General features: G+C 47.3%; 2 protein-coding genes and 1 long non-coding RNA gene across 4 annotated transcripts in view; 2 read left to right on the top strand and 1 right to left on the bottom strand.

Moving 5' to 3' along the window:
• LOC140190472 (potassium voltage-gated channel subfamily KQT member 4-like) overlaps positions 1-111389 on the top strand; it is a 112572-nt gene extending 1183 nt beyond the window's left edge. Inside the window, exons 2-13 of the mRNA XM_072247086.1 lie at positions 3625-3746; positions 7370-7545; positions 10297-10422; positions 15851-15961; positions 17072-17167; positions 32556-32644; positions 40971-41123; positions 64833-65050; positions 67453-67555; positions 89597-89728; positions 96484-96619; positions 111168-111389. Coding sequence (XP_072103187.1) covers positions 3625-3746; positions 7370-7545; positions 10297-10422; positions 15851-15961; positions 17072-17167; positions 32556-32644; positions 40971-41123; positions 64833-65050; positions 67453-67555; positions 89597-89728; positions 96484-96619; positions 111168-111389 — 1684 coding nt within the window. The remainder of the gene's footprint in view (positions 1-3624; positions 3747-7369; positions 7546-10296; positions 10423-15850; positions 15962-17071; positions 17168-32555; positions 32645-40970; positions 41124-64832; positions 65051-67452; positions 67556-89596; positions 89729-96483; positions 96620-111167) is intronic.
• A 27929-nt stretch (positions 111390-139318) lies between these two features.
• LOC140190563 (uncharacterized) lies at positions 139319-187541 on the bottom strand. Its single transcript, XR_011883634.1, has 3 exons — positions 186806-187541; positions 146692-146923; positions 139319-140150 (listed from the first exon to the last, which is right to left on the bottom strand). It is a non-coding gene; the product is annotated as an uncharacterized lncRNA (long non-coding RNA).
• tinagl1 (tubulointerstitial nephritis antigen-like 1) lies at positions 187087-245081 on the top strand. Of its 2 annotated transcripts, none has more exons than XM_072247235.1 (12): positions 187087-187267; positions 187660-188014; positions 194265-194328; positions 210479-210568; positions 213820-213934; positions 218990-219113; positions 221882-222032; positions 225412-225595; positions 226709-226754; positions 231122-231245; positions 236073-236118; positions 243127-245081. In XM_072247235.1, exons 2-12 carry the CDS (start codon positions 187711-187713, stop codon positions 243265-243267), a joined length of 1389 nt encoding a protein of 462 aa, XP_072103336.1. In that variant the 5' UTR covers positions 187087-187267; positions 187660-187710; the 3' UTR covers positions 243268-245081. The 2 variants fall into 2 exon arrangements, with proteins under 2 accessions (XP_072103336.1, XP_072103335.1); XM_072247234.1 differs by having other exon boundaries at positions 213820-213982.
• Positions 245082-288358: the final 43277 nt, after the last annotated feature.

Genomic DNA, 288358 nt, shown 5'->3' with positions numbered 1-288358 from the left:
GACCTATGCACTAGGGATATCTGTGGTCATTCCTGGGATCTTCAGAAGACGGATAGCTGCCTCATCAACTCAACCAACATAGTAGGTGCTCATGAGATGAAGTTACCTTGTCACAAGTTCTAGCAACTCATTTACAGATTTGGATCCAATATGCCACCAGCATGTTCCTTTCATCTTCAGTGTGGCTAATGTCCAGCAACTGCTGGCTTTATTAGTTTGGCATGAGACATAGTTCCTTGTACTGTTGAAGATATACCCTCACACACTCTCTCTGTGTCCAATTTAGGTGATCATTTCTAAAATCTTCTCATGATTCATGGAGTGCGAATGCAAGATATTAATCCAGAATGTAGACATTTCCCTTGCCCCAATAATGCTGCTCAACCAGCTCTGTTCCTCCAACAAAATTATCTGTTGTCATGTTTCGGGGGCCTTGTTATCAGCTTTGTTATAAACAATCCCTTTCAGTTTTTTCAAGTGTGATTGTCAATGTCTGAAACTAATGCGATGCACAAAAAAAACTAATATTAATCTAGTTGTTTAAGAAATAGATTGAAGACTTGAAGACTGTGAAGCAAAGTTCAAGATATTTAGAGGGGTTTAGTCACAATTAACCTTTCTATAAAATTAGTTGTTTCTCACCTTTTAAACTGCTTACTGGTTATTGTCTTGTTTCTTTCTGGGATAGGTCATCCTCTTCCCTAACTCCTAATGCAGCGTGCCCTGCTAACATGAACTCTCCTCACCAACAGAGTTCTCACAAAACACTATCTGCCCTGACAGTGCATACATTGACCAGTTAATATTCCCAACTTCAGTATAAGTCAGGACATCACTGAAATGAGAAGAGACACAAAACAACTTTAACTGGCAACCAAAGTAACTGAAGGCATATTCCTAGACAAACACACATATTGGTATCCTACACAATATGCATGTTGGCATCGTGCACAAATATGCACATATCTGCAGGGGGAAGCAAGATCTCCAGCTGTGATCACACAAGAGCATAAGACATTGAAGGACATGGAAATCATTTATCCCTTTGCATCTGTTCTGCATTTACCTAAGTGCCATTTTCCTGCACTAACCCCATGTCCCCTAACACCCGGCCACCCAAAGACCGCCATCTTGAGTATACTGACAGTCTCATATTCCTTTCGAATAGAAAGTTCCAAAGAGTCCTTAAACTCTAGGCAAAGACGCTTCTACACATCTTTGTCCCAAGTTTGTGACAGTGGCCCATGGCTCCCCCATCAGGAGAAATATTACCTTGGTCCAAGTCCAAAAAAAATCAACATCTTTCAATGAGATCACCTTCCATTCTCCTAAATTGTAGACAATAAAGGTGCTGTGTCCTTAATCTCCACTTATATGACAATTCTCATCCATATGAACCTTCCCAGCACTCCTTGATTGTAAGTTTCCAAGACAACATAGTCTCGTCAGAGAGACTCAAGGTGCTCATTGCCTTTCTGTATTGCCGGTGGTCTTAATCTTTAAACATCTCAGCCAGCATCCTGGAGAAATGCATATCATCCTCTCTAGCACGAACAGATCCTTCCTGTAATTTGGTGTCCAGAATTGTAGGCAGTGGCCCTCACTGTACTGCCCCAGCCTGCAATTCCCTGTAAGCATGAACCCCATTCCTTACACTAGCACAACAGTAATCTGAGTTCGGCATAGTAACCCGAGGTGCATGCTAGCCATACTGGTGTTAATGTACTTCACATACAAGATCTGAACTCTTGAGATCACCATTTTCAGGAAACTATGTACCTATGCACCAGGACTCACTGTTATACAACATACCCAAGAGTCCTAGACTATTGAGGTATGAGTTCAAATCCCACCAAGGGAAACTGGAAATGTAAACTTAAATAATTAAATAAATCAGGAGTTTCAATGTCTCAGCATCAGTGACCCAGGTTCCATCTTTTCCCATACTGTCTGTGTGGAGTTTGCATGTTCTGTGAATGTGCAGTTTTCCTCTGGATGCTCCAGTTCCTCCATACATCCCAAACACATTGGGTTACTTGGCCGCTGTAAGTTGCTCTTTGTAAGCTGGTTAATGGTGGAATATGAGGGGAGTTGGTGGGAAAGTTAAGAGGAGAATAGCATAAGTGGGTGGTTGATGATTAGTACAATTTCAATAGTTCTGAGCTGTGTAACCCTATTTCTATTTCTCTCTCATAGTTTATTAACTTTACACCTTTTACCTGCTGTTCACAAGGCATGTTTTTGACACATTTTTTGAGCTGTCATTGATATTGCCTTTTCTGCTTCAGACTTGCGATTCTACCTTTCGCCAAAACATTTACTCTTTCCACTAGGGAATGGTCCTGGGACACTGCAGTTGGAGCTCGTCTTTCCTTTTAAATAAACTTTCCAAGCACTTTGGGATTGCCTTCCTCTGAGCATCCTGCTGGCAAATAACAATATCTCTCTGCATAATTAAGACACCTAAAAACCATTGCATTACACTATCCCCTCCAACCCATTCCCACTGCATCCCCGTGTCCATTTCAGATGGTTTTCTAGTTACTCTGATCAGATGTCTGGCGATCCAGGGATACTTCTCCCTGAGTAGCTGGTACTTTGGACCTATTGGATTGGATCAGTTTCTGTTGCTCCATCTCATAGGGTTACCACCTTACTAGCTATTCCACATCTTGAGCTGTACCTAAGATCAGGGCCAAACTGTTAGGATGCTTCTTGGCTGTCCTCATACCTCCAAGTACCCCCAGTCTATACCCTACTCAATGACCTTGAGCTGCACCATTCTAAGAGGAAGATTCTGCTGAGGATGTGCTTGCTTGGGTCTCTTCTTTGTCCACAAGCCATCTGCAATCCAGACACGTAAACTAATCTGACCAAACTTAGTCACTATTACATATATATGTAAGAGAAGATGTTCTGGCATTGGCGAGTGTCCAGAAGAGGTTCTTGGGAGTGTTCCTGGGAGTGAAAGGGTTAACGTAGGAGGAGTGTTTAATAGCTCAGGGCCTGTACTCAATGGAGTTTAGAAGAATGAGGGGAGATCTTATTGAAAGGCCTAGATAGAGTGGATATTGAGAAGGTGTTCCCCATAGTGGGGGAGACTGGGAGCAGGGTGTACAGCCTCAGAATACAAGAACATCCCTTTAGAATAGAGATGAGGAGGAATTTCTTTAGCAGGATGGTGATGAATCTGTGGAATTCATTGCCACAGAAGGCTGTGGCAGCCTAGTCATTGGGAACTTGATATGTTCTTGATGATTAAGGGCATCAAAGGTTACGGGGAGAAGGCAGGATAATGAGGTTGAGAGAAAAAATGAATCAGCCATGATGAAATGGTGGAGCAGACTCGCTGGGCCAATTGGCCTAATTCTGCTCCTATGTCTTATGGTCTTATATCTGCTCTTTATTGAAATTTTTGCAGAGGCAATAAAATAACTTGCTTGAAGCACTTCATCACTGGATAACATTTTGACTTCCTGCTGCCTTGAGTTATCTGAACTCCTGACACTGGGAGCAGAACCTGCTCCTTCCCCCACCTTACCCTCCATCTGATTACCCACTGCCACATTCCCAACTCCGACACAACTGTTGAACTGTTTCTGGTGACTGTGAACTCGTGTTCAGAAGATGCCGCAAGAGTCGGCGATTCAACCCTTTGGGTCTGGTCCACCATTCACTGAGGCACAGCCAAACTTCCACCTTACTGCCACTTTCCCGCCCTGTACATGACTCCAGGCCTGAGATGGGTAACGCTGAAATGACCCAGCAAACATTTTGGTTCAAGGACAAATGGGATGGACAATAATGCCACCAGGGAATTCCAGATCCTAATAATAAATAAGTCTTTTTTTTTAAATGGAAGATTTTTTCAAAAAATATTCAAAACATCTTCAACAAGACGGCATCTATCTTTAAGGACCCCATCACCCAGGAAATGCTCTTTACTTATTGCTACATCAGGGAGGAGGTACAGGAGCATGAAGCCACTCAACATATTAGGAACAGCTTTTTCCACTCCACGATCAGATTTCTGAATCAATAATGAACAATCGTATGAACACTATCTGAATATTGTTGCTCTCTTTTTGCACCACTTACATATATATATATACACATATACATATGTAACCCTCTCACTGGGACTCATATGCAAACTTGGCTCGTGAGCTAACTCTGCTAACAGCCACATGACTCAATGGTGAGAAGGCCACCTTTCACAAACAATATACATCTAGGGTCGGTATGATTTGGGGTTCAACCAAACAGGTAAGTTGGGATGTTCTGATGAAGGAACATTGATTGTTGTGAATGCTGTGTAAATACTGCTCCATGTAAAGTTATCACTTGCCAGAAAATTAACAGATCGTACACCGGCATAAAATTATAAAGAAATATACTCAACAAATTTACAGTTATGGGTAAAAATAATAAAAGGGCCCTTTACTGTTAAACCAGCCCAATGTGCACATAAACATTGGAACTCATTTCTGGAGTTGACGAGGGTATCACTTTCCTCACACACTGAACCCACACTCTGTGTGAACGACACCAGCAACAGTCTGAACCTCCCTCGAAGACCATCTCGAATGAACTGGCTCTCACAGGAGTATTGGCACTTCTTCCTTGGAGCCATTCATCTCACAAAGCACTTCTTACAACGAGTCTCTCCCAGAACGGTATTCTGTGGCATCTTCCCTTGTGCCCCGCTCCACAGCTCCCCACAAAAAGCCCCCAAACCAGACTTCTCTCCTTCAGAAATCTGCTCCCACCCAGCACTCTTGGGTGTTCCACTGGGCAGAAAGATACAACATGTATCAAGCCACCATGACTGGCTGACACCACATTCCTAAGTTGGACAACATGGCTCCTTATCTTTAGCCGAAGCCAAAATACTCTTACTAGCAGGATGCACTACTTTTACAGAAGACTGCTAAAATAAAAACACCTCACAGCATAGCATAGAAATCTTACCCAGGGAATATTTATATATGTATTTTTATTGTAATTTATGGTACTTTACGTATTGCACCATACTGCTACAGCAAAACAACAAATTTCACGACATAAGCCAGTGATAATAAACCTAATTCTGATTCTCATCTCTCTTCTACATCCTGAAATGAGCTGCTTTTCACTTTTCACTGCTCCCCGCCAGGCGCTGAGCTTCGCAACGCTCCCCTGCTATTGGATAACCTGGTTGACTGGAAATGTCCAGGTTGACTGTGGAAGTGTGTCTCCACACTTGGGTGGAGGGTGGAGGAATTGGAATATGGAATCCTTCCACGTTTTACAAGACAAGCTGATGGCATTGTAACGATTGAGTGTGGACCCCTGCATGTCCAAAGGTGAAGACTTCATCCCACTGCTCACCCGATGTTTCCTCTCGTGGGACTAAGCAGCTGATTGTCTACAGAGAGAGAAAAAAGGCTTCCATTCAGCACCTTCCCCTCTGCTTCCATGCCCCCACCCACCCACCACCCACCACCCAACTCCTTCTTCTTGGCTCCCAAATTACAAATGTCTTCATCTTGTATTGATTGCAGTCTAGGTTGGTGCAGGTGTGGGGACTGTGAGGATGTGCTGGGGCCAAGAATGTGAGGGAAGGGCAGGTGTCCTCGAATGGTGGAGGAGGCGGGAGTGTGAGGCCTGAATAAAACTAAGAAGAGGCTGATGTTGAGGAGCCAGTTCGTTGTTTAGGGCAAACTCTCCCTGCTCCCTGAATGAGGGCTTGTGGATAGTGTCGGACAAGCTTGGCCAGTGCTGGGGTATTGCAGACCATCCGAATCCCATTCTTTGGAGGGGAGAAGAGACAAGACTTGACGTTTCTACGCACTGCATGATGCATTGTGGGGGCATCTGTAGAAGTCGTTTGTCTATAAGAGCAGATTTAGCTCTGATAACTACCCTAAGTGATAACTTAGTGATAACTCTGCACCCTTAGTGATAACTAACTAAGGATGCAGAGTCATATATCTGACTAGACAGCTGTGATGAGCTGGACAAAGTCCCTGAACACAGACAGTGAGAACCAGTTTCCCCTCTGTGGACTCTGCCTGCCCTTCCTGCTGGCTTGGGAAAACATCCAGCATAATCAAACAACCCTCTCACCCCGGTCGTTTTCTCTCCCCTGCCTTTTGAAGTTCAAAGTACATTTATTATTAAAGTACATATATGTCACCAAACACAACCCTGAGATTTGTTTGCTTGTAGGCATACTTAATAAATCCAGGAACTAAAACAGAGTCAATGGAAGACTGTGCTCAATAGGACAAACAATCAGTGCGCAAAAGACAACAAACTGCAAATACAAAAGAAAAAAAAGAGAAATAATAAATAAATAAATGAGCAATAAACGTTGAGAACATGAGGTGACGAGCCCTTGAAAGTGAGTCCATAGGTTGTAGGAACAGTTCAGTGAAGAGGCAAGTGAAACTGAGTGAAGTTATCCCTTCCGGTTTACGAGCCTGATGTTTGGGGTTAATAATTGTTCCCGAACCTGGTGATGTAAGTCCTGAAGCTCCTGTGCCTTCTTCCAGCAAGAACAGATCATGACCTAGGTGGCAGGGGTCCCTGATTGTGGATGCTTCTTTCCTGTGACAACGAGGCGAGTAGATGTGCTCAGTGGTGGTGATTTCACAAATAATGGACTAGTAGGTCATATCCGCAACTATTTGTAGCACTTTCTGTTCAAGGGCATTGGTGTTTCTATACCAGGTTGTGATGCAGCCTGTCTATACACTCTCCACTACACATCTATAGAAGTTTGTCAAAGTTTCAGATGTCGTGCCGAATCTGCACAAACCTCTGGGGAAGTACAGCGCTGCCATGTTTTCTTTGTAATTCCACTTACGTGCTGGGCCCAGCACAGGTTCTCTGAAACAATAACACTGAGGAATTTAAAGAATCTTTTGGAATTTATCTTTCAAAAGACGGAAGATACAAAAGCTTAAGAACGCATGCAGCTCGGCTCAAGGTCAGCTTCTATCCTGCGGCTATAAGACTCCAGAGAAAAAAACTCTTACATGACAAAGATGAAGTCTATGTCAGTGAACCTCGTCACAGCCCTTGCACTTTATTTGTCTGCCTGCACTGCTCTTTCTCTCTACCTGTTATCCTATTTTCTACCTTCTGCTTCGTTTTCATCTCTTACTTAATGATCTGTCTCGATGACAAGCAAAAGCTTTTCACTATATCTCGGTACATTTGACAACAATAGCCTAATTTATCAATTATACTGTCCGCTTAGCTGCTGATGAGGACTTAGAGCTCCACATTGTTGTTACAGCTAGCTGGTTCTCCAGTCACGTCTACAAGCCATTGGGAGATCTGGCCAATATTCCACCCTCAGTGCTGTGTTTCCACCTTGCAGACTTCATCGTGTTCGTGGCCTCCGTGGCGGTGATAGCCGCCGGGACCAAGGGCAACATCTTCGCCACTTCAGCGCTTCGCAGCATGCGCTTCCTGCAGATCCTCCGCATGGTCCGAATGGATCGCAGGGGGGGAACCTGGAAGCTGTTGGGGTCCGTGGTGTATGCTCACAGTAAGGTCAGTGCGGGCTCCTGTGCTCTCTAATAACCATCTCCTCTCTACCCTGCTTCCGTTCCTCGTGTTTCCGTGCCAGCTTCCTTCCCTTCACTCTCCTTCACTGTGCCCGCCCTGCACTGCCTCACTCAACTTCCCACTCGTTCTGTTTTGCGTTTGAACTTCCAGACGACTAGCTAGTGATGGCACACAGCGCAGATGGAAGTGACCGCAGCCTTACTGACTGCCCGGTTCGCTGCCTCCCAAATCACCAGGGGGAATTGGCCCTCTACCATTGCTAAAGAAAGGAGTAACTAGAGTCCTGATATCCACGGTGGGAAATTATAGGAAAAAGTTCTGAGGGATGATGTTTAGTCAAGCAACAGGCAATCAGCATGGATTTGTTTAGGAGTGTTAGTGAATATTTTGAGGAGGTGGCAAGGAATGTCATTGAGGGAAGATTGTTTAATGTGGAGCAGAGGAGATGGAAAGGGATTTGGTTAAGGTGCATGAAATTATGGGATAAAGTGGGTCTGCCTCCCTAGCAGAGCAGCCAGTAATCCATGGCCCCAATTTCACTGGAAGGATTAGGGGGACTTGTGAGTAATGTATTTCACTCAATAGGCAGTTTGGACATCGAATCCCAATAGAGGGATGTTGCCAGAAGTACTCCCGACCTGAGCTCCCCGGCCATGACCTGCTGGCTGATGGATTCGATCCTGGCCTACATGAGCAGGATGTGTTAAATAGTCCTGACGTGTGCTGTAAATGTCAGTGATTCAGAGAAAAGCAGTCACACTGCATTCAAAGGATGGTGAACTGTGTGGCTAAACTTCTCATCGTCCCTCCACTGGGCTTTGGGCCAGGATCAACACTCTGTTCCTGCTCTTCTGGGGCAGTTCCAGAGGATAGAGCAATTCCCCCTCTTGCCCCTCCCCCCCGGTCAGCTGGTATCTTCAACCATGCTAAATGAAGCCCAGCCAAGCCCAATCTGCTCCATGGTGCTTCACTGACCCACCAACCCATGAAAATCCCTGTTGCACACCAACCCACGGAGAAACTGAATAACCATCAACTCGTTGACCCAACGACCCATCAAGTGTACCCCCTATTATTTTCCTTAAAGTTAATAATAATTAACCCGTCCTGAAGAGGGGTCTCAGCCAGAAACGGCAACTGCTTATCCATTTCCATAGATGCTGCATACCCTGCTGAGTTCCTACAGCACTTTCTGTGCGTTCCTCTGGATTTCCAGCAATCACGGAATCTCTTGTGTTAATAATAATTAACATTGTGAGAGACATATATGAGCTGCCAGATCTGTATCCATGACACGTCAAGTCAAAGTCAGCTGCCTCGCAATGAGGGCAGAGGACTCCAAGCTCCCACGATGAGTGCTGCCTCTACATTTCCCACAGTTCTGTTTCAGAACTGGTAAGCTGGAAGTTTTGGCTTCTGCGTGCAGAGTTTGGAAATTGACTCGAAGGCATCCTTTGACATAGCAGGAGTAACAGTTCCAAGCGCAGTGTGTGCATGAGCTCAGGATGGTTGTCCAAAGGCTTTTGTTAATTTCCCAGTGTCCAATATAAACATCCTCCTGTGAGGGACAAGTAGAAGAAATTCATGTCCCTCACAGTCAGTGACTGTGAAACTCAGGCACTCGCTGCCCCAGTGAAATCAGCCATGGTGGAATGTAGCACTTAGAACCTAGAGTAGTACAGCACAGTACATGCCTTTTAACCCATGATGCTTTACCGACCTATGTAAACCCACTAACCTTTCTCTCCTACACAGCTCATAAACCTCCATTTTTCTTACATCTCTGTGCCCATCAGAGAGTCTTCCAGATATTCCGATTGCAAAGGTTAGCTTTATTTATCACGTGTACACCAAAACATCAAAACATACCGTGCATAGTCCAAGGATTGTGCTGGCGGCAGCCTGCAAGTGTCACCCGGTGCCAACGTAGCCCACAACCCACTAACCCTAACTCTAACAGTACGTCTTTGGAATGTGGGAGGAAACCGGGGCACCCGGAGGAAACTCATGCAGTCCTGGGGAGGAAGTACAAACTCATTACTGACAATGGTGGTTTGTACTCTACCACCATCCCAGCAGTGTGTTCTAGGCATCCACCACTCTGTCTGCAAAAGCTTAGCCCTGACATCTCCAACTTCTCCTCCATTCACTTTAGACGGATATTAGACCATAAGATCATAAGACAAAGGAGCAGAAGTCAGCCATTCAGCCCATCGAGTCTGCTCCGCCATTTTATCATGAGCTGATCCATTCTCCCATTTAGTCCCACTCCCCCGCCTTCTCACCATAAGCTTTGATGCCCTGGCTACTCAGATACCTATTAACCTCTGCCTTAAATACACCCAATGACTTGGCCTCCACTGCTGCCCGTGGCAACAAATTCCATAGATTCACCACCCTCTGACTAAAAATACTTCTTCGCATTTCTGTTCTGAATGAATATTCTCTAGTGTTGGCCATTGCTGTCTGGGAAAAAAAAGCTACTGGCTGTCCATTCCAACTACGCTTCTCATAATCTTGTACACTCCTATCAAGTTGCCTGTCATCCTCTCGCTCCGAAGAGAAAAGCCCGACCTCGTGCAACCTTACCTCACAAGAACTTGGTGGCTTTCCCAGTATGGATAGCTCAGTCACTCATACAGTGATGTTTACGGAGGCCTTGAAATATCTATTTGTTTGAAATGATTTGTTAAAATTTGGAGCATTAGAGTAAGGTGTTGACTTATTCCGTTGCAGGAGCTGATCACAGCCTGGTACATTGGGTTCTTAATCCTCATTTTCTCCTCGTTCCTTGTCTATCTGGCTGAGAAGGAGGATAATACAGAGTTTTCAACATACGCAGACTCCCTCTGGTGGGGTACAGTAAGTCCAGACTCAGTACTGTTCGTGTAGTTTGCTCTTCAAGTGCCCTGTGTTTGCCAGTGATGTGAGAACAAACTAATGAGCTGGGAGCTTGCTACTTGCTCCCAGCGTGCAGGGAGGTTAACTCACCAGGATGTGAGCAGCCTTTACCAGCGAAGGGTCAGGGCTGGGTGTGCTGAGGTGGAGTGCACACCTGCCCTGATCTAAGAGAGGTAGTGACAAGGCAGACTGCGTTCTGTCAAAGCCAAAGAGAAGTCTTTTCCTTTTAGCTGTGTGTGTGTGTGTGTGTGTGTGTGTTTGACAGGGTAAATATTGTCTTACTCACTTATTATCAGCTACTTATTAGTTGTGTTTGCCATCCAAAGATGTCAGATTAACATGCCCCTCTGGAAATTTGTGGCTAAAATGTGGTGTTGCGTGACATGCCTCCAACAGGCTGAGTGACCTGAGGTTTTAACAGCCCCATATGCTAAGGTGACATGTGGGTTAATTATAGTTCAGATGTTTCAAAAAAGCTTGCTCTCCTGATTTGATGTCATGTTAATAGGCAGATGCATTATCCAAGCAATTTTCACTTGTTATTTATGCAACAGTTTACAAAAATTGCTGGAAATACTCGGTACGTCAGGCAGGGTGTATGGTTAGAGAATTAGAGTCAACATTTCAGATGAGCAAGACAAGAGGAAAGTGAATCTGGAGCTTTGCTGAGCACCTTTGCTCCATCTACTCCAGACCCCTGGATCTTCCAGTACTAGCTATTTAAATTTTTTCATCGACACATCTATCCTCAGTGTCCAGCTATGCCAAGTCAATGCTAATGCAAGTTAGAGGAACAGGACCTCAACTTCCAGCAGTCTCAAGCCCGGCAGCATGAACACTGAATTCTGAAACTTAGAGCACACCTGTCCCTTTTCTCTGTCATCTTAATCCACTTGGCCCCCATCATCACATCTCTCTCTTTTCCCCCTCCATCTCCATCTGTCCATCACCCACCTACTCCTTTCATTGGTACCTTTCACCATATCCCTCCCTCTATTCCATGTTCCACCTTCCTCTCCTATCCAATTCCATCATCTTCATCCCTTTGATAGTCCCCTCCCAGCCTCTGTAGCTATTTCCAATCTCCCTCCTCATCTGCCTATCACACACATCCCTCACCCAGCTCTACCGATCAACACCTATCTCTTGCTCCATCCCTTCCTATACTGGTTATCACTCCCCATTCTTTCAGTCCAGGTGAAGGATCTCCACTCTCCATTTCCCCTCACAACCCACTGAGCTCCTCCCACACCTTGCGAGCTATTTCAGACAATATGAGAAGAGGGAAAGGTCAGAGATCCGGGGGTCCTCCTTGCTTTAGAACCTGTGGTGGAACATCTCAGCCTGCCAGGTCCATAGGCTGTTCGGGTGGACTGTAGGGAAACAGATCTGGAACTTGTGCAAGATGTTATGTGTTGTGTGTTTAGACATCATTGTCCAAGTTATCTGGATGATGATGTGTGCTATTTGGACAATTTGAAACTGAACGTGACTTCCCACTATGATTCACTCCAAGCAGTAGAACAATGTGGACTAGCTTTACCCTGTGTGGGTGGGCAGGAGATGGGACAAGGTTATTTGGCTGCAGTAGTGGATTATTAGCCAATGAGCCTTAGCATTGCCCGCCCCAATTCCAAAGAAAGAAAGACAACCAGAGAAAGGCATTCTGGTGAAATTGACTGACAGTTCAGGCAGGGACGGCCCCTTGACTCTGATTGGAGGAGGCATTCATCCCCAGGAAAGAGCTGCCCCTACACACTGGCTGGCGTAACTGCTGTGCAGCCAGTACGTTCCATTTACAACAATATTGGCACCACTTTGCTCTCTCTCTGTTAGTACGACTTGAACTGCTGGGCGTGTCCTATTATCAATATGCTATTTTTAAAATCCATATTACCACCATCTAGGTGCCTTTATCAACCTGATAGCCTCTGAATCTTATACCCACAACTCTCTAGCCTCGTCCTATTAAAGACATTCCCTTTGTCCTATCCATCCCATCTCCCCTGCAACTGAAAAGTAATTGTTTTCACTCTTTCCAACCTCCAGTGAAGGGTCTTTGACCTGAAACGTTAATTCTGTTCCTCTCTTCACAGTCACTGTCTGACCTGCTGAGTGTTAGTTCATCTTTCAGAGCTGCATACTGACTTCAATTGAAGAGCAAAAAAATAAAACTGCAGGGACTGGAAATATGCAGTAACGAAAGAAAATGCTGGGAAAACCCAGCAGGTCAGAGTGAAGGTCAGGCACCCTTTGTCGCAAATTGATAAAACAAATGTTTCAAGTTGCCGAAGAGAGAGGGGTGGAGAGAAGAGCGGTTGAGTCAGTGATACGGTGGAGACCTTGTTGCTAAGATGACCAAGTAACGGTTGATCTGCCGGAGAGGCAGGACCTCTTTGTAGGAGTGACATAACATAGAGAGACAAAGCAACAACAGTGCTGGAACCATGAGAGACTGAACTGAGGAACCATTGGAAATCAGAAATAAACAAGAAAGCTAGAATACCCAGCACGTTAGGCAGCATCTGTAGAGAGAAGATTTGACCGATGAACAACTTTACATTGGAACTAATTCAGAGTTCAGATTTCTGACTCAGGTTTCTTTATCGCAGGGTAACATACAATGAAATGTGTTGTTTGCATTAACAACCTGCACACCAAAGGATATGCTTTGGGCAGCCTGCAAGTGTCACTATATATTCCGGCACCAACATACAATAGGTTAGATTAGGTTAGATTATGAAGACACGCAGTCCTCTTTTATTGTCATTTAGTAACGCATGCTTTAAGAAATGATACAATATTTCCTTCAGTGTGATATCACAAAACACAGGACAGACCAAGACTGAAAAAACTGGCAAAACCACATAACTATAACATATAGTTACAAACAGTGTAACAATACCATAACTTGATGAAGAAGTCCATGAGCACAGTAAAAGTTCAAAGTCTCTCAAGTGTCCGACATCTCACACAGACGGGAGAAGGAAGAACTCTCCCTGCCATGCCCGACCACGGTCCGACTCTAAGTCATCCGAAAACTTCGAGCTCTGATCAGCTCTCCTAACGATTCGACCTCAATTTCAGTCGCCAACAGCAGGCAAAGCTGGGGATTTTGGGGCCTACTCTCCGAAAGATTCCCAACCACGCAGTAATGACAGCAGCGAATGAGCGTTTCAGAAATTTCTCCAGATGTCTCTCTGGACTTTCACGTCCTTCTCCAGCAAATCAGAATTGTCCACGTCCCCTACTTAATGGATACGATATCATTTTTCACCAGAGGGCTGCGCACGCGTGGTGCGCTGCTCTCTCTCCTGCCGCCAATACTTGTCAGAACAACTTAAAACACAACAAAACATACCAAGCAAAAGGCAACCACAGTAAAACCAGCCCTGTTCCTACCTCCCTACGTACATACACAGTTCTCTTACGTCAGGACAGGCTGTCTTCAGCCTTCAACCTCCAGAGGACTCATGGATTTGCAGACACTGGGCCCCAACTTCCTCAGCAGACTCACAGTGACTCACAGTTTCAGGGCTCAGGGCATCAGGCCTCAACTTCTGGTCCTTCAAATGGCCTTTGGGCTTTGATCCAGACCTCCAATTGACCTCCGGACCTCTTACCGACCTTCGGGCTTTGATCCAGAAATCTGACTGTTCTTCAGATTGCATCGACAAGTTCTGTCACGGCAGGAAAAGCTGGTTATCTGAAATTGTTGAATTCCGTACTGGGTCCCGAGGACTTTAAAGTCCCCAACTGGAAGGTGAGGTTCACTGACCCCAGGGAAATAGCAGGTTGTGCCGCTGAGAACCCAGATAGCACTGGGGAAAAGATAACACAAGATGAGGGATTACAGTGTTTTGGGTGGGTTCCTCTCTTATTTGCTCCTTTTTGCCATCATTCCCTCCTGGGTAAAGGTTTAAATCGTTGAGTGGCTGAGTGGGCAGAGAGTTTAAAGCAGCAAGGGCCAGGAGACTAGAATAGGTAGGGAGTTAAGGTGAAAGGGAAGGTGCTGTTGGTGAAATGGGGAATGCAAGGCAGTAAATGACAGGGAGGGTGAGCTCAGAGTGTCCATGGTTCACCAGCAACTGGACTCACACAAGGGAACCGTTGGTAGTGTCCAAAATAAGATCACTCATGACAAAAGTGGTTGAATTGGTGGCACAAACAGAGGGAATTTGATTTAAGAACCATATCGAGATGAAGCTGCAAGGATACCAAGTCGAAATCTTCCAAGGAATAATATTTTGGGAAGACAGGCCAAATGGGACATGAGTTGGGAAGGGAAGAGACAGGGCAGGTGGTGGTTAGCTCTAACACTACAGGATAACATCAGTGGAGGAACGAGAAGGGATCTTGGCTCAGAAGAGGTATGTGAGTAATAAGCAAAGGGAGCATTTGAATAAATATTTCATAATTCTTTGAGACTCCCTGGGACAGGTGAGCCCATGTTATTGAACCAAGGAACCATTCAATACTCTTATAAAGGGGAGTAACTGTTGTTCTTGACCTTGGTGTGATGTGCTTTCGTATCTTCTGCCTGATGGGAGAGGAGAAGGGAGAGTATCTAAGGTAGGTAGGTCTTTGATTATGTTGGCTCCTTTATGGAGACAGCAAGAAGTACAGACAAAGTCTGTGGAGGAGAGACTGATGTGATGTGCTGAGTGGTATCTCTGCAGTGTCTTGTGGTTACAGGAAGAGCTGTTGCCATTCCATGAAGTTCCATGGGTTCGGGACACTCGTGGGTAAGTGTCCTCCTTCTGATTTCCACCTTGCATTCTCCTTCGGCTGATCAGTCACTGCGTCTCCATGCTGAACAGTAGCTAGAAAATACAAATCACAGAAAGAACTCTGTGGACTTCTTCAATTTCCGTAACCAGAGATCCTCAGTAGCACCACTTTCCCAGGACTGTCTCATCAACACCCCTCCGATATTGCATCTGTGTGGTCTTTGATAAAGTCCTGTGACAAAACCCTCTGTGGGTTTAGTTTTCTCTCTGTGTCAGGCCACACCTGGACATGGTCCGAAAATCAGAAAAAAACTGCAGATGCTGGAAACCTGAATCAAAAATAGAGAAACAGAAGTAATATTACAGATCTTTGAAGGAGTTTGGATCGACTTTCTCCATCCTGAAATGTTAAATCTGTTTCTCACTCTATAGATGCTGCCTGACCTGCTGAGTGTTTCCATTACTCTGATTCTGTTCCGTATTATTTTCTAACAAGTTCATTACAGACCAGTGGATACTAATATTTATCTGAACTATTGGATCCCTTCTCCAAACTTCCTTAGCCCATTTCTCCTCATGTATGATTGAGATAAGTGTGATTGACAATATAAGGTTGATCCGAGAAGAAAATTCAACATGATCACTTTCCACCTTCACAGGTTACACTAACGACAATTGGTTATGGTGACAAGACTCCGCAGACGTGGCTAGGCCGCATGCTGGCAGCAGGATTTGCACTGTTAGGAGTCTCGTTCTTTGCACTCCCAGCTGTAAGTATTTACAACCACTGTAGAAAGCTTCCACCAAGTGGAAGGCTATTAGTTAAAATAAATTGGATATTATCTTTCTGCTGTTAAATGGTTTTGCTTTCTTAGTTTCATGAGTTTTGTTGAGTTTGAACTTTTCACTACAGAGTTATCTCAAACCTCCCAAATCCCATGTAGGACCTGCGATCTCAGAAAGTTAGGTTTTTCTTGATGATATTGGGAATTTGATAAGCGAGGGGAGTGACAATCATTCCACAGAAAGTGACCACTTGGCCTGATTTCGCTCGACCAAACCAAGAAGTGTCCCTCCTCTGCCCCTACTCTGCGGACCAGTACATACAAATTTCCCTTCAGAAAGTTACTAGTGAGTCTGCCTTCACTCCGCCCTTGGTGGACGGGGCTGCACGTCTTTGTTCAGCACCCGTAGGAATCCCGCTAGAGAGGGGACGCAGCCAAATGGAAGTGAGCTTGAGGGGTCAGATTTACCCCACTAGAGCCACTGCAACCCCAGCCCTGCTCTGCCTGACCTCGTAGTTCAAAGGTCCATTGGCTGACAGCCTCGTGTTCATTCCTAATCCCAGACCCAAGGGTACAGCTTGTAAAAAACATAACTTGAGACTCGGGCTCTTTTTTCATTCCTTCCAAGTAGTTGTACTTGGGATTCTAATGTAGTGCGGTGCCATGTTGGTGATCCAGATCTCAGGTGAGGTAGAGGAGGCACACCTACAGTTGGTATGGGTACTATTAGCCATGGAGATGAAGATCAATCAGTGGGAGTTGATAACTGCTCAGATGTCAGCTGAGGACAGGGTCCGTTTCCTTTACCTGCAAGGCCCATGATTAATTACACCACCATCACTTTCAGTGTAAACTCACACATGATGTTTGAGTTGGAACAGGTTAAAAGGTGGATGCTACAGTATCTGTGGTGAAGCTATTTCCATGAGAGGCTAGTGACCTCAAATAAGCAATCAAGGTCGGATGGACAGAGCATCATTCAAAGTGTTTGGCAGCAGCCTTTTCCCACTGCATCATTGACAATACTGACACTGTTCAACGTGGGCCATGGCTGGGTCTCTGATTTGTGATTTACTGAGATTTTTCTGCCCGTAGGGAATTCTGGGTTCGGGGTTCGCCCTGAAAGTTCAAGAGCAACATCGACAAAAGCACTTTGAGAAAAGGAGAACTCCTGCCGCCAACCTCATTCAGGTGAGTGTAGAGCTGGGCATTTGCTTGGCAACGCCTGGTGCCGTGTCACAGTCATAACAGGCCAGTGAAATGCTCAAACAGTGGCTTCAGGATGTGAAACCAGGCTCAGAGCTAGGAAGTGGGTAGGAGTGGTCACTTCAGGACGGGTTTCTACTGCAGTGGAGAGGCTACAAGGAGAGATTATTGCAGGATTATAGGAAGAGTTTCAGCCCCAGCCAAATGCTTGGACAAGTCAAAAAGGAGATGGGAGGATCGTAGTGGGAGTCATCCGTACTGAGTGTGGAATCAGCAGAAGACCCTAGTTGTAGCAGAATACCAGAAAATATAGCAAGCTCTCCTTTCTGGATATAAATATAGCTGATGACTTTGTCTCTTGAAGGTTCTTATCAAAGGTCCACTTCAAAAGAATAGCTTGAATATGTTAATCACAGATTATTGTAGAACAGCAAGGAAAAAGAGTTTTGGCAGGGTTGTTGCTGAACTTCTCCCACTGCTGAATAAGTTCTGGCTGGCCTCATGGCTAGCAGCACACGTCCAAGCTGTCTGAGATCAGGAGTGAGATCTTGGGCAGTGTCCACTGTACCATATCCGATTGATCAGCCACGTGCTCCTTCACCACATTCAGTGAAACGGCACCTTTCCAGACAAACTCAGGATGACTTGACGATGAAATCAAACCATTCCTTTTCCATTACCGGCTTGCCCCAGACAAACTTACAAGTACATCACCCACCAAATTAATTCTTAAGCGCACCTTAAGCACAAGATTAGATCTTCTACATCTGCCCGTCCAGGAGCAAGTCTGTGGCAAGCAAGAGGCCACGAAACAAAAATGCAAGTGCGAACGTACGGTGCCAGGGACAAAGTCTACACGTGGATCTCACTGGAAGGAAACTGGCTACAGGCTATCACCTCGCATTGTTACAGTCAGGTAGCAGAACTTGAGCTGAAGATGAATGAGTTGTTAGACGACATCTGGATCACATACTTTTTATTTGGAGATGCAATGTGGAACAGACCCTCCTCACCCTGCAAACCTCCTATTTCACCCTAGCCTAATCACAGGACAGTTTACAGTGGCCAATTCACCCACCCGCTGGTTCGTCTTCAGTCTGTGGGAGAAAACCCACGCGGTCACGGGGAGGAACCTACTCAGTGAGAGAGTCGGAATCGAACTCCAGACTCTGACGTCCCGAACTGTAATAGTGTCGCACTAGCCGCTACGCCGCCAGAATCGGAATCACAACCAGGCTTACTATCACCGGCATGCATCATGAAATCTGTTAACTTAGCAGCAGCAGTTCAATGCAATACATGATAAATATAGAAAAAAAATCAATTACAGTAAGTATGCACAGCATATTAAATGGTTAAATTAAATACAGGGCAAAAACAGAAATAATAAACTATGGCGCCCAGCAAAAATAAATCAACTCCAACTTGTACAGACCCTGGGAGTGGGGGAGGGGGGTCAGAAATGTTGAGGCCCCAGTGAGATTCAAACTCACATCCTCGGGTTTATAAGACTAATCTTCTAACCACTGATCTATGGAGCCTCCTTAAAATAGTAGGCAACATGCTAAACGAAGGGCTGGACTGGGATTTGAACCTGGGCATTTTATCCCCAAAGTGACCAACATAGACCAACAAGCCCCAAGGCCAGCGACTGGTGGAGGAGCCAAGGGAGCTACAGAAGTACCCTCAGCTGTGAAGCCAACGTCCCAGCAGATGAACCACGGATGCTTCATCAGGAGACGAAAAGATTTTAAATCCACTGCCCTCAACATCAGTTAACCAGGAAGACGCAGTGAGAGAAGCTGCCACCGTGCGGTGGTTCACAAAGTCCATCAGCCAGGTGACCAGTACAAAGCGGGATAGGTGTTTCCTCGTTTTTCTCATTGACCTCACTTCTTCCTTCACTCTGCAGTTCCTCTGTAGTCAGGATGCACAACTGTACCTCCCTCCCTATCATCTTCAACTCGGATAACCCCAGGTGACCTCTGCTCACTACAAATGCATGGCAAAACACCGAGTAATCACATTGTCAAGTCCACCACTGACATGACATTGGTGGATCTCATCACCAATAACAATGAGATGGGCTACAGAGAGGAGGCAGAGGAGCCTGAGGTCCGATGCCAGGCAAATAACCTCTTTCTCCATCAGCAAGGCAAAGGAGATGATGACTAGCTTCAGGAGAACTCACATAACTCGCCCTCCTCTTTACAATGGCAGCACAGCAGCGGTAGCAGCAAGCAAGCCCAGATCTCGCACAACCTTTCATGGCATCTACTTTCTGCGGAGGCTGAGGACAGCTGGACTACACGCAACAATACTCACATCCTTCTACACATGCGCAGTGGAGAGCACCCTAACGGAAACTGAACTGCAGCAGACAGTAAGGCTCTGCAACAAGTGGTCAAAACTGCACCAGCCGACCTGCCATCAAGGGCATGTAGAGAGGTGCCAGAAGAGGGCTGGTTACGTCATGAGGCATCTCACCCACCCTGCTCAAGGACTTCTTATCCCTCTCCCATCAGGGAAGCACCACCAGACTCAAACACAGTCACTCTCCCCAAGCAGTAAGTCTGATCAACACCACCACCCACTAACCCACCCCTCCACAACCCCCACCACCACTACTTTATCATTTCCTGACTGAGTCACCTCTTGTACAGACACTCCTGTGCCTCCCAAAACTTTATGGATTTGCAGTACAATCAATCTACGTATATAAACTATCTTATGTACTTTTTTTTTAGATTATGAGAACACTCAGTCCTCGTTTATTGTCATTTAGAAATGCATGCATGCATTAAGAAATGATACAATGTTCCTCCAGAGTGATATCACAGAAAAACAGGACAAACCAAAGACTAACACTGACAGAACCACTTAATTATAACATATAGTTACAGCAGTGCAAAACAATACCATAATTTGATGAAGAACAGACCATGAGCATGGTAAAAAAAAGTCTCAAAGTCCCGAGCTAATCGACTCCCGAGTTCCCGATAGCAGGCGGCAAAGGGAGAAACTCCCTGCCATAAACCTCCAGGTACCGACAACTGCCGATACATTGGAAGCACCCGACCACAGGCGACACTGAGTCCGTCCATCCGAAAACTTCGAGCCTCCGACCAGCCCCTCCGTTACAGCCTCCCGAGCGCCATCCTCTGCTGAGTGCCTTTGACCTCGCCCAGCCGCTGAAACAAGCAAAGCCGAGGATTCGGGGCCTTCTCCTCCGGAGATTCCGGACCACATAGTCACAGCGGCAGCGAAGCGAGCATTTCAGAAGTTTCTCCAGATGTTTCTCTGCACTCTCACGTCTGTCTCCATCAAATCAGAGTTGTGCATGGTCCCCTACTTGACAAATAACAGACATCACCACCGAAGTGGCCGCGGGCGCTGTGTCACGCCGCCATCTTCTCCTCCCTCCCTTATTTATTGTGTTCTTTATCTTATTGTATTGTTTTGTGCTCCTTTGGATTTGGAGTAACAATTATTCCATTTTCCTTTACACTTCCGTACTGGAATCTTGAACAACCTACAGCAGGAGGGTGAACCGTACTGAGCGGTGAATCAATTGGGCCTCCTGTGCACGGGGGGTGGGGGGGGCTCTTTCGTTTTGCGTGGGCTTTCAAGTGCGCACGTGCTCTTGTCCCGGTGGGCCCGGTCTGTCGGGTCTCGACTGGTCTGCAGTCACACGTAGGAGAGTCCAGGTACTGGTGGCTGTGTGAACCAAGTAGGGTCCTTCTGAAATCTGGTAGTATCCAGGATACTGAAACGTGAATTGTATTTTATTTTAAATTCCAGATTTATTTAATTACTTACTTAAGCCCATCAACTCGACCATCCTGGGCCAGTCTCCCAAGTTTTCCCAGGTGTAGCGCATCTACTTGGTGTATCCTTCCTCTCCCAGGGATGAGATCTTTGGAGCTTCTGTTGGCGTTTCTGTAGCTCTGTGTTTTTAAGGGATGGGGTTACTCGCCCCATGCCCAACCTCCTCCTGTCCAGGTTTGGGACCGTCCATGGAAGAGTTAGGTATATTTAATCACACGAATTTAAACTTCCCAGATGCCGTAGTGGGATTTGAACTCACTTCTCCATTTCAGCAGCCCAGAACTCTGGCTGCTGGGCCCTGACCATTAGGCCATTTGTGCTTTCACGTTAAAGTTTCTAAATAAATCTAAGCTTCTGTGCTCAGATTACAGCAAGTACAAAGATATAGCACTGCAGGGAATGCCGCATACCGGAAATGGCACAAAATAGAGCATTTAAAAGACTGTAGAACTGGACCATGCCTGCCCAGGGATCGGGGATTGGCCACAGGACAAAGCTGAGGAGGAATTTCTTCCCTGAGGTGTAGAGAATCTTTGCTCTTCTCTAACAAGAGAGCAGGGCGGGTTGAAAGCTGAAGACAGACATTGAATATGGGAAGGTCCAGAGGCCCGGGAATCAGGCAGGGGGGTAGAAGGTCAAAGGTCCTATAAGTATTTCACTGAATGGTGGGATATTCCTGTTCCTATTTCTTAAGCTCTTAGAACACAGAAAAATTACGGAGGAGATGGAGAAAATACATGAACAGAATCAGCAGCTCTTTGAATCTCCTCCATTATTTGATTGGCATTTCAGCAGCTCAACCCCATTAAACTTTGCTCCGCTCCTCACAAAACAATATTCATACTTGTCTTAAATATTGTACTTGCTCCAGAATCCGCCAGCACTTCGGAGTGAGCAGCAGACTTCTGCCTCTCCATGCCTAGGGCTTATGAAGTACAAAGCCCCATTTCATTTACAGCTGGTTGCCTGATTCGGTTGTAACCAGATATAATGTCCTGCTTCAAATCCTTGTCCCAACACCACATAAGCCCAATCTTTCATTCATCATAGTTTTGTTGGTAGGCTTGGAATCTACACTCCAGTCTTGGTGTTTGGCATGTGATTAGAGAGGAAAACTGCCACACTGGGAGGGTCTTAACCTCAGCCAGGAAAGCAGCTGGAATGGACCGTCTCTAGTTCATTCCAGTCGGAATTGTCTAATTGTCCGATTGTCCAGTCTGTGACTCATGCAGCACACATATCACACAGTGAAGTTCACCTCCATCCAACTTTGTGTCTCGTCATGTCATGCCAGAGGTTTGGGCATTGACTGAGAGTCAGGGGTTCGAATCCCACTACAGCAGCTTGTGCATTTAATTTCATGTCATAAAATCAATGTGGAATTCAAAACGAAAATCTGCTCTCGGTTAACTAGCAGATTAACCACCTGGTTGAGTGTTGCCCTCCAGCGAAGCTATCCTAACCCACCTGTACATGTCACTCCGGAGCCAGCAACCTGGTGAGCCGCCTTCTCCCTCCACGTTCAGTTTACCTGACTGATGTCAATGTGCACAGTGAATGACACCACATCCTGGGAATTGTTGTCATTGCTTTCCGCACCTTGTGGCAAGTCAGGTGGAAACCTTGCAGTTTCTTTTGCATTTTTTGTCTGTTTTTTTATGAGGCCGTGTTGCTAGCTCAATGCTCAACCCAGCACGGGTGGAAAGTGTGCTAGGAGCCGGCTGGATTCGAACCCGGGACCACTCGCCCCGAAGTCCGGTGTGGATGCCACTAACCACCGGCTGACACATCCTGGGAATAAGTAAAGCAAAAAATAATAGAGTACCTGGCGAGACTGTCCCACTGGAACCGTGTCCCCTCACCACTTTCACGAAATGCAAGACCTAAAGCAGTCTACAGTGCTTAAACCGAGTCCTAATTTAGGCTGTTATTTTTTAAATGTACTCTGACATCATTGGTTGGATGATAATGAAGGGAAAAGCAATGAGGATCTACATTGATAATAGATGTGTTATGGGATATTCAGCCAGGGCATTCCAACATGCAGCACGTAAGGGAAGAGTTAGTTGATTCATTTCTCGTAGCTGCTAAAATGTGTAACATAAAACGGAAGTTTGTAAGACAAAATGGTATTAGTCTGGTAATCTATTAGTATTATTTTGTCTCTTTTACTGCTTTATTAATTATTTTTTCTTCCTTTCTATATTTTATTATTTATATAACTCCAGTGGAATGTTTTCATTTCACAACACCAGCTACGGCACAGTTTAGGCATTGTGGACCATTCTGAGCTTCATATTGTAAGAAAGAGGAGATTTATGGGGACGCTGCAAGAACAGGGAACTGTAGCTGTGGAAGACTGGGCACTCTGTGTTTATTTTCTTTCTGGAACAGAGGAAGCTGAGATGTGCAATTGAAGAGCATAAATAATGAGGGCCTGAGGCGGGATAAATTGGAAGAAACTACTTTCATTAGCAGAGACCCTAAAAACACAGGAGGGAGGTTCAAAATAATGGTCGGTGGGCTGGAGAGGTTGTCTATTTCCCAGCTGCAGGCGGTGGACCTGGAAAAGTTTGTCAGCCAAAAACTTCCACCACTTTGATAAAGGGCCAGGCTCTGCACCTGAAGATCAGTGACCTACAGGGCTACAGATTAGGCAATGGGTTTATGGCTTCTTCTTGACCAGCATTGGTAGATGGGCTGAGTGGCCTGCTGCATTATCAACATTCTCTGATCGGAAATGCAACAGTGGTGATGGCTGAAGGAAGGTGGTAAAAGTCTGTCTGGGTAACTGAGGGAGAGGAATTAACGCTGAAAGCATTAGGTTAGGAGAGGAATAAACTAAGTCAAGAAATATAAGAACTGGGTGTTGTACAATCATCGGCAACTATTTCTGTTTCTGATGAAAGGGCGTTAATGAAGAAATGCACAGTTTGATTGTTAGCCCATGTACCCAGGCTGTATCCTGGGTTAAGGAGAGTCTATCAAAGGGAGGCTGAGACTACATAGCAGACAGGCAGCCGAGATGTCTATGGAGCAGTGAGGATGGGTTCCCAGGTGCTGTGGGCAGTCCAAAGCCCATCTCCTGCTAGGGCAGTAATTGGTTAATGGATGGGCAGTACTGTGCGCCTCTCCTAATGCTGTGTTGTCATTGGTTCCTTGAGCAGGTGCCCTTAGAGGTGAAGTGAAAGTCTCAGGCAGGGAGTTGCAGAAGGTTCAGGCTGTACAGAAAGCTGAAAGGGGAGGGGTGCTGGGTTTGGTGATGGATATCCTGTTTGAGTACTGTTGGGGGGGATGGCTTACCCGGGTGGAGCGACAGTGGCCGTGCCTCCGGCACAGAGTCCGGCCCTGTAGCTCAGAAGGGTAGGGCAAGGAAGAGGAGGGCAGTTGTGATAGGGGACTCGATAGTAAGGGGGTCAGATAGGCGATTCTGTGGATGCAGTCCAGAGACCCGGATGGTAGTTTGCCTCCCTGGTGCCAGGGTCCGGGATATTTCTGATCGTGTCCAAGATATCCTGAAGTGGGAGGGTGAGGAGCCAGAGGTCGTGGTACATATAGGTACCAATGACATAGGTAGGAAAAGGGATGAGGTCCTGAAAGGAGAATATAGGGAGCTAGGAAGGGAGTTGAGAAAAAGGACCGCAAAGGTAGTAATCTCGGGATTACTGCCTGTGCCATGCGACAGTGAGAGTAGGAATGCGATGAGGTGGAGGATAAATGCGTGGCTGAGGGATTGGAGCAGGGGGCAGAGATTCAAGTTTTTGGATCATTGGGACCTCTTTTGGCGCAGGCGTGACCTGTACAAAAAGGACGGGTTGCACTTGAATCCTAGGGGAACCAATATCCTGGCAGGGAGATTAGCTGGGGCTACTGAGGTGACTTTAAACTAGAATGGTTGGGGGGGTGGGAATCAAATTAAAGAGGCTAGGCGTGAGGAGGTTAGTTCACAACAGGGGGATGGGAACCAGTGCAGAGAGACAGAGGGGTGTAAAGTGAGGGTAGAAACAATAAGTACTATGGAGAAAAGTAAAAGTGGCAGGCCGACAAATCCAGGGCAAGCATTAAAAAGGGCCACTTTTCAGCATAATTGTATAAGGGCTAAGAGAGTTGTAAAAGAGCGCCTGAAGGCTTTGTGTGTCAATGCAAGGAGCATTCGTAATAAGGTGGATGAATTGAAAGTGCAGATTGTTATTAATGATTATGATATAGTTGGGATCACAGACACATGGCTCCAGGGTGACCAGGGATGGGAGCTCAATGTTCAGGGATATTCAATATTCAGGAGGGATAGACATGAAGGAAGGGGAGGTGGGGTGGCGTTGCTGGTTAAAGAAGAGATTAACGCAATAGAAAGGAAGGACGTAAGCCGGGAAGATGTGGAATCGATATGGGTAGAGCTGCGTAACACTAAGGGGCAGAAGACGCTGGTGGGAGTTGTGTACAGGCCACCTAACAGTAGTAGTGAGGTCGGAGATGGTATTAAACAGGAAATTAGAAATGTGTGCAATAAAGGAACAGCAGTTATAATGGGTGACTTCAATCTACATGTAGATTGGGTGAACCAAGTTGGTAAAGGTGCTGAGGAAGAGGATTTCTTGGAATGTATGCGGGATGGTTTTTTGAACCAACATGTCGAGGAACCGACTAGAGAGCAGGCTATTCTGGACTGGGTTTTGAGCAATGAGGAAGGGTTAATTAGCAATCTTGTCGTGAGAGGCCCCTTGGGTAACAGTGACCATAATATGGTGGAATTCTTCATTAAGATGGAGAGTGACAGAGTTAATTCAGAAACAAAGGTTCTGAACTTAAAGAGGGGTAACTTTGAGGGTATGAGACGTGAATTAGCTAAGGTAGACTGGCAAATGACACTTAAAGGATTGACGGTGGATATGCAATGGCAAGCATTTAAAGATTGCATGGATGAACTACAACAATTGTTCATCCCAGTTGGGCAAAAGAATAAATCAAGGAAGGTAGTGCACCCGTGGCTGACAAGAGAAATTAGGGATAGTATCAATTCCAAAGAAGAAGCATACAAATTAGCCAGAGAAAGTGGCTCAGCAGAGGAGGACAAAGGGCTTAATTAGGAAGGAGGCTTGCAGAATCTCGTGTGTCCATGCTGCCTTTCCTTCACTCATCCAGACGTCCAGTGACTGTGGGTTTTGTCCCAGATTACTGTTCCCATCAGTTTCTGCACAACTGAGGCTGGCCAGCCCACACTGTATTCATTCACTTGGTCCTGTATTAGTGTCAGTTCTACTCACCTCTACTTCATCAACAACTATGGTCGGGAAATAGCCTTGCTGATGGGTAGAGGCAGATGTGTGTTTTTCAGACTGGAACTCTGTAACAAGTGGAAATATCGTATGGATCAGGGCTGGGCCGTTTGTTGTTTCTGATATGGTATATCTAAATGGCTTGAAGGTAGGACAACTGTTAGAGAAGTCAGCAGATGACACAAAAGTTGGTACAGTCATAGTGAGGGTGGTTGTCTACAGATACAGTGGGTCATGAATCAACTGGAAAATTGGGCAGAGACTAACAGAAGGAATTAATTCCAAGTAGCTGTGATGTAACACATTTTGGAAAGCGAAATTCTGGTAGGACATATAGTCTCATTGGCAAGGACCTCAAGTGTATTGATGTCCAGAGTGACCTTTAAAACAAGTCTACAGCTTGCAGAAGTTGGGAGCACAGGTGAATGGGATAATGAAGACACTGTTTGATGGTTTTTGTCTTCAAAAGCTGAGACATTGACTATAACCATTGGGACATCAGATCACAGCCGTTTAAGCATTATGTAGCCTTCAAGAACTTACTGGACATACCCAAACCAAGAGCCATGGATGAACCAGGATATTCCTAGTCTGCTGAGGGAAAAATCTGTGGCATTCAATATCATTGATACACAACTATACATGAAGTCCAGGTACGGCCTATGGAAGGCTATTTTAAAAGCATAAATACAATTGCAATTGAGGTTTGAGACAGTTTTGAGTGCACGACTGATCTGGCAAGGGTTCCTACAAAGAGAAACCTCACATCATAAATGGCTGTAATGCTTCACTCCCAAATGAGTTGAACACTTTTATGCATGCTTTGAAAAGAAGAATACAACTACACCTGTGCACATCCCTGCAGCATACGGTGACCCTGTGATCTCTTCCTCAGAGGCTGGCAACAGAACGTCTTTCAAGCAGTGAGCCCTCGCAAGGTATCAGGCCCTGTTGGTGTACCTGGTAGTGCTCTGAAAGCCTGTGCCAACCAGCTGGCAGAAATGCTCAAGGTTATCTTCAGCCTCTCATTGCTCCTGGCAGAGGTTTCCACTTGCTTCAAAAGAGCAAAAATCATACCTGTGCCCAGGAAGTGCAGGTTGAACTGCCTCACCTGTTGAACCAGTGGCCCCCACACCCCACATCTACTGTGATGAAGATCTTTAGTGCCTTGAGAGGTTGGTCATGCCTGGAATCAACTCCTGCCTGAGCATGGACCAGGACCTATAGCCTATCACCACAATACGTCTAGAGTGGAAACAACCTCACTGCTCTTCACAAGGCCTTGGATCACCTGGACGTCAGGCAGCTGTTTACTGATTACAGTGCAGCATTCAACGCAACCATACCATCAGTTCTAATCAAGAAGTTCCAATATAGGAGCCTCCGTACCTCCCTCTGCAACTGGATCCTTGACTTCCTCACTGCAGATCGGAAGTACATCTCCTGCTTGCTGGCGTTCAGCACCGGCACACCTCAGGGATGCTTGCTTAGCCCATTGCTCTACTCGCTCTACACCCATGACTGTGTGGCTGGGCCCAGCTCAAATCCCACCTATACATTTGCCGACAACACACTGTTGTTTACGGAATTTCAGGTGATGACGTTGAGGTGTGCTGGAGTGAGATAGGTCAACTGATCGAGTGGTGTCGCAACAACAACCTGGCACTCAACGTCAGTAAGACCAAGGAATTGAGTGTGGAGTTCAGGAAGGGGAAGTCGGGGGAAACCGCACTTGTCCTCATTGAGGGAACAGTCCCAGAAGGTGAACACTTTCAAGTTCCAGGGTGTCAATATCTCCAAAGATTATCCTGGGCCCAACATATTGATGTAATTGGAAAGAAGGCTTGACTGCAGCTACATTTCATTAGGAGTTTGAGGAGATGGTATGTCATAAAAGACACTCAAAAATTTCCACAGATCTACCGTGGAGAGCATTCTGATTTGTTTGGTAAGGAAGAGCCACTGCACAGGATTGGAGAAAGCTGCAGAAGTTTGTAAACACAACCAGCTCCATCACTGGCACTAGCCTCCCCAGCATCCAGGAAATCTTCAAGGAGTGATGCCTCAAAAGAGCTCAAAAGGAGGGGAGGAGAAGATGGCGGCGCGACGCAGTGCACGCAGCCGCTCTGAAATGATATCGTATTTGTAAGTAGGTACCGTGCACAATGCTAATTTGATGGAGACAGACGTGAGAAGCATGGAGGAACATCTGGAGAAACTTCTGAAATGCCCGCTTCGCTGCCGTTGCTACTGTGCGATCGAGAATCTCAGGAGGGGAAGGCCCCAAATCCTCAGCTTTGCCTATTGCCTGTTGCCGGGGCCGGGGTCAAAGCGCTCGGCGGAGATGGTGCTCGGTTCTCGGTGTGGGAGGACTGGTCGGCGGCTCAAAGTTTTCGGACGGACTCAAGAGTCGGCTGTGGTCGGGTGCTTCCAGGGTGCTGCATCAGCAAGTTTGTGACACTGGAAGCTCATGGCAGGGAGAGTTTTTTCTTCCTTCTACCATCTGCGTGAGATGATGGGACTTTCGAGAGACTTTGAGACTTTTTTACCATGCCCATGGTCTGTTCTTTATCAAATTACAGTATTGTTTTGCACTGTTGTAACTATATGTTATAATTACGTGGTTTTTGTCAGTTTTTCAGTCTTGGTTTGTCTTGTGTTTCTGTGATATCATTCTGGAGGAATATTGTATCATTTCTTAATGCATCCATTATTAAATGACAATAAAAGAGGATTGTGTGTCCTCATAATCTAATCTAATCTAATCTAATTTATCACTAAGAGCCACCATCACAAAGAACGTTCCTTTTTCTCATTGCTACTGAAGTCCCGGTTTCACTGGGCTCAGTGGACCTCCGCTTGCACCATCGAATCACAGTCCCCCACCGGGTCGAATCCTATGACCAGTTTCTCCAGCGTCTTCTCTCTTCATTTCCCGCCGAACCAAGCCCCTGCTTCACACCGGTGTCAGGCACACGAAAAAAACCCGCTCCCCTGATCAGACGGCTCACATTCCAAAGCACCCGTTATCACTAACCATAACCCAAACACTGCTTCTACAGAAAGACCATTACGTTCACAGTGAAACCTTTTCCAGGGTGTTACACTGCTATCAAAGGCAAGGTACAGGAGCCTGAAAACACACACTCAGTGACTCAATGTTTCAGGAACAGCTTCTTCCTCTCCACCATCAGGTTCCTGAATGGACAATGAAACCATGAACACTACCTCACAAATTTTCCTGTCTTTTTGCAACTAATTATTTAACTTAAATATATATCATTGCAATTTATATATTTATTATTATGTATTGCATTGTACTGCAGCTGCAAAACAACAAATTTCACGACATACACCAGTGATATTACACATGATTTGATTCTGAAATAGATAGTGCAAAAGAGTAATAGTTAGGTATTGTTCATGGCTTCATAGACTAATCAAAACTCTGCTGGTGGAGGGGAACAAGCTGTTCCTAAATCATTGATTGTAGGTCTTCAATCTCCTGTACCTTCTCCCTGATGGAAGTAACGAGGTAAGGGCATTCCCTGGATGGTGAGGGTCATTAATGGTAGGTGCCACCCTCTTGAGGATGTATTAGACAGTGGAGAAGTTTGTACCCGTGGTGGATCTGGCTGTTGCCTCTTTCAATCCTGTGCACTGGCATGGCTTTCACACCAGGCAGTGAAGCAACCAGTCAGAATGCTGTCCATCGTACATCTGTAAAAATTTGCTGGAGTCTTTGGTGACATATCAAGTCTCCTCAAATTTCTCATGAAGTATAACTACTGGTGTGCCTCCTTCGTGATTGCATCAATGTATTGGGCCTAGGAAAAACCCTCTGATATGTCGATTCCTAGGAACTTGTAGCTGCTCGCTCTTTCTACCACTGACCCTTCAATAGGAACTGGTATGTGTTCTCCCAACTTTCCCTTCCTGACATCCACAATCAACGTCTTGACATAGAGGGATATAGGCTTGATGAAAGCAAATGTGTAGATTGGCATCACAATTGGAATGGATGAAATGGGCCAAAAATGTGCTGTACAATTCTACGACTATGTCTCAGTGCCTGATACTGAGAAAGGCTTTTGCTACTTTAACTCTAAACCGAGCTCAGAATATTTTGCCCAAGTATGTATTTTTTATATTTCTCAAGAAAGAGGCCACTCTTACATTGTCAAGATGGTGCTGGTGACCAGTGGTGATGTTTTGCAGACAGCTCACAAAACTACTAGATCCTCTAGTGGATATACTTCCGATCACTGCAGTCTGCAGCCTATAATTTCCCTTTTACGGATGTACTTTTGAACCGACCAAATGGTCTGGCGTTTTTGCAATCTCCTGGGGGGGGGGGGGGTGTTCAGTGAACTGGACTCTCGAGAGGGTGCAGGTACAGCTGGGACAGTCAATGCTGCATTGAGGCCTGATAGCAGAAGACAAACCCAAGGTTATCTCCATTACTCTGTGGCGATTAAAGCTTTGAGGACGAGAGCGGAAAATGTGTGTGTGTTTTAGCGAATTCTACTGCGTTTGTTTTTTTTTTTAGTTAATGCCTGTAAGTAGGTTAATCTCTAGGTTGTATATGATATACATACTTCGATAATAAATTTGATCTTTGACCTTTGAACTCAGCCTCTGGCTTGCAGAACAATTCCATTTCCCATCCACACTAATTCACAGAATCAATTAACCTCCTAACATGCATATGTTTGAGATGTAAGAGGAAACAGGAGCACTCGCTGTAAGTCCATGGGGCTACAGGCAGAACATGCAAACTCCACACAGACAGTGCCTGAGATCAGGACTGAACGCAGGTTGCTGGAGCCATGAGGCAGCAGCTCTAGAAGTTGTGCCAGGTATGTTTGGTGTCTTTGAGTATGGTCTGACTACTTCTACAATGAAATGGATCGGTTTATTCAATCTCACTTTGAGCAATGGGCCAGACTTACTAAACCCACCCAGTACAGGACTTTTCTCATTGAAAGCGCAATGAGAGTGAGTTTGTTAGTAGGTTTGAGAGGGAAAAGAGTGAGTGATCATCCATTAGGGAAGGCTGGCTGCAGAGAGATGAGTTGGCCACAATTGACATCTTAGCCGAAGTGTTAATGATTAAAGCTGGGATGTATCTATTTCTGTCATGAAGCAACGTTGGCCAAGAGAAGTGAGCAGTGTAAAAACAACAGAGGTGCACTTGTAGGAAGTCTGCTGAGTGACTGACATTAACCAGGAAACAAGGAGAGCTTCTGCTCTCTTTCAGAACCGTGTGGTGGAATCTTGAACTTACTTGGCATCCAGATGAAGAAGTAAATCTGTGATAATGCAGTTCATTGTTGGCACTGCATCGTCCCAATGAGGGTCCATGCTGAAGTGTAGGAGACCAGGCCCTGGTCCATTGTTGGCACTGCATCGGCCAATGTGGGTCCATGCTGAAGCATGCGAGACCAGGCCCTGGTCCATTGTTGGCACTGCATCGTGCCAATGAGGATCCATGCTGAAGCGTGCGAGACCAGGCCCTGGTCCATTGTTGGCACTGCATCGGCCAATGAGATTCCATGCTGAAGTGTATGAGACCAGGCCCTGGTTCATTGTTGGCACTGCATCGGCCAATGAGGGTCCATGCTGAAGCCTGTGAGACCAGGCCCTGGTTCATTGGGATGAGGTGAGTATTTCCATTACTTGTGTTAATAAAGTGTCAACTGTCAGGGGTCCACTTCCCGTCACCCCCGGAAACCAACAGAGCCCAGGAGAAACTAGGACTGCATGCACTGTCTTCCTCTGTGAGATGTGAATGGGACACTGAATCAGATGCCCAGCTGGACTGGAAGGATGAATTAGAGCTTTCTGCTGGCCTGGTTGCTGGCGAGGACACCAGCTGGGCAAGAGAGTAACGCCCACAGGCAGTGCTCCCACACAAAGTGCAGCCGGTGACCACCACTGGAAGATCACTGGCAGCGTCACTGCCTCGACGAGTGAAGTAAGTTTTCAATGAGAAACCGTTTTAACTCAAAGGAACATAATGCCCTCGGACCACCTTCAGTGTGGCTGCGTCAACTTTGGTGCCGAGGTTTCCACAGGAGCTGCAGATTAACGAACGTTAGTGGGCAGCAGGCAGGGATGGTACTGGCTGGTCACTCCTCACATCCAAATCACTCATTTCAAACAGGTGGATTCCCCTGTACGCTGTCCTGCCTCTTGATTTGCTTTTCCCGGTCCTGTCCTGTTCTGTTCGATGGTCAGTGTGTGTCTTTCTGTTTTTATTTATCCAGGCTGCTTGGCGTCTCTACTCCACAGATGTGAGTCGGCCTTACCTGACTGCCACCTGGTATTACTATGACAGTATTCTACCTGCGTTCAGGCATGTACCCACACACCACTAAAGTAACAATTCTTTACTCTGACCTGCCTTTCAGTCCCCCTGTCGGCTGGTGTCGGCTCCCTCTCAGTCTAATTCGCACTGCTTACAATGAAGAGAAAGCACTGATTTAATTGGTCTGTCAGGCAGATCCCCACGGGGTGTACATCACGCTGTCATAGACTTCCTCCCTAATATTCACCCGGGGAGAAATTCCAGTAACTCAACTTGTGTGAGCTTTCAAGTCGAGCCTTAAAAAGACAGCTCGTGATTTTTGCCCTACGCTGGGAGAGGAAAGTGAGCCCCAGATTTCTACCCCTCCAGCCCGCAGTGCCTGCTGCTGGAGGGCATCACTGAGGCCAAAGGAGAATGGATCTGATTTGACTGTGCTACCTCCGGTGGTCGGAGAGTCTGCCAATGCTCAGTCCGCCTGGAGGGTAGAGGCAGATGGCTGTGAGCGGAAGCCGCTGGAGAGTGAAGAGCGTAGGGAAGTGGGGGAAGGATGCTCACACTCACTGTTCCCCCTTTCACCATTCCTCTTACCTCGTTGCTCACTGGTTCATTGCTGACGTGACACACGGTGTCAGTCGCAACTCAATCCTGTGCCCAAGTGACCAGCAATCTACCCGCCTTTTCGATCCTGGGTGACAGCACAGCTTGCAAACTTTTAAAGCAGAATAAACAAACTTCACCGAGGTTGGAAGTTTCCCCTGATGGCAGACCAATAATACGGTTTCCTTTCTCTTTGTTGTGCATTTTGCCGCTGCGTTTCTGCCATACTCACCGGTAATTGAAGGCTATGTGTACTCCTTGCCTGTGATTACACTAGAGGTAGCGGTAGCTTACGCCACAGCGTCAGACACCTTACCCTGCGCTGCTCCGTGTGGAACCAATTTTCCGTCTGTAGATTTTCCATGAAGCACCCATGACTACTCAGGCATGATGGACTTGTAACATTTTAAATAAGGCCACACAGGCTGACAGTAAAATATCAAATTGTTTTGATTCAGTGTGATTTCCATCTGCACCCAAAGGTCACCCGCGTCTGGTCCGTTCTCTACACTAGGTAAAGTTGTTCAAGTCTTCCACCGCGATTAAGCACAGAGTGACGCTCAAAACACATTAGTGCAAAGTGTTCTCCTCTGGGCCGCAAAGGTGAAGAACCACCCGAAAGCCATCTTTCCCATGTGAGATACTTTACCTGTGTCAGCGTGTGTTCCTGGTGGAAGAAAATAATTCAACAGTAACTCATTTTCCCAAGCCACCTGTTTTGTGAAAAATTAATCAAAGCCTTGCTCTCCTGCATTTTTTTCCCTGACCAGAGAAGACACTTACAACGGTATCTTAAACCCCACTAAAGGTACCACCACATCTCAAAACACAGATGAGTCCAGAAACCTACCAAATCTTAATTTGCTTTAATTATGCTACTGGTGATGATAAATTTTCATGAAATTAAAAGCAAGCTTCAGCCAACTTTGATCAAGACAGATTTCATTTTGATCTCATCAGCTAATAAAACTTGCAATTTTCTTTTAATAATATTCCCAAGATAAAGCAGGTGGGACGTTAATTAATTAACATGATAATTAATTTTATAGTTCAGGAGCAGGAAATTATCCAGGACCCTAACAATAACTCGACATGTTCAAACTATTAGTTTCAAAGTGTGTTTTTGCAGTTGCTGACATCGAACAAATTAATCACTTTCCATAACAATCTAATCACCTTCCAATCGTTTTAAGAGCCTAAGCTTACGTAAATGCAGCAAGTCAGTTCTATGTTTCGAATATTCCCATTGATGAATTCTGCCCTATACAGAAACCCTGGAAGCTTCTCTAGAAATATCCACGTGCAAAGTTCCTTGTCCTTTTGTCAATTTGTTGAACTTAAATTGATTATTCAACATGACTCTGAACAACTTTATTGTTGAATAATATAACCTCAACTGTAACTAACTGCCAATCCCCGCTCCACACTGCCTGACCAAAGAACATCCTAAAATTTAACTGCTAGTTTTCCATAAAGAATGGCCATTTCTGTGCCATCTGTGCCATACTGTGCCATCTCTGCAAGGGTAAGGAGGAGATACCATGACCCAACCAAGTCAACATCTCTGTGCCCATTCCAAGCTGGGACTTCCTGGGCAATGCCAACAGGAGCAACCCCATCAAACTGATGCCCATCAGTAGAGTTAAACAGGAATGCAGTCCCACAACCAAGTCGAGAACATCAAGCCCACAAAAGAGTGCCTATGGAACATGCCCCAAACTTTATTAACAGGCGGTGAGATCCATCACCTGATTACCTGGCCCTTTTGCACCAAGATAAATTATTTGAAGTAAAAACTGTGCCTCCAGCAGAGCCACACTTCCACTGGAGATGCACAGTTAATCCTGTCGACACACCCGGAACCAATTACCTCATTGAAACCAGTGCCTGCCCTCACCTCCTCGCTGGGTAGCAGGAGGCGTCAGTGGCATTCCAGACCCATCCATTCCTCAAGGAAGGGAGGACACCCCTCCGGGTTGTCAAATGCTTTTATCAGGCAGCTGCTTATGGAGCAGTTGGGGGGGGGGCTGATATCTCGGTGGAGATGGAGTGCAGAGACTCCCCCCGTGACTGTGAGGGGCATTCGAGCATCCCTTCTTCCCGGCTTATGGTGGGCATTGAACCCTGTCACCTAGGCTAGCTGTGTGACATGGACACACTTACGGGCAGGCAGGAGCTGTGGATGGCCAGACAGAAGGTGAAGCTTCCTGCCCCAACTCTCATCCTTTCCCCAAGCTTCCCAAAGTATGCTGCAACAGGGGCGGCTATTTGAAGCCATTTCTTAATGCTTACAGCAAAGATTAGTTCAGAATTCTGCTAGCAGAGAGTGACAGATACAGGCCCTTCTGCCAAACCAGTCCATGCTGAGCTCTGCCTACTCTGCTGGGCTGCATGTGACCCATATCCCTCCAAGACCCACCCACCTCTCCATATACCTATCCACATGCTTCAGAAAAGACACAGTTGTATCTGCTTCGATCACTTCCTCTGGAAGCTCACTGTATACACCCACCACCCTGTGCATGAAAAGAATTGCCCTCGGGTTCATTCTCAATCTCGCCCCCGTCACCCTAAGTCTCTGCTGTGTGATTTTAGACTCCTCTACCCCACGGAAAGGACTGTTAGCATGCCTCTCATCATTTTGAACATGGCTATAAAGTTGCCCCTCACTCTCCTGTTGGTGCTTGATGCCAGATCCTGTGACCCAATAGGGAGATGCTACAGGGATGATCCCAGCCTTCTGGGCTGGCCTGTCTGTCAAAAGAACGACGTTAAATATATCAGGTGTAATACCGATGCCTCTCATTCTCGGGTTATTGCTTGTCTTCCTGCACTTCTCAACCTCTGACCTCACAAACAAATACTACAATACGCCAGATCCTTTACGTAAGAACTGTTAATTCGGACTGCCCAGGAGGCTTTTTGCCTTCCGTCGATTTGATGTTACTTTTGACTTAGTTCTACGTCAAATTACCTACATAAATAGACTTCACAGTGCAGTTTCAAATTACCTACACAAACAGACTTTACCGTGCAGTTTCAAACTTCATTCACCAACAGGAGAAATACAATAAGTCTGTCTCCTTCTAAATTCAGGAGGCTCCTAAATATCCATATTTATGTCCCAATTCATAACACTTAAACCATAAGATATAGGGGCAGAATGAGGCCATTTGGCCCATCGAGTCTGCTCTGCCATTTCATCATGGCTCATCCATTTTCCCACTCAGCCCCAATGTCCTGCCTTCTCCCCGTATCTCTTCATGCTCCGACAAATCAAGAATCTATCAGTCTCTGCCTTAAATATACCCAATGACTTGGCCGCCACAGCCGCCTGTGGCAACATCTGTACCTGAGAAACATGCAAATCTGAGCTTCAGATTCCCCTGGTCTCAGATAACAGATGACAGAGCTGTATGAAGATCAGGGCCACAGGGGTTCTCCTGACCACATGCACCGAATGTGCTATAGATTGAAGCTGTGCACTGTGCTCCCCTTGTCAAGTTCAATTTCACTGAAATCAATGGAAGAAAATTTTAGGTACAGCGCATAGCTCTACAACCCACTTCCACGGTATGCTGCCACAGACCAGTTTCTGCCCCGTTCCTGACATCATTGAGCTAAGGATCTTTAACTTATTGAAGATGTAACCAGCAATTGCCCCGAACTAAGGACTTTATCCTGATGTTGCATTTTTCTTTATTGTTTGGAATAACTAGAAAGAAATTATTTTGAGTTGTCATGTGGTTTAAATGGAAAATGTTGTTCAAAGCTATATCAATGCAATGGAGCTGATTCTGCAATGCTGCTATAGAAACCCAGTAGAACGACACTGGAGGTTTGCTTCATTCGCGCTACCTGCCTTGCTCCCTCCCAGCAGTTACCTGCCATTACTGACTCCCCGTTATGCAGCTCTTTTATTTGCTCAGTCTGACTGAACAGTCCTCCCAGTCCCTGCCTTTGCTGCATGTGACGCTCTCTTCTTGAACAGAAAATCTGACTTTCCCTCTTCCAACCTATTCCGACTCTCATCCTGTTCCCCAGTCCCCTTCCCTTCCCGTTTGCTTTGCCTTCTCTCTAAGGGCCCTCTAGTGTTGTTTCAGAGCCCTGTTGATGATGTAGCTGGCTGTCACCTTTAGCCATCTGGACATTAATTTCAATTGCTGATGGCCACGGTCCCGTTCAGTGCCCTGATGTTAAACAGAGCCACCTACTTATCTCATAGAACTCCATTAGTTTGAGCTTGCATTGGCAGAAGGTTTGAGAAAAGGACAGTGTTTACAGTGGTGAGGTGGAGTGATGAGGGTGAATGTCTAAAATGCAAATAACTCCCTGTCAGGGATAACAGAAAGGATGCAATCTGCTTTAGAGCTTAGTTGCTGAGGGAGACTCGGTGTAAGTGTAATATGTCGAAGGACATTTCTACTCTTTCACTTTCTGGTATTATCTCTGTCAGCTGAAATGACTAATATCTCTCTCTCTCTTGCTGATGAAATATCTTGGCCCACAAAAGCCAGAGTACAAGTTTTACTGAAATAAAAAACAGGAAGTGCAAGAAAAACTCGACATATCAGGAAAGTTCTGAGGAGACAGAAACGGTCTGGGAGCAGCAAAGTTGGGGAGACTGATGAGTGGAGGGAAATTCTCAGACAGAGGGAATTCAAGAGTCAGTAAAGGAGGCATTAAGGTGGTGGCATGCGAGTGATTTACTAAGAAGGGTGTATTATATCACATCAGGAACCTTAACCAAGCCCAAGAATGTAGCAAAAGCTTCTGATTTACAAAGTTAAGGACCAAAGTAAATTCATGTTCACCTTAAGTCCAGTTGGCTCCAATTACTACGTTAGATGATACTTGGATTGTGTTGCCAGGATGGGTGTAATTAAAAATAATTCCACCAGAAGCTTAGCACTTACTTTGGCATCAATCATCGACTTCAGTGTCCCACTCTGTCTCCTACCGGCTTTCTCCCCATCCATCTCTCTTTTTCTCTCCATCCATCTCTCTTTCTCTCCATCTGCCTTTCTCATTCTCACCATCCAACCCACCTTGTCGCTGTGCTCATTTTACTGCATGTTTGGAAGTTAACTTATGGTTCATTGGCTTTTTCCCTTGTTTTTGAAGACAAAGCTCTCCTGGAAAAACGGGGAAGATACCACTAGTCAACTCAGATCACTTCACTGAGGTCAAATAGTATTTGTCCCTCACCTGTCACCTCTAATTCACCAAATGCTTTGCAAAGCAACAAACAGCCACTGCCCACTCTGAATGCTTATACAGATGTGCTTACACAAACCACAAGATTTGCAAAACTAACAATTCAGTTCTAATTGTTGTTTCTTATGAATGAATTAAAGTGACAGTATCTTCTTGCTGGTTTCTGCAAACCTTGGGTATGAGTTGCTTCAGAATTGGACCTGGAACTGCTGAATTCAACCGCTCCCATCCACAGTGTTGGGCTGTTATAAGGACTACCTAGCATTACAAGCATTTGCTGGTGGTTCAGATGCCAATGGATTACAGGGATGCTGTCTTCTACCTTTCCATTCCTTGGCCTGCCTCTTCATGGTCCCCTCTCCTCCTGAACCCCCAACTGGCTGCCACCTAACAAAGTGGAAAATTGGTCAAGTCCATGCCTGTAGGCCAAAAACTAGGTGGAATCCAAGAAGGATAACTACTGTTACATAGAAACATAGAAAATAGGTGCAGAAGTAGGCCATTCAGCCCTTCGAGCCTGCACCACCATTCAGTACAATCATGGCTGATCATCCAACTCAGAACCCTGTACCTGCCTCTCTCCATACCCCCTGATCCCTATAGCCACAAGGGCCATATCTAACTCCCTCTTAAATATAGCCAATGAACTGGCCTCAACTGATTCCTGTGGCAGAGAATTCCACAGATTCACCACTCTCTGTGTGAAGAAGTTTTTCCTAATCTCGGTTCTAAAAGGCTTCCCCTTTATCCTCAAACTGTGACCCCTCGTTCTGGACTTCCCCAACATTGGGAACAATCTTCCTGCATCTAGCTTGTCCAATCCCTTTAGGATTTTATACGTTTCAATCAGATCCCCCCTCAATCTTCTAAATTCCAGAGAGTATAAGCCTAGCCGATCCAGTCTTTCATCATATGAAAGTCCTGCCATCCCAGGAATCAATCTGGTGAACCTTCTTTGTACTCCCTCTATGGCAAGAATCCTGTTGAATCCTTTCACCACACAGTCCACAGCAAAGCGATGGAAGGAGCTTGTACTGATTTACTGATGCCCATTTTGGGCTTTGCTCCTGACCTCGTCACAGCCTTGTGTCAAATGAGCTGAATTCTAGAGGTGAGGTGAGAGTCACGGTGCTTGATCTCAAATCAAGGCAGCACTTGATTGAATGTGGTCATCACCTGACACAAGAGGTCAAAGGGCATCAAGGGAGAAGTACTCCAAGGCCCGGTGTCATAAGCAGTATAGCAGAATAAGGCTGTGGTAGTGGGAGAATAGTCATCCCATTTCTATTGCAGGGCCTCCTCAGGCACAGTCCCAGCCCCCACCACCTTTAACCTCCTCATTAGTGAGCTCCTTCCACCCTATGATGAGGTATTTGCTGATGATATTGCAAGAGTTAATTCCATTGGTAGTACCTCAGCAAATGAACCATCCAATCCGGCCTGTGTTGGGACCGAGGCAACACTAACATCATGTAATTCAGCAAGATTGTGAGCAATCACCTGTTCTTGCCATTCAATGGTTTGTGCTGTGTGACTACGACACCTGGCCCCACAGAACCACATATTTCCGTGCATGGAGGCAAAGTGGTTCTCTCTTTAAGTTTCCGTCATCTTCCACAGTTTTCTTATTTGCCCAAAGTCTGGAGACCCCACCACCCTTCGAGTTGCTCACCGTCCTGACTTGGAAACACGCCAGCAGTCCTCCATGGCCACTGGGTCTGGATCCCAGCAGCACCTTCACCAGAAAGATTGAAGTGACTCATAAAGATGGCGTACTCCCACCACCTCACGGGCCGTTAGGGATGCTCAATTAACGCTGGCCTTGTCTGCAGTACCCTCATCCCAAAAAAGAATGAAGGTCATCCCCATCCTTGTCTAGACAAGTCAGCCACCTCGTTCCAAGATCTGTTCCCTCTGTTGCTCTCAAAGTGGCTGCAGAAGATGGCCTAACCATCTGCGCGTCTTCTCATTGGCCAATTCTGCCAGGTCAGAGGGCAATGCTTGGAAGCTGCCACAAGAAATCCAGCTTGTCCAGAAGTTCCAGATCGGGATGGCACTAGACTGCGGGTGGACCATTTCCTTTAGGGGGAGGATATGGATACGCTGGGTTTGTTTTGGGGAGAGGCTGAGGGACATCTGACTGAAGTACATAGATTGAGTAGATGGTCGGAAACCTTTCCCCTTAGCAGTGGCATCTATAACCAAAGGGCACCGTTTTGCTGTCTCAGTGACTCAGGGTGGCCAGGCACCTTTCAGAAGGTCGAAGCTTTCACCTTGGGACATTAACAACAACGACACAGGGTGTGACAGCTGGCTAAAATGCTGCACTCGCAGCTGAGAGCTCTTCCTCCTCCCTGTTGTCAGTGACGTTCCCACGTTACTCAGCCCCGTGTGGTAATGCCAGCAGAGAAATTCCGCAAATAAACCCTGAGCAGTTTCTACCCAGACCCACAGATGCAAACCAAGCAAAGAAATGCATGATATTGTCCCTTTAAGTGAGTCAGAATGTTTGGCAGTAGAAAAAGAATGATCATTTTCATTTGTTGAAACCAAACTCTAGAGAACTGGCAGTTATGCTTGAGTCACTCAGCCGATGGCGCAATGGTGGACTTAAAAACTCAGACTGCAAAAAACTACAAGAAGAATCCCCACAGATACATGCATTTCATTCAAGTCAAAGATTAATTGTACCCCCCTGTAATTTGGGAGACAGGTAGGTGACAAATATATTTACCTCTAACTAAACCTGCGCCTATGTGCATGCGTATATTTCTCTCTGGGTTTGATAGTTTCCTTTACTCAGGTGTAACATAACTGGCAGCTCATGGGATGAGAGTCTGTGCTTCCCGCTCTAATTGGCCTGTAGTGAGTGGAATCCAAAGATCCGTGGTTTCTTGGTAATCTCAGTACACACTGAGCAACTTTTATCAGAACCCTGCTTTTTCAAGGGATAATGGCAAAGGTTTGATACTAGCCCTTACGTTGAGATCACGCTCACTTTGGTCAAAGGAGGTTTTCCTCACCAGCCAAAATTGGCGCCTCATGGCTGGCAGTTTTAGAAAGGGCTCTCTGACCGGAATTAAAGCCTTAAATTGAAATATTATCTAGTGAGTCTACACATGGGGATTAGGTGACATCTCTCCCTCTCCCTCACATGGACGGCAGCTGATGAGTGAAGTGGGGGATGATGGGGGTTAAATTTGGACGAAGTAGTCACTCATCTCAGGAGCTGTACTGTAGTATTTATTCTCTTTAGTTATTAACCCTCATTTCTCTTTCCATCTTTCATCCATTAACATCAGTGAGAAAACTAAGTCGGAAGGCAGGTTTGTGCTCACCGAGGTGGAATGGTTATCTCAATCCCACTCAAAAAACATACAGCTTTGCTTAAAATAACTGTGTTGTTTTTTTAAACTTCAATGTTAGAGCTTTTTGCTGACATGCAGTATATGATGTTATAATCTTTCGTTCCTGGTAACTGCAGTTTTACAGACTAAAGTATCCCGCTATCATGAACCTGATGAATTTGTTTAAGGCATTTTTAATGTTGGTCTGTTCCCTCCACAAAAATATTCTCATTTACGTTAATTAAACTTGAAGATATTTGAAAGTTCTGGTCATGTCATTCTCCCCCAGTCGCTTCTGGGGAGATGGGTTATTTGTGAAGACTTAACTTACATCAAAGTTTCAGTACAAAAAAAAATGTTGTTATGTTCTTTAAGAGCAGTCCTAAGGTGATGTGCAGGTGATACACAAACCCTCCGAGAATGGTATATTGTACAGCCTTCTAAACTTGGGCTCGGGGAAAGAAGGTACATCCCACATCTAACCTGGTCCCAAGCCAGCAAGTGTGAATATCCTCTGTTAAATAATTTTACTAGCTATTTATAATATGATAAACCTGATCATAGAATGTTTAATGTGGAAATTGCAAAGCAGTTCACTAAATCAATGTATCCACTCAAGGAATCCAGGGATATAACATCTCTGGAAACACTTGGCAGGACACAGGTAGAGGGAGCTTTGCTGTGTGTCTAAGCAGATTGGAGTGGTGTTGTCTTGCTCTCTGCTCTGGGATTCTTTAATGGGCCAGTGTAGAAGGTTTTCGCCTGGTCACAGAGTTCTCAGAAGAACAGCGAAGTAGAAGGTGTGCTCTATCTAGTCTGTGCTGTGCCTGGTACAGGATTCTCAAAAGAGCACTTGGGTCCTGATAGAAAGGCCTCGGCCTGAAACATCCACTATACCCTTTTCCACAGACGCTGTCTGGCCTGCTGAGTTCCTCCAGCATTCTGAGTGTGTTGCTTGGATTTCCAGCATCTGCAGATTTTCTCTTGCTGATGTCCCGTACTTGTGCGTGCTTCAGAAGGCTTAGGCTACTGGCAATAAGTGTCAAAAGGCATCACAAGCATAAGAGATTCTGCAAGGTGCTGGAGATCCAGAGTAACACACGCAAAATGCTGGAGGGACTCAGGAGGTCAGGCAGCATCGGGAGGGGAATAGAGGCCCTTCATCACGACTGGAAAGGACGGGGGCAGAGGCCAATATGGAAGGCGGGGGAGGGGAAAGCAATGCACGCTGGTAAGCAATAGGTGAAGCCAGGGGAGGGGGAAGGTAGGTGGGTGGCGGGGGGGGGGGCGTGGGAGAATGAAGTGAGAAGCTGGGGCAGATTGATGAAAAAGGTAAAGGGCTGAAAAAGAAGGAATCTGAAAGGAGAGGAGACTGGACCTCATTAAGAAAAAATAATAATTCTGCAATTAAGCACCGAAATACTTTACACGAAATGCACCATTCCCTTTTTATCATGGAGACAAACCAGATGTACTGGAAAGCGGAGTGAGATACGATTTAACATAAAGAATAATGCTTATATGCTGAGATCTTCTCTGCAATCCGTTCATGAAATTAATTAGTGATAAAGCTTTCACATCACTTCACATCTGGAATAAGTTTCTGATGCAGGAGCAAAGCACACGGGAAGTGTGTCTCTGAAACATGCTGGGTGTGCTCATCTCCACCCTAGTGCTCTCACATTCACACTAGTGTCTGGTGTATACTCTGTAAGCTTCATGACCAAGCAATGTGCTACTCCAACAGGAGCAAGCTCCTGGTTAATTACTGTGCCTATTTTTGGCAGGAATTAGGCCACAAGTGTATTGGGATTGAGAGATATTGCAGAAAGCAGGACTCTAGCAGAGAGGGGATTGTTATCACAGACTGAGCAGTACTCAGCTTAAATTCCCCATTCTGCCAATGATTATCGGGCTTGTTTAGTCAGTAGTATTGGTGGGAGAGGACAAAACAACATCTTCTGCCTGAATATGTAGATCAGCACTTTAACCCTCAGTTTCAGTGTCTGCTGTGCTAAGTTCAGCTTTGATTTTACCAGGAAATTTACTCAGTGTAGTTGTTACCTCTTCTTCCCAAAGGTGGACTTTGCTCACCACATATTGAATTGTCTGTGCTCATCTCTGTCGCATGCACCACCAATTAATGTCACCTTGTTCTTTGCACTTAGGCAATTGGGAGGTGCAGAATGACTTGGGAGTGTTTGCATGTGAAGGTATTTTTTGTTGGACAAACAACAGATTAGTCAGTGTCAACAGCTGCTGTTCTGGCCCTTGAGAGTCAAATCATTCTCACGGAAAATATATTTTTGATATTTTTAATGGAAAATGTCCAGAGGCAATGGATTGGCGGGGTTTCTGTGTGAGAGCTGGATGGTTGCTGCGGCGTCGTAGAAGGTAAACAGAGGTTTAGGGGCTCGGAAGGTAGGTGCAGCTTCAGCAGAAAGAACAATAACAAGCATTCCATATTGCTGAAACTTTCATCCGCTCTATTAGTCAACGTTCAAAGAAGAGGGCGCTGTGGTAGTGTAGTGGCTAGCTGGGAGAGTCAGAGATAAGAGTTTAATTCCAGTGTCCTCTGGAAGCAAGTTTGGGCACTGCTTCCCACGTGCACACTGGTTTCCTCCGGGTTCTCCGGTTTCCTCCCACAGTCCAAAGATGAACCAGTTGGTAGGTTACTTCGTCATTGTAAATCGTCCAGTGATTAGGCTAGAGTTAAAATTCAGCAGGTTGCTGTGTAGCTCAGCTCAGTCGGTTGGAATGGTCTGTTCCACACTGTATCTCTAAATAAAATAAAACAAATAAAAATAATTCAAGGAAAGTCATTAGCGGAGAGCCTTAAAGTCAGACCGACTTGATTAGTATCGTTCAGAGTGCCCAAAACCAAAAGTTACGCAACTTTCTTGGAAGACTCCATCTTTGAACATCTTTATCTAGCAATATATAGAACAAGAAGATGTAATTATCACTCTAATGTGCCAGGTTTTATTTCTTAATATTTGAGCTGGGACATGGCTGCATTTCTTAAAAATGACAGTTAGGTTGATTCCTGATTGCCAGAGCTAATCTGACAAAGTTACGATGACCCACACTTCTTCCTAACCATGGAGTGAATCAGAGTTCCAGAGATAGAGCCCACTCAGCAGCTTCCCTTTTGGCAATCACTAGTTATTTTTATTTTAAGCCCTTAACTCCAAGTGGACGCTGTCATGACCGGCATTCTTTTTAGCAGGCTTTTTTACTTTAGCTAGGCCGAGTTGCTACCTCAACGCTCAACCCAGCACGGATGGAAAGCGTGCAAGGGAGCCGGCTGGATTCGAACTCGGGAGCCTTCGCTCCGAAGTCCGGCGCTGATGCCACTACACCACCAGCTGGCCAGGGGCAATCACTATAAACAGCGATAAATATTTGGTTACGTCTCTTCGCATTAGTGACACCATTCACTCTCATATATACATGAGGGAGAGTAGCTTGTCTCTGCAGTGAAGTCGGAGAAGGGCCAGGTATTCATAGATGAGTGAGGGCCTGGGCCAGTATGAACACAAAGTGTATTTAAACAGAGACCAGTCTCATTAAGGTCAAACAATCAGCATTGATCCTACGTTAGTAAATCAGACAGTGATTTCAGACACAGACTACATTTACATAGAGTGAAAAATAGAATGAAAATTATGACTCTCCATTTATAGAGAGACAAGAAAGCAGATGATATACACAACTAGGTTAAAAATAGAAAATACTGGAGATACTCAGCAGAACAGGTAGAGCTTGTGGGGAGAGAGATTTTCTGTTAAATGACTTTTCATCATTTAAAAGAGGAGGCACAAAGGCTTGAGATGGAGGAAACAAATGGCAAGGTCTATGACAGGGTCTGTGATAGGCTGGGGACAAGGGGAGACTGCATTGCATGGTGGTGCTGCATATTGAGAATGATGTGTCTGAAGGACATGTGACCAGGAGGAGACTAACAAAATTCTAAAATTGCCAAAAAGGGGAGTAAAAATGGACTGAATACTGGAAATGTGAGATACAGGACAAGAAGGGCTGCTGATCTGAGATTATTGAAGTAAATGGCCCTAGGGAGAAGATCAGATGCTGTTCCTTGAGTTTACCTGGAGCTACAATAGAAAAGTATAGGAGGCCAAAGATGAAGCAAGCAGATTGAGTGTGGACTGGAGAACTTAAGTGACATCTAAGCTTAGGATCTCAGCAGAGCAAGTGGAGTTCTTTGTGAAGGACTCAGTCAATCCGTGCTTGATTTCCCCAACCACTCTGCTTTCTCTTGTCCTTGTTCAATTCCCCTAAAACCCAGGAAAAATGAGATGGATTGTTCTGTATACAATATTTATGTACAACATGTGTAAAAACTTTTTAAAAAAGATATTAGTAGGCAATGTAGAGGGGAGTTTTCATTCAATATTCATGTTTAAAAAGACATTTATCCAATTATGGTAGAGTGACTTCCACAATAACTTTGCAGGTACAGGCCATGTTCTTCCACTCTCAGATTCAGGCCACATTCTTCCAATGTTGGGTATGGACATGGTCTCCTATTACTGGGTATGGGACATGATCTTCCAATGTTGGGTATGGACATGGTCTCCTATTACTGGGTATGGGACATGAACTTCCAATGTTGGGTATGGACATGGTCTCCTATTACTGGGTATGGGAATGAACTTCCACTGTTGGCTGTTCACCTTGACCTTCCATTGTCTGCTATGAACTACGTCTTTAGAGTTTTGACTTGCACCATGTCCCTCCTGTCAGAGATGAATGATGTTGCTCCACTGCTGGGTGTGGAGCATGTCCACCACCTTTGGCTATGGGAATGTTCTCCGACTATTGAGAATGAACCATGTTCCTACTGTTGGGGATAGACAATGTTCTCCCAATATTGGGGGTGAAAAATGTTCTTCCATTACTAAAATGGGATGGACCTTGTTTTTCACTGCTGGTAATGGACCATTTTCCTCTCCTATTGGGAATGAACAATATTCCTTTTCAGTTCTGCTTGGACCACGTTCCTCCACTACTGGGAATGGAGAATGCACTATCAGGGATGAAACATGATCCTCTACTGCTGAGAACAGGACCATGTCCTTTATTTATTGGGTACAGACCTTTCTCCTGTACTATCTGCTATGTCACATGTCCCTCCACAATTCTCCACAAATTTGTTGTGGAGGTTGCAGGTGTGGGTGATACTCTGGAAGAATCATGACAATTTTCTGGAGTAAATTCTGTACCGAACAGAGCTACAGTGCATTATGTTGACTGGATTAATTACTTTTCATTTGATCATTGTCTCCCTGTGTGAGCTGAACATGACCTCTGGCAGTCTATAAATCCCAATGTGAGCCGTGCAATATTGAGCTTCCACATAGTTGTGGGATTTTCCCAGTTTGTTGCCCTAGCTTCAGGAGGCACATTCCAGCCTGTGGGAAATACTGTATGTCCATTTGCTGCATCTTGCCAGGTGCTTTACTACAGTCACAATAGAAGGTCAGCAGGACCTGGGGAAAGTTCAGAAGATAGTGAGTTAGAAGGAGAAGTATTCTGTCCAAAGTGGCTTAATTCTTGCTTTAATTGCAAACCAGTTCATAATTTCTCTGGCATTTGACATTTGGAAATGTTTTGAGCTTCATGTTGTCACAAATTGTCCTCAAATTGAGTGAGACATGAACAGTCTCTGGAAAGGCTGTGTCATGGAGCAGACTGCACAGTGGATAGGATTCAGACCTGCGTTGGGACGTTACCTCCAAGTAATGAGCAACTCCTGTCACATCCTTGTATATCTTCCTAATCAGCAGTCAGAGTTCTGTTGGTAGTTCAGTGAAGGGTGTGTGCAGCCAAAGGTAACATTCTCTTCCCCGAGTCAGAAGATTAAATCCAGAACTTATTCAAGGGGCTTGGCACTCTAATTAAGGCTGAGAGTTCAGTACAATACTGAAAACCTGTTACACTGTCCGAGCCACTGTTTCAAGTGCAGTGTTAAGTGGATGGTCTCTCTGCCTATGTGGATTCAGGTGATAGATGTATCAGGGTTGTCAGAGGGTATGTGAGGAACTCGCTCAGTATCCAGCATACATTTCGGCTTCAGCCAAGACCAGCCAGACAGCTGTGCTCTTTGTAAGTCCTGCTGGGGCCACTCTGGTTGTCAAGTACATAAATCACCCAGTCAAGTTCATTGGTTTCCAACTTCTTTGAAGTTGATAATGACAGATACATAAAACATCCCTTTCTCCAGTTGGAGTCTGCTTGCGTTTAGAAAAGGAATGAGGTCAGAATTTCTCATCGGCGGTCAGCCGTCCGCATTCACTTGTGTCCTTTGATAAATAGTGAGCTTACCTGGAGCTATATGCACTCACACAACAGGTTCCTATTTTCCCTTGCCTGACCTTGGACACTGGATCTACCACTCTCTGCCAAAGCCCTTCCCAACAAAACTCAAAAGACGCCAGTCCATTCCCCGCCACAGCACAGACGAAACCGTTCACGGGCCCAGCAGCCTCTGGGAGGGCCACCAGGTAACACGTGTTTTAAACCAATGTTTTTGGCATAGCTGAGGCTTTTAGTGGCGGGCTGTGTAAAACATTGCTCCCCTCCCTGTCCCCTTTTCCACCCCATTAATGTGCTGTGGAAAATGTCCAAATCCAGCTACAACTGGCACACATCCTCCCGTGCTGTGTATTTTTACTGGTTCCAAGACTCTGTACCTTTCCCACAATGTGGTAAAAGTTGTGATACTTCAGTGAGCACCAGGAGCACTCTCCTGAGACTGGAACACTTGATGTAAGAGGTGCTGTGTCTGTAGGATGTAGCTTCTCAAATCAGAGTACTTCCACAGAGCAACTGTATTCCAAGCTCATTGGTCCCAGTCCGGTGCAGTACCCACGTTCAACAGCAGGGGGAAGACTGTCTCCACGTCTCCATGTCCTAGTCTGGCCTCCACTGAGAATCGTTTTATCCGTAACACCAGTCAAACGACTTGTATAACAATCAGCTTATTTGCAGCTCATTTCTGCTTACCTAATAATGAAATAAACCGGCATTCAAACTAATTACTAACTGGCAACTCTGGTGTACAATTAACCCATGACTTGTGGATAAAAGGAATCTTCGACCAGCAGGTCTATTTATTTTGGACAGCCGTAGAGTTCAGTAACACAGCAACTGCTTTACTTATTTAATCCCCTAATATGTGCAATAACGTTATACTTTTATCTTCTTCTTGACTCCTAGTAAGCTCTTTAATAGTAAAAAGAATTTCTTCCGGATTCAGAGCACGCGGAAACTGAGGTATCAAGCACTGGGATGGGTCACGTGATCTTTGGAATGCTAGCTACCTGAATCTGCATGAACCCTTCTGCCAGAGTGGCAGACCCCCTTGCATCAGCTCGCATCGGAGACTAGCCTGCTCTCCATTAGGTCAACCCCTTAGACGCTTGATACAAAATGACGACTTATGCCTGGTCCCTGCATGGGTAATGGGTTTCCCTGTCTGATAATCGAACCACTAACCGATTCGCCCCTCTTTAATCCCACACTAACTGGTGCTCAGTGTGGAGTTCCGAGTTTCCAAGGTCTCTCCTGTTTGTGTTTCTTACTCTGCCACCTCCAAATGGGAGATGGGGATGGCTCATTTTTCTTTAATGATGAGGCTTCCAACGTCCTTTGGTTGTCAGGTGGTGCTCAAAGGGCTGGAGAGTGAAAAATCTTCAAAGGAAGTAAGGATAAGCCCAAGCCGGTTTGTTTGACCTCTGCGATAAGAACTTTTTAGGAACAGCTTCTTCACCTCCGCCATCAGATTTCTGGCATGATCGCTACCTCACTATTCTTCTATTGCAATATTAATTAAGTTATTTATTGTAAGTTGTAGCAACTTGAACTTCATTGCTGCCACAAAATTTCAAAATGTGTCTCAGTTCAGTGATAACAAACCTGATTTTGATTCCAGTTCTGAAATATTGATCTGGGGCAGGGCTCTTCACCACTGAATGGATTATGGGATAATTAGGGCAAACCAGCATGGAATTAAGAAGGGCAAATTCTGCTGAACCAGTTTGATGGGATTATTTTGATGAGGTGGCAATTAGAATTGATGAGAATAATACAGTTGATGCTGTGTACACGGACTCCCAGATAGCTTTTGATAAGGTACCGGATAAGCGGCTACTTAGCAAAACGTTGAACCACAAGGCATATACCAAATACAGATAGCACAGGTCTGAAGTGGGCTCACTAACCACAACAGATAGTGAATGCTATTCTTTTTCCCAGACTGGAGGAAAGTGAATATTGATGTCCCCCAGAGAAACATTCTCATTCTCAAAGTTCAAAGTCCATTTATTATCAGGGTCTGTACACAGTATACAACCCTGAGATTCGTCTTCGTGCTGTCGGCCAGGAAGCAAAGAAAGTTATGGAACCCGTTCAAAGAAAGGAATTCAAACCATTCCCCCCGCCCCACACACACATACACACACAAAAAAAAACAAATTGAGCCAAAGGCAAAAATTGAGTGAAAAAAACAGAACCTAAAACACAACAACGAAAGCGTCCAGACACATTCAGTTCAGTTCAATCTAGCACTGGGTCGTTCACCATCCTTAGGCCTCCCCGATCAAAATTGCACAAACTAGCAACAAAAAGACGGAGCAACCAGGAACCAGAAGCACATCAGAACGTGAACCACAGAGTCCAGTGCACAAACTGCGTCAATTAAACCTTGCCCGAGACCCAGGACTCCAGCACAGTCGAGCATCGGGCGAGAGGGAGAGGGAATGTTTGAGTGGAGGGATTTTCCTCCGGAAGTGTTGAGCGAGAGAGAGAGAGAGAGAGAGACCATCACACACAGACACCTTTCTCCGGCAGCAACGGGGAAGAGGCTGGTAGAAGGCGCTGAACGCCTGCTCACATTCCGCTCACTCCTTGATGATTTCGATCTTCCTTGCCAGTTCAGTCAGCGAGATTGGTGGGAAGTGGTGTCGATCATGGGCCTGGGCCCCGTCTCCGGGCTCAAGACCTCACGGAACCCTGTCAGAAGCAGCAAAGTGCCAGATCAGCCTGAAAGCACAGCACCAGAGTGTAGATCCCAGGCCCCAGCAGCGGCCAAGCCACATTCGAAAGGAAAAGAAGATGTAAGGGAAGTGAAAGAAGTAGTTTCGTGACCCGTCTGGAGAACGTCGCCCTCGGTCGCGTTCTTCGCTGGCGCCATCTTCTTCAGGCAGCAGGGAGGGAAACAGTCAATATTTCAGGCCGAAAGTGCGAAGAAGTGGTATTGAGTAAAGGACACTTTCAGGAACAGAGGGACCTGGAGGTGTGGACAGTGAAAGTGGCAGGGCAGATTGAGAAAGCAGCTAATCAGGCATAAAAAGACTTTGGCGTTTTATCAATAGAGACAAGAGTTTAAAACCAGTCGTGCCAATCTCTTACTAACTCTTCCTTCAGTTAGTCCTGACGAAGGGTCTCGGCCTGAAATGTCGACTGTACCTCTTCCTAGAGATGCTGCCTGGCCTGCTGCGTTCACGAGCGACCTTGATGTGTGTTGCTTGAATTTCCAGCATCTGCAGAATTCCTGTTGTTTGTGCCAAACTTTGTAACATAGGCCGAGTAGGGATGATGGGATCACTCCTCTGCTGACCCTGTGGGATTCTCTACAGTTCAATCCCAGCTCTCTGTGCATGTGACATGTAAAGACAGCTCTAGTGTAACGCCTGTCTGATGTCACCAGCATGATCTATGCAGTTTTTCAGATTGACACAAGGCCAGCTCCTGATTTAATTAATGCTCCTCGATATCTTTTTAATTTTCTCCCTAACTCACCCCCAGCATCTCAACTTTTCCTAACTTTCTCTCATCCCTCTCTGATCAGATGTCTTTTTCTGCCCCAAGCCCCCTTCACCTGTTTCCAGGTCCTTGGCCTGGTGTGGTATCAGTCTCCTCACCACACTTCCCTATTGTCCTACCAAATCCCCTTCCATCTCTCTGGTATCCCCCATCCCAGCAATAGAACTTGGCTCCTTTGGCAAAATTACTCCAGGTCCCCCACCCAATACACAAAACAGTGAAAAAGCACACTAGGAACTTTCTATCTGATAGACTTTCTAGATGCATTAACTGATCTAATAAAGCTTCTTTTTTTTTATGAAACACCACTGGTGGTGTGAGGAGGACACAAGCAAATCTATCCGTCTCCTGGAATCACAGGTTGCGGCTGGAGCTGTTAGACCTGAGGTTAAACATTTTGTGCCCAACCCACTTCTGCCAGTGAGCCAGCAATAGAGCTGAAGTTTAAACCCGGCCAGTAACTTGCTGTGACACTCACTGTAAATAACTTACTTGGGAACGTAGCCAGAGGGAATGCTGCTTCCTGCAAATGGTGATGATATGGGCAGCTAACCTAAATCAAAGTGGACTGAGTAATGGCGGGAGAGCAAGGAAGCCTGGGATGGGCTGAATGTACTCCTAGCGCCTTTTCCGTGGTGACATACAGTGGTATAAGACGTGAGAGTGAACTTCAGGATGGGTGGCTGAAAGTTTGACTGAAGCAGTGGGTCTTAGAGAGCCTCTCAAACGGGGCAGAGCAGTGCTGGGAAGAACTCTCTGGAGCTTGCCAGCCGCCTGGGGTGAGAGATGAAAGTCAGGGTGGATGCCAGACCGGAATTGGAGGTGTGCAGGGAGCTCTGGAGTGGCCTGATGCCTGATGAGGATACCGAGGTCGAGAGAGGCTGAGAGAATGGAGAGTATGTGAGCTGGGTGAGGATTTTTAAAAGTGATGTCTTGCTGAACTGGGCAAATGCAAGTCAGTGAGCACAGGGGTTGGAGGGAGGGAGAAACAGAATAGTGGTAGGTGGCTCACTGAGGCAGGGGTGAGGGTCTTAATGAGCTGAGGAAAGGATGAAAGCAGTGCCTGGAGGTGGAGGTGGACGTAGGAGATCATTTTGGGTTGGTCCAAAGCTTACCCAATGGTCAAATACAGTGTTACACTATGGTCAAGAACAGCTGTCCGCATCCTGTGTGGCCGGCGTGTCCTTCCTTTCTTGCTGCTGCTCTCAAGGCTCCATGTCATGGCCCTCAGCCTCAGGGACTCCTCACCCCTCTTCCTCCAGCCAGGCAACCTGCAGCAGACGCATGGCACACGTGGGCAGACGCTGGCGACAGAAGCTCACCACCAGGATCCCTGCAGTCTGTCCCAGAGGATATTCACGACTCTTATGTCCATGTTCCTCTGGTGTGGACAGGGAGATCATGGGAACGGAGGTCCAGAAAAGCAGGTGGAAGCCTCAGTCTCCCAGAATCCATCTCCAGCCCGGGGCAGTGCCGGCTTAACTTGTTTGAGGGGCAGAGCCCCTCATGATAGAGGAGTCACACAAGCTGCCTGGGAACGTGACATCGATCGTGACAAAGTTCACTCCCTGATCCGTCACCATGGTATCCTTTCCTCTTCAAAGAAGGGTCCGTGTTCTGAAGAGGAATTCCCATGGTCCTGCGTCACCCACAGGAAGCTGGCGCTGCTGGCTAATCACAGAGCCAGAGGGGTCAATGTTCCTCAGTGAAGCCCAAAGGGAAATATTTATTTTCGTGAGCACACTGCCCAGGCGAATCCTCCGAAGCAGCCCATTGTGAGGAATGACGAGATCAGCAGCAGCTTCTCAGGAGATCCTGTGCCAAGGAAACTGAGGGTCAAGTTTCTATGAGCAGAGTAGCCCGGGAGGAAGGCCTTCCCGCAGAATGTCACATCCCTCAGTCATGAGGCATCTGGGGAACCAGAGCCCCTGATCATCAGTAAATGGGGTCTCAGAAAACGTCCTGATCAAGACTGTTCACTGACCGTCATGACTATGTGTACAGCTGCAAGCCCCGGACCCACCCCGCGTGGACAGTCCATTTCCATAATAAGGCCATAAGACATAGGAACAATAGACAATAGGTGCAGGAGTAGGCCATTCAGCCCTTCGAGCCAGCACCACCATTCACTGTGATCATGGCTGATCATCCACAATCAGTACCCTGTTCCTGCCTTCTCTCCATATCCCTTGACTTTGCTATCATTGAGAGCTCTATCTAACTCTTTCTTCAAAGCATCCAGAGAACTGGCCTAATCTGCCTTCTGAGGCAGAGCATTCCACAGATCCACAACTCTCTGGGTGAAGAAGTTTTTCCTCAACTCTGTTGTAAATGGCCTACCCTTTATTCTCAAACTGTGACCTCTGGTTCTGGACTCCCCCAACATCAGGAACATGTTTCCTGCCTCTAGCGTGTCCAATCCCTTAATAATCTTATATATTTCAATCAGATCCCCTCTCATCCTTCTAAATTCCAGTGTATACAAGCCCAGTCGTTCCAATCTTTCAACATATGACATTCCCGCCATCCCAGGAATTAACCTTGTGAACCTACGCTGCACTCCCTCCATAGCAAGATTGTCCTTCCTCAAATTTGGAGACTAAAACTGCACACAATACTCCAGGTGTAGTCTCACCAGGGCCTTGTACAACTGCAGAAGGACCTCTTTGCTCCTATACTCAACTCCCCTTGTTATGAAGGCCAGCATGCCATTAGCAGAATTAGGCCATTCAGCCCATCAAGTCTGCTGCACCATTCCATCATGGCTGATCCTGGATCCCACTCAACCCCACATACCTGCCTTCTCGTCATATCCTCTGTTGCCCTGACCGATCGGCAAATGATCAACTTCTGCCTTAAATATACACACAGACTTGGCCTCCACTGCAGTCTGTGGCAGAGCGTTCCACAGATTTACTACATTCTGGCTAAAAAAATTCCTCCTTACCTCTGTTCTAAAAGGTCGCCCCTCAATTTTGAGGCTGTGTCCTCTAGTTCTGGATATCCCTACCACAGGAAACATCCTCTCCACATCCACCCTATCTAGTCCTTTCAACATTCAGTAGGTTTCGGTGAGATCCCCTCCCCACATTCTTGTAAATTCCAGTAAGTACAGGCCCAAAGCTGCAATAGACTCCTCATATGTTAACCCCTTCACTCCTGGAATCATCCTCGTGAGCCTTCTCTGGAGATGTGCTGCTTGTGTCACTCCTGAGGTGAGTATGACTCTTTAACTAACGCGTGGTCTAGTGTGCTGAGGCTGACCCAGGACTGTCATAGTGTGGAGCCATCTGTCCAGTTTAAGTTGGTGCCGTTGAAAAGCGCACCTCACGGATAGTGATCTCACTGGGTGCTCCCCTGACCTTGGGTCAATGGCAGATATGTTAATGTGAATCATGTACAGACGTGACTGGTCCAATTTTGATCTGGTGCTGCTTCAACCAACAATAATCTCCCGCATGATCCCCTCTGGGTAAGATCGAAATTAGATCATGTGGCATTACAGCAACGTGTTTTACACAGTCCAGCATCCTGGTTACAGAGGACAGGATAGGGAAGGTGGTAGGATGTAGGAAAACCATGATATTTTAAAATGATACAACAGGAATTATGTTCTCCTCATCTCCTCGTTGTAGCTCTGAGCAACTGTAAATGAATCTCTTGAAGAATAATTTTTCCTAAATTATCAATGCCTTATTTAATCCAGCAGGTTTCCTCATAAACATCTGTGTGGCGCTCACTGTGGTGCCCGCTACTCTGTGGCAGAGCTTATGATACCACCCCTGCCGCGGGCACGCACAACTTGCAGATGAAACGGCAGGTTACACACTGTGGTCAGCTAGAACTGTGTACAGTGTTAATTAGCAACTTCATGAGTATTCACAAAACTTTCCTTCTCTCGTGACCTTTGCCACTGAGTTACATTTCATCATTCTGCTACACTGCTCACCAAACAGGTCGACAGCTTCAGTTCCCCAGTTCTTCACCCCCAACATCTGTCCTGCACTCAGCCACGCTCTGCCTCATCCACTTAACATCAGCAACACAACTTTAATCCGGAACTTTTCGTCAGCTCCGCTGAGTTAAAATGAGTCTGTTTCCTTTCCAACTCCAGCCATTCCCTCCTTCCCATGAATAACATTTCCGGGACTTTCTCTCCCCCCCCCCCCCCCCATGATGCCACCTGCCATTCCCATTGGCTGTGTTTGCCTCTCCAATCAGCCAATGAGAACCAACTCCACCTGGCTGCAAGTTGGACACCAGCGTAGTTCTGCGACTCTGAATGTTTAATGCAGCAGGAGATTATCTAATTATTTCTTAATTTCATTAAGAGAGTCAGCAAGTCATAGAGTACTACAGCACAAAGGCAGGCCCTTCCACCCATCTAATTCAAGCTGCCCCAATCTTCTGCCTAAATCCATCTACCTGCACCTGGACCATGTCCCTCCAAACACCTCCTATCCATGTACTTAACTTCTGCTCCTATGTCTTATGGTCAAACTTCTCCTAAATTGTCCCTTTACAAAACAAGCAACTAATGGTCTCACCATAATTTGTATGAGATGTCAATGGTGTTATTTATTGTGCGTTTGTTCTTTTTATTGTGTTCTTTATGCTTGTTGGGTTTCCTGTGCTGTATTAGATCTGGAGTAACAGTCATTTCCTTCTCATTTACACTCATGTACTGAAGAATGGCAATAAACAATCTTGTATGGTGAATCTTGAATAAAGTCAGAATTTAAACTCATCCCAAAGTATCCTTGAGGGGGCAGTGTTGAGCCACCTTCTGCGGTGGACACAGTGTTGGTTTAGAACGTTCCAGGAATAGATAGGAAGGGTGGTGAGCTTCCAAGTCTGGATAGTGTGTTAATTCTTGGAGGAACACTAAGAACAGTGGTGTTCCCAAGAACCAGCTGTCAATATTTACATTAGGTATTAGAAGTTCCATGTTTGAGAGGTATTGTCAAAATAACCTACCTCGCTCTCAAAGGTACTTTGTAATGAGATTAAACTTTGAATTTACCAACAGTTTGTAGACTAATTAAGAAAAAAAATTAGTTAGTTTTGTATCTGTGCTGCATTGCTCTATTTCTCCACAGCTCTATCTCATATGACTTTAGTCATTCGATGTCACACAACACTGGTGTCCAAGCCGCAGTGCGTCCTCCAGATGGCTCACACTGCAATCACGGTACTGGCGGTGGAGAAAAGGGAGAAAAGGGTGGTAGATGTGCTGCCAATCAAGAAGGTTTCTCAGGGAAACATATTTGCAGTCAATGAGCCAAACTTCTCAGTCACAATCTCAAGGGGAGTAGGACAGAGGAACGCAGCCTGGAGATAGTGGCATATTTTCTATTAGCTTCTCCCCTTCCCTGTACAACCAGCTGTTCTGATTCCAATATTGCCAGTCCCTTCATCTAAGCTATTAATAAACAGAGCTGCACACTACGCTCCGAGCTCAGTATAGCTAACGTTTTGTACAACTGCAACATGACATACCAATTCTTGTACTCAGTGCAATGGCCAATGTAGGCAAGCATGCCATGTCGCTTTCTCACCACCTTGTCCACTGGTGTTCCCATTTTCAACCATCTATGTACCCGTAACCAAGGTTTCGCTGTTTAACAATACTCCACTGGGTCCTGCATTTCATTCCCAGGTTTAACTTCCAAAAGTGCATCACTTTACAACTGTCCAAGATAAATTCCATTTGCCATTCCCTTAGAAACGTAGAAACATAGAAAACCTACAGCACAATACAGGATCTTCAGCCCACAAAGCTGTGCTGAACATGTACTTACTTTAGAAATTACCTAGGGTTACCCTCAGCCCTCTATTTTTCTAAGCTCTATGTACCTGTCCAGGAGTCTCTTAAAAGACCCTATCATATCTGCCTCCACCACCGTCGCCGGCAGCCCTTTCCACGCACTCACCACTCTCTGCGTAAAAAACTTACCCCCTGACATCTCCCCGGTACCTACTTCCAAGCACCTGAAAACTGAGCCCTCTCCTGTTAGCCATTTCAGCCCTGGGAAAAAGCCTCTGACTATCCACTCGATCAATGCCTTTCATCATCTTATACACCACAATCAGGTCACCTCTCATCCTCCATCGCTCCAAGGAGAGAAGGCCGAGTTCACTCAACCTATTCTCATAAGGCATGCTCCCCAATCCAGGCAACATCCTTGTAAATCTCCTCTGCACCCTTTCTATAGTTTCCATATCCTTTGTGGAGTAAGGTGACCAGAACTGAGCACAGTACTCCAAATGGGGCCTGACCAGAGTCCTATATAGCTGCAACATTACCTCTTGGCTCTTGAACTCAATCCCACGGTTGATGAAGGCCAATGCACCGTATGCCTTCTTAACCACACAGTCAACTTGCACAGCAGCTTTGAGTGTCCTATGGACTCAGACCCCAAGATCCCTTTAATCCTTCACACTGCCAAGAGTCTTACCATTAATACTATATTCTGCCTTCATATTTGACCTACCAAAATGAGCCACCTCACACTTATTTGGGTTGAACTCCATCTGCCACTTCTCAGCCCCGTTTTGCGTCCTATTGAAGTCCCGCTGTAACCTCTTGACAGCCCTCCACACTATCCATAACACCCCCAACCTTTGTGTCATCAACAAATTTATGAACCCATCTCTCCACTTCCTCATTCAGATCATTTATAAAGATCACAAAGAGTAGGAGTCCCAGAACAGATCCCTGAGGCACACCACTGGTAACCGACCTCCATGCAGAATATGACCCATCTACAACCACTCTTTGCCTTCTGTGGGCAAGCCTGTTCTGGATCCACAAAGCAATGTCTCCTTGGATCCCATGCCTCCTTACTTTCTCAATAAGCCTGGCATGGGGTACCTTATCAAATGCTTTGCTGAAATCCATATACACTACATCTACTGCTCTACCTTCATCAATGCATTTAGTCACATACTCAAAAAATTCAATCAGGCTTGGAAGGCACGACCTGCCTTTGACAAAGCCATGCTGACTATTCCTAATCATATTCTACCTCTCCAAATGTTCATAAATCCTGCCTCTCAGGATCTTCTCCATCAACTTACCAACCACTGAAGTAAGACTCACTGGCCTATAACTTCCTGGGCTATCTCTACTCCCTTTCTTGAATAAGGGAACAAAATCTGCAACCCTCCAAACCTCCGGAACCTCTCCCATCCCCATTGATGATGCAAAGATTATTGCCAGAGGCTCAGCAATCTCCTCCCTCCCCTCCCACAGTAGTTTGGGGTATATCTTGTCCAGTCCCAATGACTTATACAACTTGATACTTTCCAAAAGCTCCAGCACATCCTCTTTCTTAATATCTACATGCTCAAGTTTTTCAGTCCACTGTAAGTCATCACTACAATTGCCAAGATCCTTTTCCATAGTGAATACGGAAGCAAAGTACTCATTAAGTACCTCTGCTCTCTCCTCCGGTTCCATTCATACTTTTCCACTGTCACACTTGATTGGTCCTATTCTCTCACATCTTATCCTCTTGCTCTTCACATACTTGTAGAATACCTTGAGGTTTTCCTTAACCCCGCTCACCAAGGCCTTCTCATGGCCTTTCTGGCTCTCCTAATCACATTCTTAAGTTCCTTCCTGCTAGCCTTAGAATTTTCTAGATCTCTACCATTGCATAGTTTTTTGAATCTTTCGTAAGTTTTTCTTTTCATTTTGATGAGATTTTCTATAGCCTTTGTACACCATGGTTCCTGTACCCTACCATCCTTTCCCTGTCTCATTGGAACGTACCCATGCAGAACACCACACAAATATCCTCTGAACATTTGGCACATTTCTGCCGTGCATTTCCCTGAGGACATCTGTTCCCAATTTACGCTTTTAAGTTTCTACCTGATAGCTTCATATTTCCGCTTACTCCAATTAAATGTTTTCCTGACTTGCCTGCTCCGATCACTCTCCAATGCTATGGTAAAGGAGATAGAATTGTGATCACTATCTCTAAAATGCTCTCCCACTGAGAGATCTGACACCTGACCAGGCTCATTTCCCAATTCCAGATCAAGTACAGCCTCTCCTCTTGTAGGCTTATCTACATATGGTGTCAGAAAACCTTCCTGGACACACCTAACAAACTCCACCCCATCTAAACCCCTTGCTTGAGGGAGATAGCAATCAATTTGGGGAAAATTAAAATCTCCCATCATGATAACCCTGTTATTATTACACCTTTCCAGAATCTGTCTCCCTATCTGCTCCTCGATGTCCCTGTTACTACTGGGTAGTCTATAAAAAACACCCAGTAGAGTTATTGACCCCTTCCTGTTTCTAACTTCCACCCACAGAGACTCAGTGGACAATCCCTGCATTACTTCCTCCTTTTCTGTAGCCGTGACACTATCTCTGATCAGCAGTGCCACACCCCCACCTCTTTTGCCTCCCTCCCTGTCCTTTCTGAAACATCTAAAGCCTGGCACTCTAAGTAGCCATTCCTGCCCCTGCACCATCCAAGTCTCTGTAATGGCCACAGCAGCATGTCTCCAAGTGCTGATCCACGCTCTAAGCTCATCCGCTTTGTTTGTGATCTCTTTCCCTTGTTTTTTTCTCCCCCAGTTGATCAATATCTTATAATCTTAGAGACAACCTTATTCACTGTCAACTACACCAATAGTTTTGGTGTCATCTGGAAACCTATTAATTATGCCACCTGCGTTCTCAAATTGTTAATACATGGGACAAATAACAAGAGGACCCAGCACTGATCCCTGCAGCACAACAGTGATTACAGGTCTACAAATCTGAGAACAAACTTACCATGACCTCCTACCACCAAATCAATTCAATATGCAGTTTGCTAACTCGCCCTGGGTCACTCCTGCTAAGCCTAACCTTGTCAAAGGTTAGTCTATGTGGATAACCTCTACTACCCTGCCCTCCTTAACCCTCTCGGTCACTTTTTCAAAAAACTCAATGAAATTTGTGAACATAATTTCCCATGTGCAAATCCATGCTAACTGTCCGTTACTAGTCCTTGACTTTGCAAAAGCAAATGAGTTCTAACCCTTAGAATCCCTTCCAATATCTTTTCTGCCACTTGTAGAAGTTTCACTGGCCTGTAGTTTCCTGGTTTATCTCTGGTGCCCTTCCTAAGTAAGTACAGAACATTAGCTATCTAGACATCTTCCGTTACCTTAAACTTGACCGAGAAAGATATAAAGGTATCTGCCAAAGCCCCAGCAGTTGCTTCTTTTGCTTTGCATAGCATTCTAAGCTACATCAAGTCAGGATACAGGGATTTGTCCATTTTCATGCTTTTCAGGAGCTCCCACACCTCTTCCTTTGTGATCTTGAAAGGTTCCAGGATATCTCTGGTCCACTTCCTGCACTCACGAGCTTCCATGTCCTTCGTCAAGGTAAATACAGTATAGACAAGGAGTCATTTAAGACATCATCTATTTCCTGTTGTTTCATCGATGGATTACCATTCTGATCCTCAAGGGAAAGGGGGAAATACTCTCTTCCTAGCTGCCTGTCTGCCCCTAATAAACACAGCATTTTTACATATTCACCTTTATCTTATCTGTCAAGATATCTCATGATCTTGTTTTCCCCTTCTAATTTCATTGAGATTTATTCCTACAGCCCTCATTCATCTCAAAGGATGTGTTTGCTCCTAGCTGCTTGTACTTGATAAATGCCTCCTTCTTTTTCCTGATGAAATCCTTAATATCCTCATTACCCAAGGCTCCTTAATCCTGCCAGTCTTGCCTTACACTAGTCCAACTCCCTCTCTCACATTTGATAACTATCCACTATAAACTATCTACCTGCCAACAGCCTCCATTGATAAAGCCCTGGTCGGTGTTTATTCATGGGCTTTCCCTGCTTTTGTGTGAATGATGGAAATCCAAGCCTTGCAATTCACTTGGGCTATTTTTACCTGTCCCTAGTTTCACAGGAGTGTTAAATTTTCTCTAAAAACAGTAATGATCTCAAGGTACGAATTGTGTTCAATGCAACTGGCCTGTGGTCATGTCCACATAACACAAAGCAGTTTGAACATATCAATCTTTGGAAAGTAAGCAGCTGCCTCTCCTCCATGCAGATAATATCATTAAGTTGGTAAATCAGTTTACTATTGTTTATGATTCTATTATTAATTAGTTTGTTATTGTCACATGTTGTATACCGATGGGGAACGTCGACTCAGACCATGAGAGGCCTGTGACGGGCATTTTCATGCCTTGCCTTATGCCATGCCATTTCATACCAATGCACCGTGAAAAACTTAGTTTTGCCAGCCGTCCATACAGATCATTTCATCGCATCAGTGTATTGAGGTAGTAGAAGGGAAAAAAACAGCAGAATGCAGAATAAAGACCATAAGACAAAGGAGCAGAAGTAGACCATTCGGCCCATCGAGTCTGCTCCGCCATTTTATCATGAGCTGATCCATTTTATCCTATTTAGTCCCACTGCCCCGCCTTCTCACCATAACCTTTGATGCCCTGGCTACTCAGATACCTATCAATAAAGTGTTACAGTTACAGAGAAAGCGCAGTGCAGGCAGACAATAACGTACAAGGACACAACGAGTAGATTGTGAGGCCACTAGTCTGTTTTATCTTACCAGGGAGCAGTGTAGGCCGGGGACAGGGAAGCAGGTCCCCAGAGTAGGGACAATTCCTAAAACTATTGCTTGACCAGCAGATTTGGAGTGGATTTTGTGGTGACATTCTCTGCAAAAGGTTTGGATTGTTGTGAAAGAGTCGGGAGGTCGAATCTTCTGCCTGCTCCTGTTGTCGTATCAGTGGGCCTTCAAGCGACAAGATTCCAGAGGCAAATCAAGGCATCTCTGCCTCAGAGCAAAGGCCTCCTGTTGGTAAGTCCTACCCACCGAGAGTCTCTGAGAAGCGTGCAGCTGAGTCCGAGGGGCAAAAAGTTACTGGAGTCACCTTGCAAGGGTTCTGCTGCCTTTCATTGAGATGAGCCCCAGCAAGCCTGAGTGGCTGTATAGTTGAAGGCTAGTCACCCCAACCTCCTAAGTGCCAGACCTGCGATCTGCATGCTGCAGTGAAGGACATCCTTCCAGCACCTGTACACCTCAGGTCAGGTTGTGGACAGCTTAACAACAACTCTGAATCTTGAAGAGTTCTTCATCTTACTGGGCATGAGATCATTGTGCCTCTCCATGCAGCCCAGCATTGGCCAAGACTACCATTGTCCAGCAACCTCTCCTCCCTGCCACAGGGGAAGACCTCGGATAAATCAGCCAGGAGACAGAGCTGGGTGGCCTCTTTTAGTCCTGACGAAGGGTCTCGGTCTGAAACATCGACTGTACCTCTTCCTAGAGATGCTGCCTGGCCTGCTGCATTCACCAGCAACTTTGATGTGTGTGGCCTATCTCACAACATTTTCAGCTGGAGTCCCTGCATCTGTTGTTCACCATCGCTCTCTCAGAGTTGGAAGGAAAATTTATTATCACTGTACTGGACATATATGTTCCTATATACTACCTTGAGAATGAGTCCAGGCATTTACTGGAAAATAAAGGAAGGCAATAGAATTCACAAAAAGACCATACATCCACAAAGACTGACAAACAACCAATGTGCCAAAGAAAGCAGATTATGCAGATTCAAAACAATACTGAGAACTTGAATTCTCAGCATCGGTGAAAGTGAGTCTGTAGGTCAGAGTCAGTTCAGAATTGTGGTGAGTGAAGTTATCCACACCCGTTCAGGAGGGTGATAAATGGTGAAGTTATCCACACCCGTTCGGGAGGGTGATGGGTGGAGGGTGATAAATGGTAGTCATTATCCTGCTGGTGTGGGACCTCGGGCTCTTGTACCTGTTGCCCAGTAGTAGTAGCGAGAAGGGAGCGTAAGACTTTATCTCCTGGTTTGTCTGCATCGTTTAGCTTCTCTTGCAGTGCGTGGTATGATCAAAGCTCCACATCCTGGCCCATGTAAAGACCCAGAAATGTGCCACAGTGTCGCTCTCGATCCTGGTTTTCCCCTTCATGCTTTACCCCCAGGCTTCTGTACCTCTGATCGACCCAGTCTCTCTCTGTTCCTGCAGATGGCCGAGGCTCCTTGCCCTGGTTAGCATTTGTCTGAATGATCTTCTGCTCCATGGCATCTGCATGCTTGATCCATTTTAAATTCCCAGCAATGTAACTTCCCTTTGACTGCCCCGTACCGGACCGGGCCGGACCGAGTACGAGAACTGAAATCCAGCTTTCGGACTGATTGAGTAAATCTTAATTTTACAATTTATGCAAGGAAATAATCTGGGCTTCAGTGCGTTTGGGGCAGTGCCTTGTGTAGCAAGGAGAAGCTCGTGAACAAATCATTTAATACAGTCCTGGGAGATAAGGCACCAAACCCAGCTCACTGCAGCCCAGAACGTATCCTATTTATACCACATGTCACAAATATCTGCACACAATTTTTGTCATAGCATGTGTGGTTTAGAAATGTACCTCAAATTATTTTGTAATCTTTGAGACCAGTAGAAAGATAATGAAACTTGAGTTTTCCTCCTTGGAGAATGATTGGGCTTGGGATCTGAAAGGCACGTAAAGGTTCGAGGACTGTAAGGGTGACACAGGGGCCCAGATTTGACCCCACCCTCTGGTGCTCTGTCTTTGAGAAGTTTGCACGCTCTCCCTGACACCATGGAATATCCTGAGGGAACGCATCACTTCCTGCCACATCCTAAAGACGTGCGTGTCGGGCAGTTAATTGACCACTGCAAATCGTCCCCTAGTGTGAGGGAACCAGAGGGATATGCGAGAGGAAGAGAATAAGATAGATAGTATTGCTCTGCTTGATGGCCTGATTGGCCTCACTCTCCACTGGAATGAGTAAATATTAATGCTGTAAAATAGCCTCTGGGTGAAGGTACCTACCAGTCAACAGTGAGGATACTGAAAGTTAAAAACAATGTCACAATAAATCTTCCATATACATTATTAAATGCAAATATACATTACAAATCGTAAGTAGCCAGATAGTATGGGATACTGATGATGAGGTCAGTGTCTGGCTCTCTGGTCAGACTCCAGGATCTTCGGAAAGGGGGTATCCATGTTCCAAAATACTTTGGTTTCCATGTGTGGTATAAATGTGTTTTAAATATCTAAGTGTCTTGTTCTTTTTGACAGCATTGGCTTTATGTTGGGTAGCAATATCAGACGATGCGAGAGCTCTTCACACTTTCTCCTGCCTTGTTTCAGTAACCAGAGGTTAGGATTCCGAGACAGAATGAAGATGAACAGTCCGAGGATTCAGAGTATAAGGAACAAGCAGACGTCTGCCCCCAGCATCCAGCGCTGCCCCAGTACAGAGAACGCGACGCAGATCAGCCCCACCAAGGTGCAGAAGAGCTGGAGCTTCAACGACAGAACCCGGTTCCGAGCCTCACTCCGCCTGAAGCCCAGAGCCACGGTGGAAAGTAAGGAGCAAGGTCCCGCGATTCAATCTCACTGACATCGGTCCCTGCTTCTCCCAATCTGGGCAGCCTGCAAGGCCACTCAGGGGAGAGCTGGGTACTGCCCAGAGGGCCCGAGTGGCCTGGCCCTGTTTTTACAGAGTGCGTGACAGACCGAGCTGGGGAACGAGGAAGGGCAGGAACCCCATTTCTAGAACCCATGACTTCCAACAGTACACACTTCTCATCACACACCTCCCCATGGCACATACTTTCCATTACACACTCCTCACATTACATATGACTTCTATTACACATCACCCTCATTACACATAATTCCCATTACACACACCTCTCATTACACACACCTCCCATTACACACAACTGCCAATGTAACATATTATTCCCAGCACTGTATACAGCTCCAGTTATACACAACTCACAATTTTACACACAGCTCTCAACATTACACACAACACACGACATTTTATCCTAAATTCCATTGCACACAAATCCCAGGTCTGAGGTTAAATTCAGGCAATGCTTGTGTAACCCCCCTGGCCACCCTCAGGGTCACTCGGCTCGCTGTCGTCTAAGGAAACAGCCTCGGCCCCGCCAATCTGGGTAATAGTTTGTGTGGATGCTGTGTGATGTACCCCACCCCGCCCAAATAACAGACAATACACCAGATACAATTAAATGATTTACAGTTTATAGATATTACTGGAACTATATAATTAATAGAGAATAAAATATAAAAGGAAAATAAAAGGCGCCCCACTTATCAAAGTTCAATCTCTTCGTGCACAAAAACCATTGGAGCTCAAGGACCTTCTTCTTCACCCTGCGACCCCCTCGAACCACCTCAACCGGCCGCCTGGGACCAACAACGATGGTCGACCAGACGCTCCACACGAGTCCATCTCCGTCTCCTTGCCGAATGTCCTGCTCGGGGTCCGACCCCGTTAGCGGACTCACAGCACCTGGTCCATCCTCTGTCTAGCTCTCCCGCCTTCTGCCCCAAAACCCCGCGCATACAGTATCTTCAAATAAACCAAAACCATAACAACTATCCTAATTGGTTAATAACACTCTCTTATCAGACTTTAAAGCAAAAACAAACTGCTAGCGCAAACTTTCTCAGTGTTTAACACAACAAAGCCGCATTCCCCAGATTAACATAACAAAGATGCCATTTTACTTACCCTCCGCGGTAACATAAAAGTCCTTACACTTGTTTGTGGCATTTTGTACCAAGAATTGAAAGGACTGGGAATACCAATGCCTACTGAGAGTACCTACATATTAAAGGACAAAGATGTCACATAAAGAGATGAAGGCCAGAGAAACAAGACGTGGCAGAAAATGTTGGAGACTCTCAACACATCCGGAAGCATCTGTGGGCAGAGAAACAGAGCTTATTTTCAGGCCAAAGGCCTATCGTCAGAGAGTATGATAGACAGCCTTTGACCTGAAGCATTAATTTTGCTCTCTCTTCACGGATGCTGCCTGACCTGCTGAATGCTTCCGGCATTTTCTGTTATTGTGAATCCGATTTCCACAAGGAGGGGCCAGGATGGACATTATCATCTTCCCGGTGCACTGCTGAAGTGCCTCTCCATCCTTGGCATGGAATTAAACTGCTTCACGCACGGCCATTTCACAGCCACTAGCCAAGCCGGCTGATTGAGGTTCACGCAGTGAGGTCCCCAGTCAGAGCGACTAACACAACCCTCAAGCACCAGCAGCCTCTGCTGTTGGAGGTTAGTGAGGGGCCTGGCCAGCTCCCACTGTCCAAAGGTCACTATTCCCCAATTCTGAGGAAATCACGAGGTGCCCTGCTGGTGCAGCACCAGCCTGTAATCAGACCTGATACCTGACAGGTACACAGAGCTATGAGGGGTACAGATTAGGTAAATGCAAGCAGGCTTTTTCCACAGAGGTTGGGCGAGACTAGAAGTCATGGGTTAAGGGTGAAAAGTGAAATATTTCAGGGAACATGAGGGAAACCTCTTCACTCAGAGGGTGGTAACAGTGCGGAACGAGCTGCCAGTGGAAGTGGTATGTGTGGTTTCCATTCTAGCATTTATGAGAAATTTGGATAGGTTCAGGTGCAGGTCGATGAGACAGAACAGAATAACTGTTCAGCATGGACTAGAGGGGCCAAAGGGCCTGTTTCTGGGCTGTAGTGCTCCATCACTCTATGACCTACAGTGCGTCAGAAGTTCTTTCCCAACAAGCCCTCAAACCGTTGCCCAAAGGTAGGAACAAGAGCCATTCCCTGGCATTGCCCAGAAGCAGCTCTGTGCTGGGGGGGTGGGTGTGGGTGGGTGGGGAGGGGGTCCAGACTCACTGTGATATTTGCCCTGCCCCGGAAACATGGGCTGGCCGAATCTAACAACCCGATCGTTGGTTTTTGACTGCAGCCGAGAACCTGGGAGACGACAGCTACGACGAGAAGGCCTTTCACTGTGACATCAGCATGGAAGATGCCAAGCCAATTGTGAAAACACTGATCCGGGCCGTCAGGTTAGTGCGGTCGGGGGGACGGGGCATACAGGAGGGGGTTGTGTTTCCACTAAAATAAGTTTTTCCCAGCCAAGGAGCCATCTGATCGACGTCAGATGCTGTTTTAGCCTCGTGGAGTAGAGTCTTGAAGTCGTTCTACTCCAAAACAGGCCTTTCGGCCCACTGATTCTGTGCTGACCATCAACCATCTATTCTCACTAATCCCAATTTGTTCTCCTGCATTCCTATCAACTCCATCACCCCTACCCCACTGTACCACTCTCCCACACACTAAGGGCAATCTGCAGCAACCGATTAGCCTTTGGGATGCGGTGGGAGACCAGAACGCGGTGGGGGGACCCTCACAGTTGTGGGGAGAGTGTGAGAACTCCACGCAGACAACGGCCCGAGATCAGGATCGGTTCTGGACCTCTGCAGCAGTGAGGCAGTGGCTGCACCACTGTGATGCCCCAGATTGTCCAGGGTGGGAGAAGAAGCCCCCAAAGCACGGTGTTGAGGGGAATGGCCTCTGTGTCGTGTGGAAGACTGCTGGGGTGGAATTAATATCCAAATGGGAGACAGGTGCACAAGACATAGAGGGGCAGCACGCTAGTGCAGTGGTTAGCACAACGCTTTAGGGTACAGGCAACCCGGGTTCAATTCCCGCCACTGCCTGTAAGGAGTTTGTACATCCTCCCCGTGACCGCGTGGGTTTCCTCCGGGTGCTCTAGTTTCCTCCCACAGTCTAAAGCTGTACCGGTTGGTCACTGTAAATTGTCCCCGGATTAGACTTGGGTTAAATCGGGGATTTCTGGGTGGTGTGGGTCAAAGGGCCGGAAGGGTCTGTTCTACACTGTACCTCAATAAATCAATAAACAGACTCTACAGCAACCAGCTGTAAGATCGGGAATTAGTCTCTGTAAGGAGTTTGACTTTGTCCCTGTGACTGAATGAGGCGATCAATCCTCCCACATTCCAAAGACGCATGCTGAGGATCGGAGAGTTATGGGCATGCCATATGGGCTCCAGGGGCATGGTGGCATTTGCAGGCAGCCCCGGCACAAACCTCACGGATTTGATTTGCAGGCAGCCATAGCAGAAACCTCGCTGATTTTATTTGCAGGCAGCCCCGGTAGAAACCTCGCTGATTTTATTTGCCGGCAGTCCTGACACAATCCTCACTGATTTAATTTGAGTACAGACCCACCCTCCCTGTGTTACACTGACTCTGAATACAGACCCACCCTCCCTGTGTTACACTGACCCTGAGTACAGACCCACCCTCCCTGTGATACACTGACACTGAGTACAGACCCACCCTCCCTATGTTACACTGACCCTGAGTACAGACCCACCCGTCCCTGTGCTACACTGACCCTGAGTACAGACCCACCCTCACTGTGTTACACTGACCCTGAGTACAGACCCACCCTCCCTGTGCTACACTGACCCTGAGTAGAGACCAACCCTCCCTGTGTTACACTGACCCTGAGTACAGACCCACCCTCACTGTGTTACACTGACCCTGAGTACAGACCCACCCTCCCTGTGTTACACTGATCCTGAGTACAGACCCACCCTCCCTGTGCTACACTGACCCTGAGTACAGACCCACTCTCCCTGTGTTACACTGATCCTGAGTACAGACCCACCCTCCCTGTGATACACTGACACTGAGTACAGACCCACCCTCCCTGTGTTATACTGACCCTGAGTACAGACCCACCCTCCCTGTACTACACTGACCCTGAGTACAGACCCACTCTCCCTGTATTACACTCACCCTGAGTACAACCCACCCTCCCTGTGTTACACTGCCCCTGAGTACAGACCCACCCTCCCTGTGCTACACTGACCCTGAGTACAGACCCACCCTCCCTGTGTTACACTGAACCTGAATACAGACCCACCCTCCCTGTGTTACACTGACCCTGAGTACAGACCCACCCTCCCTGTGCTACACTGACCCTGAGTACAGACCCCACCCTCCCTGTGTTACACTGACCCTGAGTACAGACCCACCCTCCCTGTGTAACACTGTTCCTGAGTACAGACCCACCCTCCCTGTACTACACTGACCCTGAGTACAGACCCACCCTCCCTGTGTTACACTCACCCTGAGTACAACCCACCCTCCCTGTGCTACACTGACCCTGAGTACAGACCCACCCTCCCTGTGCTACACTGACCCTGAGTACAGACCCACCCTCCCTGTGCTGCACTGACCCTGAGTACAGACCCACCCTCCCTGTGCTACAGTGACCCTGAGTACAGACCCACCCTCCCTGTGCTGCACTGACCCTGAGTACAGACCCACCCTCCCTGTGTTACAGTGACCCTGAGTACAGACCCACCCTCCCTGTGCTACACTGACCCTGAGTACAGACCCAACCTCCCTGTGCTGCACTGACCCTGAGTACAGACCCACCCTCCCTGTGTTACAGTGACCCTGAGTACAGACCCACCCTCCCTGTGCTACAGTGACCCTGAGGACAGACCCACCCTCCTTGTGCTACACTGACCCTGAGAACAGACCCCACCCTCCCTGTGCTACACTGACCCTGAGTACAGACCCACCCTCCCTGTGTTACACTGACTCTGAGTACAGACCTCACCCTCCCTGTGTTTCACTGTCCCTGAGTACAGACCTCACCCTCCCTGTGTTTCACTGTCCCTGAGTACAGACCTCACCCTCCCTGTGTTACACTGACCCTGAGTACAGACCCACCCTCCCTGTGCTACACTGACCCTGAGTACCGAGGTGAGATTGACCAGTCTACCAGTCAGAGATGGTTGTTCTCTGTGTCCTGGGACGATGTGGTCTTTGTCAAGTCTTTGCCTGTGCACTTCTCCCTCTGTCTTTTTAATGCCAGGGGATAATACCCACTCTCTGATGATCCTCTGTGGGAATAGGGCTGGAGGAGGAAGATGACAGTCCAGACGACAGGTGGAGACATTGGGAAAGCAAGGACTGAAATTTATATTTAAATTTTGGTTTTCTTGTGAATTTGTGTTCCTGATGCTCCATCCCTGTAATTGTGCTGCAAAGTTTTCCATTGCACCTGTACATTGATGTACTTGTCCAACTGCCAATAAACTCAGCTTAACAACTTAAAGAGCCTGTAGTGTTGAGATAATTGGGCTCAGCACACCGGAGTGAATGGACAGTGCTGTGTAATATCCCGCGGAACAGTGTCTGTTTCGAGACTGTCCCTGGAGCGCTGTGCAGGAACAAATTGGGCTGCACTGGTCCTGGCCCCAGCACGGCCGTGGGTGGCTGTCAATTTGATGATGGAGCCTTTGTGGAGCGATCGGCTGAGTTACTTACCTCACCGCTGTGTGGAACTAAGCTGCCTGTATCTACGTCCGAGCAGTGTTCGGAAGGACTGGCCTGTGTATCGGGCCTAACCACATGGCTGTGAAGAAAGAATTGGGCTAAGTATGTTACGGTACTGCAGTACAGATAGGGAAGTTACAGTTTGTTTAAGTATTTTATTTTGATACTGGGATGGAGCTGTCTCTGCATTGAAGTATTGCATTCAGTTCTGGTCACCTTGCTAGAGGAAGGGTGTGGAAGCTTTAGAGAGGGTACAGAAGAGATTTACCAGGGTGCTGCCTGGATAGGAGAACGCATTCTAAGGATAGGTTGAATGACCTCGAGCTTTTCCATTTGGAGTTAAGGAAGATGAGAGGTGACTCGATAGCGGTGTGCAAGATGGTAAGAGGCACAGATAATGTGGACAGCCAGAGACCTTCTCCCAAGTCTCATGCAAGAGGGCATAATTTTAATGTGACTGGAGGAAAGTTTGCGGGGGATGTTCGAGGTAATTTCTCTACACAGAGAGCGATAGTTGTGCGGAAAGTGCTGCCGAGGTAGTGGCAGAGACAGATAAGAAACAGTGAGATAGGCACATAAATGATAGAAAAACTAAGAACTATATAGGAGAGGAGAGTTAGATTGATTTTAGAAAATGTTAAAAGGTCAGAACAACATGTCGGCCAAAGGGCCTGTGCTTGTGTTATAATGTCCTGTGTTCTATAGTCTATTGGTCAGCAGAGAGCTGACATGTGAGCACTGAGCAAGGGGCCTCCTGGAACAAGAGTTGACAGATGAATGTTCGTGTGAGGCTGGGATGTGTATTTGGGTTAGGGATTTACACAGGGAATATTCTCTCGCCTGTCCTTTGTACGTGTGATCACCCATGCATGAAAAAAAAAACTGGCTGCCTTGGAGCCAGTTTTGTGTGAGGAAACATTTGAATGTATCTTGTCAGTGAGGGGAGGGAGGATATTCTCGGTCCTGAGCCCTCGAAAGCAGGACCGGAGGGGAAGGTCAGGCTGGGAAGTGGAAAGCTCAGTCCGGTGGTCAGGTGTATCGGGGCAGCAAGTGGAGCTGGCAGGGGACAGAGAAACGGTGGAGTGGACTCGGGTGAAGTGGAGCTGGACTGAAGTGGCAGGAGGAGTAATACCTGATGTCGGAGGAAAACCGGAGGTGGTGGAGTCCCCAGTGAGACGACTACAGGTCACCAAGGGTGGGGTCACTGCAGGACTTGAAGAGCTGCATGAGACTTGGCGCACAGGGCATTGAATGATCAGTGAGGGGCAAGCCAGGGTGTGGGAATCACTTCTTCGTACGTGACAGTGAAGGTGGGGATGGGGGTGTAAAGGCTGGTGGATATGAAGTTGTGGATTAGGTGACAGGAGAGAGAGTTTTGCACCAACGACTGCCTTCGTGTCTCCTCCAGCATATTGCCAAATGCTTCAGGGACAGTCAGTACATTTAAGGGGCACCTTGACAGAGACCTGAATGGACAAGGCAGAGAAAGGTACCATCACGGTGGGATTTGTAATAAAAGGGTGAACATGGATGCGATGGGCTGAAGGGCTTGATCTTTGCGATGAACAACTCTATAACATTATGCTTCACAATTTAACAAGTCCTTCTAGGGTATAGGAAGCACAGGCGACAATTCACTCACAGGATAAACACCAAAGCGATTACAAGCCCATACCTACTTTGGAAATGTTGATCAAGGGAAACAAGGAGCAGGACATGGTGTACTGTTGGGATGTTGGTGGGAACTCCCTTTTTCTTGGAAACAATACTGGAGGGTGTGGGGTGGTGGGGTGGAGGGGCAGTTGGTGTTTACATCCACCGAGACACTGATCAGGTTTAACGCTTCATCTGATAGAAGCAGTGTACATTTCTCTTGGAAGTAATGCAGAGCCTGGAGTCAGAGAGGATGCCAAAGTTCCACATTTCCCGGCTCCGCTCAGGAAGTCAGTGGAATCCAGGCCAAGTTCTCGGAAGGACTTATCGAGACCCAATGATAGCCTCAAGTATTGCTAACATTCAAATGGCAAGCTACTGGAGAAACTCAGCTTATCAGGCAACACTTAAAGATGGAAATGGATAGTGTCATATCATCTGAAATAATAGAGGGGAGATAGCTAGTATAAAGAGGTGAAAGGGAGGGCAAAAATTAGCAAGCGATAGGCAGATCCAAGAGTCTAACTCTCCACTGACAATCTCAGGACACGCATTAGCCACCAGTGCTCATATGACCCTCAGCTACACCTACCTTCTGATTGGCTACATGGGGTGATTCTTTTTCCAAGCATACTCTGACATCCCTCTCAAATTCCTTCACTTCTACATCAATGACTGATTGGTGCCGTCTGCTGCTCCCAATCGGAACGTAGCAATTTCATCAACTTCGCTTCTGACTTCCACCCTGCTCTCACAGTCACTCGGACCATTTCCAATACCACTCTCCCATTCCTTGAACTCCTCTGTCTCCACGTCGGGAGACAAGCTGCCCGTTAAACGTACTAAAGTTCATTCCGAGAGCTCTTTAGCTTATGGGACTACAGACGAACAAGCCATCCCTAAATGTGTTTGTACCGTTTAGTTATTCTTCATGACATATTGCGGCGGGAACGTTGGCTATTCTATTCCTAAAGTGTGAATCTATGAAACTCATTGCAACAGACGGCTGTAGAGGCCAAGTCATAGTTAAAGCGGAGGTTGATAGGTTCTTGATTAGTGAGGGCGTCAAAGGTTATGGGGTTGAGAGGGTTAATAATCAGTTATGATCAAATGGTGGAGCAGACTTGATGAGCCAAATAGCCTAGTTCTGCTCCTGTGTCTTACGGTCTGCCTTACAGCAGTGACCAACATTTCAGACATATTTTGCTTTGATAGAGGCAGATGTAATCACCTCTGTGTACAAAAGCAGCTCCATGCTTCCGAGGCATTGTCACAGGATAGTGGAACACTGAGCGGACGGGTGGATCTGCAGGGCACCCAACGCTGATTCCACAGCCAGTGCAAGAGGAGGCACTGTCTGCTTTCCTTCCGCCTGCCAGCACTCACACCAACAGGCTTTGATTGATGAGCAATGGCGTGGGAAGATCATTGCAGTCAGACATTGAAGCAACTCCACGTCCACTCCGTGTCCTTTCCCCGCCACTGCCCAGGACTGAAGCAGACTGTTTGCAAGCTTGGCATAGGTTCCCTTCCCCTGACAGCTTCAGGACCAAGCACCTGCCCAACCCATCTCCAAATGCTCCTTCCCCTTTACCCTCTCTACTAATCCAGTGCTGTCAGGTCAGGATGTGAATATTTTATTGTTCCTTAGTCTGACCTCCCACCTCCCATACATTAGGCTCACCTTGACCCTCACATCCACTCAGTCTCTCCCTTTCCTTGGTCACTGGCTGACTGGTTGGGCAACTGACTGCCTCAGAAATCTTATCCTTGGTCTCCTTCCCTTTGTCTGTAGTCTCCTCCAAACCTGCAGCTTCTGAGGTCTCTTTAGTGACATGAATCCAGAATCAGAAACAGGTTTAGTATCATCGGCAGATGTTGTGAAATTTGTTATCTTTGCAGCAACAGTAAAATGCAATATAGAATATTACAAAAATGTGAATTACAGTAAGTATATATACAGTATATTAAATAGTGCAAAAATTGAAACAAAAAAGAGTGAGGTAGTATTCATGGTTCAATGTCTATTCAGAAATCAGATGGCAGAGGGGAGAAGCTGTTCATGAATTGCTGAGTGTGTGCCTTCAGGCTTCTGTACCTCCTTCCTGATGGTAGCAGTGAAAACAAGACATGACCTGGGTGATGGGGGTCCTTAATGATGGATGTCACCTTTCTGAGGCATCGCTCCCTGAAGGTGTCCTGGTTACTATGGAGGCTGGTGCCCATGATGGAGCTGACTGAGCTTAGAAATCACTTTGGCTTATTTCGAACCTGCGCAGTAGCCCACCATACCAGGCAGAGAGGCGGCCAGTTAATCTGTAGAAATTTGTGAGTGTCTCTGGTGACATACCAAATCTCCTCAAAGTCCTGATGAAATATAGCCACTGTCATACTTTCTGTGTAGCTGAATTGATATGTTGGGCCCAGGATAGACCCTCAGAGATATTGACACCCAGGAACTTGAAGTTGCTTACTCTCTTCACTTCAGGTCCTTCGATGAAGATTGGTTTGTGTTCCCTCATCTTATCCTTCCTGAAGTCCACAATCAGCTCTTTGGTCTTACTGACATTGAATGCAAGGTTATTGTGTGACACCACTCAACAAGTTGATATATCTCTTTCCTGTACGTTCTCGTATCTCCGTCTGAGGTTCTGGCAATAGCTGTATCATTAGCAAATTTATCAGCTTTAACAGCGCTAAGATATGACATAAAATTTGTTGTTTTGCTGCAGTAGGACAGGGCAATATATAATATACACCATAAATTACAATAAGAACTGGCCCTAAGCTCTGGGTCTTTCTCCCTAACTTGTCATCTCTGTCTGTATCTCTTTCATCCTCTAAAATCTCCTTAAACCCAGCTCCCTTAATCAAGCTTTGAGCCATAAGATCTTCATTTCTGCACCACTTCACCTGTGAGTGTGCTGGGGTCATCTGTTGTGTCTGGTGCTCCTGATGCAACCCCTCTGCTTTGGTGAGACCCATCATAAATTGGGGGACCACGTCGTCGTGCACCTCCACTCCATCCACCAAAAGCAGAGCTTCCCAGCGGCCCAACAGTTTAACGTGTGTGTTGCTTGGATTTCCAGCATCTGCAGATTTTCTCCTTTTTGTGATTTTAATTCCAATTACCATTCTCGTTCCAACATTTCGGTCCATGGCCACCTCCTATGCCACAGGTTGGAGAAACCACATCATATATTCTGTCTGGGTAGCTTCCAACCTGATGGTATGAATATCGATTTCTCCTTTTGGTAAAAAAAATGTTTCCTTCCCCCTCACCTCTTCTTCTATTCTCCATTCTGGTATCTTACCTCTTCTCACCTACTTCTCACCTCCCCCAGGCCCCCTCCTCCTTTCTCCTATCCTCTTCTTTCTCACCAACCCTTTACCTTTCCTACCCACCTGCAATCACTTATCACCTTCTCCTCCCCCCACCATTTTATTCTAGCGTCTTCCCCCTTCCTTTCCAGTTCCGAGGAAGGGCCTTGGCCAAAACGATGACTGTTCATTCATTTCCATAGATGCTACCCGGCCTGCTGAGTTCCTCCAGCATTTTGTGTATGTTGCTTCAGACTTTGCTGATTGAACCCTTGAATGATTGTGATCTTTTCCTGGAGCCTCATCCCAATCCTGTTTCCTACACTCCTGTGCTCCAGTTTTCTTGGTAGCAGGACAAAGGTTGGAGATATTGAGGTGGGCGGTAGAGAGGAGATTCTGTGGTATTCCAAGGTTAATGAAGATGGAACAAGGCAAAGACGGAGGAGAGGCAGAGAGATGGAATGGAGGGCGATCAACATTGAGCACTATGAGCCAGTGTTTGTGGTCCCACCTGGAAAACGTTTAATGTGCAAGCAAGTTGTTGAGGTAGTTTGAGGGAGGCGATGGAAGATAGACGGAAGTGATGGTTGTAGATCTCCCAATGTGCTGTCTACTGTGAGTGCATGGAGCTGTCATTTGGCGGGGTTGTGGAGTGACGTTGTCAAAGCTGATATTGCCCTTCATGAGTGAGATTTCTTTTTGCTGAGCTGCAAGCGGTGACATACTAAATCCAACCCTACAGCCGAGGTGTGACAGGGAGAGGGTACAGAAGCCATCCCCTCCCACCCGCCCCCAACTAGCATGGAAAATCCAGCACTGAATTCAGACATACCTACAGAATACTGCATTTTTCCATCGCACATTCCCAAAGTAAGGTCGATCTGGGATACAGCAGCATTAGATGCAGAATGGACGGAATTTTATAGAGGAAAACTCCCATGACTTTGCCCCATCATACAACTCCAGAGAAAGATAGTGCAGTGTATACAGAAAATGGCAATTGTCTCAGCTTCTAACAAATCCCCTCATCCTTTGTCATTATGCAACTTTTACAGATCTCTGCAGTGTGACTTAGCAGTTTTAGGATAATAGATTGCTTCTGCTTTGAGGGATTTCAGACAGATAGCCACTCTGACCACTCAGAATCAGTGGATTTCATCCCATCAATTAAATATCACAGTTTCATTGCTGCAACTTTGACACTGGGGAGACATTCGATGTCGTTCCATAAAGCTGGCAGCACTCAAACCTTGGCACTTGAATACAGGCTCCCATGGATTAGAAATCAGATAAAGAGAGCAGTAGGACACCTCCCAGCACGTAAACCACAGGAACACCCAACAAAATAAGGCTATTGTTTTGGGGGAAACTGAAACATGCAGAGTTAGCATACAGTTCTGGGCTCGGCTTCCAAGGAGAAAACCCTGTGTGACATCTGTTTTGTGTACCTGGTCGTTTTGGTGCCCGCATTGTTCGCTTCAATCCCAAACACAGTTCTCCTGGGAAGATTATGGATTGTGTAATGAGGTAAATAGAAGTAGCTGGAGTGATTTCATCAAATTTTCGTTGAGAATTTAACTCACAGCAAAAATTGTTATGAAGCTCTCTGAAAACCTTTACAGAACACATCCAAAGTATTTGCAACTCTAAGGCAAGCAAGGATTAATGAATGAGTGAATTGAAATAAAATAAATTCTACTTAGATCCATGGTGATGAGCCTTGATCACTGTCACCGAGGTAAAACTTTCAGTCAGGTCCCGTTGAAGGTGAGGCCTGCACAGGTTGTTGAACAACTTTCATGTTTTAGAAACCAGTGTCAGTGAAACTCTGATCATCCAACGTTTCGGGCCGGAACACTTCATCAGCACTGAAGAGGGAAGGCGCAGAGGCCCTATTCCCTCTTCAGTACTGACGAAGGGTTCCGGCCCGAAACGCTGACTGATCGTTTCCACGGATGCTGCCCGACCTACTGAGTTCCTCCAGCATGTTGTGAGTGTTGCTTTGACCCCAGCATCTGCAGGGTATTTTGTGTCTCTGATCATCCAGACTGGAGACAGAGTGTGCGGTTGAAGTCAGGGCTGGCGACGGGAACACCTGGGCTCAAGATTTGTGGCTGGAGCTGGGATCCAGCGTGCTTGTGTATTTCACATTCCCAGGTTCCCTGGAATGTTTATTATGTTGCTGTGGGCTCTGTGTAAAAGAGAGTGAAGTAAAGGTATGTTTGGTGTTCATGCCTTATAAAACAAAGGATGTAGAACAGGACAGCACAGGAGCAGACCCTATGTCGCTGGACTAATTAGGATAAGAACACCAAGTTAAACTCATCCCTTCTCCCTGGACATGGTCCATCTCCTTTCATTCCCTGTATATTCACATGCCCATCAAAGAGCACCCTAATGTTTCTATCGCATCTACCTCTGGCAGCATATTAACACTTCCACTGATCAGTCTGTCCAGCATCATCCAATGTCAGTGGGTCGGCCGTGACTGTGAGGTCAACCGCCCATCTCATCGTACTCAGGGACGTTCAATAGTCTGATAACAGCGGGGTAACAGTGTGGCCATCGAACGTGCAGCTCCTCCTGTGGAGGGTCAGACACCCTGAGCCAATAGACTGGTCCTGGACTTATTTTCCAGCTGGCATAGTTTGCATTTGTTGTTTGATTGTTGGGGGGTTTTGTATTGCTATATTTATGCTCTATTCTTGGTTGGTGCGGCTGTAACGAAACCCAATTTCCAACAAAACCAAATTTCCCTTGGGATTAATAAAGTATATCTGTCTATCTATCTATCTATCTAAAAGCCGTCCTCGAGCCTGGCGGTACATCCGTTCAGGCTTTTGTTTCTTCTGCCCGATGGGAGAGAGGGGAGAGGGAGAATGTCCAGAGTGGGTGATCAGAGGCAGTGGGAAGTGATAATCTGGCACCTATAGCAGGGTGAGAAAAGAGAGATTGCGGGGCATGCGCCTCTCACGCTCTTAACTTTCCCTGTGTAGTCTAGGAAATCTTCACATCCGGCACTACCGAAGTCCCAGAGGTGCTGGGTTACTGGAGCTTGCTGGATCACTGATGTTGGATGATGCTGAAGGATTATTAACCTGTTCATGACCAGCTGCTTCACACCCTCACTCAAGCTGCAAGTTGAGCACTCTCTTCCCCAATCGTTGAGCAATAACCACTAAAGCTGATACTGTTTACTTCAAGCACTTTCAGCCCAAGCTGGTTCTGCTTTATTTCTGCCTGACACACAAGTCTCACTCAGCACTGAGTGGACCACGGAGTGTTGTACAGACACCCTGAGGAGCTGACTGTATGTAATGAGGACATTTCTGTTGGTTTCTGTGTTTGCACTAACAGGTTTAATGAACCAAGTCACTGCTGTTTTCATTCTGTTTCAGATGTTACAATATAAAGCATTCTTGTTCATAGAACAACCTACATAGAAAACCTACAGCACAATTCAGGCCCTTCAGCCCACAATGCTGTGCGGAACATGTAGGTACTTTAGAAATTACCTAGGGTAACCCATAGCCCTCCATTTTTCTAAGCTCCATGTACCTATCCAGGAGTCTCTTAAAAGACCCTATCGTATCCACCTCCACCACCATCGCCAGCAGCCCATTCCTCATACTCACCACTCTCTGCGTAAAAAACTTACCCCTGACATCTCCTCTGTACCTACTGTGCCCTCTGGTGTTAGCCATTTCAGCCCTAGGAAAAAGCCTCTGACTATCCACATGATCAATCCCTCTCATTATCTTATACACCTCATTCAGGTCACCTCTCGTTGTCCCCCTCTCCAAGGAGAAAAGGTCGAGTAGTGAGTGAGGTCCTTCCTGTAGTGAGGTGACCAGAACTGAGCACAGTACTCCAAGTGGGTTCTGACCAGGGCCCTAAATACGGGGGGTGATTGATAAGTTCGTGGCCTGGGGTAGAAGGAGTCAATTTTAGAAAACCTAGCACATTATTTTTTCCTACATTTACACACTTAGTCCAGCAGTTGTGGAGCATACGGATCCCTTCTTTGTAGAATTCGGAGTCTTCGACCTCCAGAAAGTGGTCCACAGCAGGGGTGATTGATAAGTTTGTGGCCTAAAGTAGAAGAAGATGAGGTGAAACATCAAACTTTCTGCATTTTCACTCAAAGAGTTGAACTGCACGTGCATATAACGAGAGCTGTATAACTCATCTCCTTCTACCTTAGGCCACAAACTTATCAATCACCCCTGCTGTGGACCACCTGGAGGTCCAAGACGGTCTCGTAACATGCACGTGCAGTTCATCTCTTTGACTGAAAATGCAGAAAGTTTGAAGTTAATAACTCATCTCCGTCTACCTTAGGCCACGAACTTATCAATCACCCCTGCTGTGGACCACTTCTACAAAGAAGGGATCCGTATGCTCCACGACCGCTGGACTAAGTGTGTACATGTAGGAGGGAACTATGTTGAAAAATAAATGTGCTGGGTTTTCTAAAATTGACTCCTTCTACCTTAGGCCACGAACTTAATCAATCACCCCTCGTAGCTGTAACATTACCTCTCGGCTCTTAAACTCAATCCCACAGTTGATGAAAGCCAATGCACCATTTGCCTTCTTAACCACACAGTCAACCTGTGTAGCAGCTTTGAGTGTCCTATGGACTCGGACCCCAAGATCCCTCTGATCCTCCACACTGCCAGGGCTCTTACGATTAATACTATATTCTGCCATCATATTTGACCTACCAAAACTAACCACCTCATGCCTATCTGGGTTGAACGTCATCTGCTATTTCTCAGCCCAGTTTTGGATCCTATCGATGTCCCGCTGTAACCTCTGACAGCCCTCCACATTATCCACAACACCCCCAACCTTTGTGTCATCAGCAAATTTACTAACCCATCCCTCTACTTCCTCATCCAGGTCATTTATAAAAATCACAAAGAGTAGAGGTCCCAGAACAGATCCCTGAGGCAGACCACTGGTCACTGACCTCCATGTAGTGTAGAATATGACCCATCTACAACCACTCTTTGCCTTCTATGGGCAAGCCAATTCTGAATCCACAAAGCAAGGTCCCCTTGGATCCCATGCTTCCTTGCTGTCTCAATAAGCCTTGCATGGGGTACCTTATCAAATGCCTTGCTGAAATCCATATACACCACATCTACTGCTCTACCTTAATCAATGTGTTTAGTCACATCCTCAAAAAAATCAATCAAGCTCGTAAGGCACGACCTGCCTTTGACAAAACCATGCTGACTATTCCTAATCTTATTATGCCTCTCCAAATGTTCGTGAGTCCTGCCTCTCAGGGAACAACATCTGCAACCCTCCAATCCTCCAGAACCTCCCCCGTCTGCATTGATGATGCAAAGATCATTGCCAGAGGCTCAACAATATCCTCCCTCACCTCCCACAGTAGCCTGGGATATATCCCGTCCAGTCCCGAAGACTTATCCAACTTGATGCTTTCCAAAAGCTCTAGCACATCCTCTTTTTTAATATTTATATGCTCAATCTTTTCAATCAGCTGTAAGTCATCCCTACAATCGCCAAGATCCTTTTCCGTAGTGAAATCGGAAGCAAAGTATTCATTAAGTACCTCTGCTATCGCCTCCGGTTCCGTACACACTTTTCCACTGTCACACTTGATTGGTCCTATTCTGTCACGTCTTATCCTCTTGCTCCTCACATACTTGTAGAATGCCTTGGGGTTTTCCTTAATCCTGCTCATTAAGGCCCTCTCATGGCCCCTTCTGGCTCTCCTAATTTCTTTCTTAAGCTCCTTCCTGCTAGCCTTATAATCTTCTAGATCTCTAGTTTTTTAAACCTTTCGTAAGCTTTTCTTTTCTTCTTGACTAGATTTTCAACAGCCTTTGTACCCAACAGTTCCTGTACACTACTATCCTTTCCCTGTCTCATTGGAACGTACCTATGCAGAACGCCATTCAAATATCCCCTGAATATTTGCCATATTTCTGCTGTACATTTCCCTGAGAACATCTGTTCCCAATTTATGCTTCCAAGTTCCTGCCTGATGGCTTCATATTTCCCCTTACTCCAATTAAATGCTTTCCTAACTTGTCTGTTCCTATCCCTCTCCAATGCTATGGCAAAGGAGATAGAATTGTGATCACTATCTCCAAAATGCTCTCCCACTGAGAGACCTGACACCTGAGCAGGTTAATTTCCCAATACCAGATCAAGTACAGCCTCTCCTCTTGTAGGCTTATCTACATATTGTGTCAGGAAACCTTCCTGAGCACACCTAATAAACTCCACCCCATCTAAACTCCTCACTCGAGGTAGATGCCAATCAATATTCGGGAAATTAAAATCTCCCACCACACCAACCCTGTTATTATTACACCTTTCCAGAATCTGTCTCCCTATCTGCTCCTCAATGTCCCTGTTACTACTGGGTGGTCTGTAAAAAACACCCAGTAGAGTTATTGACCCCTTTCCATTTCTAACTTCCACCCACAGAGACTCAGTGGACAATCCCTCCATGACCCTCTTTTTCTGCAGCTGTGACACTATCTCTGATCAGCAGTGCTACACCCCCACCTCTTTCGCCTCCCTCCCTGTCCTTTCTGAAACATCTAAAGCCTGGCACTCTCAGTAACCATTCCTGCCCCTGAGCCATCCAAGTCTCTGTAATGGCCACAACGTCATAGCTCCAAGTACTGATACACGCTCTAAGCTCATCCGCTTTTATCATGATACTCCTTGCATTAAAATAGACACATCTCAAACCATCAGTCTGAGCACATCCCTTCTCTATCACCTGCCTATCCTCCCTCACACACTGTCTCCAAGCTTTCTCTATTTGTGAGCCAACCATCCCTTCTTCTGTCTCTTCAGTTCGATTCCCAGACCCCAGCAATTCTAGTTTAAACTCACCCCAACAGTCTTAGCAAACCTCCCTGCCAGGATATTGGTCCCCTTCGGATTCATGTGGAACCCATCCTTAATGTATTGATCACGCCTGCCCCAAAAGAGGTCCCAATGATCCACAAATCTGAATCACTGCCCCCTGCTCCAATCCCTCAGCCAGGCATTTATCCTCCACCTCATTCTATTCCTATACTCACTGTCATGTGGCACAGGCAGTAATCCTGAGGTTACTACCTTTGAGGTCCTGCTTCTCAACTTCCTCCCTCATTCCCTATAGTCTGTTTTCAGGACCTCCCCCTTTCCCTACCTGTCATTGGTACCAATATGTACCATGACCTCTGGCTGTTCTCCTTCCCCCACTTCAGGATATGATGTTCAACATATATCATCTAATCAAGTCACTATCAGTGGCCTGTATTCAGTCCTCAGCTCCACTGCCCTCTGCGTGGAATTCACACATTCTCCCTCTGACCACTGCGTTTCCTTGGGTGCTCCAGTTTCCCTCCCACATCCCAAAGGCACGTAGGCTGGTAGGTTAATTGGAAGATTTTTTAAAATGCTTTGGCTTTATTTCTCACATGTACATCAAAACATGCAGCGAAATACGTTGTTCATATCAGATCAAATCAGCATGGGTTGTACTGGGCAAGTGTCGCCACACTTCTGACACCAAACTAGCGTGCCTACAATTCACTAACCGTAAGTGCGGAACGAGCTGCAGCAAAAGTGGTAGATGCGGGTTTAATTGCAACAGTTAAGAGAAGTTTGGATAAGTACATGGGATGGCGAGGTACGAAGGACTATGCTCCAGGTGCGGGTTGATGGGACTAGGCAGGCTAGCAGCTCACCAACAACTAAATGGGCTGAAGGGCCTGTTTCTGTGCTGTAGCTCTCTACGACTCTATGACTGACATTGGGATACCTCTCCCTTTCCCTCTACCCTTCCAACCACAAAATGACCCCCACCCACACACACAGCTGTATCCCTGCTACTTCCCAAGCATGACTCTTAGTGAGTGACCAGTTCATCTTTCCATTCCTCCACCCCTGTCTCAATGGTCCACTGACCACATCTCAGGTAGCCAATCCTGCATCAGTTCTGAGGAGGAGTGTTTAAACAGGAACATTCAGTCTATTTCCCTCTCCACATATGCTGCCTGACCTGCTGAGTTTTGAGCATTTTCTGCTTTTATTTTACTGGAGTGATGCACTAGCTGAGGAGATTAAATATACTTTAAAAATCTTCCATCACCTGGTTTTTGCTTCTACACATTGCTTCAATATGGCAGGTTCGTCTCTGTAAGTGAAATAGCTCTGAGAACTTTATCCAACAGCTCCTCACTCAGTAGTTTTTGTTTGATCTTAAGCAACGTGACATCACCAGCCTTACACATTGCCTTCATTGTCCCCTTACATATCTCCTTCATTGCTTGCATGGTAGTGTAGCGGCTAGCACAACGGTTTACAGTACTAGCGACCAGGGTTCAAATCCCACCGCCGCCTGTAAGGTGTTTTACGTTTCCTCCGTGACCACATGACCACAGCAAAGACGTACTTGTTGGTAGGTTAATTGGTCAATGTAAGTTACCTGCGAAATTACCAATGTAAGTATGCTGCATGGTCGGGAATCTTTCGGAGGGTAGGCCTCAAAATCCCCGGCTTTGCCTGCTGTTGACGACCGAGGTTGAAGTCGAATCGTTCGGACAGAGATGGCGCTCAGCACTCGGTGTTGGAGAGCTGATCAGAGCTTGAAGTTTTTGGATGACTCAGAGTCGGACTGGGGTAGGCATGGCAGGGAGAGTTTTTCTTCCTTCTCCCATCTGCGTGAGATGTGGGACATTTGAGAGACTTTGAACTTTTACTGTGCTCATGGACTTCTTCATCAAGTTATGGTATTGTTGCACTGTTGTAACTATATGTTATAATTATTTGGTTTTGTCAGTTTTTTCAGTCTTGGTCTGTCCTGTGTTTTGTGATATCACACCGGAGGAAATATTGTATCATTTCTTAATGCATGCATTATTAAATGACAATAAAAGAGGACTACGTGTCTTCATAATCTAAATTGTCCCATGATTGGGCTTGGGTTAAATCGGGGCTTGCAGGGCCCGAATGGCCTGTTCCATGCTGTATCTCAATAACTAATTAAACACTTCACAATCCATAGCTTGTCTGGGACATTAGTTGGTCAATGTCTCTAATTGTGCAGCCCAGCCCTTCACTGTACAACAGCTTGTCCAAGTTAATGTACAGGAGTTAGCCACCCCTCCTGTAAGTACTGCTGCAGTGTCAGACAAGGAATTCTGAAACACAAGCCTCATCACAACAGCAGGAATCACTCGATTTTCATCAGCGTGTCCCAACAAAAATAAACATTGTGTTAGATTGTGGATGTTCCATCTGATGAAAACAAGTTTAGAAAGCAAATGATTAGGAATTCTGCCCAGTTTTTATTCCATTCTCAACAGGGTCAAAGATCAACTTCTTTGATCACGGTCACTTTGTCAAAACTTCCTGCGTACACACTGGTTATCTGCTTCCTATAGTATAGTTAAGGAGATGTCCTTGTCGGTAAGATATTGGAGTGAATCGAAGGTGTGGTCAGTATATAACTGCAAGCCTTTCCATATTTATTTCTTCAGGCGTGGTACAGGGGGTGGGTGGGTGCGCAGTACGGTGCTGCAGCAGGTAGTATTGATGCATGGCTGATCCAACTATCCGGGGGCATTCCTGGCCTCCAGCGTTGGCAGTGAGAAGTTTGCACGCTCTCCCTGTGTCCAGGTGGTTTCCTGCCACATCCCAAAGGCTCGGCTGGCCATTGAAAATGTTCCCTCGTGTAGATGGGTAAGAGGAGGATCTGGAGAAGATGATAGAGGCGCATTGGGGGATGATAGGTCACTGAGAAATAAATGGGGAAATGAGATTGATGGGATTGCTCTGAAAGTCAGCACAGACTCTACAGGCCAAATGGCCTCTTCAATGTCATAAACATTCATGTGATATGAGAGATCATGTTTTGATGGGATCTCCTTTGTCCAGGTTCTTTTACCCAAGTCTCAGGCAGGCTATCGGCCTGACCTACTCGAACCTGGCCAAGCTGAAAGACCTAAAGGTACATAAGTCACCCAGACCAGATGAACTGCACCCTCGGGTTCTGAAAGAGGTAGCGTTAGAGATTGTGGCAGCATTAGCAATGATCTTTCAGAAATCATTGGACTCTGGCATGGTGCCAGAGGAAAGGAAAATTACAGATGTCACTCCACTCTTTAAGAAAGGAGGAAGGCAGCATAAAGGAAATTATAGACATTAGTCTGTCCCCAGTGGTTGGGAAGAGTCAATGTTAAGGACGAAGTGATGGAGTACTTGGTGAGTCAAGACAAGATAGGATAGTTTCCTTAAGGAAAAATCCTGCCTAATGAACTTGTTGTAATTCTTTGAGGAGATTACAAGTAGGATAGATAAAGGGGATGCAGTGAATGCTGTATATTTGGACTTTCAGAAGGCCTTTGACAAGGTACCACACATGAGACTGTTAAGAGCCCATGGTATTTCAGGAAAGTTACTAACATGGTTAGAGTATTGGCTGATTGGTAGGAGGCAGTGTGTGGGAATAAAAGACTCCTTGTCTGGTTGACTGCCAGTGACTAGTGGTGTTCCACAGGGGTCGGTTGGGACCTGTGCTTTTTATGATGTATGTAAATGATTTAGATGATGGAATAGATGGCTTTGTTGCCAGGTCTGCAGATGATACGAAGATTGGTGGAGGGACAGGTAGTGTTGAAGAAACAGGTAGGATGCTGAAGGACTTAGACAGATTAGGAGACTGGGCAAGAAAATGGCAAATGAAATATTAGAAAATGCATGGTTATGCACTTTGGTAGTAGAAATAAATGTGTGGACTATTTTCTAAACGAGGAGATAATCCAAAAATCTGAGATACAAAGGGATTTTGGAGTCCTTGTGCAGACACCCTAAAGGTTAATTTGCAGGTTGAGTCGGTGGTGAGGAAGGCAAATGCAATGTTTTCACTCATTTCAAGAGGTCTAGAGGCAAGGTTGTGATGCTGAGGCTTTATAAGGCACTGGTGAGTATTGTGAATAGTTTTGGGCTCCTCATCTTAGAAAAGATGTGCTGGCATTGGAGAGGGTCCAGAGGAGGTTCACAAGGATGATTCCAGGTATGAAAGGGTTATCATATGAGGAACATGATGGCTCTGGGTCTGTACTTGCTGGAATTTAGAAGGATAAGGGGGAATCTAATTGAAATCTTTTGAATGTTGAAAGTCCTAGACAGTGTAGATGTGGAAAGGATGTTTCCCGTGGAGGGTGAGTTTAGGACAAGAGGGCACAGCCTCAAGAGAAAGGGGCGCCTTTTTTTAAAATGGGAATGCGGAGAAATTTCTTTAGCCAAAGGGTGATGAATTTGTGGAATTTGTTGCCACATGCAGCTGTGGAGGCCAGGTCGCTGGGTATATTTAAGGTAGAGATTGATGGGTTCTTGTTTGGACATGACGTCAAAGGTTACAGGGAGAAGGCTGGGAAATGGCGTGAGGAGCAAAAAAAAGGATTAGCTGTGATTGAATGGCAGAGCAGACTTGATGGGCCAAACAGCCTAATTCTGCTCCTACGTCTATATGGTCTTTACGGTATACCGGAGTCAATAGGTCACCATATTGCACATTACAATTCCGAAGGGAAATCAAGAAGAAATAGTGTTCCTTCTTAGGGTGCAGATTTAAAATCATTCATTAACTTGTAAAGCAGATTAAACACAAGAGCTCTTAATCCAGACAATGGTATGTTTCAGCACAAATGTGTCAAATCAGGCCAAATAAATTATTTTAGCAAGGAATTTAATCATTGCTTGGGAAAGAGAAACATGAACACGCATGGAGAGCGAATAGGAGTACGACAGATGGGATGCATTGGACCAACGCATTCTAATTCATGTGGCCTCTTTCTATGCATTCTGTCCGTGGACTGAACCACCACAATTCCACTTCAGCTGTGCATGTGTACCAGACAGCTTCTGTCCTCAATACAAGAAATGTTCTTGAAACTGCGGGAAACATTCACCGGGTCAAGCAACATGAGTGGAAGTGTTTAAGGTTGAAGCCCTTCTCTACAATGGAAACACTAACTCTTTCTCTCTTTGCACAGGTGCTGCCTGACCCACCTTAGTACATCCAACATTTTGTGTTGTTATTTCAGATTCCCAGAATTGAGCTATAGAGTCATAGAGTGCAGCCGAACAGAAGCAGGTCATTTGGCCCATCTTGTCTGTGCTGAACTCTCATCTGATTAGTCCCATCAATCCACCATAGCCCTCCATACACCACCTCATGGACACTCAAACTTCCTTTAAATATTGAAATCAAACCCTCATCCACCAGCTCATTCCACACTCTCACCACCCTCTAAGTGAAGAAGTTTCTTCCTCTGGTTCCCTTTAAATATTTCACCTTTCACCTTTAACCTATGACTAGTTCTAGTCTCACCCAACCTCAGTGAAAAAGCCTGCTTGTATTTACCCTATCTATACCCCTCATCATTTTGTATACCTCTATCGAATCTCCCCTCATTCTTCTACGCTACAGAGAATAAAGTGCTAACCTATTCAATCCTTCCCCATAACTCATGTCCTCAAGTCCCTGCAACATCCTGGTAAATTTTCTCTTTATTCTTTCAATCTTATTGATACCGTTCCTGTAGGCAGGTGAGCAGAACCAAATAATATTCCAGATTTGGGCTCACCAACATCCTGTACAACATCCCAGCTCCTGTGCTCAATACTCTGATTTATAAAGGTTCTCCTTACCACTCTATCTACCTGTGGTGCCACTTTCAATGAATTATGGATGTATATTCCCAGATCTGATCCAGTTTCCCATTATCATGCAGATCATTGATGTAGATGCCAAGCAACAACAGAACCAGTGCCAGTCCCTGTGCCACACCACTGGTCATAGACCTCTAGTCAAAAATCTACTCCCGCTCTCTGGCTTCTCCCACTAAGCCTGTGTTGAACCTGATTTACTCCTTCGTCCTGTGTGCCAAAGGCTTTGCTGAAGTCTGTGTAAACGTGGTCCATTGTCGTTCCTGGTAACATCCTAAAGAAAGTCTATATGATTGGTTAGAGATAACTGCTATGCACAAAGCCATGGTAACTGTCTCTATTCAGGCCTTGCCTATCCAAGTACTTAAATATCACATCTCCACCTTCCAATAATTTACCCACACCTAATGTCAGGCTCTTCAGCCTAACTTCTCGACTTATTCTTAGAGCTGTTCTTGAATAATGGAACAACTGCATCTGCGGTTACTCGATTTAGAAACACCCTCATCCTTTTGACCTATGAATTACCAACATGGTAATGACAGCCTTAATAAAATAAACTATCTTCATCTTCGTGAATGATTAACTCCGACTTGATCAAATAAATCATTATGGGTTGTGAACGTGCCTGTGGTTTGCAGTCAGTATAAAAAGTACAAAAACTCTCTCTCGTTCCTAGTTCTGATTATATGTCCATATTAATTGAATATAGAGTATTTTCCTGGTATTGCACCCTAGCTTCTGATAATACCAAAGATGTCTGTCACCACTCCATTCAAACATGCAAATCCTCCCACAAAGTCTCAATAATGGTGCAGCAGTTATGTTGAGTGAGTTATTGTCAACAACCGAATGACTGTGGGATGAAACAAGGACAGAAAACGGGTTGTCTCAGAACAAGTAAAGATAATTCTTCTCGGCTCATAGCCTTGGCTACTCTGTTGGGATTATACATTAACTCACACTACACAGCAGGCATTAATCCATCCACTGTTTGAGTTGCCCTAACGCTTTTTCCCACGTTTCTCCTCTAGGATTCTGAAATTCCTGGTAGCAAAGAGGAAATTTAAAGAGACCTTGCGGCCGTACGATGTCAAAGATGTGATAGAACAATACTCTGCAGGACACTTGGACATGTTGGGCCGGATCAAGAGCCTCCAGTCCAGGTCAGTCAAGCGTCGCCTTCTGAGTCAGCACCTCAGGTCTCAGGGAACTGGCTTGCACGCTTCGTTTGGCACAGGGGCTAGTCCTGCTTTGGTGGCAGTTTTCGCCTTCCATTGCCTTTCTACACCACTACAGGTGGTTCCACAGGCAGTAACCTGCCACAACTCCATGGACTCTGGCTACTGGAATACCTTTAATGTGAAAGAACTGGTCAAGAGCAGTTTTGGAAAATAAGGAGACCTGGTCTTGAAGAGATTTAAATACAGGCATAAGAACTTGTAATAAAATAGCCGGTTCCCTCAGGAATTCCTCAAAACACTGCTGTAAAAACAAAACAGCTTCTTTACACTATATGAATTTTTCCTTCTACTCACACTATTGTTGCTGATGTGATTTGCCCATCACCAAATTAAAGTTTTAAGTTCCCTATCAGTATGTTATAAGAACCTTATCAAATTTAATTGCTATATACATTTACATTAACAAAGATAATACAGGTATTACATGTTACAAACACCACTAAGCCCCTGATTTATACCATGCCCTGTGCTACTCCCACTGTTTGGAGACCTGCAGGAGACCGCTAATGTTTTCTGTGCCCTGCTTTCCTTTAACTTTGCACAGACCAGTTTTATTTCTTGATTTGCTCACGGAAGATCACACTATTTTCTTGCCTTTGTTCTTTCTTTATTATCAGGAGAGCTCCCCCCGCCTCCAGCCTCCCTTTCCACCTTCTCAAAGTTAATTTGCCTGGAATAGTTCTTTCCCAGACTTAGCTACATTTTAACAAGGTCTGTGTAATGGGGACTAATAGATTAGATCCATTTATTTCTAATCCCATCGTTCTTCCACCTTGCTACAAATTCCTCATGCCAATAGGGTGAAGAGATTTTTACTAGTTTCTTTACTTTGGCTGTAATACCCCTGTGCTCTTTCCTGTTCCTGTGTTCCACCCTATCCTGATAAACTCTGGTTATCATTACACAATCCACTATCATTTCTTTCTATATTACCCGAACCAGAACCCTCCCTCTCCCACCAATTTAATTTAAAGCCTTATTGTTCCCCTGTTTACTCAATTCACAAGACATGTCCAAGACTGATTCAAAACAAGCCATATCACAGTGAAGCCATTCACTCTTCGTGTCATTCTCAAGCCATTGCCACGTGCACTGAATCACATTTGCAGCAGAATACTCCAAGTGCACAGAATCTGAAACCAGACCATGCAGGTCAGCGTCCATGAGGAGAGAGGGTAAGTCAGCGTCTGAGGCCAATGATCCTTCATCAGAACTGGAAAAGTGAGGAGGCAACCGCGTTCTGAGGTGGGAAGAACAGAGGGAATGTCTGTGATTGGTGCAGACTGGAGTTGTCGGGGTAACAATGACTTTAAAACATGGGCAAAGACAGAAGAGGAAAACAGAGATTAAAATAGAAAGATATGTAGACTGGGGAATATAGGGAGTGGTTATCTGAAACTGTTTAGTTCCATATTAAGTTTTGAGCACTGCAAAATGCCTTGTTGGAAGGTGCCTAATTGAGTTTACCCTGGGCGTCACTGGAGCAGTGCAGGAGGCAAAGTTAGAGAGGTCGGTCTGGAATGGCGAGCTTAAAGTAACAAGAACACCCTTGCCAACTGAATAGGTGTGTTTACAAAGTGGTCTACAGGGTAAAGGATAAAGACACATCAGCACGGACCAGTGGCCAATCCGGACATTGGAAGTTTTGAGAGGAAGAGACTTCAGTTAGGTCCACTGCCCAAGGATGAGAGGCAGCAGGTCAGTGAGAAAGAGCTTTGACCAGCATTTGGGATCAATCAGCAAGGACAAATCAAAGGAAGGCAGGGGCATGCACAGCAGCCTTCGTCACAGCGGCGGTCTTCTGAGTGAACAGAGTCAGAGTGGTGATCTTGAAGCTCTCTTCAGCATAGAGGGGCTTCACTCACAGAAAGCAAAGGAAAGAAAAGCTCGTTTTTTTCATTCTCTTCTTTATATCTGCTCAGCTAGGATAGTAGAGATGCCAGGCGAGATAGTGGAATGCTCCTCTTGCAGGATGTGGGAAGGCAGGGAGACGTCCAGTGTCCCTGACGACTACAACTGCGGGAAGTGCTTCCAGCTGCAGCTCTTAACAAACCGCGTTAAGGAGTTGGAGCTGGAACTGGGTGAACTCTGGATCATTTGAGAGGCTGAGGGGTGATAGATAGGACATACAGAGAGGTAGTTACACCCAAGGTGCAGGACACAGGAAACTGGGTGACAGTCAGGAAGGAGAAGGGTTTAAAGAGCCAGTGCAGAGCACCCCTGTGGCCATCCCCCTCTATAACAGGATATCACTTTGGGTACTGTCGGGGGGATGAGCTAACAGAGGAAAGTCACAGTGATCAGGTCTCTGGCACTGGGTCTGCCTCTGTGACTCAGAAGGGAAGCGGGGAGAAGAGGCACACTGTGGCGATAGGGGATTCATTAGTTAGGGGAATGGACAGGAGGCTCTGTGGGCGAGAACGAGATTCCAGGATGGTATGTTGCCTTCTGTGTGCTACGGTCCAGATTGAGTCCTCAGCATTCTTAAGTGAGTGGGTGAACAGCCAGAAGTGGTGGTCCATGTAGGTACCGATGACATGGGTAGGACAAGTGACAAGGTTCTGCATAGGGAGTTCAGGGAGTTAAGTGCTAAGTTAAAGGGCAGGACCTCCAGGACTGTGATCTCAGGACTGCTACCCACGCCATATGTTAGTAAGGCCAGAACTAGGAAGATTATACAGTTTAATACATGGCCAAGGAGTTGGTGTAGGAGGGAGGGCATAAGATTTTTGGATCATTGGGCACTCTTCCAGGGAAGGCGGGACCTGTACAGAAGGGACAGCTTGCACCTGAACTGGAGGGGACTAATATCCTAGCTGGAAGGTTTGTTAATGCTGCCCGGTGGGGTTTAAACTAAAGTTGCAGGGGGTTAGGAGCCAGAGTCCCAGAACAGTTAGTGGAGACAGATGTTGGTAAGACCTCAGACAAAGTTAGGAAAATTTCTATGCAAGAAGTACTGTTGGAAAGGCAGATGATTGTGCTGAAGATGGGGTAGCTGGTTTACAAACAGAGGCAATGAGAGGTTGTTGATAGGACAAAATTGCAGTCAACAGGATGGGTTGCAAGGTGACAGGCGGACAAAATCGAAAAGTGTGAACACAGGTCTGAAGGTTTTGTATTTGAATGTAGGTGAACTTGCAGCACAGTTACAAATTGGCAGGTACGATGTTGTAGGCATCACTGAACCATGACTGAAAGAAGATTATAGCTGGGAGCTTAATGTCCAAGGATACACATTGTAATGAAAGGATAGGCAGGAAGGCAGAGGGGGTGGTGTTGCTCTGCTGGTAAAAAATGAAATCAAGTCATTAGAAAGAGGCGGCATGGAGTTGAAAGGTGTTGAATCATTGTGGATAGAGCTGAGGAACTGCGAAGGTAAGAAGACCCTCATGGGAGTTCTATACAGACCCTCACACCCCCTCCCCAAACAGTAGGAAGGATGTGGCCTACAAATTATGACAGGAGATAGAAAATGCATGCCAAAAGTGCAATGTTACAATAGTCATAGGGTATTTCAATATGCAGGTAGACTGGGAAAATCAGGCTGGTGCTGGATTCTAGGATGGGGAATTTCTAGAGTGGCTTTGTAGTGGCTGAGCCCACTGGAGGATCAGCTGTTCTGGATTGGGTGTTGTGCAGTGAACCAGAATTGATTAGAGAGCTTAAGGTAAAGGAACCCTTAGGGGCCAGTGATCATACTATGATCGAATTCACCCTGAAATTTGAGAAGGAGAAGCTAAAGTCAGATGTATCAGTATTACAGTGGAATGAAGAAAATTACAGGGGCATGAGAGGGGAGTTGGCCAGAATTTATTGTAAAAGAACACTGACACAGATGACAGCAGAGCAGCAATAGCTAGAATTTCTGGAAGCGATTTAGAAGGCACAAGATATTTACGTCCCTAAGAGAAAGAGGTCATCTAAAGGAAAGGGGACACACAACCGTGGCTAACAAGGGAAGTCAAAGACAATGTAAAAGCCAAAGAGAGGGCTATAATAGGGCAAAAATTAATGGGAAGTTAGAGGATTGGGAAACTTTTAAAAACTAACAGAAGGCAACTAAAAAATTTATTAAGAAGGTAAAGATAGAATATGAAAGTAACCTAGCCAATAATATTAAAGAGGATACCAAAAGTTTATTCAGATACATAAAATGTAAAAGAGAGGCAAGAGTAGATATCAGATCGCTGGAAAACGATGCTGGAGAGGTAGTAATCAGGGACAAGAAAATGGCAGATGAACTGAATAAGTATTTTGCATGAGGCACTAGCACTAGGGTGGAATTTCCAGGTTTCAGGGGTCATGAAATGTGTGAAGTTAACATAACTGGACAGAAGGTTCTTGGGGAAACTGAAAGGTCTGAAGGTAGATAGGTCACCTGGACCATATGGTGTGTACTCCAGGCTTCTAAAAGAGGTGGCTGAGGAGATCATGGAGGCATTAGTAATGATCATTCTAGAATCACTAGGTTCTAGAATGGTTCTGGAAGGCTGAAAAATTGTTAATGTCACTCCACTCTTCAAGAAGGAAGTGAGACTGAAAAAAGGAAACTGACCTCAGTGGTTAGGAGGATGTTGGAGTGGATTATTAAGGACAAAGTCTCAGGGTGCTTGGAGGCACATGATAAGATAGGCTGTAATCAGTATGGTTTCCTCAAGGGAGAAACTTGCCTGACAAATCTGTTGGAATTCTTTGAAGAAATAACAAGCAGAATAGACAAAGGAGAATCGGGTGATGTTGTGTACTTGGATTTTCAGAAGGCCATTGACAAGGTGTCACATATGAGACTGCTTAACAAGCTACGAGCCCATGGTATTACAGGAAAGATTCCAACATGGATAAAAAACTGGCTAATTGGCAGCAGGCAAAGAGTGGGAATAAAGGGAGCCTTTTCTGAAAGGCTGCCGGTGACTAGTTGTGTTCCACAAGGGTCTGTGTTGGGACCGGTTCCTTTTATGTTATACGTCACTGATTTGGATGATGGAGTTGATGGCTTTGTTGCAAAGTTTGCAGATGATATAAAGATAGGTAGAGGGGCAAGCAGTTTTCAGGAAGTAGAGAGTCTACAGAAGGACTTAGACTGATTAGGAGAATGGGCAAAGAAATGGCAGATGGAATACTGTGTTGGGAAGTGTATGCTCATGCACATTAGTAGAAGAAATAAAATGGTTGATTATTTTCTAAGTGGAGAGAAAACACAAAAAAAAGGTGCAAAGGGACGTTGGAGTCCTTGTGCAAGATTCCTTGAAGGTTAATTTGGAGGTTGAGTCGGTGGTGAGGAAGGCAAATGCAATGTTAGTATTCATTTCAAGAGGACTAGAATATAAAAGCAAGGCTGTAATGTTGTGACTTTATAAAACACTGGTGAGGCCTCCCTTGGAGTATTGTGGGCAGTTTTGGGCCCATTATCTTAGAAAGGATGTACTGAAACTGGAGAGGGTTCAAAGGAGTTTCATGAAAATGATTCTAGGATTGAATGGTTTGTCGTATGAAGAGCAGTTGATGGCTCTAGGCCTGTATTCACTGGAATTCAGAAGAATGAGGGGTGACTTCATTGAAACCCATCAAAAGGTAAAAAACCTTGATAGAGTGGATGTGGAGAGGATGTTTCCTACAGTGGGAGAGTCTAAAATCAGTGGACACAGCCTCAGAATAGAGGGGTGTCCTTTTAGAACAGAGGTGAGGAGGAATTTCTTTAGCCAGAGAGTGGTGAATCTGTGGAATTCTTTGCCACAGGCAGCTATGAAAGCCAAGTCTTTCTGTATATTTAAGGCAGAGGTTGATAGATTCTTGATTGGTCAGGGCATGAAGGGATACGGGGAGAAGGCGGGAGATTAGGGCTGAGAGGGAAATTGGATCAGTCATGATGAAATGGCAGAGCAGGCTTGATGGGCCAAATGGCCTAATTCTGCTCCTATATCTTATGGTCGAATGGATGCGATAGGCAGAAGGGCCTATTTCTGTGCTGTCCAACTCGATGACTCGAATGGACTTTTCCAAACCTTGGATTGTCACTGGGCAGGTACCTCACTATTACCTAGCCCACAGCTTCCTGACCACTCATGTCAATGGATGGAAAATGGCTTACAGATTCCCAGCTCTTCGCATGCTGCAACAGTAAGGAGTGATTTGGAACTGGAATTGCTTATTATTGTCTGTACTGAGGCATAGCGCAAAACTTACCTTGCATACCATTCATGCAGATCAAGTGCATCGCGGTAGAACAAGGTACAGTAAATCAGTAAGAGAGTGCAGATAAAGTGTAACAGCTACAGAGAAATCGCAGAGCAGGTGGACAGTAAGGTCAAGATCGTAGCAAGGTAGGCTCTGAGGTTAGGAGTCCATTGTAACCTACTAAGGAATCATTCTATAGCCTTATAACAGTGGGATAGAAGCTGTCCTTGATCCTGGGGGGTAACTGCTTTTATCTTCTGCCTGATGGGAGAAGAAAGAACGTCTGGAGTATGTGGAGTCTTTGATTTTGCTGGCTGCTTTACTGAGGCAGCGAGAAGTGTAGACAGAGTAGACGGAGGGGGTGCTGGAGTCCGTGGTTGTGCATACATGGTCCTTTGCTCTGACTTGATTTCTATTGTCATGCCTTTGAGAGAAGAGTCAGGAGCACAGGCTTACTGTGATCACTCTTGTTCTTAGTCGGCTCTGATGCTTTGCCTCCACAGGGTCGACCAAATCATCGGGAAAGGTCAGGCGCCGACAGAAAAGAAGCTGCGTGATAAAGGAGAGAAAGCTCCACCAGAACTGGAGCTGTTTGACGAGCTGAGCATGATGGGCCGTGTCGTCAAAGTGGAGAAGCAGGTAATTTATTGTGTGGGGTGGGGTGGGGAGGTGGATGAGACTGGACCTCTGTGTGTCTCCTCACTCCTCCAGGATCTGTGCAGCATCTCCCCAGTACAGGCATTGAACTGCTCCCGTTCTGAGCAAGGGCAGATCCTACCTCACCTCAAGCCACCACATGTGTACTCACTGTTTTAAACATGGTTGATGGACGTAAAGTGACATGCTTGAATGGAAAATTAATTCTGTTCCTGGGTACAAACCAGTGATTTTTTAAAAGGGAAGATTGAAATTTCACAGCTTAAGTGCCAGTAACTTATGTACAATATTCCTCATCAGACCCCTGCACTGAAGGTAGAATGTTCCTGTGATGTTCTTACTGTCATTCAGCTAAGTTCGCAACCTCCCTTTCCATTCAACGGATCAAGCAGCTCTTCCAAAACTATTCACCTTTCCCTCCTTCTGCATGGTTCTTTGATAGAGACAAATACACACTAATGAAATGTTCCCTCAGATTCAGAGTTACTCAGCACCTGTGCATCGAAATGTTCAGTGAAATGTGTTAACAGCCGAAGGACGTGCTGGAGACAGCCCAAACGTATCTTTATACTTTATAAAAAAGTGTACTTTATTGTCACCAAACGATTGATACTAGAACGTACAATCATCACAGCGATATTTGATTCTGTGCTTCCCGATCCCTGGATTACAAATTGATAATATTAAAAATTTAAATTATAAATCATAAATAGAAAAGAGAAAAATGTAAAGTAAGGTAGTGCAAAAAAACCGAGAGGCAGGTCCGGATATTTGGAGAGAACGGCCCAGATCCGGGTCTGGATCCGTTCAGCAGTCTTATCACAGTTGGAAAGAAGCTATTCCCAAATCTGGCTGTACGAGTCTTCAAGCTCCTGAGCCTTCTCCCGGAGGTGTGTTGACTGGGTGGGTCATGTCCTTGATTATCCTGGCAGCACTGCTCCGACAGTGTGCGGTGTAAAGTGAGTCCACAGACGGAAGATTGGTTTGTGTGATGTGCTGTGCTGTGTTCACGATCTTCTGCAGCTTCTTCCGGTCTTGGACAGGACAACTTCCATACCAGGTTGTGATGCACCCTAGAAGAATGCTTTCTACGGTGCATCTATAAAAATTAGTGAGGGTTTTAGGGAACAGGCCAAACTTCTTTAGTTTTCTCAGGAAGTAAAGGCGCTGGTGGGCCTTCTTGGCAGTGGACTGTGCTTGGTTGGATCAAGTCGGGTCATTTGTGATATTCACCCCGAGGAACTTAAAGCTTTTGACCTGTTCCACTTGCGCACCACCGATGTAAATTGGGTCCGTCACACGTTCTGGCATCAACACAGCATACCCACAATGTTCTGCAGAACAACAACCACAACAAGAACAACAGCAGCAAAACGTTCGTCACTGTCCCACTCACATACAGGCAGGCTTCTAACCCCAGGAGACCTTCAGTCCTTGAGTCCCAGGCCTTGGACTCACAGACTCACAGATATCAGGACTCTGAAATTACAAGACCATAAGACCATAAGACCATAAATCTGGACAAACTGGCTCAGGGCTCTCTGTGTTGCTTCACCTTGCTTCCCAACATACAGAACTTCAAACACTGCCTCACTCGTCGTGTGCTCCATCCTAATGGGGCTTAGGTATGTTTAGACTAAGCATGCAGGAGAAGGAGTGGACAGGTTCCGGCATTGGATAAGGTCATGGCTGAATTTGCTTGTGTGGCTGTTGGTGCAGGCGACACATTTCACCGTGCGTTTCGATGTACAGGACTGTAATGGGAGCGAGATTTGCAAAGAAGCGAGGAGAGCAGTTGGGGCCACAGATCCCTAGGAGCTGTTGGATTGCATGTGCCAGGAACGAGACTGGGGACAGTTGGGACTTGCCACGTGCCACAGATTGTGGGGTAATTAGATATTGGAAAGGGCCAACAAAAAAAAGTTGGGTTTAATCAGAGCGGCCATTGTATTAGTGGGCCAGTGTTGAAGTAGGAACTGAGTCTTTGGCCCAGAGATGCTTCACTGAGGAGAAGTGAAGGCTATAAGGAGATTTTTCAGGTCATTTCTTTTCTTCCTTTCTTTCTCATTGCACAGTTAGAGCCGTGCACTCCCGGCAGGATAGAGGAATGCTTCTCTTTGTGGAATGTAGGAAGGCAGGGTGACCTCCAGTGTCCCTGATGACCACACTTGCAAGAAGTGCATCTGGCTGCAGTTGCTTATGGACAGAGCTAAGGAATTGGGAGTTGGAGCTGGATGAATTCTGGATCGTTCAGGAGGCGGGGGGGTTGATTGACAGGCGAGACAGTGGGGGAGTTACACTTAAGGTGCAGGACACGGGTAACTGAGTGACCATCAGGAAGGGGAAAGGGGATAGGTAACCAGAGCAGGATACCCCTGTGGTCATTCCACTCAATAACAGGTATGTTGCTTTGGATACTGTTGGAGTGGGTCGGGGGGAGGATGACCGAGCAGTGGAAAGCCACCGTAGTCAAATCTCTGGCTCTGTGACTCAAAGGTAAAAGGGGATGGAGAAGAGGTGAGCTGTAATGATAGGGGATTCAGTGGTTAGGGGAACAGACAGGAGGTTCTGTGGATGGGAACAAGATTCCCGGATGGCATGTTGCTTTCTGGGTGCTAGGATGAGGAACAACTCTGATCGGGTCTGGAGCATTCTTAAGTGGGAGGATGAACAGTCAGAGGTCCTGGTCCACATCGGAACCAATGACATGAGTAGGAAGGATGAGAAGATGCTGCAGAGTGAGTTCAGGGAGTTAGGTGCTAGACTGAAGGATAGGACCTCCAGTGTTGTAATCTCAGGTTGTGCTAGTGGGGCCAGAAGTAGGAAGATCATACAGTTTAACACTTGGCTAAGGAGATGATGAAGGAGGTAGGGCTTCAGATTTTTGGATCATTGGTCTCTCTTTCAGGGAAGGTGGGACCTGTACAGAAAGGACAGTTTGCAGCTGAACTGGAGGGTTTGCTGCATGGGGCGGGGTTACTCTAGAGTTACAGGGGATGGGAACCAGTGCACCAGATAACGGAGAGGTTGCGGGAAAGATGCATTAAGCCTACACACAAAGTCAGGAAACAAAAAGTTGAACATGATGGGACTGATGTTCTGAGTTACGTATATTTCAATAGAAGCAGAAAAGGCAGGTGAGCTTAGGGCATGGATCAGCATGTGTAATTGTGATATTGTAGCCATTAACCATATAATATAACCATATAACAATTACAACACTGAAACAGGCCATCTCGGCCCTTCTAGTCCATGCCAAACTCTTACTCTCACCTAGTCCCACCGACCTGTACTCAGCCCATAACCCTCCATTCCTTTCCTGTCCATATATTTATCCAATTTAACTTTAAATGACAACATCGAACCTACCTCAACCAATTAGTGAGACTAGCTTGCGGGAGGGACAGGACTGGCAGCTCAATGTTCCAGAGTTCCACTGATTTAGACGTGGTAGAGAGGGAGGGATAAAATGGGGAGGGGCACAGAGGGAACATATCATGGCATTGCTCAGACAGTACAGACTGGAGAGCTCATCTACTCAGGTTGTATGGAACTGAGGAATAAGAAAGGGATGACCACCCAGTGGAATTTAGAGGAGCAAGTTTGTTGAGATATTTGCAAGAAACTTAAGGTTGTGATAGTAGATGAATTTAACCTTCCACATATTGACTGAGATTCCCATAGAGTTAAAAAAGAATGGGATAGAGTTTATCACCCGTGTTCAGGAAAGTCTTTTAATCAATATATAGAGGTCCCAAATAGAGAGATACTGGATCCCCTATTAGGGAATGAGACAGGGCAGGTGACAGAAGAGTGTGTAGTGGGAAACTTTCGATCCAGTGGTCATAATTCCATCAGTTTCAAGATAATTATGGAGATAGATAATTCTGGTCCTCAGTTTGGGATTCTAAATTGGAGAAGGGCCAATTTTGATGGTATCAGAAAGGATCTGGCAAGCGTGGATTAGTGTAAGTATTGCAGAGGTCCTATCAGAGATATCTTAAAAAGCTTGCAAGGTGATCTGGACCAGCTGGAAAAACTGGCTGAAAAATGGCAGAAGCAATTTCATGCAGACAAGTGTGAGGTGTTGAACTTTGGGAGGATAAACCAAGGTGGGACTTACTCGGCGAATGGCAGGACACTGAGGAGTGTGGTGGAACAGAGGGACCTGGGAATACAGATCCGTAATTCCTGGAACGTGGTGTCACAGGTAGATAGGGTCATAAAGAAAACTTTTGGTACATTGGCCTTCATAAATCAAAGTATTGAGCACAGGAGTTGGAATGTTATGTTGAAGTTGTTAAAGATGTTGGTAAGGAGTAAGTTGGAGTATTATGTGTACCTCTGGTCACCTATCTGCAGGAAAGTTATAAATAAGATTGAAAGAGTGCAGAGAAAATTTACAGAGATGTTGCCAGGACTTGAGGAACTCGATTTTGGGGAAGATTGAACAGGCAATTTTATTCCCTAGAGTATTGGAGAATGAAGGGAGATTTAATAGAAATTTTCAAAATTATGTGGGTTAAAGACAGGGTAAATGCAAGCAGTCTTTTTCCACTGAGGTAGGGTGAGAGTAGAACTAAAGGTTTTGAGATAAGTGTGAAAGGTGAAATGTTTTTTTTTAATTATTCTTTTTTTTAATTACAAACCAAAAAACAAAAAGAAAAGCACGTCTACAAAAACCACGACCTTAACGAAATCTAATTAAATATTGAGCAGCAAAAGGGAGAAAAATATAGAGGCAAAAGTAAACATACACAGCAGAGGTGCACCGCACCAAAAAATCCTCAGTCCTCACCCCGTGAGAAAGTCCAATACAGGGGCCCTTAACCTTTCAAAGATGTCCCCTCTGTCCTCATTACATAGTCTCAGTCTCTCCAAATGTAAAGTATTTGCCAGTTCTCTCAGCCACAGATCGTAGGTAGGCACGGAGTCCATTTCCCACATTTGCAGGATTCACTTCTTAGCTATCACCATTCCAAGCAATACAGCCATTTTTTCATACATATTGGCTGAAGATGGGGAGCTTGCTGCTCGGGGAAAATGAGGGGGATCTTCTTCACTCAGAGGATGGTGAGAGTGTGGAATGAGCTGCCAGTGGAATTGGTGGATGTGGGTTAGATTTCAACATTTAAGATAAATTTGGATATGTACATGGTTGGAGGTTGATAGGACTAGGTATGTTAATAGTCCGGCATGGACTGGATTGACCATAGGGCCTGTTTCTCTGCTGTGGTGCTCTAGGATTTTATGACTCTGTGAACTTTTACCTGAGTGACACTTTCTACATTAATGTCATATCTTCTGATTCTCATAATAGACGACAGAACACAGAACAGTATTGCACAGGATCAAATCCTCCAGCCCATGATCTCTGCCGAGCATGATTCCAAATTAACCTAAATTCCTTTTGCCTGCACATCACCCATATCCTTCCATTTTCTGCATACTCGTGTGCCCAACAAAAAGCCTTGTGAGTGCTACAATCACACCTGCTTCCACTGCCAACCCTAGCTGCACATTCCAAGTACCTAGCTCTCCCTACAAAATAACTTGCACCACCCAACTCCCTTAAGCTTTCCCATACTCACCTTAAGGCTACGCCCGCCTGTGTTTGACATTTCTACTCTAGGACGGAGAGATTCTGGTGTCTGCGTTATTGATGTTCCTCATTATTTTATAAACTTCTATTGGGTCTCTCCTGTGTTCCAAAGAAAACAAACCATGTTTGTTCAAACTCTCCTTACTGCTAATAGCCTCCTCCCAACCATCCAGTATCCCAGTAAACCTCTTCTGAAACCTCTGCAGTGTCTCTACATCCTTCTCATAATGGGACAAGCAGAACTTCGCACAATATTCTAAGTGTGGCTTCAGCAAAGTTTTCTCTAAGTCCGATGTGACTTCTCAACATCTATGCTCGATGAACCCCGCAATGAAGGCAAGCACGTCATATGCCTTCGTTATCACTCTAAAGGAGTGATAAAGCTTCAACTGCCCCAACAGGCAGACTTTCCTGATTGCCTCCTGTTTTAATTCTACTTCCCATTCCCATTCTGACATGATGGCCCATGTCTTCTCCAACTGCCACACTCTCATGTTGGAGGTAAAGCACCTCATATCTGCCTGTGTAGCCTCCTTCCTAATCATTGATTTCATTAACTTCCAGTAATTTCTCCCCCTCCTCCTTCTTTTTCTATTCCTCATTCTGGCTCCCCTCTTTCTCATTCCATTCTCCTCACCTGCCCATCATCTCTCTCTGGTTCCACTCCTCCTTCCCTTTCTCCCATGGTCCACTCTCCTCTCCTATCAGATTCCTCTTTCTTCATCGCTTTACCTCTTCCACCTATCACCTCCGAGCTTCTTACTTCATCCCAGTTCCACCTATCACCTCCGAGCTTCTTACTTCATCCCAGTTCCACCTATCACCTCCGAGCTTCTTACTTCATCCCAGTTCCGCCTATCACCTGCCAACTGGTACTCCTTCCCCTTCCCCCACCTTCTTATTCTGGCTGCTTCCCTCTAACTTTCCAGTCCTGATGAAGGGTCTCAGCCCGAAACGTCGACTGTTTATTCCTCTCTTGACGTGCTGAGTTCCTCCAGTACTTTGCTTGTGTTCCTCTGGATTTCCAGCATCTGCAGAATCTCTTGTGTTTACCTCTGTACTTTTATGCATTGCCACTCTCAGGGAGGTATTAACCTAGACCCCGAGATCCCTTTGTACATCGAACCCAAAGAGCTATCAGTGGTGTGTCGAATACACTTAATGTCTGAGCTTCCACAGCCCTCTTGGGTAGAGAAGTCCAAAGTGTCAGGGTGAAGGATTTCTGTTTCATCTCTTTGTAGAATGATCAGGCCCTTTTTCTGAGACTGTGAACCTTGATTCTGGTTATACCGGCCAGGAAAAGCATCTGCCCTTATCCACTCAGCTCTGTCGAGCTCCATACGAGATTTACAGGAAGATGTGTCCTGTTTGGCTGTGCTGCCTGCCGTATCTCCAACAGTGCAGCTCGCTGATGTTCCGCTCCCTTCAGGCCCTGGTACGCCTCCTGGTGGTGGAACAGTGGTAGGGACGGCTCCCTGCCACCCCGTGCGGCGACCAATGGGGTTAGTCGGCCCCTCGATTTCTGTCCTCCCTCCCCAGCCACGGCCGAAAGCTGCCCTTTTCTGCTTCTTCAGCCAGCTCTCTGGTGGCCTTCCTGAGAATTGTTATGTGTCAAATCAGATCAAATTTCATTCATCTAAACTGTGCAAAAAGCACAGAAATGTAATTGACAGCGAAGAGAGATTGAACTTGAACCCAAATGCAAGGGTTATGTTGCAACTTTATAAAACTCTGGTTCGGCCACATCTGGAGTATTGCATACAGTCCTGGTCACCCCACTATAGGAAGGATGTTGAGGCTTTGGAGAGGGTGCGCAAGAGGTTTACCAGGATGCTGCCTGGTTTAGAGAGCATGTGCTATCAAAACTTCGGATGTTTTCTCTGGAGCAGCAGTGGATGAGGGGAGATCTGATAGAGGTCTACAAGATTATGAGAGGCACAGATAGAGTGGACAGAGAGTATCTGTTTCCCAGGGTTGAAATTTCAAATACCAGAGGGCATGCATTGAAGGTGAGAGGGGGTAGGTAATTTTTTTTCACTCAGAGGTTGGTGGATGCCGGGAACGTGCTGCCTGGTGTAGTAATAGAGGCAAATACATTTGAGGCTTTGAAGAGATGTTTGGATAGGCAAATGGATGTAAGGAAGGTGGAGGGATATTTACAGATGATGTGGTCTTTTCAACCACTGATTCACAAGCCACAGTGATTCACTCTGGAGAGAGTCATCATACTCCAAGTCAGACGAGAGATAACCCAGGTCAGGTTTCAGACCACAGTACCCAGGTAGATCCTTCGCATGATGGCGGTGGTGTGGAGGTAGAGAAGAAGAGGAAGGCCAAGTGGCCAGCAATGGCAGATGAGAAGGCTTGGCGTGTGTTTGATGAGGATATCAGTATGATGTTGGAGAACACTCTCAGGGGAACATCAAAGAGAAAGCTGGAAGTGATGGGCGATATGATTTATGATGTTGGAAAGTACAGGTTTGGTTTGGTTGAGTTGAAGAAAGCAAAGCCTACACAGCAACCAAGCAGGCGCCAGAAGGAGATTAGTAGGTTGAGGACAGAGCTTAGATCATTGAAACAGAGGTGGAAGGTAGCAAGTGAGGGTGACAAGCCAGGGCTTGCTGATCTCCGAGAGCATTTTTGAATAAAGTTAGCATCATTTCGTCGTGCAGAGTCACAACGTAAAAAGAGAAAGAAGAGAGAGAAGGCAAGAAAGTTGTTCTTTGAGAACCCTCATGAGTTCATGAAGAAACTGTTTGAACAAAGTGAGAGCGGGCAGCTTAACATCTCTCAACAAGAGCTTGAAGATCACCTGGCAAGCACTTACTCTAATGAACAGCAGGAGGCTCCTTTGCTTGACATTTCAGGACTTGTGAAGCCTACCAAGTCAGGAGTGAAGTTCGATCTGTCAGGACCCAAACTGGCAGAAGTCGAACGGTTCATCAGAAAGGCAAGGTCAGGTTCAGTGCCAGGACCTAATGGAGTGCCGTATAAGGTGTTCAAGAAGTGTGAACAGCTGAGGAAATACTTGTGGAGATTGTTAAAGGTGGTGTGGAGACAAGGTGTTGTTCCTTTGTCATGGAGTGAGGCTGAAGGAGTATACATCCCGAAGGAAGAGAATTCTTCTACATTGAATCAGTTCCGACCAATTTCACTCCTGAATGTAGAGGGGAGGATTATGTTTGGCATTCTGACAGAAAGAATATCTTCATTTGTGATAGAGAACGGATTAGGAAATACATCTGTGCAGAAGGCAGGAGTACCAGGCTTCGCAGGATGCCTTGAACATTCTAGTATCATATGGCATACCATCCAGGAGTCGAAAAGGTTGAAAAGAAATCTGGCTGTAGTTTGGTTTGATCTGGCAAATGCGTATGGTTCTGTTCCCCATGTCCTGAGTTTGCGATGGAATTCCTATGGATTCCTGCTAAGGTGAGGAACTTTGTTACGCAGTACTACAAAGATTTCCGGATGAGGTTTTCCACTCAGCAGTTTACAAATAGGTGGCAGAGCTTGGATGTAGGAATCCCAATGGGATGTGCAATCTCACCCATCCTTTTTGTGTTAGCCATGGAGGTTATTGTGATGGCTGCAGAATCAGTGGGACCAGGTGTCGCACTTGATAGCGGAGAGGAGTTACCACCAATATGAGCGTTCATGGATGATCTTACCCTTTTGGGTCCCAGCACGGAGGCAGTAGAAAATGTGCTATCTAGACTCGAGGAGCTAATGGATTGGGGAAGAATGAAGTTCAAGACCAAGAAGTCAAGGAGCCTTGTTCTTAGGAGAGGAAAGCTGGTTGACTTTCATTTCACCCTTTGTGGAGAGGAGATTCCATCCATTCAGGACCAACCAGTTAAGAGCCTCGGGCGATGGTACACAGAGGAGCTGAGAGACACCAAGAGGATTCAAGAGACAGGAGAACAGATCAGCAGAGGTCTGATGTCTGTTGACAAGTGTGGCTTGCCTGACAAGTTGAAGTTGTGGTGCTTGCAGTACAGACTGATGTCACGGATAATGTGGCCACTAACTGTCTATGAAGTGGCAATGTCCCACGTTGAGGCAATGGAACGGAAGATCAACAAGCATGTGAAGAAGTGGCTTGGAGTACCGAGCAGCCTCACCAATGTTGCAATCCACAGTAGCCAGACAAAGCTTACCATCCCAGTGCAATCCCTTGTTGAGGAGGTCAAGGTAGCCAAGGTAAGATCATTCTTGATGCTTCAAGATTCAAAAGACCCTGTCATCGATAACACTCAGCCGGATGTGAGATCAGGCAGGAAGTGGTCAGCCCGTGTAGCAGTTGATGAGGCAGAGTCTAGATTGAAGCACAAGGAGACGGTTGGGGCTATCCAGCTAGGCCGACAGGAACTTGGATGGACAACCCACAAGTGGTGGTCATCTTCTACAGGTAAGGAGCACCGTAAGCTTGTAACACAAGAAATACGAGAGGTAGAAGAGGAGAAGAGGTTAGCTAAAACAGTTGGCCTGGCCAAACAAGGGGCTTGGACCCAATGGGAAAGTGTTGAACAATGACACCTATCTTGGAATGTTCTGTGGCAGATGGAACCGCTCCGCATTTCTTTTCTATGCAGAGCAGCGTATGATCTGCTCCCAACACCTGCCAACCTCAGCACCTGGTATGAAGATAAGACAGACAGGTGTGCTGCTTGTGGTGAGAAGGGAATACTTCAACATATTTTGAGTGCATGCAGAGTCAATCTTTCCAGTGGCATGCACACTTGGAGACATAACAACGTTCTCAAAGTTGTAACAGAAGCGGTTTAGCAGAGAGTACTGCAGCACAACTTATCTCATGCCCCATGCTGCACAGAACATCACATATCATTTGTGAACGAAGGCTCCAAGTCAAGGGTGTACAGCACAGGCTCACGATCAAGTATACTTTCTTCAGCCAATGATTGGTGTGTCAAGGCTGACCTGGACAGGAAAGGCAGTTTCCCGGAGCAAATAGCTTTCACCACATTTTATCCAGATATAATCGTATGGCCTGACACCAGTAGAGAAGAGGTTATTGGTGAACTCACAGTCCCCTGAGAAGACAACATCGATGAAGCCCATGAGCGCAAGTTAACCGAGTATGCAGAGTTGAGATCAGAGTGCAGAGACAGAGGGTGGAAGATCTCATGCTATACATTCGAAATAGGCTGCCGTGGGTTTATTGCGTTCACTCTCCAGAAGTGGCTGCGTGACCTTGGCTTCATTAGAAGAGAGATCAAGTCAACCAACAGGGCTGTAGCTGAGGCAGCAGAGAAAGGATCAGCATGAGTGTCCAGACCAAGTATGTCCAGAGGGGCAGATAGTCGGACAGTGTATACATATCTTGTATAGACACCTGAAGAGCAGACTATCTGTTGGATGGAAGTGACCAACAACTCTGATAGAGGCAGATGCCAAGTTTTTAAGCTCACCAGTGGGAGGTGGTGCTTTAGCACTGCTGGCCCACCACCTCGAGGGAGTCTTGATCATAAGCGGGCCGAAACTCCTGAAGACAGGTGGCAGATCAACTGATGATCCCACTGGTGATAGCACAGCACAGTTAACATCTTAGTCCACGTGTATTTTGTAACTCATGGTGTAGGTAGGAGGAGTTAGTATTTGGGTGTTTTTGATTTTCTTTTCAGATGTTTCAGGACAACATTGTGCGCTGAACGACCTGTTCCTGACTATTCCGTGTTCGACTTTCCATGTGACGGGAAATTCCAGTCAGCCACATGAGGGCAGTAGAGTGCCACATTGGTGGGAGACCAGCAATCTCTCTGTCTGCTGGCACTCTGGGGGCCTGGGAGGTGGCCCCTGGAGCCCATTGGTGGGGGCGGGGGACTGATCAAGCCCGTACTGGGTCTAAGAAAGACGAGAATAGTGGTGGGTGATAGAGTGGGAGCATACAACCATATAACAATTACAGCACGGAAACAGGCCATCTCGGTCCTTCTAGTCCGTGCCTAATTCTTACTCTCACCTAGTCCCACTGACCTGCGCTCAGCCCATAACCCTCCATTCCTTTCCTGTCCATATACCTATCCCAATTTAACTTTAAACGACAACATCAAACCTGCTTCAACCACTTCTGCTGGAAGCTCATTCCACACAGCTTCCACTCTCTGAGTTAAGAAGCTCCCCCTCATGTTACCCCTAAACTTTTGCCCTTTAACTCTCAACTCATGTCCTCTTGTTTGAATCTCCCCCATTCTCAATGGAAAAAGCCTATCCACATCAACTCTATCTATCCCCCTCATAATTTTAAATACCTGTATCAAGTCCCCCCTCAACCTTCTACATTCCAAAGAATAAAGACCCAACTTGTTCAACCTGTCTCTGTAACTTAGATGATGAAACCCAGGTAACATTCTAGCAAATCTTCTCTGTACTCTATCTATTTTGTTGACATCTTTCCTATAATTCGGTGACCAAGACTGTACACAATACTCCAAATTTGGCCTCACCAATGCCTTGTACAATTTCAACATTACATCCCAACTCCTATACTCAATGCTCTGATTTGGAAAGGCCAGCATACCAAAAGCTTTCTTCACCACCCTATCCACATGAGATTCCACCTTAAGGGAACTATGCACCATTATTCCTAGATCCCTCTGTTCTACTGCATTCTTCAATGCCCTACCATTTACCATGTATGTCCTATTTTGATTAGTCCTACCAAAATGTAGCACCTCACATTTTTCAGCATTAAACTCCACCTGCCATCTTTCAGCCCACTCTTCTAACTGGCCTAAATCTCTCTGCAAACTTTGAAAACCTACTTCCTTAACCACAACTCCACCCATCTTAGTATCATCTGCATACTTACTAATCCAATTTACCACCCCATCATCCAGTAGAGAGAATTTACCACCCAGTAGAGAGAAGGCAGATCAATTATTGGTGAAGAGAGAGAGACTGAGATTACCTGGTGGTGGGATAAAGTGATCAGATTTGGGATCAAACTCAGAAGGTGAGGGATACAGGGATCGGTGGAAATAATGGGTGATTGCAATGGGAATGGTAGGAAGGGTTTGGTTCAGTGTATGGGAGTCAACTAAGGATGAAAGTAAATCACTTATTTCCTGGTCTAGGAAGGCCAAGTTCTCCAAGGAGTGCCCAACAATAGGCTGTGCCACAGTCCACCAGAATCCATGACATGGGGAGTCACGTCATCTCACACAGTCCGAAGAAAATGTTGTGGCCAAGTTTTCCAAGTGTTGTGAAGCAATAATTATTAATTTGTTTCACTTCCATTTTCGTTTGCATTGAGCTGAAAATAAGCATTCTGCAATTCAGCTTCTACACTTAGTATGTTACTTGGAATTGAGGGGAGACTGGCAGAGTTTATAAAATGACAAGGAGCATAGATAGAATAGATAGCTGGTATCTTTTTCTCAGGGTCAGGTGACAGGTGCTCTAAGGAATAATGATCCAACATGGCCAACCTCTCCCTATAACCCAGGCAGCATCTTCACAGGTCTTTTCCTTACCCTCTTGATGATGTCTTTCCAATGACAGGGTGACCAAAACTGTGCACAATACTCCAAGAGCAGCCTCAACAACATAATGTGATAGCTCACTGAACACTCTGAAAGATCACAGTGTGTGCGCCAGGTGATAAAGGTAATCAGTGGACCTTTGACCATCGAGAGACCTTCCCAAACTGGAAAACTGAGACATTTCCAATGCAGAGTTGCTGAATGCCACTGAAGGCCCTGTAACCATGACGAGCCATCAGACACCAAGCTCCATCTCCAATCTGCCAGGCCATTTGGTTATTTTAAATCATAACTCGAGAGTTTCTGTTAACCAGTAAAGGAAAGGGAGAATTACCTATGCTTTCCAGTGAGTCACAGCACAGGCCCAGATTTGGTATGGTCCTTCTCAAAGAAGGCCAGAAAACATTATTAAAATCCCCATGTACACCAAGCACACAAAATACACCTTTTTATTGATGCAGCTTTGAAAGCATCCTATCGGGAAACTTCACGGTTTGGTATGAAAACTTCTCTGCCCATGACCACAGGAAACTACAGAGAGTTGTGGGCGTACATCACAGAAATGAGCCTCCCCTCCTTCGACTCTGTCTACACTTCTCATTGTCTCAGTAAAGTAGCCAGCATAATCAAAGACCCCAATCACCTCACATTCTCTCTCCTCCCCCTTCCCTTTGGGCAGGATGTACAAGAGCTTGAAAGAAGCTGAAGGACAGCTTCTTTCCTGCTGTTATGAGACTATTGAATGGTCTCCTAAGATGGACTCTTCACCTCGCAGTCTAAATCATTATGGTCTTTTACCTTACTGTCTACCTACATTGCCGATTCTCTGTAACTGTTGCACTTTATTCTGCATTCGTAGGTGATTTTTCCTTCTACTGCCTCAATGTGATGAAAAGATCTGCATAGATGGCATGCAGAACAGAGTTTTTTTTACTACCCTCAGTGCATGTGACAATAGTAAATAGTAATAATTTATCACACTCCTGGCCGTGTCCAAAACACACACTACCAGGTTCAGGAACAGTTTTTACCCTATAACCACCGGGCTCCTGAACTAGCAGAGAAAACTTCACTAACCTCATCTCTGAACAGATCCCACAGACTCGCTTTCGAGGACTCTACAACACATGTTCCCAGTATTATTTATTTATTTGCACAGTTTGTCTTCTTCTGTAGTTTGTCAGTCTTTACTTATGTACACTTTTTTCAGAAATTCTGTTGTACTTTTTTATTTTCCTGTGAATACCTGCAAGAAGATGAACCTCAAAATATAGCATGTGGTGACATATACGTACTTTGATGATAAATTTACTTTGACTTTGACTTTAGCATCTTCGCATTCCTCAGGTAGTTCAAGTTTTGCCCGACTGTATTCTCAGTCTTCCCTTGGATACATGCTCTGTCTTTTCTCTCCATGTTCCAGGTGCAGTCCATCGAGCAAAAGCTGGACATGTTGCTGATGATCTACGGCCAAAGCTTAAGCAAAGGCTCAGCCACAGCACTGACACTGGCTGCGATGAACATTCCTCTAATAGACCAGGACCTGACCTCTGACTATCATAGCCCGGTGGACACTACAGATATTTCCATGTCTACCCAGACATTAAACGTATCGACCCATACAAATCTTGAAGAAAGTCAGTAGAAGATCCAGGTGACCCACACTCATCTATACTCAGCAGACATTAATTACATGGATTCACACCAACAAACCATAGGAGACACTTCTAAATGATTATTGTTATTTTTCATTTTAATTTAATATCTTTTCTGTATTGGTCATCAACTGTTAAAGAATATCCCAGCACTTCCAGGAATACTTAAACTTCAAGGAATATCTTAAGGACTATTACTAATCCAAATCTGAAAATGATTGGGGATGCAGGAAAAAATAACATTCATTAGCAAAGCCCACCGACATCCACAAACAAGGCTTGTGAAAGAAACCCAACTGCAATAGTGCAACTCAATGTGAAAGAGACTACTCGAGCTGAAATTATGGATAGGATCTCCAGAGAGGGGGAATTTCCTATTTACTACTCTGAACATTCCAATGAAACTGTTTATTATGTTCCTTGTGTGACTGAGATCACTGGTAATGTGTGACTTTCCTCACCGAAGCCATTATGTGAAAAGTCAGGAGCACACAACGTACCGCAAGGTCAGTAGACACAGGATTGCAGAGGATTGTGACTGTAGGAACTGATGAAGGTCAAAACTCTGTTGAAAATTGACTGTCTCTCAGTGATGACCAACATGTCGTTGACTTCACCAAACAGCATTCAAGGAAATGCATGTTCAATCAAAATGGGATGATAAAGAAAGGGTTAGGAAAATTCTTTTTTTAATCGGAGAATGTTCAGGAGCAATTCAATCCAATCCTGCTTGAAGGGGGACTTTAAGGTTTAAATATAATGGCTTGGATTTTCGACTGCTGCTTGCGTACTCTTGTCCTTGTCCTGCTAAAGTTGAAAGGCAGCTCCAGGAGCACCGATAAATGCAAAAACACAAAATCACCACTCAGTCCTCCCGTGAAACTTCCCTGCATTTCTCAGTGGCTTCCAGAATTCCTCAGACAACTGCTGGAGATATGCAAAATGCAGTGTATGTCAAAATGAGTCCGATGTTTGAATTATTTTAAATGAGAAAGAACGTAAACTCTATTCAAGATCCCAGTGACTGTGTTTGGGAAATGCATTGTTTGCAAGCCAATATTACCAGTCCTCTCAATGTCTCGACTTGGGCATGATTCAGTTTACAGCTACAATATTACCTGTGTCTGAAGTCCTAGCTGATTAGATGTCCAAGTTAAATACTTTAGCTGTGATCTGATGGACGGTCATCAACATGCAATCTCTTGGGCGGTGCCAACCTTTGTACTTCAGATACATCTGAGGGGTTGTCCCACATGAGACCAACACTCACAATCTGTTAATAATTTATTGTACATGAAGAGGGAGAGAGAGACTAGAAGCAGCAAAGTGAAAATTAACCTTTCTTTATATCCTTCTATCACTGAAATACCTATAGTGTTGCTTTGACAAGGTCATTAACTTCTTCATCATATAGACCTTACTGCTTTGTGCAGCCAGCCACCAGATTAGATAAATTCAGATTGCACCTGGGAAGGTCGTTCAATAAACTTAGAACAAAAGGCCAGTCTTAGGTCGTTAAGTCACCAGCTTGTGAAAATAACATCGCATCCACCAACACTGATGAGGGGGGGACCATCCTTGCCTGTCCTGGACTATATCCGAAGCCTCACTTGGTGTCACATCCTTGATTCCTGGCCATTCAACAGCAGTAAGTAAGCTGCTGGATTCAAGAGGCAGTTGGGCATGATTCAATCAATGTTACCCTTGCCAGCCCCAATCAGAACACCAAACAAATGAAAAATAAATTGGATTTGGGAATTCATAAGAGCTTATAGACAAGAGTATTCTACTGTAATACAACAGTTGGATAATGTGGTCTTGAGTGAAAGCGAAAGAAGGGCATCAGTGACTTGAGCTCTGGTTGAAAGTTGTAAACACTTTGCTGCATCCCTCAGAGACATCTCAGGTTGCTCCAGGCTTTGCTTTCAGGTATACTGACTGTCATGTGGACAAGTATGACAGCCATTTTGAACTCAGCAAAAAACTTCACACAGCAATAAGGTGTTGGTCCATTTTGCCATGTGGTCAGCTGCAGTCCAGACACTAGGAGAACCTACTGCCCTTCAAGTTGTGCCTTGGGACATGGACTGTCCAGCTAATCCACTGAGAAGGGCAGACCCCTCCCTCCATATTGCACTACACCCCGAGGGCTGTCAGCCATAAACTTGCTGACCAAGTGCTATCAAAGGGAGGTCCGTTGTGTGGGATTCACCATTCCAGAAGTCCATCACGGGCAGAGAAGGCAGCAGAACTTTGCTGCTCTCTCCTCAGGTTAACGGACCAGGCCTCCAGGTAGAACGTGATGCCTGCTCGCGGTCTGCTTCAGACCAGCGGTGGCCACTTGCTCAAAACTCAGCTCAAGAAGCAAGTGGCAAGGGTGGAGGTGGTTGCAGAATTCCATTACCATTATACCAGAGCTTTAGGGAGGCGTATGGACTAGAGCAGCACCAAATATAACCTGTAAACGATATGCAACCCTGGTGAAGACGGAACACGAACCAGCAAGTGAGGGTAGCGTCTGTAGATAAAGCTGAGTGATCCCACGGGCAATGGAGTCGTTCAAAGCTCCTCTATCCATGAGTGATTGGTTGTGGACAATTAAACAATCATTAGCAGGGGGAGGCTCCGTGCAAATCACTGACACTGGATGGCAGTGAATGCCCAACCTGTGACTCTAGAGACAAGGAGGGGGAAGCATTAACTCCTATTCTCCATCTCTGACTCCTGTTAAGCTCTCCACCATCACCTGAAGATAGTCCTTAAACTACTTCTTTCAGAGAATAAGAACATTACAGCATAGCACCTATCCATTACCGATAACGCTGAGAAAAGTTGAGTGCATGGAATAGGGAAAAAATCACGGGCAACATCAGGATGTCAGATCTCACCAACGCGGTCACCGTTCCTCGAAGCTGAGAGCTCCCAGGAATGTCCTGGCCCATCCTGTTACTGTACCATGGGTAGTTATGGCCGAGGGGGAGATCTTTGGTCATTATGATCATGTCATTTTCTATTGTAACAACCTGAACAAACCCATTCTCCACCTGTCTACCCTCAGGCATCTCTAACATAACGAGGAGTGGCAATGAGCCACCTATCAAGAAGCACTGACCCGTTTCTCAGTGGTTGATTGAGCTTCTGTCAGGGTCAGTCACCTCCGGATTTCAACAGGGCCCTGATCCTGAGATGCACAAAAGGAGTGGATACTGTTGGTGTGGAGAGAGTGACCGCAGTGGACATCAGAACTGTAGCGTGGCACCAAGGATCCCCAGTAAGCAAGTCATTGGGATCTGGGTGAAATGGCTGAACTCATAATGAACTCAAGGAAGCATTTGAGTGCTTCATGGAAGAGAGTTACCCCATCCTCAGGGCAGCAGAGCAGGGGCTTTTCAGGGAAGTATCCTAGACCCAACCTGCAGCTTCTTTCCTGAGCTTCATAAGGCCCATGGTGGTGATTTTCAGCATGTTCAATCTGCACCACCTGGAGAACAAAGCCACCCACTCCTGTGTGTAAGAACATCCTCGATGCTCCGGCCAGGGCAGTGATATGTGAGTTAACGCCTGCAGCCCAAGTACCAAATGAGATCATCCCTAACAGCGAGAAGTCTAACCACCCACTGCAACATTACTGTCAGCTGCATTTTGGAGGCGCCATTCACCGGAATCTGAACGGGTGCGCTCACGCAAATACTGAGGCTTCAGCGAGAGCTCGGTGGCTTCATATTCTGCTTCTTATCTCAGTCTACGAGATGCAGACCAAGAGTGTGATGGAATTATCTCCACATGCCAAGTGAATGTAGGTCTAACGTAGACATGGACAGCCTCCCAGGTAAAACAACTCAGCTGATTGACTCCCTTCATGCATGAGACGTGGTGGCTGCAGTCCACACCATTTGTAAGATGCATTGCACCAACTCACCGAGGCTTCTTCAGCAGTAACGCCTGACACTGAGCCATTTAGAACCGAAAAGGACAAATAAAGTATTTGCGTGGCAACGCCATCACAACAAACTCTCCTCCAAGTCAGTACCTTTCATTGCAACTGGACTTGGGTTTCACCATTCCTTCATTGTAACTCAAGTTTAAACCCTGGCGCTCATAAGCTGATAGCAGCATGAAGTACCTGCATCTAAAGCAATTCAAGCAGGCTGCCCATTATTCCTTCCAGAAAGACAAATTAGAATGGTCCCAGCAGTAACGCCCACCTCCCAGAGGTGACTCGCTGGGAAGGATCCGCCCTCAGCCATGCCTTCAACAGGCAAATTGGTGAACTTTGGGATCCCCACTGCCTCCTTTATCCTTGTTCCTCCTTTGAGCTGCTTCTCACTTATTTGCGTTCCTCAATTGCTTCAGATGTGGCTTAACACTGCTCGCTTCCCTCTGGTGACTCTCCAGTGGGGCACCACCTTGCATTGTTGCTGGAACTTGGAGCAGCATACAACCTGCTGGAGGAACTCAGCGTCTGTGGAGGGTAGTGGGGGGGAGGAACTGACGACGTTCCGGGTCCTGATGCAGGGTTTCAACCATTCCTGCCCCACCGCAGAGGCTGCTCAGCCTGCTGAAGTCCTCCAGCAGATTGTTTGTTGCTCCATCTCCAAATGGTAAAAATGTTAAAGTCAACGTATTATTATTAGGTGCAGAGTCCCAGGCTTTTGATGCAGTGACAATGAAGGAATAGTGATGGGGAACCAAGAAAAAGGTGACAGAACATGATAGCAACATGCAGTGCACAGGTTGTCCTGAGAAATATTGGAACCGTCAGCAATTTTTTCCAACGGTTGAAGGAATATCCAGGTGCTGGCGCGGAAATCCCAATCTTCCTGACAAGAGCTCGCCAGGTACTTCCCACTCCAACTCTGGCTGAGCACCAGCTTCCTGTAGATCCCCAGCAGCCCGGCCGGGAACTTGGCCCAAGGACACGAAGTTCCACCACTCAGTGCGATTGGGAGAAACAGAGAGCTCAGCTTCCGGTTCTGAATTAATTAACTTAGATGTTTCCAAGTATTCTGTAATGTTTTTGTTAATTTTATTATTTATTTTATAATTTTTGAAATGTTCAAATTTTTTTTTTAATATTTTGGAATGCACGAGACATCGCGAATACTTGTAAGTTCTGACAGCCAGGTGTACCTGAGGGTGTGGCTTGAGAGGGAGGCTGCATTCAACCCCTGCCACGTGGTGCACTCTTACCACCTGCACTGGAGGAGGCCTGATTCAGAGGTTGCCCAGTAGGAGAGTGGCAAGCGCAGGCAGGCCACAGCCGACATGACACTCTGGCTCCCCCGAGTCACAGCACGCACAACGACAACGCCCCGCTGGTACAGCTTACATCTCGGGTGCAAGTGACTTGGCAACTCTCCCCCTGACCGGCCAAGAAGGCAAACCAGACTCATCGGCGTCGGGTTTGTGGCACTTGGCTACGCTCAGCCCCGAGTCAGGACGCCAGACGTCCTCCCTCGTTCGCTGCCTGATACAAAGGTATACCAGAAAATGAGAGTGTGCCCTCAGCAACAATAAGACATCGCCGATCAGGTGACAGATGTAATCATGGGTTAAATTCCGGACTATGTCACCACTTACGATGTAACAGTATTCATCACTAGGAATCTCCACCATCATCAGTCGGGCACCAGATGGGGATGCTGGTGGCCCTGATGAAGAGCCTCGGCCCAAAACATCAGTTGCTTATCTTCCTCCATGGATGCTGCCTGACCTGCTGAGTTCCTCCAGCATTTTGTATGTGTTCACACCATTACCATGCTGCTTGGGTTAAGATTTCCTGCATCTGCGGTATTTTACCTTTGGGCCAGACCTGATTTCTGGATGGTGCCAAGCCATGAATGATGTGATCAATGTGTCCTTTCCCCTCCCGGATGGACGTAATAACTCAGTGAGCAATCAAACCTTTCCTGGTCCTCCCATTCTCCCCGCAGTAAAGTGTCCAGAGTAGGACACAAAGGGTGGCTCCTTGTCAACCAGGACAGTGCACTCAACCTGGGTAAGAAGCAATCTCAAATGTATTTGATTACAAGAGACATAACCCCCACTGGAAGCATTGGAAACTGACAAACAGTGTCCTCTCAACAGGAACTGCCTCAGCTTTGACTTGGTACCATCCATAAATCAGGTGTCACTGGCGAAGTACAACATGATTACACCCATTACGCGGTTGGTTGGATCATATTGTTGCTGAGGGTACGTTCTTAATTCAATGATAGTGGTGATACATGGATGTTGTGTTGCATGTGGGAGCATCACGGTGATATTTGTTTGACACTGAGTGTGCTGGCATGTTGACAGAGGTGTTACTGCTCTTCCAGACTCCATTACTCTGCAGAAAAGAGACCCGTCGCCTTATCGTCAACTGTATATTTAAAGCGGAGGTTGTCAGGTTCTTAATGATTAATGGTGTCAAAGGTTACAGGGAGAAGGCAGGAGAATGGGCTCGAGAGGGATAATAAATCAGCCATGATGGAATGGCGGAGCATACCTGGTGGTCGAATGGCCTAAGGCTGCTTCTATGTCATAATCGTAACGTCTTACTATTATCTTCCATCTACTGAAGCTGTTCTATCAGGCCCTCCCTGATCTATCCATCCTCCCTGTAGTAAACTGCCCAAAGGTTCTCTTCAACCAGCTTCCAGAACGTCAGCTACCAATCACTGACCATGATTTCTGACACAGCCCTCGCCGGCCTCAAGGCATAACTTAGAACCTGCCACAGTGCACGGTGATGTGCAGTACGAACGAGGAACTGGGGTTTAAAATTGGAATTTGAGAGTAAGAGCAAAGTGGAAATGCCTATAGGTGTTCAATAAGTGACATTGACTCTTGTTGTTGGCAGCAACGGGTTGGCAGATAGCTTTTGGAGATAATTCCAGCCTCAGGTTGGGCTAATTACATTGACGCATTCATTCCTTGTCGATACGTCCAACTCATCAGGCATCAGGCGCGGGGCTAAAAATCCCCCTGCAGTTTATTCAGGACAGATGCTTTGAATAATGTTTTTTTTTGTGAGATTGTTGCTTTAAAACAATAGCTTGCAACAAATAATCACTGGCACAGTCTTATTACAGGTTGGTTGACAGTTGGAGCTGCTGATGTGAAAGAGCTGTCCAGCTTTATCTAACTTGGCATGGCAAAGCATCGGCTCCAATCTCTAACAAGGTCAGACTCAAATCAGCAATGCTGTTACAATCTGACTTTAATATGTAACTAGTAATTTATTTCTTCATTGCCTTCCAATGTTTCCACTTGCTCTAGCACTGATAGTTAAGGGCATGTTTGGCCAGATCCAATTGTCTGAAAGGCATTTGCCTTTTATACCGGAGGAAGCAGTTGGCTTAGCATTCCGATGGTCCTAACTGACCAGCTAACAGCACACCATTAGCGTTGGACTGTTTCCCTGTCACAACACACTGTTCTCCATCCTGGGTGTCACGTCTGACGACCTGTCGTTTACCAGTTATTTGTTAACTTCAATGCCAGGGTGCCAGAAACTGATAGGGGGTGATTTCTGAGAGTAAAAGGGCCTGAAATCTCAGCAGTGAGCCTTGCCCATCAGGCATCTGGTTAGGACCACATGTAGTCACGTGCCTGTTGGGGCAAAGCTGCCTTTCTGGATTACCATGCAGACATCTTGCTTAGTCTGGCACACCACTGTGTCCAGGACAGCATATGCCAGCTGGAATGGGCTGGGTTTGACAGCTTCATCTCACTGTTCTCTTTCATCTGTTCTGACAAGACAGACAAACCTGAAAGCAGCAGCGGTCAGCTGACAGTTAGAAAGGAAGGTGAGCTCGGCTGAACACTGAGCACCTGCTTCCCAAGGCTTCCAACGTCCCTGAAGGAATCGAAGGAAACAAAGTGAAGTCGGGCAGGAAAACCAGGCTTTCTGACATGGAAATTCCAGCTCATTTGTTTTTCAGATTTAGTATCCAATGCAGATCCCCAAAATTGTATGGAATCTCCATATCAGCAGAGGGACGCATTGGTACCCTCTCACCACCTGATAGTTGGTCTTTCTGCATAAATAAACAGTCTTTAAAACCTTTTACAGGTTAATGTTCCAACCCCTGCCTTCGCATATCTCAGCTTTGAAGAGTGGGCTGAATGGTTTTGTCCACCTCCCTTGACCTGTACCATCTATAACATTTCTCAGTGTGTCCGCATCCCTTATTTTACTCTCCCACTGTCCTTTCGACCTGGAACAGAGACGAATCACAAGGAGCCAGACCTTCCCGCCGTCTTCACACCCGTGCAAGAGACAAATGAGAAGATGAAGGGTCTTAGCCCAAAACGTCAGCTGCTCATTCCCCTCCTCTGTAGATGCTGCCTGACCTGCTGAGTTCTGCCAGCATTTTGCGTGTATTGCATGAGAAGATTAAAAACAGCTCATTACTGGTTGTGCAGAGAAGCATTTCGCTCACCTCAGGATAACACCTTGCATTGTGTGTCTTGTGGCTTTACTGGTGCCTAGCTGCTCACTGATGGAGGGCTTGGTGCAGAACTCCATGTAAGCTGATGAGTCCAGGACAAGGACACTGATAAAGGCATTTCATCACTGAATAAACCTGACTTATCTGATATAGTCCAATTACACAAAACTACAGGAAATTGCATTCAGCCTGGATGGGCAATCAATAGCTTTAACTGTTAATTAATTTCTAGCAGCAGGTTAGTGATTAGGTTCAATCTCTCACACTTTGCCATTCAATGTTGTTTCATAGCTGTGATAGATGTGGCAGGCGAGTTCTGGAGGCAAAACTTTGCAAAGGCACTTTCACAGGATACCCGGCCCCTCTCCTTGTCCCCCACCCACCCAAACCTGCCACCTGCATTGCCGAAAGCAACCGCACAGGATGTGACCCTCTGGCTCGTCCTTTGTCCCACTGGTTGCTCATTCTGCCCTGATCTGGGGCGTTGCTCCAGAGAATGACAAGTGCTCCAGACTGACAGACTCTGGCACACCATCACCCCACCCTCCCCCCCACACACACACCCAGCCTTCCACTGTCACCCTGAAGGGGTAAAATTAAGATCAATTACTCACTGAATGGAAATGATTCATTGTTTATCACAATGATGTCACTGCATGCTTAACCAATCCCATCGCCCAGACATGGCATTGGGCAGGACCCTAAAACCCATGAGAAATTTACCTTCAGTGACTTCTCAGTTTGTTCTTTTTTATTAAAAGCATATTATTATATCATTATTGATTGCTGATTAATAACAATTAGTAAGCCAGGTATTGCCATGCAAGCCTCATTCTTCCAAGTCTACTGAGCTTGGCTCCCTCAGAGGACCTTACGTTAAGCTGGGCTGGAACGTAGGGAGTGTGAACCTGGTGTAGTACATCACCACACTAATCGTACATAGAATCTGCATGTCACCATGGGGTTACGCATTTTGTCTCACAGATGGCATCTGCATGAGATGCATGCCTGCCACTGTGTGCTGTGAATACCTTTGGCACAGGGCACATTGATCATAACAGAATTAGGGAGAAGTTTGTCCAAACACCATGTAGTTGTCAAGGAGTTTAATTTTGAATAATGCAATGCCTTCTTGCAACCAGAGTTAATTACCCATATTGTATGTAGTAGAAGTACAATCTAATCAGCTTCTAACCAGTTTCATTTAATTACAAAATGAGTACCTCACTCTGATAATAAACTTATTTATTACAATAAACTTTTATGAAGAAAATTACTAACTTGTTGTGATTCAGTGGTTGTTTGCTGTGCAATTTTATCGTGGGAGCATTTCGATATTGCTTGGTGGGCATTGCAATCACAGATACACAGTATCATTATCTACGTACAAGCACAGTCCAAGATTCAAGTTTTTCGAGAATCAAGTTTCAGTTGTCATGTGTCCTTTTGAACTACGCTGTTTGCTTTAACAGCCAGCTGGGGGGGCAGCTTCCAAGTGTTGCCACACAGTCCGAGTGCCAAAGTTTTCCAGGCACTGAGTTGCTACCAGTTCCCAGAGCAAGTGCTCAGCCATCTCCAGAATCGTCAAATTGCTAAGATGCTTTGAGATCACTGCAGGCCCTATGAAATATTGGTCCACAAAACCACAGGAGGAAGCGAGCATTGCTTTTGCCTGAGTTGCAATGAAAGTTGAGATCTCACCCATCAAAGCTGAACGATGTGTCGACCCACAAGGGTTGCATTGGAGCAGATCGCTATTTGATGGCTGGATGAAAAGGCTGACGGTCCCAAGCAATGAATGATCTGTGCAACATAAAAATTGGGCTTGCCACATTCTTCCCGTGCCTAACGACGTCATGAGGTTCTCATTGATTGTGCCTATCAGTAGATTGTCTTATGAGAAAAGGACTTCTCTCTTTGGAGAGAAGGAGACTGAGGGGTGACTTGATCAAGGTACAAGATGATGAGGCATAGATCAAGTAGTTAGCCTGATACTGTACTCCCAGGGCAGGAATAGCTAATATGAGGGGACATATAATTTTATGGTGTTTGGAGAAATGTTTAGAATGTCAGAGGAAAGTTCTTTACATAAAGAGTCGTGGGTGTGTGGAGTGCCCTGCCAGGAGTGGTTTTCAAGGCAGATACATTGAAAACTTTTAAGGAACTATTAGATAGACACATGGTTGGTAGAAAAATGGAGGGTTATGTCAGACGGAAAGGGTAGATTGATCACAGAGTAGGTTAAAAAGTCAGCATATTGTCGTGAGTTGAAAGGCCTATACTGTGCTATGAAGTTCTACGTTCTATGTACGGCCTTTAACGTCACTCTCGGTCATCTGGGGCTAAACCCTTGCATAATCTCACCCTCCAGCGAGTAACACTCTTGCCTGGGTTACTCTTTTCCCCCACGATAGCTGCACACCTTTGGGATGTGGGAGAATACCGGAGCCTCCAGGGCTGGGGAAGCCCATGTGGGCACAGGAGCAACCAGCTAACTCCAGTGCAGTGGGATTTATGGGGTCTGATTGGGGTTATGAAGAACAGAGGGGGTTTGAGGAGGTGTTCAGTGAGGCTGTAAATCCAAACAAAAACCTGCCATCTACAGGTTGGGAAAGAGCAATTGAAAGGAGCAGCTGCAGAAAATGAAAAACAAAAACTGAGGCCATATCCAGCAGAATTATGTTACTTAGTAAAAATTAACTGAGCTGATTATTGGAGAGATTCTTTCTGCTCCTCATATCTTTGTCTGTCAAGGCTGAGACCTTGTATCAGGCAGTGGAAGTCTGTGGGAGATACAGATACCGCTAATCACAGAATGTTGGCATGCATCCTTGCACGCTGTTATCTCCTGCCTTCCTGCTTCTCCTTCCAATTCTCCAGCATCAATAACAAACCCAATAATTCTCTCCCCCATGGCCTGATACTGATGCAGTAACTGTGAAACCATTCAGCTTGGAATAAATACCCAACAGATCACTAAAGAAAGGAAGCCAGCCTAATCCTGCCCCAACTAGGCTACACACCTACAGCTACATCAAAAGGCAGCTCCTCAAGAAGATGGTACCCATCATTGAGGACCCTCAGCATCAAGGACATGCCCACTTTGCGCTGAAGACACACACTCGGTGTTTTCAGAACAGCTTCTTCCCCTTTACCAGTAGGTTTCTGTACAGTCCATGACCCCACGAAAACTACTTCCCAATTCCTCTTTTTGCACTGTTTCTTCATTTATTTGTGTTTGAGACTTGTTGGACTGCCACCACAAAATAACAAATTTCACAGCAAAGGGGCTAGTGTTAGCAAACCTGATTCTGAATCTGATTCTAAACCCTTTCAACATCAACTCCAACCAACACTCCCCTGAACAAAATTTAAGTTGCATACAAGGTAAATCCGAAAAATCTACAGCCTATTACCATGTGCTGGCCATGTACCCCGCTCTAGAAACTGCCTAAAATTACCCTACCGCATAGCCCTCCACTTTTCTAAGCGTCTCGTAATAGACCCTGTGGTATCCAATCGTAAGGCAGCTGACGTAACCAAAGATCCCAACCACCTGAGTCACGCTCTCTTTTTCATCCGCTCCACCCATCGGGCAGAAGATACAAATGCCTGAAAGCTCGTACCACCAAGCTCAGAGACAGCTTCTACCCCCCGTGTACAAGAATGGTCCCTTAGATGAACTCTTGACCTCACAATCTACCTTGCTGTGACCTTGCACCTTATTGCCGATCTGCACTGCCCTTTCTCTGCAGCTATAAATTATCTTCTGCGTTCTCTTGTTGCCCTTTCCCTTGCACTATCTCAGCTTACACGATCTACGCGAACGGTACTCAAAACAAAGCTGTTCACTGTACTTCGGGTCATGTGACGATAATAAACCAACTTACCCTTTACCAAGGTCCCAAGAGAAGGAATGGGCATAAGATATTGGCACGGAGCAGCCTGTGGCAGACACAGAAAACAGAGGCAGGATAAAAGGGTACTTTACAGGTCAGAAAGTTGTAGGTAGATGGGATTGGTGCTGAGGCCTCAGCCTATGGTAATGACTCGGATGAGGGGTGCCGAGTGGATTGGAGATGAACTTGCTGACAATTATTCAGATAGGTTAGAAAGTAAGTTGGGAAGAGGATGCAATAAAAGTTGGCAAAGGGAACTACGCAGGTGAAGTGCATGGAAAAAGTGGCCGGCGGAGTATAGGTAGGGAAGTGTGAGGTGGTTCGTGCCGAATGGAGGAAGGATGTGGTTTAAATGCAGGCACAGCAGTAGAGAGGGATCTGGGCATTCTTGGAATGAAACACAGAGAGATACTGCAAGCAATTAACAAGTAAATGACATCACTGTTGGTGGAATCTCGGATGGTGACGAGGAGGTGTACAGGGCTGAGGTAGGTCAGCCGGTTGAGTGGCATTTTAACGATAACTTTGCACTTAATGTCAGCAAGACCAAGGAGCTGATTACGGACTGGATGTCGGGAGAACATACACTGAAGGGTCGGTAGCTTCCTGGGTTTCAGCATTTCGGAGGATCTATCCTGGGCCCAACATATTAAGTCAATCATGAAGAATTGGTTCTGCTTCATCAGGAGTTTGAGGAGGTTTAGCATGACATCTCATACTCTAGCCAGTTTCTACAGATGTATTGTGGAGAACATCTGGCTGGTGGCATCACTCTCTGGTGTGGAGACACCAATGTGCAGGATTGAAAGAGGCTGTGAAGGGTTGTAGACTCAGGCAGTTCCATCACAGGCACAGCTCCACCCCACCATCGAGGACATCCACAGAACCAGTGCCTCAGGAAGCTGGCATCCATCAGTAAGAGCCCTCACCACCTGGGACATGCTGTCACTCATTAAGTACAGGTGGTACAGGAGTCTGAAGACCCACATTCACAGCTTTAGGAACAGCTTTGCCCCTCCGCTATCAAGAATGTTGCCGGGACCAGACGACCTGAGTTATAAGGAAAGATCGAATAGGTTAGGGCTTTATCACTTGGAACACGGAAGATTAGGGGAAGATTTGATAGAGCTGTATACAGAATTATGAGGGGTATAGAAAGGGTAAAAAAGCAGGGTGTTTTTCCACTGAGGATAAGTGGGGGCTACAACTGAAGGTCATGGGTTAAGGATGAAAGGTGAAAAGTTCAAGGGGAACATGAGAGGAAACTTCTTCACTCAGAGGGTCGCGAGGGTGTGGAATGAGCTGCCAGTACAAGTGGTGCACACAAGCTCGATTTCAATGCCTAAGAGAAGTTTGGATGGGTAGGTGGATGGCAGGGGTGTGGAGGGCTATGGTCAGGCTGCAGATTAATGGGACTGGGCGGTTTAAATTTGTTCAGCACAAGACTAGATGAGCCAAAGAACCTGCTTCTGTGCTGTAATTTTCTATGAGTCTGCGTCTCTATCAGATTTTTGATCTGGCCCATGAACCCATGAATGCTGTTTCTCTTCCGCACTATTTATTTATTTATAGTAACTCAGAGTGATTTTTATGTCTTGTACTGAGCTACTGCCACAAACAAAAACTAGCAGCGTGTTCTGCACAGCTATCACTCTCTATGTGCAGAAACTGACCTCTGATAATCCTCTTATACTTTTCTCCAGTCACCTGGAAGTTATACCCTCCTGAATTAGCCATTTCTGCCCTGGGAATAAGTCTCTAGCTATCCACGCAATCCTCCAAGAGGGCCACAAAGGTTTGTAGGCTTTGGTGCCTCACTGACCCGGAGAGCGATGTCTGCTGGAGTCAGGGCTTTATGCTTTGGCTCTTGGTAGGGTCACCCATGCCAAACAGGACAAAGGGTCAGTGTGGTTCATTGCTGCTCTAGGTTCAAGGGGTTCAGCTCAGGGATAACAACCCCAAATGGTAAAACAAAGGTTTTATGGAAGGAGCATAGAAAAATCCTTCTACACCTGAGTGCGACGGTATTCCTTAGTCTCCACCTGGGACACGTGTGACCAACAGTAGTGAAAACCGAGATGAAGCTATTGACATGATGAAGGAAGCCCTGAACACTGCCAGAGGTGGAGGACCTTCATTGCTGTTCTATATGGCATCAACACAACGAGCAGTGAGTTTCCATTCAATCCATGCCCCCTACCGTATTGTACCCTCTATCAAGTCACCTCTGTGCTCTAGAGAGGAAAGCCTGAGCTTGCTCAACCTATCCTCATGAGACATACTTCCTAATCCCAGCATCCTGTTAAATCTTACTGAATTTGCATCCTCTCTAAAGCTTCCACATCCTTCCTATCAAAAAGGTGACCAGAACTGAATATAATTTCCAAGTGTGGTCTAACCAGAGTTTTGTAGAGTTGCAACATTACTTCATGGCTCTTGAAACGAGTAATGAAGGGCAACACATCATATTCCTTCTTATCCACCCTATCAGTTTGCACAGCCATTTTGATCTGAACTCTTAAGTAAATTGGATTAACTGAGAGTTGAGCAAAGCTGCACATGTCTTAGTGGGGACTGCAGAACTCACGCTCATGTCTACCAGACTTTCAGTCACCCTGCGTTGTTCTCCCCAGTGTAAAACACCAGCACATGGAACCCATCCAAAGTGAGGTTTTCAGCTTCATTGTTTTGAAAAGTGACGGAATTAATTACCCACAACAATAGCATTTGGCTCACTCCATTTCTCCAGAAGTGGGCCAGTACTGAGAATGCATTTATCCAGAGCTGTGACATCCTACTTCCTCCAACACAGCCTCACGTTTATGCCCAGACCCTTTGACTGTAGAGATCAAGGTCAGGGTCAAACTCAGCTTCCTAGCCTCAGGACCATTCCAGACCACATAGAGCCATAAGATATAGGAGCAGAGGTAAGCCATTTGGCCCATCAAGTCTGCTCCACCATTCAATCATGGGCTGATCCAATTCTTCCAGTCATCCCCACTCCCCTGCCTCCTTCCCATACCCTTTGATGCCCTGGCTATCTCTGCCTTAAATACACCCAATGACTTGACTTCCACAGCCACTCGTGGCAACAAATTCCACAGATTTACCACACTCTGACTAAAGTAATTTCTCCACATCTCTGTTCTAAATGGACTTCCTTCAATCCTGAAGCCGTGCCCTCTTGTCCTAGACTCCCCTACCATGGCAAATAACTTTGCCATATCTAATCTTTTCAGGCCTTTTAACATTTGGAATGTTTCTATGAGATTTCCACCTCCCCATTCTCCCGAACTCCAGGGAATACAGTCCAAGAGCTGCCAGACATTCTTCATATGGTAACCCTTTCATTCCAGGAATCATTCTCGTGAATCTTCTCTGAACCCTCTCTAATGTCAGTATATCCTTTCTAAAATAAGGACCCCAAAACTGCACACAATAATCCAAGTGTGGTCTCATGAGAGCCTTATAGAGCCTCAACAGCACATCCCTGCTCTTATATTTTATACCTCTAGAAATGAATGCTAACATTGCATTCAACTTCTTCACCACCAACTCAACCTGGAGGTTAACCTTTAGGGTATCCTGCACAAGGACTCCTAAGTCCCTTTGCATCTCTGCATTTTGAATTCTCTCCCCATCTAAATAATAGTCAGCCCATTTATTTCTTCTACCAAGGTGCATGACCATACACTTTCCAACATTGTATTTCATTTGTCACTTCTTTGCCCTTTCCCCTAAACTACCTAAGTCTTTCTGCAGGCTCTCTGTTTCCTCAACACTACCCACTCCTCCACCTATCTTTGTATCATCAGCAAATTTAGCAACAAATCCATTCATCCCATAGTTCAAATCTTTGACATACATCGTAAAAAGCAGCGGGTCCTAACACTGGCCCCTGTGGAGCTCCACTGGTAACCGGCAGCCAGCCAGAATAGGATCCTTTTAATCCCACTCTGTTTTCTGCCGATCAGCCAATGCTCCCCCAATGCTAGTAACTTCCCTGTAATTCCATGGGCTGTTACCTTGCTAAACAGCCTCATGTGCGACACCTTGTCAAAGGACTTCTGAAAATCCAAGTACTCCACGTCTATTGCATCTCCTTTGTCTACCCTGCTTGTAATTTCCTCAAAGAATTGCAGTAGGTTAGTCAGGCAGGATTTTCCTTTCAGGAAACCATGCTGGCTTTGGCCTATCTTGTCATGTGCTTCCAGGTACGCTGTAATCTCATCCCTAACAATCGATTCCAACAACTTCCCAACCACTGGTGTCAGACTAACAGGTCTATAGTTTCCTTTCTGCTGCCCCCCACCCTTCTTAAATAGCAGAGTAACATTTGCAATTTTCTGGTCATCCAGTACAATGCCAGAATCTTATCGATTCTTGAAATATCATTGTTAATGCCTCCACAATCTCTCCAGCTACTTCCTTCAGAACCAAAGGGTGCGTTCCATCAGGTCCAGGAGATTTATCCACCCTCAGACCATTAAGCTTCCCGAGCACCTTCTCAGTTGTAATTTTCACTGCATCTACTTCACTTCCCTGACACTCTTGAATGTCTGGTATACTGCAGATGTCTTCCACTGTGAAGACTGATGCAAAATACGCATTCAGTTCCTCTGCCATCTCTGCATCTCTCATTACAGTATCTCCAACGTCATTTTGTATTGGTCCTATATCTACCCTCGACTCTCTTTTACCCTTTATATACTTTAAAAAGCTTTGAGTATCTTCTTTGATATTAGTCACCAGCTTCTTTTCGTAATTCATCTTTTCATTCCTAATGACCTTCTTAGTTTCCTTCTGCAAGTTTTTAAAAGCTCCCTAATCCTCAATCTTCCCACCAGCTCTGGCTTCCTTGAATGCCTGCTCTTTTATTTTTACTTTGGCTCTGACTTCACTTGTCAGCCACAGAAGGTTATTATCTCTAAACCGAACTGACCAGCCTTCCCAGTTTATTCTGACAACCTTCCCTGAACATTGCCATTACAGTGGCAACCTCATACCTGTCTGGAAACACTCCTGAGATCAACCGCAGTAGAAACCCACCGGTTCTCATGCTCAATGTCCTCTTGAGACCATCCATAAAACAAATGGGAAGCAAGGGACTGGAGGGAACAGGAACAGATGGCAAGGAAATAATCACTGCGAGATGATAAAAATCTGCCCTGGAAAGCCTGTCAGTTCCGGGAGAATCACCAAGGGGAGAAAAGAAGCTGTGAGTGTAAAAGTCCAAGGGAACACATGTGTCTCATTGGCTCACTGTCAGACAGCACACAAACAGGCTATTCAGCCCACAGAATCCATACCGACCATTGACCACCTCCTTACACTAACCATGCTGTGCCTGCTGCTGTTCTGGGGTTACATTCGTGCCTGCGTGTCTCGAGAGAAGGAGTGCATGGTATCCACAGGTACAGGAAGAGGGGAATTTCTAGAACCACTGGTCACCTCACAAGCTGAGGAGTCTCTAGAGATGATCGTGTTATAATTTGAGACTGTCAATAGAGTGCACCGTGAAGTACTGTTAATTTTTTATTCCTGTGTTGTCATCATCACCGAACACATCACCTTCAGAAAAAGAGCAAATTGTCCTACTGTTATCCAATTTATAACCATATAACCATATAACAATTACAGCACAGAAACAGGCCATCTCGGCCCTTCTAGTCCGTGCCGAACTCTTACTCTCACCTAGTCCCACCGGCCTCTCACCTTCAGAAAAGGAACAAATTGTCCTACTGTTATCCCATTTATTCCTGCAACACTCCCGTCAACTCGCCTCGGATTTTACACACACTCTGCACCATCATGCAGGCCTTCAGGGTGTGGGAGGCTAGTGTTCTGTACTGGGTGTCGGGTGTGGGGTGCCCGGGCGATTCCCAGCCTCCCGGACGGCCACATCTGTGCCAGGTGCGTCGAGCTGCAGCTCCTAGGGGACCAGGTTAGGGAACTGGAGATGCAGCTCGATGAACTTAGTCTGGCCAGGGAAAGTGAGGAGGTGATAGAGAGGAGCTATAGGCAGGTAGTCACACGGAGCCTTGGGAGACAGATAAGAGAGTAACAGTCAGGAGAGGGAAGGGAAAGAGTCAGGTACTAGAGAGTACACCTGTGGCTATCCCCCTGAACAATAAGTACTCCTGTTGAGTACTGGGGGAAGCAACAGTGGTCATGACTCTGGCACAGAGTCCGGCCCTGTGGCTCAGATGGGTAGGGAAAGGAAGAGGATGGCAGCAGTGATAGGGGACTCCATAGTTAGGGGGTCAGACAGGCGATTCTGTGGACGCAGGAAAGAAACGCGGATGGTAGTTTGCCTCCCAGGTGCCTGGGTCCGGGATGTTTCTGATCACGTCCATGATATCCTAAAGTGGGAAGGAGAACAGCCAGAGGTCGTGGTACATATTGGTACCAACGACATTGGTAGGAAAAGGGAGGAGGACCTGCAAACAGACTACAAGGAGTTAGGAAGGAAGTTGAGAAGCAGGACCTCAAAGGTAGTAATCTCAGGATTGCTGCCTGTGCCACATGACAGTGAGTATAGGAATAGAGTGAGGTGGAGGATAAATGCGTGGCTGAGGGATAGGAGCAGGGAGCAGGGATTCAGATTTCTGGATCATTGGGACCTCTTTTGGGGCAGGTACGACCTGTGCAAAAAGGATGGGTTACACTTGAATCCCAGGGGGACCAATATCCTGGCAGGGGAGAGTTTAAACTAGAATTGCTGGGGGGTGGGAGCCAAACTGAAGAGACAGAGGAAGAGGCGGTTGGCTCACAAATCAAGAAAGCTTGTAGACATTGTGAGAGGGAGGATAGGCAGGTGATAGAGAAGGGATGTGCTCAGATTAATGGTTTGAGATGTGTCTATTTTAATGCAAGGGGTTTGATGAACAAAGCAGATGAGCTTAGAGCGTGGATCGGTACTTGGAGCTAAGATGTTGTGGCCATTACAGAGACTTGGATGGTTCAGGGGCAGGAATGGTTACTTTGAGTGCCAGGCCTTAGATGTTTCAGAAAGGACAGGGAGGGAGGCCAAAGAGGTGGGGGTGTAGCACTGCTGATCAGAGATAGCGTCATGGCTGCAGAAAAGGAGGAAGTCATGGAGGGATTGTCTACTGAGTCTCTATGGGTGGAATTTAGGAACAGGAAGGGGTCAATAACTCTACTAGGTGTTTTTATAGACCACCCAATAGTAACAGGGACATCGAGGAGCAGACAGGCAGACAGGTTCTGGAAAGGTGCAATATTAACAGGGTTGTCGTGGTGGGGGATTTTAATTTCCCAAATATTGATTGGCATCTCCCTAGAGCAAGGGGTTTGGATGGGGTAGAGATTGTTAGGTGTGTTCAGGAAGTTTTCCTGACACAGTATGTAGATAAGCTGACAAGAGGAGAGGCTGTACTTGATCTGGTATTGGGAAATGAACCTGGTCAGGTGTCAGGTCTCTCAGTGTGAGAGCATTTTGGAGATACTGATCACAATTATATCCCCTTTACCATAACATTGGAGAGGGATAGGAACAGACAAGTTAGGAAAGCATTTAATTGGAGTAAGGGGAAATATGAAGCTATCAGGCAGGAACTTGGAAGCATAAATTGGGAACAGATGTTCTCAGGGAAATGTATGGAAGAAATGTGGCAAATGTTCAGGGGATATTTGCATAGTGTTCTGCAAAGGTACGTTCCAATGAGACAAGGAAAGTATGGTAGGGTACAGGAACCATGGTGTACAAAGGCTGTTGAAAATCAAGTCAAGAAAAGCTTATGAAAGGTTCAAAAAACTAGATAATGATAGAGATCTAGAAGATTATAAGGCTAGCAGGAAGGAGGTTAAGAATGTAATCGGGAGAGCCAGAAGGGGCCATGGGAAGGCCTTGGTGGGCAGGATTAAGGAAAATCCCAAGACATTCTACAAGTATGTAAAGAGCAAGAGGATAAGATGTGAGCGAATAGGACCAATCAAGTGTGACAATGGAAAAGTGTGTATGGAACTGGAGGAGACAGCAGAGGTACTTAATGAATACTTTGCTTCAGTATTCACTATGGAAAAGGACCTTGGCGATTGTAGTGATGACTTGCAGCAGACTGAAAAGCTTGAGCATAGAGACATTAAAAAATAGGATGTGCTGGAGCTTTTGGAAAGCATCAAGTTGGATAAGTAACCGGGACTGGACGAGATATATGCCAGGCTACTGTGGGAGGCGAGGGAGGAGATGGCTGAGCCTCTGGCAATGATCTTTGTATATCAATGGGGATGGGAGAGATCCCGGAGGACTGGAGGGTTGTGGATGTTGTTCCCTTATTCAAGAAAGGGAGTAGAGATAGCCCAGGAAATTACAAACCAGTGAGTCTTACTTCAGTGATTGGTAAGTTGATGGAGAATATCCTGAGAAGCAGGATTTATGAACATTTGGAGAGTTCAACCCAGATAAGTGTGAGGTGGTTCATTTTGGCAGGTCGAATCTGATGGCAGAATATAGTATTAATGGTAAGACTCTTGGCAGTGTGGAGGATCAGAGGGATCTTGGAGTCCGAGTTCATAGGACACTCAAAGCTGCTGCGCAGGTTGACTGTGTGGTTAAGAAGGCATACGGTGCATTGGCCTTCATCAATCGTGGGATTGAGTTGAAGAGCTGAGAGGTAATGTTGCAGCTATATAGAACCCTGGTCATACCCCACTTGGAGTATTGTGCTCAATTCTAGTCACCTCACTACAGGGAGGACGTGGAAACTATAAAAAGCATGCAGAGGAGATTTACAAGGGTGTTGCCTGGATTGGGGAGCATGCCTTATGAGAATAGGTTGAGTGAAGTCGACCTTTTCCCATTGGAGCGACGGAGGATGAGAGGTGACCTGATAGAGGTGTATAAGATGATAAGAGGCATTGATCGTGTGGATAGCCAGAGGCATCTTCCCAGGGCTGAAATGGCTAACATGAGAGGGACAAGTTTTAAGGTGCTTGGAAGTAGGTACAGAGGAGATGTCAGGGGTAAGTTTTTTACGCAGAGAGTGGTGAGTGTGTGGAATGGGCTGCCAGTGACGGTGGTGGAGGTGGATACGATAGGGTCTTTTAAGAGACTCCTGGATAGGTACATGGAGCTTAGAAAAATAGAGGGCTATGGGTAACCCTAGGCAATTTCTAAAGTAAGTACATGTTCAGCACAGCATTGTGGGCCAAAGGGCCTGTATTGTGCTGTAGGTTTTTTATGTTTCTATGTTCTATATTTCTAAAACTATAGCACTGGGGAGGAGATAGGTGGTGGTGATTTGGATTTGTGTCTTAAACTGGTGAAGTTCATCACTGGATTTAATTGGTTACTCAGGGATGCTCGGCAGATACCGTGAGGCTCCGGGTTCTTGCTAAAGCCTCGTCTTTGTGGCTGGATAGAGCCATGTTTAGGGTAGTTCTGTCTGGAGATGCCAGGAGTTAATTTCGGTTCAGGGACTTTGACACCCTGCTGCTGTGGTAAACCAACTCCTTTTAAAAAACAACTTCTTTCCCCCCTTCACTAACTTAGTGAACTTTGAAGTTTGAGGCTTTTCACAATATTTACTAAACCATGGGAAAGGGCAGAGAATAGGATTATTTACACATCTCTCTGAATGTATTGCTACAGGCACTTTGACAAAGAATCACCTTTCCTGTTCTTTATTCTGATTGCTCTCATTAAGAGGCTTGAGTGTTAATTAAAACTGATTAACACGCTACGTAAAACTACAGTTCAGTTAGGCCTGTGTTTTAACTATGATCTATTGACCTGAATTCAGCGTGCTTCAAAATGCAGATGTTGGAAATCTGAAACAAAAACGGAAACCACTGGAACTACTGGACAGCTCAGGCAGCACCTGTGGGAAGAACAGAGTTAATGTTTCAGGGTGAAGCGACCCTCCATCAAAATGGCAAGGAGAGGAAACAGGTTAGTTTGCAATTGCAGAGAGGGTGGGTCAGGATTGGACAAGACGGGGATCCTTTTAGACTAGGGTTGCCTTGTAGAAGAGTCATTGATGAGATTGTCTAGTTGATACATTGATGAGAACAGAAAGAGAGAGGTACAGAGAGATAGAGAGAGAGAGAGAGAGAGATAAAGAGAGAGAGGGAGAGAAAGAGTGAAAGAGAGAGAGAGAGAGAGAGACAGCGAGAGATAGAGATAGAGAGAGAGAGTGGAAGAGAGAGTGAGAGAGATTGAGAGAGAAAGAGAGAGAGTGAGAGAGTGAGTGAGAGAGATTGAGAGTGAGAAAGAGAGTGAGAGAGAGAGTGAGAGAGAGAGAAAGAGAGAGAGTGAGAGAGATTGTAAACAAAGGAACATAAAATCTGTGAAATTATGATGAAGACCTCGACGTTGAATATCTTGACAAATGCTCCAGTCTTTCACCAAGAGGATTATTGCAGCACTGACACCAGGCCAAAGCTGCAGAACAAGTCATGTTTGAGAGTTTGAGAAAGACCAGCATGAAGAGAAAGTCCTCATCTCACAAGTACAACACCCCACTGTTTAATTTCTGCCTTCACGTTGCCTCTCTTGTGTGGAGCTACCCCTGTGCTGGACGGGTAAGGCTCAGAGCAGATCCATCTGCTCCAATGTGGGCATTTGGAATGTCCTGGGACCATCAGCAGCACCGTATTGCCATCCACCTCAATGTGTACCCATGTGCACTGCCATAACCCCAGTTCTGAAGTACCAGTCTCGTGATCCAATGAGAATGCCAGCAGTGAAGATCCAACACTGAGCACATCATGTAGACCAGCAGGAGTAACGCTTCTTCTCCAAGCATTGTCACCTTGGCACTTGTGAGATCCTGAGATCCCAAGAGTGATGCTGTCTAGTTTAGCTGCCTGGTGCTTAACTCCTGGTTGGGTCATTCATGGTGATAAGGTCAAGGGGGAGGGACCAGATAAAGAGCAAGCCAACCAAGACCTCAATGGCGAGCTCACAGAAGATGATGGCACATCACAATGGCAGTGAAGGTGGGGGAAGGCTGTAACAGCGAAGGGTCCCCAGTCACCTTGCACTCCACGTCACTGGACTCTGACCCCGATCTGTCAGACTACCCATGCATCAGCCTCCCCACATTAAACAAAGTCACGTACAGATGGGAATCCACCTTTGCAGCATGCCTCAGACAGAGCTAAGTACTGCCACAGCTATTGGTCCAGATCCACGCTCTGAAGTCCTCCCACATCTATCATTTGACGCAGAAGGTCTCATTGCTGCAGCAGATACAGTGGAGGTGGAGGAGCATTAGAACAGAACCGAGTCCTTACAGAAGGCGGGATGGGACAAGGAGTTGTCGATGTAGCCATGGCAGTCAAAAGCTTGTAATGGATGCTAGTAGTCTATCTCCTAAGATGGAGACAGGGAGATCCAGAAAAGAAAAGTCTGAGGGCGACTATGTGAATGTGTGCACTGGGTCGGGATTGGCAGCAAAAGTCACAATATTGCAGAGTGAATCCATGAGTCTGGGTGTAAAATGCTACCCCGAAACTGAATGGGTGTTCATCTCCATCTGTTCCTCAGTTGACATGAATGTGTGTGCGTGTGTGTGTGTGTGTGTGTGTGTGTGTGTGTGTGTGTGTGTGTGTGTGTGAGTCTGTGTGTGTGTGTGTGTGTGTGTGTGTGTGTGTGTGTGTGTGTGTGAGAGTCTGTGTGTGTGTGTGTGTCTGTGTGTGTGTGTGTGTGGGTGTATTGTGTGTGTTGTGTGTGGGTATGTTGTGTGTGAGTGTGTGTGTGTGAGAGTCTGTGTGTGTGTGTGTGTGTGTGCGTGTGGGTGTGTTGTGTGTGTGTGTGAGTCTGTGTGGATTTGTTGTGTGTGTGTTGTGTGTGGGTGTGTGTGAGCGTGTGTTTGTGTGTGTGAGAGTGTGTGTGTGTGTGTGTGTGTGTGTGTGTGTGTGTGTTGTGTGTGTGTGTATACCTTTAAGAACTATGGGTCCCACTTATAAATCCATCACTGTACCAGCAACTGTCATTAGTTCAGTGTTGACGACATTAATGAAGGGTATTTCGTAGGAGTCAACAGCCTTCTTCCATGCTGAAAACATTCTGGGATTCTCTGATACGCCCACAAGCCTGAGAGATGCAAGATGTCTTTACCATTTTTTGTTGAAACTGGAATGAGAAAAGATACTATAAAAAAAAATGCTATTTCTTTTTTCAGATCTTCCACCTCGATCTCATCTGTTCTCATCCTTCTTCAAATAATAGTCCACTACCATTGACGCTGCCCCCACCCACATCTCCTCCATTTCCCGGATATCTGCCTTCATCCATCTTCCCTTTGCCATAACAGGGATAGGGTATCCCTGTCTTTACCTATCACTTCACAAGCCTTTGCATCCAGCACATCATTCTCCAGAACTTCTGCCAACTTCAACAGGATCCTACCCCTAAACACATCTTTCCCTCCCCACCCCCACCCTGTGCTTTCTGCAGGAATCAATCTCTAGATGTCCCCCTTGACCACTTGTCCCTCCCCACTGATCTCCATCCTGGCATTTACCCCTGTGTGATGCATATTCACTTTCCAGGACACAGGCGTCTTATTGATAATCTCAACTTTCTGCACAGCAACCTGATCTTTCCAAAGGGTCAGAGTTGTTCCTCACAAAGTTAAACTTCTAACCAATAAATAAATATTATAAACAAGTGAAAAATAAGGTCTTGTAAGCCCATGTTTAATCAACACACAAGACAATTGTATGTTAAGTGGACTGCATCAGACCAGCTAAGTTATTTGTACCATTGTGACAGAGTTTAAGAATGCCTACAGACAAGACTGATTTTGATACTTATCACATCAACCATGGTCACAGGTATTGTTGATCAATTACTAGTTAGGATATTTGTGTACTCAGAGAGTCAACCCTCACAGTATTAAATCTGGGTGTCTGGGATCTCTCGCCCCAGAAGCTTTTAGACCATCTGTATGAATTACCTTGTCCCAGCAAAAGTCTCTATTAAACATCACATGCAGAAAATGTCAACTAGTAACAAAACAGCATTGTGGATTGTTGGGAATGACAAGGAGAATGACCGAAATACGGGGTGACAAAAAAAAGAAATACAATTCATTTCTCAACCTTTAGTTTCTGCGACGGACAACTCTTTCACCTACAACTCATTAGCAGGTTCTTTTAGTTTGTAGGAATAGTATCTGTTTGGAAAGACATTGAGTTTAGATATCTTTTGTAATTTGGAAATATTTTTACAAAGTTTCCGCTGAGAGTGTTAAATGTGTGTTAAAAACTGTTTGTCAAAATTTAAGCATAAACCACTAAATATAAAATAAACTATGTTTGAACTACTTCATTAGCTGGAAGTATCTCCTCCTTCATAGGGAGGGAGACTCTACTGCTCAAATAGTGTGCGTTGGCAGCCAGACCTCACCACAGAAGCTAGACGGGGAAGAAACCCAGTCTTTAAAGTGTAGTTTATTACATATAATCTCCTTTTAGTGCAGGTATGCGTAGATACTTATGCTGATATGGTTTTAAATATCCTTTTGAGTTTAGGGCTTTTCAGATAGTGAATCCAATACCATCACACCTGCAAGCAGGGCAAGTGCTACACCTGTTACTACAACTCCTCCCTCACCACGATTCAGAGCACCAAGAAGTCCTTCCAGGTGAGGCAACACTTCACCTACCAGTCTTCTGGGGTCTCCCATTGGATCCGGTGCTCCCAGTGGGGCCTCCTCTACATCGGGGAAACTCGAAAGCGATTGGAGGATTGCTTCACTGAGCAGCTTCGCTCTGTCAGCTACAAAAAGGTGGGATTTTCTAGTGGAAACCCATTTCCATTTGACTTCCCACTCCTATTCTGACATGTTGATCCATAGCTCATGATGAAGCCACTCTCAGGTTGGAGGAGCAACACCTCATATTCCGTCTGTGGCCTCCAACTTGATTTCTCTAACATCCAGTAATTTCTCCCCTTTCCTCTTTTTCTATTCTTCATTCTGGCTCCTCTCACCCCTTCTCTTCTCCTCAGCTGTCCATTACCTTTCTCAGGTGCCCCCTCCTTTTCTTTCTCCCATGATCCACTGTTGTCTCCTATCAAATGTCTTCTTCTTCAACCATTTACCTCTTCCACCTATCACCACTTAGCTTCTTACTTCATCCACCTTCCCCCACCCACCTTTGCCCTCACCTGGATTCACCCAGCACCTGCCAGCTTGTAGTCCTTCCCCTCCACTCGCCTTCTTCTGGGTTTTTCTTCTTGCTTTCCAGTTCTGGCCTGAAATCTTGACTGTTTATTCATCTCCATAGATGCTGTCTGATCAGCTGAGCTCCTCCTGCATTTTCTGTGTGCTGTCCTAGATTTCCAGCATCTGCAGAATCACTTGGCTTTTCCAGAAACGATATTCCTGAGGGCAAACAATTTCATCGAGGTCCTGGGGAAGATCAGAGAGCAGAGCAGAGAGAGAAAGGAGATATTATCGCAGGTAACAGATCCTGAAGTAGAAGGCGCAGGAGAGTTTGTGAGTGCCATAAGCCAAGGATTCATCTCAAAGTTCTAAAGCATCAATTTGACCCAATATTGTCAGAGACCTTTCAAAGTGGCATTTTCCTGTGCAAAACATGACTGGAGCATTGCCCAGTGAAAGGCCATCGAGGGGTTGAATGGATAGTTCTCCTGTGTGTGTGTGTGTGTACTAGGCTCACGTTTCAAAGCCGGGTGTTTGCAGTGTTGACTGTTCAGGTGTCTATCAGGAGGAGCTGCCCCACTGCACAGCAATGAGTGCTGCACCAGCACGGCAGGGCAGCATGCGTCAAAGTCAAAGTCAAGTGCGTTATCAATGTTACCATATATGAGATCCATTTTCTTGCAGGTATTTACAGTAAAGCAAAGAAACACAACAGAACCTATGAAAACAACATACACAAACCAACAAACAACCGAGGAACAAAGGAAGACAAATAGTGCAAATAAAAAATTAAAACGAAGAACAGGAGTTGTGGAGTCTTTAAAGTGAGTCTGTAAGTCATGGTGTTCATCTTAGGTGGATGGTGTTCAGGGATTCTTTTACAGGACTGAACTTTATCCCCTTTGCTGGTAGGAATAGCTCAGAGCAAAGGTTCGGGCTAATTTATTTCACTCTTCTAGTGGTATTCCTAGCTCACTGTCACAGACAGGACATAACTTACAAACAAGGACTATGCAGGCTTTGTTCATCCCTGGGCTGCCCCAGCCCTCTGGTGTGTTCTGAGCCCAGAACCAGCTGTTAGTTCAACTCCACCGAGCACCCCTTCCAGACCCAGTGACTGTGGTAACATCCATGTGTCGCCCAGCATTGGATGCCGCACAGGACTACTCAGAAAGCCCGTTACTAAGGTCATCCTCCTCTGCTGACGCCAGGGTACATTTTTTTTAGAATAGGAGGACACACAGTCCTCTTTTATTGTCATTTAGTAATGCATGCATTAAGAAATGATACAATGTTCCTCCAGAATGATATCACAGAAACACAAGACAAACCAAGACTAAAAAAACTGACAAAAACCACATAATTATTACATATAGTTACAACAGTGCAATCAATACCGTAATTTGATAAAGAACAGACCATGGGCATGGTAAAAAAATGTCTCAAAGTCTCTCAAAAGTCCCGTCATCTCACGCAGATGGTAGAAGGAAGAAAACTCTTCCTGCCATGAGTTTCCAGCGCCGCAAACTTGCCGGCGCAACATCCTGGAAGCACCTGACCACAGCCGACCCTTGAGTCCGTCCGAAAACTTCGAGCCTCCGACCAGCCCTCCAACACCGAGCACCAAACACCATCTCTACCGAGTGCTTCGACCCTAGCCCCGGCAACAGGCAATAGGCAAAGCCGAGGATTTGGGGCCTTCCCCTCCGGAGATTCTCAATCGCACAGTAGCAGCGGCAGCGAAGCAGGCATTTCAGAAGTTTCTCCAGGTGTTCCTCCGTGCTTCTCACGACTGTCTCCATCAAATCAGGATTGTACACCGCATCCTACTTCACAAATACGATATCAATTCGGAGCGGCCACACGCGCTGCGTCGCACTGCCATCGTCTCCTCCCCTCCTTGGGCCAGTTGTAGACTTTGACAATTTAACCTGTGGGCCTTCCTGCCAGATGAAAGGACGGCTAGTTGACCATCACAGCAGCAACAATGGAAAGATTAACATTCAACATGTTAACCTCCTCTCCCTCCCAAGTCATTACATTGCCCAGGGACATCCAAGGACAAAGAAATAGCATCACCCCGTAGATGCTGCTAGTGGTTGTCACATAAAGGGTGGGTTGATGCAATTGATGTTGATAGTCTGGGGTTTACTGTCCTCCAAGTGACATGTGGACTCAAAGAGATAAAAAGCTCCTTCAAAGCTGAAACATTTTGTGATTCTCTGATGTGTCCACAAGTCTGAGAAGAGCATGATGTCTCTGACATTTTTGTGAACCTGGAAGGAGAAAAGATACTCCTGAAGATGATTTCATTGAGGACCTGGAGAAGATCAGAGAGCGCAGCACAGGGAGGAAGGCATGGGTGGAGGGGAGAAATGAGAAATGGGGCTACAGTTTGTTGCTTGTTCTGCTGAACATTATGGGAATGCTATGTTGACAACAGAATGTGTGGCGACACTTGTGGGCTGTCCCAGCACATCCTTGGGTGTATTGATTGTTAGAAGAAATTTCACCAAAGACAAGATATAGGAGCAGAATTAGGCCATTTGGCCTATAGAGTCTGCTCTGCCATTTCATCATGGCTGATCCATTCCCCTCTCAGCCCCAATCTCCTGCCTCTCCCCATATCCCTTCATGCAGCCAATGACTCGACCTCCACAGCCGCCTGTGGCAATGAATTCCACAGATTCACCACCCTCTGGCTAAAGAAATTTCTCCGCATCTCCATTCTAAAAGAACATCCCCCTGTTCTGTGGCTGTCCTCTGGCCTTAGACTCCCACACCGTAGGGAACATCCTCTCCACATCCACTTTATCAATGCCTTTCAACATTCAATAGGTTTCAATGAGGTCATCCCTCATTCCAGTGAGTAGATTCCCAGAGCCGTCATATGAACCTTATATGACAAGGCTTTCAAATCCAGAATCATCTTTGTGAACCTCCTTTGAACCCTCTCCACTGTCAGCACATCCAAGTCCCTTTGCACCTGATATTTTTGAGTTTTCTCTCCATTTAGAAAATATTCTACGCTATTATTTCTTCTACCTAAGTGCATGACTGTACATTTCCTGATACTGTATTCCATCTGCCACTTGTCTGCCCATTCTGCTAATCTGTCGAAGCCCTTCTGCAGCCTCTCTGCTGCCGCAACACTACCAGTCCCTCCACCTATCTTCATATTCTCTGCAAACTTGGCCACAAAGCCATCAATTCCATTATCCAAATCTCTGACTGTAAAGTAAACAGAATCGGTCCCAACACAGATCCCTGTGTAACACCACTATCACCAATAGCCAACCAGAAAAACTTCCTTTATTTCCACTCTTTGCCTCCTGCTGTTCAGCCAATGCTCTATTCATGCTAGCATCTTTTCTATAATTCTATGCGCTCTTAACTTGTTGAGCAGCCTCATGTCTGGCAGAGGTCTTCTGAAAATCCAAGTACACAATACCCCACTGGTTCACTTTTGTCTCTCCTGTTTGTTATTTCTCCAAAAATTTCCAACAGGTTTGTCAGGCAAGATTTTCTCTTAAGGTAACTGTGGTAAACCATATATATGTTGTAACTGGGTTAACTGTCTGGAGACGCCCCTCTGCTGACTGCCCCTGTGGCTCCTCCCACAGAGTCCTGTATAAAAGTGATTTTGCCTTGCCCCTCCCCCTCAGTCAGGGGGCAGACACTCAGCATGGGGGTGGTATTGTACAGGGAATAAAAGCCTTTCAGTATTTTACCCAACTTCAGTCTTTTGGAGTTATTGAAGGCGCTTCGGTAACCATGCCTATTTTACCATAAGCTTCCAAGTATCCTTAAACCACATCCTGAAACAATCAACTCCAATATTTTCCCAACTACTGAGGTCAGACTAACTGGCCTATAATTTCCTTTTTACTGCCTCTCTTCTTTCTTGGAGTAACATTTCCAATTTTACAGTCCTCCAGGACCATGCCAGAATTGATTGATTCTTGAAAGATCATTACTAATGCCATCATAATCTCCTTATCATAGCCACCTCTTTTAGAGCCCTGAGGCATAGACCATCTAGTCCAGGTGACTTATCCACCTTCAGACTTTTCAATTTCCCAAGGTTAATGGCAACTTCACACACTTCTGCCCCCTGACACTCTCAAACTCCCTGCATACTGCTGGAGTCTTCCACAGTGAAGACTGGTGCAAAATACTTATTCAGTTCATCCGCCATTACTACCTCTCCAGCATCATTTTATCTACTCCCGCCTCTCTTTTACACTTCATGTATCTGAAGAAACTTTGGGTATCCTTTTTAATATTATTGGCTAGCTTCCCTTCGTATTCCATCTTTTCCTTCTTTATGACTTTTTTAGTTGCCTTCTGTTAGATTTTAAAATCCTCCCAATCCTCTAATTTCCCACTAATTTTTGCTCTACTTCATGTCCTGTCTTTGGATTCTCTTGTCAGCCACAGTTGTGTCAAACTGCCTTTAGAATACATCTTCTTCTTTGGGATGTATATATCGTGTGCCTGCCGTATTGCTCCCAGAAGTTCCGGCCATTGATGCTGCTGCCAATCAATTTTGGCCAGTTCCTCTCTCATGCCACTGTAATTCCCTTTACTCCACTGTAATACTGATACGTCTGACTTTAGCTTCTCCTTCTCAAATTGCATGGTGAATTCAATCATGTTATGATCACTGGCCCCTAAGGGTTTCTTTACCTGAAGCTCTCATATAACCGTATAACAATTACAGCACAGAAACAGGCCATCTCGGCCCTTCTAGTCTGTGCCAAACGTTTACTCTCACCTAGTCCCATCTACCTGCACTCAGCCTATAACCCTCCATTTCTTTCCTGTCCATATACCTATCCAATTTTTTTTTAAATGACAAAATCGAACCTGCCTCTACCACTTCTACTGGAAGCTCGTTCCACACAACTACCACCCTCTGAGTAAAGAAGTTCCCCCTTGTGGTACCCCTAAACTTTTGCCCCTTAACTCTCAACTCATGTCCTCTTGTTTGAATCTCCCCTACTCTCCATGGAAAAAGCCTATCCACATCAACTCTATCTACCCCCCTCATAATTTTAAATACCTCTATCAAGTTCCCCCTCAACCGTCTACGCTCCAAAGAATAAAGACCTAACTTTTGTTGACATCTTTCCTATAATTCAATGACCAGAACTGTACAATTTTAACATTACATCCCAACTCCTATACTCAATGTTCTGATTTATAAAGGCCAGCATACCAAAAGCTTTCTTCACCACCCTATCCACATGAGATTCTACCTTCAGGGAACTATGCACCATTATTCCTAGATCCCTCTGTTCTACTGCATTCCTCAATGCCCTACCATTTACCATGTATGTCCTATTTTGATTAGTCCTACCAAAATGTAGCACCTCACATTTATCAGCATTAAACCCCATCTGCCATCTTTCAGCCCACTCTTCTAACTGGCCCAAATCTCTCTGCAAGCTTTGAAAACCTACTTCATTATCCACAACACCACCTATCTTATTATCATCTGCATACTTACTAATACAATTTACCACCCCATCGTCCAAATCATTGATGTATATGACAAACAACATTGGACCCAGTACAGATCCCTGAGGCACACCACTGGTCACCGGCCACCAACCTGACAAACAGTTATCCACCACTACTCTCTGGCGTCTCCCATCCAGCCACTGCTGAATCCATTTTACTACTTCAATATTAATACCTAACGATTGAACCTTCCTAACTAACCTTCCGTGTGGGACCTTGTCAAAGGTCTTACTGAAGTCCATATAGACAACATCCACCGCTTTACCCTCGTCAATTTTCCTAGAAACCTCTTCAAGAAATTCAATAAGATTTGTCAAACATGACCTTCCACCCACAAATCCATGTTGACTGTTCCTACTCTGACCCTGTCTATCCAGATAATTATATATACTATCTCTAAGAACACTTTCCATTAATTTACCCACCACTAACGTCAAACTTACATGCCGATAATCGCTAGGTTTACTCTTGGAACCGTTTTTAAACAATGGAACCATATGAGCAATACGCCAATCCTCCGGCACCAATCCCGTTTCTAATGACATTTGAAATATTTCTGTCAGAGCCCCTGCTATCTCTACACTATCTTCCCTCAATGTCCTGGGGAATATCCTGTCAGGACCCAGAGACTTATCCACTTTTATATTCCTTAAAAGCGCCAGTACTTCCTCTTCTTTAATCATCATAGTTTCCGTACTACCCTACTTGTTTCCCTTACCTTACACAATTCAATATCCTTCTCCTTAGTGAATACCAAAGAAAAGAAATTGTACAAAATCTCCCCCATCTCTTTTGGCTCCTCACATACCTGTCCACTCTAATTCTCTAAGGCACCAATTTTATCCCTCACTATCCTTTTACTATTAATATAACTGTAGAAACCCTTTGGATTTATTTTTACTTTACCCGCCAAAGCAACCTCATATCTTCTTTTAGCTTTTCTAACCTCTTTCTTAAGACTCTTTTTACATTCTTTATATTCCTCGAGCACCTCATTTACTCCATGCTTCCTATATTTATTGTAGATCTCTCTCTTTTTCCGAACCAAGTTTCCAATATCCCTTGAAAACCATGGCTCTCTCAAACCTCTAACCTTTCCTTTCAACCTAACAGGAACATAAAGATTCTGCACCCTCAAAATTTCACCATTAAATGACCTCCATTCCTCTATTACATCCTTCTCATAAAACAAATTGTCCCAATCCACTCCTTCTAACTCCTTTCGCATCTCCTCAAAGTTAACCTTGCTCCAATTAAAAATCTCAACCCTGGGTCCAGTCCTATTCTTCTCCATAATTATATTGAAACTAATGGCATTGTGATCACTGGGCCTGAAGTGCTCCCCAACACATACCTCCGTCACCTGACCTATCTCAATCCCTAACAGAAGATCCAACACTGCCCCTTCTCTATTTGGTACCTCTATGTATTGCTGCAAAAAACTATCCTGCATACATTTTACAAATTCCAAACCATCCAGCCCTTTTACAGAATGGGCTTCCCAGTCTATGTGTGGAAAATTAAAATCTCCCACAATCACAACCTTGTGCTTACTACAAATATCTGCTATCTCCTTACAAATTTGCTCCTCCAATTCTCGCTCCCCATTATGTGGTCTATAATACACCCCTATAAGTGTTACTACCTTTCCCATTTCTCAATTTCACCCAAATAGCCTCCCTAGACGAGCCCTCTACTATATCCTGCCAAAGCACCGCTGTTATATTTTCTCTGACAAGCAATGCAACACCTCCACCTCTTGCCCCTCCTATTCTATCACACCTGAAGCAACAAAATCCAAGAATATTTAGTTGCCAATCACACCCTTCCTGCAACCATGTTTCACTAATAGCTACAACTTCATATTTCCAGGTATCAATCCATGCTCTAAGCTCATCCACCTTTCTTACAATGCTCCTAGCATTAAAATAGATGCATTTAAGAAACGTTCCACCTCTTACTCTCTGTTTATCCCTAATGGTGCAAACAACTTTATTATCTTTTTCTTCCTTCTCCCCTACATCTTCGGTCTGAGCACTCTCCTCCTCTGTCACCTGCCTATCCTCCTTTACACATTGTCCACTAGCTTTCTCTATTTGTGAACTAACCTCCTCTCTCCTAGTCTCTTCAATTTGATTCCCACCCCCCAACCATTCTAGTTTAAAGTCTCCCCAGTAGCCTTCACAAATCTCCCCGCCAGGATATTGGTCCCCTTAGGATTCAAGTGCAACCTGTCCTTTTTGTACAGGTCACACCTGCCCAAAAGAGGTCCCAGTCATCCAGAAACTTGAATCCCTGCCCCCTGCTCCAATCCCTCAGCCACGCATTTATCCTCCACCTCATTCCATTCCTACTCTCACTATCGCGTGGCACAGGCAGTAATCCCGAGATTACTACCTTTGCGGTCCTTCTTCTCAACTCCCTTCCTAACTCCCTATATTCTCCTTTCAGGACCTCTCCCCTTTTCCTACTTGTGTCATTGGTACCTATATGTACCACGACCTCTGGCTCCTCACCCTCCCACTTCAGGACATCTTGGACGCAATCAGAAACATGCCGGACCCTGGCACCAGGGAGGCAAACTACCATCCAGGTCTCCGACTGCGTCCACAGAATCGCCTATCTGACCCCCTAACTATCGAGTCCCCTATTACAACTGCCCTCCTCTTCCTTTCCCTACCCTTCTGAGCTACAGGGCCGGACTCTGTGCCGGAGGCACGGCCACTGTCGCTTTCCCCAGGTAAGCTGTCCCCCCCCCCAACAGTACTCATACAGGAGTACTTATTGTCAAGGGGCACAGCCACCGGGGTACTCTCTAGTACCTGACTCTTCCCCTCCCCCCTCCTAACCGTGACCCACTTGTCTGCCTCTCGTGGCCCCGGTGTGACCACCTGCCTGTAACTTCTCTCTATCAATTCCTCACTCTCCCTGACCAGACAAAGGTCATCGAGCTGCAGCTCCAGTTCCCTAACACGGTCCCTTAGGAGCTGCAGCTCAGTGCACCTGGCGCGGATGTGGACGTTCGGGAGGCTAGGAGGCTCCAGGACCTTCCACATCCGTCACTGAGAACAGCAAGCTGCCCTCACACTCATACTTACCTCTTTCCTCAAATAACAGGAAAAATTGAAAACTAAACCTACGCCTTGCCCATTTCCACCTAAGCCCGTTGAGCCAAAGCCCTTATGCTTTCACTCTGCTCCAGGCTCACTCCGCTGCCCGCTGTATAAGGCTGTGTACCTCTTATATCTTCCACATTTCATTGCCCGATGTCACACGCCTGCACAGTCCTACCTCTCTGAACACCGATGATAAGAAGAAAAAATCAAAATGGTTTCTGCCGCACTCCCGCTCCGATTATCAGACTTCCTTCTTGAATCAACTCCAATCCGTTTCACAGCACCCAATCCAGAATAGTTGTTCTCCTAGTGGGCTTGACTACAAGCTGCTCTAAGAAGCCTTCTTGTAGTTGTTCCAGAAATTCCCCTTCTTGGGATCCAGCACCATCCTGCTTTTTCCAATCTACCTGTATATTGAAACAATGAGGTTAGGGGTGTGTTTTTCTGTGTGTGTGTGTGTGCGTGTGTGTACCTCGATGATCTGGAATGTTGTCTCAGCTTTCTGAGTCAGATTATCCACTCACTCTGTGCTGTTTTCAGGAAACCGTACCTAATCTATGTCCCTTTCTTCACTGCAAATTCACCATGCTTTTCCGCATGTGATTTACCTGACAAGTAACCACATTTACAGCATGGGGCATCCAGTGCGGGGGCCACACATTTTGCCTAGCACAGGCCGTACGCTAGTTTCCCCATGTCCTGTCCCTGCTCCTGATATGCTATGGGTGGGCTTGATACCCAACCTGATTTTCTTAAAATAAATAAGTTCATGGACTAGGGCACAGCATTCCCAAGAGGAAACTGTGAAATAACTTCTCTTAATTACACTTCCCTGACCTCCCTTAGAATGCATTGTGTGATGCCAGATAATCATCCTGGAACATAGTTGTTTATCTGATTTTCCAGCCTCTATTTTAAAATGCCTATAAATACTTTACCAAGAGGGCAGGAAATTTTCAGTATCCAATGCCATACCTTAATCCTCATGTAGAGGTTCCAATAGGTATGTTTAATGTCAGAGAAGTGTATTCAATATACATCCTGAAGTTCTTTTTCTTTGCAAACATCCGCAACAGCAGAGGGGTGCCCCAATGAACGAGCGACAGTTAAATGTTAGAACCTCAAAGCCCCCACACATCAATGACAAAGCGACGACCCCACCACCCCCTTCCCCACCAGCAAAATAGCATCGGCACACTCTGCTCCCACACCCCCCCACCCTCAAGCATTCAAGTGTGCAGCAACACGTCAATAAAGAGAGCAATAAACAGAGCCTGTTTGCCTGTTTCCTTAATCAGCTCAGGAATACCCCATGTGTATGCTTCCGTTCCATTTCCTCAGTTGCTTGCATTGAACACTTCCCATTCCAGGGATGTTAGATTGTGGTCTGTTGTTCAGTTACTGTCCCTTATAGCCCTCCAAAGTTTCAGAATTGGACAGTAATATGTGCAAAAGGGTGAGTGTGGTTTGATTGTGCAAAAAGTGTAAATTCATAACTGCATGTATCCCAGTAGAAGAGCTGCCAACTGCCTACGCACAGCTGCCCAGCAGCATAACCCCATCCCTCACACACAGATACACTCACACGCATGCATGCACATACCCACATGTACACACGTACATGCATGCACATACCCACATGTACACACGTACATGCACGCACACACACATGCATCATGCGTACACACGTACATGTACGCACAAACGCACACACACACATGCATCATGCGTACACACGTACATGCATGCACAAACGCACACACACACATGCATCATGCGTACACATACAGGCATGCACACAACACAAACGCACGCACACACGCAGAGCACAATGGAGACTAAGATGGTCACAACATTGCCGACAGGCCGAGGGGGGACAGTTGACTCACCGAGGTGTAGATGACAGCAGGCGAAGAGCTAGCAAATGGATAGGATGGTCAGCATAAGCATGATGGGCTGAAGGGCCTGTTTCTATACTCTATGACTCTGCCTCCATGAGCGGAGGGCCAGAGCTCCGTACCATCATTTCCACTGACAGACTTGAACCACCCCTGCTCCGTAATGTACTATTGAAACAACACTGATTTGACCCTTTTTCTGACGTCCAGTTTGACCGAAGGATCTGCTCCAGGCCTCACCCACAATGCAGCTCTGGGGGGATGGCGTACTGGACAATAGAGCTGTGTGCAGATCTATCTACAGTATAATGTACCAGAACGCTCTAAGTGGACAATGGAGCTGTGTGCAGAACTATCTGCAGTATAATGTACCAGAACGCTTCAGTGGAGTGGTTGAGTGCACATGTTGGTGAAGTGGTATTGGGGATATAAAGTTATCCAGCCAGTCGGTAGGAAGACACTCATGTCACTCCTGCCCCCAGTTATTCCAGCTTTCCCCATGATTCTGCAGCCTTGCAAACCTTCTGACTAATGATTTTATCTCACTCCCATGGTAACCAAAATAGACACCAAAATAATATTTATAGAGCACGACTAGACTGGGCAGGGAAGTGATTAGACTGAACAAACCTGGCCTGCCCTCATCCCTGAACAGACCGTCCGCCATGGAATGGCTGGAATGCATGGGAATTCTGCTCCATCCCATCTGCTGCCGAGACCAGTGATCTTTAACTGTTGTGTGATTCGGTTGCAGAATCACGGCACCAAGGAAAGAGGTTGACACTGAGCTGAGACTAAAGTTCAGCTACAGAACTGAAGATGTGCTGTGCTGAGCCCACTGCTTAAATATAGGTCAATCTGAGGGAGTGGGATTAGACTGAATGGCGAACTGAGGTGCGAGCAGGCTCTGGATCTGTTTCAATCAGCAGTGCTCAGTTCCAAGGAGTTAGTTTCATGTTAAATTTCAACTGGCTCAATTTCTGCTGCTGAGTACAATCAGCAAAAGCATTTCATGATCTGCCACCACCTCCCCGCTGATCTTCCACGCCTTCAGCTTAGATTGTAAAATTAAACCTGATCATTTCAAATAATCTTTCATTTTTCTTGTTCTCTTTTGCTTTTCTGTTTTGTATTTCTCTGCTTTTTATCCTCTTCTGTCTCCAGTTTTTACAGTCTTCATTGCCTTGCAGCCATCCCCAACCACAGACAAAACTCTTGATCTCTTCACCCTGCCCCCACCCCCACACTGCAACTTACACACTTTTTGTCTCACTTCTCCACAGGGCAGGGTTCTTGACCAGAGCTCTGTTTCTCTCTCCACTGATGCTGCCTGACCTGCCGAACATTTTCAGCTTTGCCTTTTTGTTTCTTGTAAACTTTCAGCTTCTGCATTTTTCTTTTTAGAATCAGGTTTATTATGTGTCATGAAACTTGTTAATTTAGCAGCAGCAGTACAATACATGAAATTATAGAAAGAAAAAAGATAAATAAATAAGTAAATCGTTTACAGTAAGTACATACATGTATATTAAATAGTTGAAAATGGTGCAAAAACAGAAACAATATGTAATTTTTAAAAAATGAGGTCGTGTTCATGGGTTCAATGTCCATTTAGGAATCGGATGGCAGACGGGAAGAAACTGTTGCTGAATCGCTGAGTGTGTGACTTCAGGCTTCTGTACTTCCTTCCTGATGGCAACAGTGAGAAGGCATCATGCCCTGGGTGATGGGGATCCTTAGTAATGAACGCCACCTTTCCCACGTTCCTTAACATATCACCTCGACAATTCCTTCTCTCAGTTGTCCCCACCATTGCAGTAGATGTTCACCTCCGGATCAGAATAGCGAGCACTTATTCAGATTCAGGTTGCAAAGAAACTCCTTGTTTCCATGAAGTTCACAGAGTAAACAGTATACACTGTAGTAAATAAATAAGAACAATACAACAGAATTGTTCAGCCTGCCTTAACTCCATCTACAAGCTTACAGATGACGGCATGGACTGCATCTTAAATAGCAATGTCGGAGTACAGGAAGGAGGGAGACACCCTAGTGACATGGTGTCATGACAACAACCTTCCCCCTCAATGTCAGCAAAACAATAGAACTGGCCATTGACTTCAGGAAGAGGGGGAAGTGTTCTTGGTCCGGTGTTGGGGTTGAGAGGGTTAAATTCTTCAGGTTCCTTGGTGTGAACATCAACAACAGCAAGTGGAGGTGAGAATCTGATCGGAGAAGACAGTGGGCCATGAAAGAAAGGGAAGGAGGAGGGGCAACAGGGGGAGTTGATGGGCTGGTGAGGAGATGACAGGGTATCCAGAATGGGGAATGGAAACAGGGAGAAGGCGAAAGGGGCAGGAGAAGTTACCAGAAGTTAGAGAAGTTGATGTTCACGCTACCAGGTTGGAAGTTACCCAGACATAATATGAGGTGTTTCTCCTCCAACCTGAGTGTGACCTCACTGTGGCAGGAGAGGAGACCATGGACGGAAACGTCGGAATGGGAATGGGAACTCAAAATGGGATATCCCATCTTTTGTAGCGGACAAAGTGAAGGAACTTGACGAAGCGGTCCCCCAATCTGCAGCCAATCCATTGGTGATACCCTGTCATTTGGAGGTAGTTGTCACCATGATCTGAAGTTACAGCAGCATCTACTGCAATGAGGGTAAAAAGCTGTCGGCCAACCTGGGACCGACAATAACACTGCATAAGTAACCCTTTCCACAGGCGCTGCCTGACGTGCTGAGTATTTTCTGTTTTTGTTTCAGCAGGAGCTTTTAACAGGAAGTAGAAGTGGGAGAACTCCACCATGGATGCCTGTGAAGGGAGGAGAGTTGGGCACAGGGCTAACAACCGCAACCCCAACCCCATCCTAGAGGTACTGAACTGCCAACAGAAGCTCCGAAGACCTCATCCCTGGGAGAGGAAGGATCTTCACCTGGAAGATGTACAAATTTGTATGGTGAGAGCGGAAGCCACAGGAGAACCTTCGGCCCAGGACAGAGGACTCAGGCCTATGCCCCAGTCGGGGTGAGGTGCTCAGGAAGAAGAAGAAGAAAAGAAGGAGAAGAGGAAGGATGAAGATCAGAAATCTGTCAACAAGGAGAAATTGCAATGCAGAACTAATTTGTCTCTTTGTGGTTGTGGTCTTTTGCTCAGAAACACTGAACCAGAACTAATGTGTTTCTTTGTGGTTCCATAGCCCTTTGTGACTGAAGTGGTTGTGTGATAGCCTCCAACTCGACTCACCATACCGAATCGAAGAAAATGATTTGAAAACACTGCTGATTGTACAACACAGTGCTCACATTATTTTAATTTGAGATCATCAAAGACACATCAGGTTCCAATTACAGACAGACTTTGATAAGTTTGGATCTCATCTGCCAAAAAATAGCTTGGCTCAGAATTAAAATCCATCATGATTACTGTACAAAGTTGCAGCCACTTTTAAAATCCATCATGATTACCATGCGAAGTTAGAGCCGCTTTTACTACATTCTTTTGAACCACAGAATATCGAATCATATGTTACAACGGAAGTCAACGCATCAGATATTGAACAGATTTCTTCACATCAGGGCTGTCACTAATCAGGTTCACTTTACATACCATCAATGTTGAACCTCTCAAACATAGAATACAAAGCAGGCAGAGAACAGATGCATGGCCCCTACACTGGTTACTCAGCAGAGATTCACAATTGACTCATTAAGCTGTAAACACAAGAGGTTCTGCAGATGCTGGAAATTCAAAGCAACACATGCAAAATGCTGGAGGAACTCAGCAGGTCAGGCAGCATCCATGGAGGGGAATAAACAGTCGACGTGGGTTGAGAGGGGGGATGAGGTGTGAAGCCGGGAGTTATTTTGTGTACAGTATTTAAAATTGATTTGGTTGAAAGCTCAAGAGCTAAGAGCAAGGAGAGGTAAACGCTCCCCTGTACAATGCCCGTGCTGCTGAATCAGTGTTCCTTCATGTTGAACACTATCTGGTAGGAGCACTGGACAAGGGTAAAGAGTGTCCTCTGGGATGGGACAACAGTGCACTAGAGTGCTCAGTAAGGTTGTGTTCATAGGTTCACGGACCCTTCCAACACCCGATACCAGCGGGGAAGAAGCCGTTCCTGAAATGCTGAGTGTGTGCCTTCATGGCTTCTGTACCTCCTATCTGATGGTAGCAATGAGAAGAGACAATAGACAATAGGTGCAAGAGTAGGCCATTCGGCCCTTCAAGCCAGCACCACCATTCACTGTGATCATGGCTGATCATCCACAATCAGCACCCAGTTCCTGCCTTATCCCCATATTCCTTGACTGCGCTATCATTAAGAGCTCTATCTAACTCTTCCTTGAAAGCGTCCAGAGAATTGGCCTCCACTGCCTTCTGAGGCAGAGCCTTGAGTGGTGGGGGTCCTTAATGATGGATACCGCCTTTTGAAGATGTCTTGTATGGTAGGGATGCTAGTGCCTGTGATGGAGCTGGCTGAGTTTACAACCCTCTTCAGCTTGTTCCAATTCTCTGCAGTGGCCCCTCCATACCAGTCGGTGATGCAACCAGTAAGAATGCCCTCCGCAGTAAATCTGTAGAAATTTGCTAGTCTTTTTCATGCCACATCTCCACAAGCTCCTAATGAAGTATTGCCATTGGCGTGCCTTCTTTGTAATTGCATCAATATGTTGGCCCCAGGATAGATCTTCAGAGATGTTGACCCCCAGGAGCTTGAAACTGCTCACCCTTTCCACTGTTGACCCCTCGATGAGGACTGGTGTGTGTTCCCTCAACTTCCCCTTCCTGAAGTCCAGAATTGACTGCTTGGCCCGACTGACCTTGAGTGTAAGGTTGTCTCACGGCCAACCTCCTGAGGCAGTGGATCAGACAGATTTAGCAGCTCAGAACCGGGCATCAATAAGACATTACAGGCTTCAGTGTTCTTGCACACTTATGTAATCACAAAGCCGACATATTCCTCATTCTATTACATCCAAGGCAGGGAATTAACCTGCGGTCAATGAGTTCCAAAGTACTGGAATGGAATCAAGAGACTGATAAGAATAAATAATTACTAAAAGTTCAATGGGGGAGGAACACTAGTTCTGCTGTTTGTAGGAACCAATATATGTACGTACAATGTCAGATTTTCGCATTTGTAATAAGCATTTTATGGGAGTTTATTCATATGTAGGGGTTCCCATAAACTGGGCATTCATTACCCGGGGGCAACTTCTACTTTGTTACCATCTGTCTAATAAAACTTGCAAGACACTATTGTGTCTTCAAGTTCATTGGGCAGAAGTCTGAGCTCTCACAGTTTGAAAAGGTGAAATATTCACAGCCACAAGGCAAAAGAGTCCAACACCCCTTCAACAACCATCACGCTGGAAAAACTTAGCAGATCAAGCAGCATCTGTGGAAAGAAAGGAGTCATCGATGTTTCAGGTTGAAACTCTGCATCGGAACCGATTTCCTTCTGTAGGATTCTGACAAGGCAGGCTGGTCAGTACCTACGGGATCCCTGGGAGAATGGCCGATCGGATCTGTAAATGTCTCTGTAAGCAGGAAGCAGACAGCAATGACTGAGTGCCTCATGACAGGCGCCGGTTCTAAGTTTGGCTCAGTTCATTGCTCCTTTGTTCTTTGCGTGTGTTTAATGATCTATAAATAAGTGTAAGGTTCATGTTAAAGAGACCTCACTGAAACATATTCATTTTGTATAGACCTTCACAGGTTATCTGCAAAGTCAATGTTTCCTCTCGATGAGTCTGGAGCCAGGGAGAAGCTCTTCAGGACAGGGTTGAGAGGAAAATTCTTGACCTAGAGAGCAATAAACCTTCAGAATTTCTCTACCATAAGGTATGGGTTTCAACCAGTGAGAAGTATCAGTAACATTTTAGATTATAAGAGAACTGAGGAATTAAGGGCATAGTGTCTAAGGTGAAGAATCAGAAGTTCAATATGTGATGGTGTAGCAGGTACAATGGACCAAATGGCCTCCTTCTACCACTGCTCCTTGGGTCCTTATGAGGCCTGGATGGAGTCAGTAGAAGGGGCTGCCATTTCTACTAACTTAGGGGTCTAACTGCCTTCTCAGTTCTACTAGCTCAGCCTCCAGTCCCAGGGCTTTGATACTAAAACCAGTCTCAGGCTATAACTTGCCTGCCCGTGCCCACGTTACCTGTTGATATACAAACCCAAGAACAGAGAAGGGGAACGGGGAGGAGTGGAACGAGAGCGCAGGAGCAAGGCCGTGCCAGAAGTGTTCATCTAGACCAGGGGTGGCCAACCTTTCACATTCCATGCATCAACTTTTTCACTCATGAGTTCAGATGCGCCATACAACTCTTGTACCCCCACAATTCTTGTAAAAATGTTAATATAAAAACAACCGCATCTGAACTCGTGCGTAAAAAACTGACACATGGAATGTAAAAGGTTGGCCACCCCTGACCTAGGTAAACGCAGGAGGTTGCTGCAGCAATGTGAGGCAGACGCTGGTGTTGGACACAACCACACAGACTCACTGAACGGATGGGTTAAAGAAAGTGGTTCAGGTACAGGGCAACGTTGTCCTCACTTCCTGGCAAAGCTGAAATCCACCTCCCATCACCAGGAGCTTGGAGATGGAGTGATTATAATCACCCTTTCAACATCTGGATGTAATTGGCTTATTTTGAAATATAAATGTCCGCTGTGCTGAGTTATCTGGAATCAAGAATGCACTCCAAATGAATCAGACTACTTGATACCCTGTACCACTGCAAAGCAGCACTGGCCGATACTAATTTATTGCAAGTGAGTTAATGTGAAGGAATGATGTGATTGTCTGGGTTGAAAACAAGGAATTCAGGGGCACTTAGCATCTGTGAGGAGCGAAACAGAGATTTCGTTTCAGGTCAATAGCTCTTCATCTGACATGGGGGGTGTGAGGGTAACTGCTGTCACCTGACACAGGGGTTGAGGAGTAATTGCAGTCGGCTCAGGAAACCAAGTTCACGTTCTTACAAACCCATTAGTGTAGGGAATGCTTGCACAGGGTTTTAATTTGAGCTTTTAGTGTCCTTGAGCTTGCATTGGGACAAGTAACAAGCACAAAGCTCCCAACAAAACATCCTTTATTAAAGGCAGTCAACACTCTACCGACAGCTCTGGCCGACACAACAGTGTATCAAAAGTTTTACCACACTGAAGTTTCAACCACACATAGTTGGTAAAGTTGGTAAATTTACAACCACATTCAGTTAGTCAAGTTACAACTGCACACAGTTGGTAAAGTTACTACACACATTTGATACAGTTACAACTACACATAGTTGGTAAAGTTACAACTAAACACAGTCAGTGAAGTTACACGCACACTCATAAATACTACAAGTATGCCAAAGATAGCAAAAGTGAGCTTTTCACTGCATTTAACCCACACTGTATCAGCCATTGATGGAAGTGCAGAGAAAAATTTAATCTGTATTTAAACCACTCTGTGCTTATTCCCTCTGAAGTCACTGGATAGAGAAGACATTTTATTGCATCTAATCTGTGCTGTAATGTTTCTAAGAATGTTTGATCATACAGTAACTTGCATAGTTCCATGTAACTTCTCTAGGAATGTTTGATAGGATTGTCTCGTACTTATGTTTTGCCCCATTTCTACTCTGGGAGTGCTTGATTCAACAATATAGAAGAAACTTTAATCTGCACTTAATCACGCTCTCTCCTCCCCAGCAAGTGATTGGAAGGCCTAATCGATACTGTAACTACTCCTGAAATATTTGAGTGAAAAGGTGGGGAGGGGTTTGCCCTACTTTAAACAAGCTAACTTACTTTGTGAGTTTTAAGACCTTGAGTCCCTAAGGCAAAGGAGCAAAATGAGGCTACTCGGCCCATCGAGTCTCTCCACCATTCCATCATGGCTGATTTATTATCCTTCTCAACCATCATTCTTCTGTCTTCTCCCTGTAACCTTTGACACCCTGACTAACTGAGAATCTATCAAACTCAGTTTTAAGTATACTCAATAACTTGGCCTCTACAGCCGTCCACGGCAATAAATTCCACAGATTCACCACCCTCTGGCTAAAGAAATTCCCTTTCATCTCCGTTCTAAATGGACATCTCTCTATTCTGAGGCTGTACCCACTCACCCACTACAGGAAACATCCTCTCCACATCCACTCTGCCTGGGCCTTTCAATATTCCAGAGGTTTTGATGAGATCCCCCCCTACCCCACCCTAACTCCTTCTAAACTCCAGTGAGTACAGGCGCAGAGCTATCAAAGACTTCATCCATTAACTCTTTCATTCCCAAAATCATTCTCATGGGCCTCCTCAGGACCCTCTCCAATGGCAGCACTTCTTTTCTTAGATAAGAGGCCCAAAACTGCTCACAAAACTCCAGGTGCGGTCTGACTGATGCCTTATAAAGCCTCAGCCTTATATTCTAGTCCTCTTGAAATGAATGCTAACTTTGCATTTGCCATCTCAACTTGCAAGTTATCCTGCTTTGCACTTCTGATTTTTGAATTTCCTTCCCGTTTAGAAAACATTTTATGCTTTTATTCTGACGGGACATTGTAAAGGGTGTTTTTTTAAAAAACTGCAGAAAATAGAAACATTAAATACTAGCAAGTCAGGCTGCACCATTGGGAAGTGAAACAGCTTTATGTTTTATGAAATGATTAACACTTTAAGTCCGACTCCTTTTCTCAGAACTTCATTAGTGTGAAGGAGAGCTACTTTATTTCCAGCCTCATAGCTGTCCTGGGAGTGTTTGATGGATGGATGTAGTAAGAGATTTCCCCGCTATATAATCTGTATTTTACATTTCCATCGGGATTGTTATGTTCAGCTGGATTCTTCCAGTCGATGAGCTGAAGAAAGAATTGTTTTGGACTGTTCTGAGTTTGGAGGGCTCTGTTTGGCAGCAGCAGACTAAAAATGGAAAAAATCCATAGAAAATAATAAATACAGCCAAGCCCATCACAGACAAAGCCCCGTCCAAAACTGAGCACATGCATAAGGAGTGCTGCCACAAGAAATCAGTATCCATCATTGAGGACCCCCACCTTCCAACCCATGCTCTCTTCTCACTGCTACCATCAGGCAGAAGGTACAGGAGCCTCAGGTCCCACACCACCAGACTCATGAACAGTTATGACTACACAGCCATCTGGCTCTTGAATGAGCATGGGTAACTTCACTCACTTCAACTCTGAACTGTTTACACAACCTACAGGTTCACTTGCAAGGACTCTACTCATGACATTGTCATTACTGAGGAGAAGGACCGTAGGAAGCTGGAAAGCCTGAAGGTGAATGAGTCACCTGGACCAGATGGACCACACACCAGGGTTCTGAAAAAGGTAGCTAAGGAGATTGTGGAGGCATTAGTAATAGCCTTTCAATAATTGCTAGGTTCTGGAATGGGCCTGGATGACAGGAAAATTGCAAATGTCACTCCACTCTAAGAAGGGGGAGAGGCAGAAGAAAGGCAATTATAGACCAGTTAGTCTGACTTCAGTGGTTGGAAAGTTGGTGGAGTCCATTATTAAGGACAGGGTATGAGGCACATGATTAAAGAGGCCAAAGGGAGTATGGTTTCCTTAAGGCAAGTACTGCCTGACAAATCCGTTGGAATTCCTTGAGGAAATAACGGGCAGGATAGACAAAGGAAAGTCAGTGGATGCTGTTTACTTGGGTTTTCAGAAGGCCTTTGACAAGGTTCTGCTCATGAGGCTGCTTAACAAGATAAGAGCCCATGGTATTAGAGGAAAGACATCAGCAAGGATAGAAGTTTGACTGACTGGCAGGAAGTAAAGTATGGGAATAAAGGAGGCCCTTTCTGGTTGGCTGCAGGGGCCGGTGTTGTTTTCACATCGAATGTCAATGATTTGGATGATGGGATTGATAGCCTCGTGGCCAGGCTTACGCACGATATGGAGGTAGGTGGATGGGTAGGTAATGTTGAGGAAGTACAGTGTCTGCAGAAGGACAGAGAGATTGGGAGAATGGACAACGAAGTGGCAGATGGAATATAGTGTGGGGAAGTGCATGGTCATACACTTTGATAGAATGAATAAAGGCATGGACTATTTTCTAAATGGGAAGAAAATTCAAACATCAAAAGTGCAAAGGGACTTGGGATTCCGTGTGCAGAATTTGCTAAAGATTAGCTCGCAGGTCTAGTTGGTGGTGAGGAAGGCAAATGTTATGCTAGCATTGATTTCAAAAGGACTAGAATACAAAAGCAGAGATGTGATGCTGAGGCTTTATAAGGCGTTGGTCAGACCACACTCGGAGTATCGTGCGCAGATTTGTGCCCCTTAACTAAGAAAAGATAGAAACATAGAAACATAGAAAATGGGTGCAGGAGTAGGCCATTCGGCCCTTCGAGCCTGCACCGCCATTTATTATGATCATGGCTGATCATCCAACTCAGAACCCCGCCCCAGCCTTCCCTCCATACCCCCTGACCCCCGTAGCCACAAGGGCCATATCTAACTCCCTCTTAAATATAGCCAATGAACTGGCCTCAACTGTTTCCTGTGGCAGAGAATTCCACAGATTCACCACTCTCTGTGTGAAGAAGTTTTTCCTCATCTCGGTCCTAAAAGGCTTCCCCTCTATCCTCAAACTGTGACCCCTCGTTCTGGGCTTCCCCAACATCGGGAACAATCTTCCTGCATCTAGCCTGTCCAATCCCTTTAGGATCTTATACGTTTCAATCAGATCCCCCCTCAATCTTCTAAATTCCAACGAGTACAAGCCCAGTTCATCCAGTCTTTCTTCATATGAAAGTCCTGCCATTCCAGGAATCAATCTGGTGAACCTTCTTTGTACTCCCTCTATGGCAAGGATGTCTTTCCTCAGATTAGGAGACCAAAACTGCACACAATACTCCAGGTGTGGTCTCACCAAGGCCTTGTACAACTGCAGTAGTACCTCCCTGCTCCTGTACTCGAATCCTCTCGCTATAAATGCCAGCATACCATTCGCCTTTTTCACCGCCTGCTGTACCTGCATGCCCACTTTCAATGACTGGTGTATAATGACACCCAGATCTCATTGCACCTCCCCTTTTCCTAATCGGCCACCATTCAGATAATAACATGTTTTCCTATTTTTGCCACCAAAGTGGATAACTTCACATTTATCCACATTAAATTGCATCTGCCATGAATTTGCCCACTCACCCAACCTATCCAAGTCACTCTGCATCCTCTTAGCATCCTCCTCACAGCTAACACTGCCGCCCAGCTTCGTGTCATCCGCAAACTTGGAGATGCTGCATTTAATTCCCTCATCCAAGTCATTAATATATATTGTAAACAACTGGGGTCCCAGCACTGAGCCTTGCGGTACCCCACTAGTCACCGCCTGCCATTCTGAAAAGGTCCCGTTTATTCCCACTCTTTGCTTCCTGTCTGCTAACCAACTCTCCACCCACATCAATACCTTACCCCCAATACCGTGTGCTTTAAGTTTGCACACTAATCTCCTGTGTGGGACCTTGTCAAAAGCCTTCTGAAAATCCAAATATACCACATCCACTGGTTCTCCCCTATCCACTCTACTAGTTACATCCTCAAAGAATTCTATGAGATTCGTCAGACATGATTTTCCTTTCACAAATCCATGCTGACTTTGTCCGATGATTTCACCGCTTTCCAAATGTGCTGTTATCACATCCTTGATAACTGACTCCAGCAGTTTCCCCACCACCGATGTTAGGCTAACCGGTCTATAATTCCCCGGTTGCTCTCTCCCTCCTTTTTTAAAAAGTGGAGTTACATTAGCCACCCTCCAATCCTCAGGAACTAGTCCAGAATCTAACAAGTTTTGAAAAATTATCACTAATGCATCCACTATTTCTTGGGCTACTTCCTTAAGCACTCTAGGATGCAGACCATCTGGCCCTGGGGATTTATCTGCCTTCAATCCCTTCAATTTACCTAACACCACTTCCCTACTAACATGTATTTCGCTCAGTTCCTCCATCTCACTGGACCCTCTGTCCCCTACTATTTCTGGAAGATTATTTATGTCCTCCTTAGTGAAGACAGAACCAAAGTAATTATTCAATTGGTCTGCCATGTCCTTGCTCCCCATAATCAATTCACCTGTTTCTGTCTGCAGGGGGCCTACATTTGTCTTTACCAGTCTTTTCCTTTTTACATATTTATAAAAGCTTTTACAGTCCGTTTTTATGCTTCCTGCCAGTTTTCTCTCAATCTTTTTTCCCCTTCCTAATTAAGCCCTTTGTCCTGGCATTGAAGAGGTTCCAGAGGAGGTTCACAAGAATGAAAGGGTTAATGTACGAGGAGTGTTTGATGGCTATGTGCCTGTACTCACTGAAGTTTAAAAGAATGAGGGGAGATCTCAACGAAACATATCAAGTATTGAAAGCTTCAGATAGAGGAGATGTGGAGAGGATGTTTCCTATTGTGGATGAGTCTAGGACCAGAGGGCACAGCTTCAGAATAGAAAGGACATCCGTTTAGTACAGAGATGAGGAAAAATTTCTTTAGCCAGATCGTGGTGAATCTGTGGTGAATCAGATGGCTGTGCAGGCTGTCTTTATATATATTAAGGATGTTGGTAGGTTCTTGATTAATCAGAGTGTCGATGGTTGTGGGGAGAAGGCAGGAGCTGGGGTTGAGAGGAGTAATAAATCAGCCATGATGGAATGGCAGAGCAGACTCGATGGGCTGAATGGCCAAATTCTTCTCCATGTCTCATGGTCTTACGTTCTCAGTATTCTTTTTTATTTCCACAATTTTCCTTCTTTTGCATACTGATTGTTTGACCATCTTTATTCGGGTAGAGTTTTTCATAAATGTTATTGTATATCTTTAATTTCCTGTAAATACCTGCAAGAAAATGAATCACGAGGTAGTATATGGTGAGATATTTTGATTAATAAATTGACTTTGACTTTGGATCGTCAAGCTGAGGGAAAAGCCACTGACTGGTTGTGTGCCACATTAAAACAATCAGAGGCTACTGTAAATTCAAATGTAGGGATTACTAACCCAGGCAGCAAACATTGGGCCAGCTCATGAAACATATGCAGTCAATATGTAAGGAGCCTGTGTGTTCTCCTCTTGGCCGTGTGTGTCTCCCTTGGGTGCTGCAATTTTCTCCCACATTCCAAAGATGAACGGGTTAGTAAGTTAATTGGCCACGTGGGTGTAATTGAGAGTTGCTGACAGATTGGGTTGGAAAGGCGGTTACCATGTCATATCTCCATATTAAAAAGAAGTTAACATTTTGGCCTTTGGACTCGGAGCAGGATGAACCAACCTCAGAAACAGACCTGCATGGATTCACTAAACTGACTGCTAAAATAGGAGGGATGACTTTCGATGTGAGAGTAGGGTCTTTACTGATCAGAATTCAGGGTGCAACTCTCTGAATCTACGTTCTGAGAGAGACTGACAGGACAGGTACTGAGGAACCAATTCGCCACCAACAGTGGTGAGCTTTCGCCCGTGAACTATTTAAAAACTGAATGAATTAGCAAAAGGGCAAAGTACATAACCACAAATAGCACTGCTGGCTGAGTGTTTAATGGATCTAATCTTCAGAGTCAAATTCCTGATATGCACTGCAGTCACCTGAATCTTCACACCTGGAGGCTGGTTCAGACCTGCAGCCCCGGATTTATTATACAGTAGTGAAACTGCTAGAAGCCAGTGTCAGGAACATGACAGAATTGCCCGAAAGTTCTGATTGTTCATTGTTTGAAATGCATGAGACAAGTGTGTGGAATAAGTGGCTGTTTAGTTGCAATCATTCAGTCTGCTCTTTCAACACTAATGGAGATGAACAATACATGATTTGGATCATTTGGTCGCATCCGTTTCTGTCAAGCTCTATGTATTCAGTCACAGTACTAACCAAACCACAGTCCCTCCCATGTGGCAACAAACAGCAGGTTCCTCTGAATCAGCGGACTGATCGTTATTAAGTCAGCATTCATTCCTTCATATTCGTCATCTCCTTCTTCCCAATTAGTTGGGGGTGACTTACTACTGCCCTGGCTTTGTGGTTTCTGAGGAGACTAATGAAGGATCTACAGACTCTCCAATAATGAGAGCAGGAGGGATCTGATGGAGTGGCAAGATAACAAAGTTGTAGGGAGGACTGCTCCATGCACGCACTTGAGGTTCTCAATACCACGCTGAACGCTCCTTCTACGCTGTGAGAGATGGGGGGACGCAGAATCCCAGGAATCAGTGGAGAGGATGAGAGGCATGAATCAAGTGGATAGTGGGTTGATGTCTTTTCTTTCATCTACTGCCATGATATTTCTTTGTTTTGTGGCTATCTGGAGAAGACAGATCTCAGAGTTGCATGCATACTTTGATAATAAAAACGAATATTTCAACCTTTGAACCTTCAAAATACGGCAAACGCTGAGAGCACTCAGAACTGGTTCTGATGAAGAGCCCCAGAGCTGCAGCCCTAAAACCAACACTGGTTCTCTTCCCCCAGGTGCTACCTGACGTGCTGGATGTTCCCAGCACTGTCTAGTTTTAGTTCAGAATTCCAGCATCTGCCGTTTTTTTTTTTTTTTTTTTTAAATCTGTTTAAAGGAAAATAGTTAACTTTTCAGGTCAGAGGCCCTTCTCCAGATGCATTCTTCTCTGGTTACATGAGTAATAAGAGGAAGGAGATGATGTTGGATCTAATGAGGTCATGGCTTGGGTCTAGCTAAGGCTGGAACATTGCACCTAGCTCAGGTTGTTTTGGTATTTTTTTTGTTTGAGGGGCATTTAATGACATGGATTAAATTCTGAGGGGCCTGAGAGGAATAACTAGGAATGACCTATTTCCCTTACAGGGACATGGATTAGAGGCACTGTAGCATATCAGCTGGTTAAGATCGAGGTTGAATTCCTGCCACTGTCTATAAGGAGTTTGTATGTTCTCCCCTTGAGAAGGTTTGCACGTTCCCCCCGGGTGGGTTTCCTCCAGAAGGTCTGGTGTCCTTCCACATTCCAGAAACACACGGTTAGGATTAGTGAGTTATGGTTATGCCGTGTTGTCACCAGAAGCATGGTAACACTTGCGGGCTGGCCAGCACAATCCTCATCGACTTGATTTGGCGACAACGACATATTTCACTGCATGTTTCAATGTTTGGCACATGTGGCAAATAAAGCTAATCTGATTAAGAGGGGAGATGAGGAAAAATCATCTCCACCCTGGGGTTAGCAGGGGTTGGGAACTCACTGCCTGAGAGGGTGAGAGAGTCGGAGAAACCTCTTCACACTCAAACAGTGCTGGAACGTTCACAGGAAAACTGTACCGGCCCCTAGAAGGCAGCGTTAGAATGGGGTAATAATGGGCCAGGTGTCATAGACTGTCCTCCATATGATCAAGAACAGACCAGCCTCTATTTATACACATAAAATTATACACTCAGTTAACTATTTACAAACATGAAATTATACAATTGACTAATTATCTACAGAGTTCTACATATACTTTGTTAACATGAACTATGGTTCTCTTATCTAGCTAAAATCTTTGCTGTGATCTATAGTTAACACCTCTGATATCCAGTCCGAATACAGAGAACTGGATGAACCAGGTAACTTTATATATGACTGGTCTCACATCTGCTTTGCAAATGTGACCATAACCTAATTCTGTAAATGTCAATACTTAACTATGAATAGATTGTATCATAAAAGCAATTAATATAACATGGGCTAATAACTTTTATCAACTAGATCGCTGATTAAACTGCATATGCTACTTGACTGGTTACTGTGAGTTCAATTAAAGCAAGTTTAGGAAACCAAACTACTGGAAGAATTCAAAGGGTCAGACAGCAGCTGTCGATGTATGGTCACTGTTTCTGGCTCAGACCCCGCATCTGGACTGAAAGAGTAGAGGGGAGCTCGCTGGTATAATGAGCTAAAGGGGAAGGAGTGGGGCAAGAGCTGGCAGATGGATGGTGGATCCGGATGAGGAAGGGTGATAGGTGGAATGGGGAGGGAAGAAGGGAAATAGTGATGGGGAGGGGGGCTCCTGATCTACCCTGTTCTTCCTGCACCCACCCTGAAGCCCCATAGCTAGGAAAGGTGCCTGATCCTTTGTCTCCGCTGGCAACACCACATAAACTCGGAGGATGCCTCATGCATGGCTGCGTAGCTCCCCCTCAGTGAAAAATAAACAGTAAGAGCATGAAATATAGGAGCAGATGAAGGCCATTTGGCCCATTGAGTCTGCTCTGCCATCTCATCACAGCTGATTTATTATCCCCCTCAACCCAATTCTCCTGCCTTCTCCCCACAAGCTCTTATCAAGAACGTATCAAACTCTATTTTGAGCATACCCAATGACTTGGTCTCCGCAGCCTCTTGTGGTAATGAATTCCACAGATTCACTACCCTCTGGCTAAAGAAATTCCTCCTCATCTCTGTTCTAAAGGGACATCCCTCTATTCTGAGGCTGTGCCTTTCATTTCCAGATACAGATGGGCTGCCTGTTGAACAATTTTGGATTCACCATGAGTACGTGGTTAGTGCGTACGCGGGTGTTTGCTCACACAGTGAATCGACTGGGCCTCCTGTGCTTGGGAGGCACTTTCTCTTTTCAAGGACTTTTGAGTACATGCTTCCATCTCAATGGGCCCAGCCCATTGCTCCTGCACTATAAGTTGTCCAGTGTGTACTGTGGCTAACATAACTTCACTGTTCCCTCTAAACTGCGTGGGTATGTGGATACACAGAGCCTTTGTTGCCATGTAGCTGGATTTTTCTTTTATATAATGTTAATATAATTTTGAATTTATGTTGATAGATTTTTCAAATTATGCTAATATAATTTTGAAATCTATGTTCATATAATTGTGAAATACCCTGTAATTAACTATGGACATGGACTTGGTAAAAAAGCTAGTGTTTCCCCCAGACATTGCAGCTACAACACTCCGGCCAGATGTGGTCCTGTGGTCCACAACAGCCAAGTTGGCATATGTTGTGGAATTGACAGTACCATGGGAAGATGGTGTTGAAGAAGCTTGAGAGGAAAAAGACCAAGTACTCTGAACTGGCAACTGAAGCTGCCCAGAATGGCTGGAAGACCAAGATTTTCCCTGTAGAAGTGGGATGCAGGGGATTCGTTGCTACATCTACGACCAGTCTATTGAAGAAGATGGGGGTGAGAGGTCACTCCCTCCAACAAGCAATCAAGTCCTTGTCAAACGCAGCAGAAGAAAGCAGCAATTGGATTTGGATTAAAAGGAAAGACAACTAGGCTGCAAGATGAAGACAGGTGGGTATGGAACTAAGGGGGATACCAGGTAGCACAGTTGAGCCCTCTGGAGACGTCATGGGCTTATCAACAAAACGTCAAAGAAGGAGGGTGCCCACCTGATGACCCCGATGACGTACCTACCCTCCCTCCTTGTCACCACTCCAAACCCACTGCCAACATAGAGAGTGCCAACTTACCATAGGGATTGAAACATCAAGTCCTAGTAGCTCTACTGTGTTAATGAATATAATCCATACACTTTCTAAATAATAAATGTATCTCAACCTTTACTTTGAAACATTTTTGTCATTCTTGCTCTGCGCGCACACATAACACCTGTCAAGGGACTGCTATATCCCGTGTGGCGTTGTGCTTTTTCAGTAACCAATGAATCAGAATTATGCATATAGCACCTTCTTTGTCCGTTCGGGTCCCACCTCACCCTTTTCCTCCCTGCACACTCACCACCTTATCTTGTTCTTATTATTTCCCCTTGCATCTTTGTGCACCTACTTTGCCTGATCCTCCCTTCAAGAATTCACCTTATATGAATCACATAGCATTTTCCTGGTTTCATCGCATTTGCTGTATCCTGCTTTTAGGATCCCTCGCCCTCACTTTGTGCAGGAGTATGCCTAGCCAGTACCTGGGACATCTCCCAGCACGGCACAGCAGTTAACGTAATGCTAGTGATCCGGGTTCGATCTCGCCACCGTCTCTGTAAGGAGTTTGGAAGTCCGCCCCGTGACCAGGTGAGTTTCCTCCGACGTTCTAACGGCATACGGGTTATGTTGGCACTTCCAGACTGCCCCTCTCACATGCTTGAGCTACCGATTATTGATGCAAACCATGCATTTCATTCTATGTACACGTGACAAATAAAGCCAATCTTTCTCTTTTTAAAAACACTATTTTTAAACAGGTGCAGACCTGATGGGCTGAATGGCCTAATTCTGCTACCACGTCTGATGTTCTTACGGTCTTGCTGGTCTATTGCTGGTCCCCCTGTTCTCACTGAAACCAGCCCTCTGAGAAGTTCTACCTTAGATTTTCCTTGCCCTTCTCCATTAACACAGTGATAACAATTGTAGCTCTTCACCCACAAACAATTCTTGCCCCTCTTACTCCAGCACCTGTTCTGTCAATACCTCCTGTCTAGTTGAGCCAAGATGGTAGTAGTGAAGAAAGTACGCCTGAACGTATTCAAGGATCTCCTCCCCCTTCTTTCTCTTTACCCTAATATTGGTTCAATCAATATCTGAGTCATTAAAGTCCCCAAATATCACCATTCAACAGTCGATGCACAGTAGTTTTCTGTAATGTACTCCCCACTTTCTTTCTCATGTAGCTTGGAGGTCTACGGAATACCTTTACCCAATGTCTACCCCAGAATACCTACATCAGGCTGTGTTTTTTTTAATTTCAACTCCATTTCCTCAGTACTAATCAACAAGTTTCGAAGTCTGGGCCTCTGTAGCTCCCTCTGCAAGTGGATCCTTGACTTCCTCTGCAGGGGACCTCAGTCAGTGTTGATTAGAAATAATATCTCCTCCTCACCGACAGTCAACACAGGCACACCTCAAGGATGCGTTCTCAGCCCACTGCTCTACTCACTCTACACCCCTGACTGTGTGGCTAAGCACAACTGGGACGGCACCTATAAATTGGCTGATGGCACAACTGTTGGGAGAATCTCAGACGAGGATGAGGAGGCATGCCAGAGTGAGATAGATCAGCTGGACGAGAGGGGTCACAACAACAACCTTGCACTCTGTGTCAGTAAGACCAAAGAACTGACTGTGGGCGTCAGGAAGGGGAAAGTCGAGGGATCACACACCAGGCCTCATCGCGCAATCAGAAGCAGAAAGGGTGAGCAGTTTCAATTCCTGGGTGTCAACATCTCTGAAGATCTAACATATGACGGGGATTTATTTCACTAAGAGTTTGAGGAGATCTGGTATGTGACCAAAGACGCTAGCAAATTTCTACAGTGTTACCGTGGAGAGCATTGTAACTAGTTAGAACAATTTCTGTAGTGCCAAAATGGTAAATAATGAGCCCTAACAACAGGAATTCTGCAGATGCTGGAAAATCAAGCAACACACATAAAAGTTGCTGGTGAACGCAGCAGGCCAGGCAGCATCTCTAGGAAGAGGTGCAGTCGACGTTTCAGGCCTCGGTCTCAGCCTGAAACGTCGACTGCTCCTCTTCCTAGAGATGCTGCCTGGCCTGCTGCGTTCACCAGCAAATAATGAGCCCTAATGCCTTCCAGAGTGCTTGCACTGGTGACTGCGATCTGACATTTGATGAACGGAAGGAGCTGCATTGAGTGAATGCCAGTAGAGCATTGAAAAATGCCCCAGAAATGTGAATTGTGTGCAAACGCCTTTTTCTCACTGTTACCATCAGGTAGGAGGTACAGAAGCCTGAAGGCACACACTCAGCGATTCAGGAACAGCTTCTTCCCCTCAGCCATCCCATTCCTAGATGGACCTTGAACCCGTGAACCCTACACTTTTTTTTTTAAATATACAGTATTTGTTTTTTGCGTGTTTTTAATTCAATATACATATACTGTAATTGATTTATTTATTATTTTTATTTTTTTCTCTCTCCTATATTATGTATTGCACTGAACTGCTGCTGCCAAGTTAACAAATTTCATGTCCCATGCCGGTGATAATAAACCGGATTCTGAGTTCAGCAAAAGCCCCTGTCCCATTCTGAGTGAAGCGACAGAGATCTGACACATCACTTGTGTGACTTACACTGCTGACCCACCACCTCACTGTCCCTGTTCCTTTCACCCATTCACGCGAGTGCACATTGAGCGCAATGGTCCCGTCCCTTTGAATTGCATTCACTCAGAAATATGACAGAAATAGATTCAGGCCGTGGCTCTAACAATTACCTCAGTCAGCCGGTCAATGACAGGGTCATCCCTCCCCCAGGCCTTTCGCTCCAAAGCGTAGGAATGCTCCGCTCCCTGGTCATCAGCTGCACCCCTCGGTCACTGAGTAACCGGGCCGGTTACAAGAGCAGCCGTACAATGGAAGCATTTCTTCGCTTGCTTCCATTTTCTCAGTTTCCCTGAATTTACTCACCAGAACCCAGCCTCTAATCTCCAAGTCCTGTAATAAATGAATCACTTGACTGAGTAATGCGGTCTGCACAAGTGCAAAGTAGTAAGGGGTCAGTGTAATCCAGTGGATTGACTTCTGGCCTTTGAGTAACCACGAACGGCTTTGTTTTTAGGCAGCTGCCGAGCATGCATTATGTGAGCTCATTTCATACATTAGATCACTGGCTCAGTTCACTCCCACTGGTGTTAATGATAACAGCCACTCTGAAGGCTGCCAGATGTCATTGTCGGATGCTGGTTCAGGCGAGTGGAGTTGGAGGAGCTGCAGGTAACTCATGGGTGCTGGACCAACATTCTCTCTGTTATGAATGATGCTCAACTCCCTTTGCCTCTCGTTAGCAAATGAAGCAGCCAGCCGGACCTGGATGGCCTTGTCTCAGGCTTGGCTGGTAGCTGGCAAGTAATACTCATGCCGAAAGCTCGTCAGGGAATGACCATTCCGGACAAAACCAACACGGCAGTGCCGTGGCTAGCACAACACTTTACGGTACCAGCAACCCACACTCATTTCCCTCTGTCTGTAAGGAGTTCATACATTCACCCCGTGACCGCGTGGGCATTCGAGGTGCTCCAGTTTCCTCCCACAGTCCAAAGAATGTACCGGTTTATAAGGTTAGTTGTTCTTTGTAAGTTGTGCCGTGATTAGACTAGAGTTAAACTGGGGGATTGCTGGTCAGCATGACTCGAAAGGCTGGAGGGTCCTATTCCACTCTATGTCTCAATAAACAAATAGTAGTTGGGACTCCAATCGCTTCCCTTTGACATTCGACAACACTACCACAGCCGTGTTCTCTGCCAACTATGTCCGAGGGTCGCAGGCCAGCCGCAAGCGTGGGGCAGAGGCGCGGGCAGCCGCACGCGTGGGGCAGAGGCGCGGGCAGCCGCTCTTCATTCTCTGCAAGCTGACAAGGAAGATTCACAGTTCAAGTTCAGACTGATTTGTCACACTTGCGTTGAAACGTACAGTGAAACATGACATTTGTGTCAGCGACCAATGCACCCAAGGATGTGCGGGGGCAGCCCACAACAATTTACAGTCATAGAAAAGTCAGCACAGGCTGTTCGGCCCTTCCAGCCTGTGCTGAGCCATTTAAACTGCCTACTCCCATAGCCCTCCATACCCCTGACATCCATGTACCTCTGCAAACTTCTCAACCTTAAAATTGATCTCACTTGCACCACTTGTGCTGGCAGATCATTCCACACTCTCACAACCTTCTGAGTGAGGAAGTTTCCCCCATGTTCCCCTTAAACTTTTCACCTTTCACCCCTGACCTCTGGTTGTGGGCCCACCCAACCTCAGTGGGAAAATCCTGCTTGAATTTGCCCTATCTATACCTCTCATAATTTTGTATACCTCTATTAAATCTCCCCTCTTATGTTCCAAGGAATAAAGTGCTAACCTACTCAGACTTTCCCTATAACTCAGGTTTTCCAGTCCCAGCAAAATCCTTGTAAATTTGCTCTGTACTCTTTCAACCTTATTTACATCTTTCCTGCATGTAGGGGAATAAAACTGGACACAATACTCCAAATTAGGCCTCAATGTCTTAATACAACTTCAACATAACATCCCATCTCCTGTACTCAGTACTTTTATTTATGAAGCCCAATGTGCCAAAAGCTTTCTTTCCAACCATATCTACCCATGACACCACTTTCAATGAACTATAGACCTGTATTCCCAGAACCGTTTGTTCCACACCACTCCTCAGTGCCTCACCATTCACTGTGTAAAACCTACCCTGTGGTCCTACAAAATGGCAACACCTGCACTTGTCTGCATCAAATTTCATCAGCCATTTTTCAGCCCATTTCCCCAGCTGTTCCAGATCCAACTGCAAGCTGTGAAAATCTTCCTCGCTGTCCACTACACCGCCAATCTTGGTGCCATCTGCAAATTTGCTGATCCAGTTAACCACATATCATCCAGATCATTAATATAGATGACAAACAACTATGGACCCAGCACCAATCCCTGTGGCACTCCACCAGTCACAGGCCTCTGGTCAGACAGACAACCATCAACTACCACTCTCTGCCAAGCGACTGAATCTTCTTGACCAACCTCCGGCGTGGGATCTTGTCAAATATCTTGCTAAAGTCCATGTAGATAACATCCATTGTCTACCCTCAACTTTCGTGGTAACTTCCTGGAAAAACTTTATAAACTTGGTTAGACACAACCTATCACACATGAAGCCAAGCTGCTTATCTTTAATCAGTCCATGTCTATCCAAATACTCATATATCCACTCCTTTAGAATACCTTCCAATAACTTTTCCACTACTGATATCAGGCTTGCCAATTTCCTAGTTTATGTTTGGAGCCTTTCTTAAACAGCGGAACATTGGCTATCCTCCAATCCCCTGGTATGCCACCTGTTGCTGGGATGACTTAAATATCTCTGCTAGTGCCCTGGCAATTTCTGCACTTGGCTCACATCAGGTCCAAAAGAACACCTTGTCAGGCCCTGGGGATATATTCACCCTAGTTTGCCTCAGTACGGCAAACACCTTGTCCTCTGTAATCCAGGGAGTGGGAGGTGCAGAATCAAATATCACTGATGATTGTACGTTCTAGTACCAATTGTTTGGCGATAATAAAGTATAAAGTATAGAGCTTATGAAGTTGATGCCATTTTGCCTTACTTCTACAGACAGTGTCTGTCTCTTGAGTGAACACAGATGTAAAATATGTTTTTAAGATTACCCCCATGTCTTTTGGCTCCACACATGGATTGCCATTCTGATCTTCTAGAGGACTGATTTTGTCCCTTGCAATCCTTTTGTTTTTAACATATCTGGAGAATCCCTTAGGATTCTCCTTCACCTTGTCTGCTAGAGCAACCTCGTGCCTTCTTTCAGCCCTCCTGATTTCTTTCTTAGGTGTTCTCTTGCATTTCTTATACTTCATAAGCACCTCATTTGTTCCCACCTGCCTATGCCAGGTATGCATCTCTTTTTTTCCTTAAGCAGGGCCTCAATATCTCTTGAAACCCAAGGTTCACTAAATCTGGTGAACGCAGCAGGCCAGGCAGCATCTCTAGGAAGAGATACAGTCGACGTTTCAGTCAGGACTAACTGAAAGAAAAGCTAGTAAGAGATTTGAAAGTGGGAGGGGGACCGGGAGATCCAAAATGAAAGGAGAAGACAGGAGGGGGAGGGATGGAGCCAAGAGCTGGACAGTTAATTGACAAAAGGGATATGAGAGGATCATGGGACAGGAGGCCTAGGGAGAAAGAAAGGGGGAGGGGTAAGCCCAGAGGATGAACAATAACGGATGGGGTACAAGGGGGAGGTGGGGCATTAACAGAAGTTAGAGAAGTCGATGTTCATGCCATCAGGTTGGAGGCTACCCAGACAGAATATAAGGTGTTGTTCCTCCAACCTGAGTGTGGCTTCATCTTTACAGTAGAAGCGGCCGTGGATAGACATATCAGAATGGGAATGGGATGTGGAATTAAAATGTGTGCCCACTGGGAGATCCTGCTTTCTCTGGCAGACAGAGCGTAGGTGTTCAGCGAAACGATCTCCCAATCTGCATCGGGTCTCGCCAATATATAGAAGGCCATTCAGGAGCACCGGACGCAGTATATCACCCCAGCCGACTCACAGGTGAAGTGTCTCCTCACCTGGAAGGACTGTCTGGGGCCCTGAATGGTGATGAGGGAGGAAGTATAAGGGCATGTGTAACACTTGTTCTGCTTACAAGGATAAGTGCTGGGTGGGAGATCGGTGGGGGGGAACGAATGGACAAGGGAGTTGCGTAAGGAGCGATCCCTGCGGAAAGCAGCGGGGGGGGGGGGGGGGAGGGAAAGATGTGCTTAGTGGTGGGATCCCGTTGGAGGTGGCGGAAGTTATGGAGAATTATATGTTGGACCCGGATGCTGCTGGGGTGGTAGGTGAGGACAAGGGGAACCCTATTCCTAGTGAGGTGGCAGGAAGATGGGGTGAGAGCAGATGTGCGTGAAATGAGAGAGATGCGTTTGAGAGCAGAGTTGATGGTGGAGGAAGGGAAGCCCCTTTCTTTAAAAAAGGAAGACACCTCCTTTGTCCTGGAATGAAAAGCCTCATCCTGAGAGCAGATGCGGCAGAGATGGAGGAATTGCGAGAAGGGGATGGCATTTTTGCAAGAGACAGGATGAGAAGAGGAGTAGTCCAGATAGCTGTGAGAGTCCATAGGCTTATAGTAAACATCAGTAGATAAGCTGTCTCCAGAGATAGAGACAGAAAGATCTAGAAAGGGGAGAGAGGTGTCAGAAATGGACCAGGTAAACTTGTGGGCAGGGTGAAAGTTGGAGGCAAAGTTAATGAAGTCAACGAGCTCAGCATGTTCGTGCAGGAAGCAGCACCAATGCAGTCTATCCACGGCCTCCTCTACTATAAAGATGAAGCTACACTCAGGTTGGAGGAACAACACCTTATATTCCATCTGGATAGCCTCCAACCTGATGGCATGAACATTGACTTCTCTAACTTCCGTTAATGCCCCACCTCCCCCTGGTACCCCATCCGTTATTGCCCATCCTCTGGGCTTCCCCCCTCCCCCTTTCTTTCTCCCTGGGCCTCCTGTCCCATGATCCTCTCATATCCCTTTTGCCAATCAACTGCCCAGCTCTTGGCTCCATCCCTCCCCCTCCTGTCTTCTCCTATCTTTTTGGATCTCCTCCTCCCCCTCCCACTTTCAAATCTCTTACTAGTTCTTCTTTCAGTTAGTCCCGACGAAGAGTCTCCGCCCAAAACGTCGACTGTACCTCTTCCTAGAGATGCTGCCTGGCCTGCTGTGTTCACCAGCAACTTTTATGTGTGTTGCTTGAAATTCCAGCATCTGCAGATTTCCTCATGTTCACTAAATCTGTTATCTTTACCTTTTGTTCTGGCAGACACATTCAAGCTTTGTACTCTCAAATTTTCACTTTTAAAGGTGTTTCACTTACCAATACACCTTTGCCAGAAAACAGGCTGTCCCGATCCACGACTGCCAAATCCCTTCCGATACCATCAAGATTGGCCAATTTAGAATCTCAAAATGAAGACCAGACCAACCTTTTTTCATAGTTACTTTGAAACTAATGGCATTATGATCACTAGATGCAAAGTGTTTCCCTACACAATCTTCTGCACTTGCCATGCCTCATTCCCTATCACACACCCTCTTGTTGGGACTTCTATGTATTGATTAAGGAAACTTTCCCGAACACATTTGGCAAACTCTATTGCATCTAGTCCTTTTACAGTATGGGAGTGCCAGTGGAAAGATAAAAAATCACCTACAAAACAACTTGTAACAGTCTACGATCTCTTTACAGGTTTGTTCTTCTAGATCCCCAGGACTGTTGGGTGGTCTGTAACATGGCCCCATTAACGTGATGATACCTTTCTTATTTCTCAGTTCCACACATAATACCTCACTAGTCGTGTTCTCCAGTCTGTCCTGACTGAGTACTGCCATGACATTTCCCCTGACTAGTAACACAACCCTTCCTTCATTAATCCCTCCTGCTCTGTCACGTGTAAAACAACAGAACGGCAGAATACTGAGCTGCCAGTCCTGTCCCTCCTACAACCAAGTCTCACTAATGGCTACGATATCATAATTCCACATGTTGATGCATGCCCTAAACTCATCTGCCTATCCAATGGTACTTTTTGCATTGAAATATATGCAGCTCAGGACATTAACCTTTTGTTTCCCAACTTTGCCTGAGGTCTTAACAACATCAGTCTCCACAACTTCCCCACTATCTGTTCTGGCATTCTGATTCCCATCCATCTGTAACTCTAGCTTAAACCCCCCCAAGTGCAGCACCAGCAAATATTCCTGCTAGAATATTCGTCCCCTTCCAGTTTCGGTGCAAACCACCCCTTCTGCACGGGTCACACTTTCCCTGGAGGAAAGCCAAATGATACAAAATTCTGATACCCTCCCTCCTACATCAACTCCTGAGCCACGTATTAAATTGTATAATCTTCCCAGTTCTAGCCTCACTAGCACATGGCATGGGTAGCAATCCTGAGATCACAATGCTGGAGCTCCTGCCCTTTAACTTATCATCTAATTCCCTAAATTTACCTTGCAGAACCTTGTCACTCTTCCTACCTTTGTCATTGATAATCTCATGGACCACGACCTCTGACTGTTCACCCCCTCATGAAAGAATGCAGGGGACTCAATCCGAGATGAATTGGACCCTCCCACACAGGAAGCAACGGGCCATCTGGGAAATTCTGCCCCCCTAACAACAAGTCCCATATCACTGCAGATCACCTCTTCTCCCCCTTCCCTTCTGAGCCACATGGCTGACCCAGGGCCAGAGACCTGCCCGCTGTGACATTCAACTGCTAGGTCATTCCCCCACAACAGCATCCAAAGCAGTATACCTGTTGAGGGGGATGGCCATGGGGGTGCTCTGCATTCGCTGTTTAACCCCTTTCCCCTTTGACAATCCCCCATCCATGGGAGACAACTAAAATCCAAGAAAGAAGAAAGCCAAAGTCTGAAGGAGGAACACCCCAACGCCAAAGGAAACACCCCGTCAGCCTTCAGAGAAATAGCCAAAATCCATAACTCACCAGCAACTATTCCACCTACAGAGAAACACACGAAACAGAAGACCTTGAAGAAACAGAGCAACCCTTAGCATCAAGACAATCCGAGCTGGAAACAAGTGGACACATCAGAAGACTACATACTGACCCTCAGACAGTGTGACGCTCTCTCCGTACCGACCCTCCTGCAGTGTGACGCTCCCTCTGTACCGACCCTCCGACAGTGTGACGCTCCCACCGGACCGACCCTCCGACAGTGTGACGCTCCCACCGGACCGACCCTCCGACACCGTGACTCTCTCTCCATACTCTTCCTCTCACAGTTCAGCCTCCATCAGCCCTGTGTCTACATGTAGACATAACCTGCTGAGTCTCACACCATCTGACACAAGATTGCGATTTGATGCATCGGCAGATCTATAAGTTCTATTTAACAAACTCAGTCTATAAATTTGATGACAATGTAAATATTGTTTGCCCAATTTCAGACCGTGGCGAAGGGCGTACTGGAGTAAGATAGATCAGCTGGTGAGTGGTGCTGCAACAACAGCCTTGCACTCAACATCAGTTTGACCAAGGAAATGTTTGTGAACTGCAGAAAGGAAAAGTCAAGGCAACACACTCCAGTCCTCACTGAGGGATCAGCAGTGGAAAGGGTGAGCAGTTTCAGGTTCCTGGGTGTCAACATCTCTTCTGGGCCCAACATATTGATGAAATTACAAAGGCGGCAAGACAGTGGTTATATTTCATTAGGAGTTTAACAATAATTGGTATGTCACCAATTATTTGAGATTCTCTCAAATTTTTTTACAGATGTACCATGGAAAGCTTTCTAACCAGTTTCATTAATGTCTGGTATGGAGGGTCCACTGCGCAGGATCAGTATAAGCTACAGAAATTTGTAAATTTAGCCAGCTCCATCATCGGCACTAGCATTCACATCATCCTGAATACCTTCAAAACGTGATGTCTCTAGTAGGTGGCTTCAATCATTAAGGCCCCCCAACACCCAGGCCATGTCCTGTTCTCATTGCTACCATCAAGGAGGTGGTACAGGTATGTTCCTCTAGATTTCCAGCATCTGCAGATTTTCTCTTGTTTATGATTTGCTGCTCCTCTGCTGTCACAACAGGGTGCTGGGAATAGACCCAAATGCAAGACACAGACACTGAAATACGAGGAACAGGACTTGACTAGAGTAGGGACGTGACAGGATACAGACAAGGAGCAGGGACAAGAATGCAGACTTGGGCTTGGACCCCGAGCCAGAGACTGGACAAGGACCCAGAACATGGGTCTTGCCTCGGGCTCAGACCCCAGAACCAGACAAGGACATGACATGGCTTCCAGACAGGATGTGGCTGGGGTCCAGAGGCCTGAGCTTGGAGATAGGCTGGGGTCTTTGCACTTGAGGCCGGGGTCTTGGGTCTTGGGTCTTGGGTCTTGAACTTGGCTGCGGGATCCTCGAGGCTTGGGTTCTTAGAGCTTGGCTACGAGATCTTCATCTTGAAATGCAGAGGCTGATAACTCGGAGGCTGGAGCTCAGAGATCAACTGGGAACTGAACATTAACATAGAGCCAGGACTTGTCCTTCAAAAAGCCAGGACTCATCATTAACACAACACCAACATGAGACAGGATAGAATATAAACATAGAGCCAGGACTTGTACTTAGACATGCCGGGACTCAACCTCTCCGCACCAAGGTGGGACAGGTCCATCTGTTGAGTAACAGTGGAATGGCCAGGCTTACCCAACAGTGGCAAAGACAAGACATATCCCCCCACAGGGCAATGGCAAAACAGCCTGGCTTACCCCACAGAGGCAAGGACAAGACAGATCCCCCTGCAGGGCAACAGCAGAATGGCCTGACCTACCCCACAGAGGCAAGGACAAGAAGAGACAAACACCAAAGAACAACAGACAGTTCTATCTCTGCTCCAGGGAAGCTCCAGGTCTCAGTTCAGCCAGCAACCTCAGCTGGCTACAGAAACAGCCAGATCCCTACCTAGCTCAGAGTGGCTGGCAGCCACTCAGCTGGCCCAGGAAACAGCCAAATCCATAACGCAAAGACTACTCCAACAGGTGGCAACAAGGCTCCATGAAGCAGTGGTCCTCCAACCAGGCCTAGAGATCACAAATGGTTTCACTGGCCTTTCATCAGCAGATTGTTCCAAGGTGACAAACCAGCAGCCCACACTTAACCCCAAGGCTACTTATATTCCAAGCCCCAAGATGGGAATCAGGTGCCTATGATTAACTCAATCAAGGGACAGCTGGAAGACCCGGAGTCTTGAGTCCACAGACCGGACCATAAGCCAGAATACAGACTTCACGGACCAGATCACGACATCTGCAAGGTCTCTTCGAATGATGCCTATCCTGAAGACATTTAAATCTTCTCTTCAATAGTTCAGTGAGGCCCTCTCTCACTGCTCCCCTTCTGTGACCTCTGCTGCCCTCCGATTCTTCAAGCATGTACTCACCCTGACTCACTTCATCTATCACCTTCTTGCTATCCTTTCTCTCCTCCCCCCCCCCAACCTTATTATTCTGGTTTCTTCCCCCTTCCTTTCTGATCTTGAAGGAGGGTCTCGATATCCATTTCCATGGATGCTGCCTGACCTGCTAAGATCCTCCAGGACTTTTTCTAATGCCGCTTTGGAATGCCAGCATGTGCAGAATTTCTTATGTTTAGGAGCTACATGATGCTAAAGACACATGTTCAACTTTTCAGGAACAGCTTCTCCCCCTCCGCCATCAGATTTCTGAATGGACAATTGAATCCATGAACACTTCGTCAGTTTTTGCAATATTATTTGTGCTACTGTTTTTGCACTAGATATTTAACTTATTCTTACATATACTTCTTATTGTAATTTATTGATTTTATTACTGTGTACTACAATGTACAACTGCCCCAAAACAACAAATTTCAGGTGATATTAATTCTGATTTTGACTCTAGTTCTGAAGGTTGCTGCAGATTCCAGATAATGCTTTTCAACTCAAAATGACAGCTGTCTGTTCCTCTCTACAGATGTTGGCTGGCCCACTGAGTCCTCCAGCAAATGGGTTTTGTTTTTTTGGCAACATAGACATCACATTCTGCTTTACCAGCACTTGACGACAAATTCCAGCATCACTTTTCTCTGGAGCATTGAACGCTGAGGAGAGACCGGATAGAAGTTTATAACATCGTAAGAGCAATAGGTAGTTAACACACACAAAATGCTGGAGGAACTCAACAGGTCAGGTGCATCTATGGAGAGGAATTAACTGCTGACGCTTTTGTCTGAGACCCTTCATCAGGGTTGGAAAGGAAAGCTGAAGAAGCCAGAAGAAGGTGGTGAGGGAAGGGGAAGGAGTAGAAGCTGCCAAGTGAATAGGATAGAAAATCACAACCTTAAAATGACTACACCAGGTGATTAAAGGTATGTGATATGCTTGGTTTTATTAGTTGGAGTGTTCAGTATAAGGGTAGGGAAATCACATTTAGGTTTATAAAACTTTAGTCAGACTACACTTGGAGAGTTGTGTGCTGTTCCTGCCAACCCATTACAAAAAGGGTGAGCAGACTGAAAAGGGTGCAGAAGAGGTTTAGACCTTAAGGTATAGGAGCAGAATTAGGCCATTTAGCCCATCGAGTCTGCTCCGCCATTTCATCATGGCTGATCCATTTCCCTTTCAGACCCAATCTCCGGCCTTCTCCCTGTAACTCCTCCAGACTAATCAAGAATCAATCGACCCCTGTCTTAAATATACCCAATGTACTCCACAGCTGCCTCTAGCAATAAATTCTACAGATTCTAAATGGACATCCCTCCATTCTGATATTGTGTCCTCTGGTCCCACACCATAGGAACCATTCTCCCCACATCCAATTATCGAGGCATTTCAACATTTAGAAACATAGAAACATAGAAAACCTACAACACAATACAGGCCCTTCAGCTCACAAAGCTGTGCCGAACATGTCCTTACCTTAGAAATTATCTGGGGTTATCCATAGCCCTCTATTTTTCTGAGCTCCATGTACCTCCATGTCCAGGAGTCTCTTAAAAGACCCTATCATACCTGCCTCCACTACCGTCGCCGGCAGCCCATTCCAAGTACTTACCACTCACTACATAAAAAACTTACCCCTGATACCTCCTCTGTACCCACTTCCAAGCATCTTAAAACTATGTCCTTTCATGCTAGCCAATTCAGCCCTGGGAAAAAGCCTCTGACTATCCACACGATCAATGCCTCTATCAGGTCACCTCTCATCCTCCGTTGCTCCAAGGAAAAGAGGCCGAGTTCACTCAACCTATTCTCATAAGGCATGCTCCCCAATCTAGGCAACATCCTTGCAAATCCCCTCTGCACCCTTTCTATGGTTTCCACATCCTTCCTGTCGTGAGGTGACCAGAACTGAGCACAGTACTCCAAGTGGGGTCTGACCAGGGTCCTATATAGGGAGGGAGGGAACGTCGACTCAGACCATGAGAGGCCTGCGTCAGGCATTTTTTGCCTTACAAGGCGCAGATTGGAAGTCTGTGTGGGGTGCTCCTCGCACAGACACTAGAGCAATGTGTGATTAAGTGCCTTGCACAAACACGCTGCCACAGCTGAGGCTCAAACTAGCGACCTTGATATAACTAGATGAATGCCTTAACCACTTGGCCATATGCCCAACACATGTCCTATATAGCTGCAACATTACCTCTTGGCTCCTAAACTCAATCCAACGATTGATGAAGGCCAATGCACTGTTTGCTTTCTTACAGAGTCAACCTGCGCAGCAACCTTGAGTATCCTATGGACTCGGACCTCAAGATCCCCCGATCCTCCACATTGCCAGGAGTCTTACCATTAATGCTATATTCTGTCATCATATTTGACCTACAAAACTGAACTACCTCACACTTATCTGGATTGAACTCCACCTGCCACTTCTCAGCCCAGTTTTGCATCCTATGTCTCGCTGTAACCTCTGACAGCCCTCCACACTATCCACAACACCCCCAACTTTTCTGTCATCAGCAAACTTACTAACCCATCCCTCCACTTCCTCATCCAGGTCATTTATAAAAATCAAGAAGAGTAGGGGTCCCAGAACAGATCCCTGAGGCACACCACTGGTGATCGACCTCCATGCAGAATATGACCTGTCTACAGCCACTCTTTGCCTTCTGTAGGCAAGCCAGTTCTGGATCCACAAAGCAATGTCCCCTTGGATCCCATGCCTCTTTACTTTCTCAATAAGCCTTGCACGGGGTACCTTATCAAGTGCCTTGCTGAAATCCATATCCACATCTGCTGCTTTACCTTCATCAATGTGTTTAGTCACATCCTCAAAAAATTCAATCGGACTCAAAAGGCACAACCTGCCTTTGACAAAGCCATGCTGACTATTCCTAATCATATTATGCCTCTCCAAATGTTCATAAATCCTGCCTCTCAGGATCTTCTCCATCAACTTACCAACCACTGAAGTAAGACTCACTGGTCTATAATTTCCTGGGCTATCTCTACTCCCTTTCTTGAATAAAGGAACAACATCCGCAACCCTCCAATCCTCTGGAACCTCTCCCGTCCCCATTGATGATGCCAAAGATCATCCCCAGGGGCTCAGCAATCTCCTCCCTCACCTCAGCGGCCTGGGGTACATCTCGTCTGGTCCTGGTGACTTATCCAACTTGATACTTTCCAAAAGCTCCAGCATATCCTCTTTCTTAATATTTACATGCTCAAGCTTTTCAGTCCACTGTAAGTCATCCCTACAATCGCCAAGATCCTTTTCCATAGTGAATACTGAAGCAAAGTACTCATTAAGTACCTCTGCTGTCTCCTCCAGTTCCATACACACTTTTCCACTGTCACACTTAATTGGTCCTATTCACTCACATCTTATCCTCTTGCTCTTCACATACTTGTAGAATGTCTGGGGTTTTCCTTAATCCTGTCCGCCAAGGCCTTCTCATGGCTCCTTCTGGCTCTCTTAATTTCATTCTTAAGCTCCTTCCTGCTAGCCTTATCATCTTCTGGATCTCCATCATTACCTGACTTTTTGAACCTTTCGTAAGCTCTTCTTTTCTTCTCTAGATTTACAACAGCCTTTGTACACCACGGTTCCTGTACCCTACCATCATTTCCCTGTCTCATTGGAACGTACCTATGCAGAACTCCACACAAACATCCCCTGAACATTTGCCACATTTCTTCCGTACATTCCCCTGAGAACATCTGTTCCCGATTTATGCTTCCAAATTCTTGCCTGATAGCCTCATATTTCCCCTTTTTCCAATTGAACACTCTCCTAAGTTGTCTGTTCCTATCCCTCTCCAATGCTATGGTAAAGGGGATTGAATTATCATCACTATCTCCAAAATGCTCTCCCACTGAGAGATCTGACAGCTGAGCAGCTTCATTTCTCAATACCAGATCAAGCACAGCCTTTCCTCTTGTAGAAACCTTCTTTGACACACCTAACAAACTCCACACATCTAAAGCCCTCAGTCTATGGACATGCCAATCAATATTTGGGAAATTAAAATCTCCCACCACAACAACCCTGTTATTATTACACCTTTCCAGAATCTGTCTCCCTATCCGCTCCTCAATGTCCTTGTCACTATGTCCTTGTTATAAAAAACACCCAGTAGAGTTATTGACCCCTTCCTGTTCCTAACTTCCACCCACAGAGACTCCTTAGACAATCTCTCCATGTCTTTCTCTTTTTGTGCAGTCGTGACACCATCTCTGATCAACAGTGCCCTGCCCCCACCTCTTTTGCCTCCCTCCCTCCCTGTCCTTTCTGAAACATCTAAAGCCTGGCACTTGTAGTAACCATTCCTGAGCCTGAACCATCCAAGTCTCTGTAATGGCCAAAATATCATAGCTCCAAGTACTGATCCACGTTCTAAGCTCATCCGCTTTGCCCACAATACTCCTTGCATTAAAATAGACATATTTCAAACCATCAGTCTGAGTGCATCCCTTCTCTATCACCTGCCTATCCTCCCTCTTGCACTGTCTCCAAGCTTTCTTTATTTGTGAGCCAGCCGCCTCTTCCTCCGTCTCTTCCGTTTGGATCCCACCCCCCAGGAATCCTAGTTTAAACTCTCCCCAGTAACCTTAGCAAACCTCCCTGCCAGGATATTGGTCCCCCTGGGATTCAAGTGCGATCCGTCCTTTTTGTACAGGTCACTCCTGCCCCAAAAGAGGTATCAATGATCCAGAAATCTGAATCCCTGTCCCCTGCTCCAATCCCTCAGCCACGTACTTATCCTCCACCTCACTCTATTCCTATACTCACTGTGATGTGGCACAGATGGTAATCCCGAGATGACTACCTTTGTGGTCCTGTGTCTCAACTTCCTTCCTAACTCCCTGAAGTCTGCTTTCAGGACCTCCTCCCTTTTCCTGCCTATGTCGTTGGTACCAATATGTACCACGACCTCTGGCTGTTCTCCTTCCCATTTCAGGATATTGTGAACGTGATCAGAAACATCCCAGACCCTGGCACCTGGGAGGCAAACCAGGTGCCCCTGGTCCGTGCTTCTTTCTTGCATCCACAGAATCGCCTGTCTGACCCCCTAACTATAGAGTCCACTGTCATTGTTGCCATCTTCTTCCTTTCCCTACCCTTCTGAGCCATAGGGCCAGACTCTGAGCCAGAGGCACAGCCACTGTTGCTTCCCCCAGGTAGGCTGTTCCCTCCCCCCCAACAGTACTCAAGCAGGAGTACTTATGCTAAGGAGAACAGCCACAGGGGTACTCTCTAGTCTCTGACTACTGCCCGTCCCTCTCCTGACTGTTACCCATTGACAGAGGCATGCAAAAGTTTGGGCACCCTTGGTCATAATTTCTGTTACTGTGAACAGTTAAGTGAGTAGAAGATGAACTGATCTATAAAAGTCATAAAGTTAATGATGAAACATTCTTTTCAATATTTTAGGCAAGATTAGTGTATTATTTTTGTTTTGTACAATTTTAGAGTGAAAAAAAGGAAAGGAGCACCATGCAAAAATTTAGGCACCCCAAGAGATTTGAGCTCTCAGATAACTTTTACCAAAGTCCCAGACCTTAATTAACTTGTTAGGGCTATGGCTTGTTTATAATCATCATTAGGAAAGGCCAGGTTATGCAAATTTCAAAGCTTTACAAATACCCCGACTCCTCAAACCATGTTCCAACAATCAGCAGACATGAGCTCCTCTAAGCAGCTGTCTATCACTCTGAAAATTAAAATAATTGATGCCTACAAAGCAGGAGAAGGCTATAAGAAGATAGCAAAGCATTTTCAGGTGGTTGTTTCCTCAGTTCGTAATGTAATTAAGAAATGGCAATTAACAGGAACAGTGGAGATCAAGTTGAGGTCTGGAAGACCAGGAAAACTTTCCGAGAGAACTGCTCATAGGATTGCTAGAAAAGCAAATCAAAACCCCCGTTTGACTGCAAAAGATCTTCAGGAAGATTTAGCAGACTCTGGAGTGGTAGTGCACTGTTCTGCTGTGCAGCGACACCTGCACAAATATGACCTTCATGGAAGAGTCATCAGAAGAAAACCTTTCCTGCGTCCTCACCACAAAATTCAGCGTCAGAAGTTTGCAAAGGAACATCTAAACAAGCCTGATGCATTTTGGAAACAAGTCCTGTGGACTGATGAAGTTAAAATAGAACTTTTTGGCCACAATGAGCAAAGGTACGTTTGGAGAAAAAAGGATGCAGAATTTCATGAAAAGAACACCTCTCCAACTGTTAAGCACGGGGGTGGATCGATCATGTTTTGGGCTTGTGTTGCAGCCAGTGGCACGAGAAACATTTCACTGGTAGAGGGAAGAATGAATTCAATTAAATACCAGCAAATTCTGGAAGCAAACGTCACACTGTCTGTAAAAAAACTGAAGATAAAAAGAGGAAGGCTTCTACAACAGGATAATGATCCTAAACGCACCTCAAAATCCACTATGGACTACCTCAAGAGGTGCAAACTGAAGGTTTTTCCATGACCCCCTCAGTCCCCCGACCTAAACATCATCGATAATCTGTGGATAGACCTCAAAAGAGCAGTGCATGCAAGACGGCCCAAGAATCTCACAGAACTAGAAGCCTTTTGCAAGGAGGAATGGGCAAAAATCCCCCAAACAAGAATTGAAAGACTCTTAGCTGGCTACAAAAAGCATTTATGAGCTGTGATACTTGCCAAAGGGGTGTTACTAAGTACTGACCATGCAGGGTGCCCAAAATTTTGCTTCAAGTCCTTTTCCTTTTTTGTTATTTTGAAACTGTAAAAGATGGAAATAAAAGAGTAATCTTGCTTAAAATATTAAAGAAATGTGTCATCTTTAACTTTATGCCTTTTGGAAATCAGGTCATCTTTTACTCGCTTAGCTATTCACAGTAACAGAAATTTTGACCAAGGGTGCCCAAGCTTTTGCATGCCACTGTATCTGTCTCCCCAGGCCCCGGTGTGACTACCTGCCTATAGCTCCTCTCTATCACCTCCTCATTTTCCCTGACCAGGCGAAGGTCATCGAGCTGCATCTCCAGTTCCCTAACGTGGTCCCTAAGGAGCTGCAACTCGACGCGCCTGATGCAGATGTGGCCATCCAGAAGGCTGGGAGTCTCCTGGCCATCCTACATCTGACACGAAGAACAGAACACCAGCCTCACATACTTCTTCCTGTCTGTATTCTACACAGGCAACCTACCTTGCCTCGACCCGTTATTGCTGAAGCCCCGTTGAGCCAAAGCCTTCCTTCTCTGTCCCCCTCTATTCTGACGCCTGCTCTTCCAATGCTTGCTGTATAAGGTGTCTCTTTTTAAACTCTTCTCACTGTTCTCACTGGCTGATGACCACACGCCTGCGCAGTCCTGCCCCGATCAAACCACTAAAGAAATAACCAATAAGATTCCCCCTCATTCTTCTGAATTCCATTGAGTACAGGCTCAGACCTATCAAACGCTTCTCATATGACAAACCTTTCAATCCTGGAATCACATTAGTGAATGTCCTGTGGACTTTCTCCAGTGTCACCACATCCTCTCTTAGATAAGGTGTCCATATCTGCTCACAATACTCCAAGTGAGGGCCCATCAGCACTTTATAAAGCCTCAACATTATATCCTTGCTTTTATATTCTAGTCCTCTTGGAATAAACACCAATATTGTATTTATCTTCATCAAAGACTCAACCTGCAAATTAACCTTCAGGGAATCCTCGTGTAGGATTCTTCCACCAAAGTGCATGACCACTCACTTCCCGACACTGTATTCCATCTGCCACTTCTTTGTCCATTCTCCTATCTGTTTAAGTCCTTCTGCAGCCTCTCTGCTACGACAACACTACCTGCCCCTCCACCTATCAACCACAAACTTGACCACAAAGCCACCAATTCCATTATCCAATCAAATGTAAAGAAAGTGGTTCCAAAACTGTGGAACACCACTAGTTACCATTCACCGACCAGAAAAGACTGTTTATTCCCACTCTTTGCCTCCAGCCAGTCCGCCAATGCTCTACCTGTGCAAGTCTCTTTCCTGTAATACCGTGCCGCCCTTAACTTGTTAAGCAGCCTCATCTTATCAAAGGCCATCTGAACATCCTAGCACACAACATCGGCCGATTCTCTCTTGTCTATCCTGCTTGTTCTTTCTTCCAAGAATTCCAACAGATTTGACAGTCAAGGTTTTCCCTTAAGGAAACCGTGCTGACTTCAGCCTATTTTATCATGTGCCTCCGAGTACACTGAAACCACAATTGACTCCAACATCTTTCCAACGCTGAGGTCAGGCCAACTGGCTTAGAATTTCCTCTTTTTTTTGCCTCCCTCCCTTTTTGAAGAGTGGAGTGTCATTTACAATTTTCCAGTCCTCCAGAACCACGTTAGTGATTCTAGAAAGATCATTACTAATCCCTTCGGCCTCCTTCTTCAGACCCCTGGGGTGTACACCACCTTCTTCTCTGAGTCATGATTAAGTAATACCTACAATGTCAAACATGGCCATCTGTAACTGTGCTACAAGTTCATCTACCTTATCCCTTATACTGGGTACGTTCAAATGTAACAGCTTTGATCCTGAATTAACCCATTTTGATGTTGTCCCCCTTTTTACATTGCAACTCATCCGGTCGACTGCAATGTTGCCCTACGATCAGCTTGCAGAATCACTGCACGTTGCCTCTGTTTGTAAACCAACTGCCCCATCAAGATTGGCACAACATCGTGGGCTGAATGGCCTTTGTTCTATCTATGTTCCACATAATCTTGCTCACTGGGTGGAAATGTCAGGTGTCAGAGGACATGTGTGAGAGAGGAAATGTTTAAATGAGAAAACCTGGAGCTAGGTTGATAATGGAATGTTTGATTGATCCACTAATGGAGAAGGCGGCCCCTTCTTGAGCTGTACCTTCATACAGGAATGTTCTGTTTGCCTTACCATCCTGAGCAGTTCGGTCTCTTTCACCATTTGCCCCACGGTGGCTCCCAGCTGATCGGTGCTTGAGTTTCGGATCCCAGCCTTTCCCTCTCTCCCTCCCTCTCATTCAGCCTCGGAGATACTGCCTCTCAGTTGCGGTCTTCCATCGGCCCCTCATTCCCCTCCCCGCGTACATCTCCGCCGAGTCCGTTATCAAGTCACCGCTTTTAAGCCGCTGTGGCCAAGTTCCCGGCTCCGGTACGCTGGCTCATGGCCTCGTGGGCGGGTCGCCCTCTAAATAAGCAGGCGTGGCGGCCGTGGCCGGACACTCGCTGCGGATGTGGGTCTCTCTAAGGTGTGCAGCGGCGCAGCGAACCAGAGGCGCGGAGCACAATCTCAGGCAGACATCCGGATTAGACTTTGAATTTGGTGCTGCCGAGTAAACACTCGGCGTGCAGAGATAACGCTGAAACTCGGCAAAAGGTTGGTGAGACACTGAGGGGGGCAGGGGGAAGATTCAAGTGATCAGAGTTCAGGCTGCAGGGCAGGACAGGTATTATACGTCCCCCAACACGACAGGGGCTGGGAGCACGGGGGTGGGGTTGGACCAGTTATTCTGTCGGGATGAGGGGTCCCGCGGGGCAGATGATTAAACACTCCGGGCACAGGTTGACAGGGTCTGCGATTGGGTGGGTTTGGGGAGATAGAGTGAGAGTAGAGGTGAGTTTGGGAGGGGTGAGGAGAGGGGAGGGGTGAATTCGGGCGGGAGTGAGGAGAAGCGAGGTATGAGTTTGGGTAGGGAGGTGAAGAGCTGGGGGGGGGGGGTGCTCTCCGGGTCGCTGGCCACTCACACCCCTCCGCTCGTTGTGTTGCAGGAGCCGAGCCCCCGAAGCACAGTGCCTGGGATCGCAAGCCGACCGCCTGCGATGGTCCGAGCCGTTTGGCTGCTGCTGCTGCCGTGCCTACTGCGGGCAGGACTGGAGGTGGCTGCCCGCCGCAGCCGCCGGGAGCTGAGCCCGGGGTTGCACCGCGCCGGACTCCGGGACCCTCAGGGGATATACTGCCGGCGCCTGGGCTCCTGCTGCCCCGGCAGGGACGACGCCTGCACTGTGCCTTACATCGACACCATCTGCTACTGCGACTTGTTCTGTAACAGAACCGTGTCGGACTGCTGCCCGGACTTTTGGGCGTTCTGTCTCGGCACCCGGCCTCCTTTCCACAGCAGAGACGGTAAGCCCTCATGCGGGAGAGCGGGGCTCCTCCGAGCGCCTCGCCTTCACGGTTGAGCCGAAGTGTGCACCTCCTGATACAACCAGGGCTGATTTGACAGCTCTTGTGGAACGTGCGGGGACGGTGGGTTAACGGTCCCTGGCGTGTGGGTGAGGGGGAGAACTGGGGAGGGGGGGGAGGAGCGGTAGCAGAGACAATGGTGGGTGGCATGGGAGTCAGAATCGACTGTTCGGGCTGAATGGTCTCCCGCTACTGGGTGAAGCGTGGTTGTACAGATTCTGCGGAGCTTCTCTTCGGACGAACGGGGGTGATGGGGACGCGGAGACTGGCCGCACGAGGGAACGTGGGACGGACTGGTCCGTGTGGTAGGTGCAGGTGAGGTTGGGGCGTAATATTGCTGTAATCCGACAGACCGGTAACGGTGACTCCGTGCTCTGCAGATCGTCTAACAACACAGAATGCGGCCATTCGGGCCAGCTCCCGGGAGAGCAACCCCACCCGTCCCATTGCCCCTTCCTTATCTCCTCGAAACCCTTCAACACATTCTCTCCACACTCTCATCAATTGCGCCCCCAACACCCCCCGTCCCTCCCGGGATTCCAACAATCATCTAACGCTGGTGACCGATTAACCCGCAAACCCCACAAGAGTTTGGGATGTGGAGGAAACGGGAGCACCCGGAGGAAACCCACACAGTCACAGGGGGAACGTGCAGACACACCGCGCCTGAGGTGAGGCTCGAAGTGGGGTCTCTGGCGCTCTGGGGAAAGCTGCTCTGCCGACTGGCAGGGCGAATTTCTGGACATGCGGTGTTAGGGACCGAAGTGGACTGTGGCCGGGTCCTCCTCAACCCTCATCCTCACCCTCATCCCTTGCGTCTTGAGAACAAGGTTCGGGTAACCGCTTGGGTTTTGGTGCCCAGGGTCGGCAGGGCAGAGTTCGGATTCTGAAGAATCCTCGCTGTACTGGAAAATTAGTGAAAATACTTCAGACCCCACGCAATTCCCAGTATACTGGGAAAATCAGTGGACAGTATTTCTGACCCCCATTGACAACAGTTTCCGGAGATCCATGGTAGGGTAGGGAAACTCTCCGGAAGGCGCTGCGTGTTCCAGAGACCAGAGAGGGCCGTGTTCACGGCCTGCAGTGGATGGAGTCCAGTGACCCAAGTTTTCAGGGGTCTTCAACAGTGTGTGGGATCCACCCGTGCTGTCACTACATCCTGGTAAGGCGGACTTCACTGCGTATAGTCGGAGCAACTCCGGCGAAACCGCCCGGGCTCCATTCGGTGTCCGAAGAGGCGTCGTTTCCGGAGGATCGCAAGGGACACTGGCCCCTGTCCTGGCCAGAATCCTCTATTCGGTGACATTGGTCAGAGAATTGGACAGATTCCTTCTCTCAGCCATTGGCCCTCGTCACCTACCCCATTCAATGTCATGGCTGCCCTTCCCTTTCCCTTTCCCACTCTCCCGCCGAGCAGTGCACTGGTGGAGCCCTTCGGTCAAGCTGTGTGTGGGCACGGGGTCCTCCCGCCCCCGCCGAGCAGGGACCGAATCTTAGCAAGGCGATTGATCCGTGACAGGGACCAGGCCACTCCTGCTCTGTGGGGTTGATTTGCTCTCGTCCTGTTCTGAGACAAAGCCAGACTGTAAACTTCGGGCCCCTGTCTAATAAGCTACCGCAGTCGGTGTCGACTCTCCCCAGTCTGTGATTGATCGCTGTATCGATGAGACCTACACTTATTCGGCATGTCGATTAGAACCCCCTCACCATACAGTAACATCACCGGGTGTAACGATCGGCTGATGGCACGGATCTCTGCGGTAGGTGACTTTGATCTGGTGACCATGGGTCGAACCGCCTCGACAGTCTGTCACGTTGGACACTGTACTATTGGAGACCATCTCTCCTAGTTTCCGGCTGCAATCCGATTTTAGACGGAGAACACGTGTTCGCCCTAAACCTACGATTCGCTGTCTGATGGAATTCAAGCTCCGGTCTCTGACGTCGTTCCGGAGACCCCCTTACCACGTTCTATCGATCAGTTATCGGGATCCTCCACGGTTCTGCTGATCCGTCTATTGATTGAAACTCCAGGCTCAAAGACCATCTCTATCTTGGAAGACTATTGAATGAACTCCTGACCTCGCAGTCCACCTCCTTGTGACCTTGCACCTACTGTCTGCACGGCACGTTCTCTATAACCGTGATACTTTATTCTGCACTGTTACACTTCTACCTTCCGCTAACTCAACGCACCGTTGTAATGAATCGATCTGCACCGATAGCATCAGGTTTACTATCACCGGCATAGGCAGTACAATATAATACAGAAGCATTCCCTTAAGTTACAATATAACTAGCGCAAAAGGCCAATGATGAGGTAGCGTCCATTCAAAAGTTTGTTGGCAGAGGGGAAGTAGTTGTTCCAGTTATTGAGTGTGGGTCTTCGGGGTGGTGTACCTCATTCTCAATGGTAGTAAGGCAAAGAGGGAAGGTCCCAGATGGAGAAGATCTTTAATGATGGATGTCGCCTCCTTGAGGTACTGCTTCTCGAAGACGTCCTCAGTTGTGGGGAAGGTTCCCACTATGATGAAGCTGACTGAGTCGACAAATCTCGGCAGCTTCTTTCGATCCTGGACACTGGAACCTTCATGCCCGGGCAGCAACGCAATGAGTGAGAATGCTCTCCATCTGTACGTCTATAGAAATTTGATAGATTTGTCTCCAAAGACTATCTCCTCAGACTCCCAGTGGAGAATAGCTGCTGGTGTGGCTCCTTTCTGATCGCACCAGTGGATCCAGGATAGATCCTCAAAGATGTTGATGTCCAGAAACTTGAAGCTGCTTACCTTTCCTGCCACAGACCCCTCATTGGGGTTTTATCAACTACCCCTTCCTGCAGATGGGGGCTTTATTGACTACCACTTCCTGAAGTCCACAATGAATTCCTTGGTCTTATTGATGTCGAGTGCAATGTTGTTGTTGTGACGCCACTCAGCCAGTTGATCTCTCTCTCTCCAGTACACTTCATTGTTGGCAGAAGCTCAGATGGTGTCATTGGCAAATCATAATCGGTTTAACGTCATTGGCATAGAGTATGTTGTGAAATTTGTTTTGTGGCAGCAGTACATTTATTATTATTATTAGTGGCCTAGGTTTAAAAGCTTGCTGATGAGCGTTGAACTCCGAGCTGTAATCAATAAACAGCAATCCGACATGTCCAGCTGCTCCAAAGCTGTGTGAAGAGCTGGTGAGGTTGCATCCTCTATAGACCTGTTGTGGCAGGCAAATTGCAGCATGCCCAGTCCTTTGCTCAGGTGGGAGTAAGTTCAAACCATGAGCAGTCTCTCAGAGCACTTCCTCACAGTAGATGTGAGTGCTATCAGGCAATAATTGTTGATGGGTCTCGCCTTGCTCTTCATGGGCACTGGTATGAAGAATATGCAGTAGTGAGAGGTTGAAGATTGAACCTATACCTCAATGTCAGCAAGATGAAGGAATTGGTTTTTGACTTCAGAAGGAGTAGCGGACCGCACGACCCAATTTACATCGGTGGTGCGCAAGTGGAACAGGTCAAAAGCTTTAAGTTCCTCGGGATCAATGTCACAAATGGCCTGACTTGGTCCCACCAAGCACAGTCCAATGCCAAGAAGGCCCACCAGCACCTTTACTTCCTGAGAAAACTAAAGAAATTTGGCCTGTCCCCTAAAACCCTCACTAATTTTTATAGATGCACCGTAGAAAGCATTCTTCTAGGGTGCATCACGACCTGGTATGGAAGTTGTCCTGTCAAAGACCAAAAGAAGCTGCAGAAGATCATGAACACGGCGCAGCACATCACACAAACCAATCTTCCGTCCTTGGACTCACTTTACACCGCATGCTGTTGGAGCAGTGCTGCCAGGATAATCAAGGACACGACCCACCCAGCCAACACACTTTTCGTCCCTCTTCCCTCTGGGAGAAGGTTCAGGAGCTTGAAGACTCATATGGCCAGATTTGGGAACAGCTTCTTTCCAACTGTGATAAGACTGCTGAACGGAACCTGACCCGGATCTGGGCCGTACCCTCCAAATATCCGGACCTGCCTCTCAGTTTTTTTTGCACTACCTTACTGTCCATTTTTCTATTTTCTATTTATGACTTATAATTTAAATTTTTAATATTTATTAATTTTTAATATTTTAATGTTTGTAATCCAGGGAGTGAATCAAATATTGCTGTGACGATTGTATGTTGTAGTATCAATTGTTTGGTGACAATAAAGTATAAATTATAAGATGTCCTCCAACACACCAGCCAGTTTGTTGGCACAGATTTTCAGTGCCCTGCCAGGGTACTCAGTCAGGATCCGAAGCCTTGTGAAGGTTTACCCTTTTGAAGGATGTTCTGACATCACTCCCTGTGTGTTCTGGATCACCGGTCTTAAATCCTACAGATCTAGCCCTTAGCCGACTGCAAATCTCCTGGTTCATGCTTTTTATTTTACACGAAAGCACTAAAACAATAACTAAACACAAACTAGATGTTCCCATCCTCATCCAGAATAGCATCTACCCCTTGTCTTTTCCTCACCTAGCCCACGCCCTCTCTAATGACCTGAGGAGCTGGGGTCAGTGTGAGGGAGTCGGGGATTATTGCAGACCTCCATTGTTCAGCTATCAGCAGTTCAGGCATCCCACCCTGCAAAAACTCATTTCAGGGAGGTAGCACCATCAATTTGCGGGAGACTTCCAGGAGAGGTGGGATGTCTGCAATAGAGTAGCTCCTTAGCAGCTGGCCAGCTAGTTTAAATAATGTTAGCTATGCTAATGAACGAATGACACCTGTTAAACTCACCTCAACATGTCTTTTACAGTCTTAACCCACCATGGGCAATAGAAAAGTCACTGTTGCAAACAGTGCAGCGAGCAACACTGTCATTATTTTTGACCCCTATTAGGCAGGGGTACACTTTAGGGTAGTCTGGGGTGACGTACGTTTTAAATATATTTTTTGGAACACTCTGCCATGGCGCGCGCTCTCTCTCTCTCTCTCATGGTCACTCGCGCTCTCTCTTGCTCTCTCTCCCTCGCTCGCTCTCAAAAGAAATTGATTTCCGTCATATTGTATATAATTTGCGGGCATCAGCGAGCCGCTATTAATTCGCGGGAGACTCCCGGAATTTCCGGGAGAGGTGGGATGTCTGGCAATTGTTGATGGTATTCAGCACTCTCAATCACTGCTCCCGGAGGAAGATGCTTGTGTTGATCGGTCTCCCTCTCTCTCCATCTCACTCATTGGTGCCAGAGGCTTGGGTCTTGGGCAAGGTTTAATCAAAGTAGTTTGTGGACTGCACTCATGTTACAATGTGTTTCTGATTTCTGCTTGCATCTTTTTGTTTTATTGCTGTTTTGTGCGATTTGGATTGGGGCAGACTGTTTCTGCGGCCCACAGTCAATAAAAAAAACACAGCGCTAGATACAAACGTAGAATACACAACTCCAGTCCTGCCAAATCCGTGGGACTGGGATGTCTCGCTCGCCCACCCAAGCCCCAGTTTGTGTGAGTGCTGTGTGATTTGATGTCCTGTTACAGCCCGTCGGCAGGAAATAACAGATCGCACACTGCATACAGTTACACAGAAGCATATTTGTGAACACTAACCCAAGGGTCAGTAAGGGAAGAAAAAGAACAAAAAGGGCCCATTATATTAAACAGTCAAATGTTCACAGGGTGGAGCTCAAATCTTCCAATTCACTGATCCTCGGCAGAGCAGACTCCATGCCTTGGCTCCATTGAATCACATTTCCCATCCGATCAAATCCTACAATCAGTTCTCTCCAGCGTCTTCTCTCACCTTCTGCCAAACAAAGACCAACCTACGTGCCCCTCACAAAACCTCTCCCCGCAGCGTTCTCTGGAACCTTCTCCCGGCTCCACCATCCTAAGTGGATGACACACGTTCCTAAACATCCCTATCTTCACCAGTGACCAAAACAGGCTGAAAGTAGAACAGACTGCTCTTACAGAACCGCTAAAATGAAAGACCCGCAGCATTAGCAGTAAAATTGTGAATCAGGGTGTTACATGTGATTTTCTTTTCCCCTTATCCTTGTTGCTGGTTTGATGTTTTCCTTTAAACTGGTTCTATGGTTTTCTGTTTCATGGCTGTCTGTGGGAAGACAAATCTCAGAGTTATATACTGAATATGTACTTCACTAATAAAGGAACTTTGAATCTTTGAATCTTCTCTTTGTTCCTCTAGAGTGTGTGAGGAATGGGCTGCTTTATCCCGCTGGAGCGACCTACAGAGAGAACTGCAATCTGTGGTAAGGCTTGTTCGCTGCAAACTCTGCTTCAGGCTAGCCTGCGATCTTTCATTTTGTGAAAGTACTCACTGCCAGTTGTAGACGTCTGGTCCAAGGACCTCACTGGGGTCTAGAAGCATGCACACAGTCTTTTATTCCCAGGGAATCAACAACTCGAAGCTGATATGAGGAAGGATTGACAGGGGCCCGGGGGGCAACTTCTTCACACTGAGGGTGGGTGTGTGGAATGACCAGACTGGGGAAGTGGTAGAGCAGTGAGAGGGGTAGGTTATCCTTGGAGGTGAGTAATCACCACTTCTAAATAGGCAGCCGTCCAGCCGCGGGTATCGAACACTGTCGGCCGGGTACTGCTGCACTGTGCTGACGAACTGACTACACTTTGTTTCTGGCTCGGTTCTTGGTGCTACAGGAATGCAGCCGCTTCTCGAATGCGAATTGTGGGTCCATGCGTACAAAACACTGGAGGGGCTCGGCAGGTCAGGCAGCACCAACGCAGGAAATTAAACAGCCGATAGACCCTTCACCAGTCCTTCCATGGATATTGCCTCTCCTACTGAGGTCCTCCAGCATTTTGTGTGCTTTTCTCCAGATTTGTGAGGTACAAAGCCCTCAGCTGCCGGCTTCACAAAAAGGCGTTGTCTGATCTCACATGCAAGGCTGCAGCTAGACTGATGGGATCTACGTTCCTTTCTGATGTGTGGCAGGTTCTCACAGCTGCCAGACCCTACAAAGCAGATGCAATCATTGCAGGTAGCTGGTTAAGGAACTCGATAAGCTGTCTATGATAGGAAATATGTCATTAAGCTGGAAAGATACAAAGAAGACTGTTGCAAGGATTCAAGGGCCTGAGTGATGGGGAGAGATTGGGCAGGCAAGGGCTTTACTCCCAGGGGGTGGTAGACTGGGAAATGAATTTATTGAGGTAAATAGTCATAGTCATAGTCATAGTCATACTTTATTGATCCCGGGGGAAATTAGTTTTCGTTACAGTTGACACCATAAATAATAATTAGTAATAGAACCATAAATAGTTAAACAGTAATATGTAAATTATGCCAGTAAATTATGAAATAAGTCCAGGACCAGCCTATTGGCTCAGGGTGTCTGACCCTCCAAGGGAGGAGTTGTAAAGTTTGATGGCCACAGGCAGGAATGACTTCCTATGATGCTCTGTGCTGCATCTCGGTGGAATGAGTCTCTGGCTGAATGTACTCCTGTGCCCACCCAGTACATTATGTAGTGGATGGGAGACATTGTCCAAGATGGCATGCAACTTAGACAGCATCCTCTTTTCAGACACCACCGTCAGAGAGTCCAGTTCCATCCCCACAACATTACTGGCCTTACGAATGAGTTTGTTGATTCTGTTGGTGTCTGCTACCCTCAGCCTGCTGCCCCAGCACACAACAGCAAACATGATAGCACTGGCCACCACAGACTCATAGAACATCCTCAGCATTGTCTGGCAGATGTTAAAGGACCTCAGTCTCCTCAGAAAATAGAGACGGCTCTGACCCTTCTTGTAGGTAGCCTCAGTGTTCTTTGACCAGTTCAGTTTATTGTCAATTCATATCCCCAGGTATTTGTAATCCTCCACCATGTCCACACTGACCCCCTAGATGGAAACAGGGGTCACCGGTACTTTAGCTCTCCTCAGGTCTACCACTAGCTCCTTAGTCTTTTTCACATTAAACTGCAGATAATTCTGCTCACACCATGTGACAAAGTTTCCTACCGTAGCCCTGTACTCAGCCTCATCTCCCTTGCTGATGCATCCAACTATGGCAGAGTAATCTGAAAACTTCTGAAGATGACAAGACTCTGTGCAGTAGTTGAAGTCCGAGGTGTAAATGGTGAAGAGAAAGGGAGACAAGACAGTCCCCTGTGGAGCCCCAGTGCTGCTGATCACTCTGTCGGACACACAGTGTTGCAAGCACACGTACTGTGGTCTGCCAGTCTGGTAATCAAGAATCCATGACACCAGGGAAGCATCCACCTGCATCGCTGTCAGCTTCTCCCCCAGCAGAGCAGGGCGGATGGTGTTGGACGCACTGGAGAAGTCAAAAATCATGACCCTCACAGTGCTCGCTGGCTTGTCCAGGTGGGTGTAGACACGGTTCAGCAGGTAGATGATGGCATCCTCAACTCCTAGTTGGGGCCGGTAGACAACCTGGAGTGGATCTAAGTGCGGCCTGACCATAGGCTGGAGCAGCTCCAGAACAAGTCTCTCCAGGGTCTTCATGATGTGGGAGGTCTGTAGTCATTGAGGCCGCTGGGGCGTGGCGTCTTCGGCACAGGGACGAGGCAGGACATCTTCCACAGTACGGGAACCCTCCAGAGCCTCAGGAATGGCATAGATAGGGTGAAATGTGAGGGACAAATTCTTCACAAATTCTATCTGGAATGAGCTGCCAGATGAAGTGGCTGAGGCAGGTATAAAAAATTATTTAAAGATGCACAGAGTGGCCATTTTATTAGGTACCTGATAACGTGGCCACTGAGTGCACAGTATGTTCATGGTTTTCTACTGCTGTAACCCATCCACTTCAAGGTTCAATGCGTTGTGCATTCAGAGATGCACATCTGTACACCACTGTCGTAACGCACGGTTATTTGAGTTATTGTTGCCTTCCTGTTAGCTTGAAGCAGTCTAGCCATTCTTATTAATAAGACATTTTTGGACACAGAACTGTTACTCACTGGACAATTTTTTTTTTGTTTTTTCATACCATTCTCTGTAAACTCTAGAGACTACTGTGCGTAAAAATGCCAAAAAATTCCATGGTCAAAGACACTTGGAACACTTTTCTTCCCCGCTGTGATGTTTGGACTGAACAACATCTGAACATCTTGACCGTGCCAGCATTGCTTTTATGCGTGGAGTTGCTGTTACGTGATTGGCTGATTAGATATTTGCATTAATGAGCAGGTGTCTCTAAAAAAAAATGGTCAGCTACGTGTATTTGAACAGCTGCATTACATGGATAGGAAAGGTTTGGACGATATGGGCCAAGCAGAGGCAAATTGGATTAGGTCACATGGGCAGATTAGTCAACATGGAGAAGTTGGGCTGAGGGTCTGGCTGCAATGATTCTGCAACATGTTGCAATGGTAACAGCTCTGTTCTGGCACAGGGTATGTTACCGAATCATTAATGTGGCAGTGAGGGAGGGAAGGATGGAACTCTGCGTCCAGGGGTTAGTGGAATTGAAGACCTGCCCAAGGGAAGCATGTCCTCTGTGCAAAGGGGCCACAGAGACACTCTGGAAGTTTGCAGTGATGTGTCTGGAAGGACACCAGCTCAGTCTATGAATGCCTGCGCCTTGGGGGCTCCCAGCTTGCCTGCATGTGGGCTGAGGGTGGGGTTTTCCTCGACCATGGAGTTTCAGCGACTTCCCCTCCTGCAGCAGTGAGATGTGGCCGAGATCGGAGGTCGGCAGCAACCTGCAATGGTTGGGAGTAACAATGATGCTAAGCTCCGCAGGGAAAGCCAGTCAAGCCTCATGTGTTTGGTTGAATTTGAAACCACAGGAGATGAGAGAGCTCAGTGAGGCTGAAGAGGGTAGTCTGAGTGATGGGCCTTTAACAGCTTCATTTCAGAACTGTCGGGATTAAGTTGTTCTGGGAATGAATGAGAACATGTCTGCAAGAATTACAAACTGCTCGAGGACCTCACTGGGCCAAGCAGCACTTGTGGTCAAAGGGTAATTGTTGACCTCCAGGGTCAAAGCCCTGCAGTAGGACAACTGAGGTGGTAAATCTTTCTGCAGATGAAATTTAAGTGTTGATGCCCATAGGGATATGTGCCGGGGAAAGCAAAGATGTTTCGGAGGCACATCCTCCAGAGGAGGAAAAACCTGGAGACTATTGGACAGAGGAGCAGAATTAGGCCATTTGCCTGCTTCGCCGTTCCATCATGGCTGATTCATCATCTCACTCAATCCCATTCTTCTGCCTTCTCCCCGTAACTTTTGACATCGTTGCTAATCAAAAAGCTATCAACATGCACCTTAAATATACCCAATGACTTGGCCTCCACTGCCATCTGTGGCAAAAATTCCACAGATTCTCCACCCCCTGGCTAAAGAAATTCCCCCTCATCTCTGTACTAAACGGACATCCTTGTGTTCCAAGGCTATGCCCCCTAGAGCTAGGCGCCCCACCGTTGGAAACATCCTCTCCACATTCACTCTATCTAGGCCTTTCACTATTTAATAGGTTTCAATGAGTTTTCCCCACTCATTCTCTAAACTCCAGTGAGTACAGGCCCAGAGCCATGCAATTCTGCTCTTCTGTTAACCCTTTCATTCCCAGGATCATTCACATGATGCTCTTCTGGACCCTTTCCCATGTCAGCACGTCCTTTCTTAGACAAGGGGCCCAAAACTGCTCACAATGAGTTCCGGCAACAGAACAATTTGTTTCTCAGATTGATGAATTTGTAAATCTCACCACAAATGAAATTTCGGTGTTGCATTAATGTTGACGTCATTGGAGAGAGTTTAACACCTGGGAGATAAATACCAGGAAAAGCAAAGGTGAGGAGCAGCACTTGCCCGGCGGGGGCGGGTAATGACATTCAGAAATGTGTGTGGGTAGTTCACCTGGGGTCTGGTTGCTCAGTCCTGTTTGTGACTGGTATTGTGTGAGCAAGTTTCTAGTCCCAGTCCTTTAGCTCTCTGTGCTGTGTGTCCAGCCCTCTGTCCCTCAGCAGCAAACAGTGAAAACAACTGCTGGCTGGTTAGCAGTCCAAGAGGCTGCATCTCAAAGCTCTTTCTGTAAATGCCTCTGGTGCTCTCTGAGACCCTGGTGTGGGCTAATCCCAGTAGTGGGAGGACTCTGTGCAGTGGGGTTCACCCAGTCTGACCATCGTGTTTCCCACCGGATGCCCGTTCTAGACCACAGCTTGGTCTTCATTCTCATCAGCTGTCAGAGCTGGCATTCAAAGCTGAGGCCCCCCGACACACAGGCAGCGGACTGCCCATGTGTTCTCAAGACTTCACCTTGTCTCTCAATCATTCTCCCTCGCTGAGTTTGATTGGACAGTGGCAGTCATGTGATTCCTGCTGCCGATTTCAGTTCATTGTCATCCAGCAGTTTCGTGTTCATGCTGCACAGTCCAAACCATCTTCAGTGTGGGGTTGCCAGTGGTTTTAATTTCACTTTGTACCTGGGATCTGGCTGTTTTCAGCAAGGTCGGTGTTTATTGCCCCTTCGTTAAGTCATTGAAGACACATTCCACTGTATGTTTCACTCTACATGTGACAACGTAATGATAACCTTAAGTGCCCTTGAATGAAGTAGGTTGCTAGGGCGTTGCAGAGGGCAGTGAACAGTGCAATCTCGTGGCTCTGGAGTCAAATACACCGGCTAACGCTGGTAAAGTTCTTCCCTGAAGGGAAGCAGAGCCCGAGATACATTTTTCACAATGAGCCAGGAGCAGCGACATCACCACCCATCCCAAATTTCCGTGGCTGTGTTGTTTCAGTCTGGAGGATTAGAAGCAGGAATGGGGCTCAGGGCAGTGTGTGGTGTCTCCCAGCCCGGAGTGTGTGCAGCCTGCGTGGCGGTGATAATGTAGGGCAAAGGTTGATAGTTCGCATTGCATGATACTTGCCCTATCAGCTCATCACGTCACCAGGGAATCGCAGAGGTTGCAGGATGTGAATCACACTTGTGCAATGTGATGCATTAGCCAGTTGATAATGTTATTAGTGCTAGTCCCAAAGCAATCACCTTTCCGATCTGAGTCAGTCTGCGGTTTGTGCCAGTGTCTGACAGCTTCCTGAAACCAACGGAATGTCTCTGAGGGAACCTCTGTGCAGCCTTCCTGACCCTTCCCTAAAGCCAAGTTTGCTTTTTCTTTAAAGTGATAAGTGAAAAAAACAAACACCACTTGAGATGAGATGAGAGATTGGCTTTGTTTGTCACACATATGTACAGTACATCGAAATATACAGTGAAATACATCAGATCAAATCGGCAGGAACTGTCCAGGACAGCCCACAAGTGTTGCCACACTTCTGGCGCTAACATAGCGTGCCCACAGTTTGCTAAGATCTTTGGAATGTGGGAGGAAACCGGAGCACCCGGAGGAAACCCACACAGATACAGAGAGAACGCACAAACTCCTTACAAGCAGCGGCAGGAATCGAGACCCAGTCTCACAGCCAGTATTGTGAAATGCTGTGCTGACTGACCTTACAGCCAGTACTGTAAAGCGTAGTTTTACAACTATAAAACTGCTATGCAAATGTGCTACCATTTGCAGCTATCGTGAGACCATAACATATTGCACAGGAGTAGAATTAGGCTATTCAGACCATTGAGACTGCTCCACCATTCAACCCTGGCTGATATATTTTTCAATCCAATTCACCCTTAACAATCAAAAACATATCAGCTTCTGCCTTAAGTACATCCGATGTCTGCTCCTCCACAACCCTGAGGGAACTGCAATTAGTTCCGTGGTGAATTTCAGACAGTTTTTAAGGTAGGGCAGAGGAGTGGGAGTGCTGTGCGTTGTCAGTCTGGTCCTGATAAACTGAATAGATTAGAGCTTGGTGCCTGTGGTTGGATAGCCTGTCGGACCATCTCTAATGAAGTTCGTGCTCTGTAAAAGCGGAGGAGGCCTGGTTAGCCTATGCCATCGCGCTGAGGAGGCAATCCAATCAGTCCCACTTCCCTGCCCTTCCTATAGCCCAGCAAGTTTCTTCTCTTCTGTCTCTGCCTGGTATCCTAGGCCAACTTGCCAATGACCCTGTGCTGCCAACTCATTAAGGTGTACTTCCCAAATCATAACACCTCCATGTGAAGGAATTCTGAGTTTTCTGTGGGGTTTCATTGGCAAGTGCCCTTAATCTGTCTGCACCAGTTGCTCATCTGCCTGCCTTTGCAACTGCTGTTCCCAGTTACTATTTCAAAGCTATAAAATCTCCTTTTGGCTTTCCTTCTCAAGAGGATGACCCCCCAGCTTCTCTAGTTGAAGCTCCTCGTGCACGTACCACCTTGTTAAACTCCTTCATGTTGCTAAATAGCCCTTTCACTGGTGTGCCTGTCTCTGTTAGAACTAGGCCAGGTGCAGGGCTTGGATCTCCCAAGGTTAACAGTGAGAGAAACGTCTGGAGAAAGGCTGACTCATGTGGAAAGAATGTTGTTGCACTCCGATTGAGTTGTGAAGTATTTTCCAATGTTGCTCTGTTTCCAAAGTCCAGTCACCTTGTGACCCACTCCTGAACAATGTTAATGGGGAGCAGGCAATGTCACATCAGGGCTTCCTTCGGAATATCCCTGTCCCGTACATGCTGAACCTCGGAATTCCGGGAGGTGTGACAAAGCGGAATGTTCTGTACTATTACCCAGGGGAAGGTGGAAATTCTGTGCAATTTTGTACGCAGGTTGTTTACACACGTGTGGGTGATTGATAAACTTCAGCCATGGAACTTCAGTGACCTGTTCCTGGAGACAATCTTGTGGGAAACACATGTTCCAGGAACAGAATGAAAGAATTTGTTCACATCTTTTGTTCAGTGTCTAGAGTAGTTCAGTTATTTATATAATTTTAAGTTACGCCTTGACTGGTTAAAATAATGCATTAACTAGCTGTTGGAATGGTGATGGTTAATGCTGTAACTAGTTCCCTTGAAGATGACGATGATGAGCACTGTGTGTGCAGACAGTGACCTACAGCTGTGGTGCTGGGCAGTGACAGGTAACACAGTGGTACAGAGGGTGGAGCTGCAGCCTCACAGCACCAGAGACCCAGGTCCATTTTTGACCTCCAGCTCTGTCCGCATGGAGTTTGCACGTTCTTCACGCCACTGCGCAGATTTCCGCCGGGTGCTCCTGGTTCCTCGGACAGCCATGAGGATTGATAGGATTATTAGTTGCGGTGATGTGCCTCTGGTGTGTGGGTGACTTCGGCGGGGTGCGGGGGGGAATGAAATATGCTATCGTAGCATTAGTATAATGGATGGTTGACGGTTCTGAGATGTGGCCTACTTATCAGAGCAGTGATGGAGAGGGAGATGGCGGGGCAGCCAGTGATGTTTTGGGGACAGTGGAAGGAGTGGAGGGCTGATTTGATGGACCTGTCCTATGTGCCCTGTCTCCAGAGCCTAATACCTGGAATGAGACCCAGTGGTGACAGTGGGAAGGCTGTAACTCTGTGCGGTGTTTGCAACATCTCTCTTCCTCGTCCCTTTCTGGTCTGGCTGGTATAGCTCAATACCCTAATGTCATGAACATTGACTTCTCTAACTTCCGTTAATGCCCCACCTCCCCCTCATACCCCATCCATTATTGCCCATCCTCTGGGATTCCCCCTCCCCCTTTCTTTCTCCCTGGGCCTCCTGTCCCATGATCCTCTCATATCCCTTTTGCCAATCACCTGTCCAGCTCTTGGCTCCATCCCTCCCCCTCCTGTCTTCTCCTATCATTTTGGATCTCCCCCTCCCCCTCCCACTTTCAAATCTCTTACTAGCTCTTCTTTCAGTTAGTCCTGACGAAGGGTCTCGGCCCGAAACGTCGACTGTACCTCTTCCTAGAGATGCTGCCTGGCCTGCTATGTTCACCAGCAACTTTGATGTGTGCAGCTCAATAACCCGCCGGTTTTGTATGAACACTGCTGGTTGGATAGGTGAAGTGTCAAGGTTAGCCAAACCCCCTGGTCTGTACTGCACTGCTGAAGTCCATCTGCCGTGCTCATTTCCATCTTCCCCTTACGTTGACCAGTCCTGCGGTTGGCTTGCGATGATCTCGACATGGGACAGTTTTGCTCTGGGTCCAGGTTGCTGCGGTGGGACAGGACCTGGAAACGTCCCACTGTGCTTCTCACTTTGGGTAGAAGATGCTGGGTGAAGCTCTGCAATAATCCAATCTCAGACACCAGTGTGGATGAGTCCCGGCAGGGCCGACTAAAGTGGAACCGCTGCTCCCGATGATGGAGATCGGGACACAGATGGCTGCTGTTCTCTGGCCATTTTCAGCCGCGTTGACTCTGAACTAGACAGTAACCACATGCACCAAGTCCACCATAGTTTTCCCAATCCCCATCATTCCTCCTTTGACTCTGCCACTCACTTACACAATTAGATCAACTTACTCGGAGTTTCTTTGTGACATGGCAGGAAACCCACGCGGTCACGGGTGCGGCATACAAACTCTCCCACTGATTCTCCTGTAAACTACAACTCAACCTGCCCATTTCTCTCTGCAAATTGTCCAGTGAGGGTCCTGTTCCACGGCACATATTTCTTGTCTTTTTGAAGGTGGTGATGAATTTGCAAACCGTACTCTGCACTGAGTTTGACAAGTAAAATACCACCTATTACCAGAATGGCACTGACACGACACTTCTTGCACTATCTCTTCTCCTTCGTAAGCTAACCCATGCCCACCTCCTGTCAATATGCCCACTCTTGGCAACACGCACACACACAATGCTGGAGGAACTCAACAGCCAGGCAGTATCTACGGGAAAAAAGTACAGTCAACGTTTCCAGCCGAGACCCTTCAGCAGGACGATCTTTTCCACCTTTGCCCTTTGCTAGCGTCTGATCTAGTCTAAAGATTTACACTGGCTTAGAACTTTGATTGCTTTATGTCAAAAGTCCTTTGAAGTTTTGGAATACAACATCTCAGCAAAGTTTATCATTCTCCACTTGAATGGTCACTTCCTCAAGGAAGTCATGGAAGTCCGTCAGGCAAGTTATTTTGGTTGCAAAATGTAAGAGCATAAAAATATTGGGGCAGGAACAGCTCACTTCCCTTAATCTTTTACCAGCATGTAAATAGCAAATGGGTAGTAAAGAGAGACCCACACCTGGATATGGATCTCAAATAGGGAGACACCTGAGGATTTATAAGGTATTGGTCAGGCTGCACTTGGAATATTGTGAACAATTTTGGGCCCCTTACTGACAGCTCCGAAGGGGGTTCTGATGCGATTCATAAGAATAATTGCAGAACTGGAAAACTTAACATCTGAGAAGTTGTTGATGTCTTCGGGTCTGTACGCGGTGGAGTTCAGAAGGACGGGGGGGGGGGGGGGTGAACCAAATACTGGCAGTACATAGACTGGATTAGTCATCGAGTCAAATTTGCTGCACATGGTGGACTTGTGACAACAACTCGTGAATGTGGAACTGAGCCACAAACTATGCAGCATCTCCTGCAAAGCACATCGCTAGAGGAACCCTGTACTGTTACAGATCTTGCCAAATTCAACAACAAGGCGCAAAAATGTGTCCAGTTCTAGCTGGGCCATGTATAGACTGTCCGTCGACACGATAAGATGAAGAAGATCGAGTCAAACAATGCGGAAACAGGCCCAGAAGCCCACGCCCATCTTGTCCATGCAATCAAGATGCCCATCTAAATTAACACACATAAAAATTGCTGGTGAACGCAGCAGGCCAGGCAGCATCTAAAGGAAGAGGTACAGTCGACGTTTTGGGCTGAGACCCTTTGTCAGGACGAATTGAAAGATCAGTTACCTCTTCCTATAGATGCTGCCTGGCCTGCTGCGTTCACCAGCAATTTTTATGTGTGTTGCTTGAAATTCCAGCATCTGCAGATTTCCTCGTGTTTGCCCATCTAAATTAGTCCCATTTGATTCATATCCCTCTGAACCAGGGGTTCCCAGCCTTTTTTATGCCATGGACCAACACCATTAAGCAGAGGATCCATGGACTCCAGGTTAGGGAGCCCTGCTCTAAGCTTTTTCTATCCATCTACCTTCTCAAGTGTCTTTTCAACGTTATTGTATCTGCTTCAAATGCTTCCTCTAGCAGTTCGTTCCAATATGCACCATCCTCTCTGTGAAGAAGTTGCCCCTCCATCCCTTAGAAACCTTTCCCCTCTCTCCTCTAGTTTTCAATGCCTCTTCCTTGGGGAAAAGACTATGTGCATTCACCCTATCATGCCCTTCATGATCTTGTATGCCTCTGTGTGATCACCACTCAGTCTCCTATGCTCCAAAGAACGAAGTCCTAGACTATTTTGCCTCTCCCTATAACTCAGGCCCTCAAGTCCTGACAACATTCTCGCAAATCTTCTTTGCACTCTTTCCAGCTTGGTGGCATCTTTCCTATAAAAGAGCAACCAAGACCGTACACAATATTCCAGGGGTGGCCTCACCAGCATCTTGTACAATAGCAAGGTAACATCCTAATCCCTGTACTCAGTGCCCTGACTGATGAATGCCAGTGTTCCAGATGCCTTCTTCACCATCCTATCTGCCCATGATACCTCTTTCAGGAAACAGATAGATTGGACCCCAGACTGCTAAAGGAAACAGTGGTGGAGACAGTACAAGGGCTTGATGTAATCTTCCGGCATTCCCTGGAGGGTTGGTGTCAGAGGAATGGAATGTGGATTGAAAAATTGCAACCTTGTTCAAGACATAGTGAAGAGCAGCGAGTTTAACATAAGTAGTGGATAAAGTTTTAGAAAAATCAATTAGGGAAAATGAGCAATGTACTTCTTGGGAATATTTAATTTAATATGATAGTTTGGATTTTAAAAGGAAGATTGTATTGAACTAATCAAGATTTTTGGCAAATTACCAAAAAAGGTTGATGAATAGAATCCGGTCAATGTTCCTTGTGTTAGTTTTCACAAAGTGTTTGACCAGGTAACATAAAAGGCTTGTGGAAAAAAATTGAAATTTATGGAACAGTGATGACATTGCTGGTTTTGTAATTAAAGGACAGAAACTATTGTTGTGGTAAGTGGCAGTTTTCCAGGCCGGTGGGTGGGACACCACAGTGTTCTCAGAAGTCAAAGTTCAGACCACCACATTCTTCAATATTACTTGACTCCGATACTGACTGCAACGTAAAAGTTTCGACATTTTCTGGTAATGCCAAAGTTGAGGTTGTGGTCAACAGTGAGAGTAAAATTGTTGGGTCTGGAGATGCTGCCCAGAAGGCTCTGCGGAAGTCAAGAAAGAGGTGTAAATGCTGTGAGGCAGCCAGTTTATTAGCTGTTCATCATGGTATGGATCAGATACAGTCGGCCTGTACCAGCAAGGCAAGAACTCTGTGGCCCCTCTTTATAATGTAGGTGGGAGTTTTGTCTGATAAGAACGGCTTGTGGGAGAACAAGGACAGTTTTGATTGATGCTGCCATGACTTCTCAGGTCGTACTACAAATTACTGAAAACTTGATGAAAATTTACAAACAAACTTAAGCAAACATAAAGAAAGTTAAACTGCAAGAAAATAACAATTGAAGGCCAATCCAACAAAACCAAAAGATAATCACCAGGCAGTTTAGGACAGGAATGAGGAATCAGTTTGGTTAAAGGGAAAGAAAATGGTAACCTGGGCAACAGCAATGTTCCAAAGTGTGCTCTCGGAGGGTGGGGGGGGGGGGGGGGGGAAGGTGGGTCTGGTCGTATAGAGAAATTAATTTGCAAATCCTGTAGGGTCTTGGGTTTTGATGAATATGGTATGGACCTCTGTCAGTCAGGGTTGCCCATGGATATTGCATCCTAACTATCTAGGTACGCCCGTCTGGGCAGTACAATATGGCGAGCAAGCTGTTGCCCATGTAGCGAGCTCCCGCTCTCCACACATCTGATGAACCCAAAGCTTGGCAGAGACCAAGACAGTTTGGCTCCAGCAACATCGCAGGAGTTGCCAGTCAGTGTAGGACTGCCTTAGGAACTCCAGCTCCAGACTTTTCCCTCGAGGTTCACTCCCAAATCCCTCCCCAAGAGTGGGTGTAGGTGCAAGGCAGCGGAAGTTTGAGGTCAGAGTTTTCCTTCCCCTAGATGAGCTGCCAACTAAGCTGGCGAGCCCCATCTGACCAAAGCGACTGGTTAAGTTGCCAGTAACCCACCTTTGCCCCTTCTCCTGCCAGTAGAAACAGTTCTGCTGGGCTTAGTAGCTAAGCCACACGTGCAGGCCGGGAGCTGGACTTGGTTGTCAGAGGCTATTTGAGACGCGCACCATTGGGATCATTTCGTAGATGAGAAACAAAGGCAGAAAAGTGCAGCTAAACCTTTAATGGTGGCCCAGCCGGACCTTTCAGAGAGCTCTGATCACCAGTTTGGAAAAGGTGCGAAGGTCCTGCTGAGGGTGTATGGCTGGTTAACAGTGGGAACTTCAGCTGCAGAATTAGAGCGAAGAAGCTGAGGTTGTTCTTTGCGCAAAGGATGCCAAGGTGAGAGTTGACCAAGGTGTACGAGATTACGACAGGTTTTAACGATGTAAATGAACACCTTTACCCGTTTATTGATGATATGGGCAAAGGGACACGACTTCAAAAGATATACAAGAAGGATACGAGGAGTAGCTGTTCTTCTGCAGAAAGTGATACTAAACGGGGAGCTGTCAATAATTCCGGGAAGAAATTGTATCAGTGCTCGAGATGATAGAATTGAGGAAAGGGATCATTCTACATAGTCAGCACAGACAATGGGCTGAATAGTGTGCTGCTGATCTGTGCTGGTGACTTTACGCAATGCTTTGCTATGCACAGAGATTATGGATAGAACCACAAATGATTTCGTAATTGAGTTAAAAACTTGTGATTTTTAAGTGGGTCAGGGACTAGGCTTATTTATTTTAGTCATTATTCTTTATTGATGTCTCTCTGAGGTTGGATGTTAAGAATGTGAATGAATGGATCTGGAAAAATACCGACATCCTGAATAGGGAGGGGCAACGGGTTTGAACTGGAATGAATTAAGACAGGTTGTACTTTCACGAATCTCATTAGAGAGTGAGGGAGAATCAGGAATCATTAACTTTCGAGATTTATTTTGAAAGGCTTCAGTACTCATTAACTGGCCATGTTTCTACAGACTACATGAAATGAGTCTGTGGGGAGTAGCCTGGGAGGAATGAGGAGGCCAGCAATGCCCCATTAACAAGTGTAACCTTGCATGACTGCTGGTCATAACAAGGAGCAAAACTTCAGCCAAAACACGATAACTATGAGTGCAGACACCGGCTGGAATTCCAAACTAACTTTTCCTTAAAAGGATTACCTTCATACTTCTTCCACAGAATAAGAGAGGTCAGTAAAAATAGAAATTCAACACTGCGATAATGTTAACCATTGAACAGATGGATAAGAAACAGCAAATGATATAACATGTTGTAGTAAAACCACTTTTTTAAAGTAACAAGCCACCCCAGGGGCCTTCTCCCCACGGCTCTGTTGACTGGACCTCCATGACAACTCCAAAACTAACAACTGTACTTGGAGTTGGAGGAACGTTGATGTTTCAGGTCTAGACCCTGCAACAGGGAACAGAGTATAGAGGCAAGATGGCTAGTATAAAGAGGAGAGGGATGAGATACTGGCTAGTCGGGACTGAGAAGGGATGAAGGACAATGGGCAGATGATGCACTGCTCACCCCTCGCCTCCATCCAGGGACCTAAACAGCCCTTCCAAATGAGGCAAACATTTGTGTGCACTTCCTCCAACCTTGTCTACTGTATTCGGTGTTCCTGATGTGGCCTCATCTATTTCAGTGAGTCCCAGGACAGACAAGGTAACCAGTGTGCAGAGCAGATGTGTCCGGTCCACAACAGACTTCCTAGTTCTTGAGATGCAAACCTAAGGGCTTCCCTTGGCCTTTTACTGAGGCACACAAGATTCAGCAGGTGTTGGAAATCCAGAGCAACTCACACTAAATGCTGGAGGAACTTGACAGATCAGCCAGCATCTATGGAGGGGAATAGACGGTCAACATTTTGAGCGCAGTCCTTTCTTCAGGACTGGAAAGGGAGGGGGAGGGGAAGGCGTAAAAACTGGCAGGTGATAGGTGAGTCCAGGTGAGGGGGGGGGGGGGAGAAGAAGAAATAAAGAATTTCAGCCTGAAACATTGACTGTTTACTCCCTTCCACAGACTTTGCCTGTCTGCTGAATTCCTCCAGCATTTTGCTTATGCGGAGGTAGCTACCGAAATTCGGGCCTCCAGCCATTAATAGGGTTTGAACTTTCAACCTACAGAGTCTGGAGGCGGCAATGTAGCCCCCTGCTCTGGGCCTCTTGGACTGAAGACAGCAGTGCTTGGGCTGCCTATTTCCTGTCAGAACTTTCAGGTGATCCAACACACTGTGAGAACTCCTGCAGACACTTCCACCTAACCCGTCCAAATGTAACAAAAGCAGTGAGTTCCGAACCAACCCCATCCTCTGGGTGAAAACATTCTCTTCAGTTCTCTTAACCTTCCACCAGCCCACATAAATACATCTCCTTCCAGTTATCAACTACTGAGGGAAAATAGATTCTTTCAATTCTCACCGTCAACGCTTCTCATGACTTTATAAATCCTAATTGAATGCCCACTTCATCATCTCAACACAAAAACAAAAGGCCGACATCTAATCTTTTTGTTGTAGCTAAAGTTTCTTCAGATCTGTTGATATTCTGGTAAATTCTTTCCAAAGCAGTCAGTTCCTTCCTGTTCTGTGGGGACCTAAGCCCTTTGCAGGAACTTCACTCTGATATAACTAGTGTCTTGTGCAGCTCCAGTGTAATTTCACTGATTTAGCTCTTCTGCCTATGAAAGCAGATGCCCTGTTGATATTGAGAGAACCCTGGGCATGTGCTCCAAGGTCCCTGTGTTGCTGGAGACTCTGCTGATGCTGGAATCTGCAGCAAATGAATGCTGAAGGAACTCAGCATGTCAGGCAGAATCTGCAGAGTGAAATGGACTTGATATTTTGGATGGAGACCATTCACCCGGAGCTAATGTTTAAAATCGGCCTTTGCTTAAACTATTGAGAGTTTCTAACACTTTATTTTTGTTTCAGATGTTCAACATCTGCATTTTTTTTCTATTTAAGGGGGATGATGTTTTAGTGATGGGGTTGCAGAGACTGGTAAGAATACAGTGCATGTTACAGGGTTTTCCAACAAAGTGTAACAGCCCGGCCGGTAAAACAAGAGCGGAGCCATCCTTGTTTCCCGGTAAATGCCAGAAACGGCGCTTCGGGGATGACCACCAGCACGGACTCCTCGTCACGCATCCCCGTCCTGGTCTTGTTCTTTCACCAAGGAGCAACAGGAGCAGGCCGGCACTCGGCAGTGCTCTCCCAGGTTGCTGGCTTTGGGGGAAGCTTTGCTCGGTGATCGCCGGCTCTGGCTCAGGTTGTGTAACGATGTCTTTCACATGTGTTTCCTCAGCACCTGCAGCAGTGGTCACTGGGACTGTGAGCAGCATGCTTGTCTCATCAATGAAGAATTGATCCGCAGCATCAACCATGGAGACTATGGGTAGGTGTCATTCTTCCAGACTGCACGCGTCACTCAGGCGTGAGCTGTTACTTAGAACATGGAACGGAGAACAGTACAGCACAGAAACAGGCTATTCAGCCCACAATGTTGTGTTAGAACAGCTAAAAAGCAAATCAATAACATCCAAACCTTAATCCCTCCAACCTACACCATGTCTATATCCCTCTATCTTCCTCACATCCATGTGCCTATCCAAATGTCTCTTAAAAGCCCACTCTATCTGGTCAAGGGCCCAGCAGGTTCTTCTCTTGCCTCCTTCAATAACCTGGTAAATCCCATCAGGCCCTGGGGACTTATGCACCCTAATACTCATACTTGCTCCTCCTTGACCTCTAAACGCCCTAACGTATTTATACACTCAGCACTGATCTCCTGGTCCTTCATATCCTTTTCCTTGTTAAATACCGAAGCAAAGTACTCATTAAGTACCTGACTCACATTCTTGGCATCCAGGCAAATGTTCCCCTCTTTATCCTACAGTGGTCCCAGCCTCTCCCTAGTTATCCTCTTGCTCTTGATGTATGTATAGAGTGCCTTTGGATTCTCCTTAATCCTGCTTGCCAAAGACTTTTCATGGACCCTCCTGGTTTTCCTAATTTCCTCCTTTGATTCTTTTCTGGCTTCTTTATCCTCAACTGATTCATTCCATCCCTACATTTCCTTTTTCTTCTTAACTAAATTCATCACCTCTCTGGCCATCCAAGGATCTCCTATCTTTCCATTCCTGTCCTTCCTTCTAACAAGAACATACCTTTCCTGTACTCTGTGCAACTGATCTTTAAACACCGTCCACATGTCTGATGCAGACTTGTCTGAGAAAAGGTTTTCCCAATTAACGCTGTGATATTGTCCCTGATTAGTAGTGCAAAACCACCCTCCCCCCACTCGTACCTTCTCCTCTATCTTTTCTAAATCTTTGAAAACCTTACATTAATCACTCATTCTTGTCCCTCTCTCAACCAAGTTTCAGTCATGGCTACAACGTCATAGCTCCATGTACAGATCCATGCTCTAAGTTCATCACCCTTGCCCATAATACTGCAGCATTAAAATCTGCACACTGAAAAACTATCCAACCCATCAATTTTGATTATTTTGATTTTGCCTTTCAATACTTTCCCTGACATCTGCCTTCTGGTCTGATCCCTCCCTTACTCACCTGGGGCTCTGGTTCCAGCTTAATCCCTTCCGAGTAGCAACAGCAAACCTCCTGGCCAGGACGAGGAATTCTGCAGATACTGGAAACTCAAGCAACACACATCAAAGTTGCTGGTGAACGCAGCAGGCCAGGCAGCATCCCTCGGAAGTGGTACAGTCGATGTTTCGGGCTGAGACCCTTCGTCAGGACTAACTGAAGAAAGAGCTAGTAAGAGATTTGAAAGTGGGAGGGGGAGGGGGAGATCCGAAATGATAGGAGAAGACAGGAGGGGGAGGGATGGAGCCAAGAGCTGGACAGGTGATTGGCAAAAGGGATACGAGAGGATCATGGGACAGGAGGCCTAGGGAGAAGGAAAAGGAGGAGGGGGGGGGAAAAGCCCAGAGGATGGGCAAGGGGTATAGTCAGAGGGACAGAGGGAGAAAAAGGAGAGAGAGAGAGAAAGAATGTGTGTATAGTGAAATTCCCCCATCCCAGTTTCACCCTGCCCCCACCCCCAGCTGCCTACTACCTCCCTCATGGTTCCGCCTCCTTCTACTACCCATTGTGTTTTCCCCTATTCCTCCTTCACCTTTCCTGCCTATCCCCTCCCTGCTTCCCCTCCCCCACCTCTTTATCTTTCCCCTTACTGGTTTTTCACCTGGAACCTACCAGCCTTCTCCTTCCCACCCTCCACACACCTTCTTTATAGGGCCTCTGCCCCTTCCCTCTACAGTCCTGACGAAGGGTTCTGGCCTGAAACGTTGACTGTTCGTTTCCACGGATGCTGCCCGACCTGCTGAGTTCTTCCAGCGTGTTGTGAGTGGTGCACCGAATTCATCATCCCCTCACCTCTCCTGATAGTCAGCCATCCACTCTCTGAAGCCTGTATTCTGGGTGTGACCACCTCTTCAAAAGTCACATCTATATTACCTTCAGCCTCCTGAACGATCCTCAGTACATCGAACTTCTTGACCCAGTCAGTGAGGCGCTGAAGTTGGGTGCTCTTCCCACAAATGTAGTCATCAGGGAAACCATCGGGTCTCCTGATTTCCTACATCTGACAGGAGGAACATTCTGCCCTGACTGCTCTGTATTAAAAAAGGCTCGCCTGTTCTTAGCTGGTGCCTTTGCCTGTTCACACCGAAGCCTGTTCAGCCAAAGCCTTCACGCTCTGTCACTGGTGCGCTCTGTCACTGGTGCACTCTATCACTGGTGCGCTCTGTCACTGGCCGCTCCACTTGAGCCCACCCTCCTTTTATTTGCAGCTGAGTTTACGTCTCTGACACCGGCACTCGCACTCCTCGCGCCTCAGCCGCCGAAGAAAGACCGGCTTTGCCCGAATCTGCTCTTTTTTAATACTCGCACTCCAAACTTAGAGAATGTTACTTGTGTGTGTGTGGGGGGGGGGGGGTGTGAATTAACTTTTGGAAACAGTAGCGCAGTGGTCAGAGCAACACTATTACAACACCAGCAACCCAAGTCCAGTTCCTGCCGCCCGTCCGTACGCAGTTTGGACGTTCTCCCTGTGACCGCATGGGTTTCCTCCGGGTGCCCCGGTTTCCTCCCACAGTCCAAAGACCTACAGGTTGTGGCTGGTGAGTTGTGGACATGCCATGTTGGTGTCCAAAAACGTGACGACACCTGTGGGCTGCCCTGCGCTGTCCTCGCTGATTTGATCTGATGTAACCTACGCGTCTCACATTGTTTCGATGTACATGTGATAAATAAAACTGATCAAATCAAAGATAATCTGATCTTGCTGGTCATCCTGTCCTTCAAAAAATAAAATAGCTGCCGACCACAGCCCAGAGAATAAAGGGATAAAATGTGTGTTCAGCCACAGAGTCACCCCGATTGTCAGGTTCTCCACATCTCTGCTGCCCGCTCCATAGGAGTCTGGCCTGGATGGGTGGCTAATGCCCTCAGTAGGTTTACACTGGGTGTTGTGTACTTCGGTGTGGCTCTGACTCCAAAGCATGTCCCTCGGGCACTGCCGCTGCTGTGTCAGGCCTTGGCACCACTACCCATTTAACCTGAGGTTCGCAAAGGGGGAGAGTGCGCCACACTGACACTGTCATTTCTTTCTGAGCAGATGGAAAGCTTCGAATTACAGCCAGTTCTGGGGAATGACTCTGGACGAAGGAATCCGGTACCGGCTGGGTACCAGAAGGCCCTCCAGCACCGTGCTGAATATGAACAAGTTGAATGTACGGACACATCCCGGGGCACAGGGTGGAAGCAAGTCCGGCGGGACGGTTTGTATGGGCATGGTGGCAGGGTTCTGACCTGAAAAAGTATTCTAACAGGAGGATGAGGCAACGACAAGGGAAGTCAAAGACAGCGTAAAAGCAAAAGAGGGGGCATGTGATATAGCAAAAAAAAAAGTAACGTGAAGTTGGATTGAAAACCAACAGAATACAACTAAAAAAGAAGTAATCTGAGAAAAGATGAAATGTGAAGGAAACCTAGCCAATGCTAAGAGGTTACCAAAAAGTCTTTTCTCTGATATATAGAAGAAGAAGAAGAAGAAGAAGAAGAATAGCCCTTAACTTGGCAGTGGGGTTAGCGTGGCACTGTCATGACGGTGTTTCCGTAGCAAGCTATCCTTGTCTTTACGAGGCCCAGTTGCTAGCTCGACGCTCAGCCTGACTTGGATTCGAACTCGGGAGCCTTCGCTCCAGAGTCTGGCACTGATATCATTGCGCCACCGAGCGGGACATCGGATAGATAGAGTTTCCGAAGAGTGAAGGAGAGGCAGGGGTGAACATTGGGCTGATTTAAAATTATGCTGGAGCAACAGTAATGGGGGACAAGGAAATGGTGAACAAACTGAATAGGTATTTTGCATCAGTCTTCAGTGTGGAAGACACCAGCTGTATGCCAGAAATCCAGAAGTGCCTGAGGGAAGATGTACTCTCAGTAGGTAGTGCTTGGTAAGCTGAACAGTCATAAGGTAGATGGGCCACCTGGATCAGATGATAGCTGAAGAGAATGTGAAGGCATTATTAGTGATCTTTCAACGGTCACTAGATTCTGGAATGGTTCCGGAGGACTGGAAAATTGCAAGTGTCCTTCTGCTCTTTAAGAAAGGAGGGAGGCTTCAGTGGTTGGGAGGATTTTGGAGGCCATTACTAAGGATGAAGTGTCAGGGTACTTGGAGGCACATGATAGAATAGGCCAAAGTCTGTATGGTTTCCCTGAAAGGAAATCTTGCCTGACAAATCCTTTGGCTTTCTTTGAGGGAGTAGCAGGCAGCACAGAAAAGGAGAATGAGTAGATGTTATTCACGTGGGTTTTCAGGCCTTTGACAAGGTGCCACATGTGAGGCTGCTAATCAGGATAAGAGCCCCTGGTACAGGAAAGATGCAGGCATGGACAGATGGTTGGCTGACTGGCAAAAGGATGGGAATAAAAGGGGCCTTTTCTTGTTGGCTGCCAGTTACACAGGGTTAGTGTCGGTCCGCTACTTTTCACATTGTGTTAGTGATCTGAATTGATGGCTTTGTGCAACACACATAAAAGTTGCTGGTGAACGCAGCAGGCCAGGCAGCATCTCTAGGAAGAGGTGCAGTCGACGTTTCAGGCCGAGACCCTTTGTCAGGACTAACTGAAGGAAGAGTTAGTAAGAGATTTGAATGTGGGAGGGGGAGGGGGAGATCCAAAATGATAGGAGAAGACAGGAGGGGGAGGGATGGAGCCAAGAGCTGGACAGGTGATAGGCAAAAGGGATACGAGAGGATCAGGGGACAGGAGGTCTGGGAAGAAAGACAAGGGGTGGGGGGGACCCAGAGGATGGGCAAGGGGTATATTCAGAGGGACAGAGGGAGACGGAATATAAGGTGTTGTTCCTCCAACCTGAGTGTGGCTTCATCTTTACAGTAGAGGAGGCCGTGGATAGACATGTCAGAATGGGAATGGGATGTGGAATTAAAATGTGTGGCAACTAGGAGATCCTGCTTTCTCTGGCGGACAGAGCGTAGATGTTCAGCAAAGCAGTCTCCCAGTCTGCGTCGGGTCTCGCCACTATATAAAAGGCCACATCGGGAGCACCAGACACAGTATATCACCCCAGCCGACTCGCAGGTGAAGTGTTGCCTCACCTGGAAGGACTGTTTGGGGCCCTGAATGGTGGTAAGGGAGGAAGTGTAAGGGCATGTGTAGCACTTGTTCCGCTTACACGGATAAGCGCCAGGAGGGAGATCAGTGGGGAGGGATGGGGGGGACGAATGGACAAGGGAGTTGCGTAGGGAGTGATCCCTGCGGAATGCAGGGCGGGGGGACGGAACAACACCTTATATTCCGTCTGGGTAGCCTCCAACCTGATGGCATGAACATCGACTTCTCTAACTTCCGCTAATGCCCCACTTCCCCCTCATACCCCATCTGTTACTTATTTTTATACACACATTCTTTCTCTCACTCTCCTTTTTCTCCCTCTGTCCCTCTGAATATACCCCTTGCCCATCCTCTGGGTTCCCCCCCCTCCTTGTCTTGCTTCCCGGACCTCCTGTCCCATGATCCTCTCGTATCCCTTTTGCCTATCACCTGTCCAGCTCTTGGCTCCATCCCTCCCCCTCCTGTCTTCTCCTATCATTTTGGATCTCCCCCTCCCCCTCCCACTTTCAAATCTCTTACTCACTCTTCCTTCAGTTAGTCCTGATGAAGGGTCTCGGCCCGAAACGTCGACTGTACCTCTTCCTAGAGATGCTGCCTGGCCTGCTGCGTTCACCAGCAACTTTTATGTGTGTTGCTTGAATTTCCAGCATCTGCAGAATTCCTGTTGATGGCTTTGTGACCGAGTTTGTGGATGATACAAAGATAGGCAGAGCGGCAGGTAGTGTTGAGGAAGAAGGGAGTCTGCAGAAAGACCTGGACAGATTAGGAAAATGGGCAAAGTGGCAGATGGAATACTGTGCAGGGAGATGTATGGTCATGATCTTTAGTGGAAGGAATAGAGGTGTAGACTATTTTCTAAATAGGAAGCAAATTCAGAAATCAGAGGTGCAAAGGGATTTGGGAGCCCTAGTGGACAATTCACTAAAGGTTAACTTTCAGGTTGAGTTGGTGGTGAGGAAGGCAAATGCAATGTTAGCATTCATTTCAAGAGGACCAGAATGTAAAAGCAAGGATGTAATTCTGAGGCTTTCTAAGATATTAGTTAGGCTGTTCTTGGAATACTGTGAGCAATTTTGGGCCCCTTATTGAAGAACGGATGTGCTGGCATTGGAGATGGTCCAGAGGAGGTTAATGAGAATGGTCCTAAGAACAAAAGGGTTAATGTATGAGAAGCGTTTGATGGTTCTGGGCCTGTACTCACTGGAATTTAGAAGAATGAGGGGGAATGTCATTGAAACCTACCAAATATTGAATGACAGATGTAGAAAGGACATGGAGAGGATGTTTCCTACAGTGGGTGAGTCTAGGACCAGAAGCAACAGCCTCAGAATGCAAGGACATCCGTTTGGAACAGAGATAAGGAGGAATTGCTTTAGGCACAGGGTGGTGAATCTGTGGAATTCATTGCCTCAGTTTTCTTGGAAGCTTAGGCATTATTCATTCATTCATTATTTGCCATGTCACTAAGCATATTTAAAGTGGATGTTGGTGATTAATAAGGACATTAAAGGTTATAGGGAAACAGCAGGAGAATGGGGATGGGAGGAAAAATAAATAAACCATGTTTATGAAAGATAAATAAGCCATAAGCCAAGGAGAGAAGGACACTCGATGGGCTGAATGGCCTCATCCTACTCCCATGTCTTAAGGTCTTATGAAAACATTGACAATTCCTTTCCTCCCACGGATGCTGCTCGACCTGCTGAGCTCCTCCAGTAGATTGTTAGTTGCTCCAGATTCCAGCACCCTCAGTTTCTTTGCGTCTCCAGTGTGTTTTTGGGGCTTGTACCATGGAGTTGGGAGGGATCTGACACGCTGTCAGGCTCGGACTCTCTGCAGAGCAGTTTTGAGAAGCTCCGCGTCCCACAGCGTGAGCAGCTTGTCGAATAGAGGAAGGGCGACGTGGAGGGGTTTGATAGTCGCTCTCCTCTGGAGGGGGCAGAGCTGGAAGTGAACGCAGAACTGTTTAGGGGAATGGTCCACTGTTTGTGGGGACATGGAAATTTTTTGGATAAAGGAGGCGAGCCGGACATCAGTGAGGAGGGTGGGGCAAGGGGGCTGGTGCAGTGATACACGGAATCCAGTGGATTAACGTACAATGACTGGTCATTGACAAATCCTGCACTGTGAACTAGTCTGAGTGTTTGACCTTGCTGGTAGATGTAGATCCCACAGGACCCACAGCATCTAAATCCTGAATGTTTTGTTGAAGTGTTTCATCCCTGGTCCCTTATTATCACCTCCCTGAGCAAGGAGACACAGCAGCACCTCCGCTTCCTGAGAAGATTGAGGTGAGCAAGTCTTTCCCCCACCCCCCAGCCAACACACCCACCCCATCTTATCTGTGTTTTACAGGAGCACCACTGAGAGTGTCCTGACAAGTTGCATCTCCATCTGGTGAGGGAGCAGTCAAGCATCGGATCAGAAGTCCCGGCAGAGGACTGATGAGGGGATTTTAGGGGTCTCCCTACCATCCATTAGGGACATTTATCAGGAGCACTGTGTACGCAGGGCCCTTAGTATCATTAAGGATCCCACCCATCCATCCAGCATCCTCTTTGACTTTCTACCGTCAGGCAGGAGACTTCGATGCGTAAAGACAAGAGCGGTCAGGATGGGGAACAGTTTCTTCCCTCAGGTCATTAGGCTTCTGAACTCCCTGTCACATCGTATTCAAAGTCACTGATTAACCTGATCCATGCCTTACAATATTTAATATTAATGCACTTTAGTTTGTTGTTTGTGTGTAATCCATCTGTAGATTTTATCCTTGCCTTCATAAGTTATCATGTGTTATGTACTACTGTGATTTACACCCTGGGTAGGGGAAACATTGTCTAAATTCTATATGCATTATATATGTTACGTACATATACGTAGTTAAATGACTATAAACTTCACTTGACTTGTCACTAATGACCCTCACCATCTGGGACGTACACTCTTCTCATTACTACCATCAGGGAAGAGGTACAGGAGCCCAAAGGCACACATTCAATAGTTTAGAACAGTTTCTTCCCTCACCATCAGATTTTGGAGTGGTTCAAAGCAAGAATCGACAGATTGATTTAGAGCAGGAAATTGGTACAGGGCGATCTATCGATGACGGAGTGCCTACTCAGGGCGCTCTCCCATTTTCGTTTCAGATGGACATGGACAGCAATGACGTCCTGCCCAAGCATTTCAATGCTGCCGATAAATGGCCAGGATTAATCCACCAGCCCATGGATCAAGGCAACTGTGCAGCATCGTGGGCCTTTTCCACAGCAGGTAAACCGTCACTGGGATACGTGGTGCGCGTCGGTGTGTAACAGTGATGGGGCCTGTGTCACCGTATTCAGTGTACGATACGTGGTGGTTCTATCACTATCATAGTACATTACATGTATCAGAGACGTACGTGGATTATCACTATTACAGTGGAAATTGTGGGTTCTACCACCATTATAGAGGAAGATGTTAGCTACATCATTTGGTAATAGATTTAGTGTAGCTTTCTGTTTAGTATGCTGTGTCATTGTGTCACGGTAGAAGGTGTGGGATATCTCACTGTCACAGTGAGCATTGAGGGTTTCACAGTGTATTTGGAGTGGGATGCAGCTGGATCAGAGTGTTGAGAGCAGTAAAACAAATAGCAAACAGCCTGACCATTATACCGGTAAAGCTGGGGATGTGATGTGGGTCAGTTTTACATTGAGATGAGTTGGATATTTCAGTGCTGCATTGAGTGGTGGGAAGTATGTCACAATGCTACAGTGAGAGAGGGCATTACTCTTTCCATTATCTGTTGTGGCCTAGAGCAGTGTTCCAGTAAAGGGAGCGGTACAGGTTAACGTCACCATGGGGACTGTCTTGGAGCACCTTCCATGCTAAGGTGTGACGTTGAGTCAGAGGAGGTCAGTACCAGTAGGTGTCTGTGTCAGGCTGTGAACATGATGACTCTGGGGTCGGTGGGAATGTTACAGAGATTGGTATTTCAGCATAACAGGGAGCCTGAGGCCTGTCTTACAGTCAGCTTGTTATCTTTGCCTGTGTTCCAGTCAGAGCGGGCGTGCACAGAGTATTACAGTGGTAGACTAGGGGCCAGTGTGCAGTGAAGAGGGCCCAGGTGTGTACGGGGTGTTCAGTCGGGGTGCGGGGGGTGGGGAGATTGGGATGAATGTGTGAGGGTTGTTGGAGTGAAGACAGTGGGTCTATAGGTCATGTTACAGTATTCATGGGCTGCCACAGTGAGGACCTCTCTGCAAGGGTTGTCATGGTGAGCGGTCTGTGCATGTGGCATGGTTCAGTGAGGGGGTGTGTGTACAGTTCAGTGAGGGTGTGTGTGTACAGTTCAGTGAGGGTGTGTGTGTACAGTTCAGTGAGGGTGTGTGTGTACGGTTCAGTGAGGGGGTGTATGGTTCGGTGAGGGGGTGTACGGTTCGGTGAGGGGGTGTACGGTTCGGTGAGGGGGTGTACGGTTCAGTGGGGGGTGTACGGTTCAGTGAGGGGGTGTACGGTTCAGTGAGGGGGTGTAGGGTTCAGTGACGGGGTGTACGGTTCAGTGAGGGTGTGTGTGTACGGTTCAGTGAGGGGGTGTACGGTTCAGTGGGGGGGTGTACGGTTCAGTGAGGGTGTGTACGGTTCAGTGGGGGGGTGTACGGTTCAGTGAGGGTGTGTACGGTTCAGTGAGGGGGTGTACGGTTCAGTGAGGGGGTGTACAGTTCAGTGATGGAGGGTGTGTACGGTTCAGTGAGGGGGTGTAGGGTTCAGTGAGGGGGTGTACGGTTCAGAGAGGAGGTGTAGGGTTCAGTGAGGGTGTGTACGGTTCAGTGAGGGGGTGTACGGTTCAGTGAGGGGTGTACGGTTCAGTGAGGGGGTGTAGGGTTCAGTGAGGGGGTGTACGGTTCGGTGGGGGGGTGTACGGTTCAGTGAGGGGGTGTACGGTTCAGTGGGGGGGTGTACGGTTCAGTGAGGGGGTGTACGGTTCAGTGAGGGGGTTACGGTTCAGTGAGGGTGTGTACGGTTCAGTGAGGGGGTGTACGGTTCAGTGATGGAGGGTGTAGGGTTCAGTGAGGGGGTGTACGGTTCAGTGAGGGGGTGTACGGTTCAGTGAGGGTGTACAGTTCAGTGAGGGGGTGTAGGGTTCAGTGGGGGGGTGTACGGTTCAGTGAGGGGATGTACGGTTCAGTGGGGGGGTGTACGGTTCAGTGAGGGGGTGTAGGGTTCAGTGAGGGGGTGTACGGTTCATTGGGGGGGTGTACGGTTCATTGGGGGGGGTGTACGGTTCATTGGGGGGTGTACGGTTCATTGGGGGGGTGTACGGTTCAGTGAGGGGGTGTACGGTTCAGTGAGGGGGTGTAGGGTTCAGTGGGGGGGTGTACGGTTCAGTGAGGGGGTGTACGGTTCAGTGGGGGGTGTACGGTTCAGTGAGGGGGTGTAGGGTTCAGTGAGGGGGTGTACGGTTCAGTGGGGGGGTGTACGGTTCAGTGAGGGGGTGTAGGGTTCAGTGAAGGGGTGTAGGGTTCAGTGAGGGGGTAGGATTCAGTGAGGGGGTAGGATTCAGTGAGGGGGTGTACGGTTCAGTGAGGGGGTGTACGGTTCAGTGAGGGTGTGTACGGTTCAGTGGGGGGGTGTACAGTTCAGTGAGGGTGTGTGTGTACGGTTCAGTGAGGGGGTGTACGGTTCAGTGAGGGTGTTGGGTTCAGTGAGGGTGTGTACGGTTCAGTGAGGGGGTGTATGGTTTAGTGGGTGTGTATGGTTCAGTGAGGGGGTGTACGGTTCAGTGAGGGTGTGTACGGTTCAGTGAGGGGGTATACGGTTCAGTGTGGGGATGTATGGTTCAGTGAGGGGGTGTACGGTTCATTGGGGGGTGTACGGTTCAGTGAGGGGGTATGTGTACTGTTCACGGAGTGGGGTGTATGTACTGTTCAGTTGCGGGGTGTGCATGTTTTGGTGAGGAGGGTGGGCACTGGGTTCTGGGGAAGTGAGTGGCTCTGAACGAGTTGTCACAGCGAGGGCTGCTCAGGTCTCTCTGACATCGATCCCTTGCTCCCCAGCCGTGGCCTCTGACCGAATCGCCATCCAGTCCATGGGCCACGTGAGAGCGGTCCTGTCGCCGCAGAATCTCATCTCCTGTAACCGGCGCAAACAGCAGGGCTGTCACGGCGGCCGCATCGACGGTGCCTGGTGGTACCTGAGGCGGCGCGGGTAGGTACCTGGGCACGGGGCGTCGCGGATAGGTACCTGGGCACGGGGTGTCACGGGTAGATACCTGGGTGCGGGGCGTCGCGGGTAGGTACCTGGGCGCAGTGCGTTGCGGATAGGTACCTGGGCACGGGGCGTTGCGGGTAGGTACCTGGGCGCGGGGAATCGCGGGTAGGTACCTGGGCACGGGGTGTCACGGGTAGATACCTGGGTGCGGGGCGTCGCGGGTAGGTACCTGGGCACGGAGCGTCGCGGATAGGTACCCTGGGCGCGGGGTGATCGGGACCGTGCGATGGAGCAGCAATACTCCCTGTGGTGGACTAGCTCTGACCTGAAACACGGCCGACGTGTTCTTGACTGGACCAAACCCTTTCATGTCAAATGACACCTTTGCAGATCAGTGCAAAGAATTACCGTGTGCGTGTGTGTGGTAGCACCGGGGTCTCACATCCACACAAACGTCTAAAACCCTTTTTACCATCCACACATTCCCCGTTTCTTTGGGGTATTTGGGATTAACCAGAGGGTGAACCACACTGAACATAGTCTGTCAGCATTCATGTGCTCAAGCACTTTAAACACCGGATCCACCCGCTACTCGTGCAGAGCTGCGGCTGTGAGCTGTTGAGAAAGAAAGGGGGCTTGCGTTTGCACATTCCTAGTCATGACCCCAGAGCTGCTTCTTTGCGCTTCAAAACTCGTGTCATCATTGCAAAATGCACTCGCTAGTTTACACAAAGCAAATTCTCATAAATAGCAGCACGATAGCGATTTGTAATCGATGCTGACGAAGTTGGTTCGATGATAAATATTGAACTTCCCTGACCTTTTGCCGACAGCATCGAGGACTCTTTAACAGTTGCCTGAGAGTATACATCAACTTGACCTGACGCCGTGAACCAAAGGGGGCAGCCATGACAATGCATGCTGCTGCTCTTGAGTAATTAGTGTTGGGGTGGGTTCCTGCAGCTGACTTCACCCTCCATCTCCTAAATCCACAGCAAGTAACACGGGTGAGCCCCACCCTCTGGTGGATATTGAGAATGCCCTCACAACAGCAGACATCCCACCTCTCCCGGAAGTTTCGGGAGTCTCCCACATATCGATAGTGACTCCCTGACGCCCGGAAATTATATACAATATCCCGGAAATCGATTTTTTTTGTGCGGAAGAGCGAGCATCCTGATTGGTCTCTCTTCGTGCTAAGAGTGGCCCCCAACCACCGGGCCGCGAGGAAATGATATGATTTGGCAATATGAAACGATATGAGTCAGCTGCACCTTTCCTCATTCCCTGTCACGTACTGTTGAATTTTAACACACGCGAGGTCATCAGTGACCCAAGACGTGCAAAGAAATGGGTCTGTGACCCATTTGCGAATGTCCCCGGTGAATCGTCCATGTCAGCACGAGAAGATGATTAACTCCTCGTGCTGGCAAATGACGGTGGGCTGAAAAGTATGTTTGACATAACATCTCTGCTGGCATTCTGGATCAAAGTCAAGGCTGAATATCCTGAGAAAGCCACGAAAGCACTGAAAACGTTGCTTCCATTTCCAACATCCTATCTCTGTGAAGCAGTGTATTCTGCAATGAATGCAATGAAAACTAAATTGCGGAATAGACTGGACATAAGGAACCCCCTTCGAGTATCGCTGTCTCCCATCACCCCTCGATCAGACCGTGTTGTTGCAGGAAAACAAGTCCAGGGCTCCCACTGATTCAGTGATATTGGTGTGTTGCAATGATTTTATATGTTCATATGAGGAAAGTATGCACTGTGTGTTTAATATCCAAACGTTACTTAAAATGTTATGATGCTTTTGACTTATAAGTGACTTATAATTCAGTGGTGGGCCGCGAAGAATACAGCAGTGGCCGGAACGCACCCAGCACATCTTTAAGAAAAAAGCCGAAATAAACAAGCTAATTAATTAGGTGCCGCCCGGCACATAAATGTCAGCCCAGATCAGAGGTGATTGCCGATTGCGTTGCCTCTGATCTGGGCCGACATTTACATGCTGGTCTGTACCGCTGCATTCTTCACGGCCCGGAGGTTTGGAACCACTGTTATAATTGACTTATCACGACATTCATGCGAGGAAAATATGCGCTATATGTTTAATATTAAATTCGTTAGATAAACCCCTTTAGAAACAAAATTGAGTGTATTAGCCACTTACAAGTGACTTATAGTTGACTTATCACCTATATTCCGGTCGTGATTAACACCCACCGCCCCCCCCCCCCATTAAACTGGTCCGCGGAGCAAAAGAGGTTTGGGACTGCTGATTTAAACTAGCTGACTGGCTGCCAAGGAGCTAGACTATTGATGTCCTACGTGATGAGGCCAAACTCCCTGTAGACTTGCTTAAAGTTGTAATAGAATAAACATGATAATATAATATAATATAAGTACATATTTTAATGTCACATTTGCTGCATATACCCAACTTGGTTTACAGATTAGACAAAATCACTAAAGAAAGTATTACATACACCCTTGGAGGTCGACAGGGTGTGGGGGGGGAGGGTGCTACCTCCCTGAAATGAGCTTTTGCAGGGTGGGATGTCTGCACAGACAGTTGAGGCCTGGGAAAGGGCTGGGAGATCATCTGAAATTTCCGGTGATGCCCTCCCCGACGTGAAAAGGAACTCCCCTCACTCGTGATTTTCCAGTTGTGCGGGGGACGATGGTTGTTCGACAACAGCCCTGCTGCTTCAGCACTGACTCTGCATTTTCAGCTGTAGGGTGAAGGCCGCAGTCCCCGCTGAATCGGGAGGAAATGTCTCTCCACTCCCCCCCCCCCCACCGCAGCTCACCACTCCACTATCAGAGCACAGCAGCTGACGAGCGTTCAAACTCAGAGCCAGCCCCAGCTCCGTAGCCAGCAGCTGAGCACGCAGGTCACAGCAAGCTCAGTAAACCCCAGCACCAGAAACGTCCTTTCCGGTCCCAGCACCTACATTTCCATCAACACGTTCTCCCTCTTCCTCTGTTGATATGTGTGTTTTCGGTTAACTGCCCGATCTATTTCATTGGCCTGTTGTTCGAGCCTCATTGATGGTGTAAATTGGAAGCGTTCACTACTATTCTGAATCTCACTTGCACAGTTCCACAGGGTAGTATCAGTTTCCTCGACCTTTCCATAAACGTCTCGATTCTTGGCTGACACCCAGAGGTTTGAAACTCGAACTAAACTAATCAAAGACCCCACCTACCCCAGCTCCAGCTGCCCACCACCCACTCACTCCTTCCATGGGGTCCCCTCCAGTTCAGCTGTGGCCTTGTCGAACCGTGGAGTAGCCAGATTGAGCCGACAGCTCCCACCGCCGACGTTCTCTGTTCCTCCAGGCTCACGTCTTCCCTTTGTGCCTCGCAGGGTGGTGTCGGACAGCTGCTACCCTTTCTCCAGCTCGGACAGCCTTCACCTCGGCTCCCGGTGCATGATGTCCACGCGGTCTGCCGGGCGGGGCAAGAGGCAAGCCACAATGCCCTGCCCCAACCCTGACAGCCACACCAACCAGATCTATCAGACTACTCCACCCTACCGCCTCTCCAGCAACGTGAGTACCTCTACCTAAACCCACTCCCCGTCTGCAGCCCCGGGTGGCCAGTCTCATCCCATTAGCTCTGATTTCACACCACTCACATTAGGAACCGACCTGTTGGCTCAAATGTTTGAAACACCCCTGGCTCCCTCACCCATCAAATCTCCCGTAAGGTTTATCAATTTAACATCCATCTCACCTTTCAATTCAAGGAGAGGGACAACGTGTCGTCCCGCTCAGACCCACTTGCCCCAACGGGACTTGGTCAGTCTGCGGCCCCTTGTACTGTGATCTGGTCAATTATAGCTTTCTCCCCCCAGGCAGTCAAAGACCACTCCGACTGGGAGTCAGTGAGCTGGTAACCATTCACACTGCCTGTTCAATGACCCCTCCCACGTAAGTTGCGGGGTGGGGGGGAGGGGATTGGTGAATGAGTGGTGAATCTGTGGAATTCTTTGCCACAGGCGGCTGCGGAGGCCACGTCTTTATGTATATTTATGGCAGAGATTCTTGATTGAGCAAGGCATGAAGGCGGGAGATTGGGGCAGAGAGGGAAAAATGGAACAGTGGAGCGGACTCGATAGGCCAAATGGCCTAATTCTGCTCCTATATCTTGTGGTCTCATGGGATTGGCGTTCGGTGACCACCTCTCATCGCATAGCTCAGCTGGCAAGGCTTTACCTTCCCGTGTCACCTGTTTGCAGACAGGGGCCCCAAGGACTGAAGTATTTCCTCTGCCCTGTTGTCTGTGAGGCCCATCTGCTGTCTATCAGGGACTTCGTCCAGTCTGTGCGTCAGACTGCAGCAACCTTGCATCAACAAACATTCAGGGAACACTGCCATACAGAAGTGGCCTCTCCGGCCCATCTAGTCCATGCTAAACTGTTACTCTGTCCATTCCCATCAACCCACACCTGGACCATAGCCCTCCATCTGCCTCCCATCCACGTACTTGGGCAAACTGCTCTTAAATATTGAAACTGGACCTACTTCCGCAGGCAGCTCATTCTACTCTCTCACCAGCCTCTGAGTGAAGAAGTTCCCCTTAAATATTTCACCCATTTTGTTCGGTTAGAAAGGGGTTCTGCTCGGCCTAGTTGTCGCTGAATCTTCCTCTTTGATCAACAGGAGAAGGAAGTGATGAAGGAACTGATGGAGAACGGGCCTGTCCAAGGTAAGAGACAAACTGCTTTATCACCACGGTGACAGCTTAGCCGCAGCTGGGGCGCCAAGGGCCTCAATGCGAGATTTCTTCTCTCAGGAGGCTGTGAATTGATGGGATTCCCTTCCCCAGGGTGCCCAGATGGTCACTAAATTTGGGGGGCCTGCAGGGCCGGGCGACTATTGGACACGTACTGAGTTGGGGACCATGGGGACTGGGAGGGGAGGGTTGATGAGGACCTGCAGTAAAGGACCAATTACTAACTACTGGATAATGATATAGGCCCAGACATATCCTGCCCATCCCCCACCATTCCTGTTTCTTATGTTGAGCTTATTGTCACACACACAAGTACATCTATGTACAGCTGCAATGAAAAACTCACTTGCAACAGCAGCACAGGCACACAGTCGCATTAATCCAACTTTTAATACTCACCATTTTCACAAGAAAAATGCAAATCAGATATCAATTATGCACAATTTTTGCAAGAGAGCATTTAATTAGAGCAAAATAAAAGATGGTAGTGGAAAGTGGTCATGGTGTTGCTGAACTGTAGTGTTTAGGTTGGACTCGGGTTGGAGGAACAACACCTTCTATACCGTCTGGGTAGCCTCCAACCTGATGGCATGAACATTGACTTCTCTAACTTCGGCTAATGCCCCACCTTCCCCTCATACCCCATCTGTTATTTATTTATATACACACATTCTTTTTCTCTCTCTCCTTTTTCTCCCTCTGTCCCTCTCACCATACCCCTTGCCCATCCTCTGGGCTTCCCCCATCCCCCTTTCTTTCTCCCTGGGCCTCCTGTCCCATGATCCTCTCATATCCCTTTTGCCAATCACCTGTCCAGCTCTTGGCTCCATCCCTCCCCCTCCTGTCGTCTCCTATCATTTTGGATCTCCCCCTCCCCCTTTCAAATCTCCTACTAGCTCTTCTTTCAGTTAGTCCTGACGAAGGGTTTGGCCCGAAACGTCGACTGCACCTCTTCCTAGAGATGCTGCCTGGCCTGCTGCGTTCACCAGCAACTTTTATGTGTGTTGCTTGAAATTCCAGCATCTGCAGATTTCCTCGTGTTTGCAGTGTTTAGGGTTGAGGCAGGAGGTTCAAGAATTGCATGGTTGAGTGGAAGCAACTGCTCCTGAATCTGATGGTAAAGAAAGTCAGGTTTCTGAAGCCATGGCCAGAACGGCGGGGATCTTTAACGATGGATGTTGCCTGCCCGAGGCAGAGCCCCTTGTAAATGCTACCGACGGTGGGAGGGGTGTGCCTGTGATACAATGAGCAGAGATCACTACTCTCTCCAGTTCCTTGCATTCCTGTGCAATTGAATTGCCATGCCAGACCGTGACGCAACCAGCCAAGGTACTTTCAACAATTTATCTATGGAAATTTGTTAGAGTTTCGGTGACGAGCTAAAATCTCTGAAGAATGTAAAGACAGTGGCATACCTTCTTTTCGATTACATCTACATGCTGGGCCTCGGACAGGTCATCCAACGTCTTGTGTCTTGGGAGTTAAAGCTGTTGACTCCCTCCAACTTTGATCCCCCAGTGTAGACTGGCTCATCCTCTTGCTCCTTCCCCTTCCTGAAGCCAACAATCGCCTCTTTAGTTTTACTGACATTGACTGATTGATGACTTGGTTGTTGTGACGTCACCCAATTAGCTGTCCTGTACGCTGACCTATCACCAACCTGTGATTCACCCAATAACAGGGGTGTTGCCAACAAATTGGGATAAAGTAGTGGAGCTGGGCTTAGCCACCCAGCCATGTGTGTAAGGAGTAGAGCGGAGGTCCAGGTATGCAGCCTTGAGGTGCACGTGTGTAGATGGTCGGTAAGGAAGAGACGTTGTTACCGGTCCTCACCGACTGAAGTATAATGCTTTACACTCCTGAGGCCTTTAATAAATTGACTATGGAAAGGAATGTCAACTGCAGGGGATCTGAATAACTGTGATGCGTCCACCAGAACGGCAACACTGATACACCCCACAACTGCTCACAATAACCAACTGGTAAGTTGGTTTAGTACGGTCACAAGTACTAAGGTCCAGTGAAAAACTTTGCCAGCCATCCATACAGATCATTTCACCACATCAGTGTGTTGAGGTGGTACAAGGGAAACCAATAGCAGAACGAGGAAAGAACCCTACTGTATTAATAATACTAATAATATTAATAATACTACTGTATTAACAATAGCAGAATGAGGAAAGAACATTATTAATAATTCTTAGAGTCATAGAATTTACACTTAAAAGAGTAGAGCGATTGTGAAAGTAACAAATCGATCTGTGTAGAACAGCTTACAGCACACTGCCATGCTCCAGCTCCATCTTGAATTAACACTGATCTACCCTGTAGCCCCACATGGCAACACTGAGGATCTCCCAATTGCTCTTCACTGTCACACACCATGGGAACAGGCCCTTCAGCCCACTGGATCCCTGCTGGCCATTATCCACCATTTTAAACTAATTCCACATTCTGTCCTCCCCACATTCCTGTCATTTCCCCACCCCCCAGATTCCACCACTTGCCTACACACCAGGGGAAACTTACTGCATCCAGTTACGCTGCCAACCCACCTGCCTTTGGAAAACGGATGAAGGAAACCCACGTGGCCGTAGGGAGAACATAGAAACTCCACCTGAGGTTGGCATTGAACTGGGGACTCTGGTGCCGTGAAGCAGCAGCTCTGCTGGTTACACCAGACCCACCCCCCTCCCCACGACCCACTCTTGAATCACAGCGGAGAGCACTGTCAATAGATAGGGGTCTGGGGAGGGGCACGTAAGTTCCAAAGGCTGCAGGCCTTCGGAGATCAAAATTCATAACTTTGGCAACCTTCCCCTGCTGTTGTGAGGCAGTGTCAAGACCATGGGACCACAAGATATAGGAGCAGAATTAAGCCAGTGAGTCCTCTCCCCCCCCTTGCATCATAGCCAATCCATTTCTCTCTCAGCCCCAGTCTCCCGTCTTTTCCCCATAGCCCTTCATGCCCAATTAAGAATCTTCCTTAAGTAGACGCAATGACCTGGCCTCCACCACCTTGGCTAAAGAAATTCCTCCTCATCTCCGTTCTAAATGGGCGTCCCTCTACTCTGAGGCCATGCCATCTGGTCCTAGATTCCCCCACCATGGGAAACATCCTGTCCACATATACTCTATCAAGGCCTTTCAACATTCGATAGGTTTGACTGAGATTCCCCCCTCATTCATCTGAATTTCAGTCAGTTCAGGACCAGAGCCATCAATCAGTCCTCGTAGGGTAACCCTTTCATTCCCGGAATTATTCTCATGGGAGGATGGGGTGTTTCAACTGTTGGAGGTTAACGCCTCCCGTACCATCTGGTAGATGTAGTTGATCCAAGAAATCGAAGCATTTACCCACTAGTGACTTGATTAAGCCCCCCATTCAGTGACTGAATGGCTCCAGGCAAGTTGTTCTGTCAGAGCCAGCTGGACAAATGAGAATTAGGAGAGGATTTCTTTGAGGTAAGCTTTAACACATGTGCACATGGTTTCCACATAATCTCTGAGTGCAATGTTTACTCTTCAATACATCAGTTGAGTCTGACCCTCAATTAATCCGTCCGCCCAAACTGAGAGGAATCCTGTTGTGGCGATAATCTTCACCCGGAGGTTAAGAAGCAGTGTTGCCCTCGTGCATTTGCTGCACAAACTACTGCTTCATCACACGGTCACTTCACACAAGTGAGATGTCCATGTACAGATTGGGGTACGAGATGATCAATGAACAGTCTGTTGGAATAACTCAGCAGCCTGAGAGCTGATTCAGGGTTTTGACTCAAAACATCAGTGATTCCTTTCCTCATACAGATGCTGCTTGACCCTTTGAGTTCCTCCGGCAGATTGCCTGTTGCTCTATCTTCAGTCTCTTGTATCTCCAGGTGATCGGCAAGACCAGTGTCGGATAATGGCAGTCCAGTTGACAATGTTCTGCTGTCTGGTGTTCGTGGTTGGGGGCAATGTTGGAATTGAATGGATAATTAGGCAATCTCCTTGGTTGACAATGTTGTGTTGGAGAGGGAACGTTTGAATGGCCTGATGCAATTACGGAATTCCGAGTCGAGAATTACAGCAGAATTTGTGAATCAGCACACAGGAGTCCAATTGCTGCATCATTCCAAACTTCCAATTGTAAATGGGGGGAAAACTGAGAACACGGTGGAATTCCTCATAAAAATTCCCAAACGTACAGGTGCTAGGAACATGCGGATGTTGGCCTGACTTTGTGTTTCAGCTGTTTCTGTGAGTTTGTACTGAGGTCGTGACAGGACAATGGTCAGGCTAAAGTGGGATTACAGTAAGCTGTGGAGAAATGCTGACATGTCTCTTTCCTTTCCCAGCCTTGATGGAGGTACATGAGGATTTTTTTGTGTACAGAAGTGGCGTTTACAGGCACACCCCGGTGATGGCAGAAAAACCGGAGAAGTTTCGTAGACATGGGACACACTCCGTTAAGATTACGGGGTAAGAACCTGGGGCGGGCATGGTAACATAACAGTTAGTGAGTTGCTTTAAGCTCCAGCAATCCCTGATCGGGGTTCCGTTCCTCTCGCTGTCTGCAACGAGTTTGTACGTTCTCCCCGTGACTGTGTGGGTTTCCTCCAGGTGCTCCAGTTTCCTCCCACATTCCAAAGATGTACGGTTGGAATTAATAAGTTGTGTTCATGCTACATTGGAGCCGGAAGTGTGGCAACTCTTGCAGGCCGCCCAACACAATCCTTGCTGATTCGACTTGACACAAACAACGCATTTCACTGTGTTTCGATGTACTTGTGATAAATAAGAGCTAATCTTATCTTGAGGAATGGTTGATTGAAATGAAGTTAAAGCTCAGAGCCATGGGAATGGAAAGCGATCAAAACAACATAATCAGAATCTTTACGAGTGCTTCGTGCAACCTGAGGTTAATGCCACTTCTGGTCAGATATCCCTGGGTATCCGGGCATGAGGTGTGACGTAGTGGGGTGACCCACGTGGAATGAGCCTCTCGCAGGAGGGCTGCCTTAGTGCTTATGTACGAAAGTCAAGCCAGGCGGGCCAATTGAATTTAAGAGTGTGAGTGATTTTCAGAGGCAGACTTTGCCATGAGAGGAGGGATGAAGGGATGTGTGGTTCAGTGGTACAGTGGTAGAGTGGTTGGCCCTTGCTTGACTCGTTGTGAGCTTTTGCGTCACAGGGTAGGCCTGAGGATTGTTGCGGGATGTGTTATTGATTGTGAAGCTCCAGCTGCTTTTGCTCACAGGCTGATCCCAGGGTTCCTGCTCAAGAAAGTTTTTAAAGTTTGCAAGGGATAGCGTTCACTTGGCATCAGTCAGTGGGCATGAAGAGTGATCTGTTATCCTGGGAGGACTGAGCTTTCCACTTTCCTTTGAGCGACGTACGACTCCAACCATCCGAGTGTTCCCCCTTCATGCCATTAACTTCAGTTTTCCCAGGCTCCCTGGTGCCAGACGTTGTTAAACACTCTGCACTGGTCTCTGGAATTCCAGTCTTTGGTCTCTCTGTGTTTTGTTCAGGCACTCAGTGATCCTGCCTCTTTACACACGGATATGCAGCCTCTACCTTTCCGAGTACTTATCCAATTCCCACACAGTGAGCCTCAGGCTGAGGCATGTGAGGTGCCAGCTGTCGTCTCCGGCTGTTACCAGCAGCGCTGCAGCAGAAGAGCAGGCTTGCATTCCAGAAGCCGGCCAGGACCCCTGCTCATCGCTTCTGGAGGGGCAAGATCTGCTCAGCTCCAGAAACCGATGGCTGAGCATCCAGGCTCCCCTCTCCTTCCACTGAGCGTAGTCTGTGGGCTGCACCCAAGCCCGTCCCGTCCACTAGAAATGAGCGGACCGCCCCGCCCAACTCTGGAGCCAAGGCTCGCACTGAGAATTGTGGTGAAGTTATGGTGCACATGCTGACTACCTTTTTGGTTAGCACCAAGAGAAAGGGCAGGGAACTAAGATTTGGCACATGAAGGCAAAGGGATAGTGCAGGAGATAAGTAGCAAGGAAGAAAGAGGTGTGTGTGTGTGTGTGTGTGTGAGAGAGACGCTCTCTTGCACTCTCACGGCAATAGTCCCTCAGTTATGTCCTGTCCATACTGCACCAACCGCCACCGCTGGGCTATAAACATGCAGGAGCAATATGTGGTTAAGTGCCTTGCTCAAGGACACAACACGCTGCCTCAGCTGAGGCTCGAACTCGCAACCTTCCGATCACTAGACCGATGCCTTGACCACTTGGCCACGCACCAACACACTTTATATTCTACTGGGGACAAAGCCAGAGGACACAGGAATGGCCCTGGTGTTAAAATGATTCAAACTGTATCCTGGGATTGGCTGAGGACCCTCTAGAGTGTCTGCCATCACTCGGGGCAGGCAGCTCCTGAGTCTCAGTGGATGGTGCGGCCGAACCCCTTCCACAGGATTGGCAAGGCAGAGTGAGAAACCTCCGAACGCCGCGTTCTGCTGCGAGGCTACCAGCAGGGACCCTGCCCGCCCATTCAGGGAAGATAGGCCACCGGCTTCCCCCTGCGAGCTGGCACTGAGGTTCCAGGCCCAGGCAGGGGGCAGTTGTTGCTGGAATGGAAATGGGTTCCCGGTACTGGGGCTGTACACAAACAGAATCTGAGATGGGGCCCCAGTAAATGGGCCTCTTTCTGTCTCCATTACTCCAGGGACTACCTTCTTCTTCGGCTGTCCATCGATTTTCGATGTTGACTGAGGCCTGGAAAAGGTTGTATGGAAGACCGGCAGTTGTCCATGCTGCAAGTCTCCCCTCTCCACGCCACCGATGTTGTCCAAGGGAAGGGCACTAAGGCCGATACAGCTTGGCACCGGTGTCGTCGCAGAGCAATGTGTGATTAAGTACCTTGCTCAAGGACACAACACGCTGCCTCAGTTGGGGCTCGAACTAGCGACCTTCAGATCACTAGACCAGTGCCTTAACCACTTGGCCACGCACCACACTCCAGGACTACCACACTACATGCTCCTGGGCAGAGTGGATGTTTTCCAGAATGTTCTATTTTCATGAGGGTGTCCTATCCTGGAGCTCAGGGTTTCACAAAGGGAAGTGACAAGAATAGAAAGGCCTTTCCGTCCTGGTGCGGAACTTGATAAATTTTTGGGCATTCTCCACACGAAGGGAAGTCTCCATCCTGGTTGGGTGAACCATTGTTTGGCTGTCCTCTCACGTCTGATCTAATCAGCATTGGGATGGATTCCTGTCCTTTCTGGACAGGATGTACTCTTAGCTCAGCTGGAGCCCATATTGTTTGCAGTCCTGGATGGAGTCTGCACTGCGACTTTGGCTGGGTATCACCCTCTTCCACTTGTTTTTCGCTGGGAACCGGTGCGAACTTGGGGAACGGAGGAAGATGAGTCCAGCCGCTCACTTTATTTGTAAAAACTCCGAGGCTTTAGTGATTGTTGGGAGCTGGGCAAAGGAGCCTGCCTCTGACTTTTACCAACACCAGTGTGTCTCTATTCAACTGCACTGGTGTGTTCTTCAATCATTCAGGGACCCATTGCAGAAAGGATCTGCTTATAGGATTCCTTTCCACCCAATTCCCGATCTTCCCGAAATACCTTTGGGGCAACAGAGTGCACATCCGCCCCAGGTTTAACCCTGGCCTGTGTGAAGTTGCATGCTCTACCTGGGACCTCCTGGGTTTCTTCCAGGTGTTCTGGCTTTTTCCCACCTCTCCCCGCAGCTTTGAAAGACATAAAGATTGTCAGGTTAGCTGGCTGGTGTAAATGTGAGTGTAGGAAGTGGTGAGATATGGGGAGAGTTGACAGGATTTGTGGTGGATTCTGCGGGGAGTTGAGGGGAAGTGGGGCGAGAACAAAATGGCAGATTAATCTAGGATCAGTGAAAGTGCTTGGTTGATGGTCAGCTTTGACTTGGTGGGCTGAAGGGCCTGGTTTCCATGTTGTATCTCTCAGATACAACATCTCTTTGTGTTGGGCATGTGGCCAAGTGGTTAAGACATTCATCTAGTGATCTGAAGGTTGCTAGTTCGAGCCTCAGCTGTGGCAGCGTGTTTGTGTCCTGTGCGAGGAGTGGTGCCCCTCAGACTTCCGATCTGCGCCTTGTAAGGCATGAAGATGCCCGATGCCGGCCTCTCATGGTCTGAGTCGACGTTCCCTCCCTCCCCTCATCTCCCAGATTCAGATTTATTTATCATGTGTACGTCAAAACATACAGTGAAATTCGTTGTTTGCAATAACAGCCAAGGTTGTGATAGGGACGGCTCACAAGTGTCTCCACAGATTTCCAGAGGCAGTGTAGCACACCCACACTGCCCGGCAGGACAACACGGAACACAACAAGCATCAAAACAACAACAGGAAAATGAGCCCCTTTCACCAGCACAAGAGGCTAGAAATCCAGAGTCACACGCACAAAGTGCTGGAAGAACTCAGCAGGTCACGCAGCATCGATGGAAAGGAATAAACAGTCAATGTTTTGGGACAAGATTCTTCATTAGGACTTTTCTTCCCACCCCCAACACACATACAAATAGGCCTGTAGGCCTCCAATCTCCAGAACAGGCCTGTAGGCTTCCAACTCCAGGACAGGCCTGCAGGCCTCCAATCTCCAGGACAGGCCTGCAGGCCTCCAATCTCCAGGACAGGCCTGCAGGCCTCCAAGCTCCAGCCATCAGTAACCCTGACTGTAGAACCCCAAGTGTGAGAGTATGGCAGCCCAGCCCTGTCCCCACTGGGAAATGGGGTCCTTCCATCTCCACACGAGTTACCAAGGCATCAGCACAGATCCCACCTGGAGGTCGGGGTTTGACATCCGTAACCTGCCACCCTTCCCCTAATGCGTGACAGCCTCCTGGAATGAGATATAGATTGACATTCGTCACGGATGGGGTTGTGGAAGCAACATGGAGTCATACAGCAGTCGTACATAACCACGGACTGTCAATCCTACACTCACCCCTCTTCATTCTCTACTTTCCCTTCAGCACCCTGCGCCCAGATTCTACCACCCATCTAGGCACCTGGGGCCCGTTAACATACCAGCTGGGGCGTCTGAGGAAACTTTCCTTGATCACGGGGAGAACATGTAAGCTTCACACGAACATCACTAGAGGTCAGGATCAAACCTGCATCCATGGAGCTCGAGGCAGCAGCTCTACCCACTAGGCCACTGCGCTGCCCACGTGTAGCTACGGTTCACCTCTCACGCGTCTCCCTTCCGATCCTGAGCAATGATTATGTAACAGTGAGCTTCTGAACGTTCATAGGATGTTCTAACCAGAGGTTTCGTTGTCCTTGGTGTTTTGTAGATGGGGTGAAGAGTATGGACCCAATGGACAGATCCATCAGTACTGGGTATGTTGATGCCACATGGCATGGCACAGTACACTGCCAACACACATGGCACGCAAGTGGCTTGTTGGAGAATGGCGGAGTACCTCACCACAGAAAATGAGTCATAAATGCACTAGGCAATCTCGGCAGTTCGATAAGATCCGCTACCGCGTGCACAGAATCATAGAAATTTTACAGCACCGGCCTATCATGTCAATCCTACTTGCAAGAGCTCCCTAACCTAATTATACCCCGCACAGGGTCTGTACCCTGCCGGTCACAGTTTCAGTGTGCAGATCATTCCTGCCCTTCCCGATTGCGAGTTCCAGACCTGCCACCCTCCAGAGAAGGAAAGATTTCAACTCCTTCGTTCTTCTACAAAGCGGTGACCTTTTGACAACACTTGGCCTCCATTCGGGAAAAGAGGTCCTTTTGTTTCATTGAGGACCCTGATAATTTTATCCACCTCGATGAAGTCTTCCGTCCACCACTTCTGCTCCAAGGATAACAGTCCCAGTCTCTCCGGTCCTTTCTTAACAGCAAACCATTCCAATCCTGGAAGCATCTCTGCAGATCTCCTCCACATGCGGCTCACTGTAATCATAATGTCTCCTTGGGGTTGTGACCCGAACTGTACCCAGTACTCAAGTTGTGCCCAACTTGTACATTATACTAGCAAAGCCCCCTTGCCATGGCTAACAAGATCAAGCATCCCACCTACCTGTAATCAATCTCTCCTGCTGCCTTTCACCACCTGTGGACCCTCTGTTTCTCCACGCCACCCTGCATATTCTGTTGCCTCTTGCACAGCACAAGGGCAGTGCGTCACACTTCCCTGGGTTAAATTCCATTTGCCATCTTCTACTAACTGACTTCACACTAACCGTAAACTACCCTTGCTGGACATCATCTTAACCCTTACCTTGTTGAAGTGTCCGACTTACCATTACCAAGCCTCCTGTCGTCAGCGTCCCGGATCAGCTGTGGAACCTGATCACCAGCCCACTGACCTATGTTCTAAACTTACCATGGCAGAGGGAGAACTAAATTCAAATAATCAACTAAAAAAAATTGGAGAACTTAGAAAATAAAGCTTGTTCAGAAATAGTAACTGTGAAACTATCAGGATTGTTATAAAAACCTGTTTGGTTCACCTCTGCGCTCCAGAGAAGGAATCCTGCCATCTTTAACCACCACATCTTTAATATGTGATTCATATCTCCCAGTCTTAGGAGCTCATTTGTGAGGAGAGTAGATACCAGGATCCTGCCTGGACCAGAGGACAGAGGTTGAGCGAGCTATGACTTTTCTCTCTGGAGCGAAGGAGGATGAGAGGTGACTTGATAGATGTGTACAAGATGATAAAGGCATAGATTGAGTGGATAGCCAGAGATTTATTTTCCCCAGAGTGGAAATGACTAATTCAGGGGGCATCATTTTAAGGTGATTGGAGGAGAGTCAGAGGTCAGTCTTTACACGAAAGGTGGAGCAATGTGCTAACAGGCAAATACATGAGGGGCATTTAAGAGGCACATGGACGATGGAAAACTGTAGGGTTATGCATCAGGGAAGGGTTAGATTGATCTTAGTGTAGGCTACAAAGATGGCACAACATTGTGGGTCGAATGACCTGTACTGTGCTGTGATATACTCCCTGTTCTATTAGATCCTGTGCACAAATTATGTCCCTTGTGTCTGCTGCATTGGCGAGTCTACCTTGTGGGCCAACAGTGGGAGATGGGGTGTGGAAACTGTCGACTGTTCCATCAGGAATCTTGCAGTGATGTTTGCTGCTACTTTGAACTCTCACCCCCTTTCTCTTGACTAGTCCCACAACTTTTATTCTGCTGATTCAATGCTCAATGATTAGTTAGTGCACCAAATGTAGGGGTGATCCAGCTTATGTCAATATCGGCTGTCAATGGTGACAACCCAGCAATCTCAAGTGTCCACTGACCATGCACAACAACAGTCCAACCGTAGTCTTCTCAGAACCAATAAATCTCTGGTGCCTACAGGTGTTGTAGGACTCAAGATTTCTTCTACACTTGATGTGGGTAAAACTCCCCTAATTTTAAGATCATGTCTCCTTATTCCGCCCAGAAATATTCTTTAACCATCTTTGCTATCTCAATTGGATCACCCTGCAATCTCCTAATGGGAGTCCAAGTCCAAGTCCAAGCGGTGCCACCTCTCCACATCATTTAATACTTTTACCCCTGGCCCCATGCCAATACGGGCATTAGCTGGTTGTGAGAGCTCATCTGGGTTTTGCCTTCACTTGGTGACCCCGCAGGTGGTGATGGGAAGTTGCCCTGCAAGTTGATAGGGTGGTTAAGTAGGCATACAGTGTGTTGGCCTTCGTTAGTCTGGGGACTGTGTTCAAAGGTTACAAGGTAATGTTGCAGATCTATAAAACCCTGCTTAGACCAAACTTGGAGCTTTGAGTTCAGTTCTAGTCACCTCATCATAGGATGTAGAAGCTTTAGGAAGGGCGCAGAGGGGATCTTCCAGGATGTGGCTTACACAAGAGAGAATGCCTTATGAGGATAGGTTGTAAACTAGGGCTTTTCTTTCTGGAGCAAAGAGGCATGAGGGGTGACTTGATAGAAGTGTACTAGATTATAAGAGGCACAGATCGAGGGGATAGCCAGAGGCTTTTTTCCAGGACAAAAATGGCTAATACGAGGGGACAGAATTTTAAGGTGATTGTATGAAAGTATAGGGACGATGTCAGACAGTATGGCTGCATAGAGGCAAATTCTTCAAGGGGCGTATATGAAACTCTTAGACACATGAATAATAGAAAAATGGAGAGTTAGGTAGGAAAGACGGTTAGATTGATCTTGGAGTAGGTTAAAGGGTCAGCACAACATCATGGGCTGTAATGTTCTATGAGATGTTGGGTCAAAAGATACAGGGAGGCTGTCACCTGTACGGAAGGGATAGTTCACACCTGAACTGGAGGGGCACTAATATTCCAGCAGAGAAGGTTTGCTGGTGCTGAACGGGGGGGAGGGGGTGGAATTTAAACTAGAGCTGGAGGGGAATGGCCAGAACAGATAGTGGAGAGGTTGTTGATAAAGATGTTGTTAATCCTACACACAAAGTCGGGAATCAAAAGGTCGAGCTTGGTGGGACTTATGTTCTGAGCTGCGTATATTTCAGTGCAAGGAGTATCGTAGAAAAGACTGAGCTTAGGGCATGGTTCAGCATTTGGAATTCTGACATTGTAGCCAGTAGCGAGACCCGGTTGCAGGAGGGGCAAGACTGGCAGCTCAGTCTTCCAGGGTTCTGTAGTTTTAGATGTGATAGAGTGGGAGAGGTGGTATAACTTGTCAGGGAAATGACACAGTAGTCCCCAGTCAGAGGCTCGAGAGCTCATTTATTAAGCCTTTATGGGTAGAACTGAAGAACAAGGTATGACCACATTAATGGGATTGTGTGGCGCGTGGCCAACTGGTTAGGGTGTGTGAAGGTCATGGGCTTGAGTCTCGGCCAGGGCAGCGTGTTGTGTCTTTGAGCAAGGCACTTCGCCACACACTGCTCCAGTCCGCCCAGCTGAGAACAGGTACCGGCAAATGCTGGGGGTTAACCTCGCGATAGACTGGTGTCCTATCCAGGGGGAGAGTCTCGCACTCTCAGTCGCTTCACACCACAGAAACCGGCATAAGCACCGGCCTGATGGGCCACAAGGCTCGGGACAGATTTTGACCTTGACATTAATGGGATTATGTTAAAGACCTCCCCACAGGATTTAGAGGAGCAAATTTGTAGAGCAATCACAGACCGTTGCAAGAAGCATAAGTTTGTGATAGAAGGTGATTTTTAACTTTCCACATAATGACTGGCACTCAATATTATAAAAGGGCTGGATGGGAAAGAGTTTGTCAAAGAGTTTCCTTAATCAGTACATAGAAGTCCTAACTAGAGAGAGCGCAATACTAGATTTCCTGTTAGGGAGTAAGACAGGGCAGATGACAGAAGTTTGTGTAGGGGAACACTTTGCATCTAGTGATCATAATGCCATTAGTTTCAAGGTAATTAGGGAAGAGGATAGGTCTGGTCCATGCGTAGAGATTCTAAATTGGAGAAAGGCCAATTTTTATGGTATCAGAAAGGATCTGGTTAGTGTGTAATAGGACAGGTAGTTTTCTAGCAAACATTTACTTGAAGGCCTTCAAAAGTGAAATTTTGAGACTACAGAGATTTTATGTTCCTGTCAGAATAAAAGGCAAAGATAACAGGTTTGGGGAATCGTGGTTTACGGGAAATATTGAGGCCTTGGTTAAGAAGAAGGGGGTGCATAACAGGTGTAGGCAGGTAGGAACAAATGAGGTACTTGAGGAGAACAAGAAATGTGAGAGAACACTTGAGAATGGAACCAGGAGGGCTAAAAGAAGGCACAAGGTTGCTCGAGCAGACAAGGTGGAGGAGAATCCCTAACCCTAATGCAAGGGACAAGATTGGTCCTCTGGAAGATCAGAATGGAGCCAAAAGAGATGGCGCAGATCTGAAATGGATTTTTTGTATCTGCATTTATTAGGGAGATGGACACAGAGCCTATAGATATGAGGTAATGTAGCAGAGAGACCATGAACCTACAGAGGAGGAGCCGTTTGCTGTCTTGAGGCAAATTAGGGTGGATAAATTCCCAGGGCCTGACAATATGTTCCCTTGGACGCTGTGGGAGGCAAGTGCAGAAACTGCTGGGGTGCTAACGGAGATATTTAAAATACCCTTAGCCATGGGTGTGGTGCTGGAGGATTGGGGGATAGCTAATGTTGTTCGATTGTTTTTAAAAAGGCTCCGAAAATAAGCCAGGAAATTATAAACCAGTGAACCTGACATTAGTAGTGGGAAAGTTATTGCAAGGCATTTTAAGGGACCACATATATAACTATTTGGATAGACATGGACTGATTAGAGATAGTCAACATGGCTTTGTGCATGGTAGGTCATGTCTAACCAATCTTAAAAGAGTTTTTTGAGGAAGTTACCAGGAAAGCTAATGAAGGCAATGCAGTCGATGTTATCTTCATGGACTTTAGCACAGCCATTGAAAAGGCCCTGCATGGGAGGTTGGTCAAGAAGATTCATTCACTTGGCATTCAAAATGAGATAGTAAATTGGATTAAACATGGGCTTGACAAAAGAAGCCAGAGTGGTTGTAGCTGGTTGCCTCTTTGACTGGAGGCACGCGACTGGTAGAGTGCCCCAGGGACTGGTGGTGGGTCTGTTGTTATTTGTCGTCCTTATCAATGTTCTGGATGATAATGTGGTAAACTGCATCAACAGACTTTGGGATGATACCAAGATTGTAGACATAATGGACAGTGATGAAGGCTGTCAATGCTTGCAGTGGGATCTGGACCAGCTGGAAAATTAGGCTGAAAATGGCAGATGGAATTTAATGGAGATAAGTGTGAGGGCCAATGAGGAATAGGTCTTACATGGTGAATGGAAAGGCACCGAGGAGCACGATAGAATAGGAGGATCTGGGAATACAGATCCAAAATTCCTTGAAAGTGGAGTCACCAGTAGATAGGCTCGTAAAGAAAGCTTTTCCAACTTTGGCTTTCATAAGTGAATGTATTGAGTACAGGAGTTGATATGATATATTGAAATTATATAAGACATTGGTGAGGCCTAATTTGGAGTATTGTATGCAATTCTGGTCACCTATCAAAAAAGTGCAGAGAAAATTTAAAAGGATGTTACGGCGACTTGAGGATCTGAGTTCCAGAGAAAGTTTGAATAGGTTAGGATGTTATTACCTAGAACATAAAAGTTTGAGGAGAAATTTGATAGAGGTATACAAAATGTGTCGTGGGGTGGAGATGCATCTGTAGCACAGGGGATACAAGGCACGCTTTCCCTCTGCTAGTCTGGAGGTAACTTTGGGCAAGGTGTAGCACTTGCTTAGCACCGCACCCCCGATCAGGGTCACGTGAAGCCATGGGAGCAGGTCATATGAGCAGCCAGTTCATATCACAAACCCTGGTCATGCGACCATTGACACCAGGCAATTTCTGAAGAGTATTGATAATGGCTGGGGTCACCCATCTTGTAAAGACACTGCCCAGAAAAAGGCAATGCCAAGCCACTTCTTTGGAAAATTTGCCAAGGACCATCATGGTCATAGACAATGATCACCCACATCATATGACAACAGCACCTAGTGATGATGATACCAAGTTATCAGAGGTATAGATAGGGTAATTGCAAGCAGGCATGTTCCTCTGTGGTTGGGTGAGGTCATGGGTAAAGGGTGAAAGGTGAAATGTTGCAGGGCAACATGAGAGAGAACTCCAATCAGGGTAGTGTGTGTGGAATGAACTGCAGTACAAGTGGGGTCAGTTTCAGCACTTAAGAGGGATTTGGATGGATGGGAGGGATATGGAGGGCTATGGGCTGGGTGCAGGTCAATGAGACAAGGTGGATTAATGGTTCAGCACAGACTAGATGGGCTGAAGGACCTGTTTCTGTGCTGTAGTGTCCTATGACTCTGACTCTAGGTTGGACTTCATTCACTGCAGCACAGGGCAATGAGACATTAATTGTCCTGATACTACAGAGGTGTGTAAAACATGAGGGGCTTAGAATGGATGAGCAGTCATTTCTCCCTGGGCTGGGAAATCTAGAGCTCAAGGGTATAGATTCACAGTGAGAGGGGAGAGATTTAATACAAACCCAAAGAGCAAATTCTTGCGCACAGAACGTGGTCAGTATGTGGAATGAACTGCCGGAGGAAACGGCTAAGGCTGGTACATTAACATCTGATCGACACTTGGACAAGTACGCGGATGAGAAAGGTTCAGGTGGGTATGGGCCAAACATGGGCAAAAGGAACAAGCTTAGGTGGACATCTCGCTCAGCAGGGACCAGTTAAGCCAAGGGGCCGGTTTCTGGGCTGTATGATTTTGTGAGGGAGGGGCAGCACTTGCCGGGTTAAGCTAGGTGCAGTATGTGTTAGAGAACGGTTCCTTCCTTCACCCCTCACCCTGTCCTCTTTCTTGCCCCTGTCAGATTGCTGCCAACTCCTGGGGGATGAACTGGGGGGAGAACGGATACTTCAAGATCGCCCGGGGTGAGAACGAGTGCGACATTGAGACCTTCATCCTCAGTAGCTGGGGACGAGTGACCATGGAGGATGTACATCGCAAGTGAGAACCCAGACGCCCTGTCTGTGGCCCAAGGACGCTGAGCTGTCTCCAGTTTGGAAAAGACCCCTTCACCAAGCTAACCCCTTTTCCTCAATCTGCAATCTTCGGTATCCAACAACAGTGACAAACGGACCATAATCAGCAGGTCATGTACATCAGTACATGTCAGGACAGAGCTCATGCATTACCCAGAAAGAGACACATGTATGTGAATCTGTTCTTTCCAGCAATAATGAGCCACAAGATGTTGTGCTGCACTTAGATGGTGTGAGTGACAGTGCTGTGGGAGAGTATCACTGTTCATCCAGGTGAACAGAGTGGGAGTGCCTTCAGCCATTACAGCCCCAGTATCCATGGCGACTGGAAGTGTCACATATTCAGACCCTCTTGCCTCCCTGGTCTAGCTAACGGCTGAACTTGGGAACAGTGAGAGACTCTCCCTGATGGTTCGGTTTGGCGATGTGACGCAGTGCTGTGGGAGTGGTGTCCAGAAAGTGCCCCAGAGAGTGGTGATAGGGATTAGATGACTAACTGTGTCTCGTGTACATTGACACGCGTCAATGACTAACACAATCCAAGGTTGTGCGGGGCAAGTGTCGCCATTCTTCCAGCGCCAACATAGCATGCCCACAGCGTACTAACCCTTATTAACAAAGTGTATCTTTGGAATGTGGGAGGAAATCGGAGGAGCCAGAGGGAAACCACACAGATCCCAGGGTGAACGTACAAACTCCTTATGGACAGTGGGAGAATTGCTGGCGTTGTTACGCTAACCACTACACTACCATGCCGCAGAGAGTGTCTCTGAACTGTCGCTCCCGCAGACAGGAGTTTCACAGCCGCCGGTCATGATCCTGATTCAAATCCGGACTTCGCGCTTGTGAATAATTGCCATTTTTATACACTCCTTTAAAGCCTAAAACCTGCAGCAGCGTAAACGCCTGCAAACACAATGAATTGCAGACTCAGGACAGGCTGTGATTTACAAACCAGTCAGGGTAAAAAATTTGGCAGGAAAGCAGGAAGGCAAGGAATGTGGAGCAATGTCAGGAGCAGAGGTTTGGAGTACAAATCGGGAATGATCTAATGAAAAGGGGAATGATCTTCAGGATGTGATATCCCTTCACCATTCCAGGGGCTTCTGCGCAACCTGGCTGATAACAGCCAGGGGCGTCAGCAGCTGACAACAGAGGAGACGAGACTTACAGAAAGCCGCCAAGGAGAAGGAACTTTGTTTGTACTCCGTGCAGAGATGGTATGGGGAGGTGTTGATGAAATGGTCCGGCACTAGGAAGGTTTACTGATGTCTGGGTCCAGGATTAAAGTAAATGGCAATGCAGAGCAATTAGGGGAAATTTGCAAATAGTAAGAAAAAGCACTGCCTGAGAGAAAATTCAACAAAGCTTTCAAAAGGAAATTTAGATAAACACTCCAAAAAGGAAGGACTTGTAGGGGATTTGGGCTAATTGGATGGCACTTTCAAAGACACATGGGTTCAGACTGCACCCTCCTGTTCTGCAAAACGTCATGACAGGCCAATGTGATTTGGGACAGAGCATGATGGCGGATGGAGTAACATCTAATTTTGACTATTCCAAAACTATGCCCAGTGGATCTCGTCCGCTCTTGCTTGGTTTCTAGACAATCAGGTTTGTGTATTTATGGCATTTTCCATAAGTTTTGTGCTTTGCTGAATGAAAAATATCTATTATAAATGTCAAAATAAATATATAGTTCAAATGTAGCCGATTGTCAATATGTTTGTGTGACCTCTTGTTTGTGTGTTTAAACTCAATAAAGTGCAGAAAAGATTTACAAGGATGTCACCTGCATTTGAGGGAGAGTTATAGGAAAATATTGACCAGGCTAAGACATTATTTTGTGCAATTTGCAGAATCGGTGGTGATCTTGAGGTGAATAAAATCATGGGAGCATACGTAGGGTGATAGAAAGTCTTTTCCCAGGGTTAAGAAGTCAAGAACAAAAGGGCTTAGGTTTTAATGGGAACTTGAGGGGCATTTTTATTTAAACAAAGTGTTATATAGACCGTGTGTGGAATAAACTACCAGAGAAAGTGATGGAGGCAAGTCGGATAACAACATCTTAAACAGTTGCATGGTTACATGGATTGGAAAGGTTTAGACGGTTATTGGCCAAATCCAGGCAAATGGGAGAGGCTTGGTTGACGCTTCTTGGTCAGTGTGCACCAGTTCCACTGAAAGACCTGTTTCTGGGCATGCAAATATATGATGCTATAAAAGAATCACACAAGGACAGGGAAAATCATTCGCAGAGCCAATGTAATCAAGGCAGAAATTACATTAAAGTTGCAGAGAATAAAATCAGAAACTGAAAAAACTTTAAGGCCCACAAAAACTCCCAGCGAAAAGAACACAGGTCAGCTGTCAAGGCGAGGATTTCTGCATTTTGAGAAGTAAAAATCAAAATCACGCTGGGGAGTCGGTAGTTCTGTGAGTAGGGTTTCACTCACTTTCTCTTCACTTTGAGTACTGACCAGAGAGATTGACAACTCAGCCAAGGTGGTTTTGCTGGATCTGGAGATGAGGGAGCCAAAGACGTTCTTCAGAAGTCAAGATAGAGGTGAAAATCTTATTGTACAATCATTTGAATACATACTCATCAAAGCACAGGTCAGACAGGGTCAGTCCTACACCAACATGGAACAGGTCAGACGGGGTCAGACCCACTCCAACATAGTACAGGTCAGACGTTCTCCAACATGGAACAGGTCAGACGGGGTCAGACCCACTCCAACATGGAACAGGTCAGACAGGGTCAGACCCACTCCAACATGGAACAAGTCAGACAGATTCAGACACACACCAACATGGAACAGGTCAGACAGGGTCAGACACACAGCAACATGCAACAGGTCAGACAGGGTCAGATGTTCTCCAACAAGGAACGGGTCAGACAGGGTCAGTCCCACTCCAACATGGAACAGATCAGACGGGGTCGGACATTCTCCAACATGGAACGGCTCAGACAGGGTCAGACCTACTCCAACATGGAACAGGTCAGACAGGGTCAGTCCTACACCAACATGGAACAGGTCAGACGGGGTCAGACACACACCAACAAGGAACAGGTCAGACAGGGTCATACCCACTCCAACATGCAGCAGGGCAGACAGGGTCAGACCTAAACCAACATGGAACAGGTCAACCAGGGTCAGTCCAACTCCAACATGGAAGAGGTCAGACAGGGTCAGACCCACTCCAACATGCAACAGGTCAGACAGGGTCAGACCCAACCCGACGTGGAACAGGCCAGACAGGGTCAGTCCTACTCCAACATGGAACAGGTCAGACAGGGTCAGACCCACTCCAACAAGGAACAGATCAGACGGGGTCAGACGTTCTCCAAAATGGAACAGGTCAGACAGGGTCAGACCCACTCCAACATGCAACAGATCAGACGGGTTCAGACGTTCTCCAACATGGAACAGGTCAGACGGGGTCAGACCCACTCCAACATAGTACAGGTCAGACGTTCTCCAACATGGAACAGGTCAGACGGGGTCAGACCCACCCCAACATGGTACAGGTCAGACAGGGTCAGACCCACTCCAACATGGAACAGGTCAGACAGATTCAGACACACACCAACATGGAACAGGTCAGACAGGGTCAGATGTTCTCCAACAAGGAACGGGTCAGACAGGGTCAGTCCCACTCCAACATGGAACACATCAGACAGGGTCAGTCCTACACCAACATGGAACAGGTCAGACAGGGTCAGACCCACTCCAACATGGAACAGATCAGACAGGGTCAGACGTTCTCCAACATGGAACAGGTCAGACAGGGTCAGACCCACTCCAACATGCAACAGATCAGACGGGTTCAGACGTTCTCCAACTTGGAACAGATCAGACGGGGTCAGACCCACTCCAACATAGTACAGGTCAGACATTCTCCAACATGGAACAGGTCAGACAGGGTCAGACCCACTCCAACATGGAAGAGGTCAGACAGGATCAGACACACACCAACATGGAACAGGTCAGACATGGTCAGACGTTCTCCAACATGGAACAGGTCAGACGGGTTCAGACGTTCTCCAACATGGAACAGGTCAGACGGGGTCAGACCCACTCCAACATGGTACAGGTCAGACGTTCTCCAACATGGAACAGGTCAGACAGGGTCAGACCCACTCCAACATGGAAGAGGTCAGACAGGATCAGACACACACCAACATGGAACAGGTCAGACAGGGTCAGACTCACAGCAACATGCAACAGGTCAGACAGGGTCAGATGTTCTCCAACAAGGAACGGGTCAGACAGGGTCAGTCCCACTCCAACATGGAACAGGTCAGACAGGGTCAGTCCCACTCCAACAAGGAGCAGGTCACACAGGGTCAGACCAACTCCACCATGGATCAGGTCAAACAGGGTCAGACCAACACCAACATGGAACAGATCAGACGGGGTCAGACATTCTCCAACATGGAACAGGTCAGTCAGTGTCAATACTACTCAAACATGGAACAGGTCAGAAAGGGTCAGATGTTCTCCAACATGGAACGGGTCAGACAGGGTCAGATGTTCGCCAACAAGGAACGGGTCAGACAGGGTCAGTCCCATTCCAACAAGGAACAGGTCACACAGGGTCAGACCAACTCCAACATGGAACAGGTCAGACAGGGTCAATCCTACTCAAACATGGAACAGGTCAGAAAGGGTCAGATGTTCTCCAACATGGAACGGCTCAGACAGGGTCAGTCCTACACCAACATGGAACAGGTCAGACGGGGTCAGACACACACCAACAAGGAACAGATCAGAGAGGGTCAGACCCACTCCAACATGGAACAGGGCAGACAGGGTCAGACCCACTCCAACATGGAACAGGTCAAACAGGGTCAGACCAAACCAACGTGGAACAGGCCAGACAGGGTCAGTCCTACTCCAGCATGGAACAGGTCAGACAGGGTCAGACCCACTCCAACATGGAACAAGTCAGACGGTGTCAGACCTACTCCACCACGGAAGAGGTCAGACAGGGTCAGTCCTACACCAAAATACAACAGGTATGACAGGGTCAGTCCTACACCAACATGGAACAGGTCAGACAGAGTCAGACCCACTCCAACATGGAACAGATCAGACGGGGTCAGACGTTCTCCAACATGGAACAGGTCAGACAGGGTCAGACCCACTCCAACATGCAACAGATCAGACGGGTTCAGACGTTCTCCAACATGGAACAGGTCAGACGGGGTCAGACCCACTCCAACATGGTACAGGTCAGACGTTCTCCAACATGGAACAGGTCAGACAGGGTCAGACCCACTCCAACATGGAAGAGGTCAAACAGGATCAGACACACACCAACATGGAACAGGTCAGACAGGGTCAGACACACAGCAACATGCAACAGGTCAGACAGGGTCAGATGCTCTCCAACAAGGAACGGATCAGACAGGGTCAGTCCCACTCCAACAAGGAACAGGTCAGACAGGGTCAGTCCCACTCCAACAAGGAACAGGTCACACAGGGTCAGACCAACTCCAACATGGAACAGGTCAAACAGGGTCAGACCAACACCAACATGGAAGAGGTTAGACAGGGTCAGACCCACTCCAACATGGAACAGGTCAGACAGGGTCAGACCAAACCAACGTGGAACAGGCCAGAAAGGGTCAGTCCTACTCCAACATGGAACAAGTCAGACAGGGTCAGACCCACTCCAACATGGAACAAGTCAGACAGTGTCACACCTACTCCACCACGGAAGAGGTCAGACAGGGTCAGTCCTACACCAAAATACAACAGGTATGACAGGGTCAGTCCTACACCAACATGGAACAGGTCAGACAGGGTCAGACCCACTCCAACATGGAACAGATCAGACAGGGTCAGACCCACTCCAACATGGAACAGGTCAGAAAGGGTCAGACGTTCTCCAACATGGAACAGGTCAGACAGGGTCAAACCCACTCCAACATGCAAAAGATCAGACGGGTTCAGACGTTCTCCAACATGAAACAGGTCAGACGGGGTCAGACCCACTCCAACATAGTACAGGTCAGACATTCTCCAACATGGAACAGGTCAGACAGGGTCAGACCCATTCCAACATGGAAGAGGTCAGACAGGATCAGACACACACCAACATGGAACAGGTCAGACAGGGTCAGACACACAGAAACATGCAACAGGTCAGACAGGGTCAGATGTTCTCCAACATGGAACGGGTCAGACAGGGTCAGTCCCACTCCAACATGGAACAGGTCAGACAGGGTCAGTCCCACTCCAACAAGGAACAGGTCACACAGGGTCAGACCAACTCCACCATGGATCAGGTCAAACAGGGTCAGACCAACACCAACATGGAACAGATCAGACGGGGTCAGACATTCTCCAACATGGAACAGGTCAGTCAGGGTCAATACTACTCAAACATGGAACAGGTCAGAAAGGGTCAGATGTTCTCCAACATGGAACGGGTCAGACAGGGTCAGATGTTCTCCAACAAGGAACGGGTCAGACAGGGTCAGTCCCATTCCAACAAGGAACAGGTCACACAGGGTCAGACCAACTCCAACATGGAACAGGTCAGACAGGGTCAATCCTACTCAAACATGGAACAGGTCAGAAAGAGTCAGATGTTCTCCAACATGGAACGGCTCAGACAGGGTCAGTCCCACACCAACATGGAACAGGTCAGACGGGGTCAGACACACACCAACAAGGAACAGGTCAGACAGGGTCAGACCCACTCCAACATGGAACAGGGCAGACAGGGTCAGACCTAACCCAACATGGAACAGGTCAGACAGGGTCAGTCCAACTCCAACATGGAAGAGGTTAGACAGGGTCAGACCCACTCCAACATGGAACAGGTCAGACAGGGTCAGACCAAATCAACGTGGAACAGGCCAGACAGGGTCAGTCCTACTCCAGCATGGAACAGGTCAGACAGGGTCAGACCCACTCCAACATGGAACAAGTCAGACGGTGTCAGACCTACACCACCACGGAAGAGGTCAGACAGGGTCAGTCCTACACCAAAATACAACAGGTATGACAGGGTCAGTCCTACACCAACATGGAACAGGTCAGACGGGGTCAGACCTACACCAACATGGAACAGGTCAGACAGAGTCAGACCCACTCCAACATGGAACAGATCAGACGGGGTCAGACGTTCTCCAACATGGAACAGGTCAGACAGGGTCAGACCCACTCCAACATGCAACAGATCAGACGGGTTCAGACGTTCTCCAACATGGAACAGGTCAGACGGGGTCAGACCCACTCCAACATGGTACAGGTCAGACGTTCTCCAACATGGAACAGGTCAGACGGGGTCAGACCCACTCCAACATGGAAGAGGTCAGACAGGATCAGACACACACCAACATGGAACAGGTCAGACAGGGTCAGACACACAGCAACATGCAACAGGTCAGACAGTGTCAGATGTTCTCCAACAAGGAACGGATCAGACAGGGTCAGTCCCACTCCAACAAGGAACAGGTCACACAGGGTCAGACCAACTCCAACATGGATCAGGTCAAACAGGGTCAGACCAACACCAACATGGAACAGATCAGACGGGGTCAGACATTCTCCAACATGGAACAGGTCAGGCAGGGTCAATCCTACTCAAACATGGAACAGGTCAGAAAGGGTCAGATGTTCTCCAACATGGAACGGGTCAGACAGGGTCAGTCCTACACCAACATGGAACAGGTCAGACGGGGTCAGACACACACCAACAAGGAACAGGTCAGACAGGGTCAGACCCACTCCAACATGGAACAGGGCAGACAGGGTCAGACCTAACCCAACATTGAACAGGTCAGACAGGGTCAGTCCAACTCCAACATGGAAGAGGTTAGACAGGGTCAGACCCACTCCAACATGGAACAGGTCAGACAGGGTCAGACCAAACCAACGTGGAACAGGCCAGAAAGGGTCAGTCCTACTCCAACATGGAACAAGTCAGACAGGGTCAGACCCACTCCAACATGGAACAAGTCAGACAGTGTCACACCTACTCCACCACGGAAGAGGTCAGACAGGGTCAGTCCTACACCAAAATACAACAGGTATGACAGGGTCAGTCCTACACCAACATGGAACAGGTCAGACAGAGTCAGACCCACTCCAACATGGAACAGATCAGACAGGGTCAGAGGTTCTCCAACATGGAACAGGTCAGAAAGGGTCAGACCCACTCCAACATGCAACAGATCAGACGGGTTCAGACGTTTTCCAACATGGAACAGGTCAGACGGGGTCAGACCCACTCCAACATAGTACAGGTCAGACATTCTCCAACATGGAACAGGTCAGACAGGGTCAGACCCACTCCAACATGGAAGAGGTCAGACAGGATCAGACACACACCAACATGGAACAGGTCAGACAGGGTCAGACACACAGCAACATGCAACAGGTCAGAGAGGGTCAGATGTTCTCCAACAAGGAACGGATCAGACAGGGTCAGTCCCACTCCAACAAGGAACAGGTCAGACAGGGTCAGTCCCACTCCAACAAGGAACAGGTCACACAGCGTCAGACCAACTCCAACATGGAACAGGTCAAACAGGGTCAGACCAACACCAACATGGAACAGATCAGACGGGGTCAGACATTCTCCAACATGGAACAGGTCAGACAGGGTCAATCCTACTCAAACATGGAACAGGTCAGAAAGGGTCAGATGTTCTCCAACATGGAACGGGTCAGACAGGGTCAGTCCTACACCAACATGGAACAGGTCAGACGGGGTCAGACACACACCAAAAAGAAACAGGTCAGACAGGGTCAGACGCACTCCAACATGGAACAGGGCAGACAGGGTCAGACCTAACCCAACATGGAACAGGTCAGACAGGGTCAGTCCAACTCCAACATGGAAGAGGTTAGACAGGGTCAGACCCACTCCAACATGGAACAGGTCAGACAGGGTCAGACCAAACCAACGTGGAACAGGCCAGAAAGGGTCAGTCCTACTCCAACATGGAACAAGTCAGACAGGGTCAGACCCACTCCAACATGGAACAAGTCAGACAGTGTCACACCTACTCCACCACGGAAGAGGTCAGACAGGGTCAGTCCTACACCAAAATACAACAGGTATGACAGGGTCAGTCCTACACCAACATGGAACAGGTCAGACGGGGTCATACCTACACCAACATGGAACAGGTCAGACAGAGTCAGACCCACTCCAACATGGAACAGATCAGACAGGGTCAGACGTTCTCCAACATGGAACAGGTCAGACAGGGTCAGACCCACTCCAACATGCAACAGATCAGACGGGTTCAGACGTTCTCCAACATGGAACAGGTCAGACGGGGTCAGACCCACTCCAACATGGAAGAGGTCAGACAGGATCAGACACACACCAACATGGAACAGGTCAGACAGGGTCAGACACACAGCAACATGCAACAGGTCAGACAGTGTCAGATGTTCTCCAACAACGAACGGGTCGGACAGGGTCAGTCCCACTCCAACATGGAACAGGTCAGACAGGGTCAGTCCCACTCTAACAAGGAACAGGTCACACAGGGTCAGACCAACTCCACCATGGATCAGGTCAAACAGGGTCAGACCAACACCAACATGGAACAGATCAGACGGGGTCAGACATTCTCCAACATGGAACAGGTCACACAGGGTCAATACTACTCAAACATGGAACAGGTCAGAAAGGGTCAGATGTTCTCCAACATGGAACGGGTCAGACAGGGATCAGTCCTACACCAACATGGAACAGGTGAGACGGGGTCAGTCCAAATCCAAAATGGAAGAGGTCAGACAGGGTCAGACCCACTCCAACATGGAACAGGGCAGACAGGGTCAGACCTACACCAACATGGAACAGGTCAGACAGGGTCAGTCCAAATCCAAAATGGAAGAGGTCAGACAGGGTCAGACCCACTCCAACATGGAACAGGTCAAACAGGGTCAGACCCAAACCAACATGGAACAGGCCAGACAGGGTCAGTCCTACTCCAACATGCAACAGATCAGACGGAGTCAGACGTTCTCCAACATGGAACGGGTCAGACAGGGTCAGCCCAACTCCAACATGGAAGAGGTTAGACAGGGTCAGACCCACTCCAACATGCAACAGGTCAGACAGGGTCAGATGTTCTCCAACAAGGAGCGGGTCAGACAGGGTCAGTCCCACTCCAACATGGAACACGTCAGACAGGGTCAGACCAACACCAACATGGAACAGATCAGACGGGGTCGGACATTCTCCAACATGGAACAGGTCAGACAGCGTCAATCCTACTCAAACATGGAACAGGTCAGACAGGGTCAGACCCACTCCAACATGCAACAGATCAGACGGGTTCAGACATTCTCCAACATGGAACAGCTCAGACGGGGTCAGACCCACTCCAACATAGTACAGGTCAGACGTTCTCCAACATGGAACAGGTCAGACGGGGTCAGACCCACTCCAACATGGTACAGGTCAGACAGGGTCAGACCCACTCCAACATGGAACAGGTCAGACAGATTCAGACACACAGCAACATGCAACAGGTCAGACGGGGTCAGACCCACTCCAACATGGTACAGGTCAGACAGGGTCAGACCCACTCCAACATGGAACAGGTCAGACAGATTCAGACACACAGCAACATGCAACAGGTCAGACAGGGTCAGATGTTCTCCAACATGGAACGGATCAGACAGGGTCAGTCCCACTCCAACAAGGAACAGGTCAGACAGGGTCAGTCCCACTCCAACAAGGAACAGGTCACACAGGGTCAGACCAACTCCAACATGGAACAGGTCAAACAGGGTCAGACCAACACCAACATGGAACAGATCAGACGGGGTCAGACATTCTCCAACATGGAACAGGTCAGACAGGGTCAATCCTACTCAAACATGGAACAGGTCAGAAAGGGTCAGATGTTCTCCAACATGGAACGGGTCAGACAGGGTCAGTCCTACACCAACATGGAACAGGTCAGACGGGGTCAGACACACACCAAAAAGAAACAGGTCAGACAGGGTCAGACGCACTCCAACATGGAACAGGGCAGACAGGGTCAGACCTAACCCAACATGGAACAGGTCAGACAGGGTCAGTCCAACTCCAACATGGAAGAGGTTAGACAGGGTCAGACCCACTCCAACATGGAACAGGTCAGACAGGGTCAGACCAAACCAACGTGGAACAGGCCAGAAAGGGTCAGTCCTACTCCAACATGGAACAAGTCAGACAGGGTCAGACCCACTCCAACATGGAACAAGTCAGACAGTGTCACACCTACTCCACCACGGAAGAGGTCAGACAGGGTCAGTCCTACACCAAAATACAACAGGTATGACAGGGTCAGTCCTACACCAACATGGAACAGGTCAGACGGGGTCATACCTACACCAACATGGAACAGGTCAGACAGAGTCAGACCCACTCCAACATGGAACAGATCAGACAGGGTCAGACGTTCTCCAACATGGAACAGGTCAGACAGGGTCAGACCCACTCCAACATGCAACAGATCAGACGGGTTCAGACGTTCTCCAACATGGAACAGGTCAGACGGGGTCAGACCCACTCCAACATGGAAGAGGTCAGACAGGATCAGACACACACCAACATGGAACAGGTCAGACAGGGTCAGACACACAGCAACATGCAACAGGTCAGACAGTGTCAGATGTTCTCCAACAACGAACGGGTCGGACAGGGTCAGTCCCACTCCAACATGGAACAGGTCAGACAGGGTCAGTCCCACTCTAACAAGGAACAGGTCACACAGGGTCAGACCAACTCCACCATGGATCAGGTCAAACAGGGTCAGACCAACACCAACATGGAACAGATCAGACGGGGTCAGACATTCTCCAACATGGAACAGGTCACACAGGGTCAATACTACTCAAACATGGAACAGGTCAGAAAGGGTCAGATGTTCTCCAACATGGAACGGGTCAGACAGGGATCAGTCCTACACCAACATGGAACAGGTGAGACGGGGTCAGTCCAAATCCAAAATGGAAGAGGTCAGACAGGGTCAGACCCACTCCAACATGGAACAGGGCAGACAGGGTCAGACCTACACCAACATGGAACAGGTCAGACAGGGTCAGTCCAAATCCAAAATGGAAGAGGTCAGACAGGGTCAGACCCACTCCAACATGGAACAGGTCAAACAGGGTCAGACCCAAACCAACATGGAACAGGCCAGACAGGGTCAGTCCTACTCCAACATGCAACAGATCAGACGGAGTCAGACGTTCTCCAACATGGAACGGGTCAGACAGGGTCAGCCCAACTCCAACATGGAAGAGGTTAGACAGGGTCAGACCCACTCCAACATGCAACAGGTCAGACAGGGTCAGATGTTCTCCAACAAGGAGCGGGTCAGACAGGGTCAGTCCCACTCCAACATGGAACACGTCAGACAGGGTCAGACCAACACCAACATGGAACAGATCAGACGGGGTCGGACATTCTCCAACATGGAACAGGTCAGACAGCGTCAATCCTACTCAAACATGGAACAGGTCAGACAGGGTCAGACCCACTCCAACATGCAACAGATCAGACGGGTTCAGACGTTCTCCAACATGGAACAGCTCAGACGGGGTCAGACCCACTCCAACATAGTACAGGTCAGACGTTCTCCAACATGGAACAGGTCAGACGGGGTCAGACCCACTCCAACATGGTACAGGTCAGACAGGGTCAGACCCACTCCAACATGGAACAGGTCAGACAGATTCAGACACACAGCAACATGCAACAGGTCAGACGGGGTCAGACCCACTCCAACATGGTACAGGTCAGACAGGGTCAGACCCACTCCAACATCGAACAGGTCAGACAGATTCAGACACACAGCAACATGCAACAGGTCAGACAGGGTCAGATGTTCTCCAACATGGAACGGGTCAGACAGGGTCAGTCCTACACCAACATGGAAGAGGTCAGACGGGGTCAGACCCACTCCAACATGGAACAGGTCAAACAGGGTCAGACCCAACCCAACATGGAACAGGCCAGACAGGGTCAGTCCTACTCCAACATGGAACAGGTCAGACAGGGTCAGACCCACTCCACCACGGAAGAGGTCAGACAGGGTCAGTCCTACACCAGCATAGAACACGTATGACAGGGTCAGTCCTACACCAACATGGAACAGGTCAGACAGGGTCAGACCTACACCAACATGGAACAGGTCAGACAGGGCCAGACACACACCAACATGGAACAGGTCAGACAGGGTCAATCCTACTCCAACATGGAACAGCTCAGACAGGGTCAGACACACACCAACATGGAACAGGTCAGACAGGGTCAGATGTTCTCCAACATGGAACGGGTCAAACAGGGTCATACCAACACCAACATGGAACAGATCAGACTGAGTCAGACGTTCTCCAACATGGAACAGGTCAGACAGGGTTAGTCCTACACCAATATAGAACAGGTAAGACAGGGTCAGTCCGACTCCAACATGGAACAGGTCAGACAGTGTCAGTCCTACTCCAACATGGAACAGGTCAGACAGTGTCAGTCCCACTCCAACATGGAACAGGTCAGACAGCGTCAGTCCCACTCCAACATGGAACAGGTCAGACAGGGTCAGTCCTACACCAACATGGAACAGGTCAGTCATGGTCAGCCCAACTCCAACACGGAAGAGGTCAGACAGGGTCAGACCCACTCCAACATGGAACAGGTCAGACAGGGTCAGACACAATCCAACATGGAACAGGCTAGACAGGGTCAGTCCTACTCCAACATGGAACAGGTCAGACAAGGTCAGACCCACTCCAACCTGGAACAGGTCAGACATGGTCAGACGTTCTCCAACATGGAACAGGTCAGACAAGGTCAGACCCACTCCAACCTGGAACAGGTCAGACATGGTCAGACGTTCTCCAACATGGAACAGGTAAGACAGGGTCAGTCCTACACCAACATGTAACGGCTCAAACAGGGTCAAACGAACTCCAACATGCAACAGGTCAGACAGGGTCAGACCCACACCAACATGGAACAGATCAGACGGGGTCAGACGTTCTCCAACGTGGAACGGGTCAGACAGGGTCAATCCTACTCCAGCATGGATAAGGTCAGACGGGGTCAGACACACACCAACATGGAACAGGTCAGACAGGGTCAGTCCTACTCCAACCTGGAACAGGTCAGACAGGGTCAGACCCACTCCAACATGGAACAGGTCAGACAGATTCAGACACACAACAACATGGAACAGGTCAGACAGGGTCAGACACACAGCAACATGCAACAGGTCAGACAGGGTCAGATGTTCTCCAACAAGGAACGGGTCAGACAGGGTAAGTCCCACTCCAACATGGAACACGTCAGACAGGGTCAGTCCTACACCAACATGGAACAGGTCAGATGGGGTCAGACCTACACCAACATGGAACAGGTCAGACAGAGTCAGACCCACTCCAACATGGAACAGATCAGACAGGGTCAGACCCACTCCAACATGCAACAGATCAGACGGGTTCAGACGTTCTCCAACATGGAACAGGGCAGACGGCGTCAGAACCACTCCAACATGGTACAGGTCAGACGTTCTCCAACATGGAACAGGTCAGTCAGGGTCAGACCCACTCCAACATGGAAGAGGTCAGACAGGATCAGACACACACCAACATGGAAAAGGTCAGACACACAGCAACATGCAACAGGTCAGACAGGGTCAGATGTTCTCCAACAAGGAACGGATCAGACAGGGTCAGTCCCACTCCAACAAGGAACAGGTCAGACAGGGTCAGTCCCACTCCAACAAGGAACAGGTCACACAGGGTCAGACCAACTCCACCATGGAACAGGTCAAACCGGGTCAGACCAACACCAACATGGAACAGATCAGACGGGGTCAGACATTCTCCAACATGGAACAGGTCAGACAGGGTCAATCCTACTCAAACATGGAACAGGTCAGAAAGGGTCAGATGTTCTCCATCATGGAACGGGTCAGACAGGGTCAGTCCTACACCAACATGGAACAGGTCAGACGGGGTCAGACACACACCAACAAGGAACAGGTCAGACAGGGTCAGACCCACTCCAACATGGAACAGGGCAGACAGGGTCAGACCTAACCCAACATTGAACAGGTCAGACAGGGTCAGACACACACCAACAAGGAACAGGTCAGACAGGGTCAGACCCACTCCAACATGGAACAGGTCAGACAGGGTCAGACCAAACCAACGTGGAACAGGCCAGACAGGGTCAGTCCTACTCCAACATGGAACAAGTCAGACAGGGTCAGACCCACTCCAACATGGAACAAGTCAGACAGTGTCACACCTACTCCACCACGGAAGAGGTAAGACAGGGTCAATACTACTCAAACATGGAACAGGTCAGAAAGGGTCAGATGTTCTCCAACATGGAACAGCTCAGACAGGGTCAGACCCACTCCAACATGCAACAGATCAGACGGGTTCAGACGTTCTCCAACATGGAACAGGTCAGACAGGGTCAATACTACTCAAACATGGAACAGGTCAGACGGGGTCAGACACACACCAACAAGGAACAGGTCAGACAGGGTCAGACCCACTCCAACATGGAACAGGGCAGACAGGGTCAGACCTACACCAACATGGAACAGGTCAGACAGGGTCAGTCCGAATCCAAAATGGAAGAGGTCAGACGGGGTCAGACCCACTCCAACATGGAACAGGTCAAACAGAGTCAGACCCAACCCAACATCAAACAGGCCAGACAGGGTCAGTCCTACTCCAACATGGAACAGGTCAGACAGGGTCAGACCCACTCCACCACGGAAGAGGTCAGACAGGGTCAGTCCTACACCAGCATAGAACAGGTATGACAGGGTCAGTCCTACACCAACATGGAACAGGTCAGACAGGGTCAGACCTACACCAACATGGAACAGGTCAGACAGGGTCAGACCCACTCCAACAAGGAACAGATCAGACGGAGTCAGACGTTCTCCAACATGGAACGGGTCAGACAGGGTCAATCCTACTCCAACATGGAACAGCTCAGACAGGGTCAGACACACACCAACATGGAACAGGTCAGACAGGGTCAGATGTTCTCCAACATGGAACGGGTCATACAGGGTCATACCAACACAAACATGGAACAGATCAGACTGAGTCAGACGTTCTCCAACATGGAACAGGTCAGACAGGGTTAGTCCTACACCAATATAGAACAGGTAAGACAGGGTCAGTCCGACTCCAACATGGAACAGGTCAGACAGGGTCAGACCCACACCAACATGGAACAGATCAGACGGCGTCAGACGTTCTCCAACGTGGAACGGGTCAGACAGGGTCAATCCTACTCCAACATGGAAAAGGTCAGATGGGGTCAGACACACACCAACATGGAACAGGTCAGACAGGGTCAGTCCTACTCCAACCTGGAACAGGTCAGACAGGGTCAGACCCACTCCAACATGGAACAGGTCAGACAGATTCAGACACACAACAACATGGAACAGGTCAGACAGGGTCAGACACACAGCAACATGCAACAGGTCAGACAGGGTCAGATGTTCTCCAACAAGGAACGGGTCAGACAGGGTAAGTCCCACTCCAACATGGAACACGTCAGACAGGGTCAGTCCTACACCAACATGGAACAGGTCAGACGGTGTCAGACCTACACCATCATGGAACAGGTCAGACAGAGTCAGACCCACTCCAACATGGAACAGATCAGACAGGGTCAGACGTTCTCCAACATGGAACAGGTCAGACAGGGTCAGACCCACTCCAACATGGAAGAGGTCAGACAGGATCAGACACACACCAACATGGAACAGGCCAGACAGGGTCAGACACACAGCAACATGCAACAGGTCAGACAGGGTCAGATGTTCTCCAACAAGGAACGGATCAGACAGGGTCAGTCCCACTCCAACAAGGAACAGGTCAGACAGGGCCAGACCCACTGCAACAAGGAACAGATCAGACGGAGTCAGATGTTCTCCAACATGGAACGGGTCAGACAGGGTAAGTCCCACTCCAACATGGAACACGTCAGACAGGGTCAGTCCTACACCAACATGGAACAGGTCAGACGGTGTCAGACCTACACCATCATGGAACAGGTCAGACAGAGTCAGACCCACTCCAACATGGAACAGATCAGACAGGGTCAGACGTTCTCCAACATGGAACAGGTCAGACAGGGTCAGACCCACTCCAACATGGAAGAGGTCAGACAGGATCAGACACACACCAACATGGAACAGGTCAGACAGGGTCAGACACACAGCAACATGCAACAGGTCAGACAGGGTCAGATGTTCTCCAACAAGGAACAGGTCAGACAGGGCCAGACCCACTCCAACAAGGAACAGATCAGACGGAGTCAGATGTTCTCCAACATGGAACGGGTCATACAGGGTCAATCCTACTCCAACATGGAACAGCTCAGACTGAGTCAGACGTTCTCCAACATGGAACAGGTCAGACAGGATTAGTCCTACACCAACATGGAACAGGTCAGACAGGGTCAGTCCCACTTCAACATGGAACAGCTCAGACAGGGTCAGACCTACTCCAACATGGAACAAGTCAGACTGGGTCAGTCCTACACAAACATGGAACAGGTCAGACAGGGTCAGTCCTACACCAACATGGAACAGGTCAGACTGGGTCAGTCCTACACAAACATGGAACAGGTCAGACAGGGTCAGTCCTACACAAACATGGAACAGGTCAGTCATGGTCAGCCCAACTCCAACACGGGAGAGGTCAGACAGGGTCAGACCCACTCCAACATGGAACAGGTCAGACAGGGTCAGACACAATCCAACATGGAACAGGTCAGACATGGTCAGACGTTCTCCAACATGGAACAGGTCAGACGGGGTCAATCCGACTCCAACATGGAACAGGTCAGACAGGGTCAGTCCTACTCCAACATGTAACGGCTCAAACAGGGTCAGACGAACTCCAACATGCAACAGGTCAGACAGAGTCAGACCCACACCAACATGGAACAGATCAGACGGGGTCAGACGTTCTCCAACGTGGAACGGGTCAGACAGGGTCAATCCTACTCCAACATGGAAAAGGTCAGACGGGGTCAGACACACACCAACATGGAACAGGTCAGACAGGGTCAGTCCTACTCCAACCTGGAACAGGTCAGACAGGGTCAGACCCACTCCAACATGGAACAGGTCAGACAGATTCAGACACACAACAACATGGAACAGGTCAGACAGGGACAGACACACAGCAACATGCAACAGGTCAGACAGGGTCAGATGTTCTCCAACAAGGAACGGGTCAGACAGGGTAAGTCCCACTCCAACATGGAACACGTCAGACAGGGTCAGTCCTACACCAACATGGAACAGGTCAGACGGTGTCAGACCTACTCCAACAAGGAACAGATCAGACGGAGTCAGATGTTCTCCAACATGGAACGGGTCAGACAGGATTAGTCCTACACCAATATAGAACAGGTAAGACAGTGTCAGTCCGACTCCAACATGGAACAGGTCAGACAGGGTCAGTCCCACTTCAACATGGAACAGGTCAGACAGGGTCAGTCCCACTCCAACATGGAACAGGTCAGACAGGGTCAGTCCTACTCCAACATGGAACAGGTCAGACAGGGTCAGTCCTACACCAACATGGAACAGGTCAGTCATGGTCAGCCCAACTCCAACACGGAAGAGGTCAGACAGGGTCAGACCCACTCCAACATGGAACAGGTCAGACAGGGTCAGACACAATCCAACATGGAACAGGCCAGACAGGGTCAGTCCTACTCCAACATGGAACAGGTCATACAAGGTCAGACCCACTCCAACCTGGAACAGGTCAGACATGGTCAGACGTTCTCCAACATGGAACAGGTCAGACAAGGTCAGACCCACTCCAACCTGGAACAGGTCAGACATGGTCAGACGTTCTCCAACATGGAACAGGTCAGACAGGGTCAATCCGACTCCAACATGGAACAGGTCAAACAGGGTCAGTCCTACACCAACATGTAACGGCTCAAACAGGGTCAGACGAACTCCAACATGCAACAGGTCAGACAGGGTCAGACCCACACCAACATGGAACAGATCAGACGGGGTCAGACGTTCTCCAACGTGGAACGGGTCAGACAGGGTCAATCCTACTCCAACATGGAAAAGGTCAGACGGGGTCAGACACACACCAACATGGAACAGGTCAGACAGGGACAGTCCTACTCCAACCTGGAACAGGTCAGACAGGGTCAGACCCACTCCAACATGGAACCGGTCAGACAGATTCAGACACACAACAACATGGAACAGGTCAGACAGGGACAGACACACAGCAACATGCAACAGGTCAGATAGGGTCAGATGTTCTCCAACAAGGAACGGGTCAGACAGGGTAAGTCCCACTCCAACATGGAACACGTCAGACAGGGTCAGTCCTACACCAACATGGAACAGGTCAGATGGGGTCAGACACACACCAACAAGGAACAGGTCAGACAGGGTCAGACCCACTCCAACATGGAACAGGGCAGACAGGGTCAGACCTAACCCAACATTGAACTGGTCAGACAGGGTCAGACACACACCAACAAGGAACAGGTCAGACAGGGTCAGACCCACTCCAACATGGAACAGGTCAGACAGGGTCAGACCAAACCAACGTGGAACAGGCCAGACAGGGTCAGTCCTACTCCAACATGGAACAAGTCAGACAGGGTCAGACCCACTCCAACATGGAACAAGTCAGACAGTGTCACACCTACTCCACCACGGAAGAGGTAAGACAGGGTCAATACTACTCAAACATGGAACAGGTCAGAAAGGGTCAGATGTTCTCTAACATGGAACAGCTCAGACAGGGTCAGACCCACTCCAACATGCAACAGATCAGACGGGTTCAGACGTTCTCCAACATGGAACAGGTCAGACAGGGTCAATACTACTCAAACATGGAACAGGTCAGAAAGGGTCAGATGTTCTCCAACATGGAACGGGTCAGACAGGGTCAGTCCTACACCAACATGGAACAGGTCAGACGGGGTCAGACACACACCAACAAGGAACAGGTCAGACAGGGTCAGACCCACTCCAACATGGAACAGGGCAGACAGGGTCAGACCTACACCAACATGGAACAGGTCAGACAGGGTCAGTCCGAATCCAAAATGGAAGAGGTCAGACGGGGTCAGATGTTCTCCAACATGGAACGGGTCAGACAGGGTCAGTCCTACACCAACATGGAACAGGTCAGACGGGGTCAGACACACACCAACAAGGAACAGGTCAGACAGGGTCAGACCCACTCCAACATGGAACAGGGCAGACAGGGTCAGACCTACACCAACATGGAACAGGTCAGACAGGGTCAGTCCGAATCCAAAATGGAAGAGGTCAGACGGGGTCAGACCCACTCCAACATGGAACAGGTCAAACAGGGTCAGACCCAACCCAACATGAAACAGGCCAGACAGGGTCAGTCCTACTCCAACATGGAACAGGTCAGACAGGGTCAGACCCACTCCACCACGGAAGAGGTCAGACAGGGTCAGTCCTACACCAGCATAGAACAGGTATGACAGGGTCAGTCCTACACCAACATGGAACAGGTCAGACAGGGTCAGACCTACACCAACATGGAACAGGTCAGACAGGGTCAGACCCACTCCAACAAGGAACAGATCAGACGGAGTCAGACGTTCTCCAACATGGAACGGGTCAGACAGGGTCAATCCTACTCCAACATGGAACAGCTCAGACAGGGTCAGACACACACCAACATGGAACAGGTCAGACAGGGTCAGACACACACCAACATGGAACAGGTCAGACAGGGTCAGATGTTCTCCAACATGGAACGGGTCATACAGGGTCATACCAACACCAACATGGAACAGATCAGACTGAGTCAGACGTTCTCCAACATGGAACAGGTCAGACAGGGTTAGTCCTACACCAATATAGAACAGGTAAGACAGGGTCAGTCCGACTCCAACATGGAACAGGTCAGACAGGGTCAGTCCCACTTCAACATGGAACAGCTCAGACAGGGTCAGACTTACTCCAACATTGAACAGGTCAGACAGGGTCAATCCGACTCCAACATGGAAGAGGTCAGACAGGGTCAGACACAATCCAACATGGAACAGGCCAGGCAGGGTCAGTCCTACTCCAACATGGAACAGGTCAGACAAGGTCAGACCCACTCCAACCTGGAACAGGTCAGACATGGTCAGACGTTCTCCAACATGGAACAGGTCAGACGGGGTCAATCCGACTCCAACATGGAACAGGTCAGACAGGGTCAGTCCTACACCAACATGTAACGGCTCAAACAGGGTCAGACGAACTCCAACATGCAACAGGTCAGACAGGGTCAGACCCACACCAACATGGAACAGATCAGACGGGGTCAGACGTTCTCCAACGTGGAACGGGTCAGACAGGGTCAATCCTACTCCAACATGGAAAAGGTCAGATGGGGTCAGACACACACCAACATGGAACAGGTCAGACAGGGTCAGTCCTACTCCAACCTGGAACAGGTCAGACAGGGTCAGACCCACTCCAACATGGAACAGGTCAGACAGATTCAGACACACAACAACATGGAACAGGTCAGACAGGGTCAGACACACAGCAACATGCAACAGGTCAGACAGGGTCAGATGTTCTCCAACAAGGAACGGGTCAGACAGGGTAAGTCCCACCCCAACATGGAACACGTCAGACAGGGTCAGTCCTACACCATCATGGAACAGGTCAGACAGAGTCAGACCCACTCCAACATGGAACAGATCAGACAGGGTCAGACGTTCTCCAACATGGAACAGGTCAGACAGGGTCAGACCCACTCCAACATGGAAGAGGTCAGACAGGATCAGACACACACCAACATGGAACAGGTCAGACAGGGTCAGACACACAGCAACATGCAACAGGTCAGACAGGGTCAGATGTTCTCCAACAAGGAACGGATCAGACAGGGTCAGTCCCACTCCAACTAGGAACAGGTCAGACAGGGCCAGACCCACTCCAACAAGGAACAGATCAGACGGAGTCAGATGTTCTCCAACATGGAACGGGTCATACGGGGTCAATCCTACTCCAACATGGAACAGCTCAGACTGAGTCAGACGTTCTCCAACATGGAACAGGTCAGACAGGATTAGTCCTACACCAACATGGAACAGGTCAGACAGGGTCAATCCCACTTCAACATGGAACAGCTCAGACAGGGTCAGACTTACTCCAACATTGAACAGGTCAGACAAGGTCAGTCCTACACCAACATGGAACAGGTCAGACAGAGTCAGACCCACTCCAACATGGAACAGATCAGACAGGGTCAGACGTTCTCCAACATGGAACAGGTCAGACAGGGTCAGACCCACTCCAACATGGAAGAGGTCAGACAGGGTCAGACCCACTCCAACATGCAACAGATCTGACGGGTTCAGACGTTCTCCAACATGGAACAGGTCAGACGGGGTCAGACCCACTCCAACATAGTACAGGTCAGACGTTCTCCAACATGGAACAGGTCAGACAGGGTCAGATCCACTCCAACATGGAAGAGGTCAGACAGGATCAGACACACACCAACATGGAACAGGTCAGACATGGTCAGACGTTCTCCAACATGGAACAGGTAAGACAGGGTCAGTCCTACACCAACATGTAACGGCTCAAACAGGGTCAGACGAACTGCAACATGCAACAGGTCAGACAGGGTCAGACCCACACCAACATGGAACAGATCAGACGGGGTCAGACGTTCTCCAACGTGGAACGGGTCAGACAGGGTCAATCCTACTCCAACATGGAAAAGGTCAGACGGGGTCAGACACACACCAACATGGAACAGGTCAGACAGGGTCAGTCCTACTCCAACCTGGAACAGGTCAGACAGGGTCAGACCCACTCCAACATGGAACAGGTCAGACAGATTCAGACACACAACAACATGGAACAGGTCAGACAGGGACAGACACACAGCAACATGCAACAGGTCAGACAGGGTCAGATGTTCTCCAACAAGGAACGGGTCAGACAGGGTAAGTCCCACTCCAACATGGAACACGTCAGGCAGGGTCACTCCTACACCAACATGGAACAGGTCAGATGGGGTCAGACACACACCAACATGGAACAGGTCAGACAGGGTCAGTCCTACTCCAACCTGGAACAGGTCAGACAGGGTCAGACCCACTCCAACATGGAACAGGTCAGACAGATTCAGACACACAACAACATGGAACAGGTCAGACAGGGTCAGACACACAGCAACATGCAACAGGTCAGACAGGGTCAGATGTTCTCCAACAAGGAACGGGTCAGACAGGGTAAGTCCCACTCCAACATGGAACACGTCAGACAGGGTCAGTCCTACACCAACATGGAACAGGTCAGACGGTGTCAGACCTACACCATCATGGAACAGGTCAGACAGAGTCAGACCCACTCCAACATGGAACAGATCAGACAGGGTCAGACGTTCTCCAACATGGAACAGGTCAGACAGGGTCAGACCCACTCCAACATGGAAGAGGTCAGACAGGATCAGACACACACCAACATGGAACAGGCCAGACAGGGTCAGACACACAGCAACATGCAACAGGTCAGACAGGGTCAGATGTTCTCCAACAAGGAACGGATCAGACAGGGTCAGTCCCACTCCAACAAGGAACAGGTCAGACAGGGCCAGACCCACTCCAACAAGGAACAGATCAGACGGAGTCAGATGTTCTCCAACATGGAACGGGTCAGACAGGGTCAATCCTACTCCAACATGGAACAGCTCAGACAGGGTCAGACACACACCAACATGGAACAGGTCAGACATGGTCAGATGTTCTCCAACATGGAACGGGTCATACAGGGTCATACCAACACCAACATGGAACAGATCAGACTGAGTCAGACGTTCTCCAACATGGAACAGGTCAGACAGGGTTAGTCCTACACCAATATAGAACAGGTAAGACAGGGTCAGTCGTACTCCAACATGGAACAGGTCAGACAGGGTCAGATGTTCTCCAACAAGGAACGGGTCAGACAGGGTAAGTCCCACTCCAACATGGAACACGTCAGACAGGGTCAGTCCTACACCAACATGGAACAGGTCAGATGGGGTCAGACACACACCAACAAGGAACAGGTCAGACAGGGTCAGACCCACTCCAACATGGAACAGGGCAGACAGGGTCAGACCTACACCAACATGGAACAGGTCAGACAGGGTCAGTCCGAATCCAAAATGGAAGAGGTCAGACGGGGTCAGATGTTCTCCAACATGGAACGGGTCAGACAGGGTCAGTCCTACACCAACATGGAACAGGTCAGACGGGGTCAGACACACACCAACAAGGAACAGGTCAGACAGGGTCAGACCCACTCCAACATGGAACAGGGCAGACAGGGTCAGACCTACACCAACATGGAACAGGTCAGACAGGGTCAGTCCGAATCCAAAATGGAAGAGGTCAGACGGGGTCAGACCCACTCCAACATGGAACAGGTCAAACAGGGTCAGACCCAACCCAACATGAAACAGGCCAGACAGGGTCAGTCCTACTCCAACATGGAACAGGTCAGACAGGGTCAGACCCACTCCACCACGGAAGAGGTCAGACAGGGTCAGTCCTACACCAGCATAGAACAGGTATGACAGGGTCAGTCCTACACCAACATGGAACAGGTCAGACAGGGTCAGACCTACACCAACATGGAACAGGTCAGACAGGGTCAGACCCACTCCAACAAGGAACAGATCAGACGGAGTCAGACGTTCTCCAACATGGAACGGGTCAGACAGGGTCAATCCTACTCCAACATGGAACAGCTCAGACAGGGTCAGACACACACCAACATGGAACAGGTCAGACAGGGTCAGACACACACCAACATGGAACAGGTCAGACAGGGTCAGATGTTCTCCAACATGGAACGGGTCATACAGGGTCATACCAACACCAACATGGAACAGATCAGACTGAGTCAGACGTTCTCCAACATGGAACAGGTCAGACAGGGTTAGTCCTACACCAATATAGAACAGGTCAGACAGGGTCAGTCCGACTCCAACATGGAACAGGTCAGACAGGGTCAGTCCCACTTCAACATGGAACAGCTCAGACAGGGTCAGACTTACTCCAACATTGAACAGGTCAGACAGGGTCAGTCCTACTCCAACATGGAACAGGTCAGACAAGGTCAGACCCACTCCAACCTGGAACAGGTCAGACATGGTCAGACGTTCTCCAACATGGAACAGGTCAGACGGGGTCAATCCGACTCCAACATGGAACAGGTCAGACAGGGTCAGTCCTACACCAACATGTAACGGCTCAAACAGGGTCAGATGAACTCCAACATGCAACAGGTCAGACAGGGTCAGACCCACACCAACATGGAACAGATCAGACGGGGTCAGACGTTCTCCAACGTGGAACGGGTCAGACAGGGTCAATCCTACTCCAACATGGAAAAGGTCAGATGGGGTCAGACACACACCAACATGGAACAGGTCAGACAGGGTCAGTCCTACTCCAACCTGGAACAGGTCAGACAGGGTCAGACCCACTCCAACATGGAACAGGTCAGACAGATTCAGACACACAACAGCATGGAACAGGTCAGACAGGGTCAGACACACAGCAACATGCAACAGGTCAGACAGGGTCAGATGTTCTCCAACAAGGAACGGGTCAGACAGGGTAAGTCCCACCCCAACATGGAACACGTCAGACAGGGTCAGTCCTACACCAACATGGAACAGGTCAGATGGGGTCAGACCTACACCATCATGGAACAGGTCAGACAGAGTCAGACCCACTCCAACATGGAACAGATCAGACAGGGTCAGACGTTCTCCAACATGGAACAGGTCAGACAGGGTCAGACCCACTCCAACATGGAAGAGGTCAGACAGGATCAGACACACACCAACATGGAACAGGTCAGACAGGGTCAGACACACAGCAACATGCAACAGGTCAGACAGGGTCAGATGTTCTCCAACAAGGAACGGATCAGACAGGGTCAGTCCCACTCCAACAAGGAACAGGTCAGACAGGGCCAGACCCACTCCAACAAGGAACAGATCAGACGGAGTCAGATGTTCTCCAACATGGAACGGGTCATACAGGGTCAATCCTACTCCAACATGGAACAGCTCAGACTGAGTCAGACGTTCTCCAACATGGAACACGTCAGACAGGGTCAGTCCTACACCAACATGGAACAGGTCAGATGGGGTCAGACACACACCAACATGGAACAGGTCAGACAGGGTCAGTCCTACTCCAACCTGGAACAGGTCAGACAGGGTCAGACCCACTCCAACATGGAACAGGTCAGACAGATTCAGACACACAACAACATGGAACAGGTCAGACAGGGTCAGACACACAGCAACATGCAACAGGTCAGACAGGGTCAGATGTTCTCCAACAAGGAACGGATCAGACAGGGTCAGTCCCACTCCAACAAGGAACAGGTCAGACAGGGCCAGACCCACTCCAACAAGGAACAGATCAGACGGAGTCAGATGTTCTCCAACATGGAACGGGTCATACAGGGTCAATCCTACTCCAACATGGAACAGCTCAGACTGAGTCAGACGTTCTCCAACATGGAACACGTCAGACAGGGTCAGTCCTACACCAACATGGAACAGGTCAGATGGGGTCAGACACACACCAACATGGAACAGGTCAGACAGGGTCAGTCCTACTCCAACCTGGAACAGGTCAGACAGGGTCAGACCCACTCCAACATGGAACAGGTCAGACAGATTCAGACACACAACAACATGGAACAGGTCAGACAGGGTCAGACACACAGCAACATGCAACAGGTCAGACAGGGTCAGATGTTCTCCAACAAAGAACGGGTCAGACAGGGTAAGTCCCACTCCAACATGGAACACGTCAGACAGGGTCAGTCCTACACCAACATGGAACAGGTCAGACGGTGTCAGACCTACACCATCATGGAACAGGTCAGACAGAGTCAGACCCACTCCAACATGGAACAGATCAGACAGGGTCAGACGTTCTCCAACATGGAACAGGTCAGACAGGGTCAGACCCACTCCAACATGGAAGAGGTCAGACAGGATCAGACACACACCAACATGGAACAGGTCAGACAGGGTCAGACACACAGCAACATGCAACAGGTCAGACAGGGTCAGATGTTCTCCAACAAGGAACGGATCAGACAGGGTCAGTCCCACTCCAACAAGGAACAGGTCAGACAGGGCCAGACTCACTCCAACAAGGAACAGATCAGACGGAGTCAGATGTTCTCCAACATGGAACGGGTCAGACAGGGTCAATCCTACTCCAACATGGAACAGCTCAGACAGGGTCAGACACACACCAACATGGAACAGGTCAGACATGGTCAGATGTTCTCCAACATGGAACGGGTCATACAGGGTCATACCAACATCAACATGGAACAGATCAGACTGAGTCAGACGTTCTCCAACATGGAACAGGTCAGACAGGATTAGTCCTACACCAATATAGAACAGGTAAGACAGTGTCAGTCCGACTCCAACATGGAACAGGTCAGACAGTGTCAGACTTACTCCAACATGGAACAGGTCAGACAGGATTAGTCCTACACCAATATAGAACAGGTCAGACAGGGTCAGACTTACTCCAACATTGAACAGGTCAGACAGGGTCAGTCCTACTCCAACATGGAACAGGTCAGACAAGGTCAGACCCACTCCAACACGGAAGAGGTCAGACAGGGTCAGACCCACTCCAACATGCAACAGATCAGACGGGTTCAGACGTTCTCCAACATGGAACAGGTCAGACGGGGTCAGACCCACTCCAACATAGTACAGGTCAGATGTTCTCCAACATGGAACAGGTCAGACAGGGTTAGTCCTACACCAATATAGAACAGGTAAGACAGTGTCAGTCCGACTCCAACATGGAACAGGTCAGACAGGGTCAGTCCCACTTCAACATGGAACAGCTCAGACAGGGTCAGACTTACTCCAACATTGAACAGGTCAGACAGGGTCAATCCGACTCCAACATGGAAGAGGTCAGACAGGGTCAGACACAATCCAACATGGAACAGGCCAGACAGGGTCAGTCCTACTCCAACATGGAACAGGTCAGACAAGGTCAGACCCACTCCAACCTGGAACAGGTCAGACATGGTCAGACGTTCTCCAACATGGAACAGGTCAGACGGGGTCAATCCGACTCCAACATGGAACAGGTCAGACAGGGTCAGTCCTACACCAACATGTAACGGCTCAAACAGGGTCAGACGAACTCCAACATGCAACAGGTCAGACAGGGTCAGACCCACACCAACATGGAACAGATCAGACGGGGTCAGACGTTCTCCAACGTGGAACGGGTCAGACAGGGTCAATCCTACTCCAACATGGAAAAGGTCAGATGGGGTCAGACACACACCAACATGGAACAGGTCAGACAGGGTCAGTCCTACTCCAACCTGGAACAGGTCAGACAGGGTCAGACCCACTCCAACATGGAACAGGTCAGACAGATTCAGACACACAACAACATGGAACAGGTCAGACAGGGTCAGACACACAGCAACATGCAACAGGTCAGACAGGGTCAGATGTTCTCCAACAAGGAACGGGTCAGACAGGGTAAGTCCCACCCCAACATGGAACACGTCAGACAGGGTCAGTCCTACACCATCATGGAACAGGTCAGACAGAGTCAGACCCACTCCAACATGGAACAGATCAGACAGGGTCAGACGTTCTCCAACATGGAACAGGTCAGACAGGGTCAGACCCACTCCAACATGGAAGAGGTCAGACAGGATCAGACACACACCAACATGGAACAGGTCAGACAGGGTCAGACACACAGCAACATGCAACAGGTCAGACAGGGTCAGATGTTCTCCAACAAGGAACGGATCAGACAGGGTCAGTCCCACTCCAACAAGGAACAGGTCAGACAGGGCCAGACCCACTCCAACAAGGAACAGATCAGACGGAGTCAGATGTTCTCCAACATGGAACGGGTCATACGGGGTCAATCCTACTCCAACATGGAACAGCTCAGACTGAGTCAGACGTTCTCCAACATGGAACAGGTCAGACAGGATTAGTCCTACACCAACATGGAACAGGTCAGACAGGGTCAATCCCACTTCAACATGGAACAGCTCAGACAGGGTCAGACTTACTCCAACATTGAACAGGTCAGACAAGGTCAGTCCTACACCAACATGGAACAGGTCAGACAGAGTCAGACCCACTCCAACATGGAACAGATCAGACAGGGTCAGACGTTCTCCAACATGGAACAGGTCAGACAGGGTCAGACCCACTCCAACATGGAAGAGGTCAGACAGGGTCAGACCCACTCCAACATGCAACAGATCAGACGGGTTCAGACGTTCTCCAACATGGAACAGGTCAGACGGGGTCAGACCCACTCCAACATAGTACAGGTCAGACGTTCTCCAACATGGAACAGGTCAGACAGGGTCAGATCCACTCCAACATGGAAGAGGTCAGACAGGATCAGACACACACCAACATGGAACAGGTCAGACATGGTCAGACGTTCTCCAACATGGAACAGGTAAGACAGGGTCAGTCCTACACCAACATGTAACGGCTCAAACAGGGTCAGACGAACTGCAACATGCAACAGGTCAGACAGGGTCAGACCCACACCAACATGGAACAGATCAGACGGGGTCAGATGTTCTCCAACAAGGAACGGGTCAGACAGGGTAAGTCCCACTCCAACATGGAACACGTCAGGCAGGGTCAGTCCTACACCAACATGGAACAGGTCAGATGGGGTCAGACACACACCAACATGGAACAGGTCAGACAGGGTCAGTCCTACTCCAACCTGGAACAGGTCAGACAGGGTCAGACCCACTCCAACATGGAACAGGTCAGACAGATTCAGACACACAACAACATGGAACAGGTCAGACAGGGTCAGACACACAGCAACATGCAACAGGTCAGACAGGGTCAGATGTTCTCCAACAAGGAACGGGTCAGACAGGGTAAGTCCCACTCCAACATGGAACACGTCAGACAGGGTCAGTCCTACACCAACATGGAACAGGTCAGACGGTGTCAGACCTACACCATCATGGAACAGGTCAGACAGAGTCAGACCCACTCCAACATGGAACAGATCAGACAGGGTCAGACGTTCTCCAACATGGAACAGGTCAGACAGGGTCAGACCCACTCCAACATGGAAGAGGTCAGACAGGATCAGACACACACCAACATGGAACAGGCCAGACAGGGTCAGACACACAGCAACATGCAACAGGTCAGACAGGGTCAGATGTTCTCCAACAAGGAACGGATCAGACAGGGTCAGTCCCACTCCAACAAGGAACAGGTCAGACAGGGCCAGACCCACTCCAACAAGGAACAGATCAGACGGAGTCAGATGTTCTCCAACATGGAACGGGTCAGACAGGGTCAATCCTACTCCAACATGGAACAGCTCAGACAGGGTCAGACACACACCAACATGGAACAGGTCAGACATGGTCAGATGTTCTCCAACATGGAACGGGTCATACAGGGTCATACCAACACCAACATGGAACAGATCAGACTGAGTCAGACGTTCTCCAACATGGAACAGGTCAGACAGGGTTAGTCCTACACCAATATAGAACAGGTAAGACAGGGTCAGTCGTACTCCAACATGGAACAGGTCAGACAGGGTCAGATGTTCTCCAACAAGGAACGGGTCAGACAGGGTAAGTCCCACTCCAACATGGAACACGTCAGACAGGGTCAGTCCTACACCAACATGGAACAGGTCAGATGGGGTCAGACACACACCAACAAGGAACAGGTCAGACAGGGTCAGACCCACTCCAACATGGAACAGGGCAGACAGGGTCAGACCTACACCAACATGGAACAGGTCAGACAGGGTCAGTCCGAATCCAAAATGGAAGAGGTCAGACGGGGTCAGATGTTCTCCAACATGGAACGGGTCAGACAGGGTCAGTCCTACACCAACATGGAACAGGTCAGACGGGGTCAGACACACACCAACAAGGAACAGGTCAGACAGGGTCAGACCCACTCCAACATGGAACAGGGCAGACAGGGTCAGACCTACACCAACATGGAACAGGTCAGACAGGGTCAGTCCGAATCCAAAATGGAAGAGGTCAGACGGGGTCAGACCCACTCCAACATGGAACAGGTCAAACAGGGTCAGACCCAACCCAACATGAAACAGGCCAGACAGGGTCAGTCCTACTCCAACATGGAACAGGTCAGACAGGGTCAGACCCACTCCACCACGGAAGAGGTCAGACAGGGTCAGTCCTACACCAGCATAGAACAGGTATGACAGGGTCAGTCCTACACCAACATGGAACAGGTCAGACAGGGTCAGACCTACACCAACATGGAACAGGTCAGACAGGGTCAGACCCACTCCAACAAGGAACAGATCAGACGGAGTCAGACGTTCTCCAACATGGAACGGGTCAGACAGGGTCAATCCTACTCCAACATGGAACAGCTCAGACAGGGTCAGACACACACCAACATGGAACAGGTCAGACAGGGTCAGACACACACCAACATGGAACAGGTCAGACAGGGTCAGATGTTCTCCAACATGGAACGGGTCATACAGGGTCATACCAACACCAACATGGAACAGATCAGACTGAGTCAGACGTTCTCCAACATGGAACAGGTCAGACAGGGTTAGTCCTACACCAATATAGAACAGGTCAGACAGGGTCAGTCCGACTCCAACATGGAACAGGTCAGACAGGGTCAGTCCCACTTCAACATGGAACAGCTCAGACAGGGTCAGACTTACTCCAACATTGAACAGGTCAGACAGGGTCAGTCCTACTCCAACATGGAACAGGTCAGACAAGGTCAGACCCACTCCAACCTGGAACAGGTCAGACATGGTCAGACGTTCTCCAACATGGAACAGGTCAGACGGGGTCAATCCGACTCCAACATGGAACAGGTCAGACAGGGTCAGTCCTACACCAACATGTAACGGCTCAAACAGGGTCAGATGAACTCCAACATGCAACAGGTCAGACAGGGTCAGACCCACACCAACATGGAACAGATCAGACGGGGTCAGACGTTCTCCAACGTGGAACGGGTCAGACAGGGTCAATCCTACTCCAACATGGAAAAGGTCAGATGGGGTCAGACACACACCAACATGGAACAGGTCAGACAGGGTCAGTCCTACTCCAACCTGGAACAGGTCAGACAGGGTCAGACCCACTCCAACATGGAACAGGTCAGACAGATTCAGACACACAACAGCATGGAACAGGTCAGACAGGGTCAGACACACAGCAACATGCAACAGGTCAGACAGGGTCAGATGTTCTCCAACAAGGAACGGGTCAGACAGGGTAAGTCCCACCCCAACATGGAACACGTCAGACAGGGTCAGTCCTACACCAACATGGAACAGGTCAGATGGGGTCAGACCTACACCATCATGGAACAGGTCAGACAGAGTCAGACCCACTCCAACATGGAACAGATCAGACAGGGTCAGACGTTCTCCAACATGGAACAGGTCAGACAGGGTCAGACCCACTCCAACATGGAAGAGGTCAGACAGGATCAGACACACACCAACATGGAACAGGTCAGACAGGGTCAGACACACAGCAACATGCAACAGGTCAGACAGGGTCAGATGTTCTCCAACAAGGAACGGATCAGACAGGGTCAGTCCCACTCCAACAAGGAACAGGTCAGACAGGGCCAGACCCACTCCAACAAGGAACAGATCAGACGGAGTCAGATGTTCTCCAACATGGAACGGGTCATACAGGGTCAATCCTACTCCAACATGGAACAGCTCAGACTGAGTCAGACGTTCTCCAACATGGAACACGTCAGACAGGGTCAGTCCTACACCAACATGGAACAGGTCAGATGGGGTCAGACACACACCAACATGGAACAGGTCAGACAGGGTCAGTCCTACTCCAACCTGGAACAGGTCAGACAGGGTCAGACCCACTCCAACATGGAACAGGTCAGACAGATTCAGACACACAACAACATGGAACAGGTCAGACAGGGTCAGACACACAGCAACATGCAACAGGTCAGACAGGGTCAGATGTTCTCCAACAAAGAACGGGTCAGACAGGGTAAGTCCCACTCCAACATGGAACACGTCAGACAGGGTCAGTCCTACACCAACATGGAACAGGTCAGACGGTGTCAGACCTACACCATCATGGAACAGGTCAGACAGAGTCAGACCCACTCCAACATGGAACAGATCAGACAGGGTCAGACGTTCTCCAACATGGAACAGGTCAGACAGGGTCAGACCCACTCCAACATGGAAGAGGTCAGACAGGATCAGACACACACCAACATGGAACAGGTCAGACAGGGTCAGACACACAGCAACATGCAACAGGTCAGACAGGGTCAGATGTTCTCCAACAAGGAACGGATCAGACAGGGTCAGTCCCACTCCAACAAGGAACAGGTCAGACAGGGCCAGACTCACTCCAACAAGGAACAGATCAGACGGAGTCAGATGTTCTCCAACATGGAACGGGTCAGACAGGGTCAATCCTACTCCAACATGGAACAGCTCAGACAGGGTCAGACACACACCAACATGGAACAGGTCAGACATGGTCAGATGTTCTCCAACATGGAACGGGTCATACAGGGTCATACCAACATCAACATGGAACAGATCAGACTGAGTCAGACGTTCTCCAACATGGAACAGGTCAGACAGGATTAGTCCTACACCAATATAGAACAGGTAAGACAGTGTCAGTCCGACTCCAACATGGAACAGGTCAGACAGTGTCAGACTTACTCCAACATGGAACAGGTCAGACAGGATTAGTCCTACACCAATATAGAACAGGTCAGACAGGGTCAGACTTACTCCAACATTGAACAGGTCAGACAGGGTCAGTCCTACTCCAACATGGAACAGGTCAGACAAGGTCAGACCCACTCCAACACGGAAGAGGTCAGACAGGGTCAGACCCACTCCAACATGCAACAGATCAGACGGGTTCAGACGTTCTCCAACATGGAACAGGTCAGACGGGGTCAGACCCACTCCAACATAGTACAGGTCAGATGTTCTCCAACATGGAACAGGTCAGACAGGGTCAGATCCACTCCAACATGGAAGAGGTCAGACAGGATCAGACACACACCAACATGGAACAGGTCAGACATGGTCAGAATTTCTCCAACATGGAACAGGTAAGACAGGGTCAGTCCTACACCAACATGTAACGGCTCAAACAGGGTCAGACGAACTCCAACATGCAACAGGTCAGACAGGGTCAGACCCACACCAACATGGAACAGATCAGACGGGGTCAGACGTTCTCCAACGTGGAACGGGTCAGACAGGGTCAATCCTACTCCAACATGGAAAAGGTCAGACGGGGTCAGACACAAACCAACATGGAACAGGTCAGACAGGGTCAGTCCTACTCCAACCTGGAACAGGTCAGACAGGGTCAGACCCACTCCAACATGGAACAGGTCAGACAGATTCAGACACACAACAACATGGAACAGGTCAGACAGGGACAGACACACAGCAACATGCAACAGGTCAGACAGGGTCAGATGTTCTCCAACAAGGAACGGGTCAGACAGGGTAAGTCCCACTCCAACATGGAACACGTCAGGCAGGGTCAGTCCTACACCAACATGGAACAGGTCAGATGGGGTCAGACACACACCAACATGGAACAGGTCAGACAGGGTCAGTCCTACTCCAACCTGGAACAGGTCAGACAGGGTCAGACCCACTCCAACATGGAACAGGTCAGACAGATTCAGACACACAACAACATGGAACAGGTCAGACAGGGTCAGACACACAGCAACATGCAACAGGTCAGACAGGGTCAGATGTTCTCCAACAAGGAACGGGTCAGACAGGGTAAGTCCCACTCCAACATGGAACACGTCAGACAGGGTCAGTCCTACACCAACATGGAACAGGTCAGACGGTGTCAGACCTACACCATCATGGAACAGGTCAGACAGAGTCAGACCCACTCCAACATGGAACAGATCAGACAGGGTCAGACGTTCTCCAACATGGAACAGGTCAGACAGGGTCAGACCCACTCCAACATGGAAGAGGTCAGACAGGATCAGACACACACCAACATGGAACAGGTCAGACAGGGTCAGACACACAGCAACATGCAACAGGTCAGACAGGGTCAGATGTTCTCCAACAAGGAACGGATCAGACAGGGTCAGTCCCACTCCAACAAGGAACAGGTCAGACAGGGCCAGACCCACTCCAACAAGGAACAGATCAGACGGAGTCAGATGTTCTCCAACATGGAACGGGTCAGACAGGGTCAATCCTACTCCAACATGGAACAGCTCAGACAGGGTCAGACACACACCAACATGGAACAGGTCAGACATGGTCAGATGTTCTCCTACATGGAACGGGTCATACAGGGTCATACCAACACCAACATGGAACAGATCAGACTGAGTCAGACGTTCTCCAACATGGAACAGGTCAGACAGGGTTAGTCCTACACCAATATAGAACAGGTAAGACAGGGTCAGTCGTACTCCAACATGGAACAGGTCAGACAGGGTCAGACCCACACCAACATGGAACAGGTCAGACAGGGTCAGATGTTCTCCAACATGGAACAGGTCGGACAGGGTCCGACCCAATCCAACATGCAACAGGTCAGACAGGGTCAGACCCACTCCAACATGGAACAGGTCAGACAGGGTCAGTCCGACTCCAACATGGAACAGGTTAGACAGGATCAGACCCATTCCAACATGGAACAGGTCAGACAGGGTCAGTCCTACACCAACATGGAACAGGTCAGACAGGGTCAGTCCTACACCAACATGGAACAGGTCAGACAGGGTCCGACCCAATCCAACATGCAACAGGTCAGACAGGGTCAGACCCACTCCAACATGGAACAGGTCAGACAGGGTCAGATGTTCTCCAACATGGAACAGGTCAGACAGGGTCCGACCCAATCCAACATGCAACAGGTCAGACAGGGTCAGACCCACTCCAACATGGAACAGGTCATTCAGGGTCAGTCCGACTCCAACATGGAACAGGTTAGACAGGATCAGACCCATTCCAACATGGAACAGGTCAGACAGGGTCAGTCCTACACCAACATGGAACAGGTCAGACAGGGTCAGACCCACTCCAACATTGAACAGGTCAGGCGGGGTCAGACACACACCTACATGGAACAGGTCAGACGGGGTCAGACCCACTCCAACATGGAACAGGTCAGACAGGGTGAGACCCACTCCAATATGGAACAGGTCAGACAGGGTCAGACCCACTCCAACATGGAACAGGTCATACAGGGTCAGTCCTACACCAACATGGAACAGATCAGACGGGGTCAGACGTTCTCCAACATGGAATGGGTCAGACAGGGTCAATCGTACTCCAACATGGAACAGGTCAGGCAGGGTCAGACACAAACCAACATGGAACGGGTCAGACCAGGTCAGATGTTCTCCAACGTGGAACGGGTCAGACAGGGTCAGTCCTACTCCAACATGGAACAGGTCAGACAGGGTCAGTCCTACACCAACATAGAACAGGTCAGACTGGGTCAGTCCTACACCACATGGAACTGGTCAGACAGGGTCAGTCCCACTCCCAACATGGAACAGGTCAGACAGGGTCAGACCAACTCCAACATGGAACAGGTCAGTCAGGGTCAGTCCTACACCAACATGGAACAGGATAGACAGGGTCAGTCCCACTCCAACATGGAACAGGTCAGACAGAGTCAGTCCTACACCAACATGGAACAGGTCAGACAGGGTCAGTCCTACACCAACATGGAACAGATCAGACGGGGACAGACCCTCTCGAACATGGAACAGGTCAGACAGTCTCAGACACACAGCAACATGGAACAGGTCAGACAGGGTCAGACACACTCCAACATGGAACAGGTCAGACAAGGACCGACCCACTCCAAAATGCAACAGGACAGTCAAGGTCAGACCCACTCCAACATGGAACAGTTCAGACAGGGTCAGACGTTCTCCAACATGGAACGGGTCCGACAGGGTCAATTCTACTCCAACATGGAACAGGTCAGACAGGGTCAGACACACACCAACATGGAATGGGTCAGACATGGTCAATTCTACTCCAACATGGAACAGGTCAGACAGGGTCAGACACACACCAACATGGAATGGGTCAGACAGGGTCAATTCTACTCCAACATGGAACAGGTCAGACAGGGTCAGACACACACCAACATGGAACAGGTCAGACCAGGTCAGATGTTCTCCAACATGGAACGGGTCAGACAGGGTCAGTCCTACTCCAACATGGAACAGGTCAGACAGGGTCAGTCCTACACCAACATGGAACAGGTCAGACAGCGTCAGTCCCACTCCAACATGGAACAGGTCAGACAGGATCAGACCTACTCCAACATGGAACAGGTCAGACAGGGACCGACCCACTCCAACATGCAACAGGTCAGTCAAGGTCAGACCCACTCCAGCATGGAACAGTTCAGACAGGGTCAGACGTTCTCCAACATGGAACGGGTCAGACAGGGTCAATTCTACTCCAACATGGAACAGGTCAGACAGGGTCAGACACACACCAACATGGAACAGGTCAGACCGGGTCAGATGTTATCCAACATGGAATGGGTCAGACAGGGTCAGTCCTACTCCAACATGGAACAGGTCCGACTGGGTCAGTCCTACACCAACATGGAACAGGTCAGACAGGGTCAGTCCCACTCCAACATGGAACAGGTCAGACAGGGTCAGACCAACTCCAGCATGGAACAGGTCAGTCAGGGTCAGTCCTACCCCAACATGGAACAGGTCAGACAGCGTCTGTCCCACTCCAACATGAACAGGTCAGACAGGGTCAGTCCCACTCCAACATGGAACAGGTCACACAGGGTCAGACCAACTCCAACATGGAACTGGTCAGACAGGGTCAGACCAACACCAACCTGGAACAGATCCGACGGGTCAGACGATCTCCAGCATGGAATGGGTCAGATAGGGTCAATCCTACTCCAACATTTAACAGGTCAGACAGGGTCAGACACGCACTAAGATGGAACGGGTCAGACAGGGTCAGATGTTCTCCAACATGGAACGGGTCAGAAAGGCTCAGTCCTACACCAACACGGAACAGGTCAGAGAGTGTCAGACGAACTCCAACATGGAACAGGTCAGACAGGGTCAGTCCTACACCAACATGGAACAGGTCAGACAGGGTCAGATACACTCCAACATTGAACAGGTCAGGCGGGGTCAGACACACAGCTACATGGAACAGGTCAGACGGGGTCAGACCCACTCCAACATGGAACGGGTCAGACCGGGTCAGATGTTCTCCAACATGGAACGGGTCAGACAGGGTCACTCCTACTCCAACATGGAACAGGTCAGACAGGGTCAGTCCCACTCCAACATGGAACAGGTCAGACCGGGTCAGTCCTACACCAACATGGAACAGGTCAGACAGGGTCAGTCCTACACCAACATGGAACAGATCAGATGGGGACAGACCCTCTCGAACATGGAACAGGTCAGACAGTCTCAGACACACAGCAATATGGAACAGGTCAGACAGGGTCAGACGTTCTCCAACATGGAACGGGTCAGACAGGGTCAATTCTACTCCAACATGGAACAGGTCAGACAGGGTCAGACACCCACCAACATGGAACAGGTCAGATCAGGTCAGATGTTCTCCAACATGGAACGGGTCAGACAGGGTCAGTCCCACTCCAACATGGAACAGGTCAGACAGGGTCAGTCCTACACCAATATGTAAGAGGTCAGACAGGGTCAGTCCTACACAAACATGGAACAGGTCAGACAGGGTCAGTCCTACACCAACATGGAACAGGTCAGACCGGGTCAGTCCCACTCCAACATGGAACAGGTCAGACAAGGTCAGACCCACTCCAACATGGAACAGGTCAGACAGGGTCAGTCCTACACCAACATGGAACAGGTCAGACAGGGTCAGACCCACTCGAACTTGGAACAGGTCAGACAGGGTGCGACTCAATCCAACATGCAACAGGTCAGACAGGGTCAGACCCACTCCAAAATGGAACAGGTCAGACAGGGTCAGTCCGACTCCAACATGGAACAGGTTAGACAGGGTCAGACCCATTCCAACATGGAACAGGTCAGACAGGGTCAGTCCTACACCAACATGGAACAGGTCAGACAGGGTCAGACCCACTCCAACATTGAACAGGTCAGGCGGGGTCAGACACACACCTACATGGAACAGGTCAGACGGGGTCAGACCCACTCCAACATGGAACAGTTCAGACAGGGTCAGACCCACTCCAATATGGAACAGGTCAGACAGGGTCAGACCCACTCCAACATGGAACAGGTCATACAGGGTCAGTCCTACACCAACATGGAACAGATCAGACGGGGTCAGACGTTCTCCAACATGGAACGGGTCAGACAGGGTCAATCGTACTCCAACATGGAACAGGTCAGACAGGGTCAGACACAAACCAACATGGAACGGGTCAGACCAGGTCAGATGTTCTCCAACATGGAACGGGTCAGACAGGGTCGGTCCTACTCCAACATGGAACAGGTCAGACAGGGTCAGTCCTACACCAACATAGAACAGGTCAGACTGGGTCAGTCCTACACCACATGGAACTGATCAGACAGGGTCAGTCCCACTCCCAACATGGAACAGGTCAGACAGGGTCAGACCAACTCCAACATGGAACAGATCAGACGGGGACAGACCCTCTCGAACATGGAACAGGTCAGACAGTCTCAGACACACAGCAACATGGAACAAGTCAGACAGGTTCAGACCCACTTCAACATGGAACAGGTCAGACAGGGACCGACCCACTCCAACATGCAACAGGTCAGTCAAGGTCAGACCCACTCCAACATGGAACAGGTCAGACAGGGTCAGACATTCTCCAACATGGAATGGGTCAGACATGGTCAATTCTACTCCAACATGGAACAGGTCAGACAGGGTCAGTCCCACTCCAACATGGAACAGGTCAGACAGGGTCAGTCCTACACCAACATGGAACAGGTCAGTCAGGGTCAGTCCTACACCAACATGGAACAGGTCAGACAGCGTCAGTCCCACTCCAACATGGAACAGGTCAGACAGGGTCAGACCTACTCCAACATGGAACAGGTCAGACAGGGTTAGACCTATCTCAACATGGAACAGGTCAGATAGGGTCAGACCCACTCCAACATGGAACAGGTCAGGCAGGGTCAGACACACACCTACATGGAACAGGTCAGATGGAGTCAGACCCACTCCAACATGGAACTGGTCGGACAGGGTCAGACCCACTCCAACATGGAACAGGTCCGACAAGGTCAGTCCTACACCAACATGGAATAGGTAATACAGGGTCAGGCCTACTCCAACATGGAACAGGTCACACAGGGTCAGACCAACTGCAACATGGAACAGGTCAGACAGGGTCAATCCTACTCCGACATGGAACAGGTCAGAGAGGGTCAGACACAAACCAACATGGAACGGGTCAGACCTTGTCAGGTGTTCTCCAACATGCAACGGGTCAGACAGGGTCAGCCCACTCCAACATGGAACAGGTCAGACAGGGTCAGTCCAACACCAATATGTAAGAGGTCAGACATGGTCAGTCCTACACAAACATGGAACAGGTCAGACAGCGTCAGACCAACTCCAACATGGAACACATCAGGCAGAGTCAGACCCACACCAACATGGAACAGGTCAGACAGGGTCAGATTTTCTCCAACATGGAACAGGTCAGACAGGGTCAGTCCTACATCAACATGGAACAGGTCAGACAGGGTCAGTCCTGCCCCAACATGGAACAGGATAGACAGGGTCAGTCCCACTCCAACATGGAACAGGTCAGACAGGGTCAGTCCTACACCAACATAGCACAGGTCAGACGGGGTCAGACCCTCTCAAATATGCAACAGGTCAGACAGTCTCAGACACACAGCAACATGGAACAGGTCAGACAGGGTCAGACCCACTCCAACATGGAACACGTCAGACAGGGACCGACCCACTCCAACATGCAACAGGTCAGTCAAGGTCAGACCCACACCAACATGAAACAGGTCAGACAGGGTCAGACGTTCTCTAACATGGAATGGGTCAGACATGGTCAATTCTACTCCAACATGCAACAGGTCAGACAGGGTCAGTCGTACACCAACATGGAACAGGTCAGTCAGGGTCAGTCCCACTCCAACATGGAACAGGTCAGACAGCGTCAGAACTACTCCAACATGGAACAGGTCAGACAGGGTCAGACCTATCTCAACATGGAACAGGTCAGATAGGGTCAGACCCACTCCAACATGGAACAGGTCAGGCGGGGTCAGGCACACACCTACATGGAACAGGTCAGATGGGGTCAGACCCACTCCAGCATGGAACAGGTCAGACAAGGTTAGTCCTACACCAACATAGAATAGGTCAGACAGGGTCAGTCCCACACCAACATGGAACAGGTCAGACAGGGTCAGACACACTCCAACATGGAACAGGTCAGACAGGGTCAGTCCTACACCTACATGGAACAGATCAGATGGGGTCAGACGTTCCCCAACATGGAACGGGACAGACAGGGTCAATCCTACTCCAACATGGAACAGGTCAGACAGGGACCGACCCACTCCAACATGCAACAGGTCAGTCAAGGTCAGACCCACTCCAACATGGAACAGGTCAGACAGGGTCAGACATTCTCCAACATGGAATGGGTCAGACATGGTCAATTCTACTCCAACATGGAACAGGTCAGACAGGGTCAGTCCCACTCCAACATGAAACAGGTCAGACAGGGTCAGTCCTACACCAACATGGAACAGGTCAGTCAGGGTCAGTCCTACACCAACATGGAACAGGTCAGACAGCGTCAGTCCCACTCCAACATGGAACAGGTCAGACAGGGTCAGACCTACTCCAACATGGAACAGGTCAGACAGGGTTAGACCTATCTCAACATGGAACAGGTCAGATAGGGTCAGACCCACTCCAACATGGAACAGGTCAGGCAGGGTCAGACACACACCTACATGGAACAGGTCAGATGGAGTCAGACCCACTCCAACATGGAACAGGTCGGACAGGGTCAGACCCACTCCAACATGGAACAGGTCCGACAAGGTCAGTCCTACACCAACATGGAATAGGTCATACAGGGTCAGTCCTACTCCAACATGGAACAGGTCACACAGGGTCAGACCAACTGCAACATGGAACAGGTCAGACAGGGTCAATCCTACTCCAACATGGAACAGGTCAGAGAGGGTCAGACACAAACCAACATGGAACGGGTCAGACCGGGTCAGGTGTTCTCCAACATGCAACGGGTCAGACAGGGTCAGCCCACTCCAACATGGAACAGGTCAGACAGGGTCAGTCCAACACCAATATGTAAGAGGTCAGACATGGTCAGTCCTACACAAACATGGAACAGGTCAGACAGCGTCAGACCAACTCCAACATGGAACACATCAGACAGAGTCAGACCCACACCAACATGGAACAGGTCAGACAGGGTCAGATTTTCTCCAACATGGAACAGGTCAGACAGGGTCAGTGCTACATCAACATGGAACAGGTCAGACAGGGTCAGTCCTGCCCCAACATGGAACAGGATAGACAGGGTCAGTCCCACTCCAACATGGAACAGGTCAGACAGGGTCAGTCCTACACCAACATAGCACAGGTCAGATGGGGTCAGATCCTCTCAAATATGCAACAGGTCAGACAGTCTCAGACACACAGCAACATGGAACAGGTCAGACAGGGTCAGACCCACTCCAACATGGAACACGTCAGACAGGGACCGACCCACTCCAACATGCAACAGGTCAGTCAAGGTCAGACCCACACCAACATGAAACAGGTCAGACAGGGTCAGACGTTCTCTAACATGGAATGGGTCAGACATGGTCAATTCTACTCCAACATGGAACAGGTCAGACAGGGTCAGTCGTACACCAACATGGAACAGGTCAGTCAGGGTCAGACCCACACCAACATGGAACAGGTCAGTCAGGGTCAGTCCTACACCAACATGGAACAGGTCAGACAGTGTCAGTCCCACTCCAACATGGAACAGGTCAGACAGCGTCAGAACTACTCCAACATGGAACAGGTCAGACAGGGTCAGACCCACTCCAACATGTAACAGGTCAGATAGGGTCAGACCCACTCCAACATGGAACAGGTATGACAGCGTCAGAACTACTCCAACATGGAACAGGTCAGACAGGGTCAGACCTATCTCAACATGGAACAGGTCAGATAGGGTCAGACCCACTCCAACATGGAACAGGTCAGGCGGGGTCAGACACACACCTACATGGAACAGGTCAGATGGGGTCAGACCCACTCCAGCATGGAACAGGTCAGACAAGGTTAGTCCTACACCAACATAGAATAGGTCAGACAGGGTCAGTCCCACTCCAACATGGAACAGGTCACACAGGGTCAGACCAACTCCAACATGGAACAGGTCAGACAGGGTCAGACACACTCCAACATGGAACAGGTCAGACAGGGTCAGTCCTACACCAACATGGAACAGATCAGATGGGGTCAGACGTTCTCCAACATGGAACGGGACAGACAGGGTCAATCCTACTCCAACATGGAACAGGTCAGACAGGGTCAGTCCTACACCAATATGTAAGAGGTCAGACAGGGTCAGTCCTACACAAACATGGAACAGGTCAGACAGGGTCAGATCAACACCAACATGGAACAGGTCAGACAGGGTCAGGCCCACTCCAACATGGAACAGATCAGACAGGCTCAGACCCACACCAACATGGAACAGGTCAGACAGGGTCAGTCCCACTCCAACATGGAACAGGTCAGACAGGCTCAGACCCACACCAACATGGAACGGGTCCGACAGGGTCAGTCCCACTCCAACATGGAACAGATCAGACAGGGTCAGTCGTACACCAACACGGAACAGGTCAGACGGGGTCAGACCTACTACAACATGGAACAGGTCGGACAGTGTCAGACACACTCCAACATGGAATAGGTCAGACAGGGTCCGACCCACTCCAACATGGAACAGGTCAGACAGGGTCCGACCCACTCCAACGTGGAACAGGTCAGACAGGGTCCGACCCACTCCAACATGCAACAGGTCAGACAGCGTCAGTCCCACTCCAACATGGAACAGGTCAGACAGGGTCAGACGTTCTCCAACATGGAACGGATCAGACAGGGTCAGTCATACACCAACATGGATCAGGCCAGACAGCGTCAGTCGTACTCCAACATGGAACAGGTCAGACAGGGTCAGACCCACACCAACATGGAACAGGTCAGACAGGGTCAGACCCACTCCAACATTGAACAGGTCAGGCGGGGTCAGACACACACCTACATGGAACAGGTCAGACGGGGTCAGACCCACTCCAACATGGAACAGGTCAGTCAGGGTCAGACCCACTCCAATATGGAACAGGTCAGACAGGGTCAGACCCACTCCAACATGGAACAGGTCATACAGGGTCAGTCCTACACCAACATGGAACAGATCAGACGGGGTCAGACGTTCTCCAACATGGAACGGGTCAGACAGGGTCAATCGTACTCCAACATGGAACAGGTCAGACAGGGTCAGACACAAACCAACATGGAACGGGTCAGACCAGGTCAGATGTTCTCCAACATGGAACGGGTCAGACAGGGTCGGTCCTACTCCAACATGGAACAGGTCAGACAGGGTCAGTCCTACACCAACATAGAACAGGTCAGACTGGGTCAGTCCTACACCACATGGAACTGATCAGACAGGGTCAGTCCCACTCCCAACATGGAACAGGTCAGACAGGGTCAGACCAACTCCAACATGGAACAGGTCAGACAGGGTCAGTCCTACACCAACATGGAACAGATCAGACGGGGACAGACCCTCTCGAACATGGAACAGGTCAAACAGTCTCAGACACACAGCAACATGGAACAGGTCAGACAGGGTCAGACACACTCCAA

Source organism: Mobula birostris, chromosome 30 (genome assembly GCF_030028105.1).
Source record: "Mobula birostris isolate sMobBir1 chromosome 30, sMobBir1.hap1, whole genome shotgun sequence".
NCBI classification, from domain to species: Eukaryota; Metazoa; Chordata; class Chondrichthyes; order Myliobatiformes; family Myliobatidae; genus Mobula; species Mobula birostris.
Note: the sequence above shows the minus strand (reverse complement) of the source record. Positions and strands in the feature narration are given on the sequence as shown.

Coding starts and splice junctions, on each gene's coding strand:
- tinagl1 (XM_072247234.1), top strand. CDS start 187,711: ATGGTCCGAGCCGTTTGGCTGCTGCTGCTGCCGTGCCTACTGCGGGCA. Junction 188,015..194,264: donor TCCTTTCCACAGCAGAGACG/GTAAGCCCTCAT, acceptor TTGTTCCTCTAG/AGTGTGTGAGGAATGGGCTG. Junction 236,119..243,126: donor GACAGATCCATCAGTACTGG/GTATGTTGATGC, acceptor TGCCCCTGTCAG/ATTGCTGCCAACTCCTGGGG.